The sequence below is a fragment of the Drosophila montana genome, unplaced genomic scaffold, assembly GCF_035044405.1.
Source record: "Drosophila montana isolate Dmon_TW-CO22-7 unplaced genomic scaffold, ASM3504440v1 contig_2883_1, whole genome shotgun sequence".
Lineage (NCBI taxonomy): Eukaryota > Metazoa > Arthropoda > Insecta > Diptera > Drosophilidae > Drosophila > Drosophila montana.
The window spans coordinates 1-285,818 of NW_026997758.1; the positions used below are offsets into that span (position 1 = coordinate 1).

General features: G+C 39.2%; 25 protein-coding genes and 2 long non-coding RNA genes across 44 annotated transcripts; 14 read left to right on the forward strand and 13 right to left on the reverse strand.

Annotated features, from left to right (window-relative positions):
- Positions 1-1,530: 1,530 nt before the first annotated feature.
- tun (tungus) lies at positions 1,531-19,287 on the reverse strand. 3 transcript variants are annotated; one of them, XM_064684618.1, is made up of 5 exons: positions 19,085-19,287; positions 3,753-3,906; positions 3,535-3,683; positions 3,354-3,478; positions 1,531-3,294 (listed from the first exon to the last, which is right to left on the reverse strand). In XM_064684618.1, the coding sequence occupies exons 1-5, from the start codon at positions 19,270-19,272 to the stop codon at positions 3,164-3,166; spliced, it is 747 nt and encodes a 248-aa protein (XP_064540688.1). In that variant the 5' UTR covers positions 19,273-19,287; the 3' UTR covers positions 1,531-3,163. The 3 variants fall into 3 exon arrangements, with proteins under 3 accessions (XP_064540688.1, XP_064540689.1, XP_064540690.1); XM_064684619.1 differs by lacking the exon at positions 19,085-19,287 and adding an exon at positions 5,602-6,631; XM_064684620.1 differs by lacking the exon at positions 19,085-19,287 and adding an exon at positions 4,243-4,361.
- LOC135430096 (facilitated trehalose transporter Tret1) lies at positions 8,725-12,572 on the forward strand. Its single transcript, XM_064684649.1, has 4 exons — positions 8,725-8,836; positions 10,125-10,614; positions 10,786-11,094; positions 11,157-12,572. Exons 2-4 carry the CDS (start codon positions 10,137-10,139, stop codon positions 11,933-11,935), a joined length of 1,566 nt encoding a protein of 521 aa, XP_064540719.1. The 5' UTR covers positions 8,725-8,836; positions 10,125-10,136; the 3' UTR covers positions 11,936-12,572.
- Poxn (Pox neuro) lies at positions 13,817-25,996 on the forward strand. Of its 2 annotated transcripts, none has more exons than XM_064684616.1 (5): positions 13,817-13,951; positions 22,157-22,496; positions 23,270-23,410; positions 23,491-23,570; positions 24,721-25,996. In XM_064684616.1, exons 2-5 carry the CDS (start codon positions 22,484-22,486, stop codon positions 25,882-25,884), a joined length of 1,398 nt encoding a protein of 465 aa, XP_064540686.1. In that variant the 5' UTR covers positions 13,817-13,951; positions 22,157-22,483; the 3' UTR covers positions 25,885-25,996. The 2 variants fall into 2 exon arrangements, with proteins under 2 accessions (XP_064540686.1, XP_064540687.1); XM_064684617.1 differs by lacking the exon at positions 13,817-13,951 and adding an exon at positions 19,542-19,792.
- Positions 25,997-47,514: 21,518 nt separating this feature from the next.
- On the forward strand, positions 47,515-125,521 carry LOC135430075 (Krueppel-like factor luna). Of its 2 annotated transcripts, XM_064684614.1 has the most exons (5): positions 47,515-48,246; positions 52,080-52,711; positions 119,017-120,322; positions 120,391-120,537; positions 125,023-125,515. In XM_064684614.1, exons 2-5 carry the CDS (start codon positions 52,610-52,612, stop codon positions 125,196-125,198), a joined length of 1,731 nt encoding a protein of 576 aa, XP_064540684.1. In that variant the 5' UTR covers positions 47,515-48,246; positions 52,080-52,609; the 3' UTR covers positions 125,199-125,515. The 2 variants fall into 2 exon arrangements, with proteins under 2 accessions (XP_064540684.1, XP_064540685.1); XM_064684615.1 differs by lacking the exons at positions 47,515-48,246; positions 52,080-52,711 and adding an exon at positions 118,109-118,242 and having other exon boundaries at positions 125,023-125,521.
- Positions 70,708-71,420, forward strand: LOC135430099 (uncharacterized). Its single transcript, XR_010436550.1, has 2 exons — positions 70,708-70,924; positions 70,983-71,420. It is a non-coding gene; the product is annotated as an uncharacterized LOC135430099 (long non-coding RNA).
- Positions 125,522-158,555: 33,034 nt separating the features above from the next.
- Positions 158,556-160,445, forward strand: Spn47C (Serpin 47C). The gene is made up of 4 exons (XM_064684654.1): positions 158,556-159,277; positions 159,384-159,635; positions 159,696-159,840; positions 159,896-160,445. Exons 1-4 carry the CDS (start codon positions 158,645-158,647, stop codon positions 160,018-160,020), a joined length of 1,155 nt encoding a protein of 384 aa, XP_064540724.1. The 5' UTR covers positions 158,556-158,644; the 3' UTR covers positions 160,021-160,445.
- Positions 160,446-185,671: 25,226 nt separating this feature from the next.
- Obp47a (Odorant-binding protein 47a) lies at positions 185,672-187,569 on the reverse strand. Its single transcript, XM_064684621.1, is given in 3 exon segments — positions 185,672-185,981; positions 185,983-186,041; positions 187,507-187,569. Coding segments are annotated over 3 exon segments (432 nt in total).
- Positions 187,570-192,315: 4,746 nt separating this feature from the next.
- Positions 192,316-194,524, reverse strand: polyph (polyphemus). Of its 2 annotated transcripts, XM_064684650.1 has the most exons (7): positions 194,366-194,524; positions 194,234-194,299; positions 193,999-194,149; positions 193,442-193,921; positions 193,203-193,381; positions 192,944-193,128; positions 192,316-192,890 (listed from the first exon to the last, which is right to left on the reverse strand). In XM_064684650.1, exons 1-7 carry the CDS (start codon positions 194,404-194,406, stop codon positions 192,628-192,630), a joined length of 1,365 nt encoding a protein of 454 aa, XP_064540720.1. In that variant the 5' UTR covers positions 194,407-194,524; the 3' UTR covers positions 192,316-192,627. The 2 variants fall into 2 exon arrangements, with proteins under 2 accessions (XP_064540720.1, XP_064540722.1); XM_064684652.1 differs by lacking the exons at positions 194,234-194,299; positions 194,366-194,524 and having other exon boundaries at positions 193,442-193,934; positions 193,999-194,141.
- On the forward strand, positions 194,309-195,095 carry LOC135430098 (uncharacterized). The gene is made up of 2 exons (XR_010436549.1): positions 194,309-194,816; positions 194,876-195,095. It is a non-coding gene; the product is annotated as an uncharacterized LOC135430098 (long non-coding RNA).
- A 6,934-nt stretch (positions 195,096-202,029) lies between these two features.
- On the forward strand, positions 202,030-202,882 carry Rpb5 (DNA-directed RNA polymerases I, II, and III subunit Rpb5). The gene has a single exon (XM_064684622.1). It carries the CDS (start codon positions 202,098-202,100, stop codon positions 202,728-202,730), a length of 633 nt encoding a protein of 210 aa, XP_064540692.1. The 5' UTR covers positions 202,030-202,097; the 3' UTR covers positions 202,731-202,882.
- A 351-nt stretch (positions 202,883-203,233) lies between these two features.
- LOC135430083 (uncharacterized) lies at positions 203,234-204,868 on the forward strand. Its single transcript, XM_064684629.1, has 3 exons — positions 203,234-204,277; positions 204,354-204,487; positions 204,554-204,868. The coding sequence occupies exons 1-3, from the start codon at positions 203,349-203,351 to the stop codon at positions 204,742-204,744; spliced, it is 1,254 nt and encodes a 417-aa protein (XP_064540699.1). The 5' UTR covers positions 203,234-203,348; the 3' UTR covers positions 204,745-204,868.
- Positions 204,869-205,021: 153 nt separating this feature from the next.
- Positions 205,022-207,565, reverse strand: LOC135430081 (uncharacterized). The gene is made up of 2 exons (XM_064684623.1): positions 206,324-207,565; positions 205,022-206,264 (listed from the first exon to the last, which is right to left on the reverse strand). The coding sequence occupies exons 1-2, from the start codon at positions 206,946-206,948 to the stop codon at positions 205,090-205,092; spliced, it is 1,800 nt and encodes a 599-aa protein (XP_064540693.1). The 5' UTR covers positions 206,949-207,565; the 3' UTR covers positions 205,022-205,089.
- Positions 207,566-207,692: 127 nt separating this feature from the next.
- achi (achintya) lies at positions 207,693-210,104 on the forward strand. Of its 4 annotated transcripts, none has more exons than XM_064684625.1 (8): positions 207,693-207,904; positions 207,961-208,487; positions 208,555-208,703; positions 208,760-209,155; positions 209,244-209,345; positions 209,435-209,520; positions 209,586-209,753; positions 209,817-210,104. In XM_064684625.1, exons 1-8 carry the CDS (start codon positions 207,790-207,792, stop codon positions 209,945-209,947), a joined length of 1,674 nt encoding a protein of 557 aa, XP_064540695.1. In that variant the 5' UTR covers positions 207,693-207,789; the 3' UTR covers positions 209,948-210,104. The 4 variants fall into 4 exon arrangements, with proteins under 4 accessions (XP_064540695.1, XP_064540694.1, XP_064540698.1 ...); XM_064684624.1 differs by having other exon boundaries at positions 207,704-207,904; positions 209,423-209,520; positions 209,817-210,102; XM_064684628.1 differs by lacking the exon at positions 208,760-209,155 and having other exon boundaries at positions 207,705-207,904; positions 209,817-210,102.
- Positions 210,105-210,752: 648 nt separating this feature from the next.
- fdl (fused lobes) lies at positions 210,753-225,355 on the forward strand. The gene is made up of 5 exons (XM_064684630.1): positions 210,753-211,060; positions 222,082-222,264; positions 222,323-222,882; positions 222,951-224,005; positions 224,063-225,355. The coding sequence occupies exons 2-5, from the start codon at positions 222,101-222,103 to the stop codon at positions 224,315-224,317; spliced, it is 2,034 nt and encodes a 677-aa protein (XP_064540700.1). The 5' UTR covers positions 210,753-211,060; positions 222,082-222,100; the 3' UTR covers positions 224,318-225,355.
- s-cup (stanley-cup) lies at positions 213,350-219,971 on the reverse strand. Its single transcript, XM_064684655.1, has 3 exons — positions 218,620-219,971; positions 215,381-215,528; positions 213,350-214,624 (listed from the first exon to the last, which is right to left on the reverse strand). The coding sequence occupies exons 1-3, from the start codon at positions 218,982-218,984 to the stop codon at positions 213,593-213,595; spliced, it is 1,545 nt and encodes a 514-aa protein (XP_064540725.1). The 5' UTR covers positions 218,985-219,971; the 3' UTR covers positions 213,350-213,592.
- A 78-nt stretch (positions 225,356-225,433) lies between the features above and the next one.
- Positions 225,434-233,167, reverse strand: Dh44-R2 (Diuretic hormone 44 receptor 2). 7 transcript variants are annotated; one of them, XM_064684634.1, is made up of 12 exons: positions 232,711-233,167; positions 228,203-228,828; positions 227,716-227,833; positions 227,459-227,660; positions 227,304-227,400; positions 227,143-227,236; positions 226,929-227,089; positions 226,754-226,864; positions 226,508-226,693; positions 226,326-226,450; positions 226,127-226,177; positions 225,795-225,927 (listed from the first exon to the last, which is right to left on the reverse strand). In XM_064684634.1, exons 2-12 carry the CDS (start codon positions 228,473-228,475, stop codon positions 225,885-225,887), a joined length of 1,461 nt encoding a protein of 486 aa, XP_064540704.1. In that variant the 5' UTR covers positions 228,476-228,828; positions 232,711-233,167; the 3' UTR covers positions 225,795-225,884. The 7 variants fall into 7 exon arrangements, with proteins under 7 accessions (XP_064540703.1, XP_064540704.1, XP_064540705.1 ...); XM_064684633.1 differs by lacking the exons at positions 225,795-225,927; positions 226,127-226,177 and adding an exon at positions 225,434-225,677; XM_064684635.1 differs by lacking the exon at positions 226,127-226,177.
- A 5,089-nt stretch (positions 233,168-238,256) lies between these two features.
- Positions 238,257-240,261, reverse strand: Nepl10 (Neprilysin-like 10). Its single transcript, XM_064684653.1, has 2 exons — positions 239,684-240,261; positions 238,257-239,628 (listed from the first exon to the last, which is right to left on the reverse strand). Exons 1-2 carry the CDS (start codon positions 240,218-240,220, stop codon positions 238,285-238,287), a joined length of 1,881 nt encoding a protein of 626 aa, XP_064540723.1. The 5' UTR covers positions 240,221-240,261; the 3' UTR covers positions 238,257-238,284.
- Positions 240,262-240,371: 110 nt separating this feature from the next.
- LOC135430072 (uncharacterized) lies at positions 240,372-243,332 on the reverse strand. Of its 2 annotated transcripts, none has more exons than XM_064684611.1 (3): positions 243,147-243,332; positions 242,114-243,093; positions 240,372-242,040 (listed from the first exon to the last, which is right to left on the reverse strand). In XM_064684611.1, exons 1-3 carry the CDS (start codon positions 243,241-243,243, stop codon positions 240,535-240,537), a joined length of 2,583 nt encoding a protein of 860 aa, XP_064540681.1. In that variant the 5' UTR covers positions 243,244-243,332; the 3' UTR covers positions 240,372-240,534. The 2 variants fall into 2 exon arrangements, with proteins under 2 accessions (XP_064540681.1, XP_064540680.1); XM_064684610.1 differs by having other exon boundaries at positions 240,372-242,036; positions 242,110-243,093.
- Positions 243,333-243,621: 289 nt separating this feature from the next.
- On the forward strand, positions 243,622-245,811 carry Dgkepsilon (diacylglycerol kinase epsilon). The gene is made up of 4 exons (XM_064684612.1): positions 243,622-243,918; positions 243,990-245,006; positions 245,083-245,400; positions 245,457-245,811. Exons 1-4 carry the CDS (start codon positions 243,754-243,756, stop codon positions 245,592-245,594), a joined length of 1,638 nt encoding a protein of 545 aa, XP_064540682.1. The 5' UTR covers positions 243,622-243,753; the 3' UTR covers positions 245,595-245,811.
- Nacalpha (nascent polypeptide associated complex protein alpha subunit) lies at positions 245,799-246,999 on the reverse strand. The gene is made up of 2 exons (XM_064684613.1): positions 246,869-246,999; positions 245,799-246,637 (listed from the first exon to the last, which is right to left on the reverse strand). Exon 2 carries the CDS (start codon positions 246,629-246,631, stop codon positions 245,975-245,977), a length of 657 nt encoding a protein of 218 aa, XP_064540683.1. The 5' UTR covers positions 246,632-246,637; positions 246,869-246,999; the 3' UTR covers positions 245,799-245,974.
- Positions 247,000-249,114: 2,115 nt separating this feature from the next.
- Positions 249,115-253,210, forward strand: unpg (unplugged). The gene is made up of 3 exons (XM_064684648.1): positions 249,115-249,995; positions 252,439-252,677; positions 252,736-253,210. The coding sequence occupies exons 1-3, from the start codon at positions 249,164-249,166 to the stop codon at positions 253,132-253,134; spliced, it is 1,470 nt and encodes a 489-aa protein (XP_064540718.1). The 5' UTR covers positions 249,115-249,163; the 3' UTR covers positions 253,135-253,210.
- Positions 253,211-258,192: 4,982 nt separating this feature from the next.
- On the reverse strand, positions 258,193-262,907 carry LOC135430087 (probable multidrug resistance-associated protein lethal(2)03659). Its single transcript, XM_064684638.1, has 6 exons — positions 262,727-262,907; positions 262,207-262,440; positions 259,789-262,039; positions 259,566-259,716; positions 258,538-259,486; positions 258,193-258,474 (listed from the first exon to the last, which is right to left on the reverse strand). Exons 1-6 carry the CDS (start codon positions 262,801-262,803, stop codon positions 258,210-258,212), a joined length of 3,927 nt encoding a protein of 1,308 aa, XP_064540708.1. The 5' UTR covers positions 262,804-262,907; the 3' UTR covers positions 258,193-258,209.
- Positions 262,908-263,337: 430 nt separating this feature from the next.
- LOC135430089 (ceramide-1-phosphate transfer protein) lies at positions 263,338-264,336 on the reverse strand. The gene is made up of 3 exons (XM_064684641.1): positions 264,141-264,336; positions 263,869-264,086; positions 263,338-263,806 (listed from the first exon to the last, which is right to left on the reverse strand). The coding sequence occupies exons 1-3, from the start codon at positions 264,281-264,283 to the stop codon at positions 263,505-263,507; spliced, it is 663 nt and encodes a 220-aa protein (XP_064540711.1). The 5' UTR covers positions 264,284-264,336; the 3' UTR covers positions 263,338-263,504.
- Positions 264,337-264,505: 169 nt separating this feature from the next.
- On the forward strand, positions 264,506-265,376 carry l(2)k10201 (lethal (2) k10201). Its single transcript, XM_064684640.1, has one exon. It carries the CDS (start codon positions 264,542-264,544, stop codon positions 265,235-265,237), a length of 696 nt encoding a protein of 231 aa, XP_064540710.1. The 5' UTR covers positions 264,506-264,541; the 3' UTR covers positions 265,238-265,376.
- LOC135430090 (dolichyl-diphosphooligosaccharide--protein glycosyltransferase subunit 4) lies at positions 265,234-265,789 on the reverse strand. Its single transcript, XM_064684642.1, has 3 exons — positions 265,693-265,789; positions 265,396-265,511; positions 265,234-265,337 (listed from the first exon to the last, which is right to left on the reverse strand). Exons 2-3 carry the CDS (start codon positions 265,494-265,496, stop codon positions 265,316-265,318), a joined length of 123 nt encoding a protein of 40 aa, XP_064540712.1. The 5' UTR covers positions 265,497-265,511; positions 265,693-265,789; the 3' UTR covers positions 265,234-265,315.
- A 153-nt stretch (positions 265,790-265,942) lies between these two features.
- wun (wunen) lies at positions 265,943-279,537 on the reverse strand. Of its 2 annotated transcripts, none has more exons than XM_064684644.1 (7): positions 279,355-279,532; positions 275,882-276,374; positions 269,379-269,530; positions 268,573-268,797; positions 267,589-267,768; positions 267,354-267,530; positions 265,943-266,596 (listed from the first exon to the last, which is right to left on the reverse strand). In XM_064684644.1, the coding sequence occupies exons 2-7, from the start codon at positions 276,171-276,173 to the stop codon at positions 266,483-266,485; spliced, it is 1,140 nt and encodes a 379-aa protein (XP_064540714.1). In that variant the 5' UTR covers positions 276,174-276,374; positions 279,355-279,532; the 3' UTR covers positions 265,943-266,482. The 2 variants fall into 2 exon arrangements, with proteins under 2 accessions (XP_064540714.1, XP_064540715.1); XM_064684645.1 differs by lacking the exon at positions 265,943-266,596 and adding an exon at positions 267,100-267,252 and having other exon boundaries at positions 279,355-279,537.
- Positions 279,538-279,546: 9 nt separating this feature from the next.
- On the forward strand, positions 279,547-283,211 carry wun2 (wunen-2). Of its 2 annotated transcripts, XM_064684647.1 has the most exons (7): positions 279,547-279,725; positions 281,065-281,191; positions 282,053-282,204; positions 282,263-282,472; positions 282,528-282,707; positions 282,764-282,940; positions 283,007-283,211. In XM_064684647.1, the coding sequence occupies exons 1-7, from the start codon at positions 279,585-279,587 to the stop codon at positions 283,022-283,024; spliced, it is 1,005 nt and encodes a 334-aa protein (XP_064540717.1). In that variant the 5' UTR covers positions 279,547-279,584; the 3' UTR covers positions 283,025-283,211. The 2 variants fall into 2 exon arrangements, with proteins under 2 accessions (XP_064540717.1, XP_064540716.1); XM_064684646.1 differs by lacking the exon at positions 279,547-279,725 and having other exon boundaries at positions 280,162-281,191.
- Positions 283,212-285,818: the final 2,607 nt, after the last annotated feature.

A 285,818-nucleotide genomic window follows, 5' to 3' on the forward strand; every position in this document is an offset into this window, starting at 1 on the left:
GCCCGATTTTCAAATGGTATACCTTTTTGAATTCGTAGGGATCCCTACTATCAATCTGCATTCAAACATTTTAAAAATCGATGGGTTAAAAAAAGTGGTAGACCAAAAACCGATTCGATTGTAAAGTCAACCTTTTTTGATGATTTTTTTTTAGGAATTAGTTAATTCCTGTATTGGCAGAGCAACGGAAAATAAATAAAATAAGAGATGCTAATTATATATATATTTCTCTAGTTAAATGCCGGTTGAACTATCAATAGAAAAAATTAATCGAATGCTCTCGATGGGGAAACTTATGGAAAATAACCCTCGTACGGTAGAGTAGGTTTTGCTATTAATTCTAGCGTAGCAAGAATTCATAAACTAAAGTTTTAAGTCGATAGTATGTTTTCAATGCCAAATTGACAGTTGCACTAACCAAAGGAACCAAAAAATATTGTTTTCCAAGTATTTCTATAAAAGCAAGATTGGGCTTACTTACTTACTTATTTACGTATTACTTTCCTAGCTAAACACAGTGAAATAAGAGTTAAAATTAAGTGTGTTAACTTTTAATGTTGTGAAATATATTTATTTTCATTTTTTCGCGTCACATTTTCGTAGATTAGAGAGTAAAATTTTATTTCATTGACTCAGTATAAATTGTATAAATACTACAGATTTTCAAAAATATTTAATAATAACAATACGATAGTACAATTAATTGATGATTTGTTCGATAGATAATTTGTAAGATAGTACATATAAATAATCCAACAAAGGATAAAGCCAATATATGCATTAGGTTATTTCAGTTTTATTGAAATATTGAGATTCTTGTTTCTCGATTTAATAATATGTTATACAGTTGACCTGTTTCTATTGCCTTTAATGTTATGTTATGTTAAAAGTGGGTATACACATACTTAGCAAACGAATTATGATAATTCAGCATCCATTGGGCACATTTTTAACTTAAGTTCACAAAGTGAAGAATGAACGCAGGTTTTGAACAATGTTTGTTGCCTCTCAGTGTGTTTATCGGTATTTAAGCTACACTAACTGCCGATCTACATTTTTATTTTGCGGTACGATGCCCACTGCCTTTAAGTTACATGTTTAGTGCCACTAACACCATTATAAACAGTTTTGCTGAATGGGTTACATTCGACCGCAATTTTCTTACCTGCTTTTCACTTATGCGCTTTAAAAAATGGATTAAAATTTATCTAACTACATGATGCATTTGGCGTACACAAATTTTAACCAAGTATGTAAGACAATTTTAATGTATTTTATATTACAAATATATGTGTACGCTTTGTTTTTATATAATGAAGCTAATGAGGCCGTTTCAGCTGATAGTTGCCTAACATGAACAGTTCAACCGAAAACAATTTAAATCAATTTATCAGTAATAAACACATGCGCTTTTGATATGATATGGAAAATAGCATTGGCTATGTTGACTTTGTAAACACTCCATCAGCATCTTAATGCGTATTTTATGTCATATACATTATTATAAAAAAGAGTAAAAAGACGCATAAATTTAATATTATTTGCTTATGGTATGAATACATTTATAATATTTCATAACAATGTTAACATAATATTTGCCCAATATTATATTTCATGTATGTAATTTACATTATGTAGGATTTAAAAACCGGGAAGAGAAAAAGCTTTACAAATTTGCTTAATCCATACAAGCATTTATTTATAGTATTCACGAATATATTTATTTTTTCAAAATTTGTTGTGCTTTTATTTTGTTTAAAAATAAAGAAGCTGTACAAGATTGCATCTTTTAATTAGAGAAGGAGAGTGATGAGCAAGTTAAGCAGAGTGTCAAACATTGCCTGTTACTTATACATAGCATATGTAAATAAAGTTTTGCCAGCGTCAAGTGACGTTTTAAACATTTAATAGTTTTGTTTATAAATATATTGTTATAAGTTATATAATTAAAAGTGTAGGTTTAACTTTGAGACTTTGCACAGCATTTAATGTAAGAATTATACATTAACATTTATATATAAGTTGTTTATTAATTAATTTTTATTGGTTTATGTTGAGTCTTACAAAATTGAGTAAAAATTACTTTGTAATAAAAGTACGAATATCGTCAACTTATTAAAAGTAACAGTTTAAAGGTAAAGCTTTTTAAGCAGAGATTTGGAAGTTATTATTTAAAGAGTAATAAAACGAAACAAATTAATTTTGAATTTGCCAATTTGATGATGTGAATTTACCACTACTGGGTGTTTGCGTTGTAATTAGGGTGGCTCTGCCTACCTTTTACTAGTACCGTAGAGCGTATATTGAATCAGTCTTTGCGTGTCACAAATATTAAATTAGTATGCAATACGTAATTATAATATAGTATATCAAAAATGACTAAGGAAATTATACATTAAGGTATCGCGGATTAATGATTTAGCTGTCATGGGTCCGTGGCGTACCAACAGTACAAAAACTAGTTAAGATGGGTTTTGTTGTTGCATAATTTAAAATAAAATTTTGTGTACCATTTGTACCAAAATAAAACAAGTTACCATTGAATTTAATTAGTAAGTAATACATAGGTTGACCAATGCCTTATGTTTTTACTTTTAGATTAGGCGAATTTGATTTCTGATGTATAAAGAGTAAGTTAGTGGGTATATGCATTTTTCATTGGAATATGAGTGAACATTTATGTTTATATTTAAATTTTAATCGTAATTGGTGCGTTTTATATTTAATTTTATATTTTAATTATGTTGGTAGAAAGTCATAAAAAAAAAAAACGAATTAAACTCTCAGCTCTAAGTTTTTTCTCGCCACTTTGAATGTACATAGATAGAATTAAAAATGTAAAAACATTATATAATCATTGTAAAATTTAGTTTGATTACAGATGGTGTTGAAGGACTCGGAAGAGTTAATATTTTTTACTTACAGATTTTTCTCATATTTAATATTAACCTGATTATAAAAATACATTATATTATATATATATATATATATGTTATATATATATATAAGTATATATAATATATATGCAATTTTTAATTAACTGTTTTATGATTCAATGCATATCGTTTGTGCCATCGAGTTTGACAAGAACACAAACTTTCTAAAATAGTTATGATTTTTTCAAGCTGATATCAGTATATGTATATAAGTGTTTATTGATAATTTACTTGTTCTGCTGCACGCCAACATGCGGCGATTTATAAAAGTTTTGCACGAACTCGGAGAGGCTGTAGACGGCGCCTGGTCCTTTACCAGCGCTCATGCATATGAAGTCACCCAAACAATGCATGTTAGCTACAAAAACAGAAACAATTAGAATAAATGTGTAGGTGATAACAGTAACATTTATTTACTGTTCGAAAGAATGGGTGGATATGAAGGTGGTGGTTTAATCCAGCTACCATCTGGTCGTCGCATGTGTCGACGATCCGATGAGAACTCAATTAGATATGTATCTGCGGGAATGACTCTGAAAAATCTGGAAAATTAAGAAATTTAAGCTTCTAGTAGGCATCAGTTTTATGCATTGTTTACCTGTGATGCTCCGGTCGCAGTGCGAGATCGGACCGGAAAGTCTCAGTAACGTATTTATGAAAATATGTGGGAAATGGTAGTGTGGTATCCAAATCGAATACCAAACAGCGGTTTGGCAAGGGATTGTGCATAAAGAATACATGATAGTCCTGTCAATAAAATGAAATATAAGCGTGCAGTGTATAAATGTATATGTATGGTTTTGCAAGACAAGTTACCCATATCACAACTTGATCGTCGCCACGTCCGGCTTTTTGGCGCCAGAGCGGTACAGTTCGTCCCTCATTCGACACAAATACTGCATAGCATTTGCTCAACTCCTCAGGACGAGTGCGTTTAACCTGTTCACATAGCTTCCAAACGTTCTCCTCGCTGTAACCGAATAAAACCATATATTATATAGGCACAAGAACTGCAGTTTGTGTTATAAAATACGCAAAGAGGATGGCGACATTGTATGTTTGCATTTCAGTGTGTTTACTTCTAAGAAGTTTTGTAGTTCTTCTTTAGTAGAAATGTATTTATAACAAGTATCTTTTGTATAACATTTATGGTGCCAATTACTTTAAACTTTAGCTTACTTTCAAACAATAGACATGACAAAGTAACACGGCTTTTGATGATAAAGAATACCAAAGTATACAAGAATGCGCTATTGATTTTGATTAGGGGCGGGGGTAAAAAACAAAAGAATTGTTTTCTACTCACAAATATATTCAATAAATTGAGACGTTGTATGCTTGCCAATGTAAAACTGGTGAACAACAGTTGGATGGCGGTGAGCTACAAAAATATGCGCAAGGCCTATACAAAAAGTAATTTTACATAAATACAGATTTGCAATATAATCAGCTATTTGAATTGCGTGTGGTTAATAAATTACTTTCGCGATAAAAAAAACCAAACAGTCTGTCAATTTTGAGAGGTTGGATTAGGTAATCAAATCAATATGAGAAGCTGACGTTTAAACTTATTAGTTTGAATCTAAGAAGGCTACTACATGCTTACCTTGTGTTTAATGGTTAGCACACATCGTAAAAGTAATTAGATGCTTCCCTACTTTACATAGCTCGAAGAAGAGACTGAGACGACAAGAGAGGGAATGAGCTGAGTATAGAGCAAATGAGCGGAATAGAGAGCGCAGGAGTCGCAGAGAGAAAGGCAGAGCGCATGACAGAGAAAGAAGAAGCAGGACAGCGCGCAAGTGTTTATTTTATTGCAACATTGTACATGGGACGCAAAAAATTTATGGTGAATCTGAGTGCAAATGTTAATACACTTGCATTTAACAAAATAATTAACGAAATGTGTTATTGCGAGCTAGGCAAAGTTTGATGTTAATATATGTATATGTATGTATGTCAGGTTTTACGGCTTCACAGCATTATGATGCCCGGCCCGTTGTGGCCTGCTAACGCGCTATTTTTGCAATTCACATTTATAATTGTAACATGAACATTATTATACACAATACCAAGTAATGTGTTATATGTATGTGTATTGATTCGTTTTTGCTTTTATTGTTGTCGTTTGTAGCCTGTTTATAGGCAAAACGCGCCTTTTACATGCGATAATAAAAAAGCAACAAACGAAATCCCTCCATGGCCAGGCCAATGCTACAACCCACGCAATCCTCATACATTGACACTGCTCTTGTTAACAGACATGACCGTTTGACCCAATTTTGGAGCTGGTGGCGGCGCCGCGATAGGAAGAACAAGAGAGGTAGACTCGAGTAATGAGTAAATTAAAATGCGAAGCAAGGAATTTCAACGAGCAATAAGCACGCAACGGAATAGAACAAGCGACGTACGTTTTAATTTTTGAAAATACGTAATATTCTAAAATATGTCATTGTGTATATTGAAGATTAGATTATACAAAAATACATTCTGTTTATATAGTTATATGTTCATGTAAGAACAAGGCCCATGTTTAAAATATATTGTTAACTTGAATTGTTTGTAATAAAAGAGATCACTGTTAATGACTTAAGAAATGTAGCATTTATATATATTTATTTTAGTTTTGATTGGGCTGCTGACGCAACATAAGGATACTACTAACCAGTAACAGGACACATAGGAGCAATCCGCAATTTTAGGAAATAAAAAATCTGTAGTCATTTTGATGCGTTGATTTCGTTCTTTCTTTTCTTTTAATTGTTTTAGATTTGTTGTTGCTGATGATGTACGATGAATGCTGCAGTGTCACCTGAATTGCTAATCGGAATTTTCACTGCACACACATACATTAAAATTACTAGGGGATAATCACTGTATAACGCGCTTGAACGTAGAGTTCGTCGTGTTGTGCTGGTGTGGGTTTCTATGGGCTATATCATTTGGGTGACGAATGCTCTAGATGGAGCCTGCCATGAAATGCTTGTCCAACCACTGCAATGTTTGTTGTTTTTTTTTTGCTTATGTAGGATAGCTCAGTTTCAGCACTGTCGGCAATCCATTTAGTGATAAAATTAAAAATTCGGAGATTGTTGACAGTGAACGATTTTCCTTTTGATTGTTACTGCTTTCGCATTGCTTTTAAACGTAAGCTTGTTCGCAGGATGCTGAGACAAACAGAGAACCGAAAGCGGGGCACACACACACAGGAATTTATACAGAGCAGCGCACACTCACGAGACGCAAAGAGCCGAATTATAGAAGATATTGTTTTAGCATTGTTAAAGTTATATTAATATTGTTAAACACTTCGACAGTGCACATACACAACAGAAAATAAACAAAATTGTTTAGAAAGTGACGCCACACTTAACAAATTAACACAATAAAAAGGCTTTTGCTATTTATGAAACACAGCGGCCGTCGCTGCACCTTCGCTCTCTCAGTAAAAAACGTCTATGCGTCTATGTTGTTTTGATGTTTACTTTCGCAGACTGTTGATAAGCTTCCATGTGTTTGGTTGGTTGGGGTTCATATGTGTATATATATGTGTTATTTTCACACGCGCGCGTATGCTACCCTAATGTTGTTTGCGCGTTCCCGGTTTTCCATAGACTTTTGAGCAAAACAATTCTCTCGACTTCAAAGGGAAATTTGCAAGCAATATTTTCACTATATCTAGTGTTGACTAATACTAAAATGATGGAGACTATTCGATAATATCGTTTGCGGTGCTGTTGCAATAGTTTTGCGCACAAGGGCCAACTCACCCTTGCTCGTTGTTGTGACACTCAGCCTTCTGTTTTTAATCACTCGGCAATTATACGAGTAACACTTTGTTTAATCATTTCTATCTAATCTAACTTATAACAATAATTGACAGGCACAAGCCGTGCAATACATATTATTACTCATTTAAGCAATTGTAGTCTCTTTGGGTGTGCTGGTTGTGATTTTATGGGCGCTATTTGGGCGACGAATGCATGAGCTTAGCCCTGGAATTCAACACCTGTTAAAAATACAATTTATATTTCTGTGGATTTGATTTACGCCCTAGTCTAGGCGCTGATTGCATTAACTTTTAATGATAAATAACGAAATATATTTGCAGAGAATGCAACTTTGAATATAGCTGCTTTTGTATTGATTTTTAGCGTTAACTTTTAAGCAGAATACTGACTGACACAAACAGAGAGCCAAAGCGGAACTACACGCGTGTACATACATACATACATATATATGTATTTATACACCGCACGCTCAAGAGTACACACAACGGCACATAAACAAAGTCTTCTCTTTACACACCAAGTGGAGATATTTTAATATTGCGACAACAATGCACTTAACAAATCAACATGATGATTTATCTAATAATTTTACGCTGAGTCTCCTTGTAGTTACGCGTTTTTGTGGTTTTGATTTTTACGTTCACAGGCAATTGTCAAGAGGAATTGATAAGCATCCCATATTTATGGTAGGTTAGGATGGCGTCGCGTGTCCGCGGCGTTTGTGTTCTGTACACGTTCCCGGTTCTCCACAGACTTCAATAAAATGCAATTCTCTTGGCTACTAAAGGAAATTTGCATCTTATATTTTCACTTGCTTTAGTGTTGTCTATTGTCATTAGTTAGTATTATTATTATTCGATAACATTCAATACAGCTCTGTTGAAATAGAATTACGCACTGTTTGCTCGCTGCTATGACACTCGCCCTTCTAACGGCTTTTTCAGTCAACTCGAAAATTATATTGACCAAATGTTCTTTTTAATAATTTTTATCTAATCTAACTAAAAATACAGGTTGATTGACAGGTTCAGGCCTTGCTGTTTTTTATTTTTTATTAATATTAGCTGCCATATTTACGCTCAAGCAAATGTAAACTTTTATTTTGTTTAAAAAGATAAAAGATAAGAGACCATTCGTTTATTTAAAGTCAATTTTCCCTGCCAGCCTGGGTAGGAGAAGAATAAGTGTGTAATATACAAACTGATTACAGATTAAGTATAACTTTGAATAGATAACGTGAGTTACTATATAACAACATGAAGGAAACTTTACTTTGTGTGTCTATCTCATATTTATGAGCGTATAATTTGGACTGCCTGTGATGTTCGCAGCTTTTACTCACTTGATAAGTGATAAGGCACAAGCAAATAATTATACAAATGAATGTAGGATCATACACATGTATATATTAAAAGCTGTAAGAGTTACAGACTTTAATTTTATTTTAAAATTGATTGAACTTTTGTTTTTGATAAAAACTTTTTGTCGACGATTGAAACGATCATGACATAAAAAATCGAATGGTTGATGACGTGTACAATACTTTATTGCTTGCTGCAAAGCGTTTGTAGTTGAGTGAAGGAGAGAGATAAAGCGGTAGAGGAGAGAGAGACAGCGAGAGATAAAAAGAGAGGATCAGAGAACTGTTCATACAAATCCGATAGATTTGATACCCTATACATTAAAAGCATTAAGTATTGTACAAGTGGATTCGATGAGGACAAATAATTCAGTATATATAAAGTATTATAAATACTTACTCCACAAATACTCTGTTTATTTAACCAAAAATGTAGGTCTGCAAAAAATTTTATATTCAAAATTTGCTAACAAAAAAATTGTCAACTGAAAAACTAAAAATGTCCATGAACAGATAATATATATTTGTGTAGTTGGCGGCAATCTATAAACTTTTAGCAGGGTGTTTTGTGGCCACATACTTTTCATTTGAGGGATCTTATAGTTGGCGAGACTTTTAACGTGACAAGCTAATTTTAGTTGTTCGTAACGTCTCGTTGATGTCGGATTGCAAAGGAGCGCCTTCGATATAGCCAATACTTTGCTGCCGCCAGCGTTTGCGTCTGCGCTATATATCTAAACATAAGTCAGGCAAGTATGTTTAAAATAGTTTGTTTTGAGTGAATTTTTTCTGCGGCCCGTGTAGTCGTGACGTTGTTTTATTTAAGCCGGTTTTCTAATTCTCATTTTATTGAGGAGAAACCAGTTTTTAAAGATTTTTGGAAAGTGACTATTTAATATTTAGGCACGTGATATTCTTTTGGATTGAAGCCTTCTTTTATGTATGACAAAAACATTTATTGGTACTCATGCCGCTCTGGAGTGTCCGTTAATTGGGATCGCAAGAGAATCGTTTACGCAAGTCTATTATTTATTAGTGTTTATTAAGTTGATTGGCTCTTTAATTGTTGTTTTTTTTTCCATGGCTATTTATAAACAACTTAAAGCCATTACATTAAAAGTATCTTGTATATCAGGTGTATATAAGTATCAGTACTTCTACTGATTTTATTAGTTGGGACATGTATGTTGTACCCTCTGCCTATTAAAAATAGGTTTAAAGGGTATAATGCACTTATTCAAATGTATGTATCAGCCAGCCAGTGGCATCACCGGTCTCACAAGGCATGTAAATGAAGTCTGTCTATTTATCCAGGTCCCCCGGTTTGTTGGTCCATTTTGTATGAAAGACACTTTAAGCGGTATGTATAAATTTGGAATAATTTCTGTCGCGTAACTTGGAACAGGAGATGTCCCAGTCAGACACTCTCGACAAGAGAACCTTTATTTGAGTAATTTGTTATCATTAAATACTTAATCGGCTTGACTCACCTTGAACGATTTTCAAGCGAGAGCGATAATAATATTACGAACTAAGTAAAAACACAAGTCGAGAGGTTTCAATCAGCAGCTACCCTATACCCAGGTCTGAACAGTCTTAGTACCCATTCGTACTTCCTCATAATAATTATATATGTAAATAGAGTAGATAGAAACATATCAGACCAACGAAGCTGTGCCTCAGTTTTATTAGCTGGGACATTGCATCTCTATGACTCAGAGGCATGACTGCAATTGTATAAAAGCAGAGGGTAAAATAGATTTGACATGAAAAGTACTATATGGTATATACTTATTCTATATCAGCTATCTGAAATATATGCTGATAAGATTTTGCTGCTCTCTTTTACAAAATATTGGGAGCTAAATGCTTATCTATTTATAGTAAGTTTAATATTTTCATTTATTACAGTACAAACATCTTGATAATCTTTAGTATGTCAGTGTGTTAATGCCACAACATCGTCAGCATGAACTCTAAAAATTAGCAGGTCATACAAGCGAAATATAATGGGACGATCTCAAAATATTTTTTCAGACGACCTGCAAAATGGACCATGAAATAGAGGAGGAGCAACATCAGCTGTACAATGGTCATCACAAGAAAAGGGATTACAAAACTCCACATATTATTAGTGATTTAGATCGGTTACCGAAAAGAAAGCCACTGGGTGAGCAATCACGCGCAGTACGTCGTCAGGCATTGATGGTCATACTGGCCAATATGGGCGTAATGTCAACTGGATTGGCACTAGCTATTCCCACAATTGTACTGCGCCAGCTGACAAGCGAAATGGAGACGGTGTATTTGAATGCTACACAGGCATCCTGGTTTGCTTCAATCAACACTTTGTCGTGTCCATTGGGCGGGCTATTGTCGGGTCTGCTGCTAGATAGGATTGGACGCAAACATACTCTTTATGTGTTGAATATTCTGGGTATCACATCCTGGGCACTGCTTGCCACACCGAGTGCGACAAGTTCAGTATCTTTTTACTGGCAGTTGCTTGTGTCACGATTTATTATTGGTAAGTGTCACCTTCTTTATGCACATTTTGAAATGTCGAGGGTTCATATTGTACAAAATTTTAATAATGAAATTTTCTGGAGTAAATGTACTTAATTTGAGAAACAAACATAATCAGAGTTTATTGACTTAACAGCTGATGATATATGTATGTACTTATTTTCCCTTTCAGGTATTACCATGGGGCTAGCCAGTGCACCATCTGGTGTTTATGCGGCGGAGATTAGTTTACCCAAATTACGTGGAAGTCTTATACTTGGCACCTCTATATCAGTGGCTTTGGGCATTACGGTTCTTTATAGCATTGGCTATTTTGTACGGGATGATTTTCGACTAATTGCGCTGATTTGCTGTGGTTATCAGATAGCCGCGCTGCTGTGCGTGATACCACTGCCAGAGTCGCATAGCTGGTTGTTGTCTAAGAACCGGGTGGAGGAAGCTAAGAAGTCATTAAACTATTTTCGAGGACTGAAAAATACACGTAAGTCAATTTATATTAAAAAAAAAAAAAGATCATTTGCATACGTTTTACTCAAAATATAGCCCACATCACACATCCCGAAATATTGGAGGAGTTTAACGTTTTACAAAAGTCGCTGCAACTTCGCGATGGTGCGAGGAAACCCTCATTCTCAAGCTGCCTTAGATTGCCCGAGGTTTACAAGCCGCTGCTTATTTTGATGGCTCTGTTTGCGTTCCAACAGCTGTCAGGAATATTTGTGGTCATTGTGTACGCTGTGCAAATCTCCACCGAGGCAGGCGTCTCCATTGATCCGTTTATGTGCGCCGTGCTCATTGGAACAGCAAGAGTTCTGACAACCTGCCCCATGGGCTATGTCCTAGAAAAGTGGGGCCGGCGACGTGCTGGAATTATATCAACGTTCGGCATGACCGTCTCCATGCTTCTTTTGGCTTGTTATGGTTGGTTCGAGATCCTTCAAAGTGTACCATACCTACCTGTCATTGCTATAGTGGGTTTCATTGTACTCAGCACGCTTGGACTGTACACCTTGCCTTTCTTTATGATTTCTGAACTATTTCCTCAAAAAGTGCGCGGTCCAGCTTCAGGTCTTACTGTAGCTGTGGGAATGTTCTTTGCTTTTCTGTGCATTAAAATGTATCCAGATTTGAAAGCGACCATTGGCATGAGCAACGCTTTTGTGTTCTTTGGTATAATGTCATTCTTGGGTATGATATTCATCTACTGTGCGCTGCCTGAAACGCGAAGACGCACACTTCTGGAGATCGAGGAGCAGTTCCGGACTGGCGGCCGGCACAAGAGAGCTATCGAAGTCGAAATGCAAGAGGTCTTTGCGCGTTGACGAGAAGCGGTCAAAAAATGATCAAATTCATATTGAAAACAAAAAATTATCAAACTCATATTGAAATCGAGGGCTTATTGCTGTGATACATACAAATTAAAACATGCACATATTCATAAAGGAACTCAATTGTAATTGATTTTCCGCATCGTTTGTCATATAAGCTACATAAATAATTAACGTTTCTGTTTCAGTTTATTTTATACCAATTTCGAATTAAAAACTTTAATTTCGATATATTTATTTTAAGAAACTACATAAAATTCGGCTAAGTAGCATAATTTTCCATGCGGAGGATATTCAAAACAATAAAATGTAAATATACATTAATATATAATATACTACTAAGCGAGATTTCCCTTTTACGATTTGGGCTCTATTGTTAAGCACCAATCAATCAATTAGTCATTTAGCTAGGCAGTGATTTAGTCAGTCAGTAAAGAGGAACACTTTTATTTATATGTATATGTGCATATATATTTAAGTGCATTTATAGTTAAAAGAGCGAAACGCTGGCTCTGACAGGTGAGAAATGTTTCTGCATTATGGTTCTTATATCTAAGTACCAACAATTAACTTGCATGCAAAATTTTCGTAATAATAAAGCAAAACCTAATGTTGATCGCGATGACAGTAATATGAGCGAGTATATGCCTGCTGCAGCATGTCCGGACCCGTGTGTGAGTCTCTTATTATGTCCAGTTTGCGCCATGGGCAGTTACCAGGCACCAGGCTCGTTGGCTGTCCGCCGTGCTGAGGACTGTTAAATTTTGCTCTGGTCATTATATGTAACGAGCAAAGTACCACAATGTATGCAGCGTGTGCCCGAAAATCGGCTGGTATTTTGGGTTCGAACAAATGCTTGGGGCGTTGAGGCCAACGTTTATGTAATTATATTAAGTTTTCAATTTTATGGCTTAATAATGTGGTGGTCAGCGGGTCCAGCAGTAGCAAAAGTTTCATAATGTTTGGGCGACAAGCGTTTAAGCTGTAGAGCTTGGGCCAAAACAAATTGATCGTGATTAAGGCAACAACACGGCGCTAAGCATCGACCAAACAACATCAAGTTGAATGAACTTGATATACTGAAAGGATAAGTGAAATTGATGAGCTGCAAATGTGCGAACATTAAAGTTTCCGCTTCTGCTTCTGGATGCCACATACATATAACTACCAATGGGTCTTACACTACTGCTTTATAATCATAATCTGTCAGCTTGGCAGAGCTGACACCTGTCGCGAATTTTTTACCTCGGCGCATCAATTACACCAGATCATTGAAATGTCAGCGCTTATGTCAACAATAGGATGCGATTTAATGAGACGTAACGTTGCAAACAATAACAATGAAATCAGAATTCACAACCGCACGCATTTAGGGATGTCAGCGCAGCATATGCGCATTCTAATAATGTCAATCTGTACCTATCCTGTCACCTTCTGAATTTAGCCAAGCGTAAACCACTGAGCAAGGACAGACCGAAAATGGGAAGCGATTCTAGGGGTTGTGAACCTAGTTGACTGCGGTCCACTCGATCTTTTGTTTTTCGCCTATTCTGCCGTCATCATCATCGCAGCATGTCGCGTGCGTGTTTTGGCTATTGTTTTGATGTGATTTTGATTATGTTTATAAGGCAATAAATTTGGGAAATTTCAAAACGTTGTAAATAGTTTTGTATATTCACAAAAGCTGTTAGTCATTTTATCAAGTAGTTTATTGCTTGCAGATTTAGATCGACATGGACAGGATAGACATTGTCAAGGATTTAAATACATTTCGGATTGATATTCTTAAATCCTCTCAAGTAAAGCGTGCCTTTTGACTTTGTTATAGTTGTAATATAAAGTCATATAGGTTACATTTTTACCCAGGGTATACATTTTAAAGTTCTCATTTCCAAAATAAATTCGTAAAACTTAACAGATCGTCCGGTCTGATTGCACACCTCACAAATGGGCACTGATGGCTTATCGACATCAGTCCTGGGGAACAACCAGATCTTCTGACCCGAAAGAGTAAGTGCAGAAGCAGGGCATCAAGCCGTAAGGGTAACTGCAAATTACGAGAGCGTTGCAGCTGCACACGATGAACGCGTGTGTCGAGATTGTAAACAAGTGATCCACCTTTTTATTGATCTCGACAAAAACCAGAAGTGATTTTCGGCTGTAACAATATACAGCTGCCAGCGAACCTCTGTTTAGCTTGATGCGATTATTTTGGATTCCCGACGAAGCCGTTTTCTTCGCATCTTTAACGTGTCTGCAGAGGTGTGCAGACTGGCACATTAGTTCAATGCAAACGGAGGAGTGAACTCCTCAAGCACTGAGTCGATAGCGTTAAGTAAAGGCTGGCTTTATGTGCATATATGTACGTACTAACATAGGTTTTAAGCCGGCAAAGATTTTTGAGATATGTATACCAGAGAGTTGTAGTTCTTCTGCAAACAGAGAATCAGTTTTGCTGACAAATACTGTTGGCTTTCTCCTTTGCTGATCCCCAAAAACAACAAATGCTTTTTAGACCAAATACTAAATATGTAGTTGCAAAAAGCTATAAAATAACACCTAGAAGAAGGCAATCCCCCGAATTTCAGCACAAGGAGTAGGGAATGCTAAAACTTGAATAAGTGCTATGTTTGCCTTAAGCCTCAATGGCCAGTTCAGATCAGTTAAAGTCGTCGTTCAACTTTAATTTTTCAATTAGTCGAGCTACTGTATTCGACTCTGTTTCTTTCTGCCGCCAAAGAGAGGCTAATGAACTAATGCCAAGCCAAAAGGAAGATTGGTTCGTTTCATTGGGTTTCGCATTTTGAAGAGGCGCGGCTCGTTAAAATATTGCATTTAGCCAAAGATACGAATGGCAAACGCTGTTTGACTTTTACGATGCTGTACCAAAAGGGCAAACTTTTACGATTATTTTAACACTTTGATGGGGGGACGAAGTTTTCTGGCTGCCTGGTCGGTCATAGGCAAGCGTAAAATTAGATTCGTTTCTATGATGCACTAAACGACTTAAAGAGGCGTTCGAGCCTTTAAAATTCAATTACGGCAGCGCAAGATCGAAAACCATCAGCAGCAGCTACTATTGGCAGGAAGTAGTGGCGTTTGGTACCTCCTCGAAGAATTTTATATGATGCGCTGTATTGAAGCTATACGTTGTTTATTATTTTATTACGTTTTTTGTTAGTTTTCGTGTTTGAAAATATAGAAAAATAGTGAGAACAGCAACCGTAAGCATTCTTGATTTTGGCACATTAAGCGGAATTTTGTGTAGGTTTTTTTTTATTATTGTCATTATCGTGTATAATATTTATATTGTTGTTGTTAAATGTTTTATATTTAGGTTCATTTTATAGCGTCTCCCAAAAAATGGTTTTATCATTCAGCAAGTTGCTCTATCCAAGTTTTCAATTAAGACATAATTATGTCAGACATTTAATTTATCGCAAGTGTCCCTTTACACACGCGAAGTTTGTCTAAACAAGCAGCCGCTCACCCTTGGCTGGGGCGGCCATTTTATGTGCTTATTGGAGCGTTCTGTTTCGTCCTTTTATGTGAGAGAATGTTACAATTTCGCCGACGTGCTGTCAAAGTCCTTTGTAATTGTTCATTTTCTTATCTAGATTTGCTGACCCATCCTTCCTACTCGAGCAGGTGTCGCCTGCAAAACTCTGTGGAAATTACGTTTTTATTAATTGGCTATTTGGAGTAGATAGAAATAGAGACGATGCGATGGGCAACATGGGCAACCTATTTTTGAGTTTTTATTGCAGTTAAAAATCGCGTGTAGGCGGACAACAAAAACAATATAATTTTTGGTAAGTGCGCAACTCCTATAACATAACATAGGTTGTAGATCCTGCAACTTTATCTTATCGTTTGTCGGCGATAGTATTCTGGATTACCTAATTGTTCAAATGATTGTCTGTTTGTGCTTCCTGTCCGTTGCCTCTTTTGCTAAAGTATTGTTGCTGTGCCCTTACGGCGCGTGTCTTAGTCCCTGGCGCAAGGTGCAGAGAAGAGCCTGCTGCAACTTGTTTGCCAGCCTGCGCTGCATCCGTCAAAAGAACGTCGCGTGTAAACTACAACTACGAGGGAACGGTAACCTCATGTTCATGATTTCAGGCACATGCGTAACCTGCGCCAATTTGGCCCGCACAAAATCGTCGTCGTCTCCGTCGCCGGCTTTGTTTCGACCGAAACGCTGTGTGGGCATCTGCTGATTGCAACGTCCAGCACAAACCCAAACCCAAAACCGAACCCTCAATTAGACCGCCCCTGCAATTTAAAAATGTGTAGTGTCTGCCTGCTCTTATATGTGACGGTCGCAAAAAATTTAAAGCTGACTAGTCAACTAATTTGGGCGACCGCTTCAAGGCACCCACGCAACAAATGCAAACTTTTTGCGACTCACACAGTGACCAATTTGCAAATTCTTGGATAGTAGCTGTACCCTGTAGCGCAGCTAACCAACAGGAGCGACAACGGCGCACACAGTTTCTTTTTAATGACCATGAAATCTGCCTTGGAGTCATTTTGGTAGACTACCTTTCTTTAGATATTCGCTCGCAAATTTCCAAAAAAAAATTTTAATGGGTGGAGCCCCGAAGGCACTGAGTCTGAATATGAAAGATAATATAATATATAAACATTAAAATGATGGCAGCCGGAATAGCTTTGTAAATATTAAATACAAATAAAAAGTATGAATGCACCATCTTCATAGTTAAGGCATTCTTGAATTAAGTTATTAAATGAAAATATATATGTAAAATGTTATTAAACGTTGGTTTGCAGTAATTTGCCTCCATTCTAATGTTTTAATGATGTGCGATAGGCACGCATTCTAGAATATGTCTGTAGTTGCTAAAATGCAAAGAAACATATCTTATATAACATAACATAAACATATATAAAGCAATTTGTCCTGACTGAATGAAAGACTAACTGACTGATTGGCGATCAACGCCCAAACCGTACGAATTAGAAGGCCGTAATTTTGACTGTATTTACCTTAAGTAATGGAGATGCATGCTACGACGGCTTTTGGGAAATTCCTGCAAGTGCGGTAAAGTCGCAAAAAACGTTTGAATGAAACTTTTTGTTTTCCATCCGATATTTAAAATTTGTTTGATACTTTTTTAAGCTTGCATGAACGAAAGTTTATTTCTCGGCTTCAAGGGCCACATGATTGGACTAAAATGGGCGGAAAACGTCGATTTTAACCTTTAGCTATTTTTTCGATGGACTTCAAACTCATTTTCTAATGTCTACATAAAATATAACCTCAGACGTGGAGTTCGAGATAGTACGTTGTGAAAAAAGCGAAAAAAACGGTTGTATGATACTTTTGTGTTTATCGTTTCATCGCTCTCTAACTCATTTTCAAAGATATTTGTGAACATTTTTTTAAGGCCTGTTCTACACTGTTCGCAAAATCCATACCTCTTGGATGAAAAATTTACATTTTTAAATATATTTTATTGGTTAAAGAAATTCAAGCAAAGCTTAAAGTTGAATCTTCCCGTGCTTTATGAAGGAGCAGTGTAGTTCTGAGTATGCCAATTTTAAAAACAGACTTAATTGGATTTTTATGGTGATCTGAAATATATTTACTTTTACATATACGGAATCCTTTAGGCAAGACAGTGGCTTTAATTTCAATTACAATATAAGCGAATGTAATGTCAGAGATGTGTATCGCGACAAGCATTACGTACAAAACCAATTCAATTGGAAGAAGTTAAGCCGCTTTGACGCCCTTTTTGCAACTAGCTGACTTCTACTTCCGGTTGCTCATTTTTTGTACATTGAATGGATTATACACTGAACTTCCCACACAGATTTGAGTGCCGACCTTAATTTGGGGCGTGTTTTGGGCTGGGTTTGGGTAATTGCAACCACTTGAAAAGCTCATGGTCACATAATCGCGTTGTTTGTGTGCCGAACAGACAGCAGAACAAGCCAAGTGGGTGCTGGGTGGGCTGGTGACTACGGACTCGTTGGGCGTCGCTTCCATACGCCTGGCTGACTCAGTTGATCTTATTACTCCGCGCTTGGTTGAATGAGAAAATCCGGGGCAGCTGTGGGTCGGTAGTGCAGGAGGTGGAAGTGAGTACCAGTACCAGTTGCAAAAGGCATTGTGTGAGACACCCAAGTCGGGCTTGTGCTTTTTTGACAGTTTTATCTCAACCTTGCAGAAGTTTCGGTGACGGGTGTTTTTCTCAGAGCATTCTCACTCCATGAATATATATTTTTACCTATACTAGTTGTTCTAAGAACATTGCTTGTTTTAAATATAGGTTTTTTGTCGCACCAAGTAGATTTGCATATGATACGCAGCTAAGGGTAATACACTTGTTCACCTGAGGGACATTTGGAAATAGTACCGCTTTGTAATTCATTGATTTTTTGGATATGACATAAAAACCCTGCTCCCAATTACATTTACCATTTCAAAACCAGCAGTTTTCCGTGAGTAGGCAACAGTCTGCTTTTATAGCCAATATGACAGTTTTATCTTTCGTTACCAGCCTTGGCCATAGAAAATTTATTTTCAATTGAAATGCCAACCGACAATTGTCATATTCAATTAACGCTTACGCCACCAAAGCGTTTCTTAATTTCGCCACCCAAAACCCATTAACCCACTCCAGAAGCTTCAGAAGAGCGAGAGGTAGCCACGCTGTGGGTAGGACCGAAGCACGACTGCAGCCGTCGTTGTTTCGCTCAGGGCAACGGCTACGCCACACACACACCCACTTCCATATATACACATTACTGGCTATGGAACTGCCACATTGTGGTGGGCATGAAGAAGCGTTCGCGTGCTGCGTTGACGCTGCCGATTGGCCGGAACGCGACTGCAACGGCAACGGCTACGGATACGGCTGCCGCAACGCTTCAACATCATTGTACGATGGCAAAAATTCATAATTAAATACTATCTGACTTAGTATGTTTCTAAACTCTTAGGCTGGGCTTATATTTGCTGAATAATAATTGTGTCTTATACAAAACTTGCTAGCCTGTGATTTCGTGTGCTTATAGGCTTATAGCTGGTCGGGTAAAATTTTACTGTCTCTTTAAATATTTTGTGATATGTACTTAAATTTAGCACTGTAAATATAAGCTTCTGAACATATTTACTTTTTTAATAGATGTATGATCCTATGCCTTTTGAATAATTTCTTAACTCCATTGTATCCGCCGTAATGCCAGCGCAGGATGTATGTAGTTCCACGGTGCGGTTGTTTAATACCTTTAAGGGCATCGAATGTGCAGCCATGGCTTTGACCAATCAGAGAACGCGTTATGCTAGCACAACACATGCGCATTATCAAGTGAACGTTGATTGGCCGTGAGCCGCTTAACCGGGGCTGTCGCTGCAGCTGTTGTTGTTTTTGCTATTGCAAACGGTTGTTTGTTGCTGTTGCCGTGAAACCGGTTACACCAGAAAAACGTTTCGTCCGCCTTGTGGCCGTCCGTTGAGAGCCCGTGAACGTTTGCCAGCGTGCGTATTTTTTCGGGTGGCGGTAGTTGTCCAGAGTTTGCTGGATGTAACACGGCAGGGAACCGGACACGGGAACAGCAAAGCAGATCATTGATGCTTTGTGCGTTGGCAGCGCGAATCGCAGGCATTAGTTGAAATTTTGATGGTCGAGTGACTAGGTGAGCGGTGTCGCGATCGGCAAGCTTAAACCGTCTTGAGTCCATTCGTAGTTTTTCGGAAAACTAACGCCCCACGTAAAATATTGCTGAGTGCAAAATTTGTGTGTTGTGCTTACAGTTAAAAGTTTGTGCTAGTGAATGGTAATCGAGTAAAGGTTGAAGATATTCAAAAGACAAGTAGCCAAGGTAAAATGTGATAATATGTTGTAAATAGTTATATAAATATCAAAAGCAATACGGACAGTTCTTATGCTAAATATAATAAGTTTTGCTTAGAAAAGTGATTTTACCTAGACTAAATATGTTTTTCTTGTTACTGGGTAGTGAAGGTCGTACTCGAGTACTTTCAGTAAGGGCGAATACGATTTTGTTTAGCCAATGTTTTTTTTTTGGTGATGCAAAACCCTAATCATGACTAGGCTTGATCCTTATATGTTGTCAACGCTTAAGCTCAGCATATCTTATATATGTGTACATAATTACATAATGTGTGCATAATTACTTCAAGAAATTACATTATTCTTTTGCCGCAAGACATTAGATAGATATTTTTATAAATTTTATTATTGTCTTTTGTTAAACACATCAATTAATGCTTTTAGGTAACGGTTATTGTCCTAATGGAAGTAAATATAACGGGATTACATTTATTCACACATTTCTTATTCATTAAAAGTTAATATACAAATACCCAACGGATATTGGTTTAATTTTATGAGATCAACAAATTTGCATCGCAAAGCTCGCGAAAAGTCGTATTGAAATTGTGTTTCCGCCGGCCTCTGATAACTCATAAATGAGGCTACTAATTTTTCCCACGAAACAAACGACAAAAGTCAAAAATCGTATGCTAATTAATTCTATAGCATGCCGTCTTCCATTATGACCCATTGATTTTGAAAGCTTTCTACCAAACAAGCCGCTTAACAACTTATTTAACGTATTTAAGCGTGGTCATCAGACCCAAAACGATATTGATCTTGTTATTGTTTCTGGCTGGTTTTCATATCAAGTAGCAATGTAGAAAACGGTGACCACTGTTTTACACTAATGTTGATTCTGCGTTCCCTTCTTAGTCTATCATTTTGTAGCTTGCTGCACTCAGACGGCATACGCCTATATACAAATATTCAAATGGTAAAGCATATGTTTTATATAATTTTTTATTTTAATTAGCTACGTTTATTTTATACGCCGCGTGTTTTCTTTGCTGATACAGAAGCTCGGCGAACCTGTCGGTTCCACTTTCGGCTATCGTACGCATTTAAATTATTGTATGTTTGACTAATTTCTGTTAATTTTTATGTTTGTTACGCTTGACAAGTGTATCAGTATTTGAATAAGCCGAAGCATTAGTTAGCTGTTTTATCTTTTCTGTAATCAAATAAACTTCTTGATCTATTCGAAGTATTAACAAAGATTATGAGATCGCATATGTCGCCCCTAACATTAGTGTATAGTTTTTCAGAATGTTACCATTGACTTTTGAAAGCCGTTCAATTGGTCATTTCAGACTTTTAATAAAAATATATTGCAACTTTAAGCACCGATATCATTAGATAATTAGCACAAAATTTATTAAAAAAACGATTGTCTGTAGTTTCAGTTGCTATAAGGAAGAAAAGTAAAGTGAAACACGCCAAAACATACTAGTAAGAGTAACCCTTTCTTTTTTAAAAAGAGTTTAGCTTGCAAATGAAAATGCTTATCGCTGCTTAATGTGGATAAGCCCATGGCACTTAACGACCTTAACGGCTGCCACGAGTAGCTCCAAAACTAAACTAAAACAAAGTAACAAGAAAACAAAAAAAAACAACAACTTAATTTTGTGCCTTTGAAAAACAGCGCTGCTGTCCACACGCGCATTTGGAATTTTACGAGCTGAAAAGCAACCGAAAAGTCAAATCCTTAGGTCTTTAGGCAATTAAATCTAATGTGAATTCCATAATAACATGGCCATGACCAAGTGCAAAGGCTTTGGAGCTAAGGGGTAGTTACATATTTTGATTTATACGGTTCTTCGGCGCGCATTTTCATGCCTCTGACAAGCTGGCGACAGGTTAACCAGGGAGTACACTCTTAAACTGGCGGCCCATTCATTCTAATGACAGGAAGCGGAAACCGAAGTCGGGGTGACCTTCTGTCGCCGAGCTTTACATTTGCATATTTTCGGTATGTTTTTAACCAAATGAGCAATTGGCCAAAATTTATTTTAATTGTTGCCCAGTTTGAGCATTTGCATATTTTCAACCTCTGCCTCAGCTCAGTAAGCTAAACATGCAATGTGGTTTATGTAGTCCCAGAGTGCGCTGATAATAGGCCAGTTCACGCTGCGCCAAGAATGTGCTTGATAAGCAGCTAATTTGAAATACAACAAAAATACAAGCACGGTGCATTTGGGCACAGCACATAAACCACTAAACATTAAATCCCCCGAAACGTCGAATATCTTATAGCTAGGACTACAACCATATACACATACGTATTGTCTTTTGTGGCTGCCTTGCAAGTTTTATGAAATAATTAAGTTTTATGTATTTTCCTTACTAGTTTTCACCGATCTGATTCCCGACTGACACAAGCGTGTGCAGAGATTTCGTGGAAGCCGTAAAAAACCCATCTGCCCAGCTACTAGCTCTGGCGGGAGATCGTTTGCACCAACATCCCAAAAGCAACATCCATCAACTGCAGCGCCTTTGGCAGCAGACAGCAATATCTCGACGCGTGGTTTAATGGGATTCTTGCCTAAAATTTGATTAGAATTCCACGATTAAGCAAAACTTTAAGCCAAACCCATAAACATTATCACAAAGCTTACGCAGGTGACGCTACTCACTTCAAATAGTTGTCAATTGGAGTTGAACACGGGTTTCTACCATGCCACATACAGGTGAGTTTCGGATCTCTTTTGGTTAACTAATGAGCAGTAACTGCCTCAATGAAAGCGTTCAATGCTATCACAATAAAATATAAACCAAAAGTTCAATTTAAAATACTTATTTGGATGTGATAATCATGGCACCAAGCCAGTCAAAGCCAGTCGCAGCCCTTTGGGCAAAACTCTTTTGTGCTTCATAAAAGAGACAGCAAACATAAAATTCGCACTTCATTAAACTCGAAAACACCGCCCCGAGGAGTTGGCAATAGCAGGAGGTAAAAAGTGTGCCGCACAAACAGAAAAGACGCACTGTCTGGACGGTAATTGCAACTACACATAAGTTTGAGTATTAATTTCGTTGAGAGCGAAGCAGCATGGTTTCATTGCTCGTGTACTCGGTTTGTACAACATTTATCTTCAAGCTTATAAGCAAAGCGCATATAACAAGGAAAAGGAAGATCATTTATTTTATGAGCGTGAATTGATCTAAGTCTTTCAATGCCTAATTCTTAACTTGAACGAAACGAACTACTAACCTTATTGCTTTTCGATTCGATTCTTAAGAAAATGCTTATAAAAGATCTTCAGTAATACTATTTTAATATGTTATATTTTAAATGTTCGCTTTGGGCTAAGTTTCTTTTGGTTAAGTGACTAGCCGAATTTCTGTGCCTGCGATTCACACATAAATGTCCTCTATGACAAAGGCAGTAGAAGAGAATTTGTAATAAAATAATATATTTATTCGTTTATAATAAACCTGCTTTTTTATTATTTATTTGCAGGCCAGGCGGGTGTCAATCAGTTGGGCGGGGTGTTTGTCAATGGACGTCCTTTGCCAGACTGTGTGCGTCGACGAATCGTCGATTTGGCGCTATGCGGCGTAAGGCCCTGTGACATATCCAGACAACTATTAGTCTCCCATGGTAAGTGTGCGAGTGCAGCCAAGGAGTGGATTTTAAATAAAATAAACTAAACGGATTTTCTGCTTTGTTATACTTGATAGGCTGCGTTTCCAAAATTTTGACGCGCTTTTATGAGACAGGTTCGATTCGACCGGGATCTATTGGTGGTAGCAAAACGAAGGTAAGTAGATATGGGATTGGAAGTGGGCTTCGTGGGATATGGGCATATGTGTGCGCCGTGAAATAACAAACGATTATATGTATAAAAATCAAACGCACAGCAGTAAATCCATAAAGTATCAAAGATAAAGCAGCTAGTTTACATGTTCTTTGGATGACAGCTTTTATAGACTGTTTGGGGAGAGGGACTTTGGTGTGGGCACAGCGCAGCAAATCAATCTCATTTGCTAGCATTGATAAGCGGATAGCACGCTTTTGTCACCACCGGGACCACAGTACCTGCATTTAGTCAGTTGCTTAATTTCACACGCTCAATCAGCTACGTAAAGCTACTGTGGGCTACCGCGCCAGCAGTAGTTAACGCTGTGATAAAAAATCGTGGAGAGAATCAGAAAGCACAGTGAGGCTAGAACAGGTACATATCAACAAGAGCTCCAGGTTAAATAAATGTTCAGGTGCGTCGCGGACTGTATTCCGACGGCACTAGATTCAAATACAACTCGCAATTAACCTCTAAGTAAAGTGTACTCCACACATAGTACATGCGCGTGATATAGTGATTCAATAACTGCCTTCATTTGCCTGAACAAAACGTGCATTTAACACCTACACCATGTCAATAAAGAAGTGTCACCCAGGGGATGTGACGGGGGCTTATACTTGGAGAAAGAGTGAGGAAAGGGGGCGTAACAATAGTAGAGGACAAAGCAGGGGTTAGTTGAGCAGTCAGTCATACAAAGCGCCTTCGTGTGTACGATTCGATAAGATCTCTGATGTAAATGTGGGCTCTTTTAGGGGCGCCTATGAACTATTCAAGTATTTATGAATTTTTAATGAATTGCCACGTCACACGTGAACGTTAAGCGGGGCAACTACGGTGGGCAGCTCTTGAAACAGCAAATATGCAAGTTAAGATATAGCTAAAAAACAAAAAAAAAGCAACTTGATATATATCTATTGAAATAACAGCGAAAGCGGGTGGTATTCGGCTGGTACGGCAGGCTTTATACCTATGGGCGATCTGGAAATTGTTTTTGCAGGTGCATTGCATTGTACAATAGAATTTCACGGCATTTAATGGTCAGGACATATCAAGCCATTCATTCCCAGTCTCTAACCGACAAACTCTCTGCTTTAAATTTCATTAACAGCAAGTGGCTACACCCACGGTGGTTAAAAAGATAATACGCTTAAAGGAAGAGAACAGCGGCATGTTCGCTTGGGAAATACGTGAGCAGTTGCAGCAGCAACGTGTCTGTGACCCTAGCTCAGTTCCGTCGATCAGCTCTATTAATCGTATATTGCGTAATAGTGGTCTTTGGACAGACGAGATGACATCCAGTCAACAGAATGCTGCGGCTGCAGCAGCCGCAGTGGCAGCGGCTCACCAAATGTCTGGCAGTGGTACTCCAAGTGGTTATGCCACGCCCACGCAGTTGTACGCAAGCGCCAGCAATGCAGCAGCCGTAGCTACACGAGTTACGCCCGCTTCTGCCACGCCGCCCACAACGACAGTATCAGGCTTGCCCTCACGCTATACCAAGGCGTTGCAGTCGCCGTCGCTGCTGAGCGATGGGCAACCTCTCAAACCTGCGCCGAAGATGATGCCCTCGAATCATGGAAACAGTCATAGTCATAGTCATGGGCTGGTGGCCAGTGCCGTGTCCAGCCAGTTGGGTGGATTGGATTTGAGTTACTCGGCACTGCACAAGCACTGGCTATGGAATCCTTCGCTTCTCTATTATACCCAAGCACATATGCAAGCAGCCCAGGCAGTAGCAACGGGCAACGGTCAGATATTGCCTTATAGTGGCGCCTTTATGCCACATGGTGCAGCCAGCATGGCGGCTGTTGCTGCTGTTGCGGCAAGCAGCTGTGGAGTTGGTGGCGGTTTCACAAAATCAGAAAGCTCAATCGATCTAACCAAAGCCTGCGCCATGGGAGACCCGTTGAGTGATTGCGATTCGGGAAAATCCTCACCGGTGGCGCTGTCGTTGAGTGCAGCTACAGCTACAGCTACCATGACAGATACGCTGAACAACAGCCATAATAGTCGCAAACGGAATCCGTATTCCATTGAGGAGTTATTAAAGAAGCCTGAGAAGCGTTTCCGACTCAGTAGCGAATCACAGGCGAGTTTGGAGGGATGTACGGCTAAGCGTGATAATCTTGAATGCATAAGTTCTTCGAGTTCCAGTTCCAGTTCCAGTGAAAGCAATAGCAGCAACGCAAGCTCTGAAGATACGGCACTGACAAGGTCACAACTGGAAGAAGCTGATATCGAGGAAGATTGCAGTGTTGAGGTAGTTAATTAAGACAACGTGTTTGCTTTCACTTTAGTTAAGTAAGAGTCCCAGTTTAAAACAATTAATGTGTTTATGCTAGTTTACCCATTCGTGATAACTATTTAATCGAAATAAAATACAATCGAACTATGTAAATGTAATTAATACCAACTTGTTTTCTTGTACAAATTCTATTCGTTATTACTATCAAAAAATACAACCTATCTAACCCTTTTTTTAAAAACAATCATTTCTTTAGGCGTGCAAATTTATTGTCCATTATTCTCAATTCTTCCAATGCCTGTAGGTATTAGGGAAAGATAAAAAATTAATTTTATATATACATATATATAAATATATATATACTTTTTTTTTCTTAGACTAACATAATTTATTCCGCCCGCTAGCTGAAACACACCAAAAATACAATATATAATAATGTCGACTTCTGCCAATTCCGACCAAAAGTCAGATATTCTTGATCCGCCTTAATAGCAGCTACCATATAGCCATGTCCGCCCGTCTCTGTGGCTGTTTGATAATTCTTTTATGTTGGTTCTTGTGTACTTTACTTGGAAAGAAGCAGTGCTAGTGCTGCTTCATAATCTCAGCTTGAAACGTATTTGTATACTTTGAACGAGTTATTTCCGTGTCGGGCATTTTAAACTAAAACATTCTTGCGTAAATTATTATTTCCACAATAAAGTGTGTTGTATTTGTGTTAGTTATCAATGTGCTACCTGGTGGTCCCTGGGCTGTCCTTTTGCAACGTCGTCGAGGCGCTCTTTAATTAACTTGCGCACCAATGAAGTGTCAACAAGTTGCCAACAACAAGAACAACAATTCATTGCAAAGTACAAAATTACAAGATGTCTGACACGACCATAACTATCGATCGCCCGCGGTGGCAACTGCCGCTTCTTCGCACATCTCTCAACCGGCGAAGGCAAACACACTGTGGTCCGACAGCCAATTCATGCGGCAAAAGTAAATTTAGGTGATAATTTTCATTTTTATTGCTCTTTTATACTGTTTGTATAATATATAAATAATAGATAATCTTGTCGAAATGCAAAACTCTGGTAACAATTGATTTTTATAACTTTTCAGTGACCACTTTGTTTCATAGTTAATTCATCTGATGTTTCTAAAGGTTTCAGATTTTGATTTTGGCCCACTGTACGAAACTTGCTTCCTTAGTAAGGCGACAATGACATTGAAATTGTCATGAGCTACTGTAGTGTGCTGTGTTGCTGTAGCTGCATTGTGATCTGAATTTATAAGCAGAAAACTAAGATCAGGGGTGCTGTCCGGTGGGGACAGACAACCCAGGCCAGAGGTGAGATGTGCTTTCATTATATGAAACCACAGAAGAGCCTGTTGTGGACGCCGCTCCCAGGATAGGCACAGGCAGCTTTCCGACTAACTCTGAATATTACATTTCATTCATTTTAAAGGAATATTTCAATGATGATCGATATTTTGATAATTTATTTTACTTGCTGCATTAAAAGGTAAAACCTCTACGAATAAAGAGATTACAAGCTTACATATAAAAGCAATTAGGTTTTTAAAGCACGGAAAAGACATTCGGATGAAGGAAATTTAATAAGGATACGATTGATAAAGAAAAGTATAAATGTACTAAAATTGCGTAAAATATGCGAAAAACGTATGCTCCGCTGCTTGAGTCTGCAAAAAAGAAAGACATTTAGACATTAGCAAAAAAGTTGCCATAATTTTATCACGTGCAAGGATTGAAGTAGGAGGGGCATTGCACTTCATAAACAATGCTAAAAGGCGTTGAGGATTCGCACAAGAAAACTGGTGGTCAGGAATGCAGCACAGTGTGAAGGCCTTATTTCCAGTAACCAGCACCCCAGCCCAGCCCGGCCAGCAGGCGCAAGCGCAATAAAAGAGCAAGCTTCAGTTCTGAGCCTGATTGTCCCACTTCGGAATGATCAGGCATGACTATGACTGACAGGCTGGATGCCTGGATGCCTGGCTTTGTAAAAAAGTTTCTTCTTTGAACAAACACAGATTGCTACGCTGGACTGTCTACGTTAAACGCACATATCGATCGTTGCTCGTTGATCGCCTCGATCATAAGCCGGGGGCGACACTTTTGGGCCAGGCCACATCGGGACAACAGAATATTTTTATACGCTCGCGTTCGAAATATAAATGAGGTAAGCATGCAGCAGCAGGAACATCAGGATCGTAACCATCTTCAATTCGATCTCTCGATTTCCGATCCAAAGCGTTTTTGTAACAGCTCGCAAAGTTTAGCGCGACAAAAAACGCGCGAGCCGTTCACTTTGCTGAGCATTTGGATTTCGCGCTCGTTTGAGGTTTTTGTACCAGTTACCTGCAGATATATGAGCGAGCAACAGCTTCTGTGTTAGCTGAAGGAACTGAACCTGCTCAAGGTACTGAGCCTGCTCTCAGTATAGGCTGAACTATTGCAATGTTTCGTTGCGCTGTTAGCATTTGATTTGTGTTTTGGTTTTTGCGGTTACTGCACGTTTTCGGCATAAATCAAGATATTGTCGGAGAATCGGACAAGATGAGAAGGTGACCTCGACATATCTTGCAGTGTATGAGAAAACGATCGATGCGACTAATATTTTTCTGACGGTAATAGTATTGTTTTACGCGATTAGCAGCTTCAAATGTTTGATAACGCATATAAATGATTGATTTCCATTTGGGAATCGGTTATTGAGGCATATCCATTCACATTGTTAAAAGACTATTTCTTCCCTAATAATTATAAATTGACTTGGAGATATATTATCACAAAAAATTCACGTACATACACGATTATTGGAAGGGAGACAGAGTTTTGATTATAAATATCAATAGGAAAAAAACAAAAATAGAGAACGTGGTACGGCAAGGAAAGGATACAGAAAGAGACATAGTTGATCGAATTTTCAGCTTCCTAGCTTTTATGGTGCGTCTATCACTGGCGAATATAAGTATTGACCAAAAAGTATTCGTCTGCTTCTTTTTTGCTCAGCTAGGAAAACTATGGGTAATAACTCTTGTGCTCATTATCCAAAGTATTTTCAGCGTTGTTGTGGAAGGATAACAACAGAGTAAAGTATATCTCAGTGTATACTTGTTCGATAGACATTTTTAAATCATGGCATCATGAAAATGATATCATTTAAACAAATCATTTTATTTTTAATAAATCCTCAAACCAAGCACTCTTAAAAGCATTTGTTTATTTTCTCTAATTACTAAAAGTAGTAATAGTTTCTATGAAACATTTATTTCATTATATAAGTAAATATGAAAGTCTAGTCGTCTTGCGCTTTCTAAACTATTGACCTTTGACATAATTTAATGACTTCAGATTTGTAGGTTTCTCTTCTTACTTTTAACATTTTGTGCATTTCGCTGGTTCAGTTTGTATGCTCGGCTTTTATTCGGCGCTGCCCTTGTTAAATAAGGCAATTTTTTATGGGTAATTTCCTAAAGGTTCACTTAAATACTCCCGACCGAACTTGAACTCGAGATCTCTGCGATGAGTCTGGCTTGTCAACACATTTCGAGATTGATTTCTCTGTTTCTTGTGACTACCTCCGACCGCTGTGCACACAATTAAACCGTAAAAAGCGGCAACCCAACAAGAGGAACAATGGGAAAGGGTTAATTGGCAGCCACCGGCAACAGAAGCAGTTATGTTCTTATTTAAAACGCTCGACAACAGGTTAAACCCAAATGTGAGGCAATAAAAATTTAAAAATGTTTTCCTGCTTTCCTCATGGTGCTGCCCATTAAAATAGTAAACCAGCGGATCGATCGAATAGCCACTGAGTGAAACAGTAGCGCTCCAGAAATATCGTTCGATTGTGTCTAAAAACTGTGACATTTACATAATTAGCTTTTATTGTTAGTTGATCGCTTGCATAAGCGCAAGATCTATGAAACAACAAACAATCTCCGTAAGCGGAAATAAAGCAAACTGTGTACACAGGTGAGTTGCCTCTGAAAAGGCCTGCAAAAACAGACAATAATTAAAATTAATGTGGCTATTGGCTGCATTTGACTCCAATTAAATGACATGGCCCTTGGGTTGAATCCCGTCTCTGAGCATAACGAAAATCAGTAGGCGATTCTGTTGTCATAAAAGTAAAGTAAACAATTTTACAGCTATCAGCGCCACTGGGCACAGGTTACTCTGGTGAAGTTCTGACATGGACATCAATATCGTTAAACAGGTATCTCTGACTAAAATAAATAAGTCGCCCGTTGATTTGACGAGATGGCAATGGAATTCTTTAGGACATGAATAGTGCGCTAGGCAGCAAACCATTGGTTAAAACTATATCATCACATCTCCTAAGACCTTAGACAGCAGCGATTGTAACACTAGCTTCTCGTTAACTTAAAATCGAAATCGGTTACACGCCTTACTATTTGAAAAGTTAACTTTTGTCTCAAGAAACTTTTTTTTTTTGGAATGTACTTCGACTCAACCTGCAAATGGTGTGCTCAAATTAAGAAAAAAAAAAGACGAGCATAACACAATACCAAAAAGTAGACTGTGCTTGGTGTTACCGAAGTTGATCGATTTATGTCTGACTGCAGCTGCAGTGCGTCCTTTTAATTGGTACATCATGGGTTACGAGAGGGAGACATTGGAGGGCGAAAGAGAATGAGGTACAGAAACTGTAACTAAGTTAGAGCCAGCGGTGCGCTTGTGAGCAATTCGTCAAATCAAACAAGTAACGCATACTTCCGCATCCGACTAAGGGCAACTGATTCACCTGCTCCTTGACGCGCGCACATTAGCAGCGCATTGGAACTGCAGCCCGCATTATCCTTCGCTCTCGGCAAGTGCTCAAGTGCCCATCATTAGCTGGTTCGCTTTTTCAGCAATTACGCCACTTCAATTGTCTTTGACATGACTACACAGGATCTGCACCTTTCAAATCGCACTCTGTTAATTTTCTTTTCCTTTTATATAAGTCCTGCGCCGATGCTGGCGTACACTCGCGCCTCCTTCGCCTGGTAATGGTAATGGAATTATAATTATAGACTCCGCTCCCTCACTCGCTGTTCTGCACTGGCTAATGTTGTCAGCGAGGCTCGTGGCCAGTTTGCGGTTGCAGGTTGTGATGTCGCCACATTAAATTGTCAAATTGTTTGCGCCTTTCTTATCATGATGTTTGGCGAAGGGAAGCACGTGCTCATCATTTTTGTTATACCCTCTACTCATAAAAAAAATGGTATATAACTGCAAAAGGAGAACTCTCGGACCCCATAGAATATTTCTTTTTTGATGAGGACATCCAGATGAATTAAAGTATATACATAATTGAGCATTAATGCTGGTATAAAACATATAAAAACTAATTTTCTTTAAAAGTTAAGGAGATAAGTTGTCTAAAATTTGAGGTAATTTAATTTGAAAAATTAGGCTCCGCGTTAGAGTCTCAAAGTCGTCGGAGGGGAAAATATTGCAAACACGACAGATTTGCATTACATCTTAAAATATTATTTTCTTGAAGAATACAAAAAATTTCTTTATTCATTTCTTCCACTTGTCAATATCTGTGCACCTTTTGAAAATTAATATATTTTTTTGTCTTAGCTGAAGGTTGTAGTACCCACTTTTTCTCAAAAATACCGTTTGCAGCGCTCCATAGCTGCAGCAACGCTGTAAAGCGCCACCTATAGCATAACAAAGTTGTACTCGGTCTACTATAGGGGATATTTCAGACAGTGAGCACAAGCTGACTGTTATGAAACGCCTTAGTCTGTGCAATTACCATATAATTTGCTCTACTACCTTGCTTTAAGAGGAATGTGATATAAAATATTGTAGCCTGTGTAACAACCACAAAGTGTAGTGGAACATTTTATCTAAAACCAGTATAAATTAAATTATTACCGATATTATTATAGCAAATTAGCTATATAAATAAATCTATTGAATGTTTAAGCTTGTTCTACAAACAATTCATTGGTCGTTTTATTTTACGTCTTTATTCTTCTAAAAAAGAATTATCGCCCAAAAGCTGATACCGAATTTTAATCTACTCTATGGGGTCAGAGATGCTTTCCCCTGCCTACATTTGCACAAAATAATCATAACCCGATTATTTTTACCAATTTAAAATGTGTATAAAAAGTATAGTTAATTAATACTCTTAAAAAATATGAATTTTAATGATAAATTTTAATATCACTTACTGAACATTATTGCAATTTTAAAACTTAACAAATTGGCAATAGCATTTTTCGAAATACAAACAACAATTCGAAGTGCGAAGTTATAAGAATAGTATGAAGGCCTGAAAAGCGTCTTTTAGTCAACAATGCGTTGCGCATAAAAGTTCAAAAGGCCATTTGCGCTTAATTAAATTTTATTTGTAGTCAATGAGAATGAAAAAGAAACTGTGGATGCAGGGCAGGGGGAGAGATCTTGGTGCTTAGGGCCGGCCGCCTAATTCAATTATTGTACCACTGTAAATATGATTTACACAGGCAACGCCACTCGAACCACTCTTCAGCCGTTTGCAGCAGCAATGCCTGGGCAACAATTCATACGCACATTTGTTCGGCTAGAGGTCATAAAAAAGCGACTTACAAAAGGAGCAGTGGAAAACAGCTGAATTCTGAGGAGTCACGTATACCAAATGACGATTCACTCGCTAGGCCATAAGGCAATGGAGCAAGAGCAACCACACATAAAGCAACTGTAAAGATATTATTGCAACAAATACGCGAATTGTTGTTAAAATCTAAATGTACGACGCCAACAACCTAATTTATTTAACACTAAATATTGAGTGCCCAACATACAATGAGGGGACATTTCATAGTCTGTTAAATTTACCTTTGTTCAACGTATATTACTTTTATCAATTGTTGTTAGACGTTTTGGCTCAGTAGTATGAGCACTACGTGTGTATAAATGTGAATTGTTTTCGTTTAAGTTTGCTTAAACTTTATTTGCAAAATCAGTTTATATCGATTTAAAAAAAAAAAAAACAAAGTTTTAATGGTCACGTTACGGTATAGTATTCAAATTAGTTTAATTATTGGCATTCCGATTATAAACTATTTTCAGTTAGAGTTGATCATTGTCATGTACAAAGCGAATGGGTGACCAGAACTATTTAATATAAACAATTTCCAGGGGCTTGGGGCGAAACCAGATGTAACAAAAATTGTTAGTGAAATATTAGCAAGTCTGTATATGCGTAGATGGAAATATACAAGTTGTTGTTGCTGCTGCTAGCTAAGAATGCAAATTTGCCAAAAGTTTGCAAACATGTCTAAAAAACCTCGTGGCGAAATATGGGTAAACTGAATTTACGTGTGCTGCTCTTGCCGGTCGCTGTAATTTATGTCAAACAAACTGTGAAAAACTATGAAAATATTGTGCATAAAACAAAGAGGAACTCTGCAGACACACATAGCGAGAAAAAGATGCGGCCATGCGGAATGTTTATTTGCTGTGAAATTTGAAGCAAGCAACGTTTATGACACAGAAGTTTTCGTCGGCATTCACTGGAATTCATTTTGACAACGGCCACAACTAAATATTGTAACTTTTAATAATTTTCATAAATGCCCGGTATAAATTGCTTTAAATGTGAAACATGAGCAACAAACATCAAAGCAAAAATGGCCATTAAACAATTATAAGTTCTTGTATTTCGAATAGAAAATACTTTGGTCATGACTCAAAGGGTTAATGATTGGGGAATATAAAGTAGATCTTAAGCGTCCCATTGCTGCCAATTAATTTGACTTTTATTAAAGAAATAATACAATTAACCAACACAACCAAAAAGTTGAGCAAAACTGAAATGGGCTGGTAGGGGATAGGGGCGAGCCCTTTATTGGCCCTTGATTGATGAAACCACCCAGTAATCAAGCACCACTCAACGAGGAGGAGCTTCACAAAGTTTGTGGCTTTTCTGTTAATGAATAATAACCAAACGGGCAATGGGACACACGTGTTTGCATGTGTCAACTCACCCTTTCAGTTTCAGGCCCTATTAATGTTAAAAAGTAAAATTGTGTCGTAAATTAATTAAATTCTCTCTCCTTTGGCCCTTGACACTTGAGCCCCACAAATTGCTGGCAACTCCATCGTTGATTGAGAAATCTTTTGCTTCATTGGCATTTGAACTTAGGTTGTTCTTTTCTAGTTTATATAGAGCGCCTCATATCGCGGAAAATGCCAAATTAAATTATATAAACTCTGCAGTTTCCTATGTTTCGACTTTTGAGCATCAGAAGTGACGCATTAAAATCTACTAAAAAACTGAGCTGGCAAAAAATGTATCACCTCAATGACATTAAGCTAGCTTGGTTTAAACTTTTTGGACGACTTTATCGACAATTGGAAAAGTATCTGTAATATGTTTTTGTTACATACAGCATGGCTTATGTTATTCATACAACTATCAGTAATTTAATGCGTATCCAATTCGTTACTATCAGTCTCTACGATATTATGAATGCGTCGATCTTAAAATAGGCAATATTTGAGTTTTTACTTTTGATATTTTTATACCCTGAATCCATTGAAAATGGGTAAAGAGGGTATAATGTAGTTGTGCAAATGTATGTAACAGGCAGAAGGAAGCATCTCCGACCCCATAAAGTATATATATTCTTGATCAGAATCAATAGCCGAATCGATTTAGCCATGTCCGTCCGTCTGCCTATCCATATGTATGAACGCAAGGATCTCAGAACCTATAAGAGCTAGAGACTTGAAATTTTAGCTGTAGGTCCTCGTAGTCCCCGCGCAGATCGAGTTTGTTTGATCGATAAAAATCGATATCGAAATCCTGTTTTTTGGGCAATTTCGGTAAATAATATGAGCTAGAGTCGCCTGTTGGAAGAAGAGGGTTCAGGGTATCCCCTAGTCGGGAGTTCCCGACTAGAACCTCTTACTTGTTGTTCATGATTTGACCTCTAGATCAATTTTGCATCCAAACCTGGCAACATTATTTTTAGTCAAAATTCATATGAAAATGGTACCCACAATTATCCTATATAGACGTAGGTCAACATTTCCCACCCCCATAACTCGGTCAAAACTCAACCGATTTCCAACAGGTTTGGTTTTATTTTCATGGTTTGACCTCTAGATCAATTCGGCATCTATATCTGGGAACATAATTTTTAGTCAAAATTCATGTCAAAATGGTACCCATAAGTATCCTATATAGACATAGGTCAACTTTCCCACCCCCATAACTCGGTCAAAACTCAACCGATTTCCATCAGGTTTGGTTTTATTTTCATGGTTTGACCTCTAAATTAATTCGGCATCTATATCTGGGAACATAATTTTTAGTCAAAATTCATGTCAAAATGGTACCCATAATTATCTTATATAGACATAGGTCAACTTTCCCACCCCCATAACTCGGTCAAAACTCAACCGATTTCCAACAGGTTTGGTTTTATTTTCATGGTTTGACCTCTAGATCAATTCGGCATCTATATCTGGGAACATAATTTTTAGTCAAAATTCATGTCAAAATGGTACCCATAAGTATCCTATATAGACATAGGTCAACTTTCCCACCCCCATAACTCGGTCAAAACTCAACCGATTTCCATCAGGTTTGGTTTTATTTTCATGGTTTGACCTCTAGATCAATTTGGCATCTTAATCTGGGAACATAATTTTTAGTCAAAATTCATGTCAAAATGGTACCCATAATTATTCTATATAGACATAGGTCATCTTTCCCACCCCATAACTTGGTCAAAACACAACCGATTTTCATCAGGTTTGGTTTTATTTTCATGGTTTGACCTCTAGATCAATTTGGCATCTTAATTTGGGAACATAATTTTTAGTCAAAATTCATGTCAAAATGGTAACCATAATTATCTTATATAGACATAGGTCAACTTTCCCACCCCCATAACTCGGTCAAAACTCAACCGATTTCCATCAGGTTTGGTTTTATTTTCATGGTTTGACCTCTAGATCAATTTGGCATCTTAATCTGGGAACATAATTTTTATTCAAAATTCATGTCAAAATGGTACCCATAATTATCCTATATAGACATAGGTCAACTTTCCCACCCCCATAACTCGGTCAAAACTCAACCGATTTCCATCAGGTTTGGTTTTATTTTCATGGTTTGACCTCTAGATCAATTTGGCATCTTAATTTGGGAACATAATTTTTATTCAAAATTCATGTCAAAATGGTACCCATAATTATCCTATATAGACATAGGTCAACTTTCCCACCCCCATAACTCGGTCAAAACTCAACCGATTTCCATCAGGTTTGGTTTTATTTTCATGGTTTGACCTCTAGATCAATTCGGCATCTATATCTGGGAACATAATTTTTAGTCAAAATTCATGTCAAAATGGTACCCATAATTATCCTATATAGACATAGGTCAACTTTCCCACCCCCATAACTCGGTCAAAACTCAACCGATTTCCATCAGGTTTGGTTTTATTTTCATGGTTTGCCCTCTAGATCAATTTGGCATCTTAATCTGGGAACATAATTTTTAGTCAAAATTCATGTCAAAATGGTTCCCACAAATTTCCTATATAGACATAGGTCAACTTTCCCACCCCATAACTCGGTCAAAACTCAACCGATTTCCATCAGGTTTGGTTTTATTTTCATGGTTTGACCTCTAGATCAATTCGGCATCTACATCTGGGAACATAATTTTTAGTCAAAATTCATGTCAAAATGGTACCCATAATTATCCTATATAGACATAGGTCAACTTTCCCACCCCCATAACTCGGTCAAAACTCAACCGATTTCCATCAGGTTTGGTTTTATTTTCATGGTTTGACCTCTAGATCAATTCAGCATCTATATCTAGGAACATAATTTTTAGTCAAAATTCATGCCAAAATGGTACCCACAAATTTCCTATATAGACATAGGTCAAAACTCAACCGATTTCCATCAGGTTTGGTTTTATTTTCATGGTTTGACCTCTAGATCAATTCAGCATCTATATCTAGGAACATAATTTTTAGTCAAAATTCATGTCAAAATGGTACCCATAATTATCCTATATAGACATAGGTCATCTTTCCCACCCCCATAACTCGGTCAAAACTCAACCGATTTTCACGAAGTTTGGCTTTTTGTTAATGGTTTGACCTCTAGATCAATTTGGCATCATAATCTGGGAACATAGTTTTTAGTCAAAATTCATGACAAAATGGTACCCATAATTATCCTATATAGACATAGGTCATCTTTCCCACCCCATAACTTGGTCAAAACACAACCGATTTTCATCAGGTTTGGTTTTATTTTCATGGTTTGACCTCTAGATCAATTTGGCATCTTAATCTGGGAACATAATTTTTAGTCAAAATTCATGTCAAAATGGTACCCATAATTATCTTATATAGACATAGGTCAACTTTCCCACCCCCATAACTCGGTCAAAACTCAACCGATTTCCATCAGGTTTGGTTTTATTTTCATGGTTTGACCTCTAGATCAATTCGGCATCTATATCTGGGAACATAATTTTAAGTCAAAATTCATGTCAAAATGGTACCCATAATTATCCTATATAGACATAGGTCCACTTTCCCACCCCCATAACTCGGTCAAAACTCAACCGATTTCCATCAGGTTTGGTTTTATTTTCATGGTTTGACCTCTAGATCAATTCGGCATCTATATCTGGGAACATAATTTTTAGTCAAAATTCATGTCAAAATGGTACCCATAATTATCCTATATAGACATAGGTCCACTTTCCCACCCCCATAACTCGGTCAAAACTCAACCGATTTCCATCAGGTTTGGTTTTATTTTCATGGTTTGACCTATAGATCAATTCGGCATCTATATCTGGGAACATAATTTTTAGTCAAAATTCATGTCAAAATGGTACCCATAATTATCCTATATAGACATAGGTCAACTTTCCCACCCCCATAACTCGGTCAAATCTCCTTTGATTTTTACGAAGTTTGCCTTTTTGTTCATGGTTTGACCTCTTAAACAATTTGGCATCTAAATCTGGTAACATTATTTTTTGTCATAATTCATGTGAAAATGCTACCCTCAAATATCCTATATAGTCATAGGTCACATTTTCCCACCCACATAACTCGGTCAAAACCTAACGGATTTTCATAAAGTATTGCTTTTTGTTCATAGTTTGACCTCTAGATCAATTCGGCATCTATATCTGGCAACATTATATTTAGTCAAAATTCATGTCAAAATGGTACCCATAATTATCCTATATAGACATAGGTCAACATTTCCCACCCCATAACTCGGTCAAATCTCCTCTGATTTTCACGAAGTTTGGCTTTTTGTTCATGATATGACCTCAATATCAATTTGGTATCTACATCTGGCAACATTATTTTTCCCCCGTTTTCAAGTTATCGATAAAAATCGATATCGAAATTCTGTTTTTTGGGCAATTTCGGTTAATAAGCGCTAGAGTCGCCAAACTTCTAGAATAGTATATATATATATATCAAGTCTCTTTAATTTTATACCAATCGCCTGTTGGAAGAACAGGGTTCAGGGTATCCCCTAGTCGGGAGCTCCCGACTAGAACCTCTTACTTGTTATATATATTATAAGTTCTTTTTAACATTGGACTTTAAGTAGTCAAACATTAATATATGATACTGACTTTAAAGGTGTATGAGGCCAAACAGTATGGTTTTTCAATTTTGCACAATTTAAATGACAGTCATACCCTACAGGGTATGCGGGCAACAATATGCTGCCAGTCCCCCGTTTCACACATGTGGCTCATGAATTTGACGTCATGAAGGTCAACCCACAAACATATTTGAACAAAGAGATACACACACTCATTTTACACAAATGACTGGTCGGTCAATTGAAGAGGTTAATTTTGTGTGTTGTGCCTGGGCTTAGTCATGTCTCCGGGGTGTTAATGTTAATGCTTCATATGCCACATGCGGCATATATCGGTCCAATTGAGCGGCTGTATGAAGTTTCCCTAGATATGGCTTTGGCAATTATTATTTCAACAAATTAAAAATTAATGAGTGCTGGTCATACGGTCATCAAAGCATAATTGTAATTGCTGACTTATACGGGACTGCCATAGTGACTGAGCGTCAGTGCTTATTAAAATTTAATTAATATCACAGTACAACCGTATAATGCTTATCTAACATGTCAATTATGCGGGCACTTTGTTGCTGTTTTTATACCCTGAACCAATTTAAAATGGTTAAAAAGGGTATAATGGTTTTGAGCAAATGTATGTAGTCTTGTCCCTGTCTATCCATCTTAAAGTCTATAAGTAAGAATGCGTCGATCTCGTACGTATGTCCTCCTCGTGCCTGCGCAGTACGAGTTTGTTTCAAATTGTCGATAACTTGCCTTGTTTCCATGAGTTTGATAAAAATCGATATCTCAATCACGTTATTTGCGCACATCTAAGAGCTTACAAGAGCTAGAGACCCCAATATTGAAAGACTCTCTTATAGTAAACACAGATCCAGAATATTTCACTTCCTCATCTTGATCTTTGGTATTAACAGACACTTTTTTTTGGAAGCAGCAATTTCGAAATTACAAGTTTTAAAGAATATATTAAAATATATATTAAAATGCAGTAAAAAAGATTATATAGCAAATAAAGGTAGTTCTTAAATAATTAAAGCTTGAATCAATCTGAATGAACTATTTGACCTTTTTCACATCTTATTATTAAGTCACATGACGTACATGATTCCTACAGGTAGTCAAAGATCTCTGTACGGGTAGCCAAAATGTGGGCATAATCTTGTGGCTGCTTTAGGCCAGTTGCTGTTTACTTGTTGTTGACAGCTCTTTGGCGAGGTGTAAGCTTTTCAGGGGTCGAGAGTTTTAGGTGTGAAAGTGGGTGAATGTGTTCGTATGTTTATAATTGCACCGGTGACAGATTTTGACAATCTACTTTTTGTTTTGGACTAGCTATGCATTTGATGGCTGGAAACCGCAGCATGAGACGAAAGTTGTCCGTTTGTTGCCCATACAAGTGGCATGTCGTGGAAAAAGAGCCGTAACCACATATGTTCTCACTGGTCTTAATAGGGCGGTGCAGGCATGTCGAGGGCTTTTTGTCGGAGGCAAGCACTTGATTTGCTGGTCAACTTAAAAGGACATTTTCACTAGTCAGACCTTTATGATACGTATATGCACGTGTATGCATATAATATCATTGTATTTCTTGATCACCATTATTATTGTATTATTTAACGAAGCATCGATAGTGGTACTATAAAAGAACTTTAATGTCTAATGCCTTAGTTGTTTTCAGCTGTTGCAGATTCAATCTGATTTACCCATTCAGGATTTTTTTTTAAGTCTGTAAGTCTGTCTGATTGCCTCAAAAATATTCCTTAACTCACTTCCAACTCTTAAAGCTAAATCTTTATACATATGTAAGCCTTTTGGTCCTGACTGACTGATTGGTGAATAACGCACAGCTGCGAAAACACGCATCAGATGATTTTGAAGATTCTGAAATTGATCGAATGGTAAACAAAAAACTTTTATACAACTGATTTCCGCCAAATTACCACAGTTGCGGGTGGAATTTCGAAAATCCCTGAAACACTTATTCATTATTGTAATTCATTAATGTAGGGCTTCAAAAAAAAGCTAAAAGCGAATCGGACAAAAAATAAAACTTCGTCCAAAAAATCGTTGATTGAGGAAGCTTGGATTACGCGATTGACGCTAAATAAGCCTTAAATTAACTTATAAAGATCCCTGGAAATGAATTTGAACCTGAAACTGCGCAAACACAACATCTTTTGACTGTTCAAGACTCTAAACCAACCTGTCTATATACAAAAAAATTTACTTCCTTACACTGCTTACTGCTAGCACACGTTGAACATGCAGCTAATGCAGGCAAGGACACTTTTCATTCTTGGTTGCATGTATAGAGAGTCGTCACATCACAAGAGAGTTGTAAATATTTCCTAATGTTTCCAGCCCTCACAGACACGCACATGCGCTCACTTTCACATATACATACACAGTACACACAGTATGCTTGCACAGAGCTGGCTGCTCGCAGAAAATTTCGCTTGCGGCTGTTGGAGCTATGCTAACCAGTGCTCAAAGCAATGCGTGGCAAAGCTCAAACGGTTGAACATTGTTGTTGTTTCCCAGTTGCTCAGTGGCGATTGTTGCTGTTGCCGTTGTGGGTAACGACGGCTAGGCAGCCTGTAACAATAATTTAAGCGATTTTACACTTTTTGTGAGTGGGTTAATGGCATGCCTGCCTGTGCCGGGGGTAGGCAGGCAGGTGGATTCGGTATAGCGTTTTTACGCAGCAAAAATGCTTTTTGCACAAAGAGTCTTCTTCTACGGTGGCAGTGTAACACACATAGCTTATGAATTCCACAATTCCCGCTGACTTCGAAGCTATTGTGGCCTGCTCCTACAGCTCCAGTGTCCCCCAACCACTATAAGGCACAAAGTAAAAATGTAGACCGTGTGGTTGGTACTGGGCAGCCTGCCGGGCTTACAAAGAAATGTAACAACCACAACTGTGGAACACAAAACATTTGTTGAATGGCTCTTTAAAATAGTATATAATGTACATAAAATAATTTAAAACTATATACAAATATGTATAGACTTGTACCCTGTACCTTTTGAATGAATTAATTTCTATAAACTTATATAAGAGTATATAAAGTATCCCCATAGTAAATCGAACTTGATTAGCGGAGTTTTGTTAAATGAAAGTAGTTTGGCTGGATTCTAAAGTGTTTCAAATTAGATCAAGTATTGATTAAGTTTTTAGGCTGGTGGTGGATTTGTTTTCTCAACGCAACTCTATGCGAATGATATTTAAGGTTTCGGAATCACGTTTAGGTTCGCTTTCACACTTTGAAGTTTTATGTTTCTTGCTCACGAAACAGAACTGTGGTGCCTTTTTTATTTTTTTGGTTGAAAAATTTTATACTTATCATCAAATTGACAAAGAAAAAGTTTTTCATTATTACATTGCGCTGTCATTTGGGCGCAGAAAATAGCTTTTGAAAGTTTTGCTTTGTTTCTGGATGCTGCGTGTAACTGGAGTGCAGCGCGTAAATGAGCTACGCTTACTTACGCTTACTGCTTCTCCATCTCTCTCTGTAGATATACATATTTTCATGCCTGCCCAGTGCGTAGTTGACGTAATTTTCTCAGATGTCTTTCCGTGGAGCCGCATCCTTGCACATTAATCCATTTGGTGCTGCCTCATCCTGCTAGTTTTGCTGCGTTGCCTGCTGGCTGCACGCAAATGAGGGTACGGTCAAATCACTCACTGTCAACCAGTGTCCCTCGCAAGGAAAGAGTGGAGCATGTTCTTTAATTTTTTTGCGCCATTTTTTACCCGCAGCAATTTCTATTGCTTGACGTTTGCCCGTCTGCTGTGTCCTTTGTCGGTGGTCCAGGTCCAGCCTCGGTCCAGCTTAAGTCTCATCTTCAACTTGTACTTCTCTATGTATTTCCTTGTCTTGACTGCTGCCTGTCAACGCGACTTAAGATAAGCGCTGAAAACTTTACACCAAAAAAAGGGTTGCTCTGACGTTTAGCTTTCGCATATTTGCACATCCCAGCCCCTGAGATACCCACACTCAGTCTAATAATATATTTTATCGACTTAGACTGTGTAAGGCGAAAACATGACAAATTCGAAAATAGAAATTCTTCAACCAGATTCTTGTCAAAAAACTTAATTCATGATGGTAATATGCGTTCGGGTTTGTGCTTAAAATACAAAGAATTCAAATTAAATGCGATGCCGCCATTTCTTGACTTGCCTGTCAATTGCTTTCAATAGCTTTTCACTCTTCATGAAGTGTAGCATCCCTTCCCACAAACATTTGTCCATTCTTAAAATTGTTGTAGAAAAGTTTATTTCAATGCCGATTTCACAGAGATGCATTGTAATCTCTCAGACAAACGCTTCTAAACTAAAATATATATCTTTATATAAATATATATCTTTATATAAAATCTGTTTGTCCTGATTGACTGACTGACTGACTGATTGATTTGTGATCAACGCACAGCCCATACCTTAAGAGCTACGAAGCTGAAATGTTCACAATAGTTACCTTATGTGATGCATGCATGCGTACATGAATGCCTGAATGCCTACATACATGCACACATACATCTGTCAATATATACATGAACGTATGAATGTATGCATTTTAGCATATATAAATATATGCAGGCATACATACATATATGTTTGCATATATATATATACATATATACGCACATATATGCATGCAAATAAACAAAAAATAAACAAACAAAAAAAAAATACAAAAAATAACACAAAAATACCACTACACTACTAGCTTAGCATGAAAAGGTGCAAAGCCTACTGGGATTCTTGAGAATCGAGGAGAAGAGCACTTGATAGAAATATGTATTATTTAAATTTGCTGCACATCGACAAATAAGCTTGGTCTGCTATTGTAATTAGCACATAAACATGCATGCGCACATAAAAAAAACTAGCGATAAACTTGCGTATTGTACTCAAAAGCAACATTTTATGGTTCATCTGAATTCTCAACAAAGCTCAAGCGAACATAGCCAAGTTTTCGCAAATATTAGGACTATTGATAAAATATCTTCTAATCTGTAGCTTGTATTACACATAGTAAAAAGACAGCAACAAGCGTAACATTGTCAATATTTTCATTCATCAAGCGCAAGAATTACATACACATACTCGTCCTTATTGTTTTATCCACACAATTCACTCACCCATTCATATATTTTATGTTTTGTTTACACTGCCGGCGTGCGCGTCAACATGCAGGTGACGTCACCTGTACTCACGGAGTGTACCATAAAAAATCGCAATCATTTAAGAGAGTTACAAAGAGAGATATGCTAAAGAGACAGACTGTTATACAAGATATTTCGAAAGAGTACTTGTAACAGCGGCTCCAAACTCGAAACAGTCTCCTGCTTTTCCCTGTTTGCAACTAAGGAAGGAACTCGTAATTTGGCTGCTCATATCGAGGATTCTGCGGTAGGTTAAGCTTCCGTAAAAAAAGGAGAGCGAAACAGAGTGACTGCGAGTGTCCAACACGAGCCAAAATATACCGAGTTCCCTTCAGCAACGTCATCGGCAATGGCCAGCCTCTGAATAACATTCGTGGTTTGCATCCTCTCGTGTTTCTGTCGTCGTCATCAGGAGGTATCGACCAGAGTTCGCACTCAACAGAAACGAGTCAGCGTTTGAATCTGTCGGGTCGGGTCATTGCGCTGTGCATTGCATTCAGTTGGCCAATCAACACACATGCAAACAAACAAGCTAAACCCACATACACAGTGTTGCATACCAACAGGCGACGTAATCAAACAATGAGGGCCAAGCAATGTGTATAAGTGAGTGTGCATAGCTGTTGAGCTGTTTTTTTTTTTTATAATTATGAGCTTCCAAACACATGACATACGCTCTGAAAATAAGGCAACGCTTTATTTCTGGTTTTAAAGCTTCGTAAAACTGTTTTGTGTACTTTCTATCCTCAAACTGTTTTGCCGGCTTTAGCACGCTCTCTTCTCTAAAATTCTCTCTTTGTTGTACTTCGCCTGCGCCGAAAGCCAAAATATATTGAATGAGTGAAAAATAAGCATGCAGCGAAGTTCAAGTGCCGGTTGGGTTGTGCTACGAAGGGGGTCATTTCATCTGCCTAACAATATCCTGATAGGTGCCACACTTCTTCTATTTTCATATCATTAAAATTCCATTTGCCGCTACTCTCTAGCTGAGTATTGTTTTGGGCAAAACTTTTATTATACCTTCCCCTTCATATTCATTCTTTCTTTACTGTATTTTTGGACATGTTGACTGTTGAAATTTTTGCAGCTCGAATAACCCAATACTTGTCACATAGCTAACTTCCTAATTCTTACTGCTATCAGGGTTACCAGGGCTGCCAAAGACATGTACCTACTGTCCCCAGATGTTGCAAACTGTTTTGCTGTCGTCAGCGTGTGTTGCCCTTAAACAATCTGTTCGCTTGTTAAATTGTACGCAATTAAAAGTTGTTAGGTTTTGGGTTTTTAAAAAGTTAGGAACTTTTTCGTGTTTATAGATTTGAATTACTACTTTAATTGAAATATATAAGTGAAGACAGAAGGAAGTGTAACAATTAGCAAACGCTCATGTTGAGTATTCTCTGTTATGGGACATCACACACAACAAGGCTTACTAGCAGAAGGGCCTTCAGCAACAAAAACACTTTGAGTTCGGGCATTGCAAATGTAATAAATTAATGGCCATTAACAAGGTGCCAAAGGTACTAAATTACCTCGGGTTAGTTGCCAGGGACTTTGTCTCCCATTTTAAACAATTTCGTAGTGCATTGGCCTCATAATTTCAATTTAACCAAGGCCACCATAAATCATAGTGTCTTGTTAGTGAGTGATGTTTTTAAATACCTTTAATACGAAAATACAAAGTTGTTATCTATACCGAATAATAGGATTTATAATATCTTTACGTTCCACCAAATACATAAACATATATGTAGATAAATTTGCAACTGTTCCCGGGCATATTTCTATTTATTTTCCTTACCCTCGCCTACTATATGCGCTCATAGCCATAATGATTAGTGTGAGATGCATAATAATCATGCTTTTTTTATATTCCATGATTAGTTTCCAATTCATATGCGTCTTGTTGCCTTTGTGTTCTGTCTGTTTCTTGTGCTATGTTGCCACTTGCCTCTGCTTTTACCGCTTTTACACTTTCCGCCTTCCACTTGGATGTATTATGTTTTCATCTATTCCCTTTTGGTCTTTGCTTTGTTTTTTGGTCCAAAAATATTACCACGTAAATTATAAATAAATTGAAAGGTATGGTCTTAACGCTCGCCGTTTTTTCCTTGTACCCCTCCCCTCGCTCTGCGATGAGACCATGGCATGCACAAGTTTCCGTCAATTTGTGTGTTACTTAACATGCATAAACTGTTTCCATGAATACATCAAAATATTTTCGCTTTGTCCGTAAGACCAGCTTTACAATCAAAAAAAAAAGGTAGGTAATGAGATATCCTGTAGCTAGTTTAATTATTGTAGAAGTGTTATACAGTTTGATTTCTATCAAAATGGCTCATCCGTAGTTTTAATCAATTGCCTACAATCAAAGGATCTTCTCTATAACAAAATGTAGACTCGAACTAATTTCGATTTTTTTTATTTACTTGGGAAATAAGCCGTGAAAAGATTTTGTCTGCTCATAAGCCAAGCGAGCAGTCTACCCATATGCAAGGTCTAGGAGTTCGCGTTATTCTTTTGGGCCTTTGAGTTTAGCTGGAAATTGATGCAGTTGTCTGTTTGCAAATTTACTCAAGCGAAATTAATGATCTGTCCATGTAAACTCATTTATTTTGTCGACTCCTTCGAAGCTAGAGATAAAGTGCCTAAATATTTTAGAAACAAGGGAAATGTTTAACACGAAAATCGATATCTCACACAGTTTGATAAATATATTAATCAAATTAGTGTGGAAAGTGGCACAAAATCGCTCGTAGTGAAATTATAATTCGCAAATCGACTTACTATTATTCGTACTAAGTGGCAAAGCTATTGCATCCCCTTAGGTTAATGTGGTTCATATAAAGTCACCGGCAAAGTGAGAGGAAAACCGTTATCGCATATGTTACAACAAAAACCTTCATAAATATTTTAATTACCGCCCTCGTGTTATAAGGCATACTAGGTACTCGGCTGCACGTTTCCGATAATAGACAATTCTGCACGCCGATGTTTGTTCCTTACATGGCTCTTGGGTTGAAGCTATGGCTGAGCGCTTTGGCATGCCATAATTTGTGCCATTTACGGATTTGTGCGACTTCCGCCGAGGAGGAGGGCACAACAACAAGATGTCAAATCGTCAACACACCTTAACTTGCCCTAATCTCTGTTCACGTATAGTTTATTTGCAATAATTTCAACTGCCATTTGCCTCAACATTATGCTTGTCATCATTTTTGGAGAGTGTAGGATATGTACGACAGTGCGTAGCTCACAGGGCCACACAGTTCCCGTAGTACACCATATATGTGATTATCAATGATTAAATTTATGTTGATTGATTGCGTATTGTTGATGGATGATATTTTATTGGGTTGTATTCATTTATTGTTTTGATTAATGCAAAGAAAGCTGCACACGAAGTACTCGGAATATTTAAAATTACTAGCCAGATTTAAACAAGGCTAGATCGACTTCGATCTTTAAAATGATCAAGAATCAAAGCATAGTCTGCTATGTTTTTTTCAGCTGTCACAATTGTATGTATAATGCAAAATTTTTTTTAGCAGCGAATGTTAGTATTAACTGACTGTTATCAATTTCACCACTTCGCTTGTATTCGCTCTTCTGAATTTTTATTTCTGACGATTACGTCCGACATTGAATTCGCTGCGGTGGTGAGTTTGCTCACCGCTACGTACGCCGCAGCAGAGAGACCGACCAAGAGTACAATTTGTAGTCTCTGAGCGCCACATGGGCTCTGTTAACTTACAGTTTGACTCTCTGTTCTTAACATGTGAGTGTTAATAGTCGCTTAACTTGCACTTGTGGTTCTCTGAGAGTAACAGCAGCAACAGTCTTATTTTTACCGGTTACGTTAACGGTTCAGCGTGCGTCGGAGTCGCAAGCGCAGTTATCACAAACAACAGCAGCCGCATCCGTCGCCGCAGCAGTAGCAGCAGCGTCTTTTTTCATCAAGCAGCAAATTCACACAAAACGAAATGCACTTGTGCAGTTGCTAGAAACGAGAAGATCGGAAAATTGCCAGTGTGTGCTTTATACTTATAGCGGTACTTAATGCGTCGCCCCGTATAGCTTGTTTGTGTGCGTGGTGTAAACAAAGTTTTGATAAGAAATGAGTGGACGACAAAATGTTTTGATAAAACAGACAGCAGCAACAACGACAATTTAAACAGCCATGAATTTACGGTGATACATGCAACTACCACAAGTAGAAGAGTAACACCTGTAAACAGCAAACAAGGGAAAACGTTTGCAGTGTAAATAGAAAATCACAATAATAGTAGCTAAAAATTCGTCGACACTTAAGTCGCCAAGCAAAATGGATAAATAATAATTGCAAAGTTAACGCAAACTACTAAATTCTTATCGCCATTTGCTCGCCTAAAGTCTGCAGTGTAAACGATTCGCGTAGTTTGTTGTTGTTTGTCGGCATTCGGCATTCGCTGTGTCAAATCTTCGTCTCCTTGATGTGTGTGTGTGCCGCAGTGTATTTGTGTGCAAACAAGTTTTGCGCAAAAGTGCGTCCAAGTAACAAGTGTTGCAGCCAGCAGCAACGACTACCATAACAACAACTTCAAGAGGTACGCAAAACTAAATATTATGGAAAGAGTACAAATTTAAGCCGCATTTACTGGTTAAAGAGCTGAGCAGCATGCATTAGTGTTTGCATCTCTTTCCATCAGCCATCAGCAGTGCAGTTAAAACCTCCCACCACCGCACAGTGACTCAGCGGATAGACCGCGAAACTCACGCTAAAAATATTAGGAGCCCCATACCCATACCCAGCGTTTAATCATTTGCCATACAACCATAACTAACTTCCCAAGCTCTTATTGTTGTTTCATTATTGTAAGCAAAAAAACTTTGTAATTTGCATGAACTACTCAGTAGTTCGCTAATATTAAATCACGTAGCGCAGGCAGAAAATATAAAATGCGGTTGATTCATGCCTCCAGCAGTTTTTTCTTTTCAATTTTTGTGCGGTTGTTGAAGCGCGGTAAAATAAATACGTACATATGTATGTGTATGTAATATTCTTATATGCTTATACATATACAATGCTTATGGGGTATATCTGGCAAATCAAGTGCCACATTTGTTTTATGATTATATCGAACGTTGCTTGTGTTGGGCTCAACTTGCAGGCGGTTTCTTTTTACATTCAATCAAAAATAAATAACAAATAATATCAGAGGTTCCTGGTACTACAAGTATATTCTGATATAGAATACTGACACCAATATTGCACTCCTAGTAATTTGCACCTGCTTGTAAAATTGCAGTTCGATTTGTCAAGTGTGCGCTATACGGCTACTTGGGGTACTTTGGGTATTATTAAAACCCGTCAAAAACTATCTTTAACGAGATCAGTAACAACAATAATACACAATAAAACTTGCTTGTCGCAAACCCAATTGACGAAACAGCACATGTGTAACACTCTCTGGTCTCTTGAGCACGGTCCAAAAATTAATGACTTGGAGGCGGCTCCAGCGACTGACTATCGCCTAAATTAACGCGTGGTCTTTATTAATATTTATTTGACTGTACCAAAAATAAAAATTGAGAACATAAATAACCTTTTGTTTATAAACATACACAATTTGCCAACTAAAAATAAATGACATGAGATATATATATATATATATATATATATATGTATACACAATACATATATAAATGTCCGGGTTGTCTTAGGGTTAATTGCTGCATACAGAATACACACTACTTGAATATATTTTGCGTAGACAATTTCAAAATTTTAAGATATGTATATTCATATCGAATATAATGTTAATACTTTTTAAGTATTTTGCTTTAGGGCGGTTAAACAAATTTTTAGGAAAGCGTGGAATCATTTCAAGTCAAAAAATACTGGCACTCAGACTGGCGGACAGGCTGAAACACATAGCGTAAATGTTTAGGCCTGAGATGACTGTAATATTGAATATATCATCAGCAAAATAGGATAGTATATGTCTTAACAAGCTTTTAATTTCCGCGGTAAAAGATAGCATTGGAATATAATATACTATGTACATCCGATGGTTATAAAATTTGTATTATGGATTGGATGGTTTATCTTTGGAAAAATTCCACTCATAATGCAATACAAACAAACAAACAAACAGGCAGGCAGTCAGCAACAACGAAAGGTCTGTAAAAATAGGCAGCAATGAATATTTGCTTCCATTCGTTTTTTTTTTTTTTTTATTTTAAGGCAATTCACGTGTGAAATGAACAAAGTGTTGAAATGTATGTTGTGAGGGGGAGGACAGCACGGGGCTGCCCCAGGGTATAAATGAGCTGAGCAGGAAATATTACGCAGCGGTGAAACAATGTGAAAGAGTTACGTTGGAGCGAATAACATATAAAAAAAAATTTTTAATGCATAGGGAAATAAGAGGAGAGTCCAAATGCAAGTGGGTATAGAGGTGGCATACCATGCAAATCAAGTTCAGAGAACAAATTTCATATGTTGTCACTGCTGTTTTGTTGCCACTTTTTCATATAAAATACATTTTTTTTTGTGAACTTTGCCTTTAGATGGCCTAATATGGTTGGACATACTGTCAAGATCACGCCTACAACTGTGACTGTGCTATTAAAATAAAACCCTTTATATTAAAATAAGTAAAGTTAACGATTCTGGGTGCAAAGGGTGTAAGAAGGGTCAGGTTCGTGAAAATTTCTACATCGCTGACGGTACTGATGCTCAATCATAGTAGCCAAAGCTGCATCAGCAGCAAGAAGAGAAATATATTAAAACGCACGTAGGCTGCAAGCGGACGTGAGCGTGACCCCGCCTCCGTCTCGCTTCTTTTTTTTTTTATGTTGAGTTGCTGATTGAAGGGTATACGAACGAGTAGAGCATCAAAATGCGTGTGAGGTTGCATTTGTGAGTGTTTGTGTATATACATATGTCTGTTGGAAAATCTCTGTAAAAGTCTGCATGCAAGTTTAAGGCATGTGGGCAATACTTTGGTGCTAACGCGTGGGTATGGTAATTTAAATGTTTGTTAAGTTGTAAGTAGTTATAGTTGAAACCTATCATCTGAAAAGTTAATAGGCGACCAATAGTTTTTTTTTTTTTAATTTCGCTGAAGAAAAGTGAAACTGGGTCAACAGCTGCCCACCAACTACCAACTAGGCGAGTGCACAGGGTCTATATGGCAAGACAAGTCTGATCAATGGACCCAAAAATTAAATGTAGAAGCCTTCTTTTTTCAAAATATTTTCTTTTTCATTTTACGGTTTGAGTTACAAATTTAGAAAAAAATGGACGAAAAGATGAAAATAAAATTACTTTTGATTTTGGAGAGCATTCACCTGGAGAATGTGTAAATTAGAGCGACGGTTCGCCAAGTTTTGACAAAATTTAAAAGGCACCGACAGTAAATAAATCAGCTTTTCAATCATAAAATGCATCTGAAGTTCCATGCCCAAATTCAGTGACCAGGCCCAGAGCCGTTCGAGCCGTTGTAAGCCATGTGCTGCAGGCAGCTCAAAACAAAACAAAACCAGACACAAAATAAAAACAGAAAACTGTACTAAAATCAACTCAAAAGCGCACGGTCGCTAGCCACTTCAACTGCGGGTTGGTTCTTTTTCAGTTAACACGAGAAAAAAGAGAGATACGTTATAAAAGAGCGAACAAAAACAGGTAGTAAAAAATCGACAACAAAACGAGCCACGAATGTTGCCGTATTTTGTTGCTCAACTAGGGAGGGACGAACAAAGCGCTTAGAAATTAAAGTAAAATACAACATATATAGAAGAGGCCGAACTCGAACCCGAACTCGAAACCAAAACCAAAACCGAAACGACTCAACTCGACTCGACTCGACTCGATCCAGGCTAATAAACCAGCAGATACCTTTCAGGGTTTCAGGCCGGTGCTTGGTGCCAGCTCCGTACTATTGACGACAACACTAATAATTTGAGCCGTAACGCGACAGTCCCAACAACTGACTGTCTTTTATATATGTATGTGTGCTTATGCCAGTCAATGGGGTTACTGACCTAAAATTTGGTTATGATAGTGAAAACTGTTGAGCATAGGAAAAAAGGTTTATATAAAATACGACGGGTATGTAGCAAGATGCACAAGCAGAGATAACATCTTTCAAAATACACTTTAATATTTTGCTATATGTATACGTATATAAATAGTATTCCCATACAATTTATGCAAGGCTAATTTATGAAAATGTCTATTGGTTTCGTTGAATGGGTTTTTACACACAGAATATGTAAGATTCTAGAAACAAATTGTGTGTGTTTTTTTTTTGAAGTTAGATATAGATATGAAAGAGAGAATCAACAAATTTTTTTTTTTCGATTCCTTATATTACCTGCATATCAATCATTAATAATAATACTTATTATAATTACTGCCTTTTTTATATTACAGCTCCAAGCAACTGCAACTGTGGAACACCCATTCAAAATTATGTGCAATTAAAAAATTTATTACAAAATAGCACAAATCAATTAAAAAAAAAAGTTTGCGCTTTAATATTCCAGAAAAATTATGTGCATCAATTTGCTAAAAGAATAATAAAAAATACACAAAACTTAAATATAATATAAATAGGTGTCAAAATATTTGTTATCTGAATCATTATCTTTTTGTACGTGCGTGTGTTAAAATGCTGTAAAGTGTAGCTCAAGTAAAAGCCAAGCCAATTGTCATGCAGAAATACCTCTAATCAAATCAATATTAAAATCAAAATATTCAAAATATATATACTAGCATCGCGAGTGTGAATCAAAAAATTTCAAAACAATTTCTCGTCGTTTATTATTAACGACAGAAAGTCGCAAAGGGTGAACGCGGTAGCGTACTCAATATTGGTTTTATTTTGTACCCTAAAGAGAAACCAGGACGGCTTCATCACGGAGTCTTTGGAGTTTTTTTCCACTGAGGACGACGATCTCGAGATGGATATTTTACCGAGTGGGAATATATTCAACGAACTGGAGCGCATTTGCACAACTGGCTATTTCTCATCGCAGCCATCGATTGAGGATCAATGGCAACAGGTGAGTGAAGAATTAAAAAGAAAATAAAAAGGATTATTATATTATTATTTTAATGACATTCGTGTGTCCCATAATAAATACAGTTATTTGATAACTATTAACATTGCAACAGTAAGAGCACAAAAATCGAATCGATTTCAAAGCATACGTTTTAGAGAGTCGCGTTAAGCTCCGCTCCATTTATAAATATGTGCTTAAACCAATTGCAAATTATAGAAGTTCACCATTTAAATGCAATGCATAAGTGTGCATTAAATATCGTGTATTGTACGTGAGATTTCCCTATATTTTTATCATTGACGTCAAACCTACATGTGGCTAGTAATTTATATATGTACATACCTAAATTATATGCCTTAGGAACCGCTATTTTATCTTTGGCTTTGAAGGTCTTTACGAGGGGACTTATATAGGTTGAGCAATTGTTTCTACTTGTGGGTGAGTTTAAAATAACATTTATTATGATTACGCCACACTAATAAAAGCAAGTGAATACGGCAGAGAAATACTATATACATAATATGTATAGACAATATTTATATAAGTAAATGCATTTGCTTTATACAATTATTTCTACAATATGCAAAAAATAAAAACATTAAAAAAATATATGCGTTCATAAATAAACAGACGCCGCCGCTGTCGGTTATCATTTGAGTATATATACAATTATGCATGTGTATAATACACATAGTAGGTGCATAAGCATTTGGCAAATAAGTATGAAATGATATGAAAATATAAAAAGCTATGTATGTGCACACATACACTTACATATATACATATATGTACGTATGTATTACCGTGCTGAATGTATGAATTTAACTTCGCTCTTCGATTTCCTCCGTGCTGTGATAAATCGGATCAGCAAAAGTTTGAATTATCAGAAACAACAGCTGATTTGGAGGTTCGGCTTATTATTTTTATTTTTGTTTGCATTTGTTTGTGTTTTTGTGTTGCAAAAATGTTATAAGTTGACTGCTTTATCATCTGGTGACGCATTAAACAATTGCTTGACCGTTTGTGGGCTATGTCAAACGCTAGTCGTAATTCATTGGCATGCAAAGAGATAAGGCAGATACTGTTTAATGCCGCCTTCCACCAGCGCCCGCAGTAGAAGATCTTAGAAAAAAGTTAAGCTATTAAATTTTGGTATTCAAACAACGTACCACATTTCTTTTTCTGAATTTGTTTACATTCTATATAGCACATTCGTAACGTAGTTCAAACATTTTATTTGATTATTGTGGCATTTATTTATTTAATTATTTTCATATGCCTTATTGAATTCACAACTATTTTTAAACAATTCGGTGCGTTGAAAATTGATGAAAACACATTCGAAAAATTTCAAAAATTCATTTCTTGAGTTTTAGTTGAAATATGAATCTAAAGGCTGACTATGTGCACGATTGCGAGTACTCCATATGTTTACATGCATCCGATCCGTAATTGCAACGTAGATAAATAATGTAACAAAGTTGAATGCATTTTTATCCCGCTTGGTAATATTTGGAAATTAAACTCCCCTCAAGTTGCTTAAACTAAGCTAAACAGATAACTTAAAAAGTTTCAGTTCATCCTCCGAATTATTTTGCAGCATGTAAATGGAAATGGAAATTTTGGAAGGGGCTTTCGAATGAAATGAAAAACATGTGAAGCAATTTCTTCCACAAGGAATCGCTTTGTAATTAATATACTACATACGACGGATGTTTTGCTTATTTCCCGTTGACTTCCGAGTACTTCCGTTTGGTGCGTTTGCTGTGTTTGTATTCTATTCAAATTGTTTGTGGTATCGTATGTTGCGTTATTTGGACGCAGCTATTTGTCACGGACACTTGTCTGCAATTTAACACAGCTGGCAGTTGTTTTTACTGTGGCAAGGCAAAGATAAACAACGTAAGCTAAATATGTATCATTATCTGTATGCAAAGAAACATCCGTAGCTATTTGTGTAACTGTGTAAAATTATGCTTTGTTCACACATACATCAAACAAAACAGGCATAAGGGATAAATTTAAATTTATACCAACAACTTGTAAGGAAAATTCTGTTTCACCGTTAACGTTTAGATACATCTTGTACTTAAGAGTTGTGTAGCCTGATTCTATTATAAATTCATATCGGCATTAAATAAATAAATTCCTAATGTATTCTTTTATTTTCCATTTTGGCGCAGACAAGTGTCGAAATCAGTCTGCCATTGGTTGTGACGACATCCTATCCCCAACCATCCTTACACACACAATATGCAATCAGCAGTTAACTTTTTACACGCCAAAAACGTAACAAACTCAAAATGGCACGTACCAATATAGAAAAAAGAAACCAAAATTGAGGGGGGGAGAAAAATGCTGGGCATTGGAATTGTTAAATTCATGAAGACAGATGCCCACATATTCTGTGACACACACATATAAGCAAGCGTAAAGATAATAAGCCAAAGGCAGCAACAACTACAGCACCCACATCATTGACTGCCACGTCGCCGACGAATTCTTTCTTGGATGTCGAGCAGTCCTTTGGTTCCTAACGAATACGAGGCAACTTTTTTTTTTTTTTTTTTTTTTTTGAAAAATATCAGAGGCAACACAAACCGACAACAACAACAAAGAAAAGGCAATCCCAAATACGTGCAATTGCGAAAAATATTCTCAACGTGGCCCAAAACGTGAGGGCTATGCGACTGTGTGCCTTAAATACTTGCAAGGCAGCTAAACTCAGCAGTGTCTATCGAGACAACCATCGAGCTGCTACTGCTACGACCTCTTAGAAGCAAACCAGATACCCGAGCTAGTTCCAAACACGCGTGCTACCACCGTGCCACCCTTAGCTTCTATATATTTCTTTGAGTGGCGCTTGCCGTTGCTACTCTTATTACCCCCAATCATTTATCATGTTGGCTGCAATTAATCATCAAATATGCACACTCATATATACACTATCTAAATGTGTGTGCTTGTGCGTATGGGACCTGTCTTTTATAGTTGTGTGGCTGCCTAGGCGGCAGCTATTGTGACGTAGCAGCGCTCCGTTCAGTGCATATGCTGAAATATGTGTGTACATACTTATGTACAGACTTGAGGTGCTCATTCCAAAAGCAGTACGCCACATCGGTCAGTTATTTGCAATGGTATGTGTTTGAGTTTACAAACTTATAATCAGTAAAAAACAGCTGCAGCACAACTGCCACAACTTAAAACTTCGCGTTTTGCACAGTTGCTGGGGCGACATACATTTCTCACACGGACCAACAGCCATTATGCTATATTAAAAGCTCAAGCCTCAACCTTCAATCGAACTAAAACGAATCTCAAGTTCAACATGGACATTCCTGAGTTCCACCCTGTTAACTCAGAAACTGCACATAACTGAATTGCAATTAAAGAAACACAGACTAACACTTCTAATATTGATTCTTACTACTTCTCTCATACAAGCATCCTTTTGATTTTGAAGAGGTAGATATTTATCGCTGCCAAGTCGAGTCTCGAAATTCAACTGTATCCTAGGAATATACATGTGTGCACATGTGTTTTTTTGCTGAAATATTTGATTAAATGAATGCTTTAAGTTTGAATTATATGCGTTCCTAATTGGTTGTACAATTATGTATGCTTGGTTGCTAGACGATAAACTTGTATTTATTAGAGTCATAAATCATGCTGGCAGCTCCCACGCCTTATTATGCGGAGCATTCAGCTACTTTAGTATGGTTCTTCTGGACAAAAACAGATGCAGAAGGTATGTACATATATCTGGAGGCATGAGAGAATCGCTTTTATCAGTAGTCAGCAGTCACCTTCAACGTTTGTGGTTTGTCCTCATGTTCTTTTCGTGTTCAAGGATTTGGGTCGTTGATAAAGTCTCCTGGTAATGAGTGAATATGTTTCGTATTAATTACAGTTGTGTTTTTTCCTCTGAGGATGTTTTTTTCGAAGGAGTTGGCTTTGTGTTAGTCTATGTATGTAAGCATGTTTGCTAATCAAGGCGCATAGGGGGTTTGTTGTGCATGTGTGTGCTAAGTGGCTTGCTGCTAATTTCCTTGATCGATTTTCTTATCAGTCAGCTTTAGAATACATATATACATGCATGTATGCATATGTAGTCAATGAATCCTTTTCTATGTTGGTGTGTCATTGTCAATTTTTTATGGAATCTTTTATTTCCTGTACGATTCTGCTAGTTTCTTTTCTCCTTTGTCGCCATTTTACACTAAAAAAATATTTATTATTTGGCCTAACATGATGAACTTACCGTTACAATGTATTAGCATTCTTGTGGCAGTAACTAATCCTTTTTAATTACCGAATATTCGTATTGACACCCGCCGACTCGGTTTAACAACTAATTTACCCATTTTGAGGCGCCACGTGCCGACTTCACATGCAACTGTATACATACGTATATACTTATATTTACGGGTCGTTTAAGCGAAAAACAAAGACAGAGAAACAAAAATGTACAAATAGACAATTTTATTATTGCACAGCCAATTGCACACTTATTGTTTTATTTTTATGTAAATTGTAAATAAATACAAATTGTTTTTTATTTCTCTGCGCAAACAACACTTGTGCAAGCGTCTTGTGCAAATGTTTGTGCAAGAGAAGGGAAAAAAGAAACAAAACGTAACAACCTTCTAAATCAAACTTTTTTTCTCTCTTTAAAAATGTAGCATTTTTATTTTAAATTTTGCACACTTGCCACTTTGTCTAATTTGCATCATAAAACAAACCCAAAATTGGAACGCATACATACGACACCATCATATATAAATGTATATATGTATGTATATCGTGTACATTATTTATCAAGAAGTAAATGCGTCGTACTTGGAATGGTAAGAGAGGGGGCTCATAGCCTGGTTTAATGGTAGACACACAAGAAGGGGATCTGCGGGGTTGTTTTTCATGTTTAGACGTAGCGGCGACAGTCGCCCTGCTCTTTTTAAAGTCCTTATTTACTAGGGCGCTGTGGGACAAAGGCAGAAACAGGGAAGTGCGTTTATTTGTGTGCTGTGGTTTAGAACAGCAGCTCAATATTAAAACAATTGACAGTTGTCAACATGTTTCGGATGCTAGTGCTTTAATCACCTGCCTAACTCGCTGTAATGAGGCCACGACGTGGGGCGGTAAACTTTTTGTCCATTGTACTAACATATCAATTACAAGTCGAGAGCATGTGTTTGTTGTTAAATTAAAAAAAAACTTGAATTGAATAAAGTCAAAAAGCAAGAGTGCTTGAGGTGGTGCTCGACTCGGAGATACCTTGTGCAAAACTTCAAATCGGGGCTGAAAAACTATATTTTTCGATCTCGATATGTGCGAGAACTTATTTTCCAAATATAATTCCTTTCCATTATGGCACAGCAAAAATGGGAAAAAAGGGCGAAAGCTGTGATTTTCATTTTTGGATAACATGCACAAGGGGGGGGGCGATGTATGGAAGTACTGTGCCCATACACTTTTTCTAACAGCAAAACCAATAGACCCACATACGAAATCAAACTCAAACCGGCTGTTCACATATGGCGGCTGCTGTACGGACACTTTCTTACAATCAGAAAATGCTGGCGATACGATATTGCTTTCCCATTCAGCCAGCCAGCAGCAATCGTTCTCACTATTTTCACTGGCTGTTTATATTTGTTGCGAGCCCAGTCGACGCCTCATAAATGATATGGGCGTGCCGCATTAGCCGCTATCAGAGCAAAAAGATTAAAACTGCGCCGAGGATCATTGTGGCTATACATACTTCCTGTGCCGTCTGATATGTTACCATGCAGCTGTGATAAACGAATATTAATGACGATGACTCCTTGGGCTGATTCAGAGATGGGATGAATCATTCGTCACGGTCTGCGTCTGCTCTTTATTTATATATGAATTTATTTTGTTGTAAAAAATACTTCATATTTTTATAGAAAACGAATTAAAGCTTGTCTTGCCTGTTATAAAACAGCGCACCCCTCAAACTCAGTGTTATATACAATTTTTCAAAAGACTACATAAGCTAAGCAACAGAAACAAAGTGTTTGTGTGTGTTGTTGCCCTCACCATATGTTAATCACCCATCCAAACAGCATTTTCAGACTCACTCCAAACACTCCAAACTCCGAGCTCAAGAATGTGTTTTGTGTGTGTATTTGTTGCTGGCCTGGGAATGCATTTTGAAAGCAGAAACAGTGGCACCCCTCAATGTTGGTTCCCCACATACATATTTTGGGCTTGTCTCCCCATCATGACGACTTTTGAGTTATTTCACACTGTTAGCTGGGCGCAAAGGCGTGCCCTAAAATCAATTTACACACGCCACTGTGTCTGTCCACTTGTGTTGTGCCCTCTGTTTCAGAATCTGTTATTCGTGCGAGATCTTGTGCCTAAGTGCATCAATTGACTCGACGCTTTTAGTCTCCCTAAATTGCATTAAATAAATTGAAAATTTTCACAGAGCAGTCTTCCAAGTAATGTGAGTATTTTTTCTTAAATCGACATTTTTCATAAAAAGTAAACCTTGTAAATTTGTGTGGGCCATCATGAAAGCGCAATATAACCGCCACGTAACCAAAATGAATCTAAACTTTAAATTAACTTTATCGCATATGTGTAAAACATTTTGATTTTATATGCATATTACGCTTACAGGCAGGGCTTAGAATTATTGGACATTAAAAGACATTAGGTAATAAAAAAAACAACAACAATGACGGACCACTGCGAATAGAAACATTGAACACCTGAATAAAATAAATGATCAATGTATATACTTGTAAATATAACGAAGAGTTGGATAATATTAAGTCAAAGATAAATCTGAGGCTAAAAAAATGATTAATGGTCGCGAACGACCGGTCTTGAAGGGCATGGACGATTCAATGTAATAGTTGCTGATACAAATCCAATCAACCCACAACAAAACATAACTTTGAGCTATAATGTATGGTTTTGGAACGGACTACGATTGAACGGACTCATATTGGCTCTTTTTATTGGCAAAAATAAACTATGAATGTATACGTAGAATAGTATTTATCTTTTCACTCTTGACTATACTAAGCTACCAACAACATATCAAAGTATTCTTCAGAGTATGTTCGTTTCACTGAGTGACTGATTGAATAGGCAGGCTTACATTTCTATCTTTGAGCATTTTTTTCACGGAAAATCGAATTTTCAATTTTACTTGGTCTTTTCGACGGGGCGGCGGGGCCCATTGATTGTTGATTGTCGACTTAATGCCCATGTCGAGTCAATGACCAATCAACAACATTGTGTAAGGCATTCTACCCAGGACTAACGTTCCCTTTTTTTGCGTGCTGCTGCTTTCTCTACACTTTAAATACCAATTGATGTTTATACGATAATGATTAATGACAGAGCTTTTTAATACGGATTGTTTTTGGGATTTGTGTTTTTAAACATAAACATTAAATCAGTTGAGATGCCTTCGTTGCTCTAGTGCTTGTCATTCAACCATCTGACACGTAAGTACTCTTCTGGAGCCCTCTTTTTTCAAATTTGTTCCAGGCTGTTTGACAAGCGTTAAGGCGATGTAGCGCAATTTTTCATGATGACCAATAATTCATCACTATTTAGGAAGTTACTGCGTTTGTATTCCAGTTTTTGTTTGGTCCTTATGACGAAATCGTATGCGTAACTGAAACTAATGATGACAACTTATTTTGGGCCTGCGCCTGACTTTCCCAGCTAAATCGCTGTCCAATACTTTTATTGGTTTTCGTAATTAATGATGCTGCGCAACTGTCCAGCGAGTCCAGGCAAAGGTAGACCTTCACTGCGAAGCTGGCTTTTGGCACTGTGCTTGAGAATATGCTACATGTTGAGATTTCTTAGTTCCTTACTTAACACAGTATACAAATATAGAGTTCAAATTTTTCATTAATCAAAATCATTTAAGATCCCACGAGCCAAGAAAAAAGTGCTGTGCATTTGACTTTTATGTTTCATTTAGCTATTAGTTTGTAGGACGAGATATTATATTACATTAATTAAGGTGGTCAAAGAGTTTCCAGCGTTTATAAATAATCTTATTCAAGGTAGATTTTCAAAGTAGTAAGAGAAAAAATAAAATAAATTATTAGTCAATGGCCAAGGATGTAACTTACTTAAAATATTGACATTTTCCTTTGTTTTTGGCGGTCCTTACATAAGAGAAGCAGAAGTATTGGAGTTTGAGGCTTAATAAGAATTAGGGAATTCCCCCTTTGTGTTCTGGGCTACACAATAAAACTAGAAATGAGAGCATTGCTGGCTCGTTAAGTTGCTAAATACATAAGCTTCTAAATTTAAAACTGTGCTCAGTAAAACGCTGTGTCTAGCAATTGAGTTAATTTTACTGAATCCGAGTAAGAAATTGCCTAGGCAGCAAGCACAGCAGTATGCCCCTTTTTGACAGGGTCGACCATAATTTTGTGCATCTGACATTTGGAAAAGCAAGGACACTACTTTTCTGACAAAGACAAGTGTTTAAGGACCAGCAACCCCTGGCAGCTATATTAATATTTGTTTGTGAGCTTAAAAATGTACTATTTGAACTTAGGCCGCTTCCTTTATACCATTAAATTCTGTAAAAATTCGATTTCATGCTTCAAGCCATATGTCGATGACAGCCTTTAATAAAAGTTGTTTGATCTAGATTATCATTTAAACTTCGACGGAGGATTTGAGAAAGTTCCATTCGGAGTCGGCCTTGATAATTAGCGACCCAACATCGCAACTTTTATTTTGTTGATTTTTTTCTGGGTTAACGACGCCACCTTCATTATTTACCGCGCTTTTTTTGCTGGGCACAGCAGCTAAAATATGTTAGTGGTACTGAAAGCCGAGCATTAAAATATCAAAAGCAAAAAGGCGAAAACGCCAGAAGTCAACAAAAGTTAAGGGACAAATATGAAAGGGACCAACAGGTTGCTTCAGAATTGTCTTGTTTTACTTAACTTAACATTTACGTATAATATAAAATATAAAAAACACAAAACCATAACAAAAACAATAGCTAATTTCTTCAACTTTTCTTTCATTGCAGGTAAATTGTTTTTTTTTTCCATATTTGTCGATTATTTTGGGTAAGTTCACATTACGAATTCCAGAACAATTATGGCCAATTTCAGAACAATAGCAAATGCAAAGAGGAGCAATATTAATACCTTGTTTGGTTTCTGTGGATTTCTTTTGCACATATTGAATGACAAATTTTAATTTCCAGAATTTATTTCAATTATACTTTGAGTTTTAAAGATAATGTTGCTGTGAGTACTGAAAAAGATCTAATATTTTGTGGATGCAAATGAAAATGGATACTGATAATTTTGTGTCAGCTTGAAAAGTGAAAGCTAAATGTAGGTAATTCGTAACAGCTGCTGCAATTGAAGTTTTTGAATATCTGCCTTTGGCTCAAGGTTCTGTAGTTGTGCATGATTTTCTTCTGAGGAATGCAGATCGCTTGTTAAATAGTCTTCGGTGCCGCCGGGCACTGTTTGTGGGCCAATAGACAGTGGATATATTTTGTAAGCCATGTTTAAACAGTAGTTAATATTGATTTTTCTCACACTCTGCCGCATACGTTTATTTTGCATTGTGTTAAGTGTTATGTTTTTAAGACATATAACTCTCATAGCTCGGCCCTGTTCATTTTGTTGGCTGGTTCGACCCATGAAAACGTGTCGCTTCAATTTGTGTTTAGCTAATGAAAACACAAATCAAACAAACTCCGTGCAGCATGGTATGCATGCTTTCTTTGAAAGTAATGCATTTGCACTCGCTAAGCAAACCGCAAAATGCTAAAGATTCCAAAACAAAAATGACTTCAGTTTAATATTCATTTTTACTTGCAGTAACCATCAGAGCTTCACTAGTAGTCAGCGTTCGTCAAGGTTTGATCTCGGGTGCGCAAATGAAAATTAAGCAAATTTAATTTTTCCAATATCTTATATTCAGTCAGCTCCCTTCGACTATATATTAAGTTTAGTCAGCCACCCTTTGACTATATTACATTTTGCTCACCTGCCCAGAATCGGACCTTAAGTCATATTATGTTTGTCGACAAATAAGAACCAAAAATAAAGTATATATCTACAGGAAATGTATTCTACAATGCTTGCTACTAACGTCCACAGACCGCCCACGTCATAACTAGTTGCCAGGTGTGCCTGTATCTCATGTAGTTGCATCATCATCCGACAGCAGTTATTGGGCCTATAAAAATCCTGTTTAGTTTGTGCTGTTGGTAGTCGGTCGATGTTGCTGCCGTGTATACGGTGATGCTGTTTCAGCCACAACAAGTTGAAATTAACCCGTTTGTCATGCAAATAAATCAAAATCTTTTGCCCTCCCTAAAGGGCAATCGACGATACAAAAGGTGGGAGAGTCGAGAGGTGACAAAAGAATGTGGCACAGGTTCGAAAAAATAGATAGATTGCAGGGCGAAATGCCAGGAAGTGGCAAGGATGTATTGTAGAGAGTTGTAGAGGGATAGATAGAAGGGTGACGAGTCATGATGCGATCTAAATGCAATGTACACAAACATTTTTCGTGCGATCATGCGTAAAAGGAAACTACTTATGGTTAATTTACTTTCGGGGTCTTTTGAAGTTTGCAATTAATAAACACATTTTCTGCGAGATGGCAGCAATATTATCAACAACAAAAACATGAAGAGTTGAGTATGGTGGAAAAATGGAGAGAGTTTCGTGGCAGCAAGGGTGTAGCATAATAAAAAGCACACAATTTACGCAATTTACGTAAAGTTAAAAAACAGGAAAACAAGGACACTTTATGGAGTGATGCAGCAGCTACAGACACAGTAACAGAGAGGTGTGAGTAGAGTAGGGGCACTTAACAGCCCACACATACATATACACTCTCGCGGAAACATAGTAACGGCAGCTCGTGTCTTGCAGTTGTTTATTTTGACGTTCGTTCGTCGCCTTTGCGCCATCGCACGTTGTTGTTGTTCAAGCCGTTCTCAACTCGATTTCTGTTTATACAGCCGCCATTTTGTTGCTGCGTAGTCATTTTTCGTGTGGTAACTGTTGTTGGTCGTGGGCTTTGTGCATAGCTGAGAGTTGGCGGCTTTTCGCTGTCATTGTTATGGCTGCTGTTGAAAAATTGCTATATTTGTTGGCTGTGCCTTTCAATTACGTTTTCTTTTTATATGTTGTTCCTTTGCTTAAAGCATGTCTCCAAATTCAATTTTCGTCAAACTAGGGACTGTAACCCTGCAAACGAAACGTCGCAGCGCGGCTTAGTTTCCTCTTTGCCAGTTTTTCCTTTAGCTGTGAGGAGAGAACAAGGTTTGTTGAAGTACAGCTGTATATTGGGAGATGAGTAAAACTGGACAAATATGTAACAGTATTTCTAGTTACATATAATAATGCTTAAGCGAATGGCAAGTAAATGCTCAATGAGCAATTTTAAAGAAACTTTTCTTTAAAAGTTTCTTCAATAAGCTGTAAACAAATAAAAGTTAATTATTTAAGTGTACTTATATAAAAGGTTTGATTGTTTCAGAGGCTCAGAAAGAAAGTATTCACATGCTGTGTGTGCTACTTTAAAGCAATTTTTACTTTTTATTAGAGCTGAAGTTATAATGGAGGCAAGGCAGTCTTTAGCCGGCAAATAATTTGTTTCTTAAGCCTGCCAAGACAGCACAAACTTAATTTTATATTCCCACATGCAGGCTGTGTTCAAAGTTGTTGTTTCCTCATTGCACCGCCACTTTTAGTTGCAATCAATGGTTGTTGTTATGAAGAAACTAATGCGATTTGCATGAGATTTGTTCAAGTACTTAAAAAATACTTTGCGTTGCCAAAAAAGAAAAGCATAACGACAACAACAAATTGACGTGGTCTTGGCACTTGCTGAGTTTCCATGGATGGCTGAGTTGTCAACATTTTTCGTTACATGCCATTTTTTTTTTTAATAATTTGGGAAATATGCTGCTTGACACGAGCACGGTGCTGTGTAATGAAAAGGACAAGAGTCAGGCCTAAAACAGTATAAGCAACGCACATAAACGATTATAAGAATTCAGTCAAAATGCTTTTACTTCTATATATGCCCCATCATTTTTGGCTGCAACATCATAAAAAGGAGCTCTGACGTGACTCTGGACCACATGAATATTTTGCGAGTGGGTGCGCGCGTGTTGAGAGTTTGGAATGCGAATATTGCTTGGCATTCTCCCCTATATTAAGTGAAGACAGTGGTCCTTACAGCGCTGGCCATTACCTAATGCGCTGCGACACGCTGCGACATCAATTTTCGGTTGCATTTCAAATGAGCTAACCTAAGCTGGGCAAAACTCCCATAAATGTTTAATGCTCTACGCATCTTCAGTCATTGGAATTTAATATTTAATGCTATCATCTTTGGAGTCTCTACCCCCTAACTCTTAATGCGTGCGTACCAGAATGATGTTGCATCGTTGAGGAGCACTTTCGCTTTTAATTAATTGATATCAGTTAAGTTTGTTGACCAACTATAAAAATATTGCGTTAACGGCAAGTCAAAATAAACAATGGAAAGCAACTAAACGAAAACGAAAATAGCAAACAACACAATATCCACACATAAAGTGAGCGAAGCTAACAACGCGTTGACATAACAAAGTTTGCACTTGGCTCTCCTGATAAGATATTGTTATGTATATGTGCAAGAAAACTTGGGCCAGTGATAAACACTTGATTCAATTAAGGTGGACTAAAGTTGGTCAATGCCGCAGCAAAGTGAAAGAACAAGTAATCAACTAACAGTATATACTTGCAGTGGCGTAGATATGAACGTTTATATTTAAACGGAATACACTCGATAATTAAGCTATTAGTAATATGATCCTTGTTGAAAAATACCTTGAAAACAAAACTTTTAAACCAGATTTAAATTGTGACTCTCCCTTTCATCAAGTTGATCTTCTACTTCAAAGATCGCTGATCGTCAGTTTGTAACTAAAAGTCTGACGACAACAACATATCTGTCGTTTTATATACATTTGCTTCAGAACGTGTTATGCTTCCGTGTCTAGGAAGACAGTAAGAAGATCGAAAGCAGTTGAAGCAAAAGCAGTTTGCATTTGCTTTTAAGAAGTACCAAGTTAGGATCGACATTTAAGGGGATTGCTTGTTGTTGCTGTTGATGCTGCTGGCCTACAAAGCTTCTAAGGCCCTGCGGCAAATTGCAACTGGTTCTCAGCAGTGCAGACAGGTGTTGCTTTGCATCAAATATGCCAAGGCGCATTAGGCATTACAAGTCGCTTAAACGCTTCTACCACAGCGACTCTTCACTTCCCATTTCTGCATGCGTAGCCGTCAGCTTGTCAGTGAATCAGTCAGTCACTCAGTCACTCAGTTTGGAATTTCTTTACACGTTATAATTTTGCCAGCACGCTTTTCAGGTTTGTTGTGTTGTGTTGTGTTTGTCTCATCGCCATTTCACGCTGGCATGCTTTTGACACACAAATGACAAAGTGCTTAATATCAAGTACTGGGGTGTGCGAGAGAGAGAACCATGGACAGAAGCAGAACATTTATGTCACTTGAAACTTGACACACTCTGTGCACAGTTATTAAATATATAATACTATTGTCCTTATGCATTTTTACCAATATTTACATTAGTAGCAACTGATGACCTTTTAATTGTAGATAAAAATTTAAAAAATACTTGTGCATCAAAATTCTAACAGTGGCAATTGATTAAAATTTTGAATGTTTGCGTTGAGTGCTTGTGGATAGCACTTTGCCATCTTTGTAGTAATTGTTCTGTTAATTATCTAAGCCATTTTTTTGTGTAGTCATTGTAAGTGGAACGCGAAGTACTGCCGCGGCTCTATATGATTTTTGAGGACATATATTTCAATATTGTACAGGGTGACCACATAGTAACGGGTATTGTAAATTTGGTTCAATACACTCTGTTTTGCCTGCTTTCCCATAAAGTACTCAAACAAGATGTTGTTCATTATACGCCCTCTCATTTGGCAAGTCTGCCAGCTTTAAGATGCCCAATTGTAGTCAAATATGGCATGTTTTCATGAGCCAAGTGAGCCGTTAGTATAGCAAACCCATTTACGATCGGTCATTGACTGTTTCTGGCTGCATTACCACGTTCAGTATTTTGACAGTCACAAATAATGTGGGAGCTTTGCAATCTAGTTTTCTCTGGGAAAAATTTGTCTTCTATTTTAATAAAAATTTACTGTTTTCTGTATGTAGTACATAAACACAAAATCATGAAGAAAACCCAATTAGGCAAAGATCGATAAATTCCACTCAGTTTTGGGGATAAGTATGATTAACTGAACTGCATTTACATCTGCTATATGATGTATATATTTAATGGACGTATTGCTTTACAGTGTCAAAAATCGTCATTATTATATTGTATTAAAAACGTATGTGCCAGATAGAGCGTAGTAGGAGCAGGGAACGTATTGTGGTTAAAATCGAGTTTTATAATACAAGGATCAGACAGATCACAATCATTTTTATTTAATACCGTGTTTGTATATTAGAAAATCTGTTCAGTCAGAGATAAAGAGCTAAAGTCAACAGATTTAACAGGTTACTGATATCTTTAAAAGATCGATCCAAATATATTCGAGTGACGCCTTCACCCGCCTGCAACCTGAATTCTTTCCCATAACTTGCTTAGAAAATCGTCTGCTTAGAAACATTTTGAATATATATAAAAAATATTTTTGAGCTACTGCGGATGTTTACCAATATACAAGGGCTTCCACACAAGGGTGGACACTTAAAGTTCTCTGTATATTTCGGGGCGCGCCTGTCTTTGCTGTCTTCCAGGGTGTGTAGGTGGCTGAAACTTTAGGCAGAGGGTTAAAACTCCTTGTTGTCAATGCTTCTGCTGTTGTTTTTGTTTATGTTGCTGCTGCTGCTGTCGCTCATTTGTTATGCGACAATGATATATGTCATGCAAAAGTTTCGGCAGCTGTCAGAAGACATGTTTTTGGGCTTTTTATTTTCCTGTCTGTCATCCCTGTCCCAATTGCTTTTGCCTTAACCAAATCCCTAGTTTCCCTTCTTGATGTCAACGCAGATTTGTACTCCTCTTTTGCGGCTGCTGCTTTTAATCGCTTGTCGACTGCAAAGTTGAGAGACCAACCAAGAAAGAAACCAGTTTCGAGGGTTGATTAAATACATGTTAATGCATATTTTTGTCTCAGAGAGACTTAAGATTTAAGACTTTTCGCCAGAAATCATTACATTTCAAATATTGTCTCTAAAGAATGTTTTTATGCGACTTTAACTGAAATTAGATTGTGCCAGCAGCACCAGATGTTATATATATTTTCCTAATTTTACACATATTAGTTCCGGTTAGCCATATTAGATATGCCAGTGGGAAGACATTTTGTTCAGCTCTCGCCCTCCTAAGAAAAATATACGCAATTTACATATCTCATACTTTTACAACGTCAGCTGCTTCCTTTTGACAATTTTTGGTTGGTTAATGTTCAGTGATTTAGCTGATGATTTTTCTTATATTCGCTGACTCCACTTTTGACTCATGTACGTGCTGCTGTGTTACTTTCGGTGCGTTGGGGTGGTGTACAAATTGAGTACACTAACATTTTTGCTCAAATTATTGAAGGCTTGTAGCAAACGCACGCGACTTTATATGTATAGAAATTTATTCAGCCATAAAGGCGTGAACATTTTTCTTTACAAATCAAGGCACAAGAGGACATCCATTGCGACTGGTTCCTACCCGTCTTGCCTGCCTTCCTTTGACACTTGTCTTTATGACTATGCCGCTTTCCACTTTTTCACGTTACGATGTGATTTATTTGTATTCTTTATATTCCAGCATCGTTATTGACATTTTGCTGCCTTTCCCACCGCCGCCGCCGCTTCTATTGATTACTTGTGCAGGTTATTTATTTATTTTTTGTTGTATAGTCAAGATGGCTTTCGGGGAAAAAAAATTCAATTTATATTTCAGTATAAAAATTTTTTTAAAATACTACCAACGCATTTTAATGCGAGCCAAAAGTTTAGTTCAAATTTGGCATTTTGAGGTGGACACGAAACTAAATAGGCATATAGCAACGTATGACTCTATTGAAGGCGAGAACGATAAGTATGAGCAAGCGTTAACATCGCGTACTTCTGAAAAATCCGCTTATTCTTCAATTAAAAGGCGTCGAGTTTAAAATTTTCACTTAAGAAGAAACATTACAAAATTAAATATTACTATAGCCATCGACTGCTTTAAATATTTATTGAAGCTAGCTATTATATATACTAAAATTAAAAGGTCTATAGATTAAATGAAAAGTTATGATTCGATTAAAAGCGGTCCCCGTTAATTGAGATTGCCTAAATTATTTTCATAAAAATATGAAACGAAACAAAACTGTTATCTGAGGCGCAGAGCAAATTTACTCAATTCGAAAAATTCCAGATGCTCTTGACAGTGTTGGTCTTTTTGCTGTTGCTGCTCCTTTTCAGATAAGTTACGATCTTAATTAATTCAGAGCTTGGCTAACGCTGCATAAGTGTCTGTTGGGGTCTATCCTTTGAATGTGCTGGGCTGGGGCATGAGTCTGGGCACAGTTTGTCGCCTGAGCATCACTTCAATTAAGGCACTTCAGGGCATATGCTGGCTGAGTTGCACGTGCTGTAATGCAGCAATCTCAACCCACGATTTACTCTTCAGACTGCCTGCTGCTCTCTACAAGTGTCAGGCGCTGATTATGATGAAGCATCTTGTGTCATAAATAAACACTACACTTTTCTGTGTGGGTTTCAGTGTGTGTAGTCCTGTTGCGCCTGTTGCTTGTTTATTAACCCTTTTTGTGAATCTTGCTGGGAAGAAAAGCCAACTTCCAAGTATCTTTTACCTTGACTGTTGCCAGGCTTTTGCTGTCTGGTGTGGGTTATTCTTGCTTTGCGCACCACACATATGCACTTATCTCGCTTCCTCTTAGCTTTTGTGCTCTTGTATATACTGTGTGGTTCTTTTCTGTGGTTTGTCTTAAGCCACCTTCACAATTTCTTCAACCCGTGCGGTTTTTAATTATTTCAAGTTTTCTGCCTGCCCCAACTAGAGACCCTCTGTTGAGACCAGGTAATTTTACTTGCGACGCTTGGTTTCTGGCTCATTTTATTAAGGTATAAGATAAACAGCTCACCGTATAATTATTATTATTCAGTTACGCTCTTCTACTTAATATGCTTCAATTGAAAAGTGAAAAAAAACGCATTCCGGCTGGCTATGCATACGGTGCGTAGGTCACTCGGTCATCAACTAACTAGCTAAGTACTAGGCCAGTTAGTTCACGGTGTAGTTGTCTATTCATTATCCCATTTCCGCTTGAATGAGCAAAAGCGTTATACTAAATATAAACACATTCAGTCACACACGTACACACGTACACACACTCACACGCACACTCTTCTAAAAATGTAATAATGGAAATTGCAAGCGACAGTGAGAAATTCAATTAGCTTTGAGCTGTCGACAATACTTGCAAAGGGTCTGGGGAAGGGAACCCCAAATTTTCCATGTGTTTGTGTGTGTCGCCGTCATGGCATAATTTAATTTGTACGCTGCTCAGTCATTTATTTCAGCAAGCATTCATTCAGCCAATCAGTTAGCTCGCATTGTATGCAAAATACGAAGGAAAAAAAGTATATATATATACAACATATATTTTTATGTGCATATAAACGGATACGTACAAAAATATATGTATTCATTGAGCTACATGGTGTAGACTTGCAAGACCCCAAGCATTTCAATGGTGTTTAAAAGCTAAATGTTAATTTACCTAGCCATTAAAAAAAATATTCCACAAATTCCATTTTAAATCTTATGCTTTCTGAAAAGGAAATTTTAGCTTTGTTTGCAAAAAAAAAACTTGGTTACATTAACAGTTAGCAGTTAAATGACATAAAACTTCGAAATTTTAGTTTTTCCATTTTTATCTAGACATTGTATGTTGTGAGAGAGGAAGTAAAGCTACAGTCCATTTCAATTCAGTAATTAAACTCAAGTAGAATTAAAAAAAATTGCAAGCAATTATTATTTGTCATTAGTTGAAGCCGGGGGGGGGGGGAGAGGACGAGCAATCGACGACTGCACGGTTTTCAATTTGGCTCGCTGAAACCGAATGAATGACCCTACGGAGTGCGCATCAAGAAATGCACGAGGAACAATTAATTTGTACGAATTAATGAATCCAAGGGGAAAAGACTAAGCACCTAACCAAAAGATCGACCAGCTGAATGGGTAAATCCATTGAAGATGTTGATTGGTGCAGCGATTATGAGAATCTAAAGAGTAGCAGAACCAAAGGAATTGTGGTTGTTGTTACCCACATCGATATGCAAGGAGGGGGTAGAGGGCAGCCGGTCTGGTCTGGATTGTGGAAACATCAAATTGACACTTGAGTGACGACGCCGACGACTACGACGTCGTCAAATCGATTTAAGCATAACAACAAAATAGGGGCGCGATAAGGAGTGAACTCAAACGAAACGGAGACTGCAGCAAGTATTGCTGCTATCTCGCTTGTTGTTGCAAAAACACGACGACATCAGCAGCAACAATGACTCCTCGTACCTTCAAAAAGATTTTTCATATTGTATTTAGTATTTTGTTGTTGTTGCCGCGGGACTACTGTACTATTAAACGCTATTTTGCAATCTGCAACACAGAACAGGTTTAAATGCTCTGTAGTTAGTCCTAAATTATTAAGCACAAACGACAAATCTTTAGAAAGTAACATCAGCGGCCGTAGTTTTGTCTTAGTCTTAGGTAAAGTTTTGTAGTCAGGCAATCTCATCGACAGAATTCGAACTTGTGTGTTCCCTTTTGCATTGTGCAAAACGCACTTTAAGCTGTCAATGCCAGACGTTTGAGAGAAGTTATTTGTTACTGCACCGTAGTTTCTTTTTGTCGCATTTTTGAAAATTTTCCGTTACCTGTTAACGAGCTTTAACACTATGAACCATGTGAACTGCAGTATTTGATTTGAGTTGCACTCGTAGTTTTGCAGTTCGTTTGTTCTGCTTCGGCATCATCACGCAGTTGCAGCATCTTAATTATATGCTGAAGCTGAGCTGATGCTGCTCATCAGCAAGTACGCCTGCCCTCCTCCTTTGTCCATAATCAACACAAGCAGCAAAAACTGCAGCTGCTGTTTTTTTCTGCTTCGCATCCTATTCATGTCTGCGGTTCGATTTTCAGTACGTTTTATTTCGCCTTAAGTTATTTTCAAGTCGAACGCAATTCACTGTCCCTTTGCACTTTGGCACTTAACCCAGCGAGTCAGTGCACACTGTACAGAGAAGCAGCTCGATATAGCAGCTAAGTAGATTGTGCAGAGGAGTTGAGAGCGTGTCACACGGACGCACACAACAAAAAGTGTTCGATTTTCTGATATAACTGAAATCGGATAACTATTTTCTTTGTATTCTGCAGTCATAGGAAATAAAATAAATAATTTCTGAAAAAATTTGTGCTTGAAGCAGATATATTTTGCGTGAAAAAAAATACAGTCAATTGTGTTTGAAAGGAATGCATTTCTCAAAACCAGAGTTTGATAAATAAAATGTTATAGTTGAGATAAGATTAAATGTTGCTTCGTCATCAGAGCTACCAAAGACAACATTGCCTACTTAATCATCAATAATAATGAATGTAACTAATTTATGCACTTAATGTGTGCCTACTATTGAAATTCATCAACCAATTGTTTTTTAAATATGCTTTGTGCAAGCAAAACAAGTCGCACAGAACGAATTTAAAATCCAAATAAATTGATAAAAATTTCTTTTCTTGAAATATAAAACAGATAAAAACACATAAAGAAGAGGTAAAGTAAAGGCGCATACAAGTGAGATATGTTATTGTTACAGATTGGTATGCAATGTTGTTATTTTTATTGCTATAGTTCGTGGCCTGTTTATCAGGCATTCTGTTTGCAACTGAATAAATCTTTTTGTGAGAGAGTGAGAGCGGGACCCCAATGCGCGCATTGTGCTGCTTTTTATCTAACTTTCATTAGAACAACAAACGCCACAACAGTAGCTGCAATAACAACTGCAAAGGCCGCCAGCAACTGGCTGCATTCATACTATGTGCGTTCATTGAACTATGCCGGCACATTGTAGCTGTAATAACAACAAACGGGCAAACATACCGCGCATGTGCGAATTCTGTATACCCTGCATTTGAGTTGCTTATTAGTGCCTTTTAATCGCACGCTGACTTTGCATTAACATTGATGCACCGTGAGTCTCAAATCGAAGAGACCTACATAATTGATAGTATGTAATTCGCATTGAATACAAATATAATCAATAAACGTACAACTGGTATGTCGTAGTCGAGGACTACTCTCTAGAGCACTCTTTAGTGATGTAGGTTTTTTTGATATTGATGTGTTTTCTTGCTGTAAAATCTATTAAATGCTCTGGCTCGCGCGTTTATTTTGTGCTGCGCCTCGGCCGCGTCTCTCTTTTTGTTTCTCAATTTTTCTGTCTGTTAGTCTGCTTACAGAATACGCATAAGTTGTTTTGCTGTATACTTTGCGACTGCTATTTGTTCGGAGTAAAAAACATTTAGAGATTTCATTCATAAATGCTGTGAAAAGCAACAGTGCGCTGCTGTGCTGCTACTCGCATTTAATGAGGTTTAGCAAATACACAGCAACCGCGCAATGGGGTTAGGAGACAAAGACTGCGACAAATTAATCGAAGCTCAACATAAAATCATATTTGGAATTTAGGTTTTTAGCTTAAGTAACCTGTTTTTTTTTTGTTTGTTTGTTTTGTTATTGGTGCTTATGCAATTACCAGTAACTCGAGTGGCGAACTCGTTTCCATGCTCAACAAAATGATTGCTGTTGTCGGTGCTGCATTTTTAGGCTAAAAATAAACAACAAAATTGCATATTTACTGCCGCATTGATTTTGTAGCTTTTCATACCCTGTACTCATAAAAAAAAACTTAAAACAGTGACATGAAGTTAAGATTCTAGCACAGAAATGCTTAAGTATCGTTAAATATTACTGCCCTGAAAGTTGTATTATGATTAAAAGGCAACTCCAATCAATATTTGATTTTGTTTGTATATATTTTAAGTAATGAAACTTTATTATATATTTGAAATGTAGTATACGGTATCTTCTAGTCTTGCTCTTGCGAGTGAATGAATTCTTGCTCTTTTTTTTATTTTTTTCTTTACGCTTGCGGTTTTGTCTGTTTCCAGTCTGCGCAGCGGAAGAAACAAATTCAGTTCTCTGTTTTGTCAAACAGCACACACAAGGGAGCAATTTGTTATTTTTGGTTTTTTTTTTTTCAAATTCAAAGCGGATGCGCAACGTATTCTAAAATGACTAACCTAATCATGCAATTTTTATTGCAACTAATTGAAAGTCATACGACTTTCAAGAAAGTTGAGAGTTTGAACAATAGCGAGTTTTCGCACGCTCCAAGCATTTTTCCAGCAGCCCACTTGAACAGAAAGCGCCATCGTACCCACATACATACATAACATACATACATACAAATTTTAACGTCCAGGGGCCCTAGTCCCGTGGTCTGTCGCACATGCTGGACTCGGTTGGTCTGCATTCAACTATGACGGTCTGTTAGACAAACGCAGAGCGGACGGGACAATCTTTTTGACCACTAGCAATGCGGCCGCCGCCGCATGAATTATTTATATGCAGCTTCTCTGATGCAGCTGTACAAACACACATATTAGCATAATAACTTGCATCATAACTTGCATCTGATGGCTTTGCTGGCTTTGTGGATAGCTAACGCAGACATTTGTTGGACGGGTATTTTTCCATTCTTTAAACCGAACTTAACGCAGCATATATTTAAAATTGTTAAGTCTACGGACAAAGTTTAAATTAATTAAGTTACATGACAGACCAGAGGCAAGCTGCAAATACTTTTGTCTTGTATTTTATATCTTAGGTTAAAATTGCAGAGCATGTCGCAGTCGAGGCGAGAGTCTCAAATGTATTTGTCTGGCTTTTGTTAAGGAATATGCCTGTAACCGACGACTACAAGGAGTTCATTTTTTACGCAACTGCAACGATAGCTGAGTTGCAGCATGCGCCACATCAGTTTCAGCAAACGCTTGCACAAATATTTGTTAACGTGACCGTGAACTGGCATAATATGGCACGAGACATTTATGCCGCGACACGTGCCGCCAACATATTTTTAATGTGAATAATTTTTAGCTTCTGATCCCGTTTCAAGTTGGTCTCCTATCCGGATTTGAAATGAACAATTAATAGTGAGGAGACATTTTGTTCGCGCAATATGAGTTAGTTTCCGATCATTGAAAGCTTGTTTCCAAGCAATCGATAAAAATCGATATTAAACCGGGTTCTTTGAGCATATTCTCTTAGGCTTAAGTGTAAGAGTCACCAAATTTGTGAGCTTCTATATACTATATACAGATCAAGTATATATTTTTCCTAAAGTTGAGCACTCGAGCGCGTAGTGTGAGCTGCATCTGGTTTGGTAGAATAAGGTTTAGTCTATCCCCTAGTCGGGCCCTTCCGAATAGAGCAGTATTTTTTGTTTGTTTATTATGTTATTATTTTTTACTTGAAATAATCCGATGATAACTTGATTAAATTCATTCAATTTGTATTCAATATCTGTACGAATACCCTATAATAAAATATTCATGGATTGTTCGCGCAATCAAATTTTTATGTTGTAAATGAGTGTTTCATATGTGTAGATATATTTTACAGAGTAACCAACAGCTGCATAGTTTCAACTTATAGAATTTTCAACTGGATTTTTATTATATTGTTTTAGCTCATGTTGAATTTAATATTGCTTATTTTAACCATATGTTAATTTCTACTTGTTGTTTTCGTCGCTGAGTTGCTGTTGTATTTATTACTAAGTCGATTGGTATGCAAAAAATATTTGCTGTGGTCGGGTATAAACACTCTTATTGCTTATCCGCTTATTGCTTGTGTTGGGCTGTGTGTAGGCGTGTCTGTTTTTTCCCAGCCGTCGACTCGACTCGACTCGGCTCAGCTTATACTATATAGTAGCGGTAGTTCGCAGCTGGCAAAGTGTCGTTGAGAATGTCAAAGCTACGTGCTTAGCTATGTGTCATGTTCTTAATGGAGTCTGAGATGGTTCGGGCAGGGTAAGGGTAGAGTGGAACTGAGTAGTCGATTCTGACTGCATAGCATTTCAGCCTGCTGTTTAGTTTCTTTATATAATTTATTATAGAATTAACCTTCAACTTTCAAATGTCGTAGCTGCAGTTGCTTTGTGATGTTGTCAGTATTTTTAACGAGCTGGCAGGCCAAAAACGTGCATTTAATAGACCTTGACTGTTTTTTATTTAAGTTTTATAGTAACCGCGAGCTAAAAGAAAAACTCGATGAGGTTGTTAAGTTCATTGACACAGTTTTCATGTTTCATGTTTGTTTGGTTTGGCTACGATACTGTAGTCGGCTTTGCCTTTTATTAAGAGGGACTGCTGATCAGCATTAGTGGCCAGGTGAACAAAGCCAAGTATGGATTGCAAAAACATTAGAGGCATAGTGTGTGTATGAATGGTAGAACCGCATCGTCTCTATCAAGGGTTGTTGTAGCTCTTTTTCACTCACTTGCAACGTTTATGATTACTGTTTTTTTAATTTCGATAAAAAGGTCTAAATGCGTTATCATAGATAACTCGACATTTCTTTTGAGTTAGATGCATATGAAACTTCGCAAAATTAAAGTTAAATATTTAATGATAAAGTTGTTGTCAGGGCCATATGCTAACATTATCCAATTAAACTTGGTTTTTATTTGCGTTTCTTTTCCAGCTTGGCAGGGTAGTTAGAAAAATTACTTAAGACGTCTATTCACATTTAACACACTGTCTGTGTTTATTATACTGGCTGTGACTGCACCATAAAAATCTGTTTAAGTCAATCACTCAGTCAGTCAGTCATACAGTCATTTGGTTTGTCTGTCATATTTCTGCTCCAGTGACCCCAGTTCCAAGACTAGTAATTCAAAACTAGATTTCGAAATGATTATATTTGTGTTTTGTTGTAACCATAAAAAGAAAATGCCGCCACCAGGCAATCGATGTGTCGATGCTTGTAATCAAATTGTTTATGTAAAAAAAATAAGACTATTTTGAGGTTATTAATTGAATTTAAAACCTAATCCATTCATTGGTCTAGAAAGTTATATCAACATGTTAAGTTCTAGAAAAGAGTTAACTTCAAAATGTGATGATTTGGTGTGCCATGATTTAGTGTGTGATTTAATAAGTTAGAGTTCTTAGAGTTTTATCACTTAAAGAAATTGAAGTATGCATTGTAGTTTATATCCACATAAAAATATCACACAACTTTTATAGAAAAGCCTAGGAATCTTGAATTTTTGGGAGTTGGGCAAATTGCAGTTTCATGTCAACTGCGGCAATCACGAGCCATGTCTCAAATTTTATGAGCATTTACGGCCAAAAAAAGGAACGTTGAAAGTAAAAATGTTGTCTATGTATGTGCCACCGTACTTATATTATGCCCAAAGCATAAAAATGCAGCAGCTTTGGAGTACATTCACTTCTTTAGATTAAGACTTATATTTAACGCATCCTTTAAAAAATGTTTATAAAATTAAACTTGTGTCATTGGTGTACAAAGAGTGAAAGGAACACTAATACATTATTTTATTTTTGAGTATTTAGGTGTCAAGAATGTTTTACCCTTAGTTGCTCATAAAAACACAAAACAGCATTTGATAGAGATGGTAAACCAAGAAATGTATTAGGTTTAGTGGGGTTTGCTGGAAACACAATCATACTAAAAGGTGTTAGCCGCAAATGCTGGCAGCAAAAACATACACAATCTCAACATCTTTTCTTGCTTGCTTTCCCTGTAGGCAATTTAATTTTTTTTGTTTTTGCGACACAGACGCTCATTTATGTATTAAGTGTACTCTGTCGGTAATTCAGGATTTGAATTTTTAAGAATTGAAAGAATATATATCTGAAACCCATATGCCCGCTAACATATAGTATTTGTTTGCGGTTATAGAGCATATACTAACTACTGGCTTTGCGTTTTTACTTAACATTTTATAGTTTCAAGCAAGTCGAATACAACTTAAAGAGAGCTTGAATTCTGCAAAAACAGTGTAAAACACGTATCAAATGATTTTGAACGCGAAACGAAATTTTTTGTACCCCATTTATGTCAAGGAGGCATGGATTTTCCGCTTGAAACATATAATTATTATAATAATTATAAGAAAAATTATAATAATAATAACAATAACGATGGTAGAAATTATAATAAATATTGCCGGAATAATATAATCTTTTTGATAGCTATAGACTGGGGTGTTTTATCTCGGTATTTGGTTGTTGTTTGTTGCATTGGAAAAATTAAAGTAACTAAAATAGCAAAAAGTAATCCAAATGTCAGGCAGTGACCTCTTTCAATATTCATTGCATTTTACATTTGGCTGCTGTCGCCAAGTTTTTTTTGCAGGCGAGGCTGTGGTTATTTCTGCGACGTGTTCACGCATAAAAATTTGCACTTTCCCATTTTCCTTTGTGTGTAACATGGGCGCCATAAAAGCAGGGAGTTGTAAAATAAATATTCATGTGGTTGACACGATCACCTTTTCCGGTGTGAGCCAACTGAGGTACAAATTGTTATCTGCCAAAAAATGTTTAAGATAATACATTTTGAAATTTAAGATTGACAATTTATATACGGTTTTTGCAACGACTGCTTTTCTACTTTTCGGTTTCAGTTAATGCTGCCACTTTTATTGAATATTTTAAGCAACCCTAGCGGCGGCAACAATGGCACACATAGAAATACCACTAAAACAAGGCCACCCCAAGAAGACGCTGCTTTTGCTGGTCACTTGGTGACTAGCTGCTGGCTACTAATGTTTTCCTTGCTAATGGCCATGTTGCTGTTGTGGTCGCCTGCGTTGTTGGTTGGTGGTGGAAAATAAACTGGGTTTTAATTTTCTAATTACACACGGCAAACAAATGAAAATTTATTGTGGCCACCGCTGTAGCTAAAAATGTTTGTGTTTCTGCCTACCAACTGCCTCCTCCTCTGAGGGAGGGTGTGGCACCTAACCCTCCCTCAACATTGGCATTTATGCAAACAGACAGTAGACTTTGCTAAGTATATGTGTGTGTGTGTGCCCCACCTTAGTACCCATTTAGTGAAATACCCTTTTTGACTATGTGCCCGTTCGGGTGGGCGCTTCGGGGTTGCCTCCGGCACAGCAACGGCAACGGCAATAACAAAGCGAAAAACATGCAACAGTCTCCATAACCGTCAGTTTAGTTTAAAGCAGTGAGGCGCAAGGGTAGACCCTGGCACGCACAAAGCACACCCCCACACACTCACACACCTCTAGTGAGTCACAACAAAATTTATTAAAAACGGCGCTTCACTTGTGGCAGCTGCGTTTGCTGTAAGCTCCGCTGCGGCAAGATTTTGGCGAAGGGGAAATGAATACACTTTTTCCATATACCATATATATAAAAACCCAAAATATAGAAGTAAAATGTAACATTTCAGTAAATAAAAATAAAAGTAAGTACATAACAATTTCTCTCTTTAGCGAACGGTTAGATGCCAACAAATATATTTTAATTGTATTCATATATTTTTAATCAGAATTAACAACAAGCTCGACTTCTAAGTATAGGATATGTTCTAGTCGCGCCCCCCTAGATCTAATAATTCCTATTTGCTCAAGTAAGTGTATGACAGCGTATGCAAATTCGTATTTCCCTTTGAGCGTGTTACTAGTGTTTATACGAGTCCTCTGTGTGTACTAGTGACCCTGCTGTCTGACTCACCATTCGATTCTAGTGACTGACTCATGTGTAGCCTCTGTTGCCGCTCTGTGCGCTTTCTGCATGTTTAGCTTGGTTTTTTCACGGTTAAGTTACAACATATGACATTTCTCTGATGTGTCTATTCGGTATGTGTCCTAGGGGGTGACCGCATGGTTGCTCTGGTGTCCTTGGATATTTATTTTTGAAAATGTTCATGGACGCAATAATGAAATTATATGTGCCACAGAGCATATTTTAATTTTTTCTACTTTGGAGCGTCAATTTAGTAGTTCAGTAGTCAATATTTTCTTTATAGATACGTATACCTTGTGAATTATAATGACAAGAACCTTACGCTATCGTTTATAACATTGAAACAGCCAAGTCCTCGCCTTAAAAGTAGAAAATCCATTTAATTGTTTTCTACCACATATATTGAAGACTGTAGCAATATGATTTAAAACAAAAATGAAGCAACGTTCTCGGGATATATGAGACCTTTAAATGGCCACCAAATTGTAACTCACTGGCTTTTTGATGTTTTATCTACTTGCGTGTGTGTGTGTGTTTCACCAACCGTTTTCCGCATGAAGCGCGTCTGCTCGTCACTTTTGTTGATGCTTCAACACTTTGGCGGCACTTGAAGGAACGTCAAAGTGCAACTCATTATAGTTGAGAGTCGGGGGGGCCGAGGCTGTTAGACATGATTAAGTGCAATGAAATGAGTAAATGGTGCTGCTAAACATCAAGGAAGATAGAAGCTACAAAAAAGTGTCAACAGCCCTCGAAAGTGCCATTGTGTTTGCCTCTACTTATATCCTTGCAGATGCCAAACACGTCCTCATCTCCTGAGTATATATGGGCTTCTTTCCTTGGCTGTGCGGGTGAGTGTTTATGTTTGAGTGCTACAAAAGTACTCAATTAAAAACATCAAATGTGCTTTGCTCATTATAACTTGAGAGTGTTGCCTTCAGGAGCAGATTAAGCATAAAATTCATTAAATATGAAGGAACGTTTCTCAAAGGTTATATGACACAATTGCTACTTAAGAGATAGTCAGTTTTTTTAGTTTCTGAAAATAAATTAAAAAACTTGCAAATATTTACGCCAATGGCTGAAATTGCAGTTAATTTCGTCTTACCCGCAGCATAAGCAGCTGAAATAGGATAAAATGTATAAAACAATTCAATGAAAGATATGTTTGCTATACATGCGATAAACGTGTAACAAAACTAAAAAAAAAAAAAATTCAGAAGTAAGCCGGCTAAGTAGATTGACTATTCTATGTACAAAACTTTGACTGAATGTTAAATGACATTAGCTTCACGGGCATTGGCTCCAGATACTAGTTTAATTAATTTGAAAAAAAAAATACCAATATCAAGATGGTTAACTGTTTACGACAAGATCACATTCAAAAGGCAACAGAAGATCGCGAATACGAACGACTTATATTGAGCAGTCCTAGGCTAGATTGCGTTGACTCTGCTCATTCATGTCACAGCCTTGACTTTATATTACAAGCAGAATAACCACAGAAAGAACATGATAGAAACAAGAGTTTAATGCCCCCTGTTCTAGGAGGGTGTGACTATCTTTACTATCAACAGTCTCCCATCAAAGTCATGAAAAGCAATAGCAAACGGTGGCCATGCTTGAAAATAGCAAGAAAACATTCAGGCGGGTGCGACAACAGCGCATAATATTGGAAATGTAAAGGGCATGACAGAATAGTAGAAGGAGCAGCACACATACAGAAACTTGACTGTCTTGTGCTCTAAAGAAAAGTAGAATTGGCAAATTGTTGTAATCATGTAGTTATGAAATATCAGTCAGGTTTAGAAACAGTATGTAATGGTAAAATAAACGGAAATACAATTTTAAATCATAGTATTATTATAGGTTAAATGTTTTAAGCGACACTCTGTTCCGTTCTGAAAATCGGTCTAAATGATTTAAAACGAACATTTACGCGAATAGTGCAGTTGACGCAAATTTGAATGCAGTTTTATTTAGGCAACTGTATTTGCCTTGGTTTAACCTCGCTTTAGAGTTATAAACACGACTGCATTGCATTTCTAAAGAATATCGCGGACAATTAAATTTTAATTTGTATAGCATTAGTCGACATCAGACAGTAGCAGCAGCAAACAATAACAAAAAAAGCTGAATGAATTAAAGCATTTTTTTATTTTGAGCAATGCCGCAAAGCCTGCGGCTATGCAACAAAAAATGGTGTACATGCACACTTACCATGCCCACATAGAACCAGGGTTAGAACTAATGCAGTCGTGCATGGCTTTAAAAAGTATATATGTATATCCAGTTCTCTGCGTCCTGGACACGAAAACAATTTGCAAATTGCTGGCCAAAAATGGTGCCACCTTCGCCTTACCACGTCAATTCAACAGCAATTACAAAAGCCGAAGCAATAACAACAACACACACGTTGCATAAAAACAATGGGCAAAACTTTAACGGGTGGTCGGTCGCCTTGATCGTTATCAGGTTCTGTTCCTGGCCAGCACTGCGGCAGGGGAGTGACTCTTTAGCGACTTCTGTGGCTGAGTTTTGAGAGTGTTGAGGTCGAATAAACAAGCACAATACATAGCCGGCGGATGGGTAGCAGGAGCCTGTTTCAAGCATATGCACAACAATCGACCAGGACGACACCTGTCCGTTGTCGCCGACGCCGTCGGTCGCCGTGTGTGTGGAAAACAAAAACAAAATGAGCGCGAAAAGTTTACTGCTTTTCCATAAACTAGTTGGCAGTAGGGTCCAGTCCAAATCCCGACACGGACATTCACTAGTTTCCTTTTTATGTTGGCGCCGCCTGCCTCGGCCGTTGGCCCTTTCTGGCTGGCTCTTATTATTACTATTACTATTCTTATTTTGTGGGCTGTTTTTTTTTTTAGTTGCTTCGAGGGGTGGCTAGGCACAGGAAGCGTGCGTCGCCATGTAGGCGCGCCAAGCAGACGCCTAAAACTATGCTTTGGCGTTTAGTGGCCATAACGGCAAGCCAAAAAAAAAATACACCAGAGAGTGGTATGGTGTTTTGGGTCTACCGTTGCATGTTCTCACAGGCGTTTTACCCAAAGTAAACAAAACAAGCGATATTTTTCCTTTCGTTAATACAAGAAATTGCATGCGACCAAAATTTACAGCTGACGGAGCGCGTGTATGAGAGTTTATGTTTGCCAACTGTGGCACTTTTTGAAAAAAATAAATAAAAAAAATTACTGTCGCTAAAGTTTATTATAGTGAATAAGCTGCTTAAGATTAGTCAGAAAATCACAAAAACCCATGTTCCTTGCCACTTCTTGAGTTAGTGTTTCTTTAAGATTTAAATGTCTTCCGAACATGTTTGTCTATGAAGTTGCAGTTTTGATAGCTTGAACGTTTTAGATACCCAACACCGATTATTAAACATTTTTGAGAGATATGGTATGCAAGGTATATACTTTGCTAATGCCTAGTTCTGATTGCTCTTGGAATCAAAAACACCTGCTTTCAGTCATTTGGTTATTTGTGTTAATTGACTGTGGGCTAGAAACCTCACAGCGGATACTCTTATGGTTTATATATGTATGTGTACATTGCACATCGTACTGTGTCCCAAATTTATTAAAGCCATACTTTTAATTTATTCTAATGGTTTTTGTTGTGCTGCTAGTTGCCATTCTCCAATGGACACCATTTGCCATTCGCCGGCTGCCAACGGTTACGCAAGTGAAGCCGGTTTCCATTTTTAACATTTGGTATTGGCTTCAGTACTCCTCACATATAGAAACAGGCAGCAAATATTTGATTAGCGTTGCAGCTCACGAAGGTTGTTATGAACATGTCCACGAATTGCTTTTATCCAATTCAGCCGGGTTTTGTCATTTTGAAAATCCGTTGGCTTTAGATAATGTCAAGTTTAGTTGAACTTATTACATTAAAATGGTTATCGTCATCCACTTATATTTTAAAAATTGTTATCTCTTTATTATTGTCTGAAAATTTCTCACGATTGTGTGCAAAGTTTCCAAATGGTAAACAAATAAATACTAAAAATACGCGCAAACACATCACACTTTAAACTGTATTGCATATATGTGGCTGAAACTGTTCAACGCTGGCCGAGTCTAACTGGTTTAAATTTCAGTTTCAGTTGCTCAGTTCGCTCAGCAATTTAGCATTGCTGATCTATCACACATATTTGTTATTGTATAAGCGCATTTTTATAAACATCGTCATGCATAAATCACTCGCAATTTAATTTAATTTCACACAGACAGCCGCAGATACTCGGTTATATATATATGTAGTAAGAAACATCTATTGAAACTGGCTCATTCATTCAACCCTAGGCTGAAGCAAATTTTAATAGTTGCCGGCTTTTGGCGCGCTTCAACAAAACAAGTTTTTTGTTTATAAACAATTTTTAATACCCTGCACTCATAAAATAACTGAAACGGTATATAAATAGTCTTGTCGGCATTAACCTGTAAAAAAAAAACTTGTCAAACTGGTCAGATAGCATAAGTGCTAAGATAGCACGTGTCGAATACTAAAAGCCAACGTAAATAATGTGAACATTTTAAAATTGCAAAAAAAAAAGCATGACTACAGTTTAAATAATACGATACATATATCGAAAGTATTTTATATTACTAAAGGGTGTCTTTAAGCCTATACCTGTTACAGTACAGTATTCTAACTTGTTTTGCTGTTGCTCTGTCGTCTTTTTTGTTTTGTGCTTTTTGCATTTTTTATTTGTTGTCCCTCTACTTTTAAGCAAACCGCGTCGGATGCGACGCACAACAAATGACATAATTTGATATTCAAATTCCAAGACAAACAAATTTTAATTTGAAAAGAAAACGAAATTGAATTTCAATTTCAACTACCTGCCTTGAGTTGACTGAATGACTGTCAAATTGACAAGTTGACGGACTGGAAGACTGCCTTGCCACAGAAATATGCTAATTTTGATACAAATGCGAAGGCATTTGGTTATTATCAAAAATGAAGAATATTTGCCCCTTCGCTGTTTTTGTGTTTTTGTTTTCAAATCTTATATATGTATATGTTCGCATAATTTTGTTAAACATTCCGAGCTTGTATTGGTGGAAGCATTAGCATGAATAGCTTCAACTGTTAAACAAAGTGTCTATACATATGAATTTGCTCCTATTTAGATATGATGTCATCATCATCTTTCTGTGGCCAGCGAACATTCCACAGATTAAGAGTCATATTGGTATGCGTTGAAATCTATTGCACATATTCGAGTACATTCAAAACGTAAGCTTATCATTTTCGAGATGTTGAGAATAAAAAGTAAACGCTTATCTAATGATGCAAGTCAGTTACGAATATAATGATCAGACTAACATACCAATGACAGCTGACAGCGTGCTGTTGTTTGTTTAGCTGAAGTGGGCAATACTTGAGTAAAAAACATCGACGAAACGGCTTACTAATTAAATTTGCATACTGACTGAGAACATATATGTACTTACATATATACTTAAACTTTTGCGTGAGAACGTGACTGCAGTAAATGGTTGACTCACTGAATAGCCCCTATCAATTGTATTTTAAGTTCGCACAGCAATTGTTGCCCAGAGTAGATGCACTTCTCAAAACAGCTGATGGAAATGGTAATGTTGGTGATTCAATGGCTGTCTGAGAAGTCGCTAGAAGGCATGAGTAAGGCACGAGTTCACGGAAAATCTTTATATTTTACACAGTAAAGTATATACATATATAAACTGTATATATGTACATGGTCAATGCTCTAGTATTTGTGAATGAAATTCAAACTAATTGGATAACTGACTCATTCAAGTAGTTGTTTATACATCGATGTTTACTTTCTTCTGTGGCCATGTGGTATAAGTATTTATTGGTTGCAGATGTGTCAAGTACACAGTTTGTACATGTAATTTAAAACGCATAGTACCTGATCATTTATGGATCAAAAAAGAAGCTTATATCAGAAAATGGATGACTTAAAGCTTTACATAATATCATTGCTTCTTATAACCTTAGTTCAGTGAATTTGCGTTGAGGTCAATGTAGTTAGGTATATGTATTTTGAGGTATATGTATTTGAATCTATGATAATAACATAACTTAACTCACCCAATTCCTTAACATTTACAAATGCATTGAATAGCAAATATATTTGTATGGTAAATATCTGTAAATATAGTAAATGTAAATATTATTGAATGCTGTCATCTCTGGACCCTTTTAATGTATATGCCAAATTTGCCGTAATTTAAAAATGAGTATTTCAATGGTGAATCTTGGGTGTCGCGTGCCACCCCATAAAAATATTTGTATAAACTATACAGCTAATTAAGGCAGCAATTTGTCTTATTATTTTTTTTTTCTGCAGCAAAGCAAACAGAATAATACAAAAATCGAAAAAAAGCAAGTCAACCATCGTTTTGTTTGCTTAACCTTGAAGCCTGCTAATGGCCAGCTATAGATAAAAAAGCTTGGATATAGTCGTATAGATATGTTTGTATGTATATAAGCAGCCACACACTGCATCATATTCACAGACGCATAAACTTTTCTAGCGTGGCTAGCTTTTGAACTCAAGTGGTTGATTGTTAAATCGGACAGAGAAAGATGATAGGCCCAGAATTCGCATAGTAAATTATTTGCGCACTGATGGAAAAAAAAGAACATAAATATATACACACACTGACTAACGCAAAGTGTATAAACATACAGAAAATGTGCAAATTTATTTAGCCTTGATAATTCCAAAATTAAAATGTTCCTCTGACGCGAGAATAGAAAACATTTTTATGTCTTATGTGTGGCACTAGCAACATGGTAAATGATTTAAAAATGTTGAAAGATAGTTTAATGCGTGCTATAAGTATGATGGTTTGGATACGAAGGTTTTTTAAGATTATTTCTTAAGCTGTAAAAAATTACCTTCATTTCGATTAACAATTTTACTTAAGAGGCATGTCCGTTTACTCTCTCTTCAGAATGCATCAAAGCTTCAGTAGCTTATAAGTTTGTCTTAAGGGCAGCTTAGGCAACATCATAATTTATACTGATTAATTTGCATCCATCAGAGAAGGAAGAAGATAGTTTGAGAATGAATGACTTGAGTTTATTGTCTCGACATACTTTCGGTTGTCTGATCTCAAATGATGTCATTGCAAATTGAATTTACCCAGTTCAAACGGAATTTGTTCAACTGTATCCCATTGCCCAGGGATTTGCTTTTGCTACACTCTGCACTTTGCGTTTTTACTACCCAATTTTTTTATGGTCTGTGCATAGTTGTGTCTCGGATGGGTACAGTACAGCTCTCAAAGGTTTTGGTATTGCTCAGGACTGCCAACTGGCTGTGCGACATTGTGACTCCGGCAAACTCATAAAAAGGTAATAAAATTTTTGTTTACCTTGGTAATAGGAAGTGAAAAGCACACATTTGAATATATTGTATGAAACATATTCCAGTTTTACTTCGTTCTTGTTGTCGCAGCCTTGAGTGGCTCGGCAAGTTTATTTGCCAAACGAGTCAAAAGGACGAGGCCAAAAGGCGGCATTATAACAAAAAACAGCAGGATAATCGCAGTCACAGTCGGAACTTCAACTTGCGGTGGTGGGAGTCACAGGAAATTGATTTCTTTTCGTGGTTTACCTTCCTCTTTAGCTTGTTGTCACACAGAATTTATTGATGATTGGTTTGCTCCCTGTGCATATTTATCTCAATGCAGATTTTATGCTTCAACAGCAAGAAGAAGACATGGTTTAGTAATTGCAGCTCCACGCATATAAAAAGCGGGATCCTGTTTATTCCATAATATATTGCATAATAAACTTCTGACGAGCTCATTTAGTTGAGATTACCCATACCCTTATTATTTGAAAAATCAATTTAAGAAAAATTTGTAATTTTTAAAAACGTAGACACATGAATTTGAAATTCTTATGTGGGTTAAAAATTAAAAACTAATTCCACATGTATATTTTTTAGTCAACTTAAACGAAGATTTAATGCGTTTGGCTGTAGTTCTTTCTTTTATACAACGTTTATAAATTGCTTTTTCCACCGATATTAGAATCAAAAGTTTAGCTTGTCCTTCTCGGTACATATTTAAATATTTAGTTAACCGATAAAAAATGCGGAATATTGTTGCTTAGCTCTTCTTCATGTAATATTTTTCAAAGTTGACATTTTGTTGACACAGCAATCTTAGTTCGAGACGCTTAGACTGCGATTAATTGCTCTATTATATAATTTTGAATTTATAATGTTCTAGCAACTCAGTTTATATCCTTTGCATGCAATAAGCGAGTCATTAAAATGTTGTTGTAATTTCAGGTAAGCTTGCTGCATGCACTTGTGTGTGTGTGGTTTCCATACTCAGCACCGCCTGCTTAAATATGCATTTGTTATTGAATTTTAGTAGCAGGTGTCAGCACGTCCCTGTCAGTTATATGGCCTCGCATATCGCATATGTGCCATTAAAAATTTCTGAACCATACTTCAGCGCGCTCAGCCGTAACTAACACTCCAGCGGATGGCGCGCACATGAACTTTCACCTTTTACTTTCAGATGATTTTTAGTAAGGAAACGACTTTTTGAACCTGGGAACTGGTGCTCGCCTAGTGCTAATATGTGTCTAATACAGCGTATTAATTTATTTAAATTCCACCCACACACACACACACATGCACATGTGCCAGCATCCGTGGGTCGATGAATAGACCCTAGCATACAGAACCAGCTAAAGCCATTACAACGTTCAATGACACGGCAAAGTGCGCGCCATGGAAACTTTTTCCAACTCGTCTGACAACCTCTCCACATGTGGCTGGTTCTCTGGGCTCTCTGGGTTCTGGCTCTTCCGTTCACTTTTCACTGCTTTGCTATCTATGCCCCGATGATTACAGCAACCATCAGCGTAAGGTTGGTCCTGTTTGATACTGCACATCAGACACTACAGGGAGCAGCCAGGCAGGCAGGCAGGAAAGAGCAAGAGCAGCAGCATCGGCATCTCTTCATACCGTTCTAATAGCTTCTAATGCATGTAATGTCAACTCACGTCAGTTTCCGCTGCGCTTCCTTGGGGCTCTGGAGTTTTCCTATCTTCAATACCTTTTTCACCTTTTACAGTGCAGCACATTTTAAGTGCCTGAAAAGTGTGTGATTCTATCTTAAAATATTGATTGTCTATTATGTTAGCCGCAAAAAGGTAAAGTTCAAATTACAGCATACAATGTGCGAAAATTTGAGTAAATGGATGAGCGCTGGCGTACTTAAGTTTTATTTAAATTTCGGTTCAATGGCCTTTTGTTTTCATTTTAGTTGCACTATGCGCTTTGCAGTTTTTCCTTACAGTCCTTCGCAATATATCCGTTTTTTCATTCTAATAATTTATTCTTACGCCCAGTCGTCATAAAAGTATGTGTGCCCTCCACTGGAACCATGATTTTTTTTGTATTTTTGTATTTTTTTTTTAAATTTCTAGTTGTTGCTCTTTTTTGGGGCACTCTTAAGGTACTCTTTTTTTGTTATTAAAGTTAAAATGTGTATATAGCTTTGCTATCCGATGTGCAGCCTGTTGCTGAACTTAGGCAGAGTTAAAGTTAACTCTGCTGATGAACTTAGGCAGAGCTAAAGTAAACTTTGCCGATGTTTGTTTTGTAGAAATGCAAATTGTTGACAATTTGGCAACTTAATTGCATTTAAATGAGCAAATTATTCGAATGTATGTCAGTGACTACTAAATGGTTACCAATCTATTTAATTTTAGCGAAAAGTAAAGGCTTCTCCAGGCTTAATTAATTTAAAGGACACTGTATTTTTGCTTGTAGACAAATAAAGTAATCCCAAATGTTTAAGATGTACTTAGATAGGTGGCTGGCAGCGTGTTAAAAAGCTGCTTAGAACTCTGAACAGGGACCGGCAGTCGCGCATTTTAAACCGGAGTACCTTATTTATTTTTTTGCGCTGGTGATGTGAAAATAGTTATGCCATATAATAATGCCTTTTTATCGTTACTGGACGCACCATCGTGGCTACAAATTCGGCATTATTTTGATTTCTGTTTTTGGCTACCCTCGTTTGTTGCTGTTAACATTTTTAAAGAATCATTGCTTTGCTGAATGTCAATAGACATAGGTAAAAATTGACCAGATTTGCACGGGGTTTGGCTCTTTGTTCATGTTTTGGCCTCTAGATCAATTTGGCATCTAAATCTGGGAACATCATTTTTAGTCAAAATTCATGTCAAAATGGTACCCACAAATATCCCATATAGACATAGGTCAACTGGGAACATAACTTTTAGTCAAAATTCATGTCAAAATGGTTCCCACAAATATCCCATATAGACATAGGTCAACTTTCCCACCCCCATAACTCGGTCAAAACTCAACCGATTTTCATAAGGTTTGGTTTTATGTTAATGGTTTAACCTCTAGATAAATTCTGCATCTAAATCTGGGAACATAATTTTTAGTCAAAATTCATGTCAAAATGGTACCCACAAATATCCTATATAGACATAGGTCAACTTTCCCACCCCCATAACTCGGTCAAAACTCAACCGATTTTCATAAGGTTTGGTTTTATGTTAATGGTTTGACCTCTAGATCAATTTGGCATCTAAATCTGGGAACATAATTTTTAGTCAAAATTCATGTCAAAATGGTACCCACAAATATCCTATATAGACATAGGTCAACTTTCCCACCCCCATAACTCGGTCAAAACTCGAACCGAAACCGATTTTCATAAGGTTTGGTTTTATGTTAATGGTTTGACCTCTAGATAAATTCTGCATCTAAATCTGGGAACATAACTTTTAGTCAAAATTCATGTCAAAATGGTACCCACAAATATCCCATATAGACATAGGTCAACTTTCCTACCCCCATAACTCGGTCAAAACTCAACCGATTTTTATAAGGTTTGGTTTTATGTTAATGGTTTGACCTCTAGATAAATTCTGCATCTAAATCTGGGAACATAATTTTTAGTCAAAATTCATGTCAAAATGGTACCCATAATTATCCTATATAGAAATAGGTCAACTTTCCCACCCCCATAACTCGGTCAAAACTCAACCGATTTCCAACAGGTTTGGTTTTATTTTCATGGTTTGACCTCTAGATCAATTCTGCATCTAAATCTGGGAACATAACTTTTAGTCAAAATTCATGTCAAAATGGTACCCATAATTATCTTATATAGACATAGGTCAACTTTCCCACCCCCATAACTCGGTCAAAACTCAACCGATTTCCAACAGGTTTGGTTTTCTTTTCATGGTTTGACCTCTAGATCAATTCGGCATCTAATATCTGGGAACATAATTTTTAGTCAAAATTCATGTCAAAATGGTACCCACAAATATCCTATATAGACATAGGTCAACTTTCCCACCCCCATAACTCGGTCAAAACTCAACCGATTTTCATAAGGTTTGGTTTTATGTTAATGGTTTGACCTCTAGATAAATTCTGCATCTAAATCTGGGAACATAATTTTTAGTCAAAATTCATGTCAAAATGGTACCCACAAATATCCTATATAGACATAGGTCAACTTTCCCACCCCCATAACTCGGTCAAAACTCAACCGATTTTCATAAGGTTTGGTTTTATGTTAATGGTTTGACCTCTAGATAAATTCTGCATCTAAATCTGGGAACATAACTTTTAGTCAAAATTCATGTCAAAATGGTACCCACAAATATCCTATATAGACATAGGTCAACTTTCCCACCCCCATAACTCGGTCAAAACTCAACCGATTTTCATAAGGTTTGGTTTTATGTTAATGGTTTAACCTCTAGATAAATTCTGCATCTAAATCTGGGAACATAATTTTTAGTCAAAATTCATGTCAAAATGGTACCCACAAATATCCTATATAGACATAGGTCAACTTTCCCACCCCCATAACTCGGTCAAAACTCAACCGATTTTCATAAGGTTTGGTTTTATGTTAATGGTTTGACCTCTAGATAAATTCTGCATCTAAATCTGGGAACATAATTTTTAGTCAAAATTCATGTCAAAATGGTACCCACAAATATCCTATATAGACATAGGTCAACTTTCCCACCCCCATAACTCGGTCAAAACTCAACCGATTTTCATAAGGTTTGGTTTTATGTTAATGGTTTGACCTCTAGATAAATTCTGCATCTAAATCTGGGAACATAATTTTTAGTCAAAATTCATGTCAAAATGGTACCCACAAATATCCTATATAGACATAGGTCAACTTTCCCACCCCCATAACTCGGTAAAACTCAACCGATTTCATAAGGTGTGGTTTTATGTTAATGGTTTGACCTCTAGATAAATTCTGCATCTAAATCTGGGAACATAATTTTAGTCAAAATTCATGTCAAAATGGTACCCACAAATACTATATAGACATAGGTCAATTTTCCCCCCCATAACTCGGTCAAAACTCAACCGATTTTCATAAGGTTTGGTTTTATGTTAATGGTTTGACCTCTAGATAAATTCTGCATCTAAATCTGGGAACATAATTTTTAGTCAAAATTCATGTCAAAATGGTACCCACAAATATCCTATATAGACATAGGTCAACTTTCCCACCCCCATAACTCGGTCAAAACTCAACCGATTTTCATAAGGTTTGGTTTTATGTTAATGGTTTGACCTCTAGATAAATTCTGCATCTAAATCTGGGAACATAATTTTTAGTCAAAATTCATGTCAAAATGGTACCCACAAATATCCTATATAGACATAGGTCAACTTTCCCACCCCCATAACTCGGTCAAAACTCAACCGATTTTCATAAGGTTTGGTTTTATGTTAATGGTTTGACCTCTAGATAAATTCTGCATCTAAATCTGGGAACATAACTTTTAGTCAAAATTCATGTCAAAATGGTACCCACAAATATCCTATATAGACATAGGTCAACTTTCCCACCCCCATAACTCGGTCAAAACTCAACCCGATTTCCAACGAGGTTTGGTTTTATGTTAATGGTTTGACCTCTAGATAAATTCTGCATCTAAATCTGGGAACATAATTTTTAGTCAAAATTCATGTCAAAATGGTACCCACAAATATCCTATATATACATAGGTCAACTTTCCCACCCCCATAACTCGGTCAAAACTCAACCGATTTTCATAAGGTTTGGTTTTATGTTAATGGTTTGACCTCTAGATAAATTCTGCATCTAAATCTGGGAACATAACTTTTAGTCAAAATTCATGTCAAAATGGTACCCACAAATATCCTATATAGACATAGGTCAACTTTCCCACCCCCATAACTCGGTCAAAACTCAACCGATTTTCATAAGGTTTGGTTTATGTTAATGGTTTGACCTCTAGATAAATTCGGCATCTAAATCTGACACAATTTTTAGTCAAAATTCATGTAAAATGGTACCCAAAATCCTATATAGACATAGGTCAACTTCCCACCCCCATACTCGGTCAACCAACCGGAGGGATGTTAATGGTTTGACCTCTAGATAGATTCTGCATCTAAATCTGGGAACATAATTTTAGTCAAAATTCATGTCAAAATGGTACCCACAAATATCCTATATAACATAGGTCAACTTTCCCACCCCCATAACTCGGTCAAAACTCAACCGATTTTCATAAGGTTTGGTTTTATGTTAATGGTTTGACCTCTAGATAAATTCTGCATCTAAATCTGGGAACATAACTTTTAGTCAAAATTCATGTCAAAATGGTACCCATAATTATCCTATATAGACATAGGTCAACTTTCCCACCCCCATAACTCGGTCAAAACTCAACCGATTTTCATAAGGTTTGGTTTTATGTTAATGGTTTGACCTCTAGATCAATTCTGCATCTAAATCTGGGAACATAATTTTTAGTCAAAATTCATGTCAAAATGGTACCCACAAATATCCTATATAGACATAGGTCAACTTTCCCACCCCCATAACTCGGTCAAAACTCAACCGATTTTCATAAGGTTTGGTTTTATGTTAATGGTTTGACCTCTAGATCTATTTGGCATCTAAATCTGGGAACATAATTTTTAGTCAAAATTCATGTCAAAATGGTACCCACAAATATCCTATATAGACATAGGTCAACTTTCCACCCCCATAACTCGGTCAAAACTCAACCGATTTTCATAAGGTTTGGTTTTATGTTAATCGTTTGACCTCTAGATAAATTTGGCATCTAAATCTGACAACAATTTTTTTAGTCAAAATTCATGTAAAATGGTACCCACAAATATCCTATATAGACATAGGTCAACCTTCCCACCCCCATAACTCGGTCAAAACTCAACCGATTTTCATAAGGTTTGGCCCTTTGTTCATGTTTTGGCCTCTAGATCAATTTGGCATCTAAATCTGGGAACATCATTTTTAGTCAAAATTCATGTCATAATGGTACCCACAAATATCCCATATAGACATAGGTCAACTTTCCCACCCCCATAACTCGGTCAAAACTCAACCGATTTTCATAAGGTTTGGTTTTATGTTAATGGTTTGACCTCTAGATCAATTCGGCATCTAAATCTGACAACATTATTTTTCGTCAGAATTCATCTTCAAATGACCTTAGACTGCATTTAATCATTTTAGTTGACAGGCGAGAACATCTTTTTCATAACTAAGTGGTTTACCTAAAACGCCTTTCGATGTAAGAACAGTGCAGTTGGATGCGGCCAACAAGCCGAACACCATTTCACTAAGCCCACACCCGACCCGCATTTCAGCAATTTCTAATGCAAATGCTTTGATTTATTATTACGCTGGAAACAACGCTATATGAGGTTGGGCTCCGTTTTTATTTCATTATTAATATTAATATTATATTTTTTGTTGAATTATTTGGGGTTTATCTTCTCTTTTTTGTTCTTGACCTGTTGTGATGGCCTTCTCTTCATTCAAATTTTCATTAAAGCATATTTTAGGGCGCTGAAGCCCTATGAAAAAGGTAGCCTGTTTTGGGCCTGTCTGCTGAAAATATATTTTCCACTTTTTATTTTTAGCTTTCTTGCTTTTGATGGTTGTTTGTATGTTGTGCATATGTTTAATTTTCCAGTGGATATATGAGTTGGAGCTTTTGACATTTGATAGGCCTCAGGTTTAGGTTTTGTTCAGTGTTGCCAAGCAAGTGCAAAGTTGTCAATTTCAAGCATGATATATAGAATAAGTATACAAATGTTTAATTAGCATGTAAATTTGTTTTGGGCATTTAACATGTCACAGATTAGAAAAAGCAACAGTACGCTCTGTTGTCAGGCATTCCCATATCTTATTTCTACAGCTGTATAGCTAGTTAAGAATTATGTGACGGCCCCTATATCCAAGTTAATGTACGATACGTGCACGTAGCAGCTGATGAAAGATGTCTATTAAAAGCACTCGCAGCACCAAGCCCATTGCAATGTCTGTCTCGCCGTTTGTCATAATGTTAGGAGAAGGGCTTATACCCTGTAACCATTAAAATTGGTCCTTAAAATGAGGTATATCTTGATTCTGCTCAAGTTGAGTCAATCTACCTAAGCCCGTCGCGGTATGTATGTGACTGTCAGCTTGCTTTTCCATTTATTTTAAATTCTGATTATAAGACGTGAGCGACCAAATGTTTATGCACTTAGAAAGCAATAATGAGTTTATGTTATCGCAATCCGAAGCTGGGTACAGGGCTTCACTTAGTCGTGCACTCCCGACCTCGGTATATTTTTTTTTTTTTTTTTTGGCTTTTGGCTTGTTGTTCCAGCACAAATTAGTTGCTGAATTTTTTATGCCACCCAGACTTTCGGCAACATGCGGTGCCACATACATCTTGTCTAACTCACGGCACACTGCAGCCCTGGGGACAATGCTTTATTTGCTCATTTTGTGGCTGTTTGTTCTACCTGGCGACAATGGCGACCCAGAAAATGAAAATTGATGTGGGCCGTGAGATTTTTCACGCCGCATTGTCAAGTGTGTTGATATGATTAAGATGCGGTGGGGTGGGGAGGGATGGACCGTATTGTGTGGATGTTTTGCTGGCGCGGAACTTGCACTTCCATTTTCACACTTGGCCAGGAAACCTATTTAAAGATCAATGACATGAATCGCCAGCAATTGCAACATAAAAAGCTACGGAAATGAAAACATCATCATTTTAAGATCAGTTTGAGCGTCATTATTATCTGCACTCAAACATTTACCATTCCCAATTCAATGCGAGTCTGAAGAAGCACGCAAGCCAAGGGAAATTAAAATTTCCGTTTCTGTGGCTGCGTGTGAAACTCAAATTGGAATGATAATTGCAAAAATATTTGCAGGCCTGTGTGTGTTTTGGTTGTGTTTCTGCTGTCTCTGTCTCTGTCTCTGTTAAGGCCACCTATAAGTTTTTGTGAATGTAAAAATGCCGCCACAGTCGGTTCAAGGCTGCACGCAAAGAACAGAATTTGCAGCTGGGCAGAGGCGGACAATTGCTTGGCCTCATGGTAATTGCATTGTGCCGGGCTATTGTCATCATCAACAGAACAAGCAACTGCAGTCCACTTGTCTCGTGTGCTGTTAATAAGTTGCAGCATCTCAAGTACGTTATCTTTGGATTCGGTGCTTCTTAAGAAGGATATCCGTTCTTTCGCTTTGCCTATTTATAATGTAGTCTGATCTGAAGCTGTTGCCTTTGCTGTTGTCATCAGCATGAGAATCTTGTAATTGCGAATCGCATTATAATGCAGTCAAATTATGTTTCTCTGCATGTATTTTAATTTATTGCACAGTCGTCTCAAGTACTGGACGTCCACTGATGCTGGTTTAAGAGAGTAGTATTATGTTTTCTTTTCTTTTTTTTAGACACTGACACTGACAATATGTAGTAAGCAAATTATACAAATATGGCGCAACATTTTAATTAAGGTCAAACCTTAATTAACGTTGATATATTTCAGTCATTCTGAGGCAAGTTTAATAAATTGTCAAGTAGCACTATGTTCGCATTTTGTTATTTATAATAGAATATTTCATATTAAATTTCATTTTTCGCTACTCAGCAACCCACAGAGCCACACAGCGATCCAACCTGCCCAATCCATCATCATATTTTGCATTTGCTTACGCGGCGCCGCAAATATTTCAACTCTCGAGTGCCAAAGTAAAAGGCTCCCAGTGCAAATACATTTTGAAAGTACATATTTATTATGTTGGGCGGCGTTCATCATAGTAGAAAATGGGTGGAGCAACGCACTTTTTTATACTGAACTCACATCGGTTCACTTGAATGGAAACGCCACTTGGTATTGCATTGAATGCATTTTACTTGCATGCCATAAACGCTTTGACGCCATCAATCAGCACGGTATCGTTAAGTACCAGCGCGTCAGGACGCTTATTCTATCTATATTTGTATCTGTTGTGTGTTGCCGATGCGATTCCTGGCAGACTGATGTCTGATGCCGACTCCTTCCGTCTTTTGTGGTTTACCATACTTCAGTTGGCATCTTAAGTGCTTTTTGATTTCTGATTTGACTCGTTTATACTCGACGAGCCTGAAATCTATAACATCCATTGAAGATACGCTTTTCAAATCTGCTCCAAAATTACAAAAACCATTTTGCTTGGTTCTCCTTGTTGAAGCATCGCCTGTTTACAGATTGCGTTTTGCATAATTAATTATTGAAATTGCAATTGCAGTTGAAAGTGGAATTCGTTTGTAATCCTATTTGTAAACTCAACGCATTATTAATATGCGCAATATCGAGTAATGGTCAAGGCGACCGGAAATGCAAATATATAAATAATAATATTTTTGCTCTTCATAACCTCTCATTTGTATTAAAGCCCTACATATTTTAATATACAAATTTAATTTGAAGTACTTCTTTCGGCTAATAAAGAACACTCCATAAATATTTTGAATGCAATACTATTTTGTGAGGAAGTTGAAAATTTAGTTTCTTGTAAATAACTATAATATTCAAAGCAAAGGTATGTCCTTTTGCACTTGGCGTTAGATTTTTGTATACTACTCCAATAAAGATTTGGGGTGGCAATTTAAATTCCAAACGCTTCTACTAAAAGGGTCGGGGGGCAGAGCAATATTATCACATAAAATAAAACGATACAAATGCCGATGCAGTCGTATTTATGTATACAAAACGCATATCTTGATATGGACACAGAACCCAGTCATTGTGTTGGTTCGTTTGCTGACTTGGCCCCTGTTTAATTTAAATGTTCTCTGTCTTTAGAAGTGCGCGAGCGAAGGAGGGAAGTTGTTCAGCCGATATGGCAGCTTAAATACGTGCCTGGACCGAGGCGAATACCTTAATACGGCCACTGCGTTGCCTTTTGTCAGACAGTCAACAACAATTTGCCGCGAGCTAGAAATCATGTCTAGAATGCTTAAGTGCGTCGTGAAGCCAAAGTCAAGTGGCAAGTGGAATGTGTGTGTGTGTGTATGCGTGTGTGGCAAGCCTCTCTTTCTATGCCTTTATATCTGACTTTGCGTAGGCGTCCTATGAGCAGCCATATTAGTCCAAGAAGTTTAATGAACCCCAAGCATTCCTTCATTTCAATTCATCAATACAACAACTACCAATTGAGAGTTGTTATTGCTGTTGTTGTCAAATTTTTGTCATTTTCAAAATGTATGTATTAATATTGTGAATATAGAAATGCGATTTGCATATTTATTGGTTAGTGGTTAGCTCCCTTGTACGTGGCTTTTAATTGTGACCAGGCTTTTCAATTATGTCCGCATTTTATGGCAACTACAGCTACATGCGCTGCATGATGGCATTTTTCAATTGTTCATCGCTTTTGCTTTGTTTAATTATTAAAAGTGAACACCCACAAAAATAAATGGATATGGTAAATAATGATGTCTCAAAATATCTTAAAAAATTCGCATTTTACTATCGGTAGGTAGAGTGGAAACAAATAATAACAGTGATCCCAAAACAACAAAATATGACTAAATATGAAATGCAACGTACATGTTTGTAAATTTACATACAACGTACACACATACGCAGCCAAAAGACAGCTTTTTGGACCTTATTGCGAAGATATATTAACTTTTGATGCAATATTTTTTTGCTTTTATTTGTTTCATTTTTAAAAATATCGAGTGTTATGGTCCTGCCAGACCTTAAACTGTACTATGCAGCTTTTTTCGACGAAAGCATAAGTACTAGCAGCACATCCTGGTGCTGTTAATTTGATGCTTGGCCAATACGAACCACACATAAACGTTTACTCTTTCTCTTAGCTGGGTACAAAAGCTACAAGCAGAAAGAAAAGTTCTAGTAATGCCGTTACAATGATTACGCCTGCCTACAATAGCAATGGAAACGCAACAACAACAGCCGTATCAACATGAACACCAACAACAATAGTAACTAGAGCTACTACAATAACAAAAATCATTAGTCGACGAGCTACCAACTGGCAGCAGTTTCAACTTTTCAAATAAACTTCATGCGGCTGTGATCCGCGCGCCGGTACAGTAGCTGTCTGATTTTGTTGTTGAAAAAACCTGCCAGCCCCCCCCCCCCCCCCCCCCTTCCGCCCTTGCGCTGTGCTCGATTGTGCGTTCATTGCACCCAACAGTTTTACTGCAGTCGCAGCTCTGATCTGCACATTGTTTGCACACACAGGATATTAAAAATGAGACAGGCCACTCATTACCCATATGCCATCTGTTGCTTAGCCCTAACTTGTGCATAGTAGTAGTAGTAGTAGTAGTAGAATTGAATGTGATGATTTATAAATGGATTGTGCCTTGGTATGTTAGCTAAAGGACTCCAGATTAAAGTTATCTTCTGTATTGACTTTATTTAAAATTTTAGAATCTCTCCTACAAATATGTATATTTCTTTTAAAATATTCGTGAGTCTTCAATGAACATGTCGTTGAGGAATTTTTAATCTAGCATCATTATGGCCTTTAAAGGCAGTCGGCAAGGCAAATCCTGTTAAATGCAAAATGCACTGAAATAAAAACCACATTTTGATATAAAGGCATCCGCAGCCGCACCCTAGCCACATACAGCGCAGCAGACAAAGCCCTGGAAAACTGTATGGACCAACTGCCAGCCCTGTCTGTTTTTCTGTTTTTCTGTCCTATCTGTCTGACTCAGCCTCTCAGTCGTCTGTTTGTCTGTCTGAGGTCTGCTTTGGTCTCTAAATATATGTGTGTATGGCAGAGGCGCATGCCTTAAAGAGGTTTTGTAGCGCTTTCTGTGGTAAACACATACACCCAACCACAAGTCAACCCTTATTGTATGATGGCTCACCTTCCTCCCTACACTTTTTTACATCATGTGCAGCATTCATATGTAGCGGCAGCCGTGGGGTGCTGCATGTTTGTGCTTATGGCAAATCCCTGCGCTCTAAAAAATTTTTAAGTACGCTGCACATTCACACAGTATAAACGCACACACCCAAACATATATATATATATACAAACACACACATATATATATATATATATATATATATATATATATACATACACACACGCACAGTGACTGTGAATGCTATGTTTCATCTTTGCATTTGCGAAAACTTTTGTAAAATGACAAAAATATGCCCATTAAAATGAGCAAATGTTGGAATTTATGTACATTAGAAAAGGCGGCATACACAGAGAGAGAGAGAGAGAGAAAGCACATCTCTCACAAGGGATGCTCTTTTATTTGCCTGTGAGGGTTAGGGTGCTGGAGCTTTTACGTTGCGCTTTTTTGCAGCGCTACGCCATCGTCCATTCAACCAAAACTCATTCATCTTGCTCTGCATGCGCCGGCGAACAGTAAACAAGAAATGTGTGAGAGAGATGCGAGTGAAAGAGAATATATCTGGGAAATAACGTTTTGCAGTAGGCCGTTTGCATTTGTCAGTCGCAGAGCAAACAATTAGCGTGACCTTAATCAGATTGGCGTGGCCACTTAAAAGCCTGATAATTCTATAGCTTAAATGCGCCAGCTGAGCTGATAGGCCGTAAATCTTGACTCCGGGTATCCTTTAAACTTCAGGAAACTTTAAATGCTGCCGAGCAAAGTTTGATTGGATTATGAGAACTTGAGTATAGTGCAAAAGTTTTCAATTTTAGTAAGAATATCGAAGACACGACTTGTTCTGCAGACTGACGAATGAATATGCCAAGATTGACTAGGATTATGATATTGATTAAGATTATGCATGTCTTGTGGACTAGAAGATGTTTTCTAACTGCCTTGCAAGTTTTATGACCATCCATAAAACATTTTCTATATTTAACAATTTACATTCATTTTCGAGATATATCCAAGTGGAGATTTGTATGTTTTGTGCTTCAAAACTAACCTAAGCCAGCATTAGAACAGCAACAAGCTAGAAAAGGAATTCGTATTATCGATGAAATAGCAAAACTTGGTGGTTTTCATTGTCTAGTTGGGTGAAATTACCAAGCAACTATAATCAAAATAAAATAGTTGTTGAATGTGTTGTTTTCTAACAAAGTTTATGAGTGGGTGTCTACTTAGTCGAACATTTGCGACAACATAGGAAGTTTTCAACATGGACATATTTCTATGTATTTATAACAAGCTGTGAAAATATTTCCACACTTTTACCCATTTGTTTGGCCACTCGAAACTCTCTACTTTGACTTGTGTTGGCTTTCTTTTGCTCTGTCTAGTTGACTGCTTTCTGTTTTCAGATATACCGATATATATTTTTGTCCTCTTTTTTATAATGTTTTTAAGCTGTTCGTCTTCTATACAACTTTTTCGCCTGATAATTGTTGTTGGTTGTTTTGTTGTTAGTACAGAAATCCCTTATAATCGATTTTCATTGCAGCCCAGCACGGGCAGGGTGTTTTTGTTCACACTTGAGCATTGTTAGACTGGTTAGTCGCCACTTTTTGGGCGAGGAGCCCCTTTTTTATTTTGGTCCATTGATGACTTGTAAAAATAAGCGAAGTCAACGCAATATATATAACATTTGATTTCGTTTATATTAATTCATAAATAAATAAAATTTAACTTTAGTAAACATTCCTTAATTGGCTTAAATATTTTGGTATTTTCCCCCAAAACATTGACAAATTCTCTTGTTCCTGCCATATAATTTTATACTTTGATTTGCAATTACAAATTTGTTGCCAATTACAAATTGATTTTAACATTCACCAAAATTGACATAAATAATGTAGACTGTCTGTCCTGTAGACTGTAGACCTGACTGTCTGTCAGGTCAATAAATAAAAATCAAGCTGCTAAGTCAAGTAAAACACATTCAAGTTTTTTAATGAAAACGATTTAAGTTGGGCTTTGCCAAATTTATTACCCGTTGGTAACGGACAAATCGGACACAAATAAATCAATGCGCTGCAGATATCGGTTCAATGATTGCCTATGATATAGGTCGCAATTGTGTGTGCTTAAAAGCTGTCAAAAGTCCGTTGTGATAAGCTTGCTTGCAACATAAATTTCGACGTACTTATTTGCCATGACAACAACCTACGAAGATGGCTGCTTTAAAATTGTATTCGTATATTGTAATAATTTGTTTGGTATTGGACTTTTATAATCCAGCGAATGCTGTTTTATAGCTTTACTTAACAGAAGATCTGAAACTTTCGTTTCGTGTTTCCAGCATATTCATGTGGCCAAAATGGCGCGACTCACTGCAGATAAAAGAGACGAATGCTTTTGCTGGAAAAGTGAAATTTAATATGGCGCCATGTTTTTAGACTGTCTGTGTGTGTGTGTGTGTGTGTGTGTGCATTTGTATTTGTAAGCGTCTAATAGGCTTTGCGGCAAATAAAACAAAAGAAAGAATCCTTCGCCGCACATGTGTGTGCATACTGCCCTATTAAGTATTCTATACTTTTGGTGTGCCTTGTGATTACAGCCTTGCGGCTCTTAAGCGGCTTTTGGCAAATTGTTTTTGGCCAATTCTTAAATATTTTCGTATATGCGACGGCTTTTCACGCCTTGTAATATATGCAATATAAATCTTTACCAACGGGTGCGGACTTTAATACATATGGGAACATGTACATGCAGAGTAACTTATATATATGTATGTACAAATGTATGAAGATACCTACATATGTGTTGGGACTTAAGGGCAATGTAAAATCTAATTTAAGACCATAATAAATTTGTTGGGTGTTGGGGCTTAAAAATGAGTTAAATTACCAGCTAAAATATAGCGCCGTTGGTTATTGGTTTTTACTCAATTCATTTTCGGAAAAGCAGTTGATTCTGTTTGGCTTATTTATTAATTTGTTGGCCTTTCCGCGGGGCTAATTGAAGGCAGGAGGACTCTCTACCGCTACAAAATCAAACTGATAAGTACTTTGCAAATACAAATTTATATAGCATAGATAATCAGATGGCGCGTGCATCATCATCAACATCATCATCAGCGTCAAGATTTCCAAAGCACTTAAACCGTTTTGTTCGTTACACACAAAAGCAAGGACCGAAGTTGTTCCTCCCTTTAGTCTATGAAACTCGCCGTAGCGGCTGCTGCATCAAATTTTCTGCTACTGGCGGAAATTTTTGTTGAAATTTTTGGGCCCACCCACAAATCTGAGCGAACCAAAATTTACGCAGCTACTTAAAAACTATGCAACGTCTCTTGCCTGCGGGCAAAGCATGGCTTGAGACTTGGTAAACGTAGCGAGAACCCGCACTGTAATCCAATTCATGAAGTTGCCTCAGTGAACAGTTCCGGGGGAGTTGAGAAAGAAAACGCAGCCAGCTGTCTGCGCAAATTTGGCGTAAATTTAATTTTCAAATAAACTGCAATGCGCCAGAAGGGCTTTGCCACTGCCATAACTCCCTCCCCGTTTTATATGGCAGAGTCTCTTCAAAAAATATGCAGGGTAAAGGTTTGGAAAAATATTCAATGCATTGCATTTACATCTTGTTATCGCTTGATTAATTGTCATTGTCCGTGGCGGGCCGTGAATTGGCAAAGGAGAGAGGAAGTGGCTCTTGCTACGTGTCAGTGTTTTTGAAATGCATACAAATTACATGGGCAAGAACTTCAAAAGCAGGAGGAAGCTATGTTGATTGGCACCCCAGCTGCTGCTGAAGTAATTGCTGCTGATTAGTTTTTGCGTGAGTTGATTGTAATTAAATGTGCCTCCTTCAGCCTCATTTGGCGGCAATAGTTAAAACAGTACCTAAAAATACGTGTTAGAAAACCCCAATTTTGTTAAAGCCTAACAGATTTTGATATAGGATGACTTATTGTAGTTGGCTTAGACTTTTTATTATTAAGCTTGGAAGCGCAGTTATTCGTGATAACCATGGTAAAGCATGCCCATATGCAACTAAAGCGATTTCCTTGAGGAATGATTCTTTGACAGCAATATTTCGTTAAAATTCATAATTAAACTGTCCCAAGACCAACCCATTTATGCATGCTTATAAATCATAAAATAAAATCTTTGTTCATAAATTGTAGAAATGCTTAATAATAGCAAACAATGCGTCAAACATTCATACGCTACTCATGTCGACAAAAAGTAAACACGAAACAAATAACCGTAACTTTTTTCAGCACAAACAAAAATTAAGGTGAATGTTGCAAATTTGTAACTCATTTTAGACGCAAATTAAGTTTCTAGGGCTACCAAAGCAACGCCCCGGGCAGACCTTTAATGTGGACCGCATAAATTTTCCAATTTATTTTGCGTCGGCAGGTGGTACTAGGAAGGCCATTAAAATAAAAGGGCTCCCCTACTTAGAGAGAGAAAAAAGCGGCCTAACGGCCATATAAGCTCAGTAAATTAGCATTAGACATGGTGGTTATTTTATTACAACGCACCCAACAAAATGTTTCCGCCGGTGTGGCTGCTGGTGGTATTGGCGTTGTTGTTGTTGGGGCTGTTTAGCTCTCGTCTGGGCGAGCAACTAAATTTCACACCCAAATTTTCAATGGCAACCATTTTTATGAATTATTTTTATATTCCAGAAGATAAGATAAGGCATAATGTCTTGCTTTTATAAGTAGTTCATATTCTTTTACAGAAATGATATTAAGTTTTCATCCACTGGCTTTCATGAACTTTTTTTTTTGTAATATTTATGTAAACTGATATTTTTACATTATCAGCTTTAAGTGACAGCCATCGAGTGGCTAGCATACTTAAGCATAACGCAGCCGATTATGTAAGCTGCAATTCATCAACCGTTTTCACAGTTGTTGCTAAACTTAGTTTATAATACTTTTCTAAATGGGACTAACTTTATTCTTTATTCTGTTTCATTGCAGGTAATAAAATACAAAAGATGTAACCACCAGTCAGATTGAAATTTGGATTACAAACTATATTAAGCACAAGTAAACCGCTTGCAGTTTTATAAATCATCAGGCCTGCCAAGAACCAACGCCTTTTATGCCAAACAGTATGCTAGTATAAAACAATTAAGTCCAACAATGGTAACAAACTTATTTAGACCTATATTGTTGTATTTGATGTAGATAAAGTTAGGAGAGAATCATTTAAGCATTTAATCAATACCCTTACACACGTAGATCGGCGTTCAACTCTTCAAACTAGCACGAACAATTTTGGACCTAAACTAATATCCATCTAATTATTAATTACTATTAATATCTGTAAGTCGACTTTGGCCTGATTGGGGTATTGCAGAGCGCTTTTTTATATCATAATAATTTGTACGCTCTTTGGAAAGCTTAAAATGTGCCTTCTCTTCATCATTGTAGTTCAACCACAGTATAAGCAACAGGAAATTATGTTCGTTTATTCAATGTTTTTTGCTGCTTGCTTTTCAAGTGGCACACTCAGCTTATTAGTGCAACCCACTTAAGGCAAACAAAGCCAAGCTAAACTGTTAATCGCCTGCAACACCTAAGACAAACATGAGCAGCCGCAGGAAAGACAGTCATTCAGAGAAGTAGCGTACCACCAGAGGACCTTGCAATAATTGCACGTGGAGCTAGACTCTTTTACCTAGCCCCTCCAATAGGGAGGGACTTTTGCATTGTTTGCACTCGACCACGTGAATGCGTATGCAGCCAGGCAATCGGGGACAGGCAGGCGGACAAGCAACTCGCAACATGACGCCCACTTTGTTTGGACTCAGTCTGGGCTCTTGTTTCGTTTTGTTTTGTACGTATGAGACTGGCTGATTTTGCAAGCACCTCGCGCTAATCTTGATGGACTGCCAATTGCCAAATGCAATTGCAGTCAATTGACGATGGCAGCAGCAACAACAACGATCTAACAACAGAAACTGCATCCACTTTCCGTGACTTTCCTATTTGCACTTGCATGCTGCACAGGTGACTCAGAATCATTCACCATTTGTAAAATGTTATAAAGACAAGATGTTGGGATTATCAATTTTAATTATCTACAACGTGGGCTATTATCAACGGCTTATTAGAAGCGAAAATAAATTTTTAAATAGATTTGGTTGGTTCTGAGGGAAGATGAAAAAGAATTTGCATAAAATCTCAATGCTCGTTTACTTTGTAACACGAAGCCAAAATGAACTGGCCACAAAAAAATATAACTATTATAACAGAGCATGTTTTATTTATGAACAGCAAATTGTTACATATGAGCATATTTTAGAAATACAATTGCAGCAATATAAAAAAATAAACAAATATAGCGTTGTTGTGCAATATGAGAGCTTCGTTTGCCTGTTCGACGATTTGTCAGTTGACAACGCCCTGGGTTATGCAATGTTGTTTGCGCCCCCAAAAAAACAGCATTTTCTACTTTATGGTAAATCAGATTAAGGGCGCTCTACACCAGACACTCATACATACCCAAAGGCTGAGTTCTGTTAAAATTTCAGTTGCAAAATTGTAGATTGTTTTATACGCAGCTGCAGATTGTAGTTATTCTTATTGTTGGTTCAGCAGTTAGATTTATTGCATATTTGATGTCATGGAGCAAATTGCTAACATACCACGGGTGAAGCCAACAAGTTCAGCTGTAGAATATCAATTTACTTTTCGGGTGAATTCATTTTAATTTTTTATGCAATTTATGCAAAAAATTCGAATAATACATTGTGGAAGATGTTTCATTTTAGTCAGTTATATATACAATTTGAAATGAACAATTTTAATTGGAATTTGTCGAATTTTTAAAGTTTATTTTCCAGTTCACATTATAATTGTCATTTATAATTGACCACAGACAAGCTAATATTCATATTGTATGGACTTGTATAGTATAGAGTAGTGTAGCAATAGGTTATTTAAAAAACGGCAAGAATAATTAATGCACATTTATTTTATCCTACATACAAACAATTTGTTTGTCGGCACGACGATTTACACGTAGAAGCCATTTAATACCTTGAATTTGTAACAAATTGCTTACAATAATTCGCACATGGCACTTCAAATAAAATAAATTATGGAGACACATCGAAACGAGAACTCGCATACTTACACACACACACACACACATATAGAGACAACTACACACAAACGGTAGCGATATGGAAAAAATGTTGGCTAAAAAAACGAAAACGAAAAAACGACAGGACTAAATAAAAAAAGGGCAACCGAAGCGCACAGCTGTTCAGGGAAACGGCTGTGGACGAAATTCCCTTTAGAATGGCCTCTTCGCAGAGTCAGAAGCAAAAACAAGGATGGAACTTTGATGCATTTCAACGAGCTGTTGAAAGGGAATTATTGAATTGATCGATGTCCATAAATAATATGTAAGCTATATTAGTAATACAAAGATTAAAGAAGGAAAAAACAAAGCGTAGGCGGCATGAATATGTGCCGAGTGGAATTGAGCTGATAAAATAACTCGAAAATGTTCAATTTCAGCATAACTTAAGAAAACGTGTTTTAAGACCCCCGTCTGTCACTTAAACCAAAAACTAATTAAACAAAAAATGTGTCACTGGGCAAGAGATCGTGTTGCTTGCACGTTTGTAATTCAAAGCAGGCCGCACTTATATAGCGGCAAATTCACATTCATATTCACGAAACATCTAGCTCATATACACGCGAACTTTACTCATGTGCTAATATGGAAGAGAGAAAATGATGTGTCATCCACATATTGTGGTATGCGTGACTAGCCGTAGAGCCATCTAAAACCCTTACCCAAACAGCAAGTGTGTAATTGCATATCACGTATGGCTGGCTGTCGTAGTCCTGGCTTGCAGTTAACAAATATAACGTATACGCAACAGTAAGAGGCAAGCGAAACTAATTTAGCAAGTGAGGGCGCGGACGGGCGGGCTGCTGTTTTATTTGAGTTGATGAAATTGGAATACGTCCAGAGCGAAAATTAAATTCAACAATTTGCGGTTTTTTAGTCTTAAAAATGGGACGGCCAAAAGCAGCACGACAACGTAGTATGCATCATCAACTAAACCTAAACATATGTATGTGTTTTTGCATGTTGTCGTGTGTGTGAGTATGTGTGCAATTTTCTATTTCACTGATTGTTTTTTTGTTTTTAACGGAATAAAACTTTTATACACTATACCATTTAATTTTATATCGTATATATTTAAAAAAGAAAATTGAAGTTGAACCAATTCACATATACAACAGGAATTGCGACGCGTCTCCGACTCTATATAGAATATATGTATTTAATGTTCCAATTTTAAAGGCTATTGAATTTCAATCTCCGGCATTTAAATTCTGTTTTTGGGGTGAACAGTTACAAATTTTTAACTAACCTTCTTCTTGTGCCATACGTTCGCTTAAATAAAATATTAAAAATTCTGTCAAAACGACCAAAATGAAACAGCACCCAATTGCAGATAAAATGTGCTTAGCTGTTGCTGACATACATCGCAGACAGTCATGGTAACAGAAACACACACACGTACACTCTCCAGGTGGACAATTTTACGGTAATTACCTTTTTACCATGTTGTTGGCATTGGAGCAAATTTCATTGTTAGCATTAAGCTCACCCACTGTCTATTCAGTTGTTGTTGTTGTTGTTGTTGCTGTGGGAAAATAAACCGCAGCGGGAATTGCCTCTGTCATTGTCGTTGTTGCTGGCGTTCGTTTGCGACGACTTTACATGCAGGCGAGTGCCAAAAATTTGTACAATTTTCAGACGTTGCCGCGCAAGCGTTTCCCATGTGTACCGAATGTGAATGCCATATAAATTAAGTGCGGCGACAACTACAGAAACAAAAGCAACAGCAACAGCAACAACCACATGACAGCGGTGCAACGCAAAAAGGTAATTTTGCGAGTGGGAAATTTTAGTCCAACAGCAACAAAAATGGCGAACAACAATTACAACTAATTCTGGCGGCGGTTTTGTGGTGCTGGTGGTGAAGGCAATGGTTAACCCAAAGTAAAACTGCGAAAAACATTTGCGTTTGACAATTGCCGAGAGTACGGCGAAAGAAAAAGTGGAGTTGGTCACTGGACGGATTACTTTTAAAGGTGTTGAAAAACTATCATAACGATTAAAAATATACAACCGTTTAGAAAATATTTAAAGAAGCCAAAGGATTAAGCACAATCTTTTTGAAAGAGGCGGAATTTACTTGAAGCATATGCTAGGCGTCTTACGCCTTTACAAGATTATTAAACTGTGATTAATGATAAATATATTGGAATCATTTATCATTTCACTGTTTTTATCTCGAACAGAAATTAATGGTTTTCAGGTTAATCCTAAGCACAATTTCATTGCTGTACTTTTGCAGTAAATAATTATTTCCTTTATCAAATCCCGCTCCGTAAAGACAAATATGTTTGAAACATAGACCTAATCAGCATTAAATTCATTTAAAAGAAGATATTCAGAATCAAATTTTATAGGTGAAACAAATGAAATAAATTACATGGTTTCTAATCATAGAATCATATATCAGAGTCAACGCAACTGAAAAAAAGTAGGCTGAGAGAGAAGTAGACCCATTACAAATTACATTGCGGGGTTTGGTGTTTCGGGCCTAATCATTTTTTAAGCAAAAAGGAAAGACAGGATACCCAAACAACTAATTAAGTTGCTCCTCTTTAGGCATTGTATTCGAACGACCATACGAAAGATGGGCCGTTTCCGAAACGAATTACAAGCAGAAATTGTGAAACAATTGGACCCAGCTTATACAGGAATAGTCACGGGGATAGTCATAATTACATAAATCAGACCAAAGAGAATCCTTAAAACAAGAAAAAATCAGTCTAGGATTTAACAGCAACCTTTTAACACATCGAAAATGGCTACTAAAGTTTCGGTGAGCCACGAAATCTGCATCTCATTCCACTAGCTTGTGTGTATCCAAGGCATACGCATTTTTAATTTCCCCACAGTTTATCGCTGCTTCCTTTTCAATTTCGTCCCAAGAGCTGCCATTCAATGCCATTCCGTTAACTTCCGTTTTATTGGTATGAAACCCGAGACTCGGACTCTGTATCTCTGCCGTTCTGCGGCTTGTAATTGCTAATATCCGCCTTTAATTAAGCAACTTCCTTTTCAACATTGTGGTACGGACTGTTAGGTCTGGCTTTTGGCTTCGGGATTCCTTTCTCTTTTTTCTGGCTTAGCATTTTCAAAAGGCTGCCTTTTCGTTTATGCATGTATATTTACTTTTTATATTTATGCGCCTTTGGGCACTGACTGTGCATACCAAATATTGTGATATTGACCCAAAACTCTGGCATAGTCAGAATAAATTATAATTTATACCTTGAATTTTTTGTTGTTTTGTTTTGCTTTAAGCCCCAGCTTAAAGTAGAACTTAAATTATCGTAAACAAGAAACTTATATAATTTTAAGCACTTTAAGCCAAATAACCAAATGCAATGGCGTTTGCAAAACCAAAAAAGCATCAGCGAATTGGTCAGTCTGTGTCGTAGTCGCTTGCCCCTGCATCAATAAAGATACACGGAGCATATCGAGTGCCTTGGCCCAATGCCTCGCCATGCCATATGCGCCGTAACGTATGCAATGTGCAATGCGAGCCGGTGACGATAGCTAATAGGAACAGCAACAAGCACAACAGAAAAGGCTACACGTTTGATTGGGGTCAATTCCACATGGCAGTACCAACAACAACAACAACAACAACTCCCAATGGTCGCTGCCATTTTTCGACTGTTTTTTCCTCGCACCAATTTTTGTTGTTTGCTGTTTGGCTGCCATTGTTTTTTGAGCAGCTGTAATGGAGCAAATGGCCAGCACGGAGGGCAGATAGTTGGGAAAAACAGACACTGTATTCAATTCTGCAATAATAAACAAATGTCGACTCCTTGCGCAAAATCAGCGTATGTTTATTAAGGTTGCAATTTTCAAAAACAAATGTTTAATCGCATGTTTCAAATTTGAAGTCGATAAAAACATGACGGCACTTTGATCATTAAATGCTCCAATGATTGTTGGCTAAAAAAAAACTAAACAGTCTAATCATTTATACACATTAAAAATGTGTAACAATGACGTACCAAACAAAAGGTGAAAGTAACTGAAAAAGTTCGCAAAAGGCATTAATTGCTTGTTTCGCCAGCACGAACCAAACCAAAATGTCCGGAACACTGTAAGGCTGTTATGTGTTACTTAACTTTAAACTAGTCGATTACATATTTAAAAAAAATATATTGCAGAGCTTGAGTGCCACTGAAACATGAACCCCATTATCTTGTGACTAGCTTGCTTCATTCACAGCCTACTCACAAGGAAAGGACTTTGACTAATAACATCTCACAAGAGTTACAGTTTGCGCCGTTCGAACCGTCGAACCAGGAAGTTAGCTCAATCTCGTCCTTGTAATTGAGTTTTGTTGACCATGCAACAACAACAATAAAATTGAAAAAGAAATTAGGTGCCTTAGCACCAGTTGCTGTAAAGAGGCTTAGTCAAGTTATTTTCCCAGCAGTTGCTGTTGCCAAAATGAATGCAAAATAGATGCAAGGCTTGGCCAGTTGTGAATGGTCGGTCAGAGACAGTTGACTACCAATTGGTATTGTACATTTAAGTGTTTTATACACACACCCTCAAACACACAGATACAAATGTATATTAAAGCCGAATATGCAAATCCTTTGCGGCTACTTTTGGCAGCACTTGAGTTGAAAGCTGATTTCGATTGCACTATTATTGCTGTAAACTGAAATACTTAGTGCCACAGCTTATACCCACGACACAACATGTATTTTGTACAACTATAAACTGCCTACAAAGTGGCCAGAATTATAGTATATGATGATGTTTGTGTATGCTGTTGACCTGTCTTTAAGGCCCAAGTGCTGAGTCGGAGCTAAGTAAGGCCGTCAGGTACTTTGCACTCCATCGTACAATTTTACTAGTTGCATTTGCTTTGAGTGTCTGTTTGAGCGTTAAGTTTATTGTGACAATCGGCTCACACGCTTTTCTATGGCTTCGCGTTGGTTGTCTTGGGAATTAAATTCTAGTTAAAGCACCAATCGGAGCCGCAAATAAATCTGAAACACTGCAAGCTGATACTTTCGAACTTCTACTCAGCATATCATCGCCAGAAACAACAAATACAATACTCTTCAGCTGATGCACCTACTACTACAGGGCAGGTAAATCTTACTCGCGCATTGGCAACCATCACCTTTGGCACACGTAGCACTCTATTTATTGCCTTGGCAGCAACCAACTGTTGACGTTGTAGACTGTCGGCACTTTTTCAACAATTACTCAGCTTTACGATTCATTAAATCCTTATGTCGCCAGCATACTGGGTTAAAATGCAGGGGAATACAGGCAAAGGGTTTTCACTTCTATTTCTACTGAGACTAAGTGAAGACAAAAAACTATAACAGAATTGGTTGCTGGTATTTAATGAATAGAATATAAATGTGTGTATTTTGATAGCCGTTGTAGAACGATATGTATATTTATCGACAGAAGTGGGAACAGAGGAGCTAACGAACTATAATCAAAAATTCATCTGCCAAAAGAATAGGTGACGTGTCTGTTGTTTCCTTGTTTGTTTTCCTAGAAAATTAAATTCTTATGTTCACGTGAGTGTGAAATGTCAAAAACAGCAACAGCTTCATATACATAAACAAATTTAATGTCAAGCTGCGTAAAAAAAAATCATATTTTAGCAGAAAAACAACCACTAGCATAAGCTGCCGCCCAATACTGCTCCTCCTGTTAAAACTGAGCAACCCAAAAGATATGCAAATTTTAAGGTGGGGCAACTATTTCTAGGGTCACACACAATGGCCAGTGTGTCAACGTTTTTATGTCTATGTCCAATTTTTGTGTTCACTGAGCGATAGAGAAGACGGACACAAAAGCAATTTTATATTGTTGTTATGTAATCTTTTATGCCTATTGCTATCTTTATGCTTGTAGTTTTTGTTACTTTTCTTTGCCCGCTTGGTGTCGACAATGTTATCCTGCTTATTGCCATTTATTGATTGCCGCGTGTCTGCTATGGCTGTTTTCCTGCCTGGAACTGGAACTATCCTTAACATAAACGTCTGTAGGCAAACTCCTGTTGTGCAATTTAAGCTCATTTGTGAAAGGCCTGGTTCACACGTTGTTCTGTAGAAGGCAATTAGACCATTTTTGGGACTGACATTACCACTGAATTGCAGACACTAGAGTAAAGTAAAACCTGCTTTGTGTACAATTTTGCGATAACAATCTACTCATCGCACGCAAAATCCAAACATTAATGGTAAGAGTTGTCGTTCGAAATTGCCCAACTAGGAGATACCGTGTACTCAGCTTCACAGCGTGCATTAGTCTCTAAAATAATCGTTTTCGATTAGAGAATATATATTTGCTCTCTTTTTATATGATTCATTGTATATGTTAGAATCATACTCTTAACCTTTTTTCTAAAGGATACATATCAATTTCCCCCCGATAACATGCTTATGCATCTAATATGTCATATTATATATTTTATTTATATTTTCTTTAATAAGCGAAGTTTGGACGCTAAATTTCTCTATTAATTGTCGAATACTTAACTCTTTGCAAAGCTTAGAGATTTTTACCTTCGAGACTAACGCACATGCCAATAAATTCACTATAGGCTGAGGCAGGGCACTGAAGTATATATGTCAGATCTTAGTTACAGCACTGAAAAAAAATACAATGACTTTAAAAACTAGGGATAGGAAGTATCTCACACCCACAAAGTGGACGAAAGTAGCGCCCTTGAACAGCGTTAAATTTATTTATTATCATTGTCAGCATCATCATTTGCACAAAGTGTCATTTAGGTGAAAGAAACAACAGCAGCAACCATGGCAACGGAAACAAGGCGGCAACATGCCGCAAAATGACAAAACGAAGCGTAAAAAAACAGGCAGCAACGCAAACGTCGCAATTTACGTAAGGCGCACAAATGCCATCAAGTTCAAAGCTAATGGCTAGGGCGTTGTGGCGGATCCCAGAATTCGTGGATACAACGACTGGAAGCCCGTCGTGGTGGTGGAATCGAACAGAACCGAAAAGCGAACACAGCGAATGCATATGGCAAGTGGCAAAGCTGTTTGTATAGCTAACAAAAGTAAAAGCAGAGACAGTTCGAAGGAGCTTGGCGCTATTGGCGCTGCTGTTATGAGGGGTGACACGCTGCTGCCAGCCGAAAGGCGACCAGAAATAATGTACGCATTAATTCCTCATTTAAATTCAACGGCGCGTACGAAGCATTAGTTGCGTCAAGCTACACACCTCCCGCCTCCCCATCCTCCCCACCTCTCACCCACACGTCATCCAGCAACCCTCGAGTATCTGCTGCTGCTTTTGTTGTGCGTAGCATACTTTTTGGCACTGCTACTGCACGACACTTTTTCCCATTGAAGTGCTTCTCGATTGCTTAAAAGAGCGAATTCCGTTCCTGGGCGAAAGTGATCAACGTCGTTTTTTTCATTTCTCAGTTTCTCGCAGCTGTTTCCTTGTTTGAAACTACTTATGTGCGAGGTTGTTGCCGCTGTTGCTGCTTGAGCAGTCGGCAACTTTTTAAATTAGCATAATGCCTGAAATTATGCAACGCCTTTTGTCCCAGACACTTAAGTTGGTTTCCAGTTGTTTCTACTGCTGCTGCTGATGTTGTGCCACTTTAAGTGCACTTTGCGCCCCAAAAACAAACAACAGTTGCAGCAGCAAGCCCAACAACAATAATAGCGCGACATCAGCAGGGGGCGTTAGCGTTAGCTAGGTCCAGACGAGAGCCCAGAACTAAATCAACGCATTACACTTTGTAATGTGGCTTCCAATGGGTACAGGGACAGGGGGTGGTGTATGAGTGTATATATGCGCTTCTGCACAAAGCTCTGATAATGCCAATAATTCAATTATCCGTGTTGCTTTCTCTTGCTATGCTGCTCTAGCTGTTAGTCGCCTGTCGTTTGTCTTTGGCTTATTGTTATTGCCAAACCGACTGACTTGCCGATATTGTTTTTGCAACTCCTGATGCTGCACTTGTATTGAGCAGTTAATAACAGTCAGATAACAAGTAGAAGCCACACAGTAAGACGTCAATGAAAATAATTGTTGTAATAATCCAAAGAGGCACAAAATTTATCAATTGCTGTGATAGAGTCTGATTTTCTTACTTTGGCAATAACAAATAATAGAAAATAAACAAACTTTGCCAAGCTCAATATCTTTATCTTTAATTTTATTTACAAATTATTCAACTATTTTGTTGTTACTCATTTGTAAAAGCATCAGATTAGTGAGTTACTGACTGGAAAGTCAGTTGGAAATGTCTGTAAATCTATCTCAATTTTGTATGTCTCTCTCTCCCACTCGCATTGCTCGCCTCCTCTTGGTCTGCTTAAAAGCTTCCTAAATGGTTAAGCTTAAAGTTCCTGGTCACGATGACATTGACTGTGGGTATAATTTCATTACGTTTCGTTCATTAAAACTTTCAAAATGGCAGCCCCCAAAAGTGGCGCAAAAAATTAAAAAGAATAAAATGAAATGCTGAACACATCCCAGGGGCTTATGAGGCGAAACTCTGTGGAATTATGGCTCATTAAATGACATAATGCAGAGGAACAGAACATACATACAAACTGAAAATTTGGTACATTGTGTGGTTGTGCAGCATGCTTTCCAGCAAGTAAGCAGCTGGTTCTCGGGGTAGCAAAAGAAACCGCAGTTGATGCCGCCGCTAGCTGGCGTCTGCTAATATCTTTCTAATACACATACACGCACAGAATATACATAAGCACAATCCCAGAGCTCAAAAAAAAAACAAGACAGCAGGGAGCCTAAGACATGTGCCGCATAATAGCCTTAACAAGATTTTTTGGCATAGTCGTCGACTTTGACGTGCCTCTTAACTGCCGCAGCGTCTTTTTCAATTACACACATAATTAAATATGTTCCGTCTGTCTCTCTATCTCTTACTCACTATGTGTGGGCGTTGAATCCCGGGGGGCGTGTGACAGCCTAGGTAAACATTATATGTATACTGTGTGCGTATGCGTGTGCGACAGCAAATACTTTAAATCTGTCCCAATTGTGCAATAGACTCAGCCTTAGCTCATATCCCATTTTGTAGATTTTAATAAACATGCTGATAATTAAATTAAATTGTATGCTTTTATTTAACATCAGCATTGAAAACATTTGGGCGCACATATTTGCCTCCTTCTCTTTTCCTTCTCATGTCTGTTTTCAAACTGTATTTGCTGTGGGCCAAATTCAATTTAATTTCAATGGCAACGCTTTAAGTCTAAAGAAAAGCTGGAGAGTTTCAATTTGTGCAAACATTTCGTGTACTCAGTTTACTTCAATTTATTTGCTTAGTAGCATTGTGCTGTTAAATATTAATTACTTTGGAGAATTGTATCGGCTAATAGAAAAACTTTTTTTAACGAATATTTGAACCACTTGAAGTCCGCGTTGAATTATGCTGAGTACATTAAAATTAAAGCCATAACAGAATATATTTTTATTCATTTGGTGGGAACATAAGAATAAAATGTTTACGTTTAAATATTCTTAACTGGTAGAAATCGCAAAAATAAGTAGAACTAAGCCAAATAAATACTTAAAAAAAATGTTACACAATGTCTTACATAAGGTGCGAAACAGTCAGTGGCTTATATAATCCGAAATAAAAACCGCAATATAAGAACGAAGACGACATACAGAGAGAAAAAGAATGGTTACAGAAAAATAACGCTAAAATGAACGCATAGGAAATAACGATTTTTTTATGAATCCAACTTGCGCCATAGATTAAGCCATTTGGCACTGACATATCCTTTGTTCAGATACGCCCTTGTTGTGCACTTGGCCCATAAATTGCCAGCAAAATGTGTGCAAAGTTCAGCAGCAAAGATACAACCCATCAACGCCGCAAATAAATTCTTATTAAATACAAATGAGCATCGCAAAAGTTCTTTTGCCCAGACTAAAAGTTTTTTGGGCTCCCACATCTGTAAGATGGTAGATTGACACCAGCTTTCGAATCTTATCTTGCGGATATAAAATTCCATCTCTTCCAGAGCTGTATAACTTTTTCTATCTATAATTATGTATGTTGTTTTTAAGTTAAAGTTATCGTAGATCTATTTTTGCTCTTGGTTTCTTGTTTCTCCCGCTTGCTTAAATATTGATAAATATTGTATTTTATAAGTACAATAATAATTTGTGTCTTGCGCCAGCAAAAAAAAAAAAAATTAACAAATTATCTGAAGCACTTCAAGCAGATTTATACCTAAAAACATTTCGTCTACCGCAAAGTATGCAAACATTGGACAACTTTTAGGACTGGGTCGACATTTTTGCTAAATAAAACTTAAGTTTTATTAAATTATTTGCCAATCCCTTACAACACTACGGAAGTTGCCGTTTTTGGAACTAATTTACTTAAAATATTACCAAGTCAGTTTCAGTACTTCTACAGGCAGACGCCTGTTATATCAATTGGCATGTGCCCGAACTGTGCAACCACTAAACATCAATCATTGGCCCAAGGTACTCCTCCATTTACTCATATGTGACTCGCCTGCAGCTATTCGCGTTTGGCTTCTGTTTCTCTTTGGCTAGCCGCCATGAGCAATTTGAAAGTCGCGTCCTAATCTTTGTGCTGCTCTTCGTTGGCCAGGTGATTTGTTTGCAGCCCTATTGGTGGCAGAGCGCATAATTCAAAATGCCATTTCTGATAGCATCCTGCAGCCTCAGTCTCAGCTCAGCTCAGCTCAGCTGGCATTTGCATTTGTTTTGAGTGTGTCTAGCGTGTTTTGTGTTTTGTGTATGTTTTGTCGGGAGTGTTTAAACAATATATCAAATTGCGAACAGCGGGCATGCATGCTACATTTTATTTAGATTTTTGCACAAAGATAGAGCTGCATTGTCTGACTGGACTGGAGTGTTGTTGCTGGCCAGGAAATGGAAACTAAGTGCAGCGGCCGCACATTAATCATGGACTGATTCTCCGCCTCGTCCCCACCCCCTGAAAAAACGTGTTGAGACGCCAACGCTGAAGTACTGATTCATAAACCATTTATAGTTTTCTGTTGTTGTTGCTCTGTTCGTAAATCGCACACACGCAACTTGCTTGGCGACTTGAAAGGGTTAAGAAATTTATGTGTTGCAATTATTTTCTTGAAATAACACTTTAAGTGATTTACCGAGCATGTAAGGGATCGGAATGGAAAGTAAAATAGCGAACCTTAGCAAATGTGGAATGCCCAGCTCCAACTACCCTATGTGTCGATCCTGTGGCTATGCTATTTATTCCAGGTCATTTGCTTTAACGCTATTGTATTGCACTTAATAAGATTTGCTAAAAGGAAAAGGGTTTCCCTTTTTGGGAAAAAATAACAAACCATATTGTTGGTCACCTTTCAGTGGTTGTCTGATTCGCAGACATAAACTGATCCAGGGATGGGATAACGTAACCCAATTTTCATGCCGTTTTTGAGACATTTAAATGACAGATTGCCCTTGAAATCGACGCGACGAATTGATACATATATTTTGTTACTAGCCTGCTAACGGCTCGTTTGTCAAGGAGTGCACCCATTGGAGATTACAACAAAGTGCAGTCTTGAAGTAATCTAAGTGCTTGTATTAAAGTGTGTGCATCATTAAGCAACATATCATTTGTTAGTGCGTTTGTGTAAACGTTATTTTTGCTGAACATGTAACTAAAAGTATGCAATGTTTATAAATCTTCTGTAGGAATTCGCACATATAATTGCGTCAGAACATTAAGCATAATTCACAATTAATGGGTTTTTGCTTTGCGCCAGCAGCCAGTACAGAGAACACGAAAAACAACACCCATAAAGGTTCTTAAAAATTCTTGAGCTACATTGAGAATTCTTCAATGTAATTTTAAAAGGCCAAATTTAGTGAATTTTGCGCATCCTGAATAGCTTCTTCTTCATTTTTGGCGAACTTGACTCCATTAAAGACTTACAATTCATTATATACTTGCTATAAGAAGAAATATTTGTTGCTATTCGGTGTCAGGTTACTTATATTTTTGGTTTTCTTTTTTCTATCTTGCAGACCTGCTATGAACTGGAGCGCTATTTGCGCGACGAGCCTAAGCTGCAGAGCTATAAAAAGATGCACACTGATCTGGATACAGCCTGGGACATATTTTCAACGCCCGCACGGCTACTGGAGGAACTGAAAATAAAAGAGAGTCTGGATACGATATCGACGACCTCGTCGGTGTCGTCAAACTGCTCAGGCATATCGTGGGACAGCAATGGTTCACAGGCGCTTAGCTGTGCAGTGTTAGTAAAGCAGGAGCGCATCGACGAGGATGACGAGGAAGCAACACATAGACTATCTTGTAATGAGAAATTGGACGTGCTATTTGCAGCGCCGCCCTCAGCCATATCGCCCAATCCAAGTATCAGCAGCGCCGGAAATATGACGCCTACCAGCAATAGCAATAGCAATTGCTCAAGCAGCAATAGTAGCGTTAACATAAGCAGCAGCAGCAGCAGCAGTAACTGCAATACTATCACTCTGAGCTCAAGTAGCAGTACTGCGCCGGGTATTAAAGTGCGGGTGGTACAGGCCAAGACTCAGCGGCATTATCATTTAGGTCAGGGTCATGTGCATGACTTTGTGCTTCCCCCGTTAACACCGCCCTCATCACCTGAGTCTAACCTTCGCAGCCATAACTATGCACAGCCGCCACATCAGCAACTCCAGCAACTCCGGCCGCAGCAGATCGATGCCAGTGAGCTGGCGGCGATCCTTAAGCAGCAGCAACAACGCCAGCAGCAGCAGCAGACTTCAGCAGCAGCAGCAAGTTCCACACCCGCGTCCGCCGTTCTGCATTTCAGCAGCCAAACGCTCGGCACCAAAAATTCCTCATTGACGCAAGCCACAACGTTGCAGCTGCAACAGCAACAGCAGCAGTTGGCAGTGCAACATTTAAGCATATCGCCTCAGGGGCTAAGCAAAACTAGCAGTAGCAACAGCAACTCGGCAAGCAGCAACCACAATAACATTAGCAACAGCAACAGTAACAGCAGCACAGATCAGTCCTCGAGTAACCACCATAACAACATTCCGCGCAGTACAATCGTGCGACTGACCACAGCCAATGGAACACCTGGAGCCGCTGGCATAAGCCTAGCACGTGTCATACAAATGCAAAACAATGGCAATGCTAATGTTGCTGCCGTGCTCAGCGCCGCCGCCGCCAACAATGCTAACAGTAACAACAACAGCAGCACCAATCCTGGTACAACAACATCCATGCAGCAGCAGCAATCGGCTTCACAACATCAGCAGCAGCAGACACCACAAATAGTTGCCGTGGTTACGTCGCTTCCTGAAAAATCAACAACTGGTGCGTATTGATGGCCATAGCTTCTATCTTAATTAAGTCATCGATGGGTAATCAACTTCATTCCACAGCTTCCACCAAAAATCATCACCCGCGCCAGCATCATAGCGATCACAGTCCGGATGCCAAACGACGCATACACAAGTGCCAATTTCTGGGCTGCAAAAAGGTCTACACGAAGAGTTCACATCTGAAGGCACACCAAAGAACCCATACAGGTAAGAAGGCATAATGTACTACTCACCCCACAAACTTTACCCAATACGGAGGACTTTCTGTCATTTTTGGGATTCGTCACAGTAGTAAACGCAATTTCTGAATATTACACAAAAGTCAATGATAACATTATAAAGTCGACTGCAGGATTAATACCGCGCCAACACTTTCCTGCTTTCCTGGCCGAAAAAAGTAAACTCAGCTCGTATTGCTCTCCATTTATAAATCAGGCTCCTGCGACAACAACGCAACAGCGTCGGTGACCTGGACACGAAAGCACAGGACAGGACACAAGTGACACGTTGCATTGTTTTGCTGCCATTGTCCGAACAGCCATGACCGTTTCCAAAAAAAAAAAAGAAAAAGCACAGTCTAGTGCAGCGGGCGGGAAACCAAAAACATTCTCGGATGACAGTAGACGAGGCTTGAATTTCAATAAAAATCGCATAATTCAAAAATGAATTATTGGTTACACGCACACAGATTAAGCCTAGCGATGAAATGTAATTTTATTGCCGCCACAGTCAGCATCAGAGATTTAAGCACCAGAGGAAGAGAAACATGTCGAATCTATTGATTTCCGCCATGGCAACTTTCGCACACATACATACCCATATGCATTGTTGTGTGTGTGTGCCTGTATTTATGCGTTACAGAAGAGTTTTGGCAGCATGCACTTAACCCAGAAAATATTAAATCAAAATGAAGTTTAGATTTATCACATGGTGCATGTGTATATACTATGTAATGTGAACACGTTATATTTTGATAATATATTGTTAAATGCTAAATTATTTAGTCGAACTTATAAGCTTTGCGGCAGCAAATTAAGTTTATTAATTAAATTTTTGACATAAGCCCATGCCGACACTATTCATAGCTGGGCAATTCATAAAAATCCTATTGATATTAATATCTTATTGAACGCTATTAAAGCGTACAGTTCGAAGCGTCAGAATTGAATGTTTTGGAATTAGTATTGCTTCCTTTTATACTGTGTAGCGCTGAATGAAACAGACGAAAGGACAATCACCGGCCCCTTGCTACACGAATTCAGAACAAAAAACTCAGTTGACTAAACTTATAATATAATAACAACCCGTTTTTTTAGAAAGTCGGATGTTTTATTTGTTTTGACTAATTTCCTTCCGTTATTTAATTCCTTCGTCTCTATCGAAAAATATTTATTTGTGTTGCATTGAGTTGCTACATCAAAGTTTTCTGCACAAAGTTTAAAGTGTGGGGTTCTTAACTAATAGTCATGCACAATAAGTTGTTGATAGAAAATGTATAATTAATTAAGCTTTTTTTAAGATACACGAATAAAGGTGTTTTCAGGCGATTAAAGATTGAAACATTTGATTGCCAAACAACCAGACTCGGCGTTTTTACAAAATGTACATTTTTGTTCCTGTTCAGCTGTAAAAGTACGCAAAGAATAATGTAATTATTTTAAGGTCACTATAGTGACTAGGTACAAAGCAAAATTAAAGAAACATCTTAATTAATTACATTTTTGCACAACTTTGGGCACAATTTACAGAAGAGCTGATGCTTTAATATTGCCGCATTAGACGAAACGCAACGCAAAATAATTGATCATCAGCTGTCATTTCAATATCCAAAGGGGAAGGGGAAGGGGAAGGTTTAGGGGAAGGCCACAAGTCGGCTGGGTACACATAAATTGAATTTCGGGCTTTCGACCTTGATTTGGACCCAGAGTCTCTTGTTGTCTCCGATTTGATCAGATATTAAATTAATTAGAAAACCAATGGAGTGGTCTAAATAAAAAACGTGCGAATATTTAACAATTGATAATCAATTACAATGCTCCGCATAAAAGTTGAAAATAAATGTGCGCAGTGCGCAAAAGATTTCAATTAGTTAAACGCTGTGGCTATTAAAACAACAGACTTGCGGGAACCCACCCTGAGGTTTGAAATAGCTGGTGGGCTGGTGGGAGAAAGGCGGCGCCGTTAAGAAAAGATTACTAGTGCAATCAAGCGGATAGACGCAACCAGACCATAAAAATTGTGTTGAGTGCAAAAGCCGAGAAGGCGCACAGCACAGTGCAGCGCAGCGCATAAAAGAAAAACTAAAGAATGGCGTGCAGTGAAAGGAATGAAGCTGAGACTTCTACCCCGTACGTTGCATGTCTCGCCGGGATATTCTTTCTATTGGCTGCTGACATTAAAAACCAACGCCAGCAAAATTTATAAAATATTAACTGGCTCCCGGCTCTGCGTTAAGCGGCAGCTGAACCTGCTTCTGCTGCTGGCTGCAATTGCAATACCCCTCCCTTAAACAATTTAGATGTGCGCTACTGAAACTGAATCTAAAAATATGGGAAGAAAGGAGTCTGTGTGCATACACATGCATATAGAGACAAATAGCTAAGGTTAAGTTTTAACTACGTTCGCTATTATAAATTACCAATGAGGCGAAAGGAAATAAAAAAAAGCTCCTTTAAACGCTAAATTATTTAATTTTTTAAAATCTTATAAACAATGACTATAGTCATTTGTTCGTCGCACGGCTGATGAACAAACAAACTCCTAGCTGACGTAATCGTTTTATACTGGATTTCTTGATATGCAAACTTATTAATCAATTCATAGAAACAACCCCCGCTGTCATATTTTCATATGTCAGCATCGTCGCGGTGAAAACTTATTAAAAACTCTTAATAGTGGCAGCCCATCAACATATGTAACAACGAAGCTGATTAATCTTATGGCATGTGCAGCTTATAATCATACTTGCTTTTGCGGCGGAATAACAGGCTGTCTGTTTTATTTTTGGTAACGATTAAGTTTCGTTAGCTTATAGCCAGATAACACGAGCAGTTTTGTGTCAGAGACTGTATCTGTGTGTGGGTTTTATCGTTAGTCATGGCGCTGTGTGTGCCCCGCTCAAATGCAGTTTAATACGAGACTCTAGGGTCCTGTCCGTATTGTACGCCCAGTGCTTTGTGCACTTGACGCTGATTTACGCCGGCTAAAGCCAAAAAGAGACCAATAAAAAAAAATGCCAAAAGTCAATGCCAAAGCATTTCATACACACAGTCACACTCCTTGTGGGGGTATAAGTGTTTTTCGGGCACCCTTTTTATTTATAGCCGTTACGTTACTTCGATGTCTCGCTCACAGTTCTGACAACATGCCAAAGTGCAAGTGGCAGGACGACACCCACAAACAAGGAGTGAAATGTCCCATGTTGCACCGTCGCGACGCATCGCTGGACTTCAGCAATCGCGGTAGAGAGTAAACAAATGGAAATTAAGATAGCACTGTTTGCTGGCCGGTGGGTCGTGAGTCGGTGAGTCGTTTGTTTCGTCAGGCAAGCAAGTTGGCCGCAAGTGCATAATGTGAAATTGAGCACGGAAATATCACACATTTCCGCATGCATTAAGTTTTAAGCTGTATATTTTTGTATATACATATATATACATATATACATATATATATGTATATACATGTTAAGCTGCTGTGGTGTGCGTTACAAAGTTTTCCACTCAGCTTTATGTATTTTTCTTGGCTGTCGTCTACTTTGCCGGTTATCTGGCTCCATTTTCCACTGCTGTTTTCTGCAGCGGCAACGACGAAGGCAACGCCGGCAATTTCCTGCCTTTGCTGCTGTTTGTCTTTTAAACTCAAATAATTTTGCCATTTTTTCTGGCACAACTTTGTACTGTCCTGTGTTCGACTCTGTGTGCATTTTTAGGTTTTATACTTTTGTGTGAAATTACAACTTCTGCATTTCCTTTTCCTTTTTGCCTGCATGCCACTATTGAGCTTCTGTAGCTGGCACAAGCGCTCTCTCTGGTTGGCTTTCGGCGCATTGGCTACTGTTTGAGGCTTTTGGCACGCATGAAAACTGTTGGCAAACCGATGCGCGATTTGGCAAACAGTTTTACTGAATTCGATCTCTACGTAAATTGCGAATCCCGACATTTGGCTTTTTTAAACTCCATTGTTTTTTTTTTTTTTAATTTGTTTTTAAATGTCTTTTGATTGCATTTTTTAATACTTTATAAGTTTTTGCACAGTATTAAGTGTACAGTAGTACAGTTGAGAAAATAAATTATGTGATTTTTCAATAAGACTTAATTTCAGAGCAATCGGAATATTATTTTATTAAATATTGTTACTCCGACTATATAATTCAACAATTTAATTATTAAAATTTCAAATTGACGGACTTGAATATAAGCCCCTGCAACAGTGCGAACCTAGCCGGTCTGATAAAGTAAAACTTTTTTCATTTTGCTACCGGTAAATAAAAAAATAATGGCACACTCTCCCTCCCATGTACCTTTTATTCACCAGCTCTTTCGTTTCGTCCCTTGGTACGCAAAAATGAAAAAACTTACACTGCATACAATATTAAATGCATTTTATCAGAGAGCAACTTATTTGATAAGCAGATACTTGCGATTTTACTATGCATTTTCATTAAATCTTTTCTACAAATTTCTGTCATTGCAGGTGAGAAGCCATACAAATGCTCTTGGGATGGCTGCGAATGGCGTTTCGCTAGGAGCGACGAGCTAACGCGTCACTATCGCAAACACACTGGAGCCAAGCCCTTTAAGTGCCGCAGTTGCGATCGCTGCTTCTCACGCTCTGATCACCTGGCACTCCACATGAAGCGCCATATGTGAGGTGAAATCTAAATGGAAGTGCAACTGTGTGTGCCATCACAAGCTGCTATAGCGCTTATTAATCAAAACTCACATAACAGCACAAGCAACTAAAAATGATTTAAGAACTTCAAATTCGATATAAATTTGTATGTCCGTTGCTGTTAGTGCTTTTATCGTCTTATTCCATTTCATTATCGTTTCGCTTCCATATCTTTTTGGTTTGATTTCATTTTATCGTTTAAGCATTTAACAATATAACTTCCATATGCATTTAAACTGTTGACATAAAATATTTACCAAAGCAAAATAATTTTTTTCAGTAAAGCATCAAGAAAAAAAAAACAACAAGAAAATAGCAGTCATAAATGAACTTATAAAGCACAATGAAAATATGAAAAGTGTATGAAATATATATAAATATATATATATATATATATATATTTTTGTTTTGTTTGTAGCGAAAACAACAAATATTGTAAACACTGCCAAAACAAAAATACGAAAAATTTAATAATTATAAAAATACTACAAAATGTTAACATACATACATACATACATATACAAAGATATAACGTTAAGAATATTCATCGTACTGGCGTAGGTACAACAACAAAATACAACAAACACAAGTGCAAAATATGTTTTAAACAATAAATCAAATGCTTATATTTTCTTACATTAATTTAAATATATTTTAAATTTGTAATATAACTGTTGTAAAGGTTGATTATGTGTAGTATGTATGTCGAGCAAATCGAAATGCCTAATAAATACAATTTTTTTGGCGCTACAAATTGATATTTTCAAAAGAAGTTTTGTTAATTTAGTTGTATTTAAACCGCACACTTTTGTTTTGCGATGAAAAGTATTACGAAGAATTTTTTTATTTGAGAAAATCTAAACGCTAATTTTTTGATTTGAGACAATATTATATTTTTGACCATTTGTTTTTTTTTACAAATTCTTCTTAATGTGCCTCATTAATTTTAAATAATAATATAAATAATTAATTTAAAACTATTTTTTATTTTACAAATTTAGATGTATTCCAAAAACACCATTTTGCTTAATTTCAGCAGGTCACAATTAACAAAGCTTAAAGTATTTACAAAAGTTCCAAGAAATAACTTCTGAAAATGCAGCGAAATGACTTCTGGAAAAAATGTAGAATTGATTTTTACTTTCCACACTGTGTGCTAATGTTTTTGTTAGTTTTTATGTGCTGCCCATAATATAATGAACCAATTATTTCGTTTATTATTTGATTATTTTTAAATACTTGTAACAAAATAAATATTATGAAAAAAAGATCAAAACGTTTTGTCATATACTTTTTATTAATATTTGATTATTATTCTTATTTTCCTTATTTATTTGCACGACAAAACAACACGGTATCAAGGTATACAACATGATCGAGCATATATGTATATTATACATTCGGCATTATGATTTGTGTGAAGAGATATTCTGTGATCCAGAGAACAAGAAATAGCTATGGAAAACAAACGAAACATGAACACGCATACAGAGACAAACACAAACGAATGTCATAAGTCACCTACAATTACATATGTTGTGTTGCCGTCAGTCAGGCGTGCTAGAGTTTGTAATAGAACTCAATCATAAGGTATACATATATTTACTTATAAATATGCCTTTCAAAGTTGTCTCCTGATTTCTAACATAATTCTCAATGATTGTGAAGTGAGATGAATCACTTTTTTAAAGGTTTGTGTGTGGCTTGTGCTATGTGTCATCTCAATGTTAAGAATTAATTATAGTCTCATATATGGTTAAGAAGTTACAAACTAAAAGTTCCCTTTAAGATCATATAATTAATAAAAACGTACAATTATACTGGCTTTGTATTTCCGGTATCTTTTTCGGCTTCCATGCGAGAAAAAAAAACCCAAGAAAATGCACTGAAAATGGTTATGATGTTGATAACACAACTATAAATATTATTAAAACCCAACAAAACAACAATGTGTACGATGTGTCAAAAAACTTCAATCAGTTTAGTGAAACTTTTGAGAGAAATTAAAAACCAACCCCAAATGGAATATTTTGTATAGAAAATCCTTATAGATAAAAACTAAATCCAACAACTACCATTTAGATTATAATGCATGGGGGCCTAAATGTGAATAATATATAAGTAATTATGTATGTATTTTACAATCCAAAATTCAAATCGTAAACGAAACTTGTATTTTAAAAACAAACTAAACTTTAATATATAATTCAGTAAGCATTAAAACACAATAAAAGACTGGTCAACGAGGTGTTCCGCGTTTATGCAACAATTGCAACAAAAGTAAACAAAATTAAAAAATACTTAGTAAAAGGGAATAAAACTCAAAACAAATCCAAATTAAAACATTTATTCAAAAACTCCTTAGCGTATTGCTAAGCCCATTAAATATTCTAGCAAACGCATATTTGAACTAGTTAAGATTGATCCATTCGACGTTCGACGAGTTGAGTATGCGTGCTTGTAAATCTTATTTTTGACTGCAAATACAGTCCACTGACCCATTTTGCAAAGGCTTATAAATATGTATTAATATATTGTTTAATACTAACCATACGTAAAGCTAACCGTAATGTTAATAAGTACGAATTTTAAGAAACGCTGAATGTGAGTCTAGAGAGTACTAACAACAAGAACAAAAATAATATTAATAATAAAACCAACACACACACATACTGATTATGTACACATATATTACTGTCTAAATTTAACAGTTGAACAGTTTAATTATATACAAAAAGCACAAAATTCAAAACAAAAAGGAAGATCACAGAGTAATTTCCTACACATTTTCTATAGATTTACAGCTTAGCAATGATATTGAGTAGAAAGTTTGGTGAATATTAAAAGAAAAAAAAAATACAAATAATTTTTTATATTTTTGTTTGCATAGTGCTTGGCAAATTTTTAAACTATGATTTAGACAAAACCAACATTAATACTTAGTTAATATGAAGAACTAAAAAGCGATTTGTAACGTGCATGGCGGTAAATATACATATATTGCTATATATATTGCTATACCATATTTAATTAAAATGTAAACGTCTTATATACCAAAATATAAGCGTATCAATTTAAGCATTGTGTGTATAGTTTAGTGAAATGAAATGAAATAGTTTAATGTTAAATAAACTCCAATGGAAAATCAAAATAACCATTATAAACACAATAAATGTATTTATATGTAAAACAGTGTATGGCAAAGCACATATTTAAATGTTGTGTATGTATTAGGAAATAAGAATTAAAAACTGACGAATTGGAGAAGCATGCGAAGCATCTATATTAAGACTAGGCATTTTGTATTAAACGTCTAAGTTGATAGATACAGGCTGGATAAATCATCGAAAAACAGTCTTTGCTTGCGCATCATAAGCGTATGTTTGGTCAGCAGCAAATGGTGATTTATATAGATTTTTATAAAGATCTTAATTTAGTTTTTTTTTGTGAAATGTGAGTTAGCCTCTGCATATACACACAAAATTTAAATTAAATTAAATTGTATAATTAAGGCGCGTAATTGATATCATAATTCAAAAGTTTCAGCACAGGTAAACTAAAAATACATTTTAAATAAATATGCATGTAAATAAGTAATGTGGCATCAGGAACAATGCTATCACATTAAAAAATTAACTACTTGACCGCTTGTGTAAAAAAATTAAAACAAAACAGAAAAAATCGTTAAAAGACGAATCCTTAGCTAATAGCAAATAGCAAAAATCTAATTGTCAGTGTTTATTATTATTGATGTGCATTTGATGTTTGCGTATTTTTACGCTTATTCTTAACGCAAACCCCTTTTTTGCCATCAGTGCTACTGCTACGTGAGTTGAGTTTAAAGTTACTAGTAAATGGTGACAAACGTAATTGCTTTAATTTATTTATTGTATAATAAACATTTGGGTAAAAAATTAAATGTTTAAATAATTTAACTGCAATTTTTAGAGAATTTAATTCAATTAGCATATTTTTGCCGTCATATTGTATATTCTATGAAAAATATAACAATTATTATTGATCAATATTATTATTATTATGGCTTGTTTGTTGCGGCTTTTTTGTCAATCTTTACATAATAATTTTATATGAAAAAGTGTAAGAAATATTTAGAAAATAATAAGGAGCATAATTAAGGCAAAATGCATAAAAATATAAACATGGCAAATTGATTAGGTAAAGCCCCATAGAAAAAAAAAAACAGAATCTTACATTTAGTATTAGTTTATTATATAAAAACAGCAGCAAAGAAGAACAACAAACCAAAAGACGAGCCCGACAGCAAAATTAGAAACGTTATTTTATTCTTGTATAAGTATAAACTGAAGGCATTTTCAACGTATGAAAACTATATTGTACGTAACTTGATATTTTGATGAGAATTTCTGTGAAAAAATATAGAAAAATATAAAATGGACTAAAATTGATATTTATTTATGGGCAAAATTAAGTGGAAATAACGAGTCTGGGCTGACGCATGTCGATGTTAACACAAACAAGAAAAACAAATAAATTGTTGATGCATTTAAATAATGTTGATTTTGTCTGGGTAATGAGAAATAGCGATAGAGAAAGGTGCATATGTTTGACTTTTGTGATTGCAGGCGGCGCTGAACAAACAGTTCACATCATTAGCCCCGAAGGAATGGCTTACAACAACAACAGCAACAATAAGGATAACAATGACGGTAACATTGCAATTCATTGCAATTTCGACCACCCGCATATGCACGTGCATAAATTTAAATTATACTTTATAACACGCATGTAAATTTTCATTAACTCTGTAGTCATAATTAAAAATTGCCAGCTGTTGAGACCCTCCAACTTTATTTTCAGCCAGAGAAAGCAACCGCTGTAATTTAGGCAGTCCACTGCACTACTGCAATTATCAGACAGCAATTACACAGCAGATATTACGAACAATTTATATATATGCAATTCGTAAGCCCATAATGGTGCGGAAGTTGGTATAAATTTAAGAGCGGCTGAAAATAAGAGCACGCGAAAAAGAAAGGTAGATAGCTAATAAGTAGTATGGGCAGATATATCTGCTTATTAATATACTAACATACAATCAAAATTTAATTAATGCAATTTGCATAGTAAGGCAAATTTAAAAATAGATTTCCGATTAATTTGCTGCCCAGTTACGTAAGGTACAGTAGTATGAATATTTTTTGTTAACCGCCCGATTGGTTTAAAACTCCTTTTGAAGGATCTGTCAGAGAATTAATTTTAAACGTGCCACGGGCAAGACCTGTGAATACCCGCTTGTATTAGATTTTCACGAGTTTTAGATTCCAGTTCATGTTTCTAAATAAAATTGGCATCTAAATCTGACAACATTATATTTAGTCGAAATTCATGTGATAATGGTACTTTTAAATATTCTATATAGACATAGGTCAACTTTCCCACCCCCATAACTCTGGCATATTTCATCCGATTTTCATAAGGTTTAGCCTTTTGTCAATGGTTTGACCTCTAGATCAAATTTGCATCTAAATCTGACAACATTATTTTTAGTCAAAATTCATGTCAAAATGGAACCCACAAATATCCTATATAGACATAGGTCAACATTCCCACCCCCATAACTCGGTCAAAACTCAACCGATTTTCATAAAGTTTGGCTTTTTCTCAATGGTTTGACCTCGAGATCAAATTTGCATCTTAATCTGACAACATTATTTTTAGTCAAAATTCATGTCCAAATGGTACCCACAAATATCCTATATAGACATAGGTCAACTTTCCCACCGCCATAACTCTGGCAAATCTCATCCGATTTTCATAAGGTTTGGCTTTTTGTGCATGGTTTGGCCTCTAGATCAATCTGGCATCTAAATCTGACAACATTATATTTAGTCAAAATTCATGTCAAAATGGTACCCATAATTATCCTATATAGACATAGGTCATCTTTCCCACCCCCATAACTCGGCCAAATCTCAACCAATTTTCATAAGGTTTGGCTTTTTGTTCATGGTTTGACCTCTAGATCAATTCGGCATCTAAATCTGACAACATTATATTTAGTCAAAATTCATGTCAAAATGGAACCCACAAATATCCTATATAGACATAGGTCAACATTCCCACCCCCATAACTCGGTCAAAACTCAACCGATTTTCATAAAGTTTGCCCTTTGTCAATGGTTTGACCTCTAAATCAAATTTGCATCTAAATCTGACAACATTATTTTTAGTCAAAATTCATGTCAAAATGGTACAAACAAATAACCTATATAGACATGGGTCAACATTCCCACCCCCATAACTCGGTCAAAACTCAACCGATTTTCATAAAGTTTGGCCTTTTGTCAATGGTTTGACCTGTAGATCAAATTTGCATCTTAATCTGACAACATTATTTTTAGTCAAAATTCATGTCCAAATGGTACCCACAAATATCCTATATAGACATAGGTCAACTTTCCCACCGCCATAACTCTGGCAAATCTCATCCGATTTTCATAAGGTTTGGCTTTTTGTGCATGGTTTGGCCTCTAGATCAATCTGGCATCTAAATCTGACAACATTAGTTTTAGTCAAAATTCATGTGGAAATGGTACCCTCAAATAACCTATATAGACATAGGTCAACATTCCCACCCCCATAACTCGGTCAAAACTCAACCGATTTTCATAAAGTTTGGCCTTTTGTCAATGGTTTGACCTGTAGATCAAATTTGCATCTTAATCTGACAACATTATTTTTAGTCGAAATTCATGTCAAAATGGTACCCATAATTATCCTATATAGACATAGGTCAACATTCCCACCCCCATAACTCGGTCAAAACTCAACCGATTTTCATAAAGTTTGGCTTTTTGTCAATGGTTTGACCTCTAGATCAAATTTGCATCTAAATCTGGCAACATTATATTTAGTCAAAATTCATGTCCAAATGGTACCCACAAATAACCTATATAGACATAGGTCAACATTCCCACCCCCATAACTCGGTCAAAACTCAACCGATTTTCATAAAGTTTGGCTTTTTGTCAATGGTTTGACCTCTAGATCAAATTTGCATCTAAATCTGGCAACATTATATTTAGTCAAAATTCATGTCAAAATGGTACCCATAATTATCCTATATAGACATAGGTCATCTTTCCCACCCCCATAACTCGGCCAAATCTCAACCAATTTTCATAAGGTTTGGCTTTTTGTTCATGGTTTGACCTCTAGATCAATTCGGCATCTATATCTGGGAACATAATTTTTAGTCAAAATTCATGTCAAAATGGTACCCATAATTATCCTATATAGACATAGGTCAACATTCCCACCCCCATAACTCGGTCAAAACTCAACCGATTTTCATAAAGTTTGGCTTTTTGTCAATGGTTTGACCTCTAGATCAAATTTGCATCTAAATCTGGCAACATTATATTTAGTCAAAATTCATGTCAAAATGGTACCCATAATTATCCTATATAGACATAGGTCAACATTCCCACCCCCATAACTCGGTCAAAACTCAACCGATTTTCATAAAGTTTGGCTTTTTGTCAATGGTTTGACCTCTAGATCAAATTTGCATCTAAATCTGGCAACATTATATTTAGTCAAAATTCATGTCAAAATGGTACCCATAATTATCCTATATAGACATAGGTCAACATTCCCACCCCCATAACTCGGTCAAAACTCAACCAATTTTCATAAGGTTTGGCTTTTTGTTCATGGTTTGACCTCTAGATCAATTCGGCATCTATATCTGGGAACATAATTTTTAGTCAAAATTCATGTCAAAATGGTACCCATAATTATCCTATATAGACATAGGTCAACATTCCCACCCCCATAACTCGGTCAAAACTCAACCGATTTTCATAAAGTTTGGCTTTATGTTAATGGTTTGACCTCTAGATCAATTCGTCATCTAAATCTGGCAACATTATTTTTAGTCAAAATTCATGTCCAAATGGTACCCATAATTATCCTATATAGACATAGGTCAACATTCCCACCCCCATAACTCGGTCAAAACTCAACCAATTTTCATAAGGTTTGGCTTTTTGTTCATTGTTTGACCTCTAGATCAATTCGGCATCTATATCTGGGAACATAATTTTTAGTCAAAATTCATGTCAAAATGGTACCCATAATTATCCTATATAGACATAGGTCAACATTCCCACCCCCATAACTCGGTCAAAACTCAACCGATTTTCATAAAGTTTGGCTTTTTGTCAATGGTTTGACCTCTAGATCAAATTTGCATCTAAATCTGGCAACATTATATTTAGTCAAAATTCATGTCAAAATGGTACCCATAATTATCCTATATAGACATAGGTCAACATTCCCACCCCCATAACTCGGTCAAAACTCAACCGATTTTCATAAAGTTTGGCTTTTTGTCAATGGTTTGACCTCTAGATCAAATTTGCATCTAAATCTGGCAACATTATATTTAGTCAAAATTCATGTCCAAATGGTACCCATAATTATCCTATATAGACATAGGTCAACATTCCCACCCCCATAACTCGGTCAAAACTCAACCAATTTTCATAAGGTTTGGCTTTTTGTTCATGGTTTGACCTCTAGATCAATTCGGCATCTATATCTGGGAACATAATTTTTAGTCAAAATTCATGTCAAAATGGTACCCATAATTATCCTATATAGACATAGGTCAACATTCCCACCCCCATAACTCGGTCAAAACTCAACCGATTTTCATAAAGTTTGGCTTTTTGTCAATGGTTTGACCTATAAATCAAATTTGCATCTAAATCTGACAACATTATTTTTAGTCAAAATTCATGTCAAAATGGTACCCAAAAATAACCTATATAGACATGGGTCAACATTCCCACCCCCATAACTCGGTCAAAACTCAACCGATTTTCATAAAGTTTGGCCTTTTGTCAATGGTTTGACCTGTAGATCAAATTTGCATCTTAATCTGACAACATTATTTTTAGTCAAAATTCATGTCCAAATGGTACCCACAAATATCCTATATAGACATAGGTCAACTTTCCCACCGCCATAACTCTGGCAAATCTCATCCGATTTTCATAAGGTTTGGCTTTTTGTGCATGGTTTGGCCTCTAGATCAATCTGGCATCTAAATCTGACAACATTAGTTTTAGTCAAAATTCATGTGGAAATGGTACCCTCAAATAACCTATATAGACATAGGTCAACATTCCCACCCCCATAACTCGGTCAAAACTCAACCGATTTTCATAAAGTTTGGCCTTTTGTCAATGGTTTGACCTGTAGATCAAATTTGCATCTTAATCTGACAACATTATTTTTAGTCGAAATTCATGTCAAAATGGTACCCACAAATATCCTATCTGAACATAGGTCAACATTCCCACCCCCATAACTCGGTCAAAACTCAACCAATTTTCATAAGGTTTGGCTTTTTGTTCATGGTTTGACCTCTAGATCAATTCGGCATCTATATCTGGGAACATAATTTTGAGTCAAAATTCATGTCAAAATGGTACCCATAATTATCCTATATAGACATAGGTCAACATTCCCACCCCCATAACTCGGTCAAAACTCAACCGATTTTCATAAAGTTTGGCTTTTTGTCAATGGTTTGACCTCTAGATCAAATTTGCATCTAAATCTGGCTACATTATATTTAGTCAAAATTCATGTCAAAATGGTACCCATAATTATCCTATATAGACATAGGTCAACATTCCCACCCCCATAACTCGGTCAAAACTCAACCGATTTTCATAAAGTTTGGCTTTTTGTCAATGGTTTGACCTCTAGATCAAATTTGCATCTAAATCTGGCAACATTATATTTAGTCAAAATTCATGTCCAAATGGTACCCACAAATAACCTATATAGACATAGGTCAACATTCCCACCCCCATAACTCGGTCAAAACTCAACCGATTTTCATAAAGTTTGGCTTTTTGTCAATGGTTTGACCTCTAGATCAAATTTGCATCTAAATCTGGCAACATTATATTTAGTCAAAATTCATGTCAAAATGGTACCCATAATTATCCTATATAGACATAGGTCATCTTTCCCACCCCCATAACTCGGCCAAATCTCAACCAATTTTCATAAGGTTTGGCTTTTTGTTCATGGTTTGACCTCTAGATCAATTCGGCATCTATATCTGGGAACATAATTTTTAGTCAAAATTCATGTCAAAATGGTACCCATAATTATCCTATATAGACATAGGTCAACATTCCCACCCCCATAACTCGGTCAAAACTCAACCGATTTTCATAAAGTTTGGCTTTTTGTCAATGGTTTGACCTCTAGATCAAATTTGCATCTAAATCTGGCAACATTATATTTAGTCAAAATTCATGTCAAAATGGTACCCATAATTATCCTATATAGACATAGGTCAACATTCCCACCCCCATAACTCGGTCAAAACTCAACCAATTTTCATAAGGTTTGGCTTTTTGTTCATGGTTTGACCTCTAGATCAATTCGGCATCTATATCTGGGAACATAATTTTTAGTCAAAATTCATGTCAAAATGGTACCCATAATTATCCTATATAGACATAGGTCAACATTCCCACCCCCATAACTCGGTCAAAACTCAACCGATTTTCATAAAGTTTGGCTTTTTGTCAATGGTTTGACCTATAAATCAAATTTGCATCTAAATCTGACAACATTATTTTTAGTCAAAATTCATGTCAAAATGGTACCCAAAAATAACCTATATAGACATGGGTCAACATTCCCACCCCCATAACTCGGTCAAAACTCAACCGATTTTCATAAAGTTTGGCCTTTTGTCAATGGTTTGACCTGTAGATCAAATTTGCATCTTAATCTGACAACATTATTTTTAGTCAAAATTCATGTCCAAATGGTACCCACAAATATCCTATATAGACATAGGTCAACTTTCCCACCGCCATAACTCTGGCAAATCTCATCCGATTTTCATAAGGTTTGGCTTTTTGTGCATGGTTTGGCCTCTAGATCAATCTGGCATCTAAATCTGACAACATTAGTTTTAGTCAAAATTCATGTGGAAATGGTACCCTCAAATAACCTATATAGACATAGGTCAACATTCCCACCCCCATAACTCGGTCAAAACTCAACCGATTTTCATAAAGTTTGGCCTTTTGTCAATGGTTTGACCTGTAGATCAAATTTGCATCTTAATCTGACAACATTATTTTTAGTCGAAATTCATGTCAAAATGGTACCCACAAATATCCTATCTGAACATAGGTCAACATTCCCACCCCCATAACTCGGTCAAAACTCAACCAATTTTCATAAGGTTTGGCTTTTTGTTCATGGTTTGACCTCTAGATCAATTCGGCATCTATATCTGGGAACATAATTTTGAGTCAAAATTCATGTCAAAATGGTACCCATAATTATCCTATATAGACATAGGTCAACATTCCCACCCCCATAACTCGGTCAAAACTCAACCGATTTTCATAAAGTTTGGCTTTTTGTCAATGGTTTGACCTCTAGATCAAATTTGCATCTAAATCTGGCTACATTATATTTAGTCAAAATTCATGTCAAAATGGTACCCATAATTATCCTATATAGACATAGGTCAACATTCCCACCCCCATAACTCGGTCAAAACTCAACCGATTTTCATAAAGTTTGGCTTTTTGTCAATGGTTTGACCTCTAGATCAAATTTGCATCTAAATCTGGCAACATTATATTTAGTCAAAATTCATGTCCAAATGGTACCCACAAATAACCTATATAGACATAGGTCAACATTCCCACCCCCATAACTCGGTCAAAACTCAACCGATTTTCATAAAGTTTGGCTTTTTGTCAATGGTTTGACCTCTAGATCAAATTTGCATCTAAATCTGGCAACATTATATTTAGTCAAAATTCATGTCAAAATGGTACCCATAATTATCCTATATAGACATAGGTCATCTTTCCCACCCCCATAACTCGGCCAAATCTCAACCAATTTTCATAAGGTTTGGCTTTTTGTTCATGGTTTGACCTCTAGATCAATTCGGCATCTATATCTGGGAACATAATTTTTAGTCAAAATTCATGTCAAAATGGTACCCATAATTATCCTATATAGACATAGGTCAACATTCCCACCCCCATAACTCGGTCAAAACTCAACCGATTTTCATAAAGTTTGGCTTTTTGTCAATGGTTTGACCTCTAGATCAAATTTGCATCTAAATCTGGCAACATTATATTTAGTCAAAATTCATGTCAAAATGGTACCCATAATTATCCTATATAGACATAGGTCAACATTCCCACCCCCATAACTCGGTCAAAACTCAACCAATTTTCATAAGGTTTGGCTTTTTGTTCATGGTTTGACCTCTAGATCAATTCGGCATCTATATCTGGGAACATAATTTTTAGTCAAAATTCATGTCAAAATGGTACCCATAATTATCCTATATAGACATAGGTCAACATTCCCACCCCCATAACTCGGTCAAAACTCAACCGATTTTCATAAAGTTTGGCTTTATGTTAATGGTTTGACCTCTAGATCAATTCGTCATCTAAATCTGGCAACATTATTTTTAGTCAAAATTCATGTCCAAATGGTACCCATAATTATCCTATATAGACATAGGTCAACATTCCCACCCCCATAACTCGGTCAAAACTCAACCAATTTTCATAAGGTTTGGCTTTTTGTTCATTGTTTGACCTCTAGATCAATTCGGCATCTATATCTGGGAACATAATTTTTAGTCAAAATTCATGTCAAAATGGTACCCATAATTATCCTATATAGACATAGGTCAACATTCCCACCCCCATAACTCGGTCAAAACTCAACCGATTTTCATAAAGTTTGGCTTTTTGTCAATGGTTTGACCTCTAGATCAAATTTGCATCTAAATCTGGCAACATTATATTTAGTCAAAATTCATGTCAAAATGGTACCCATAATTATCCTATATAGACATAGGTCAACATTCCCACCCCCATAACTCGGTCAAAACTCAACCGATTTTCATAAAGTTTGGCTTTTTGTCAATGGTTTGACCTCTAGATCAAATTTGCATCTAAATCTGGCAACATTATATTTAGTCAAAATTCATGTCCAAATGGTACCCATAATTATCCTATATAGACATAGGTCAACATTCCCACCCCCATAACTCGGTCAAAACTCAACCAATTTTCATAAGGTTTGGCTTTTTGTTCATGGTTTGACCTCTAGATCAATTCGGCATCTATATCTGGGAACATAATTTTTAGTCAAAATTCATGTCAAAATGGTACCCATAATTATCCTATATAGACATAGGTCAACATTCCCACCCCCATAACTCGGTCAAAACTCAACCGATTTTCATAAAGTTTGGCTTTTTGTCAATGGTTTGACCTCTAGATCAAATTTGCATCTAAATCTGGCAACATTATATTTAGTCAAAATTCATGTCAAAATGGTACCCATAATTATCCTATATAGACATAGGTCAACATTCCCACCCCCATAACTCGGTCAAAACTCAACCGATTTTCATAAAGTTTGGCTTTTTGTCAATGGTTTGACCTCTAGATCAAATTTGCATCTAAATCTGGCAACATTATATTTAGGCAAAATTCATGTCCAAATGGTACCCATAATTATCCTATATAGACATAGGTCAACATTCCCACCCCCATAACTCGGTCAAAACTCAACCGATTTTCATAAAGTTTAGCTTTTTGTCAATGATTTGACCTCTAGATCAAATTTGCATCTAAATCTGACAACATTATTTTTAGTCAAAATTCATGTCAAAATGGTACCCACAAATAACCTATATAGACATAGGTCAACATTCCCACCATTGACCCATAGCTCGGTCAAAACTCAACCGATTTTCATAAAATTTGGCTTTCTGTTCATGGTTTGATCTCTAGATCAATTCGGCATCTAAATCTGACATTATTTTTAGTCAGAATTCATGTTGAAATGCTACCCACATATATCCCATATAGACATAGGTCAAAATTTCCTACCTTCATAACTCGATCAAATCTAATCCGATTTTCAAAAGGTTTGGCTTTTTGTTCATGGTTTGACCTCTAGATAAACTTGGCACCGTAATCTTGTTTTTGAGTTTTATCAAATGAGGAAACTTAGGGGAAGAGATAAGGTGATTACTTCCAATGACTTTTTTAATAAGGAAAGTGGGACTCTTAAGTATTGGTTTCCACATAGGAATTTATCTTTCCACAGTAACAGTCTGCCCAGCCATATTCCCACCGATCGATTCTCCCTTTAATTCTAACCCTCTTGCAGAGAGAGCAGACGTAAAATCCTTTATTTTTACCCGTTTCGAAGAGAGTTTTTGTGGTAAAAAAAAAAAGAAAAAAAAAGGAGAACGAGAAAAGTTTTCATATTCTTAATTTTGTTCTGCTACCCTGCTGCATCTGAACTCTGTGCTAGCAGCAAAACTTCTAATTGCGTACATGACTAGCAGACACGGTGACACCCCATCTACACGTGCTTGTGTCTGCATGAATACACTTAGAGAGAAGCTCAAATAATAGCTCACTGGTGTGTGTATAGAATTACCGTTTCACATATATATATATATATATTATCAGTTTACTATTTTAACGCTTACATTGATTACCATGATTACCTAAAAGAACTTTGTACTTGGGGCCGTTCTACCCGTCTAACATAGTGTACTCTAGTTTTTAATCACGCATTCTCAGTGTAGAACAGGCTGACAGCACTCGATGAAGCCGCATCTTCTGGTTACCCGCTGCATCTTTATCAAAATTGTTTCTAAAGTTCAAACCACTTTGTGAGTGGCGCGCGGGGGATATGACTTTTAAAAAGTTTTCGGTTTTCTTCATCACATACTTGTAAGCACGCAGATACACACGATTGTACGCATACCAACCATGTTGTGTTGTGGCTGATGTGTATCCCGGTCTCCTTTACATTTGTAGCTTGTCAAAGTGGCTCAACGCCTCACATGTTAACTTATTTTCCTTGCCCTTCCAAATCTGTTAGCGTTGGGGCTAAGGGACACCAAAAAAGAGTAGAGGTAAACAGAAGGATGCAAACAGGCAGGAAGTTACGCTTGTTGTGTGTATTCGTCTGTGTGTGTGTGGGTGTGTATGTTTGTATAAGGGCGAGTTCATTACAAAACAAGCTCTGAGCTCTCTTTGTTTAAATTTTAAGCAGTCTTTCCGTTCAGGGTGAGTTTGCTTCTTAAAACGGCCACAAATTAAACGCTTTAAGCCACCATTATCACACGCATTATTTTGAAATGCAGTTTCTGGCAAATAAAATTATAAAATATGATTTACAAAAATGACGTACAAGTTCGTATGTCATATGCAAACAAGGAAACGTTTGGTTTGACCTGAATAGATACAAATCATGATTAAAAAACACACATAGTCACACATACTTGCAGCATAACGTTTATGGAACGCTTTAGTTTGAGTCGAGTCAAACTTAGGGCCAATTGGATTATAATAAAGTGCTGGAAAGACACGTCGTGTAAGGGGGGGCACATGAGTGGGTGTCGCTTGTGGCAACTGGCACACACACACACACACACACACACACACACACACACACACACACACACACACACACACACACACACACACACACACACACACACACACACACACACACACACACACACACACACACACACACACACACACACACACACACACACACACACACACACACACACACACACAAAGAAGCACACTCTCATAAGATAACATACAGCCAGCAACTGTCAATGACAATGACATCAACTGCAGACGAGCCCATAGAAAATGGCACATAATGAAATGGCTACAGAGCACAAACTGGGTATGAATTCAAGAGACAGCTCTGTCTGGGCATTGTTAGAGTACGCACACATGCGCATTAGACCATAGAATGCGAGACCATGCTTATGAAGCCAAGAAAATAAGAAATTGTTTTGATGCGATGAGAGCAGTTCAGTTCAGTTATTATAAGTTCGAGTACACTTTCATCTTTACACATAAGGTAACGGTTATGTCAATTGACAATTGGCAAGTAACGTCGATATGACCATTGCCAGATGGAAAGACTTAAAAGGTTAAACCAAGGCACAAAAACCGAAAAATATAATTGCATTGACAACTATGCTAAAGTGGATGGGAAAAGTTTATTTAAATATCAATTGGGCCCTTAATTTAAAGCTGTCTGTAAATGGCCAAAATGCAGTGCATTGCTTACTTGCAATTTGCTGTCTGATTTTGCTACCCGAGAAGGAAATCAAAACGAGGAAATCAAATTAAATCGCATCGAATCAAACCGACGCGACCGCAGGTGCACAGCGTGCAGCAGGCGCGACATGGGTTGCATTTTGGCAACTGGCAGCAAGTGCACTTGAAGTGTATCGAATTTGTATGGATTTCGCTATAGCCAATAATTTGACACTTGCGTTTGCAGTGCTCGTGCTCGTGCTCCTGAAGCAAAGCTCCCGAAGCAGAGACAAAAGAGCCCCAAATATAGAAGCAGTTTGTGTGGAGAGACTTTAGCCAAACGCATACTTGAATAAAGTTTCAAAACGTTTGCAGGTAACACTGACAAGTAGGGGCGTAATAAACTGAGCAAGTGTGAGAGTGGCGTATGTGTGGAAGGTATGTGTTGGAGGATATGTGCATAAATGCATGTTGAGTAAGCAACAATAACAAGAAGGGCAAACAAACGCGAAACGCAATTGTCATCACCATAAAAATAACATAAAACTCTTTTTACGACTTCGTGGTTGCGTTAAAGTGTTAAAGCTGGGTTGGAGGTAGAGTTGGGTTTAAATAATCAGAAATAGCCTAGAATTATGTTGGGCTCTATTTTAACCTACTTCATTCCTAGCTGCAAAAATTTGTTGCCCTGAAAGAAGAAATGAAACCGATTGGAAAATGGCAGTTCTTGTAAAAATAATAACTCGATTTTTTTAGGGAATATAAAATGACTCATAACAAATAATTTGTACGCAAGTGAAATATACCGCATGATTAAATTGTTTTCTTTCTATACACATTTATTTCTTATTATCTATGTCATAATAATACTAACTGACGCACTCATCTTTTCAGTCAACAGAGCAGACTCGCACACAAGTACATTAAGCCCATAATTTTTGTTTGACATACTCGCAAATGTGCGGGGTGTGTCGGTGTCGGTGTCGTAATTGGCGATGCACTCGATTGGCGCAGTCAATTTGCTAAAGTGCCCACTAAGGTTGAACAGAGTCCAAAAAAACGACTATTACCATTACCCAGGTACAGATTTAAAATCAACAACAAGCGCCGCACTACAGCAACAAATAAACAAAAAACAGGCGACAAGCGGCAGGTAAACCAGACACAACAACAATGTCTGGGCCGTATTCAAGCACACAACACACTCATTGGCACTAAAAGCGGCATAAATATAAGCAGGCTACAGTCTACACATTAAAAAGAAACCTGCGACCTACCGCCGCCGCTGTTGGAAAATAATAAGAGACAAGGAGAAGGACATTAACACGGCTGCAGTGCATATCTCTGCACTGCAATGTTATTTACAAATAGCTCTATCATAACAAACCCGATTTCCATTAGAAATGGCTTTTCGGATTAATGATATATTGGCATTTAAAATTTTAGATCAACTCTATATTTAAATTTGGAAACGCCATTTTTTGTCTAGACATAAATTTCCAAATTTTCCACTTCCATAACTTAGAAACAACGTTTTCAATAAAACTCATGGATTAAATACCCAAAATTTTCCTTTCGCGATTCGTGTGTATACCTGTTGCGTAAACAAACATACTATAAATATATAAGTATGATTATATTATTAACATTTACCGACTTGAATTTAAACAAGGCCGATCAACTTAACATGGTATTATTTATTTTTTCAATTTTTTTCCTAATATAGTTCCCTACTTGCATTTGCTATCAAGTATACACCTAGCTCGACTATTTTCAGAGTCGTTTCCTATGTCTCTTCTTTCATGTTTGGTTGCTTACACTTTGTTTTTTTGTTCGTTTTTAGCATGCTTTGAACCTTGTTTGAACTGGTTTAAAATTTCTTGGCACAGGCTCAGGAAGAACCAGTCACTGCCATGCTAAGTCAGAAAGCCAAACAGGCAAGAAAAAGGTTGGGCAACTATGAGCCCATAACTTTGTTACACACAATTAACAATTTGCTGCTTTGCCAAGTTGCCTTTTTGCCTTCTTTGTGGAGTGGTTGAATTGGGCGACAAAAACAACTGGTAGTTACATTATAGTTGCGGTTGCTTAACACGACACATGGTGCTTTTAAGGGGACGTCTCTAATTGAAAACACCAAGCAAAAATGAAACAGGTCAACCAAGCTAGCAGCTAACTGACATTGGTGAGGCAGCTGCGGCAAGCATTTAGAAGTAAACTTTACGAGTTGATAAAATTTTGCAGGTGCATCGCGCAAGTGCATCCCAAGCTTATACCAAAACTTTAAGGTCAACTTTTTACTTCAAGTTTCGAAACCACCAGTCTGTTAGCTTTGTTAGAGATGGTCGCGTGATACAACTTTTCGAATGCCTTCAATTTAGAGTTCCTAATAATATAACAAAACATTTTTCCACTACCCCTTTTAATATTAAAACGGCGTGCTATTTGTTAATTTTGTATAACCCTGATAAATTTGTTTTCCATTACTACCGATCGCTTTGCTAAGAACCCGCACTAACCATTATTGATTTCTAAAGGCAAGTCCTCTACCTGCAAAGGGGTTAGCAGCGCTGGGACACCTCACAGCATGCAGAAAAATTAGCAAAATAGCTGCTAAGAGTTCGCTTAGCATTTAAGCGTTATAAAAATGTTGTAAGCGGCAAATGCCGTCGTTGTAGTCGCAGGAGGAATTCGATTTGACCTTCACCTGGCCAGAAACTGTGGACCGCACTCGGGACGAAGAAGGACGAAGGCTATGTGCAGATGGTTTCCAGTGTGTTGTCAGCAAGGATTTAAAATTTTTTGTAAAATATTTGTGCCCGTCAACGATGCAGAGACAACGCTGGATCCTGACCTGGCAAGAGAAATAGCTGCGCTCACTAACAGGATGTGATGCCAAAAACATTTTAAATAATTTAGCACACATATTTTCTCATCTTTGGCAAAATTCACTTTGAAGACCATGCATAAGGTATTTTGGCATCCTTGGTTGGAAGTAAACGAGGTGACTGCCTACTGTCGATGTACTACAACATGGAGCAACTGGGAATCAGTTCTGGAGTGTGTCTCTCGTGTCTCGTGACGGCAGTGTTGAGTAACGTGAAACCTATTTTCGACACAATATCAGCATTATTTAAAATCCCAAACATGCGACTGCTTTGATGTGCAAAAGTCATCATTGCAGCAACTTTGTGAAATATGAAATACTAACATAATGCTTCGGGCACATTATTAAGCCATATGCAGTCAAAAGACTCAAATTAGTGGCACGCAGCCGCGCAACCAGGATTGGCGCTCAGAATATCCTTTAGTGGCTTTTCAAAAGCTATTTACCTATCCTTTTGATGTTACCCATAGCTGTGCCCCACAACTCCCAATCCCGGTTACAGTTCAACGACATCTCATTATGCTTAGTGCAACAGAGTCGGTTATGGATTTTAATTGAATTTCACTTGAAAACGCAAAATTATTTCTGGTTAGGCTCGTGCACCTGCAATGCTCAATATGGAAACCTGTAAAGCTTAAGCTGCGGCTCTGCTTCTTTTTCCTTTAGCCCATACTATGTCGAACTCAAAAGTCTACGGCTCTTTGATAACCTAACACAGGCAAAAAAAAAAAAAAAAAAAAAAAACCGAGAGACAGACTTGTCTAGATATATACCTTATGGAATAGGAGCAGACTCGTTCGCCGTGCATTTTGTACGTCTTCATAATACATTAATCTTCCATTTTTAATGGGCACAGGGTATAATTAACTACTACTTTTATCATTTTAAGGACAGACGAATTTAAGCTTATTGTCTGCTTGTTTGTTTGCTTGCTTGTTGCTTTGTCTGCGTGTTTGGTCAGCTCAAAAACAAGCACGCTGCTACATCATGCGTCGCTTCAAAATTGAATTTTAATACAGAAGAGCTGTCGTCGTCCTTGTCGTCTCATTCTGGTTTTGGTCTTCAGCATGCGTGATCGGGTCTGTTAGTTCGACATTGCAGTGTCCTTTAAACCAAGCACGAGCCTAGACAATGTATCCTTTTAGTTTGCAGGATTCTTTTTTTTGTTTTTGCAAGTTGCGCCCATTTAGCAAAAAGTTCGGAGTGATTGGATTATCATCTACTTGGCTTTGGCTTTTTATGCAGAGGCCAAATTATCTGCAAACGTAAATCCATTTACCTGTCTATGCACTCAACGTCAACAACTTCATGCCACGTTCATTGATTTCGTAAATAAATTCGGAAACTTCAGCTGTAGTAGCAAAAGAAGTAACTGATTTCTTTCTCTCTCTTTTTTTTATCTCATTTGGCGTGGTTATTTATTTACAAAAAATGCATTTGCTTTTTTGCTACTTTTTTCTGCTACTAACCCGTTACTATTGCGCCACGGAGCAAAGGGCGAGCGCACTCACAAGAAAGCAAGTAAAAAAATTTTTGAAATTAAATTTTCAAGTAACTTTCACTCGAGCGCAGTGCAAACTAAATAATTCATGGAAGCAACGTAAAGAAGGGCGAGCAACCTAGTGGGCGTGCCAGACCAATACTCAATACTAACACATAACAGGCGGCACAGGTGTGCGCATGTGTGTGTGTGTGAGCACATTTAAATAAACAGCATTCAGCGTCAGTTCGCATTCTCATTTCCCTCTGGCGCCCGTTCAGTTAACTTTTTGCCAGAAGTTGAAGTTGGGGCAGGGCAGCCATAGCACTGTTGGCCATATGATAACAGCATTGAAGAACCCTTTTGGCGGGGGCTTTTGTGTGTGTCCTACGTTGCCATCGTCATGCCAAAATAGGCAAGTTCACTCAGGCAAAGCAATTGCACAAATGGCCAATTCTACTCGTAAGTAGAATTTTGTTCGTTTCGTTGAACGGGTTTCGGTTTTAGGTTTTTGGCAGTTGGCAGTGCCACTGCCACTGCCAAAAGGATAACTAGGGGGAAACTATCTAAAGCACTACTACTGCAACTACAAGCATGTGAATTTGAGGGAGTGCTGTATGTGTGTAGGTCTTGTGTATGTGTATGCGTATGTGTGCTGGTGTGTAACGAAGCATAGATAAAATAAACAAAACATACAAATAAATATATATACGCTGCTGCATGGCTAAAGTTTAAAGTGCCAAGAAAAAATGAAAATAAAAAGTTTTTTCTGCAACGTGAACTGATTGCATTTAAGTTGGAACCAAACAGAGTAATTTGACCTCAGCTGCCAGTTAGTCCTGTGTTAAATAGAATTGTTTATACATTTAGATGAAATTCTTTCGCAACTACAAAGCGATGCTTTAAATGAAATGAATTTGCTTGAATGCCTTCTTCGATGGGCCCCGAAATCGATGCAATTAAGCTATCACATTAGCCTGACTGTTCGCATAAGATTGTCGTTTTTATGCAGTACCATCGATGCAGTAAATTCAATTGAACGGTTTTGCCGCCAATCATAATTAAATCCAGTTCAATGTCTAGTGATGTTGCCTCTTTCGATTAACTTTAACCTGGCCAGCAGGATGGGTTCACCTGGCCATATGGCTGGCGCACTGAGCGTTTGGTGAGCACAGCACATCGTATTTGCCATAGTGACACTTTAACACATGCGACCCAAGCTGCTTTATGCTTAATTGAGTATTATCCTTGTTGCACACACAGTCACCAATGGAAAGCAGACACTGTGGCGGGTGAGATGCAGCTGCAGCCTCTGTTTGCTTAATAGCATGGTCAGTAAATTTAATTAACTTCCCTTAAGGATACATGCAACATATAATAAAAGCAGTGCACACCCAACACGAATAACACAAAAAAGCCAACTTCAGCTGACTGACTGTCCCTATACTGCTGGCTGCTACTTTTGCCGCTTCAACGTCTCTCGCCCGTGTCTCTGCCAATGGCCTCCATCTTTGGCTTCAAGTTGCACTGGGATTACAAACATGTACGATGTCGCACGGACACAACTTGACTGCCTGGCTGCTCTGACTGGGCTGTATGGCTCGGCTCGCCTTGTCATTGTCCTTTGAGATGTTGTGCAAACAAGCAGCTTAATGTCAGTCGACACAAGACAAACACAAACACACAGAGCACAGAAATTAACTTCTTTTTGATGAGCATATGTTACCCAGACAACGTAACGTTGCCCAAAGAGCCGGACGCTCATGTAGACAGCGGTATTCGGAATATGACTCGATATCATTGCCTCAAAATTATAGTCACTATCTATTCCTCCGCAACAGCTGGGTGAAGCGCATCGATCTCAGCCGCTCGCTTTGCATTTTTTGGCGTGCGCTTTTAACCCGCGTTTCATAATTCATGACATGCCCACTTTGCATTCCGCACAACACGTAGTTTTAGCCCAGTTGCAGCAGTCTCTGACCCGTGGCATTGTCTTGTCTGGCCACGTTTGTGCCATAACAAATGATGCACTCGACATCGACTTCACATCCTGGGGATTTTGGTGCGAGCTGCGATTGAAAACAGACTAGCAAATGCATTCAGCGTAATTGCGTACCTTAAAGTTGATTTATATAAAGATCCAGATCTCTATGAAGAATTTGTTCAAGTTTTTCCCAACTAAAATATCGATTATATTTAATGCAATCATCGCGTGTGTTACGAATTTACAATACAACTAAAAATAGCCTTTTATTGGACCAAACGAAGACTATATAGCCTTGCAGGCAGATACAGATACGCTACACTTCTACGCATAAGTCATCTTCTGTCTGAATCTATGTTTTCTATATTTTCATAAAAGTGGCAACTCTGTCTTTAGCCTGATCTGTATACTGTTCTCCTAATGGGGCATACATAATGCTCATACGTAATGTTGAATGAGACCTAAAAAAGCGTTTAATTATGACCGCAGCAGAACGTGGCGCATGGCAAATCATGCAACCAACTGATGGGCACTGCTATTCCATCTCTGATGCATGTAATCAAAGTCAAGCAGAGCAGCAACTGTTGGAATAAGTCATTTTGTCAGGCCATCAGCAGTCCATATACACATATATAGACATGGCATTAATACGCCAGTTCACACTGCGGCTAGCGGCTATTTTACGTTGTCGCAGTGCCTACAGCCAATGTGTACTTGGAGGCGTGGTCAGGGCTGGCTATCATGTTGCTGCGTTTGCTGGCAGTTGGCAGTTGGCAGCTGCGTTTAACACTCGACGAATGTTTCCTTCAGACTGTCAGACACAGCTAATGTGCGCCAGCGTAAAGTTTAAGTTCACTGCCAGTAAAAGCCATTTAAAATTACGTGCTTGGATTTCTGTCCGCCGTTGCCGCTTCCCAGGCGCTGTGTTATTGAGCGCTGGTGTACGTGGCCAACTAGCAGAAAACCAACAACCAACCAAAAGATGGAGAGTTGCAGTCAGTCGCCCAGGTTTGTCACTTTGGCACTTTTGGCTACAATTTCTGCAGCTGCAAGCGCCTTATGTGTGAGTGTGTGTGTGTGTCAATATCACACAGAGCGGGCAACCTGGCGACGTTGCACATAATTTTCCCATAAACGAAAGCCTAATATAAAAATTCTATGGAATCGTGACCAGCAAGCACAAATCGTTTCACCCAAAAATGTAACCAAAGGGGAACTTAAGGCTTTATTCCTTTTAGATATATGTATACAAATAGTTATTTCTTCTTTTAACGATAATTTCAAAACTAACACGAGTGGATAACAGTCTAAGGAGCATCGAGGATTAAAATACACTACCTTGCATAATTATTTAACCAATATTTTAATACACACAACATACAACATTTATAAATCTAGTAATCTAATGTCAAACAATTAAAATTAATAAGTTAAAACAGCCCTCAAGGCTTTAATAAAAATTGCCTACTTTGTCGAACTAGGACATACATGGTAATAATTTTTTTTATTCTTTTTATTAATCAATTTAATAGCAGCAGGGTATACAAACATTGTTTGTTTCGCCTTAATGCATATTAAGTCCCTAAAGATTAATTCTCAGCCAGCTTTTCTGCTGTGTCGTGCAATAAATAAATCAACAGCGTACATATAGGAACAAAATCGGCATTTTAAGTGTTGCCATTGACTTTTGATTACTTTTCGTTCTCGGCTTCACTGGAAATATATAGATTTGGACTGGAATTGCTATTCGCTGCAGAGCAAACAGATTTAATGAGCTGGTAGTCAACAACAGCATCTACGATTTGTTTTTTCACTTCTTTTGTCCCTTTTTGGATAACTTTTGTGGAAGCCGCCCATAAACTATTTGCACCAAAATTTGTCAAATTAAATTGCATGTACAGAGGTCGTCGTTGCGCTGTGCTGCTGTTATTTTGGGCTAGACGGCCCAAAAGTCGGGCCGCAACTTTCCTTCTTGAGATTGAATTAAAAAGTTGACGGCGCGCTCCCACAAATGCCGCAAATTAATGTACATAGTTGTTGTTGTTGGCATTGGCGTTGGGTTTTTAATTAAAATTGTTTACTAAATATGCTAGAATTTGTGCGGTCGAAAGGCTGTGAGGCTGTTACTCATTATGTTGCAAGGGATTTTAGTAGTTCGATTCAGGTCAATGCACAATACAATTTGAGACGATTCCCTCTGAGCTGGAGCTATGAAGCCGGCGGCTTTGTTCGCAGTGTGACAAATGTTAATTATGACATTACCCGCATCCCCTTCATAGCCTGGCCTGGCCCAGCTTTGTTGCATTTAATAAGGGTCCAAGCCAGAGTGGCAATGGCAAAATGCATTACAATGATTATGTTGTTGCTGTTGCTTTTGCAGCTATTGCTGCTGCCGCGCTACATAATTCAGCATGACATGAACTGACAATAAAATTTAGTGCTGAGCGCGCATAATAAAGTCAGCCATGACAAGAAGAAGGCTCTGGCCCCAGACTCAGAATCAGTCTCCAAGTTGATGCCATTCCAGCTGGTCATAAGCAAAGGGCTAAAAAACTAAAAGCCAAGTCATGCGGCCGGCAGTAATGAAAAGCGTGCCGAGTGCCGAGAAGTGAGAAGTGGAGAAGTGGAAGGAGCTGCTTTTGCTACCGCTGCCAGGCTGTAAAACAGTAAGTTGGCATTAAGTTGCAAGCATAATGAAATTATTTCTCTGGCTCGGCGACGCATCGCTGCCACTTTTGCGTTGCTGCTGTTGTTGCCACTGTTGCTGCTTTTCCGGCTAAGAAGCGCGTCGGCACATAAATACTTCATGCTTAATTGTCCTTTTGGGTGCAATTTCAAACGCTGCTACGCACACAGCAGCAAAAGCAGCAACAGAAGGAGCAGCAGTAACAATGGCCATAGCAACGCACGAGTTCGAGATGACGATGACAGCTTCTGTTTGAGCTTTTAAAGCTGCTGGGCCACTTTTCTAGTGAGCTCCTCACATTCTGCAGACTTTTAACATTTTATCCTTTTGCGTATCCTTACTGTGCTGCTCTTTCTTTACACATACTGCCTGTAATTTAAGCGCTTATTACTAAAGTTGCAATATTATAGCTTTTATTTGTTGCGTATGAAATTGAGAGGATTTGGATAGGGCTATGTTAGAGGTAATCCGTTCGAGGAGACGTTACCTACCAAATTACTTTAATATTGATATGGATTTTTTTTATAAAACAACAAATTATTCGATTTTGACACCAACCCATAATTAACAGTAACCCATAACTGCAGGATACACAGAAAATATCAAAACCAATTCCCAAATCTCCAAAAAAGGTCAACCAATGCAAAAAAGAGCAAGAAAAAATGTCCGTACCAAAACCACAGCAAAATAATCATCAATTTTTAAATTTAATGGCACACAAGGTAGAGGCAAGCAACTTGTTTCGAGATCGGGTTTCAGAAGCTGGAGATGTGGCAGTTTTCCCTGTATGTGCACACATGTTATACATGTTATTCACATACATAGGTACGCGTGCCTTAAATGTCGACACAAATTCGCTTTGGGAAATTAAATACTATGGGATTGAAATCCACTCGTAGTCAATTGCAATCAGTGAACAGTAGCCTTTAGGACTGGATTGCTGCTGCATCAGCTGCTCTGGCTGGGGGCAGTAACAGCTGAAAGTTGTGGCCCAACTGGGAAAAGCTTCTTAATTATCAAGCTTTAGCCAATTGGCCGCAAGCTCTAACTTTATTAAGCTGCAAAGACGCCTTTGTGAATGTGTAAAATATATCAAATGGGTCGAAATGGCTGCTGAAATCACATATGTTTGCTTTTCAGCATTTTTTTGCTTGATACAATTGAACAATCAGCATTGGAAAGTCGGTCAGCTCAGTTTGACCCATCAGCTAGGTTACTTAGTGAAGGTAGTGAAATAAGTAAATGCATGGCCAGCCGGTCATTAGCGGTAATATTTTGGACGCCACTCAAACAAATAAGTCTCCAACTCCTGTGCAGCTTATTCCTGGCACAGCGAAAGTTTTATGCCATTCACAACTTTTTCCGTCGTTTCTCATACAAAAAGTACACAAACAATTCATCAAATTTATATATACATATATATCTATTGGTATACATGATGTCAAGCTTATTCGAATAAATAGTGCCTATTCAACTCGCTGTACGCTTATTATTATAAATATTAATTGTGTTTTCTTTGCCTGGACTCCTAGATTTATACAAGTATGCTGCCTATGAAATAAAAGACTTTACAATCGATAAAATTTAACAAAAACGATATTAACGGAAGCAATTGGGAATATTTAATCTTCGTCATGCCTAGCATATTTTTTTTTCTTTTGCTTACTATATATTTCTGTTCTTTATTTGGACTGCTCTTTGTCCTCGTCATTTTTATTGCCTGCTTAATTATGGAGTCACTTAACATTGACACGCTGCTTGGGTCGCCCTCCATGAAACTGAAAATGATGCAAAATAAATAGCAATAACTTCGCGCCAAGCCGCTTAAAAGTTAACAAACGAACAAGTTACAACAAAGTTTAACTTTGTCATAACCTCTTTTTTGTAAGATGCTTTGCCATTTTTCTTCAACAGCTGGCAGCGGCATTCCAGTTGCTCTGAGGGTAGGTATTTTAGTCTTAAATGGTTAATTAGTAAGGGCAAGATGCCATTTAAGTTACCCCTAAATGTAGTTACAATGGAACTTAAGAAACCGAGCAAAATATTAATAGGAAAGTTGGGAACTAGCAAACTTGACTAACTAAACATGGATTTAAAAATAAAATGTATCTTAAGCCGCCAGCTTTAAAAGCCTATAAGTGAAAACAACGGTATATGTTGATTCATTTATTAAAACTAAAACTGTTTATGTAAGAAAGAAAAATATCAGCCAATCGATGCCAATTAAGCCGATTAAAACAAAACAAAAATGGTTAACACACGGCAGGAGCTAGCTAACTGTTTGGGCACGTCTGCGTTAATCATACGAGGCGTTGCCCGCAAGTTCCGCATTGCGTCTGTTGTCCGAGCCTGCAAAAGGTGCGAGGGAATCCCATAAGTTCAGAAACTAAAAACAAACCACAATGGCCCATTAGCTGGTTGGACAGCAACAACAACAACGGTCGACTGTCAACTTGTGGCAAGGCGTGACAGGCGGAACCTGCGGTACCCACGCCACTTTCTTCACCTAAAAGCGGATGATGATGGCCATCTGCTTTAGGAAAAGGCAACGTTTAGCTAACCATCAAGTCAAACGACACTTCCGTCCAGCTCAGAGGCCTGGGTAGACCAAGCCGTAGCCGTACTGCTTCATCTAAATACAGCTTTTCCTGCTAGGTGTACATTTTGTCACTGTCAACATATTCAGTAACACACATTTCCGGATTTACAGACTTGTGCATTCGTCGTCAACGCTGCAGTGCCTGCCTACACACAACATGCCAATTTCCTTTTTATACTTCACCCAACTCAAATAATCACACTACGCCCACGAGACAAGCTAAGCAAAGTTTTTTTTGCTTCCAAATTTCAACATGCAAGTATTTACACTTCGTTTAGTTGGGCAATAAAAATAAATGCAAACGCTTTTTAAATGTTTAAGCCAAACATTTGACCTGGCTCTAACTAGCATTGCCGAGTCGCTCATATACATTTACAGAGCAGCCGTTTTTGGCATTCACAAGTCAGCAAAAACACCAAATACCTGGCCACATGATGGGACCATAGTCTACTTTGGTAGGCGAGCTGCTGCATTAATGAATTTGTTTATTCATTCATATACAAAACTTTTCCAATGCCCAGATACATCGAAATATAACAAAATCTAAACTGGAAGCGTCATTCACGTTCAGACGGCACTAATAAAGTACCAATCTGTGAGCGCACGTGCGTCATCATTATCACCAGCTTCATCATGATGATGATTTACCAATAGAAAACGCGCTGCGTGTAGCATCGCTTTGGACAAATCAATTATGTGGCACACAAGAATAGTACTGTCTCATTTGAGGTGCCCCACTGCACTATCCTCTTGATTATGCGCCAATGCCGGCATTGCAGTTTCCATGACAATCAATGGTTACTTAATGCCCAGCGAGTGAATGAAACGTACATACCAAAACTTTGACTGTACAAAAAAGGAGCACATAAAAACATAAACAATTTACAATTTACTGTTTACAATCTACAATTTACAGTTTACACTATGCAATATACAGTTGAAAAGTTAAAAGCATGCCAACACCTGTCCACACACACGAATCGCCTCACTTACAATCTGCAAAATGTTGTGGCATTTTACCTGATTTGCTTTACACTCGACACAACATTTTGACAGTTAACGAATTTTGGGTGCAAAAGTTTCGCACATGTTTTAACATTTCCAGAGAATTATGCTACGCAGAGCACACGCAGCTTTTGGCTTTGGTTTCGTATTGGTATAGGGTAAATTAATGCCATGAACCGGGCTGAGCAGCAGTTGACAACAAAATTAAACGAGGCAGCCGTGCGTGCCGTGCGAGGCAAAGGTTAGGAACTGCGTGTTCGCCACCATTTTGTAAGTGGAAAAGTCTCTTGCCAACAACTTTTTAAATTGCCAGCTGTTGGTATTCCAGTTTTTAACTAACATTTTAGACTTTGACAAAGTTATGAACGCTGTTGCTTACGATTCTGTAGTCATTACCATTAGTCAAGTCTGGTCTCCTAGTTCTTGCACAAGTAAGCTTACAATAAGGAAATTTGAACGTTGCCTCAATTAAAATTCAAAACAAATTTAAGATATGGTGCAAAATCCAGTCATTGCACTCCGCATAGAAGATTTTTAGAAACGGACGACCATCTTATTTTACGCTTGTCTACTTTGCATAGTGTTTGCCGATGTCCTTTCTATACTGGTCATTTGACAATTTGAACGTTTACCAATCGGCTGCCAATAAGTGAAATTGAATTACAGTTTTTAAATACATACTTCAATATCTCTGCCGAAGAAGCTACGAAAACTACTATTAGAAAGCACATGCAAAACATGGTTACATGTCCGGCACAGAGACTCTAGATCCAAAAAGCACAAATAGGAAATTAAGTGCTAACCATTTCTGGACATGGCCGTTTGCTGGGTACCAACTCTGTTTTTTTTTGGTCATTGCATTCATTTTCCTTTGCACTACATTCGGATACGGTCTGCGTCTGTCATGTTGATTTGTATTGACTCTTTGCGTACGTACGTATGTATTGGTGTGTGTGCACGTGTTTCTGTGGCTGCAATGCTGTTGGCATTTACGTTGGTTTCGGCATAAAGTTGAACAATGCCATTAACTGCGTTTGTGCTGCGAATGTTGACAGTCAGATGTGTGAGACACAGAATATTGTTAATCCCATTGATTTGTGTTAATGATTGTCATTGACACTGTTGACCAAATAGCTGCGACTATACTTGGCTCTTGTCGCCCCTCTTCTCTCAGGCCAACAAATTCGTTTTCGGGGTTTGTTTAAATTTCCTGCAAACGAGCGATTGCAAACCCAAGGACAAGCAACACTAGTCCAACTTGAGCTCTCAAGTGGACTTTGAGGTAAATTGTCGCATCAATTCTGTGTACTCGTGTGTGTGTTTGCCTTTGCCTTGCTCCTTCGTGTATTGATATTTCACAAGAAATCAACACACAAAATACAAATAGTAAAGCACACATACTATTTCAAGTCTCTCACTCCTCCAACTTTGTCACCATTTGCAGCGGAAATGAAAAATCAAATCGAAGAAAGGCACAGGAAATTCAGCTCTTCGTATTTCACTTGACGTATGTATGTGCCTGTGTGTGTGTGTGTGTGTGTGTATTGGTATGTGCTGTCTTCTGTGTGACTGTTCTGTTTAAATTTAGCCAATGTCTAGCGTTTCTAGAGTGCTCTCCACTCTCGACTATTTATCTCTCTTTGGTTCATGTGTGTGTTTACCTACTCAGCCCTGTCATAGACATAAAATCGCATTTTTATTGTTTCTTCCTATATTGTTTGGATACACTTGCTGAGCATTGAACTGCCTAAACTTAAGTAACAATTTCGTTACGTCAAAATAAAATCTCCTTCAATACTTTAAGCTGTAATGAGGTTGAAAAGTGGCTCATATACAATTTTAAGGCATTGTTTAAACGTTCTTTTAAATTGTTAACATGTTCTTTTTTATTAATTTTAATTTGTGTACAAAATATATAAGCAAACTATTATATTTAAAGTGAGAGTATGCCAAATTCAGTATATTATAGTTACAATTTTTCTTGGTTTACTCTTGGCATTTGTCTACGCTTGAGACGGTTTTATCGTCTTGGCCATAAGCCTAAACAAATACAAACAATTTTGTCTCGATACAAAAAACTTAAAAAATATATGGCAAAACAGACTGCAATGGAAATGGCAAGATGCCGGAAAATAATCAATTGATTCAGATTACTGCAGTTGAAGAATAAGAGGAAGATGTCGCCCAATCTAAATGCGATGTGCTATACTACTAAGATTTTGCAAAGTTACACTAATTTATTGAAATCATTTACCGCAAATCAGACAGTTGTCGCTCTGTGGAAAAGGAAACTAATTAAATGATGAATGCGTCTGACAGAAGCTCAGAGAGTTGTTTTCATTGATTAGCTCCAGCCATACTACACCCACATACCTGATGCTGTCTGCACACACACATCTGCTGGGAGGAACACATCTAAGGCAGCTGCAACGATTCTCACAGGTCTGATTGAACAATGAATGATTTAATTAATAAATAAATAAGTGCGTGCGTGTCGCAGCAGCAGTCGAGTAATTGCAGATGCAAAATACATTACACAAGTGTGACAAACAATTAATTATTGAGTCCCGATTGTCTTCAGCTGAAACTACAGTTTCATCTTGCGACTGCGGCCAACGTGTTTGAGACACTTAATGACAATTATGCTGCGACATTTGCCATTTGTCATTCTATGTTTGTCGTTTTGCTATTTGATGTCGTGTTTAAATGGACAAAGTCAGTTTGCACAATAAATGAAATGTGGATGCTGCTCAATTTCCATCAGATAATAGTTGCCGGAAGTGGCGGATAGTGAGTTGCGTACCCAATTGTTAAAAGAACTAGCTGAAGGGTGATTGGAGAATTAAATTATTTTTTGTTGCTAATACATTGCAAATTTGTGAAAAGGTTGAGAAACATGAAATTAAATTACCATATCGTTTGGCATCAGACAAATTGCGACGAGGCTTATTTGAAAACCCCGAAAACGATTGCAAAGTAAATTCTATGCAATTTGCTTGCTATTGTATCACATTCAGAACATTTCAACTAAATTTCATATTTATTGCGGTTCAGCTTCTGGCCCAACTCAAATTCGAATCCTTGTGTGAGCCATTTAATATTTTGAAGTGGGGGCCAACCACAAACTAGTTTCCTTCGAATCTGCACAACGCGCTGAATATGCTGGCGGAAGTGGTAGTGGTTCGAAATGTGGTCTGGGTTTGCGTTTCGTATGCGGGACAACCGCAGCAGCACATAGAAACTTTCACAATCGAAAATGATAGCTTTGGGCGCGCCAAAGAAAATTTGCCAGTGAGATGCAACTGCTCCAGCTCACTTGACTCACTTCCAGTGTCAATTTAAAATTGTTTCATTTTGTTCACGTCTAAGCTGCATAAGCACAATATACACCGACATTTTACGGATATCCGGTCGTCTTCTGTTCTGTCGCGCAGCATATTTGTGTGGCATACCTTGAGGCACTTCATTAAAACGCAATTAGTGCCGATTTGAATATTGATGCCGCATACGAAATACAGCTCTATTGATATTCTAATACTGCTTCTTAGAGCTTAAAAGTTCTTAGGTCTTTCCCTAAGGCATTTTCACAATTCAATAATAATTCGAAATTTCTAACAGGACTTTTTACACATTCTGCGTAAGACAATCGAGTTGAAAAAGCGCTCATTATTCAGAGACTCTTTGTTTTTTCAAATCAATTAATTTGAACCATAAACGAATTACACTTAAACGGATTAATCAGTCGTAAAATCTGTTCATTTGCACCAACCAAGTGCATGAACAAACGCATGATTGAGTGCATCGGCCTTTGTGTGTGTGTGTGTGTGTGTGTGTGTGTGTGTGTGTGTGTCATAGTATGAGTCCGTGTGTGACATTAAAAGGTGTGCCAAATGAAATTGAAATATAAATTCAAATCCATTGGGCACATAAGCGGCGCAATCAGGCGCAAAATATGCGCGAAGCGCGAAGCGACGCGTAACTGCAGCCGACTATACGTAATGGCATGGGGTAGTAGTCACCCCTGTCAACTTAAATGTGTAGACATCTGTTAAGAGCGACAGGTGAATACACAGCAGTTAAGCAAACAAAGGCCACTCAGGCCAAAAGGGCGGTCGGTCTCGCATTTGATTCGGTATTAAGAGAGAGAAAACAAAATGGCGCACAGGCTGCAACTGAGCAACTAAGACGGCATTGGGTGCCAAAGACCAGGGACCCGACCCTTTGTTATTGACTTACTGTAGTGACATGCAAATAATAATGCAGCAGCAGCAGCAGCAGCAGCAGCTATGCAAATATTTTGTAGTCGACGCAAAAATTGGCAGCAATGCAAGCCGACAGGCAAAAACAATTTCAGTAGCTGCATAACAAAAATACCCATAACATACAGTCACACGACGCAAATTCGTATTCTGTTAAATTAGAGATATTAAAATTAATTTATATAGATTTTATAATTTGAATTAAATAAACATAAACACAAGCTGACACTCAAAAGGAAGTATATTTAGTAAACAACGTAAGCATCTCTATTTTACTTACTGAAAAACTACGAATATTTTTTTTCTATTATTCGGAAACATTTCAGTTGGTCTGATTTCTTTTTATCCTATCAATATGGCGTCTGGGGGTACCATTATTCCGCCTCCAAGTCTGAGTCAAATTTTCTTTGCGCGAAACATTTTTCGTGCCCTTAACGAGGAGGAGGAGATAAGGGCCAACAATTTAATCATATCACCAACAGCTGCGCGCAGTGCCATGACTTTGGTGTTTATGGGTGCCGGCGGAAAATGCGCAGACGAATTGCGTTCTGGACTGATACTGGGACACGCAAAGAAACTGGAAATTGCCAAGCAACATGCCGAGTTCATAAGCAACGATTGCGTATGCAACGATAAGGGAGTGTCGATGCGCATAGCTACTGGTCTGTATGTTAAGCAGGATCAGGAACTATGTCCCGACTTCAATCTGCAGGCTGGGGAATTCTTCAATACTCAGGCAGATACGTTGAATTTTGCAGATGCCGAAGGTGCTATGCGCCAAGTCAATAAATGGCTCGAGCGGCAAACCTTTAATACGGTACGCGATTTGCTTACTCCTGCCTCTTTCAATGTGGAATCAAACGTTATTTTGGTAAACTCTTTGTACTTTCGTGCCAAGTGGGCGAAACAATTTTCTGTAGCACACACTTCGTTGGCTGATTTCGCGATAAGCGAAGAACAGAAAATGCAGTTACCAATGATGCGACAGGTAAGTCTGTCTCACACCAGTAATGCTTCATTCCACGAATATCATCTCTTATATGATATAAATGAATTTCAACTCTGAACTAATTTGGATTTATTTGCGTATTCAGGCCGGACAGTTTCGCTATGGCGAATCCAGGAAGCTAAAATCGCGTATTCTGCAGCTGCCCTTTGAAGAATCAGATATAAACATGTTATTGATTGTTCCTGACAAGAATATGGGTCTTGCAGAGCTGGAATCAAAGCTAGGAGAGATTGACCTGAACGAAGTGGCCCTCAAGACGGTGATGCATGAAGTTGATATAACCGTGCCCAGATTCAAATTCGAGTGCGATATTGATCTGAAAGTGCCGCTAAGAAAAGTAAGTCCAGTTCATATCTTGATTGAACAGTTTAATATTCATATATATAAACCGTATCAGTTGGGAGTTAAGCGTATTTTTGAGAAAGGGGCCGCTGACTTGAGTGGACTGTTTGCCAAGAAGTCGCCCCAGTTGATTACTGAGGCAAGGCAAAAACAATATTTGAATGTGAACGAAGCTGGCTGTGACATAGATGCTAACACATGTAAGCAGAACTTTGATTATTGGGGAGGATCAAGTTTCCATAATTTTCCTTTTAGCTGCCAAGACCTCTTCTGAACTCTCCAATCCGGAGCGAAAAGTTTTTACAGCGGATCATCCGTTCGTGTTTGCCATACGAAATAGCAAATCAGTTTTTATTGTGGGTCATTTTGTCAGGCCCTGAGTACCCCAGAAGACAGTGGGTGGCGCGTTATATACAATGAATCCATTAAATATCCATGAAAGCAATTACAAATTTTTTTACAAGTGTCGCTATCAATGACCGCATCGCTAGCGGGGGCTGGCTGGACAATTGCAACAAATGACGATATCCCATGAACAACAAATTATTACCGCATAAATGTACACAATGCTCAGCCCACAGACAGCAACTATGACGAACAAACACATACAAAAACATACGATAATAGGGTAAAGCCGGAGACGATCAACTATAAAATTCTTTGTCAAAAGTGCTACGAAAGTTTTTTTAATTTGGCTAGCTCAATTACTTTTTGTTTTCTGTATTTTCATTTATTTCCAATTTGAATAAAAAAAATCGTAATTAAAATACCCTTAACCGCTGTAGCGTGAAGGGTATAAAGAAAACTACAACAAAACTATTTTCACAACTGGCGGGCAATAAATGCAAGAAAACAAATAAGAAAATGGCAAATGAATGCAATAAAGTGAGTCCTGGGAGAGTGAATGGAGGAGTTATGGCAAGAGGTGCCGCTTCGACAGATCATTGAGAATTGCGCTGATATGAAAAGAGCCAACTCTGACTGGGGGAGCATATGGACGAGGAGGCTGGGAAACCAAATGAAAAGTTAAAAGCAGAAAAAGGAGAATGACTCCATGCCATTTCTTATGGCAAATGCTATACAACTTGTTAGCCAATTTTAAATACAACTGCTGCGACTGACAGTAATCAAGATTGTATGGCGACGGTGGCGGTGGCTACAACAATGCTAAATGCCATTCGGAGGGGGACAACAATTGAAAAATAAGTAATTTTCCAACTGTTGTGAACTATGTACGCAGAACCCCAACACCCCAACACAGCAGCTGAGACAAGCACAAAACAGGAGCTGGGCTCCTAGCCTGAAATCGGAGTCGAAGTCCGCGCTCGAGTTCGCGTCCGTGTCCGCGTCCGCGTCCGGTTGCAAACTTTGCCGTCCAATTCATCGATGATTGTCGTGGACTACCGTATGCCATTGGCATTGCTATTCAGAGCGTCTGCCATTGATGGCCACTGCCCGGGTATTGTGGCAAATGTTTATCTTTCGGTTTGGTTTGTGTTTGGGTTTGCGCTGCGCTGCGCATCTTTCTTGATTTTACTTATGCCTCTAGGCCGCTGGCAGCGTCATCAAAACGGATGTGCAGCTGCACAAACTTTGTTCCGCCGGGGCGGCGCAGTAAAGGGACCGAAAATTGTGCTCCGTCCCGGACAGTTGTGTAATTTGGAAATGCTAATGTAATGTCGCAATAATGAAATTACTGAATTTGTTGCTACAAAATAGTATCGGCTAAAAAAAAAATGAAATGAAATGAAACTTGAAATAAAGGCAAGCGCTCGCCGCTCAAAATATTAAAGTGATGAAAGTAAATAGTTCATGAATACGTGTAACATTCTAAATGGATTTAAAACATTTCTCTTATTAATTATATATTTGGAATAAATTGTCGCACATATTGTGTTGTATGTCCTACTCTACGGGCTGTGTTCAAATATTTAGTCGGAATGCAAATTAATCAGTCCAATAAACAATTTGAATGTTATACTACATAGCAATTGTTTTGCTTTGGTTTTTGTTTTGGCATTATGCATATGAACATTTTAGAGGCCACAACATAGCTAGATAGCAAGTAATTTTCGATAGCAACTCAATAAATCAAGAACTGGTGCCCGAAAATGTAATTGAAAACCAATCAAACGCATCCACATGCAACAGCGAGCGCCAAATGCCGGCGGTCACAAAATGTATTAAACATCTTCATTTGATCGCATACCAAACAACAAGAGGCCATAGGGGGATGTTACGCACCTAGTATATATACATATATCTCTATAAATAGCACATGCATATGCATACAAACAATTGTTTCATAAATTGCATAAACAATCCAGCTTTAAAAAGGCAGCATGAGCATTGCATAATCGCCACCCATCCACAAACACTTGACCATCAAATCCGATTTGCTGATTTGCTTTTATGAGTTGATATGCGCTTGTGTGCGTAGACATATAAATAGATATGTATATTTGTATATACGGTACATACGTTTAGCATGAAGTCCTGCTAGAGTCCTGCAGAACTCCGACTTAATTCCTTTTGCAGATCTTCATTTCATAAATGGTCAGAGGCATTATTAGCTGAATGTTATGTGTGTTTGTTTATGCGACTATATAGTTTATAGGTATAAATGTGTATGCTACTTGTATTTCATTTGAACGTGTGCGGGATGGAATTTGGAATAAAGCCAATGAGGAAAGCTATTGAGATCCATTTAAGTAATACAAGCTTGATTCGTTGAAGAGATGGTACTATTTTATTAAAATACTAATACTAACCTCATATATTGTTTGTGTCTTTATTTTCATTTTAAATAGAATATAGTTTAATAACAGAATAAAATGTTGCATTTTGCAAACAGTAAGAATTTAATAAATTTCTTCTTTAGCATTTCAGCCTTGGCTTATTGAAATTTACTTTCCCCTAAATGCTTACAATTCTAGGCATACGTGCACCGCATTGCAACGAAATGCATTATCTGGGAAATTATTCATGAATTTTGAGAGCCTCTGCTGTCTGTTGGCCCTGGCAAAATTACATTTCAATTTCAAAACGACTTTAATTGCCTGTTTTCGCTAACTGAGGTGTGGCACAGCCAGGTGAGTTGGCTGTGGCAGCTCAAAAATAGCATGCCATGAGCGCCGCCGCTTATCGCTCAGCTGCAACTTAAGAGCCGTTTAATCCATCACACGACAACTGCAGCAGCCGTGGACCCTTTTTCCCTTTTTCCAGTTTGTGTGGCACGCGTATGTTACAAACCGTGCAAAGTGCTGCCATTGCGTGATAATAAGCCGTCATGCTGCTGTCCACCGTGTTAGGACAGGTTTTCATTGTGGTTACGCATACGCCGCGTTGCACTGGCCAGTGTAAGATATGCGTACGCCAGTTATCTGTTAATTTTAAATGCAACGCAACGAATTACCAGTCAGACGCGCTAACGCGAAATCCGGCAACAAAAAATGCAACGAGCTGGACAGGTGATTTAAAAACCATTTGTCAGCAGCAGCAGGTATCAGCAGAGTACATAGGAATGATGATTTTTTCTTCCATGACTGCCAAGAGTATGGGTGATTGGCCTGGGTCAGTGAAATTATTCAAATTATCTTGAGAAAGATTTAACTGTCAGGTGCTGCCGCCAGGCAATAAGAACAACAAGAATGGGCCAATATGACCAGACGGATGCACCAGCAGTTACCCCAAGGCAGCAATCAAACAGCTTTAGTGCCATTCTTTTATCGCGCAACCTTCTCCACAATCCTCCAAACATGAAGTTGCTAAGAATCAGCAACCGGTAGCTGACAGCCGACAGGCTGCTTCGTTGCTGCTTCTTCTCCCCCAAGTTGCGCTTCTGTCTGGTTTCACTTTTGTTGTTCTTGCTGTTGTTGACGACAATTGTAAATCCCATCTATTATAAGTGCTTCTTACCACTTGGCGTTGAGCATTGACATTTGGCTAATGGCAAAAATGTCACCGAAATGCAGACAAACAAGCAGCTGCCATGACAGCAGCCCAAGACATGGCCACGACATTAGAACAGCTCAGCGCTCGAAACTCTCCACTTTCCCAGATCATATCATAGACATTATCATTGTAGCATTTATTACTGAATATATAGAAGTAATTCGCCAGCAGCTTATGACTGATACCTAATATTACCGAATACTGTAAAGACGACTGTGATCCTTTTGCGCACAAATGAACAATTATCATCACAAAATAAATAGCTAAAAGTTCGAACGAAGCCACAAAAGGGTCTTTTCAGTATTGCGCTATCAATTTTAGTCTGTTAAATGTTTATTAAATATTTTTAAATGATTTCTAAATTTATATACGTACTATTTACTGAATACATAACATAGTTTAATCAAATTGCATAGCTCAGAAAGAAAACTCATTTTTTAAGACGATATACATAATTTATTAAGCAACGGGAAGTCTGTGAGTGTGGGCATCAAATCAAAGGCAATCATAAATCAAATACAATTTGATTCACTGATTACAGTCGGCTACAAAACTGTGTACACACACACACGCACACACAAAGTAATGGGCGTGAGTATTGTGTCTATGGCAGCTGCTTTAATGCACCTATTTAATCAACCCAAACCTCAAGGGATATTGATTAATAAAGACGCACAGCACGAGATGTCTAACTAAATTGCTTACTTAAATATGCGTTTAATGGTAATGGGCAGAGTCTCTCCAAGCAAATATGTGCTGGCAAAAACCTTAAAGCCTTATCGAAAAAAAACATTTGCAATGGCAACAATTTAAATTGCGTTCTATCTATCCAGTGTCTGCGCACTCAAAAGCAATTAACTCTCATATTTGGTATGAACATAAATATATACGGACCTTAATTGAAATGGACAGCAACTGCAAAAATGTGCTAAAAATATACAAAACCCTTTCATAGAACGCAAAGTGTTATGTCGTTTTCGGTATCAGTGTCAGTGTCCGGATCGAACATGTTATGACAACTGATGTCCATGTTGTTTTTGCAAATTTCACAAATTGTTTTATTATTATGCACCCAAAAGTAATTTCGAAGACTACAATGCAGTTGAGCCGACATTTAGTTTCATACGAAACAATAACTCATTAGCATAACATTTCCTTGCTATCATCTTCAAACGTCGAGTAACATATGCGCCAACATTTTGCTCTGTCAATCAGTGCAAATTCAGCGACAAGCAACAAAACTTTTGACAGTTGCAAATGTCACCATCGTATGATGGATGCGAGGAGTTTCCGCCCTTCTTCATTTAACAGCCCACACCAAATAAGCAAGAGCCAAATGTTCTTAAGAGTCTAGCAGAACTCTTCTTTTTGGTTTGATAATTTAAAAATTGTAGTCAGCTCAATTAGCGCTATCTGAGTTTACATTAAAGCAACCCTAAAGCAACTGTTGCACTTAAACTCCATAAGTAACTGCGAGTAACAGCGCTTTTGTCAAGTATGCTCGACTACAAAGTTCCTGCATTTCTTTATCATTAGAATATTTAGGCTTTTAGCAAAACGCATTGAATTCCTCAAATATTAAAGAATAGCCCTGAATGCTTATGCATCTGTTAAAGGAGAATATCGCGTTCATACAGACAAATAAATGACCATGGCCAACCCGAATCAGGTCGTCGTTCGGGTCAGGAATATATATATATTTTGGGGTCCTTTTCTGGATATAACATACACATGTGCAAAACCAAAACGGGTATATTTTTATTTATATAATATTTATTGGTTCAGGATAAAAAATATATAGCTGCTGGTTGATTAGCTAATTTCGCGAGCAATTTTGCTCTTCTATTTGAATATTATATGTAAATATATTTATTTTATTTCGTTCTCCGAATGTTCGCCATTCTTAAACAATGGGAGAGAATAATTGCATGAAATAAAAAAACGGATTTGCATATTAGATTCGCAGCGTCCACCTTTTGTATACTGTTGATTTTTGTTTGTCATTAGGGAGGAGAAAAGGCAGCTGCAGCAACAGCAGCAGTTACAACAATAATATTTCGTTGTGCGCTGACAGACGAGCTGGGGGACTACGAAGTAACACCTTGGTACCAGGACCTCAACCTGGACCTGGCACAGATAAGAAGCCCTCACCATAAATGCAGCAGTAGCGACGTAGCGAGTGGACACTGAATAAATGTCAGCGCCGGCTGGCACCTTGTCATAGACCAAAACTAATACTCAAGACAATTTTTTATGACAGCATAACACCCTCCCCCTCCCACCTATCCCCTTCAAGAGGGCACAGCAGCTATTCTGGCGTCTTGTGACGAATGATTTAAAGTTTTGGCCATTTTGTTGTTGGCTCGCTCATGGCCCTCGGACATGTCTGTGTGTTTTTGGTGTTTAGTTACATTTTGTCTTTGTTTTTGATAGAGGAGACTGGAAGAGCCTGGAGTCTGATGAAGTGCCAGCATTGCTTTAAAGTGGGTAATATATTTTTGTGATTTCCTGCCTCACTTAATGAGATTTGGCTACGCAATTTTTGTCGTAACTTTTGTGCGTTTCTTTTTATTTGCGCTCATTTTGAGGTAATGCGAGAAGTTTTATGTGTTGTGATTTGCTTTTGATTGATGCGTCTTATATACTTTGTTTTGGCGCAGACAATGTGGAATGAGATTGTCGAAGGCAATAAGCAAAGAGTAACCAAAAATGTAGCTTATTCCGTGTAAATAAGTACTAATCTTGTACAGCCCAAAAATTAAAAAAAAAAATGTAAATAATTAATGTAAAAAAAACGTAGGAGCCTTATAGCATAAACAATCCTTGAATTTTAATTGCAAACGCGGTTTCGTTAAGTATTTAAATACCAACTTAGTTTTAAACAGTTCCGTAACAATGATCATTTGCACATTGGCACGAGATAAATCGTGTATTTACATATACACAGCTTTCAGCTAGTGTCATTGGGACGTTGACGTTGCAACTATGAAACCGCAGCGTAAATAAATGCGAAGCTCGGTGGCAGCAACATGCAAATTTTCATTTTGCGACTGCAAAACATAAAAAGCAGCGGCAACTATTTGCGCAAAACAGCATCGCAAACCGAACAGCTTGTCTAATTGTAATCCGAGTTGTAAGTCGTTTAAAACAGACAACGAGGACGACGACGACGACGACGACGGCGAGTACTCGAATTAATTACCCTCGGAAGTTGCTTGCTAACAACGCACAGCGAAACGGAACGGCACACGGAAATGCCAGAACGGGCCGGACAGCACCGGACTCCGGGCACTCTGAGCACTGAGCTCCGTTACAGATTCAGATTCAGATTCACAGTCGTAGTTGGACGATCGCTCTCTACGCTATGTGGACTTTGCGTTTTGGGAATGTCATCATCAACACGTTGAAGTTCGAGTTTGTGTGCACGATGTTGTAGCAATGTTGAAAATGGGGGTCGGTCCTGGCCAGAGCTTGTGGCCACAGTCCAATGAAATTGCGACCGCAATGTCTCTCTATGTGTGTTTCTGTGTGTGTTTCTGTGTGTATGTATGGGTGTGCCAGTGTTGGTGACGTGCAAATGAATGCAGCGGAAATGAAATGAATTCGTTAGAGGCCGCAAAAAACGCAGCGTGCAGCGAGCAGCGTTCAACGAGCTGCGAACATTGCAAACGGTTTGCAATTAATGAGTGCCTGCCGCTATGCAATAAAAAGCTGCATATATACGTATATATAGCTGTGAAAACTGTGGAAAAACCAGCTTAAACTGTAAGTACGATGGGACACTGGGCCACTGGACTACATAATTAAAGCAACGCTCTCGACTGCAACTGACATCTGCACATCATAATTAACAGGCAACGCAAATTCAAATAAAACGTGTTCGTAATCAGTGTGAACGAATTCGCAACTTTACTATAACTGAGTTCACGTAAATCTTATAATGTTCATATCATCCTCCAACGTGCTCAACTGAACTCATCCCAGTTAAGAATAAGATTATTTCATAGATAATAATTATGAAGTTTTACTGTTGAAAGCTTCAAAAAGATTGCTGAGAATGTGATTAGATTGTGCAGCATACTCATTAGTATCTATGCTGTGCTGCATGGACTTTTCCAAAAGATGGATTCAAAATATTTTCCTTGTCCACCTCTGTTGCATATTGTATTGTCTCTTGCCGTAGGTGCGCGCCTTTGAGCAGCTTAACATAATGAGCTCAAATTAAAATCTTGTTAAAAGTGCATGGAAAAGAGAAAAAACTGACAGTCAGAAATAGTACGCACGACATTTGCGAGACGCTGCTGCTCATGACTTTGGCAGACAAGTCAGTTAATCTTGGCAAGCTACTTAAAAGTCAATGCAATAGCAACAAAAACGCACAAAGTGCAGGAAGAAGAAGCAGAAAAGCTAACGAAACTTAATTAGAAAATTATGCGCGCAACTTCAAAAGCTGCAGCCACTTTGGCATTAGAGATGCGTCTCCTTGTACATATATACAGATATATATATACAGATATATATATGTGTGTGTCTTTAGTGCTTATAATTTGCATATTAAATGCCATGAAGTGATTTTCTAATGAATCAAAAGCCATCAAATTCGACAGCAGCTCCAACTAAGGCTCCGTCTTGAACTCAAAATCTCTTGCAACTCTCGTCGTGCAGTTTTAATGATGGCTTCACATTAATGGCTGTCAAATTCGTTGCCTTGGCTGCACTTAGACACAGGCTCACAGTCCGTACCTACACACATGGTGCGACGCAGAGCATACGATGCAAACTTCTATGTAGAAGGTCTCTTTTACTTGGTATTGCATTTTTTATAGCATTAATTTTTAGCTGCATGGCGAGGAAAACATCACGTTTTTGACAAGCGTCACATAAGTATATGAGCAATGTCAAGTTTTGTCAAGTGTTGTTACCGCCGTTGCCACTGTTGTCGGTGGTCATAGACACGGCATCAAGCAAAACTTCCCTATTAGTAACGACAAATACAGTAGAGCGCGAGCCGCGCACCTTTTATGTTGATTTGCTGGTAAACTTTTGGCATCTTTACAGGGAAACGATAATTTCACACATATTTGCAAAATACTTGCATAGTAATCATAATTTTATCACGCGCGCTTGCGCTCCTTGACTTTGATTAAGTTGTGCTTAAAGTTTGACAGGGAAACCGGGAAACCAACGCACAATGAAGACATTCGCGCGTAGTTGGTGCAAAAACTTTGTGGACAGACTTTGACTTATATGAAGGGGGGGGGAGACCTTAAGTTCAAAATGGAAGAAGTGCTGCAACAGGAGGCGAGACTTCTAAGTTTCTTTGGAGTTGGGGCAGCAAAAGCCAATAAAGCTCACATTAAAATTCATTTAATGGTCAACGCACTCAGAAACAAACAATAGAAAACATACTTGGTGTGGCAGAGAACATGCCCACGGCATCTTAAACAAGTCAGCTGGAAATAAATCAACAGGGTATAACAGATCTATGTACTATACATAATTTCTAAGTTATACCTTAGTAAAATTAAGATTACAGTAGGAAGTGTAACTGGTTACTCGGCAAGTGCACCTGTATTCAAGTATTTCAAGTATTTTTTAAAGAAGAAAACCCTTAAAAAAATACAAAAAAAGATATTTTAATTTGTGCTTGCAATCAACACGTTTAAAAACCTGCATATTTTCTAATGTTTTGGTCTGATTAAAGCTGTTGCTTTAATTATATAAAGAGTATTAATGCAACAAAGTTAGTCACTATTTTAAAGGTGACAACAACGATGCTAACTTTTAATTGAACTTTAGTAAGTTGCACTGCGAACTTCAGCTGCAAACGCCGAAAAGGCTTGGCCAAGAAACAGACAGAGACGGCAACTAGATGGGAGAGAGAGAGAGGACACTAAAAAAAAAAACCAATAAAAAATCATAGGTAACGAAGCTAACTAGTATGTATATGACTTTAATGGAATAATAGAGCATGTTTGCTGCAGTCACTAGAGGACTCCAGCATAAAGCGCAGCGCCTCAAGTTTGTTTTCTTAGTCTTCAATGGCATTGTGTGGCGGCATGCAAAGAATAGTCGTCTATGGCCTCGTGGCTACTTCATATTCGCGTTCAGTATGCAACGCGCATAATGGCCAACGCAATTGTCAAATACCAGTAACCAGGCAGCCAGCCTGGCTATAATCGTATTGAATGACAAATAATTGAGGTTAGCTTAGCCAGTCAGCCGTGGAAAAGGGAGAAGGCGTGGAAAAAAAACTATTCGCAAATGGCAAACACGTCTCAGGGCTCATGAGCAAGTGTTGATGGCTCCAGCTGAGAGTCGAAGAGTGGGCGGCTGGCTGGGAAACCATAGACGGACCACACGTGCTGATGCTGCTGTTGCCAGTTTTCCAATACAAAAGCGCAAAATTTTCTAAAGGAAAACTTTTGTAACGGAAAAAGCAAAAGTTTTGCTTCGACACCGCAGCACACAAAGCGTAGGCAGCCATAGCATAGAGAGAAAAGGAAGCTAACAGAGTAAGGAGAGAGAAGCAAGAGTCCACCGCACTTCCTGCTGACTGCTAATCCATAGTCATAGTCACACTCGGCTAGTGATAGTTTTAGGCGTACGTGTGGAACGTTTCAATTTAGCATCGCCAGAGTCGCGTGCACCGCAAAAATTAAATTTATTGTCATTGGAATTGATTGTAAGAGCGCGCAGCTACAAGGACAACCACATACTTGTTATATAGCATGAGCATGAATGAAGTTTACTGCAAATCCACTATATTCTAATTGTGTGTGGCCACTATCGTTCACTCCAAGGTACGATTTTAATTATTTGAAATTCTGTTGTGTGTGGTGTTCCTTTTTAGCAAATTCATTTTGGCAGTGGCTAGTTGCTGATTACACTTGTCTCCGGTTCGGAGCTCCCTGCAAATACTGTCCATGCCAGGGGGGCCTGGTCAAAGTCGTTAAAGCTTCATTTCCGGAGCAGCCATCCATGTAACCGAACATTGACCGTGGAACTGCAGGCTAGACATTCAGTCATCTGATGGTCGGTCGGGGTCCAGGACCAGCGCTGATGAGCGTCCATTGTCTGCAGCTTCTGCTGCGCATTGACTCTTTGGCGCCGCTTAAAGTGCATAAATTATGCAATTTAAATTAATTAAAAGACTCGTCACCTACACGACTCGTATGTCAGGCGCATAAGGCATTAGCAGGGAAAGCAGCTCAAATACTAAAAGAGACAACAATTTTCACGCAGATCTCTGCGGCCAACAGAATAAACACAGTTGACGCATTTATACAGTTAGAGAAATGGGGTTAATCTGCGAATGTAATACTCTGGTTACCCTGGTGAATTTCTTCAAAAGCACACAGCCAACGTGAATAGATGGGATTTAAAAGGTTTAAAATCGCACGGAACGCCTTTAATAATAAAAATTCTTGTATGAATTAAGCTTCGGTTTGTTTTTTTTTCTCAGAGTGTAATGTGCGAAGGAGCTTCAGCAAAACTCAGAGTGATTACAGCAAACACTTTCATTAAAATTATTATTGCAGAAAATGCTTTTTGCTGTTGCCATTGTTTCCACCACGTCGCACCGAACCTCGAGCTCCACACACACACACATGCATGCAACTCCCGGTGCATTTACATGCACTGATGTTTTTGCTGCTGCTGCTGCTGCTGCTGCTGTTGCTGTTGCTGTTGCTGTTGCTGTTTTCTACTAGCCAAAGGCAACAAAATGAATCCAGTTGAGGCTGTTGATGCTAGTGGTTCTGCTGTAGGTGGTATTCACCACCACCACCAGCACCACGTTGGCGTTGCCGGTGTTTGTCTGCGGTGCCGCGTGTGCTGATTGCTTGGCTGCCAATGCCAAAGGCGGTGGGTCTGGGTCTGGGGGCTGGCTACATGAAAATGCAATGTGCTTGAAATGAAAACATTAAAAATTTAATTGCGATAATACAAGCGCATAAAATGTTAATGGAGTGTATGTAATCTGACACAGCAGAAAACCCGCGACGATGAGCAGGACGCAAACTGCGACGCAAACTCAACGAAATAGCCATAGGGAAGCAGCTGTAATGAAGGATAAAAGAAATTAAAATGCTTTGTGTGTTGGCAGCGCCAACAAGGACAAGGAGTTGCCTGACTTGCATCCAGCTGAATCTCTGAATGCGAATGATGTGCCGCCACCTTCAACGCGAAAACCAAGAACGCAAGTAATGCATATTAAAGACTCTAGATACGAATTGATACTGAAAGCAGCTTCACGAAAGTGGACCGATAGACCAGCTACAATAACAAAATACAAACAGGTAACATAAGATGTTTGAAGAAAAAAACAAAAAAGGACTGCATAGCTACAAAGCAGAGCTGCAAAAAGCAAAACTAAAAACAACTTGAAGCCAAAACCTGAACCAGTCAGCAGCTGCACCTCGACAACGTCGTCGTCGTAGTTGACGCTGTTTTTTTGTATTGGCAAAACAAAAACAGGAAGTGCTCTGCGCTGCTCTTAAGTACTTCCTGCTGCTCCAGTGTTCATTGTTGGGCGACGCCATTGCTCCATTACCAAGTTATTGAAGCCATGTAACCCGCACATCTACCCAATAGTTCTCGAATTCTCGCATTCGCTCTATAATTGCTGCAGGCGTTTTTTTCTTTTCCACCTGCCAGAACTTCAGCGGCAATCAAAAAGTTATAAAAACATATACAGCGCAACGACAGATATTTTGTTTACCATATCGAATGTTACTAATGCCCGCGGCAGAATCAACAATCTCTGACTTCATTTTAAATCATGTTTCTTAAGTACTGTTGTTCTGCTTGAATCGGTTTGAATATCGGTTTAGGAGGGATAATACCATATTTGTATTGACTTAGTTGAAACTTAACGTTATGGATTTAAACTATTTTACCATGTTGGGATCTCATTTTATGGGGCGAGTTATATCGATAGTTTAGCATCATCATAATCGCATGTCTCCCCTCTCTCTTCGCTAAATCCAACCATGTAAATTTCCCACTTTATTGGCCATATGCTGTTTTTGTTGCTGTTGCTGTCGCTGCTTTAGAATGGCCACCTTTTTAAAATGCAAAACAAAACTTTCGGTTAACAATACTAATCCGGCAATTTATGCAGGGGATTTCGACAGCTGGACCACAGCTGCTTAAACAAACTTCATGGCTTGGCGGGCGGGGAAGGACACCACCCAACTAGAACACAGAATGCGACAAATATAATGCGAGCGGACGGCTACTATAAAATAAATATAAATAAGTGCCTGAGTGGTTACGGTACTACAATATAGCACAGCATCGTTGAAAGATACCGAATTATGCCAACAACAATGGCAAAATAAAAAAAAAACTAAAACAAAAAAAATAACAAATAACAAATAAAAGAGAAGGAACAAAAACAATAACAAGAAAAGTACTTATAGAACTTTGCATGCTCTTATCTCTGACAGATAAACAGGCTGGAATATATTCTCACCCCCTCCCTCCTCTACTCATTTGGTAAAATACAGGGCGTATACGCAACTTTTGATGCCGCCACAATGTAAATTTTCTCTCGTTAGCCCACAAAAAACAATTCATTACAGAATTAGAAAGTAATTCGAACGGAAATTTTACTTGTGGACCGCTGCACAACATAAAGTTGCCCAAGCTGCCGGGACGACAAGGGAAGGGTGGTGTTGGAGGGAGACAACAGCGTCACCAGTGTCCGTGATGATGTGTGGGTGTGGGTGTGTGTGTGCTTGTGTGTGTACAAAGAGCGGGCCGCAAGCCACCTGCGCACCTCAACATAAAATTTAAGGCGATTAAAATGTCAAACACGACAAAGCGTGCGGTATTAAAAACGCCAACAACGTGGCAACAATCGCATACCCAGCCACACAGCCACACACACACACACACACACACACACACACACACTTATCGGACAGTCAGCGATGGCAATTTTAGGACAACAACATCAGAATAGAATCGATAGGGGAATAGCTATTGGTCAAAGTCTTGAAATCATTATACATATGTTGAGCCTAGGCACATCCTATTCTGATGCTGATGTTAACATTTAAAACACGAACGAGTTTATTTTGATTTAATATATATTGCAAAAAATAAAAATAAATATAAAATAAGTACCAACTGGAACTTTTTGTACTAGCTATCAATTGGGCCAACAACTCGAAACTGTCCGAAAATATTCATTCCATCTATTTTTGCTTTTGTCTTTAATCGACCGTTTGCTTGTATGTCTGTATGATATTCTGTGTGTGTGAGTGTGTGTGTGTGTGTGGGAAGTGGAGGGAGGCCAGTGTTTCGGCTGACTCCCCTGATTTTTAGATTCTGTTTGCTTGTGCATAACAGCTCTGACTGCTGTTGTTGCTGCCGCCGCTCGTTCTGTTACTGTTTTTGCTGTTTGCACTCTGGGTTAAGTGCTTAACGGCATGTCAGCGCACTGCTGGTCAGCGCCAGTTGTTTGGGGCTGCTCTCAATGCGCAGCGGGGGGCGGGGGGCTTTAAATATTGAAAGCGAGCTGCTGTGGCCGCTTTCCCTGTCAATTAGTTTTTAGTTATGCGCTGATGCTCGAAAGGCAATTCTGGTAAATTTTGCACACACTTTATGCGGCCATTCAAGGCAGATCAGCAGGGACTCTGCTGGTGACTGACTAAATTTCTGTCCGCTTGACTGCCAGTCTGCGAGTCTGGCTTTCTGTCTGCCAGTCTGTCTGTTTGTTACGCTGGGTCGTCGCGAAATTGCAAAAGAAATTGCGCAAATTGTGTGACAGCGTGTAAAGTTGGCACTTTCACACATAACTCATAACTTTGGTGGCAAAACTTTCGCTCATGCTAGCGGGTGGTTAGATCGGTGCGGGAAGGGCGGAGAGCGAGAGCGAGAGCTATGAGCCTTACATTGGCGAATATTTGGACGCTCATGTAGACTATTTATCTCCACGAGGATACGAGAGAGAGATGGGCTAGTGGCTAGCTTGGTTGGAGTTTTGACAGCTCATATAAAAGACCATAAAACAAAAGTTTTTGCTTTAACTTTCATCGTAGAAGCGCAACTGTAACGCCTACAAAGCAACACACAAACTGTGCTGGGCAGCGCCAGTCTAAACTATAAACTCTTTGCGGCATTAGAAACGCAGAGCAAAACAGAGATTCAACATTTTTTAGTAAGTGTTTTTTTTTTCGCTCGCTCGGCTCAAAAAAGTTTTGCTCGGTTTTTTGTGTGTGCCAAACAAACGTCAGGAACAACACCACGAGTTGCAGGAAGGGGGAAGACTGAGAGAGGAGAGGGGGAGAGGAGAGGGTGCCGCTCATGAATTATGAAAATTTAAAACGCTGCAGCGACAACAAAAAAAGTTTGCAGCTTCAACGCAATGAAACTTTGTAGCTGCTGCTTTTTTTTATTGCTTACGCTTGAAATTAACTGGCAAATGACGAGTTTCAATTGCAAAAGGCACACATTACCCGCACACGGTTTTTTACATTTTTTTCATCGCTTGCACTCGTGCCGTGCCGCCTTCTCCCTACCCACACATACAAACATACGTGCCCGCAGTTTACTCGCTTGACATTAATCATTGTATACTTATGAGCACGCCATGACTTTGTTGGATTACCAGGGATGGGGATAAAAATGCTTCTTTTCACATTCACAATTTCAAATCGGGAATAAAAATAATCATCTTAGCAATTTCTTTAATGTTTAGGATAGGCAAAGACCAAGCTCCCTAAAATTAGGCATAACTTAAGTTTAAAGCATCAAATGGAAATAGCTAAAGATTTTTTAAGCTAACTGTACCCTTTGTTCATGAGTAATAGCTAAAGATGAATTTAGACTTAAATTAGAAATGTTTTCCAGCCCTGCAAAAAAAAGAATAAAATAAATAAAACTGTAAACATAGAGCTGCCTTTAGCACAAAAAAGGGATTGTCACACTCACTCGCCCAGACACACACACAAACACACACACACACACATGCATAGGACTGCAGCGAGTGCATTTTGTTTGCGCTTGCCGCGTCTAATGAAGTAATAGAAAATGCAAAGTGCTGCATAAAAAATGGAGTGCAATTTTTCAAAAAAGCACACAATTATGCTGGTTGGAACTGGCAAACAGCAGCAGCAGCAGCAGTGGCCATAAGGTGGCCAACGTCACGCAGCATGCAGCATGCAGCACGTTGCAATTGCAGACTGACGTCACAGCATTCGTCGCCGTCGTCGTCAACGTTGCAATTGCAGCTAATAATAATAACAGCTCATGAGCTCACTGACGTTTGACAAATGGGTGTACACCCAGGCAGAGCACGCGTCTCCGCCCACAGCTATTTAACATGCAAACGCAGCTGCAACGGGGCAAAAGTATTCCACAAACATTACTTTTTATTAACAGCAGACAAACATAAATAGAGCAGGTTCTGGCCAAAACGGAAGCTGGCAGTTGGTTGAAGGGAGTAGCACATTTAGCTCATCAGCCAAATGGGAAAACAGACTTAATCGACTATATTGACAAAAGCTTGCCTTAGCAAGACTGACTTCCTTCAAATTCATGACAAATGTCAAGTCAACGTTTGAAACCATCTTCAAGTACTTGACAAACCAAGCTGACAACGCAGCAACGGCAACAGCAACAGCTTTCCCTCGTCATTGTTACACTGGTCAAAAGTTTTGCGTTGATATTCTCTGCTCATTGTGTATGTTTGTCTATTTATTAAAAAACTTTTGTAATTATAGCAATGCGTCTGGAGCAGTAGCACCTGAACTGGATACATTTTTCCGCCTGTCTCTGTCTGAGGCTGTCATTACATCAAAATAAATTAAAATCAAACTACTAAATTAGAGAAATTATGAAAGCTGTTTGGAACACAAAAGGTACTCAGAGACAGCTCATTAAAGTGGCACTTTTAAAGCAACACCTTGCAGGTTTTTTTTTTGTATTTGAAGCAAACTATTGTAATTATTTTGAACAGCCAATGAGGGCAATGAAGTTTTGGCCACATGGCTATAGAAACACATATAACGAAAGCTAATGGCCAAGCAGAAATGACCTTTGCTACTTTTGGGACATGGACACAAGCACAAGCACAGATACTGTTGCTTGTCGTCCTTGTTGTAGTTGTAGCTCACTGCTTTCAAGAATTTTGCGCTGCAAACACAATATGGCTGCCAAGTTGTGTCCGGGACCAAAACCCCAACAACAACCAAGCTGCCCTTGGTCGGTGGTATCATCATGTTGTTGCCCTCAAACATGACACTCTCTGCTCTGTATTTGCTGTTTGCTGTGGAGCATTTTGTACAACATTTTTGGGCAAATTACATAAACAAATGCCGTAGCAAGTTTCAGAGGACACTGGTCACTGGCCAGCAGTTTATACCAGGATATAACTACGAGTATCTGGAAAGCATCTGCAAACTGTTTGCAATTCTTCCATATATATATAGAAAATTCTAACGAAAAATAGTTTCGGTGGCATTTACTTTCACATAGTTCTATTCGTTCTACCAAGCTTGGATAAGCTTTTGATGTTGGTAAAAGGTAGACAAATTTTCAAATTAATATTGATTGACTTGTTCAATATCACAAACTAATTACCAGAAATATCAAAACATAGGACATTTCATTTTAATTGCTTCGGCTATATGTATGCTCAATTTTAATCGTAACCGTAACGCTGAAACATTATCAAGATTTGTACAGGTATTGGTTGCTAAACCAACATCTGCTCATCTTCAGAGCGCCCATAGGAAGGAAGGCACAAAAGTGCATATATTACTTGCGGCTGGAAAACCACATGCAAACAGAGCAACAGCAGCTAATTAATTTTAATAAATTGGCCGCAGACACTCTTACACACACACACACAGACACTTAACGCAAAGACACACAGTCAAGTCAAGACAGTGCGGCGGTTGCCTAGGCTCAAAATTTTCAGAGCCGCCTCCTTTTGTCTGATGCCTAGCCTAAAACGAAAATTAAATAAATCCTGTGCCGTCAAATTAACACACGCAAGTCCTGCTGTATAATGCGCCCTAAAGAATACTACAAAAACGTTTCCGCAGCCAACGCCACGCCTACTTGCTATAAAGCCTCTTCAGCAGCAACTGCCTTATGCCTTATTCGTTGCCGTTGATAAAACGCCGCATATGAATATTTATGTGTGTGAAATTGATGCCGCTACAATTACCGTTACCGCTAACTACACACACAGAAAGGGCCACGCACACACACGCGCATGAACAGCCCATAGTAGCAGCTGCAACAACTACAACAACAACAACAAATAAAAACAGCTACTGCCAATTTACGGCACTTTTGCCGTAGAGTTTTGCCAGCGAATAAATTATTGACAGCTTGTAAATTTCACTAAAGTCGGCTGCGGCTGGCTTGTGAAAGGGTATGCGTGTGTGCCACAAAATCTAGCAGATGTACATATACTACATACATGTACATATGTATATATTGTATGTATAAACGCCTAAACTAAATAAATCAGGGTGCGACAGACATTATAGTGTCCGACTATGGCATATACTTAGTTTATTATAAAATTGATGACATTTTTGGTTATTAATATTTTCACCCGACTTAGAACTTGCAATTAATTGTTCGCTTTGATAGCTGGCTAGTGTCAAGATTTACGAAAGCAGACCATATTTTTATAGCAGCATATAGAGAATGAAGCTGCCCAACATTTGCAGCCTTTCGCACGTGGTGGTGAGCAAATGTTTGAACTAATGGACAAACATCAAATAAAACGTGTTTTTTTTTTTATTCAAGCCTTTAATGCCGTCATGCCAGACTTCGTACCAGCCAGGCTTCACAACACGGCCCAAATGCGCTGCATTTGCATATTACACAGAAAAAATAAGGATAAAACGGATTGTAAAGGGCTCTAGAGAGAGACGGAGAGCAACGCATGGAGGAAATGGCCGTCAGTGGCAGCGTTAATTTCCTTGCACTTTTACAGAGCTTCACTAATTTTTTATTTTGCAGGCTTCCGTTTTTAGCACACTTAATTCCATTTGGAACTCGCATGGCGAACGCGAACAGCGATGATGTCGCTATTAAGGACACATTAGCCGGAACACTCTGGAATTATGTGTGTGGCCACCATAGGGCGACAATGCAAGCATGCATGCTAATGACACGGAAAGATACAAAGCGACACTTATATATATGTACATACATATATATACACACAGATAATTGCATTAGTTTGCGAAAGAATTCAATCTGCATATTTGCACTTGCACTTACATCCATATTATCTCTCACTCTTGCTTTTCCCTTATATTCACCCTTTCCGCCTTATTTCATTTTGCTGCGTGCATTTACTCCGTGACAATGTCCAAGTTGAGGCTTGTGAAAATAAGTGGGTTACCTATAGTTTTTAGTACTTACAGAGGACATCAAAAAAAAATCCTGTCAACTGCCTGCTGAGCGCCTGTGACTGACTCATGACCAATGCCAAGTAAGACAACAGATGACAATCGAAGCGCTTAAATGCATGCTATAGTATTTGTTGCTGGTCGCCAAGTGTAATTGAAATAATATTGTTGCCCAAATTTCGCACAATTTCTTTCGATATGGCGGCCTGTATATTTAAGCATGATTAATGACGCCACATGGCGACAAGAACGTGGTAGAGCACTTCGAAATTCGCACATGTCGAAACTCTTTCGAAATTCTCCATTTTGCTATTCTCAAAATTGAGAGAGAGTGATAAGAGAGCCGCCGCGTATGTATAAGAGAAAGGCCCAGCCATGCTCTCCAAAACGTTGCCATAAACTGAACTGTTGCGTATATAACAGTTGCAGTCTATTAACAGTATATTAACAGAAGCCCACAGCAAGGGAGTATGTTAAGGATTTGCTTTATTTTAAGAAACCCATTTAAGTCTGCAATTAACATTTTTTATTTCGATAAATTAAGTTTTTAAGATAATGTTTACTGTATTCCTAGCAATAAAAAAAAATAATTTAATGTGGTCGCTATCTTTTCCCTTTTAACAGCTAAGTACACATTGTCTGTATATATGTATGTACTTTATATATATGTATTTGCACACTTATTTGCTTATCCTTGGCGACAAATTTGCATATTTAACGTTAATTAAAAGAACACAAACAAGAAATTACTCGTTGAATATTGAATTCGATTTGTTCCCGTTTTAACTGTGTGAACTTTAATTGGCGAGTTGCAGGCAGGCAGCGTGTAAAGTGGCTGTCAGTCCGTGGCAGAAGTTCTGTAAAAAGTTGAAGAAGCATCTCGCACAAACCGAAAATAATAATCAACAACAAATACTGCTTACATAGACACTCAGACAACGACACAGACTTTGGCTTCGTGTATGGACTGGTGGTACGACAATGTTTTCATTACAAGCCCGATGTCTGAGTGTGAGTGTGAGTGTGGGTGTGGGTGTGAGTGCTGGCATCAGCCAAACAAACGAATATGCTTGATGAATACTCGACATCACGTACGCTTGAGAAATGTACGTGTTTCCATTGTAAGAAAAGTCAAGCCCGAAAGCATGGCAGACAAAAGCGAGTATCTCCTGCTGGCCAGGCCAGGCCAGGCCAGGAAAAACAGCCAAGCGTGCAGGAAACTGAGTAACTGTTACTCCGGTACGGTACCAAGTCGCTGGCGGTTATGCGGCGGCCAAGTGCGAAATCCAGTGCCAAAAAGCCGACAACAGGACGCGAAGAGCAGCATAAGAGCTCGAGCTCGAGCTCGAGAGCGGAGTGAACAATGCAAAGCGCCATTTATCATATTCGTGGGCTCCTCTTTTATTTCTATTTTTCTGGATCACGAGTGTTTTATTGCAATTTATCATTAGATGACAGCACTCATACATACACACACACACACACAAAACGGAGCCGCACGCACATTTACAACTCGTTACAATGTACCCCTTCCCAACCCAGAAAAAAAAAAGGTGTTCCTGCGAGCGCAGTTAATTTGATAAACTGCGCTTGTCGCTATTAACTGTTGTTGTCGGTTGTCTTTTGTTGCTTTTACTTGTTGTGCACAACATGTCGCAGCTGGCACGCCCACCTCCGCCTGCTACTGCAGCTCCCCTCATGTACGAGTTAGACAGTTTAATCACAATTTGAGCAGGAGATTGAAAATAGGCGTATAGATATTTTAATTTGTCTGTTTTGTAGCTAGCAGCACTGAAACTGTAATATATGTAGATGCAACAGTACTAAATATTGGCAGCAACAGCTTCAGCTTGTCAGTTGTTAGGGGGCTTCTAAAATTACCAATAACATTCTATTAGCAAAAGACAAATATTTGTGCAGCTAATTAGATTTAATTATAAGCAAATTTCAATTGTCAATTTCAATTTGGCGAATGCTGCGCGTATACGCAATATTAATGGGCCGCATGCCACAACGATTACGCCTCGTAAAGCGACATATATAAAATAGTAATAAGTAAGTAATAATAAAAGCAAAGCCAAGAGAATGAGACATTGAATTAAATTTTAAATTGATTTGGCGAAAATTAAATTGAATGTGCATGAAGAAAGTGTACAAATTAAAAGGCTGCGGGGCCAAAGTTGAAGCGAAATACAGCAAATAATAGTGACATGACGAAATACAATCATAATCATGGTGCAATGCAACCGCACAAAAACTTTCGCCATCAACAATGAGTAGTAGAAGCTGGGGCAGGAGGAGTAGGAGCCCAGTAGCAGCAGCAGGAGAAATGCAGAGCAAATAACAAGCAACATAATAGAAGAATAGTTGCTGCTGCTGCTGCTGCTGCAGTAGTTACTGAAAGAAAGACCAAGATACAAGGGAGACAGGGGGAGAATGGATACGACACAACCACAACAGAAATAATAATGGCATATAAATGAAGTAACAAACATTGTTTTCCTTTGACATAACTCATTAACCAGCAGAGGCCACAAGACGAATTGAGGCAAGCCCGAGTTGGAGGTGGAGCAGTTGCAGTTTGGTTTGTGGTTGAACGTGGGACGACTTATTGCTGGAAAACTTAGAAAAAGATTGGGCAAACTGACAACATGTAAATTAATGTATTGCAGCTGGTCGCCAGTAGAAGAAGCATCAGCGGCAACTGCAGATTTATTCTTAGCAGATTTTAATAGACCCAAAGCTAAAATTTCTTAATTAAAACAATAAGCAGGCAGGCTAGGGCTAGGGCTAGGCCACAAATGTCTGCAATTATATGTGCATGGCACACACCCAGTGAAGCAGCAGCCAGCCATAAGGCAACATCAACAGCTGCCAGTTGTGTGATGCTGGCGTGGCAAATCTATCCGCAGAAACGCGACCGCAACCACAACGCGGCGCTGGCTGGTGTCCTGTCAGCAATGTCGACGACACGACAGGAACGTCGAGGAGGATGCGCTCCTGTAAATGAAGAAATTCCGCTGTCGTCTGTTGTCTTCGGGGCTGTCGCCCGCGACACGTCGCCTGCTGTGCTCTGCCGCCTTATGACTAATGATTGAAATTTCATGCTCCATATGGGTGCGAGGAGTTCGCCAGTTGTCAGTTCATTTGGCTGCCATGATATGGCAAAAATTGTGAACGCAACGCTGCCGTAGTTAATTAGAGAAGAGTGTCGTTTCGCTTAACCAAAACTACGCAATTAAATGCTTGCTAGCGCACTTTTAGGCGTGTAAACACGCGCGCACAAACGCCGAATTCACAATTGGCAATCAGGAATTGGCAATTGGCTGTACGTGATTTAGCAAAACTTGAACACGCACACACACGCACGCACGAGGGGGCGTGGCCGTATAATCGATTTTCAAGTGCGAATATGGGCTGCCACGCCTAGCCAACTTTGAGGCGCTCCCCCCCTCCACACCTCCACACTGGCCATTGTCGGGTTTTGGGTGAGACGCCTAAAGTTATTTGCGGCCATTTTTTAATCTACACTTGAACGCCGGCCTAGCACGCGGCAGTATTTGCGCAACGTGATGAGATTTTGCGGTTGCTAACCAATCGAGGGGGCCTTTATTTACATTTTTCTCAGCTTTTGCTTATCGATCTCTGGCTTTAGCTTTAGCTCTAGCATTGGCTTTGGCTTTTTGCCCTGTTGCCTTGCCGCCGCTTGCTGCGCATTCGATGCGGTTTAATTTTTTACACCCAAAAGTAGACAACACCAAGGCGACAACTTAAACGTAAGGGTCCTTCCACAAGCAATAGCTGCCAGGCTCATAAGTTTACTCTCGACTGGCGACACAAGCCACAAAAAAAAAATGGTGCCATAAATAAGAAATGTTTGTCTGCCTCACAGACAAGTGGAACTTTATAACAATTCAATTGTTTCTTTAAAGAGACGACTTTGAGTAAAAATCATGAATCGAAGAGATGAGATAATACAAATTTGTTGTTTAAAAAGATCAGAAGAAAATTCAATTCAATTGAATGGCGGTGATTAAAATGCAATTAAATTAAATAAATCAGAAGAATAAAATGTAATTGAATTGTAGCTAGTAATGTCAATTGAAAGTATTTAGGCGGCATCTACAACTTGCATCATTGAATCGAATTCCAATATAGTATAAAGCAACTCTTCGATATCTTCAATACTGTCTGGCTACTCCACGTAGACCGCATAGATGACCGACCATTGGCTTGGTTAACACTGTGGCTAGATTTAGGAATTGTTGCGCGTTCTCAATTGCTTTTTGCGAATTCGCTTTTACGTAGAAATTTTGCCACTTAGCTGGCCGTGGAGCATTGGTAAGCAGCTGCTTTTGTGGTTCAACTTGCAGTTCAGAGTCGATGTATGTATATGTGATTATACATAGAACTGTAGTCTACACTACGTTGATTCAAGTAAATGGCGCTAATGGCCGATCGAAGTCAGGCCGCAAAGCGTCTCCTCCGTCCACTTATCTGCATTTCAAGTGCATTCCGCACGGCAATTATTTTGCTCAATACCCGCGCACTTGACTTTAAATTGTCGCCGGCTGTGTCAGTCCCACCTGAACTCCCATCATCCCTTCATCATCCTTTTCGAGGAAGGGCTTTTGCCCTTACGATTTTAATTTGTCGCCCTGTGCCAATTGTTGAGCAAAAGTGGCTAATTTGAAATTCTTTTGAGCGAAGTGCGCACATTTGTGAATGCCAACTTGACGACGTCGTCAGCCCAGCAGCGCCCACCGGGGGATTGGAATTAGTAACTGGGACCTGAGAACTGGGAACTGGAAACTGGGAACTGGGAACTGTGAACTGTCTGTCGTCGCTGCTGCGGCTGTTGCTACTGCCTGGCCTTTGTCTTTGTGTCACGCGGCATGAAATTGAATTTTGGTCTGCAGCAGCAGTTGACTGGCGACGAAAGCCAGCCAATTGGTCCAAGCCCAGTCCCAAGCCCAGTCCCAAACCTCATTCACCTCCTTTTTCCTTTTCCCTCATAAGCCTTGCCTTCAATTATGGCTTACGGCCAAACGCCGCCATTTTGACACTCATACAGCGTAATTCGAAATGAATGAAAATTCTTTATAACTACCGTCAGTTTTTCAGCTGTTTTCTCAGTTGTTTGTGCTGTTGTTTTGTGCGCTTGAATTTCAATTTACATAAGTCTCTGCATCTGCACCCAGCACCAGCAACAGCACCAGACTATGGTCTCACAGTCTCATCTCCTTTCTTTGTTCAACTTTTATCTTAACTTTGTTCCTCTCGCTTTGCTTCTACTTTTTGTTGTCGGCTGGCTGCAAAACTTGAGTTGTTTTTGTGGTTAAATGTAAATTTTATTGAATTTAACTCTTTTGTGTCTGTCTGGCTGAGCGTTAAAGAGGAAATTGCATAATTATGCCTAATCTTGAGACCTATAGCCGTGCCACTTTCAAAATATCTAATGCATAGCAACAAAAATCGACACCCCAATCGGTCGGTCTAGGAACTTGTCTCAAGCTGATGCTGTGGCAAAAAGTATTTTGTGGATTATTTAACGCTAAAAGACTGATTTTATCGCCCAGATTATTTGCTCTTATCCACACTGAGCGAGATAAATATGATATATATGTATATAAAGAAGGAGAGTGAGAGACAGAGAGAGAGAGATAGGGAGACTGAAATTTTTATCATTACATTTATGCAACATTTCAATCATTAATAAATCAATTAAAATAAATTGGAATTTTGTGCGCTGATGTTGAACGCGAAACGGTTTTTTCACGGCCCTTTCTTTTGATTGTGGAGACTCCTCTGTTTCACTCTGTGTGATGGGTTCGGTTCCATGCCATTTAATGCAATTACGCAAAGCTCTCTTGATATTATTGTTTTTGTTGGTTTTCGTGTTGTTGCTGATATAAATCAAAAAATGAATCATTTGACGCGCTCGACAGATCGACGAGCCCCGGCAACAACTTAAATTATTCATTTGATTTACAGCGACACAAATTTGTGGAATATAACCTGTGGGATACGAAGGGAAGCAGCAGCGTGGCCGTGATTTAAAATGCATTTTTATAAGCAGCATACAAAGAATTATGTTTGCCAGACTAACAGAAAGTAGTAGTAGAGAAATAGTTGGCACAAAACATCCTTTTCCCTATTCTGGACATAAAACTCCTTTCAGCGCATTACAAGGCAGACATGTCAAAACTTGTACGACGGCTGTCGTTGTGCCCAGGCATAAGGCAGAATAAGAGGCGCACAAGCGATGGCGACTACGGAAACAGGAAGCAGCAGCAAATCCCTACACTCGCATACACTCGCATACACACACACACACACACACACACACACACACACACACTTTTTGGCACATCAATACGCGGAGGGTTAGACATAAGCGTTAAGAGCATTAGAACTTTGCCTTAAAGTACGCAATCCTCCCCCCTCTAATAGATACCAAACGCAAACCGCTGACTTTAAATCAGGACTATGACTAAGGCCAACACCCTGTCACATTAAGCCGACAATTGCTAGCTTGCCCTTAAGTAGTTCATAGACAAGAAGAAGCATACGAATAACTTTTCAATGGTATTTTCAGGTGTATGATTCAGGCACACAAGACATTCCAGCACCAGCTTATATGTAAATATATATTTTGTAAAAAACCACAACCAAAAAAATAGTAAGCCTAGCTCTCGTAGCGAGTGGTCGTCGTAAATTGTGTCGTAGTTTCTTCAAACTTCCCCTGCTCCATGTTTAATTTTTCATTCAGAATCTTCTGTTTGCACTCGTGAATTTTGTGGGCAGTTTCGCACTTGTTTGCGCTGCGTAGTGAATGACAAGCGTGCTGAGACAACCAGGTGGGATTACTCAGCTCCGACAGACGACCAATTAAATCTTGCTCCACGAAGACCCCGTCATGCATCAGACCCATTTGCTCATATAAACAATGGGTAAAGCATTGAGTCGCCTCCGTGACATTGCGGAAGTCATCACTGACGCGGAGCGTCCTCGATCACAGTGAGCGCCAGATTCGCTTCGACCTTGGCATACCGCGACTAGTATGGGACGAAAACAATCATATATATGCAATACACTACTACTAAAATCCAATTCTTTTCAAACCTCCGCACCGACAAATAGTAGACAAATGACTGTCAGCAGATAAAAATTGCTCATAATAAAGACTGTTTCAAAACTGACCCTAAAATCCGCTGAAATACACACGTTTATATAGTCTGAATACAGCAATTTGTTTAATCATGTCATTAGATCTAGTACTAATTGCTACTATCAATTCAATGAGCCGCATAAGCCGCTTAGTTGAAAATTTGCTTTTATTGCCATTGCCAATAATTTTACAAGTTTGCTGCACGAAAAGTTCAACCCGCAGTTTTAATAATGCTAAGTAATCGAAGGAACGAACCCAAAATCAAATTGATGCCAATGTCGATACTTGGAGAGCGGCTTCAAAAACTGCTGCGGCTTGAGCAAGTTTCGCAAAAACTTGCCATAACATTAAAACAAAAAAATGAATTGAACGAAAATGCATTTAGGGGCACAACGAACCAGGATTACACTATCATTAGAAGATGTAAACTACATTTGAGTATACCAAAGATTTGAAATTGATTGATTTCGTTTCACAGCTGAGCTATCCTTTAACCCAAGGACATAACAATAGCTGCAACAATATTACGGCGGATTTTGCTTCAACAAACTGCTTGCATATGTATATTTAAATATGAATGTGCACATACAGATACATATATGTGTGTGTGTGTCTGTATTGGAATACTTCCGCTGCGGCTGCTGTTGGTGCTGTTGCAGCTACGGGGGCTGCGACTATTTCCGCTGGTCACATTAACTGCTGGCGCATAACTTTTCCAATTTGCTTTTGGCAATTATTGATATAAGCCAGCGGCAACAACACTTCAGCTCAGTTTTTCTCTAGCCCTCTCTTTCTCTCTCTCTTTGGCATTTGAGTGGTATGTGAGACGGCCTCGTCCAAGCATATTTTCTTGCATTTTGCGCATATTTGTGCAACATTCTCGAAATTCTTCAACAAAGTTTTGTTATTATTGCCGTTTTGCTCGAGAGCCGAGAGCCGAGAGTCGTGAGTGCAGACTTGGTTTGGTTCTGACTGCCACTTTGATTACTTTTGCAGTTGCCGTTGCAATTAGTTTGTTCATTAGACGAGGCAGGCAACAAACAGCCCATGGCGAGATATAGGCAGGAAGAGTAAGAGCTGCAGCTAGCCTTGAGTTGATTGGAATTCACACACTTAATTAGTTGCATGCCCAGTTAATTTCCTCTTTGTTCCTGCCACTGTAGTTGCTGATTGCGAACAATTTTTGCTACAATATATCTTTAAGATGCACACGCTGCTTGTTGACGATGCAAATAAGTTTACAAGCGAGTAACATAGCCAGAGTATAAGGTTGAATAAAGTGATTTTCTGACTGTTTGGCGATGCAACCATTTTTGTAATGCTGCCAGTCTGTAAGCCCTGAAATCCAATACAGCTTTGAACTCGTAGAACTCTTTTAATGTTTTAGCCACAACGATCTGCACAAGCTTGCCCATATGGCATAAGCCCTGGCCCTGGCCCTGGCCCTAGCCCGGCCCTTCTCCTGCTTCGAATGGTGCTCCTGTTCGTGTCTCTTGCTGTGTATCTATTACACTCTACACATATTTGTTGCATAATACCAACTTATGCACTGGCACATTGTTGACCAGTTGTCCGGTATTCTGAGCCAAATCTCCTTACTCTGTGCCCTTTCGTATTTGCATTATTTCCCGATAGTCTAATGCCAAAGCATTTTGGTTGAAAAATCTACAATTCCGCATGCCGCAAAACAAAAGCAAATGCCAGAGACAAACTCGTCAAGATGAATGACTGTAAGCGAATCCAGCGATTCCTGCTTGCATACCAGCATTACTCCATGTCAGTAGCCAGCCTGCCCGAGAGCCTGCACAATTCAAATTGCACATGTCCAGCCCCAAAAATAAAACAAAAACAAAAACAAAAAAGCAAAAGAAATCCAACGAGTATGTGACTTGGGGCAGCTTCTCTCTGCGCTGCTTGGAAAATTCTCAAGTAAATTTCATTGAATAAGGAATAAATAAGTAAATACTTGAGATAACTCTAAGATTCTCTCTCTCTCTCTCTATGCTGTGACAATTTTCTGCGGCGCTTTCAATTTAATTTTCCCCCCCATTTTTACCATTGTTAGAAGGTTGTGTGTAATTTAAAATCACTTCAGCATGCAAAACACATCCACTGCTGCATTTAGGCGCTTTCACTTACCAATGACTGAAATCAAGTAAAGGCAAATCCACACAACTAGAGAATGTGTGGTCAACCCAAATACAAGTATGACATTCGAGGCATCAACGTCGAAACGTCGAAACGTCGAAACGTCGACGTGGCATCGCAAGCCAAGTAAATAAATGTTCGAAGGCAAAACTGAAACGTGACAAAGTCAGTTGACAAAGCGTGCGGTAGCCCACATAATAAATACCTATTTTGTAGTAATAAAAGAGTGGAGAGAAGTGATGCTGGCTGGCGTGACAAGCCGTGTCATTTTGTGTATTGAATTTTTCAACGTAATTTATATTTTACTCTTCGTTTAATTTTGATGAACGGTTTAAAAAAGAGTGAGAACAAATCGCAGCAACAAAACTCTAATACCCTTTCCAATGATATGGAACGGGGAAAAAAAACGGTTATCAAAATGGCATTCCCAAGTGAAACTGAAGTAATTATAAATATTTATTCAAGAAAGTACTCACCTGTTTAATAATAGCTTTAATTTCTCTCGCATTCTCTTCTTATCAACATCATGTTTGGTTGTACATCAATGGAACACTTATTTTTACCGAACGAGGGCGAATCTACTTGACAGAAACAGCTCGAACTTATCGCGATTGTCGCCCGATTTAATTACACTAAGACCACATTTGCACTTAAACAATAACAAACAAAAAATAAAAGGGCACAACTAAAATGCAACTGCGTTCGCAACATCAACATTGCCGGCTTCTTGCATAAACGCTTTTGGCTGGATAACGGGATAAGCTTTCTATGTGGATCAAGCGCGAAAGCTCTCCAATTTATTTTCAATGAAAAAGCTCAACACAAAAAAAAAACACTTTTTAGGCGACACGTAATTTTAATTTCACGGCGGTGAAAGGAAAGGCAGCGATGCTTTGAAATTTAATAGACGAACAAAATATCAAATTAAGTAATAAATATTTCTTCTTTTTATTACTCAATGTAATTAAACCGAGGCTTAGACCGATCAAAAAGGCACACGCGCACATACAAAATTATCTTATTAGGCTCGCGTCGACACTTTGCACAAAAAATGCAAAAAAATAAATAATAAGAAGAAGAACAAGAACGCACAATACACAACTAAGATAACGGGATCGGCTTTTTTTCGGCTGAAGTGCGCCAATTTACATGTTTACAGCGAACAAGCTCAGCGCGACACTCATTTTATTGGAAATTTAACAGACGAACTAAGTATGTTTAAAACTAGACTGAGATCAAAACGACTAAAGCTACACTTGCCAATAACTAGTCCGATCAAGAAGGCAGACGCAAAAAATAATAAGAACGCGCAATGCACAACTAAGATAACGGGATTGACTTTTTTCGGCTCAAGCTCAAAAGTGCGACAATTTATTTTTAGCGAACAAGCTCAATATATAAATATTTATTCTATTTATTACTCAATGTAATTCAACCGAGGATTCGACCGATCAAGAAAGCAGACGCTCACAGACTAAATTATCTTATTAGGCTCGCGTCGACACTATGCTGGCATTTGCTGTGAAAAAATAACAAAAAAATGCAAGAAAAATAAGAAGAACGCGCAATACACAACTAGGATAACGGGATCGCCCTTTTCGGCTCAAGTGCGCCAATTCATTTTCAGCATTAGCATGGCACAAATACGACACTCATTTTAACGATAAATATTTACATATATATTCTGAAGCGGTGAACCGAGGGTAGAGAGGCAGACGAACTAAGCATTCATTCACTAAGCCGAGATAAAAACGACTCTAGGTACACGTACCAATAACTTGACCGACACTATGCTGGCATTTGCTATGACACAAAAAACGAAAAATGCAGCAAAAAAAATTATAATAATAAGAAGAAGAACGCACAATACACAACTAAGATAACGGGATCGGCATTTGCTCTGAGAAAATAAAAAAAAAATTCAAGAAAAATAAGAAGCATGCGCAATACACAACGAGGATAACGGGATCGCCCTTTTCGGCTCAAGTGCGCCAATTCATTTTCAGCAAACAAGCCTAGCGCAAATGCGACACTCATTTTAACGATAGATATTTATATATTCTGAAGCGGTGAACAGAGGGTATATTGAATATTGGAAATTTAGCAGACGAACTAAGCACTTTTAACACTTGGAAATTCACTAAGCCGAGATAAAAACGACTTTAGGTACACGTGCCAATAACTTAACCGATCAAGAAGGCAGACGCTCACAGACTAAATTGCTCTTTCTCTCTCGCCTACGCTTCATCGAAACTAAGATAACGGGATCAAAAGCGTTATGACCAATAGCGTGAGCCCAGCAGACAGATAAAGACAGTTACTTTACCAGCTCCTATATTCAGTGTTGCTTGTTCAGCTATTTATTTAGCCGGAAACAATTGAAATTTTAAGCTGATTTAGCTATTTTTAATATTGTATTTAGCTACTTTTTTAAAGCGGCTTTTTGTTCTAGCCGAAGTCTGCACTGAAAAATTCAACAACTTGATGACGTGTCAACAGTGGAAGAATGAATGAATGAATGAATGAATGACCACAGCCAAAAATGCACTTAACAGGCAAACGCTGTTTGCAAATACAGTGCTGAATTTGGTTAGAAAGTATTAGAGAAATAATAAAATTAAGTTTTATAAATATACTATATAGTTCTAGTCAGAATTGTCGTGCATTTATTTTGTTCCTGTTTGTCGAATAATTGTATTAAAATTGGAATTTTTCAATTTGCGAAACGTTTTGGCAGACAACTGTAGGACTGTCAAATAGAAGAAAAGACTGAGCTGCCGGGCTCGGGCTCCTCAACTTCACTGAAGTTGTGGTGGCACGCATTGTTTGCGGGCCGGCATGTGCGACAACAACAACAACAACTTTCCGACGGGCCATGTGAGATCCGCAGACGTAGACTTTGCAAGCTGACTGTCGTCTGGCTTGGATTCCTTAACTGACTTTGCAGCGCGCAATTGTTTGATAATGACACTAACATGATGCTGTACTGACAACTAGGCAAAAGAAACCTACTTGCCATTTTTTTTTGGGCAAGGCCTCACAAAATTATATATGTATATACGAAAATTGTTTGTAAGCGGCAAAACGACTCTGCCTAGGCCGAATCTCGTTTTGGTTGGCGCTTGTTTAGCTGATTTCCACAGGCTGAGGCTCCGCTGCAAACGTTTGTAAATTAAGTTTTAAGCAACATGTCTGCAAAAATCATGCCCGAGGACAACAGCCCCGGCCTTTGTTGCCCTCGCCCATTCCGGCTCCTGTCGCAGGCAGTTGCAAGATTTCTTTTTATATTTTTTTTATATACATATATATTTTTTTTTGTATTCCTATTTGAAGAATGGAAATTGTGTTTTGTGTATTTGCTGCAGTGGTCGCAATCGTCGTCTTGCAGCAGTTCCTTGAGGAGCTGCTTCACTATTTTCGCATCATGCCTTTCGTTGCTTGCATTCTTTTTGTTTTATTATTTTTTATTGTATTTTACTCGCCGTGCTATTTACACTGCCACAGTCAACAGTCGGCGTCGGCAGTTGCTTTTCCTGTGCCTATTTATATATATGTATTTGCTGTACTTGCCAGGCATAGAACGGCGGCAGGTCGTCTCGACGCATTTGTAGTTGTAGTTGTATTTGTATTTGTATTTGTATTTGTATTTGTCTTTTAGTTTATTGTGCTGGGGCCACAAGAGCTACCAACTTAACCAGCAAGTTTTGTATTTGGGCTCCGTTGAGGCAAGGAATTCAATTTTAGAATCGCAAAGGACCCGGCTCTGGACTGACTAACTGCATTTGATTACAGTTCGTTTCATTTAAAATGATTTGCGCAATTGATCAGCTTACGTATGTCCGGGTCAGTCGGGGCCTAATTAATTCCACCAGAAATCGAGTCAAGTGCTCGACGGCAAGATGTCCTATATGAAATTATTCTATTGTATTCAGATGCTGCCCCCTCGACTTAATGCCTGTACATACTACACTACATTGTTAATAATAGTAAAAACTGTAATATATGTACAAGTATTTTCACTTTCGCACAACTTACAACTTTATTATACCCTACTGATGTACTCATTTTTGGTACAGAGTAACCTGTAGTAAAGCCAGCAACATTTAAGGCAACAAATTTAGTCTATATACAAATGCTGTTTAACAATAGCACTAGCTTAGCTTGGATGAACCGCCGGCAAACACTTGGCCAGCAAATAATTAAAACCCAACGAAGCTAAGCAGACAACCAGACAACAATTAAATAATCTTAACCCCACCAAAACATGCTTGAGCTTCAGCTAAAGATTAAACTGGTCCATACAACTGGTTAGGAAGTTGTTGCTATCAACTTTTGTGCTGTTGAGGTCGCGAAAGGTCATCCACCAGCTGCCGTATGGCCACTGTACAGCCGACAATACCGAAGACAGCACCTAATATTATTATCAAAATGTCACGTATTAGCTTCCAACGGAGTCGACCATAGCCAACATCATAGTTGACAAACATGTCAATCAGTGCCGGACATAACAGATTCAAATTGCACAGAGAAAATGCACCTTCCAGTTCGGTCAATGCGGCCAAATTGGGCACCACAGCAGCCACAAAGCCTAAGGAAGAAACTTGGAGCAATGCTGGCCATGTCAGACCATGTCAGACCTACCAGTGAACAATAGAAAGCAGAGGCGCACCAAGATTTCAAATACATAACGACGCTTGGGGTTTATGTCCTCCTCCGTTCCCCCCGTTCCATAGTCACTGAAGACAACGGTGATGAAAACAAATCCGTTCAGTGGATAGCTTAGAAAGATGCCCAATGCAATGGAAGCCTTAATGAGTTGAGAAAGGCTGAGGAAATTATATGTTAAGAAAGTAGACTTCTTGGTAGTTTCTACTAGTCAAAAAAAATGCGATCTACTTACACCTCATTTTGTGCAATATTCAACGTAATGCTAGCTTCGACATGCTCTCCGTAGCGCCAATAGCCCATGATTCCGAAAAATATATTTGAGAACAGTATGCAGAATACGGCCAGATTAAGCACACCAAAAAAGCCGAGATAGCTTTCTGGATGCGACATATTGGCTTCCACGACAAGCATCTGTGTGTATGTTTGAGCCCCAGCTGATTTTATATCTTATAAACGAACTATTTTACGCACCGAACCGACAGCTGTTAACGAGAAGGCTGCAATACCAAAGAACATCATCCAGTCCGTAGGTGGCTTAAACATTTCGCGCTCCTGTAGATTGGGCAGTCCCCGAAACAGATAATACATGATGCACAAGAATCCCGCATAGAGCAGAATGTTTGATATAATATTCAGAGGCACCAGAAACTTAAGCTTGCGTATCATAATGAATGGCAGCTGAAGCACACAGACGCAAAGCACGTAGTAACGCTCGTTATAGTCCTTAAGATAATAGTCGCCGATTTCTTTAAAATTCTTCGACACAAACACAATATAAACGCAGCAGAGACCAAACTGGCCAAAACCCAAAACACAACTGGTAACGAATCCAGCCGTGCGAGCAAAGCTATGAACGCAACCTGGTCCCAGCTCATAGGCAATACGCACGGCTTCCGGCATGGATACCTGCGGCACTTGGATGCGACGACAGCACTCGGTCATGCCAGTGATCTATGCGGGAAAGCTAAATGCAAATAACTCCAATTGGATCGTGCATAGGCAGCATATTCATAGCTGCACATACACACCAGCAAATGGATGCAATAGGTAAGCAGAATCATCAGCAACACAGAGAGCAGGGCGCCGGCCACAATGCCCGCGTAGCGAATGGCTAGCGGCATGGCCAGAATTCCAGTGCCTATCACACACTTGAGCAGGGATATGAATGCATCAAAATTGCTGTCGGAGCAGAAAAACAGGAGTCAAATCAGTAGCTGAGGCATTTACCTTCGATAACAGGCCAAAACCATACACAATGCTTACTTCAAGGGCACCAGAACCGTGCGTTTCTCGTATGGGTTGTAAATGTACAGCGAAGACCTGGAATGGCTGCCAGAGAAAAGTGCATCAAGTTTACAAATATGTGCTTATAATTAACGCCACGAAAATACATACAGGGCAGACGCCGGATGGGATTCCTCGGCTGCATTCGCCATTTGGGCTATACTTTGCTCGAAAAAGGGGGGATAACTAAAGTCGAGTTGTGAACGACAATTTTGATAACAAATTCAAATGAGTGTAGTTGTTAGTAGTTTTATGTCTCCACACACACATTCAATTCACTTTGCACTAATCAGTGTGCTCACAATCAAAATCAAAATGGCTGCACATGCGCGGCGCCCATTACCATAATATGGGCAAATTATTGCATACTTTGGAGCGAAGCTGTGCCGCATAAACTGCACCAACTCAGTGGACCCTGAGACAGTTTAGTTGCAAAGCCAGCGCCTCTGGCAGCAGACTTACAACAATTCGCAAAGCGACAGTACAGTGGCTATTAGGTATGAAAGAACCTAATCGAATAACAAAACTGCTAGTGGAGTTACTAAACAGGTTAACAGATAATGTACAAGCATATTTACTAATTGTTCTCTATTTTTTAATTAATTAGTAATACTTTTATAGAGCGCCAACTTCAAGAGTTTAACAATCGTCAAACGCAGCTCATACTGTATCTTCTATCTAGATAACCAGCTCTCTCCAGCTCAAATTTCAATTCCAGCTGCAGGATGCATCTGTCGAGTTGGCGCTGCCGGAGGACGATTGTCATGCCAGAATGTGCACTTCCGCGTCCGCTTAGTTGTATGAACTTAACAGTAAATTGAATTAAAATTTATTGTGAAAATTGCAAAATTCCAAAACGCAGCAGCAGCAGCAGCTACGAGAAGTGGGCTGGCTTCAAGGAGACATCAGCGCAAATCCAATACAAATAAAATTAAGTAAAAATGCACACACACACACTCGCAATGGTGTGGGCGAAGGGGGTGGAGGGGGGGGGGGTGCTTGGGGTCGCCGTGTGTTTGCACAAAAATATGCAAATGTGATATTGTCGCTGGCGACATTTACAACAATTACAATAACAACGAACGGACGGGACAGGCGGCAACTAACTGCGTGCGACATGTGACACGATATTCAAATAAAGGCGGCCCACAGGCAGCAGGCGAAACGTAGGCGGGTGGGCGTGGCATTTATAGCATATATTTTGCATAAAAAGAGGGAAATATGCAGCAAGAAAACGAGCGAAAGCAGCAGCAGCACAGAAATCAAATAAAACAAATTTGGAATTTTACAGCAGGCGAACCAGAAGAAGAACCTCTTCTACATACATACATACATACAGACAAACGAGTACATATGTACACATAAAGGAGTCCCGCAGATAACTTCAACTAGCTCGTTTTTTTTTTGTCCTGTGCAGACAAACAGACTGACATTCAATTTAAATTCCTATACAAATAATTTCGTGCCAGTTCCAAAGCCAAGCAGGGTAGGAAGGAGCACTGCAATGCTTAGATTATGTTGATTATTTAACTGCGATACTGAGACATTTGCCATAATTTGCCTAGCTCAATGTCAATGAACACAGACGCCAAAACGCGTCATGCTAATAATTATGCATTCCTCACCACTCTCTATTCTGCGGAATTATTCTGTGCTCATCACCTGCTAAAGCTCTCTATTCGCTCTATTCAACAGGTATCGGCTTCAAGATGCCCTCTACAAAGATTTCAAATTAAAGCAAATTCATCACTCGATGTGATGCTCACAAAATCTTTTAGTAAATAGATCTATCCAGAATATTTAGAGAAATTCATTAATTTTAAGTGGCAAAGTCTTGTTCATCTATTGTTCGAAGTTAGGGTATAAAAGTAAATTTCTAGTCAAAGCAAATTTTCTTAATGCAGCGCACGCACCTGAGCTGCGTGCTACTTTATCCTTGGCGACTGGCTTCGTTCGGTTTACCTGACTGCGGCTTCGCCCATTATCGCTGCGGTTATCTTTTTCCTCCTCCGCGTACCCCTCGTACTCCACCACGCCATTATCATCAATGTTATCAACAGCTTAGCTTAAACTTTATGCGACTGAAAGATGCACCACGTTCGACGTTCCACGTTTCGCTGCAGCTGCTTTCTCATGCTTTGCGCATCAATGATTTTGATCAGATTTACTGACGCTGTCCACTGCCGATGGTGATAAAGAAAATGACGATGACGATGATGACGACGCGGGCGGCCACAGGGCGCATTTAGCAGCCCTTTTATCTTGTTTCCCACAATATTTTTGCATTTATAATGAAATTCATCGTCATTTTTCATACTTTTACAAAGTGGATTTTTATTAGATTTGCATTTCCAGCAAACCTTTTTATGCGTGGACATACGTATGTATATATATGTTATACATACATTTATATATCTACTGTGTTGGAAGCAATATGGTTAAAATGCATTCAGACTTTCATTTTTTCTTTTTTTTTACCAAATGTCAATATCAAAACTCATCCGATTTTCATAAGGTTTGGCTTTTTGTGCATGGTTTGGCCTCTAGATCAATCTGGCATCTAAATCTGACAACATTATTTTTAGTCAAAATTCAAGTGAAAATGGTACTCCCTATTATCCTATATAGACATAGGTCAACTTTCCCACCCCATAACTCTGGAAAATCTCATCCGATTTTCATAAGGTTTGGCTTTTTGTGCATGGTTTGGCCTGTAGATAAATCTGGCATCTAAATCTGACAACATTATTTTTAGTCAAAATTCAAGTAAAAATGGTACTCCCTATTATCCTATATAGACATAGGTCAACTTTCCCACCCCCATAACTCTGGAAAATCTCATCCGATTTTCATAAGGTTTGGCTTTTTGTGCATGGTTTGGCCTCTAGATCAATCTGGCATCTAAATCTGACAACATTATTTTTAGTCAAAATTCATGTGGAAATGGTACCCTCAAATATCCTATATAAACATAGGTCAACTTTTCCACCCCCATAACTCTGGCAAATCTCATCCGATTTTCATAAGGTTTGGCATTTTGTGCATGGTCTGGCCTCTAGATCAATCTGGCATCTAAATCTGACAACATTATTTTTAGTCAAAATTCATGTGGAAATGGTACCCTCAAATATCCTATATAGACATAGGTCAACTGTCCCACCCCCATAACTCTGGCAAATCTCATCCGATTTTCATAAGGTTTGGCTTTTTGTGCATGGTTTGGACTCTAGATCAATCTGGCATCTAAATCTGACAACATTATTTTTAGTCAAAATTCAAGTGAAAATGGTACCCTCAAATATCCTATATAGACATAGGTCAACTTTCCCACCCCCATAACTCTGGCAAATCTCATCCGATTTTCATAAGGTTTGGCTTTTTGTGCATGGTTTGGACTCTAGATCAATCTGGCATCTAAATCTGACAACATTATTTGTAGTCAAAATTCAAGTGAAAATGGTACCCTCAAATATCCTATATAGACATAGGTCAACTCCTCCACCCCCATAACTCGATCAAATCTCATCCGATTTTCATAAGGTTTGGCTTTTTGTGCATGGTTTGGCCTCTAGATCAATCTGGCATCTAAATCTGACAAAATTATTTTTAGTCAAAATTCATGTGGATGTGGTACCCTCAAATATCCTATATAAACATAGGTCAACTTTCCCACCCCCATAACTCTGGCAAATCTCATCCGATTTTCATAAGGTTTGGCTTTTTGTGCAGGGTTTGGCCTCTAGATCAATCTGGCATCTAAATCTGACAACATTATTTTTAGTCAAAATTCATGTGGAAGTGGTACCCTCAAATATCCCATATAGACATAGGTCAACATTTCCCACCCCATAACTCTGGCAAATCTCATCCGATTTTCATAAGGTTTGGCTTTTTGTGCATGGTTTGGACTCTAGATCAATCTGGCATCTAAATCTGACAACATTATTTGTAGTCAAAATTCAAGTGAAAATGGTACCCTCAAATATCCTATATAGACATAGGTCAACTCCTCCACCCCCATAACTCGATCAAATCTCATCCGATTTTCATAAGGTTTGGCTTTTTGTGCATGGTTTGGCCTCTAGATCAATCTGGCATCTAAATCTGACAAAATTATTTTTAGTCAAAATTCATGTGGATGTGGTACCCTCAAATATCCTATATAAACATAGGTCAACTTTCCCACCCCCATAACTCTGGCAAATCTCATCCGATTTTCATAAGGTTTGGCTTTTTGTGCAGGGTTTGGCCTCTAGATCAATCTGGCATCTAAATCTGACAACATTATTTTTAGTCAAAATTCATGTGGAAGTGGTACCCTCAAATATCCCATATAGACATAGGTCAACTTTCCCACCCCCATAACTCTGGCAAATCTCATCCGATTTTCATAAGGTTTGGCTTTTTGTGCATGGTTTGGCCTCTAGATCAATCTGGCATCTAAATCTGACAACATTATTTTTAGTCAAAATTCAAGTGAAAATGGTACCCTCAAATATCCTATATAGACATAGGTCAACTTTCCCACCCCCATAACTCTGGCAAATCTCATCCGATTTTCATAAGGTTTGGCTTTTTGTGCATGGTTTGGCCTCTAGATCAATCTGGCATCTAAATCTGACAACATTATTTTTAGTCAAAATTCAAGTGGAAATGGTACCCTCAAATATCCTATATAGACATAGGTCAACTTTCCCACCCCCATAACTCTGGCAAATCTCATCCGATTTTCATAAGGTTTGGCTTTTTGTGCATGGTTTGGACTCTAGATCAATCTGGCATCTAAATCTGACAACATTATTTTTAGTCAAAATTCAAGTGAAAATGGTACCCTCAAATATCCTATATAGACATAGGTCAACTTTCCCACCCCCATAACTCTGGCAAATCTCATCCGATTTTCATAAGGTTTGGCTTTTTGTGCATGGTTTGGACTCTAGATCAATCTGGCATCTAAATCTGACAACATTATTTTTAGTCAAAATTCAAGTGAAAATGGTACCCTCAAATATCCTATATAGACATAGGTCAACTGTCCCACCCCCATAACTCTGGCAAATCTCATCCGATTTTCATAAGGTTTGGCTTTTTGTGCATGGTTTGGCCTCTAGATCAATCTGGCATCTAAATCTGACAACATTATTTTTAGTCAAAATTCAAGTGAAAATGGTACCCTCAAATATCCTATATAGACATAGGTCAACTTTCCCACCTCCATAACTCTGGCAAATCTCATCCGATTTTCATAAGGTTTGGCTTTTTGTGCATGGTTTGGACTCTAGATCAATCTGGCATCTAAAACTGACAACATTATTTTTAGTCAAAATTCATGTGGAAATGGTACCCTCAAATATCCTATATAGACATAGGTCAACTGTCCCACCCCCATAACTCTGGCAAATCTCATCCGATTTTCATAAGGTTTGGCTTTTTGTGCATGGTTTGGACTCTAGATCAATCTGGCATCTAAATCTGACAACATTATTTTTAGTCAAAATTCATGTGGAAATGGTACCCTCAAATATCCTATATAGACATAGGTCAACTCCTCCACCCCCATAACTCTGGCAAATCTCATCCGATTTTCATAAGGTTTGGCTTTTTGTGCATGGTTTGGACTCTAGATCAATCTGGCATCTAAATCTGACAACATTATTTTTAGTCAAAATTCAAGTGAAAATGGTACCCTCAAATATCCTATATAGACATAGGTCAACTCCTCCACCCCCATAACTCTGGCAAATCTCATCCGATTTTCATAAGGTTTGGCTTTTTGTGCATGGTTTGGCCTCTAGATCAATCTGGCATCTAAATCTGACAACATTATTTTTAGTCAAAATTCATGTGGAAGTGGTACCCTCAAATATCCTATATAGACATAGGTCAACATTTCCCACCCCATAACTCGATCAAATCTCATCCGATTTTCATAAGGTTTGGCTTTTTGTTCATGGTATGGCGTCAGCATCTAAATGGTAAATTAGCTTACCGTCCGATCGGTTTCAAATTCAATTTCAAAGATCTTGGAGAGAATTTATTTTATACCCCGAAAGGCCGGGGTATACCAGCTAGTATAATAATACAAGTATTTTCTTCGAAGGCATATAAGTAGCTTATATGTGTGTGTATGTATGTGTGTGTTTGTGTGTGGGCGTTTGTGCTTTAGTGTATGCATTTATATATATATGTATGCATGCATGTTTATTTTCTAATACCAAAAGCAGACCAAGCCTATTTGTCGCTGTACTGCAAATTTAAATAAAACGAATTTCTTCCAGGTGCATTCCTCCTCGATTCTCAAAAATTCAAGTAGGCCTTGCTGAAATTCAACAAGGCAGGAAACATTGGCTCCGACGGCCGGTGGAGCAGCAGTAGGTGTGTGGATGTAGAGTATGTAAGTATGTAAGTATGTAAGTATGTAAGTATGTAAGTATGTAAGTATGTAAGTATGTAAGTATGTAAGTATGTAAGTATGTAAGTATGTAAGTATGTAAGTATGTAAGTATGTAAGTATGTAAGTATGTAAGTATGTATGTATGTAAGTATGTATGTATGTATGTATGTATGTATGTATGTATGTATGTATGTATGTATGTATGTATGTATGTATGTATGTATGTATGTATGTATGTATGTATGTATGTATGTACATATGTGTGTATGTATGTGTGTATGTATATATGTATGTACATATTTACTTATGTACGTATGTATGTACATATGTGTGTGTGTTTGTATGTATGTGTGTATGTACATATTTATGTATGTATGTATGTGCGCATGTATTTAGGTATCCGGACATGTATTCATACATGTACGATGCCATGTATGTTTGCATATATACAAAACAAACATGCATGTATGTATGTACAACCAGGAATACAATACAGCTTCCTAGCTATTACGGTTTGGGCTGTGCGTTGATCGCCAATCAGTCAGTCAGTCAGTACAAACAGTTTTTAAATATAGAAATATTTTTATGTTTATGTACATATCATAAGCATCCTATTAATAAAAAATTCGTGCACATTCATATTCATATTTTCCACACAATTTGTTAATAGGGGAAACTATGTGTTTTGGAAACACAACGTGCAGAAAATTTTCTATTAGATAAACTGTCAGTCATTTGCGGTGACATTGGCGACAGGGCTAACGTGAACGTGTGCCCAGGAGCCCCAAAACGAAAGTCATCCGATGATATTTCAAATTATTGTGAGCCCCTCGCGAACATTGTGAGAGTGTCACCACCAAGAGGTACCCTGTATATTACTCAAAAAATGTTTCAACCGTATGTGTCTGTGGCATTTCATTATATATATAGGGATGCTTGGAAAAGCAGTTAGAAAGGAAGTAAATAATACATTAAAAAATAATAATGACAAATGTAGTTACTAGCTAAAAAATCACTCTCCTCATGCACGCAGGTAATAGGACAGAACATTAACAGGTATTGAAATACTAAAAATGTTGTACGTGTTTTAGTCTGGCGGTAACTGAATTTTACACGTAAAATATTACAAAAATACCTCATGTGCATTATGAGTTCAATACAATACGTGAGATTATACAACAATGACAGTCAGCAGTGAATATTCGCGACACGGCAACTAACTGACAAACATAGATAATTAAGATAATATTCCACCACATTTAAAATTTCATAGGAGCGCGCGCTCAAAACAAGGCAATGCTGATTAAAGTGTTGGTGAATCTTGAATGTTAAGCGTTGCGCAACACTCTCATATCGCTCGATATATCGTATCTAGTCACTATTAAATCGACGCTGATGCGGCGTGGTTCGCAGATTTACTAAAACTAAAAATAAAAAACTTCAGTAACAATGGATGATGAGGCGGAAACTTATAAGCTTTGGCGAATACGCAAGACTATCATGCAGCTGAGCCACGATCGTGGTTACCTTGTGACCCAGGATGAATTGGACCAGACTCTGGAGCAGTTTAAGGAAATGTTTGGCGACAAGCCCAGTGACAAGCGCCCGTCGCGCTCAGATTTGATCGTATTGGTGGCCCACAACGACGATCCTACCGACCAGATGTTTGTCTTTTTTCCCGAGGAACCGAAGATTGGCATCAAAACCATCAAGACGTACTGTACCCGTATGCAAGAGGAAAACATACATAGGGCCATCGTCGTGGTGCAAGGCGGCATGACTCCATCGGCCAAGCAATCGTTGGTCGACATGGCACCCAAATATATACTCGAACAGTTTCTGGAGTCCGAGCTGCTTATCAACATTACAGAGCACGAGCTAGTGCCGGAGCATGTGGTAATGACAGCGGAGGATAAACAAGAGCTACTAAGTAGATACAAGTTAAAAGAGAACATGTTGATGCGGATCCAGGCGGGAGATCCTGTCGCGCGCTACTTTGGACTGAAGCGTGGCCAAGTTGTGAAAATTATACGTTCCTCTGAAACAGCGGGCAGATATATATCATATCGATTGGTTTGTTGAGCGACTTGCAGACCGGCTGACACACCTCTTGTGAAATGAAACAAGAGCAATGAAAATATCTATATACTTTCAAGCCTGAATTTAATTATAATGAATAAAAAATTACATATAATCTTAAAATAAACCCCAATAAATCATTATATCAGTACGTATGTATTATGTTTACTAATTGCAGGATTTAAAACTTGACATACACCAGAATTTCATTGTATTAAGGGGGTTCATCTTCATGACATACTTTGTGGATTAATTTAATGTGATTCATTTATAATCTGAAATGTAAGTATTTTTTGAGGCGCTAACCAACTGTCGTGTTGATATACACCATCGATAACAGTAAGAAAAACATTATCGATAGTCTCATATTTTGTCGACAAGTGTGCGAAAAGAAAAAAACAAATACAGAAAATACAATTATACAATCTTTGATATACACCATCTACAACAGTAAGAAATACATTATCGATAGTCTCATGTTTCGATATATATCGATAAGTGTAAAGGTATAACAGTGTGCGAAAAGAAAAAAACAAATACAGAAAATACAATTATACAATCTGAGGTGTGTTGTCTGTGTGCCTGGTCTGCTAAACAGCCAGTGGCGTCTGGCATTCTGAGATGGCCATGCTAACGCGCCTGACCAGCAGCGGTACAACAACGGTAGCACCTGGCTCGCCAAAGGGCTTGCAACGTTTTCAAAACTACCTCACCGCGTTTCTCTGGCCGGGAGCGTCGCAGCGACAGCAGCGGAAGGCCTCTACGCAGCTGGATGCCATTGATTGCTTCACCAACGATTTGGTCAACCGTAAGACACAAAAATGGGAGGAGCTGCGTGAAAATCTGATGAAGCCCGTTGCCGAGGATTCCAATTACGGTGCGAACTTTGGACAGAATGTCGGCCTGATGTCTAAAGGTATGATGAGCGACTTGAAAACGCTCCGCTCACCGCAGCTGGGCCTAGACATACGATCGCTGTCGCAACCGCAGCTGGACAACTTGCTCCTGGCCACGCTGGAGATCAAGAATAAGGTTGACTTTCTCTATTTAATACGTCAATGCGTACGCTGGCAGCAGTTGCCCTGCAACGAGGTTTTCATCTCTTGCCTAAAGTATTTGAGCTCATTGGGTCGCATGCAGCAGCTGGAATCGCTAGCCGAGACATGCCGACAGTTGAAGCATCCTTTTGCAAACACGTACTCAGATCTGGCTCCGTTTAAGGCTATTGCACTGTGGCACAACGGCAACTCAGATGTTGCGCTAATGACGCTGCATCGCGGCTATGGCGGAAGCCTTAATACAGACGAGGGCAGACGAATGATTCGCGTTGCGTTTCGCACCATTGTTGAGGAGACTTTGGCTCAGAAAAGCGAAGCAGTACTTATATCCTTAATAGATGTCGCCCGTGACATATACCGAGAGCACAAGGACATCTTTGTGGTGGCGTGCGTGTGGAAACAGTGTTTTGCCAGCGATTGGTTCTGTGATCAAAAATCTGCAGGCGAACTATTCGAACATTATAAGGAGCTGCAGCAACTGGTCGATCGCAGGTGCGTACACACTAATTTGAGTCATCCATCCACCAATTTAATTGATATTCGATATTCTTAAAAATAAATCTTTTAGAGCCAGTCCACTCTGCTCCTCGTTCCTGAGTCGCCACAACATTGATGCCGTTCATCGTCTAATAGAGGTATTTTTGCAGCACAATCAGCGAACCGCATGCGGTAATTGCCTAAGTTTGCTGTTCAACTATCAATGTATGGGCTATATACTTTCATTTCATTGTATTGGTGGCATATGACTAATTTTTTTGTATTTTACAGACTTGCGCAAGGACCTGCGTGCTTGTGCTGAAATTGTAAAATCCTGTAGCGAACTGGAAATGCCATTGAATGAGCTGCAAAATGAACAGTTCCTTAGTCTGTTCCTTGATCAAAGCGATCCATTTGAGACAACAGCTGGCAATCGTAGTGCGGCCAAGTACAAGACAAAATCGTTCCAGTACAAATTTTAGAGGCAACCGTAATTGTAATTGTAGAGCACAAGATCAAGCAACAACAAACATCCCGTTTTTGCATTACAGCAATATGCACATACATATACCTTTAAAACTTTAATAAATGTTATGATACCTTTAACACTTTTAGTCTTGCTCACGAACATACTGAACCATTGGCTGAAAAATTAATTCAATATCACTTTAACAAGCCGCCAAATATATATTTACTCAGGGCCAAGACGAACTGTTTAATCTTTGATTTAACCCTCTGTTTAAAATAATTCACTTGGAATTTTATTGGATTTTATACTTTGCTTAACTATTTTATTGTTATTCGTAGGGTATATTATGTCGACAATTTTAAATGTCCTTGATGTTGCCATCAGGTAACTGCGACGTTGCAAGTCCCATGCATTCGTAACAGCGTGAGATTAGATGATTGCCACATCGATGCACCTGACACTGTTGGCAACGAGAACGCGCTTTAATCTCACGCTTGTTGCGAGCGCAGGGCTTGCAACGACGATGCCTATCTCCATAGCGACTGACCAAAGTGATTCTTTCGGGTAACATGGCATTAGCCACACTAATGACGCCTACTCCATTCGAGTGCTTGGCATCATTCGAGGCTTCACTCAACAGCCGCTGGCTAGACTGACCCAAAATCTCACAAATTTGCAAACGCATAACAAGCGTTGTATTCGCAGACCGACGATGCAGACGGCGTTGTAAACGTTGCTGGGTTAAAAAGAGTCCCAGCTGGCGCTGGCAGTCGCGTTGTTCCATGTTGGCATCGCCTTTTGGCGATAGTCGGAGTAATATCCAAGCGTTAACAGCTGCCACATTGAGCATCAAATGCAGCAGCTGCAGGAATAAACCGGGCTTAGCTCCCGCCAGACTTGCAGGTAGAGACAAAGCTGTACTATATCTGTTAGACAATTCGAAAAATTGGTTGCAGGATTGGAAAGTGTGCTGTTGCGTTTGCAAGGCATTTAATTGCCTGTTCAAGCCACAGCTGAGCAATGCTACGCCAGATTGCTGGGTTAGTTTCTTAGAGCTGTTTATAAGGGTTCCACCCGACCATGCTTTAGGAAAATCCAACGAAGTGGCGGGCAATGTGCAAATACTACTTAAATTGCACTGGAGCAGTTGTTCGCAATGGTTGACGCTGACAAAATGCGAGCATAGCGTAACATTTCGACCTGTGGTTTTGTAATCGCAAATGAGCTGCATCAGCTCCTTATTGGGCTTCAACTCCGGCTTCCTAAGTAACGCATTGGTCATATATAGAGTCTTGGCATCACAGCAGAGTGCCAGGAGCACATTATCAAGAGACTGCTGCTCATCCACACAAAGCCAACCACTGGGTCCATAATAAGAGCGACAGTTTATAAGTAGTTTTTGCCACAGGCGCTGTGCATCGTTCCAGCTGCTATCACTCTGGCAGCTTAAGCAATTTGCAATAAACTCGAAGCGTGTTAGCGACATTGTGGCACGGAAGATGGCATTTCCTAACTCTAGCGTCCAGAGCTCTTCTGTTAAAAGCGAAAGGGTGAGAGAACGGATAAATTATACGTGATAGTTGTTTAACTACCCAGCGGTCCATTGTACTGTGCATTACGAAACACGCCACACAAATAACTTAAGCCCAGCCAAGAGCGCAGCTCTGTGAGATCTACGGACCGTTCAGCGGCATTACTGGTTCTTCGCTTGCGTATCCGCTCGTTAACCAGGCGTAGCAGCAGGCGCAACATTTCATCGTCAAATAATAGCATCCAAGACTCCACAGCATTGGAAACGGATCTTGCCGGCCCTTTACCGCAAGCTTGCTGCCTAGGAACCATCAGTTCCTCCTGTACAGGAGTCACATCACGATCCATCACGTTCCAGATGTGACCACTGCTAGAATAGAAACTGACGCCGTTGCTTGAAGGCCGTCCACGTTTACCACGACCTTTGCCAGGTATCTGTACCTCCTCCTCAGTGAGCTGTGCATCATCAAGCAGAATGTCTTCATCATTAAAAAGCCACGCAAAGTTAGATGGCATCGAAGATGTTTCCTGCAGCGGATCTGCGTGACCTTCGACTGTAGTCTTAAGATCCATTTCTAAATTCTCATCTTCCATTCGCTGGTCATTATTGCGATTATTACCACTGCTTTTTATGTTTGACAGCAGATGCTCGTCTAAGACGCAAGCCATTTCGTCGCTGTCATCCATTGTTTACCATTCGTCGTTGTTTACGTTTTTGACTACCGTGAAGTTGGCTCTGCGCACATTTTACTCTCACGTGAAGTTGGCTGCGTGCACGAATTGATGCTCGCGTAAGTGTGTACATATCAAATCAAAAAATACATAATTAAAACGGCAGCAAAACAAAACATTGCTATTCTAATTGTTCGCTAAACTAAATCAGCGGTGTACGTGTAGTATATATAAATTAGATGAAGCGTTACACCGACAGGCGGCACGTGTACACCATTTTAGATCAACAACAACAACAACAACAACACTCTCAAATACGTAAAATACTACGCAGAAAGCAACCCAAGCGCAGCTCCCACAGGGAGGTTAGAAGATTGCTCAATAAACCATTTAAACTTCAACGTACAAAATATTGAATCACCAAACAACTGTAGTGTTTACGTTGTGTGAATTAAGCGCGCGTATTAAGCGATTTGTCAAAAATTCTGCTTGGCAATGTCAATTTGACATGTTATACTGTCACGTCTTAGGTTAAGTCTTATACTAGGAGCTGTCGATAGACGATATCAGAGTAGGTTTCGATAATAAACAATTTTTCAGGCGAGAAATTTCAAAATAAAAAATAATATGCAGTAGGAGGCCATGATAAATTTGTGGCAGCTCGAAAATGTCGTCTAGTCAAAGTTAGTCTAATTTCAAAGCCGGTGCTGTGAACACAAAAATTACGGAAACTAGAAAATATATAGAAGATATTTATTTACTATTTTTTTTTTGTGAAAAAAGTTTTTGAGGAGCTGCAAGTCATTCCGTGCTTGTACTCCTTTTTTTTTGTTGTTGGTGTTTGCTGTGTGTCATCATGATCTCGCCGGAACAGCATGAAGTTGATTTGGTATTGGATCGCCAAGTGCGCCGGAATATTCAGGACATGATGCACGAGGCTGATGTACAAGCGAATTTGTTAGAAAGCGAAGGTGAGATACTCAGCATCAAATCCATATGTGTCCGTCCTATTGACAGTTCGATTTAGGCGTTTCGGCACGTGAGCGCTACAATTCGGAGTCCAGCATCGATCAGGATCATTTACAGCAGGACACAATGGCGGTGCTGGGCACTCTATCTGCAGATGAGATTGTCGAGGAGGACCAAGACTCGGAGCAAGCGGTTCAGGAAATACAGAACTTTCATGATATGCTGGTAGAAACGCATATCGATGTCAATGGTTCGCTTAGAAAACGTCGCGGCAATTTGCCAAAGCACTCGGTGAAGATATTGAAACGTTGGCTCTACGAGCATCGCTACAATGCGTATCCCAGTGATGCAGAGAAGTTTGCCCTTTCCCAGGAGGCGAATCTAACCGTGCTTCAAGTATGCAATTGGTTCATAAATGCTCGTCGGCGCATTCTGCCAGAGATGATACGCCGCGAGGGTAACGATCCCTTGCATTTTACTATCTCGCGCCGTGGTAAAAAGATAAGCCCAAACTCTTCGGGTTCCATGGGTTTAAATATTAACTGCGCCCCAAATCCCATTACAGGCAGTCCTGCCTCGGAAGTGGTAATTGGATTTTTATGTAATCACGATTAGATCAATTCATATATCTTTAAAATATTTGCTTCCAAAGGTTGTTGGCGCTACAGAGGAGGTGCACAGTGCTGCTGAAATGCATGAGGGAATTGCCAATGTGCTCACCAACTTCGATGAATATGTGCGGGCACCCAATGGCCAAATGGTCAAGATGGAGCCAGAGTTCGATGAGAGTGTAATTTACAGGTAATGCTCGGGTTGCTTAAGTAATTAGCCTGTAGCCAAAAAACCCTTCCCCCAAGTTGGCAACAAGCAATAGCAAACAATCCGATGGGCTTTCAGAGGCTGCACACATCGCTGCAAGCTACCATAATCGATAAGATACAAAGCTATCAGTTGCGCAAGGCGGCCATGAGCGATGGTAGTACCACCAGCAGTAGCAGCAGCAGCAGCTATAGCGCCAGCAATTCCATGCTATCATATAGCCCTTATGGCCAACTGCCACCCGAGTTCGATGAGGACAAGCCAAGGAAGCGCGGACGCAAGCGTCAGAGCGAGCTGAACAAGACCGAGACTGTAGCAAATAAAATACTTAAGCAGCAGGAACGTGGCCAAGGGGACCAACAGAAACTGTATCTGTCTAAAGCAGAAGTATTTTCTAAACAGGATGATTGCAATGGTTTTGTGGCTGCGCTTAGGTAGCTTCATGCTTTAGTTTTAGCTTATAAGTTTCGATAGCAGCCTGCCGTCAATTGTCGCATTTAATGGCCACGTTTTCATTCGCAGATCCGAGGGTGAGGAAAGCGGCCATGATTACGAGTCCTGCGAGCAGGTCAGCGAGGAAGAAGTGCGCTTTGAGACCTCCGACGACTGGCAGAGTGTTATCAAGTAAGTATTTCTCGATAAGGTGCAACAAAACTACACTGTTTGCTCTCTACCTATGCAACTTTCTTAATGCTATGCAGGACCGTTTTCAGCACCGAGGAAGTGACCACCACCAAAAATAATGCCAGTGCTTCCAATTGTGATCCAGTCCTCCCTCCCACGCAGATTAAGAGTGAGGGTAAGTGGAGGCGCCTATCAAGATATTCAAATTTGTTGTTTTCATGCCGCTTCCTGAGATTATAGGCAATCAGCAGCAACAACTACTGGATCATATGTTGGGCGCCGAGGCAACGATTGTGACGAGTTCGAATGCAGATGATGGTGTTGCATGTGCTCCAGAGCAGGAAGAAAATGCTACCATTACGGACAATGATAATACACAACTTGAAACGCAAACACCGCCACGTCAAGGTGCGGTAATATTGAATTAGATTAGATAGATGCGTTGCATATAACAATAGAGATTACTTGCAGCTTTAAGTCGTGAGGAACGCGATAAATATAAATGCCTTTATTATCTTGTGGAAACTGCTATGGCTGTGCGTCAGAGCGACAGCGGCCAAGATGAAGAACTTGCCTACATGGGAAACTATCTGAATAACTAACCTCTTCTTAATCAAGGATTTATTGTACATATTTATCAAGTATTTGATTTAAATTCCAAGCGTCAGGCTTGCGCTTGTTAAACTTATTGAAGCGCGTAAGCGATTTTCGAATTGCTTACGTATCGTTAACAGAGAAACTTCAAAACTCAAATAGTAGTCAAATACATATTGAAAAAAATCTTGTTTTTGATCCTAGGTGACAGGTGAATTTGATTGACAATCTGCCCATGCAATTGAATGTATAACATTAACATACCCTAGATTTGTTTTTGTGCGACGGCAAATGGTTGAACGTAATTTAATTTACAAAGGAAACGTTTGCCGCTTTGTTTCGTGTGACTTAATGCATTACATATTACACATTCACTTTTAAATATATTATCTACACAAATGCCACTGATGAAATTTTACCCGCGAACTAACGGTTAATCCACCGACGCACTTGTGGCGCGACGGGATAAAAGTGCGACTGCAATGGCTGAACGTAGTTTAATTCCCAAAGGAAATATTTGTTGCTTCGTGGTTTCGTGAGATTTACGGCATTAAAAATTACACATTCACTTTTTAATATATCATTATTTACACAAATTGCACTGTTTAAATTTCGGGCCGGAAACTAACGGTTAATGCACCGACGCAGTTGTAATACCAATCGACCAATAGCGATAGCAAGAGTTTCGATATGTAGCAATCGTAATTGTCAGTATCTACGGTCACATTGCAAATACCGAAAGTTGATATTTTGGGATTTAAAAGTTTTTGGGGTGACCACAGCTGCAAGTATAGCTGTTAGTGTTGGTAAAAAAAATGAGCTACGAGCAGGCGAAGTGTAATTTGTGTAAATAATAATATATTAAAATGTGAATGTGTAACATGTAATGCTGTCTCATAAAACGCACAAAACTACGAAGCAGCAAACGTTTCCTTTGTGAATTAATTTACGTTCAACCATTTGCCGTCGCACTTTTAACCTGTCGCGCCACCTCCACCGCTTGCTGCCCCACAAAAACAAATCTTACGCTTTTGAGATAGCGGCTTTGTTGAAGCAGAGACATTATTAGTGGCACATAGCAAATCCAGGACATGCGAAGAGCATTTCACATTGCGGTGTGGGTCAGTATCTAAAATGCTTACTTTAAGCTCGTCTGTAAGTTAACTGTGCACTTTGGTCGTCTTGGCATCATTTCGTTTCGGCTATTTGGAATATTACTTACGTTTCCTTTGTGTCAGTACTTGCGTCACCAAAGCTGCAGTTGTTGTACTTACATATGAATATATATATATATATATACATTCTTTCAACTTTTTGCCTCTAACCGTTCCTCCTTCCACTGTTATCCGAGCCGCGTCTCAGTAATGTTATTGTTTTTCCGCTCTGTTAATCGAATAGGTGACTAGTTTCTTTCGACAGTGCCCTTTATCGGTAATCTTATTAAAATTCATGTCATAATTTTTGTTGCACGTTTATTTAACATTATTTTACATTAGAAACTGAATTGGAATTTTGATATAAGCACATTTCACATTATTAAATATATGATATACGTATGTATATGATTTGTAGGGGTGTCTATATTCCATTGCACTTAATTTAATTTTCTCTCTTCTTTTCGCGCTGCTGCTCACATAATTTGGCGCTTTGCTTTTCTCCCATTAACCCCACTGGCTATTTTTAAGCACGTGCCGTTGTGACACTCAGACCTATTCTATTCAGGCTATGATGACTCTTAAACGTACACGTACAACCATATGCACATACATATATATATATATATATATATATATATATAGAGTAAATTTAATTTTAGCTCATAATTTGTTACAGTTGAAAAAAATGTAATACAAATTATAAGTGACGCAGCCCGTGGAGCTGTGGATGTTAAGGATGCGTCTTCATAAATCACTCGATTCCAATTAATAAATGGAGGCAACACCTCTCAGTACAACAATAATGAAAAGTCAACCCCAACGGCAGCAAAGGGTCAAATGCGCAGTTAGTTTGCGCCTTCGCCTTCGTCTACAACAGAGCATCGTCTCATAGCGTCGCTCAGTTCGCCTCAGTCTACGCTCTAGCTTTGTCTAGCTAGCGTATTTAGCATTGTTGTCTCTCTCTTATTCTCGCCCTCTCTCTCTGTTGCTCTGATGTGTAGTCTCTATTTGGATGCCGCCGCACTTGTTGTGCCACCAACGCAACGCAACGCATCATTTTCAGTTGCAATTATAAGCCGCACGGGTTCCAACTGAATTTCGTGTGAATTTTCAACAAGTTTTTTATTGGACATAGGCCACGTTTTGTTGTGGGCTAAAAATATAAATAAAACAAATTGAAATGTTGTGCATGTCTCTTAGCATGGGTATAACAAATTTGTTGTTCTAGCTCTTATGTGTACACAAGTTGACCGATCGAAAAATGCTGTTGCTGCGACGGTATGTGTTGCAGGTGTTAAACGATTAATTCTTCATTTATTATTGCTGTGCATTAGACAACTTTAACTGGGTCGCACACGCGCCATCTAGCGGCCGTAATCTTAGCTTCAGATCATAGTGCGCACGATAAGCCATACTGCAAATTGAACAACCTATATACATATGTATGAGCTGGGCGGGTTCAATGCCTGTCTGGGTTAAAACTATTTTTAGTGTTTCGTGAACGAAGTGAGTAAGCAAAACTGAACAATCTTAATTGAGCGGGCTCTTGTAAAAAACAATAATGACGAATCCCTGGCGAAAGTGCATTCCAGAACATATTCCGAGTCGTAGGATGCCAGTTAATGCATGCATAATTACATTTATTACAACTACATTACCTGGGCACAGCTGCTGCTGCCTCCTGTCCGTGCTGCTCCCTTGCAAGTGTGTCGACAATATAAGTTTTTCCCTTTTCCGAGCAGCGAAATTGGCACAAATAACGAGAGCTACTAACAAATTGCTTGTTACCAACTTATTTGTTGGCTTCTCGCCAAGTTCTGTTGTTTCAAGCCTGGCTTCACATTACGTGCGATTTGTTTGCGGCCATATTTTCTTTATTGCCGTCATGGGACGAACAAAACGAGACAGAGACAACAGACGTGTGTGTGTGGGTGGGCAGGTGTGTGTGGGTGGGCAGGTGTGTGCCTCCTACCCCATCATCGAATAGGGGCCCTTTTCACGGTTAACGGTAATACTCTTGCCACTTGTTAGGCGTCATGTCTTGGTCTACTCATTCGTTATATTTAATGCGAAATCAATCAGATTAGCTTTGATGAGCGTAAAGGCAAACGTATTACGGCTAAGGTTCTACAAAAGGTTAGTAGTTCATTGGGTTAAATTCGTTCAAGTACATTTTTATTGATATTTTTTTGCTTATAACTTGGGATATGCATGCTTAGAACTAACAGCTAAAATTAACAATACATTTGTGTGTGTGTGTTCCAGTTACAGAGGAACCTTTATGGTCGAGATCAAGATTGCCAAAGAACCGTTGGTAACGATTGTTGGGTAGAAATCAGGAAAATAACCTAATACTAAGAATACTCAACACACAGACTCGCAGACTGATTTCTCTGCTTCTTAAATGTCTTATAAAATAAAGCACATTTGTGATACATATATTTCGTATTGTAAATTTTGAACTTTGAACTGCATTCGAAGAAACATTTGAGTGTTTCACACATAGCCACTGGATTCAAGCTTGAGGGCGCCCTCGTATGTGGGCAGGCCCGATATGTCAATGATTTTGCTCATGTCCAGACTGACGATGCCGTTCTCGTTGATATTGTCAATATCCAGATTGGCGTCCAGGTTGCCAGTTACAGTCGCTGTTGCCACTTCTGCTGCTGCTGCTGCCACTTCCATCGCTTCTGCATTGTCATTTTCGTCAGTTGCCGATGTTGCCTCAGTTGTGCTGTCCACCACATTTCCATTTGCTGCATCATCATCGATTTGATTCAGAGCTTCTATGGCTGCTTGCTCAGCATTTGCCAAATTCTCATTGGCATCGTACTGTTCCGGGACACTCTCCACAGATGCCGATGCCGCCAAGGCCTCGTCTTCGGACGCATAGCGAAACTTGCCGCACAATGGACAGCCGCGTCTGTAGTGGCTGTGCTGCTGCTGATGATGATGATGTTGACTGTAATGCAAGTATCGTCTCCCGAAACTGTTTAGCCGCATGGCCGCCTGGGCATGTTTGCGTGCCTGGAGTGCCTGGAGTGATAACGGCAAAGGCGATGCCGAAGGCGATGTGTCCAGTTCCTGGCAATGGCCATTGCGCGCAACCAGCGCCGCCGCGGCTGCATTCCACATGTTCTCCACCTCGGCACGCTGCAGCGAGCAACAGGATTGGGCATTTAAAGTGCGCTCCAATTGCTTGTTAAGCAAAGGTCCACCAACTCCGGCGCTACTGCTGCTACAGCTGCTGCTCCCAGCCAATCCATCGGCCCCCATTGCTTGCGGCACGTTGCTTATGTCCAGCGTGGAGCGATATCCAGGCGGCGGCGAGACGCGTTGCAAAAGCAGTTGCTGTTGCTGCAACTGCAGCTGTTGCTCCTCCAGCTGTTGCTGCTGCTGTTGCAACAGTTGCTGCTCGTGCAGCACGACGGCGTCATAGGAGGGCGGCGGCTCATGATGCAGGGCCGGCAAGGTGGCCAGTCCGCCGTCCGTTGAATCGCCCAAAAAGAGACCCGAAGTCTCATAGCACTGGTGAGAAAAGAGCAAAAGGCCTTTATTTTTGAGGTGTTCCCGAACAAAAAGTAAATTAACGCTGCACAAATAAGAAAAGTTTAAATTGTGCACACACACATCATAAATTTATTTATTTATTTAGCACTTCTCCAGTAGCCCATTTTCTCATGCTCCCGTTGACAACTTTAGGTGACATGAACCGAGCTAACGTTGATTTACGCTGCGTCTTTTCCCACAGGGCCAACAAACAACAATAAGCTCTGTGCTTTAATGTAAGTGGCCTGAAAAGCGGCCCAACAACTTATTAAGGCCCATAGCAAAGTAGAGCATAATGTACTGCCAAAGCTAGCCGTAATAATTGCGTCCTGTTGTCTTTGACCCTTGGTCAGATTTATTTATTTATTTATTTGTACCTGTTAAATGCTTTGCGTTAATATTCATTACCGAATCATGTTTTGGATATGGTGCACAAGTTCAAAAGCTGCGGTTCAAAATTATGAACCAAAGTCGTTTTTTTGGTTTATGGAATGCCATTTCTAAGAATAGCTTATCAATTGGCCCCGAAAAAAATATCTAGCTAAATTCAAGTGTTAACCTTATCTCTGGACTTGACAGACCCGAAAAGAAATTAGAAAAAGTCTTGAAAGCAATGTCAGTATTAAAGGTACACATTCAGAGGCAACATCTATAATATCCAGCGCATTAATGGCACAGTTTTCACCTTTATATCCAGTCAATGTGAGTTTTGAAGACTTGTAGATTTTATATTACCTGTTCGACACTATAAATTTCCATATTCGGATCATTCTCCAGCCATTGATGTTGCTGTCTGTAGGCGGCCTCAGTACGCTTTTTAATATTGCGATGACAACAATAGCAAACGACACATAAAATTGTCGTCACCAGGCACAGCATAGACCTACAAAACAATAATGAGATAGACATAAATATCAGATATAAAATACCCTGTTGTGGCTTAAATAAAAACCATTGTACCTCAGCTCTATAACCGTGGAACGAGAAGCCCCGAAAAGTAAATGAATCAAGCCGAATATTTGTACAATATTGATATCTGTAGCTAAATCATTTGAAGAACGACTGTATACTGTACTTATTTTCACAAGTACAATTTCGATAACAATATTTATGTTCAGGTATTTCCTGACAAAATTCGACACTAATTTGGCTTATATTAATTCTGTTGAACAACTTTGCGTAACAATTGTGTTTCAACAAATACATATACATATATAGATACATATATTGTTATTACATTCCGTGTTCGTCCGTGTTCGTCCCGCAACAATATTGGCTTACAAATAGATAAAAAAACGAGAAAGAAGTGCTATCTTCGGCAGACCGAAGATTTAATACCCTTGCAGACCCAACCTTTTCAAAATGCTTATAGTGCTTTGCCCGTATCTAAGAAGCACAGGGAAAATAGTTAATGCCGAGTATGGTTAAGATATCATGAAAAACAAAACAGGTTTCCGTACAAAAACTTAATTTTCGACCGATCGTTCCTATGGCAGCTATATGATATAGTTGTCCGATCTTAATAGGATTTTGCATATATATGGGGAGCGTAGTAAAACTAATAAATACCGAGTTTGGTCAAGATATCTTGAAACACATAAAAATTTTCCATACAAAAACTTAATTTTCGACCGATCTTTCCTATGGCAGCTATATGATATAGTTGTCCGATCTTAATAGGATTTCGCATATATATGGGGAGCGTAGTAAAACTAATAAATACCGAGTTTGGTCAAGATATCTTGAAAAACATAAAAATTTTCCATACAAAAACTTAATTTTCGACCGATCGTTCCTATGGCAGCTATATGATATAGTTGTCCGATCTTAATAGGATTTTGCATATATATGGGGAACGTAGTAAAACTAATAAATACCAAGTTTAGTAAAGATAACTTTATAAACAAAAATGTTTTTCATACAAGAACCTACTTTTCGACCGATCGTTCCTATGGCAGCTATATGATATAGTGATCCGATCCAGCTGGTTTTGACATATGAACTGCGTGCAACAGAAAGAGGGACTTCTGCAAAGTTTCATAAAGATAGCTTTAAAACTGAGAGACTAGTTCGCATAGAAACAGACAGACGGACAGACGGACATGGCTATATCAACTCGGCTGTTGATACTGATCAAGAATATATATACTTTATGGGGTCGGAGATGTCTCCTTCTATGCGTTACACATTTCACGACAAAATTATAATACCCTCTGCAAGGGTATAAAAAAAAAGAACCCGAAAACAAAATGTTATTCAATTCAATTGTTACTCGAGTGCAAATAAATGTTTTTTCTCTTTTTTATACCCTGAACCCATTAAAAATGGGTAAACAGGGTATATTGTATTTGTGCAAATGTATGTAACAGGCAGAAGGATGCATCTCCGACCCCATAAAGTATATATATTCTTGATCAGCAACAATAGCCGAGACGGTCTGTCCGTATGAACGCAAGGATCTCCTAACCTATAAGAGCTAGAGACTGGAAATTTTAGCTGTAGGTCCTCCTAGTCCCCCCGCAGATCGAGTTTGTTGCCGATATTCGATAACTTGCCCCGTTTCCAAGTAATCGATAAAAATCGATATCGAAATCCTGTTTTTTGAACAATTTCGACAAATAATATGAGTTAGAGTTACCAAACTTGACATGTAGCTTCTAGAATAGTATATATATATATCAAGTATCTTTCATTTTATACCTATCGCCTGTCGGAAGAAGAGTGTTCAGGGTATGCCCTAGTCGGGAGCTCCCGACTAGAACCTCTTACTTGTTTTACTGTTACTTTTGTAATTATAGCATGTTGTCGCAAATGCATGTAGGATGGGAGAAGATCGGAAATAAGGCAAATTCATTACGTATACGTAATATGTTATCAACCCAGATAATACAAATATTAGTAGGGCTACTGTGGGGTTGACCAGGGTTGACTAATCTGCCCCTCAAATCTGTTACACGTCACACTAAATCAATGATGTCACTTAATCCACTTTAAATGCAACATAATGCGGCACTTGTCCTTTGTCCTCCGCCTTGTTTTCTGAGTCCCCTGAGTTCCCTGCCACACCTCGCCTCGCCTTCTGCTTGCTTTGCTCATTTTCCGTTGCGCCTCACGCAATTTCTCGCATGTCAACAGTTCATTAATGGCCCCCAAAAGCGTTCGATAACGTGGCGAGTAGCTAAAACTAACAGCCTTTTTTTTATTTATATTTTGTTAAATTTCACTGACATGCAGATAATCGATAAAAATGTAGTTAAAATAAAGTTACGCTGCTCTGCTTGCAGACATGAAAGTTTTTATTGTCACTTTAAGCGTTTATTTTGTACACTCATTTTTTAGGCCACCCAATTCCAGTACTTTCTGTTACAAAAAAAAAATTACTTTTAATAGCTGGCATTACTTTTTTTTTTATCTTAAGAGGGAGAGGCTAACAAAGGGGTCCAATTATGTATATTGTTACTTTGTCAGAGTTAGGCAGAGGAACAGACATTCTAATATTATCCTCTTCAGACTTGCCTGAATTTTCTATGTTATTAATTTGCTGCTAACTCATAAATCATAAGCATAACCATTTTGTGCATGATCTATGGAGCACAGTAACAGTAGCAGCGTTGTGGAATGATGAAATATTATACGCAAAAATGTATAGGATAATGAGAAATTATATATATAAAAATTACCCATTGAATATAATTTAATAATGCTAATATACAGCTTAAACAGTCCATGAAATTACATTTATTTCAAAGTAATTTGATTAAACTTGATTTTAAAAACATAATAGTTGATTCTATAAAGTTAATTTAATTTAGAGATTATTCCAATGATATTTCAAGTTTCATTAGGTCTATCGCTGCCTCTATTTTATTAATTTACAATTATGGGCTTGTCAGTCTGTCAGTTGCATTCGCCTAGGCAAACTTTGCGAATAAGAGAGCTGGAATCGGAGAAGCCAGCCTGTCAGCATCACTCACCCGCCAAGCAGTAGATTCACGCTGCCATTGACAACGTGAGCGTAGCTCTGTGAGCTGCTGCTGCTGCCACCAGTCGCTCCGTGACTGCTGCTGCTGCCGGAGCCGGCGGCGCCATTGAGCAGTGATATTCCGCCGCCAATGCCGCGCTGCTGATTATATAGACCCATGCCGCCATTGTAGTAGGTGGTTATGGAGGAGCTGCTGGCAAGCTCTTGGGACTGTTGCAGCTCTTCCTCGCTGCCGGTTAGAGATGCTGGGCTTATTGTTGATGCTGCTGTTGCTGTTGCTGTCGTTGTCCTTGCAGTTGACATGACTGTTGCATTGTGCTGCTGCTGACCGATTATTGCATAACGTTTCAAAGACATATCCCTACTGGCTTAAGGCTAGACGATTGCATAACAATTAGCCAAGGCGTATTATAGTGCCCATAACAAAAATACACTAACACACGCACACACACACACACAACACACCTGGACAGGCCTTTAATTGAGGCACGCAGTATTACCGTTGCCACACGCTGCAAGCTCTAGACTAAACCAAGGACATCGGGCCCTGCCTACTTAGTTCTATCCTCGTGCACGTAATGTACGTCAGCCTGGCACGCGAACTCTAGAGAGCTGCGATCGATGGCCAAGGTAACTTGGCCACCAACAACAACTTGTACAAGTGTTTCTATTTCTATACTCGCTGATTATTTAGTAACTTTTCGCGTCGCGTCGCGTTCTGTGTGCGTCTTGGCGAATGCGTTGCGCTGTTGCAACTGAGTTCCCGGCTTGACTTGCTGACTAGCTGCCAGGCTGACTTGGCTTATCCTTTTGTTGTGTGCCAACACGAAGTTGTTAGGCAACCGAAAACCGAATCAGCTTCGGCTGCTTGCTTGGCCAACAACCGTTGCTGTTGCTATTGCTGCTGCTGTTGCTATCACTGTGCGCCTGTTACAATTTGTGCCGCCATTTTGCTGTTGCTTTTCAGTCTGCTTTCCCTTTTCAACAGCAATAATGCGAGGCCAAGCACAGCTATTTGTATTGAGCTTCCTTTTTGTGGAACTGTGTTCAGCGTCTACTTTTTTATGTGCATGTGTGCGGTTCCTGCACGTTTCACATCAAATTGAGCGCCAACTGCTTTTGTTGTATGCATGATTGTTGTTGTTGTGGCAACCGTGCATGCCATTTGAACAACACTTGTCGCCAACTGTCGTTTTTCACGGCATGCGACCATAAATAATAACGCGACTCTAAGGCACAGTCGATGCACTGCATATTGAGTATGGGATTCGAGCACTCGGGCGTATGTGCAATATTTGTTAGCAAAACTTATTAATTTTATTTAACTATATGGCTACAATAACTTTCATATTTAAATATACATACTATACCATAAAGCAGGTTTTCAATTAGGGCGCATTTAACCAACGTCAATTTTCACATATTGCGTATACGCCGCATGTGCGCACAATATTCTAATTCTATTCTATGCTTGCACTAATTATCAATTTTATTTAACTATTTGACTACAATAACTTTCATATTTACGTATACATACTATACCATAAAGCAGGTCTTGAATTAGGGCGCATTTAACCAACATCACACATATTACGTATACGCCGCATGTGCGCACAATATTCGAATACCGTACTGTATCGTTGTCCAGCAGCTCAGCTCAACGCTGGCAGGTGGTTCAACAATTTATGTAAATACTTGCACGCCATTTTTTGGGACCAGCCAGCAAAATCTTGAAAGGCTAAAAAATCCGTATGAGTCGTGTTCATAGTAGTTACTTACACCTCGAGAGTCGCGCGCGCTCCTGTTGAGGAGCACGTCCACTAGGACAACATCTGTGGAAAGGATTCACACACTCTTTGTTTCAACTTTTTAGTGCGAACTGCTTCATTTGTGTGGTTTAATTATAGATTTGTGTGGCCTTCTCAAAAAAGAATTACCATTAAAATACATAAGAGCAGTAGCTGTAGTCCTTCAACAGTTGGCAGACAACAACAACACGACTCATTAGAGTGTTCTGTGTATCGCTGTCACACAGATGAGACACTTCCCCACCACAAATTGTCCTCTGCATGATGATGGATAGTTTTCGGCGCTTTTGCTCACTAAGCTCTACACTGCGCACGCGCTGCAGGTAAGCACAGGTATGCTACGTTTGTTGTGACTGAAACTGTGCCACAATTAGATTCACATGCGACATCTAATGAGCAAAACCCTATATTTCGGTTGCATTAACTATGTATGCCTGTTGATTTATTATGCACAGACCATCAAGAATATGTTTATGAATTTACCACGTGCTGTGCAATAAAACGTTTTTTTTTAACCAGCACTCAACTGTATTTGACAGGACACAACAAATTGTAGACTGATGTGGCACGTGTGAGGGCGTCTGCCACATTGACTTACTATATTTGACATGCTGCACAAGTCAATGTTTCATATTCTCAAATGTAGTTCAACTAACATTCAAGTAAGATACACACGCCACAGGGTGTGCTAGTTGAGGCTATATAGAGTCCAGCAATTGCCTACAATATAGCTAAAAGCATTAGTCATCAGTCTGCAGGCTTAAAGGCACAAGGTCTTGTCCCTTAACATGGGTGTGTTCGCATGGTTGTCCTGTGTTTGCATTTGGGGGACTTTAAAGTCGAACCATCAATGTTGCCTTTTTGGTTAATTGTAAATGGCAAATTAACAAACAATGGCATAGGTGTAAAAGACTTGCTGAATATATAAATGTTCTGATTGTAATAGGATATTGTATTAAAGCAGGGAAGCTCGTGTTATCCATTATATAGACAAGGCAAGTAGGATGCATGCTGCAGATTCAGACGATTAAATAATTGTCATCTATACACCATGTCCTATATGTATCCAATCTATCCGTATGGGTATTAAATAAGGAGCAGGCGTTTTGCTATCGTTCGTTAGATTTGTTGAATTTCAATAGCGTTTTCAATCCGTAAAAGCATACATCAAGCCATGCAACAATGGAACAAAGTTTGCAATTCGTAAGACTTTTGGGTATTTTATACATACGCTTTACATTCCTATTATGTGGGTCTCACAAGCTAGCTTCAATTTCTTTCTATTGCGTGTCCAAACAATCTGGCCATGAGTTTTATGTGCCGTAAAATACAAAACAAAACAAGTTTTGCCCTGTTCCCTGTTCGCCTGTTAAGGAGCAAAATAGCAGCAAAATTGGGTTCCTTTGATTTTTATTGATTGTTAAAGCCCAGTTATCGCTTTAGTTTCCATCAACCAAATTACAAACGTTAATTAAAGTTCGCACTTTCGGACGATGACGATGACAAGTAGTTTGTTAAGCCCAATTTTGGTGCTGGCTTTTAGGTATTGTTTTCGTTTGGGTAACTATTTAATTGCTTCGAGCAATATTTGGTTGTCGAGCAGATTTTACTAAGATTTTGTTTCTTTCTTTTTTTTGGGTACATAGCCTACGTTACCTGTTTAAGATGTCATTGGCCGTCTCGCTACGCCGTGCGTTGCTGGTGCTACTCTCAGGAGCGATATTCATACTGACAGTCCTGTATTGGAATCAGGGCGTGATCAAGACACAGGCCTACAGCGAGGCACAGCCGCGGCCACACGTCCAAAGGGATCGTAATATTGATCCCATGTAAGTAGAGTATGTCAGTTATAAGACTTAGTTGTTGAAATGTTTTAACCCCTTTCAGACCGTTGGAAAAGTCATGGACCTATAAATGCGACCATGATAGATGCGTGCGCGTTAATTATCACAAGAACGAAGACAACGCAAAGCGTGTCTCCTTCATCAGCTGCTCAATGACTTGTGGCGACATCAATATTTGGCCACATCCCACTTCCAAGTCGCTGGTCAGTGCTCACACACTGCGCTTCTCCGTGGAGGATGTGCATCTGCGCTTAGATTCACCGCATCGCGATGTGCGCAAACAGCTTAAATTGGCCTTCGATTGGTTTATTAAGGAATTGAGACAAATACAGCGATTGGATTATGCATCGCATACAGATGATATAGCAATGGCAGCAGCAGCATCATCAGTCAGCGAGCCCTCGTCCAGATTGGGGGGGTTACACAAGACAGACTCGGACGTGGCAGAATCCCCCCCACTGGCTGGATCGCTCTTTAGCGCCACTTTTGGATCACATCGTGCTGGCGATTTGGATAGTCTGCAGGTGAAGCTATCAGTGCACGAGTCAGATCAGCTAAACTTTAATCTGGACAATGATGAAAGCTATAAATTAAGCACAACTTGTAAGCACAACTAAGCCATTACACACGACTCCCAACGACTCTTTCATTAACTCCTTCTCTTCCATCAGATGAGCATCGGCGCATATTGGTGCACATCAGTGCGCAAACATTTTTCGGTGCACGTCACGGACTGTCCACGCTGCAGCAGCTCATCTGGTATGACGATGAGGAGCGGCTGCTGCGCACCTATGTTAGCTCGCTGATCAATGATGAGCCCAAGTTTCGTTATCGCGGCCTAATGTTGGATACATCTCGGCATTTCTTCTCCGTGGATGCCATTAAACGCACCATTTCGGCGATGGGCCTGGCCAAGTTAAATCGCTTTCACTGGCATATAACAGATGCGCAAAGTTTCCCATATATTTCACGACACTATCCGGAGCTGGCGGAGCACGGTGCTTACTCGGAGAGCGAAACGTACAGTGAACAGGATGTGCGCGAGGTCACCGAGTTCGCCAAGATTTTTGGCGTACAAGTACTTTTGGAAATCGATGCGCCTGCGCATGCAGGCAATGGCTGGGACTGGGGACCGAAGCGTGGCCTTGGCGAACTGTCGCTGTGCATCAATCAGCAGCCTTGGAGTTTTTATTGTGGCGAACCGCCTTGCGGTCAGCTGAATCCGAAAAATAACCACACCTACCTCATACTGCAGCGCCTGTACGAAGAGTTTCTAAAGCTGACAGGGCCCACGGATATATTTCACCTGGGCGGCGATGAAGTGAATCTCGATTGCTGGGCGCAGTACTTCAATGACACGGATCTACGCGGCCTGTGGTGCGATTTCATGCTACAATCTAATGCCAGACTGAAACTGGCCAATGGCAATGAAGCGCTCAGGCATGTTGTTGTCTGGTCGAGTGCGCTGACAAACACCAAGTGTCTTCCAAACAGTCAATTTGTGGTGCAGGTCTGGGGTGGTAGTACCTGGCAGGAGAACTACGATCTGCTGGACAATGGCTACAATGTTATATTTTCGCATGTGGATGCTTGGTATTTGGATTGCGGCTTTGGCAGCTGGCGTGCAACAGGTGATGCCGCCTGTTCGCCTTATCGCACCTGGCAGAATGTCTACAAGCATCGTCCTTGGGAACGCATGCGTCTCGATACTAAGCGGCGAAAACAGGTAAACTATCTTAAAATATATTTATATGTATATATCAATTATGCTCTCAATTTGTAGGTGCTGGGAGGTGAGGCCTGCCTATGGACAGAGCAAGTGGACGAAAATCAATTGGACAATCGATTGTGGCCTCGTGCGGCAGCGCTGGCCGAACGCCTGTGGTCAGATCCAAATGATGATCATGACTTTGACATTGTGCCACCAGAAGTATTTCGACGTATCTCATTGTTTAGAAATCGCCTGGTTGAGTTGGGCATCAAAGCCGAGGCGCTCTTTCCCAAGTACTGTGTACAGAATCCCGGCGAGTGCATTTGATATTATCTATAAGACAAGAGGCGCAATTCCCGCCCCGCCCCCACTCTGTGCGTTAATTAGTTTATAGTGTAATTGTTATTTTTTTAATTATTACAGTACATTTTAAGCGTTAAGCGTCCACTAAAAACCAATGCAAAAGAAAGCGAAGGCGACTTTTTCAAAGACATTTTGCGACCAAGTGGTTTCCGTAATCACGAATTTCATTTTTGATATAGTTAACTTTTGTTTAATTCTCTCAAGCATACGCACACACACACACACATAAAACACATACGTAAATACCCAAACATTAACATGACTAGAGTCGAGAGAAAGTATTCAGTAAGAGTGACAGTGATAGTTTTAGGTAATATAGGAAATTTATAGATTTCATACACACACATGCACACAACAGGTAAATACTTTAGTTTAGTGAATCAATCTGATGGACAAGATAGACGTATAGTATGTACTTTTGATATTTTTAAAGCTTTATTCGAAGAAAAACATGACATTGTTTTTAGTAGACGTACATAATTATATATTGTATGACAGCAAATTGTTTAATGTTTCGTTTCGTATTAGGATTATTTTTTAAATTACATTATCAGTGATACAAACAATGTGACCTTATGAAAAAATAATTAAATAGGAAGCAAACAAAAAACAAATGAAAATTGAAAAAAATACAACAAAAAACTAGGCTTAATATACACACAAATGTAATCGTAACAACAAATTTTGCACGCATTGGCACGTAACGTTGACAAAAACTAGTAAACTTATAGCTAATTTTTAATAACAATTATAGTAAAGCTGTCCACACAGTGCAACTAATGAACAACTCGATCTGAATTTTCGACTCTATGTGGAATATTGTTTACGAAGCTGCACTGTGAACAGGTCTAATCTTAGTTGACCCAAAAAAAAAATTATGTTTAATTTTATTTTGTACTTAAGAGAGATTTTGCAACTAAATATCAAAAATACGTTAGTTATAAACATTTTCCTGTAACATCAAGTCACTTTCAACAAGAATAAACTTCAAGTCAAGTCTAAGCAATGCAACCATTTTTCTTTATATTTAAAAAGAACGAATGTTTCAAAGTTGGCAAATGAGGTCTTAGCCTAACCTAATCGAGTTACAAAATTGTTGTATTATAAATCACAAAAAACTTTTTGATTGGTATATAGCGGTTATCGTTGCACGAGAACAATTGTAGGTGTATGTTGGTATATTTGTTTTTTCGAGAGAATACATATAAATCAATCAATCAGTTTTGTCTAAACAAAATCGGTTAGATCAATGCTGTGATAGCGTTTTAATGAGCCAACACGTGTGTGCAGCGATGGCCGTAAACATATTACACACTCCTCGGTGCTGTAAGAGATCGAGATGAAAGTGAGAAATTTTGCTTTAGATAAATAAACCCGCGTGTTATTATTTACAAAAGGTACAACTTTAATCTTTTGCTCAATACAATACTTATAAACAAATAAACATACATACATACATATATATAAATATTATTTATAAAAACGTAAATCTCAATGGCGTATACATGTTGTTGCGGTATAATAATATTGATCATTCAAAATGTCCGGCGGGCACAGGACTTGACGAAGTCAGTCTACAATAATGACAAAAGTGTGAAAGTAATAAATTAAATTAAATTAAAGCCAGAAATCAACAAAAAATATCAAAGAAAAACCCGTAGAATATCAAAAATTATTTATTCATGCAGTACTTAGTAAAATTAGTTTAAACGAAAGGTGTGAGAAAGGCGAGGAGAGATGCTACTGAAAGAAGGGAGCATTGCGTATACGCACCGTAGACTTTCAGTACGCGAGCGCTGCGAGTAGTCTTTGGATGCGCGATGTCTGAAATGGAAATTAATTTGGTTAAGCGACAACAGCGAGCCACAACAACAGCAACAACATCCCGAATTAAATGCTTCAATGTATATATGAATTTATGTATTAATACCCATTTCAAAAAAGAGTTTCAGTTTCAGTGTGTTTGACGCACCTACGATTCTTAAGCGAGTTGCCACGATGAATATTTCGACTCTCACGCCATCTAATGAAGCGATGCCGCAGCGTCTGTCGCACCTCCGAGTTCAGAAAGCAATAGAACAGTGCCACAAAGAAGCCCTAAAATGATGAACACAGATCTTAGGAGAAATGTTGTTTGCACCTTTTTTTTTTTACCTGCGTGCTGAGTAAAAAGGCTCGCATTGCCTCAAAGAGATTACGGCTGATGCCCTGCTCGGGTCCAGTTAACACTAGCAAATACGTAATACCAAAGAGCGGTATTAAGACAAGAAGGGCCTTGGAGGCCTTATAATACTGTCGCGTTTCCAATGTGTGCGCCGAGCGCAATTTGGTGATGAGTACCTGCATAGTATAGTAGAGAGTTTAAAAAAATCCTAAACATCTGAAAGTTGAAAAACTCACCCACATAATGCGTATGAGAAATACTAAATTAATTAGAATCGCCAATGAGGCCGGCCCCTTGAATATCCAATCGATGTGAGATTCACGCATCCAGGCACATTCAATTTCCAGCTATGTACATTAATAATTGAGTTATCAACAATCGCAAAAGGCCAAAGGCTGATGACGCACTTACACCATTGAAATGCTCATTCTCCAGATGCGAGGCAAATGCCTTGGCAATGGACCAAATCAAAATGCAGAGCGCCGGACAGCCCCAGCCAATTAATGCATAGATAACAAAGCTTATGTTCTCGCTGGAGAACGTTTGCACCACCAAGGTGTAGAGATAGAGACCTGCAAATAATTTATTTTAAAATTCATATATGGCTAACAGATTTGAGGCTTACCTTCAACAAACATCCAGAAGAAATTAGTCAGGTAAAAGTATTGAAACATAATGACCAGCGTTATGCAGCCAGCCTGACTAGATTCAGTTGTTATCTGAGAGATTATGAAATCAACTGAGATTATGACATAATTATGTATGTTATATTGAAAGATTACTGACCACTTGCAGGAAGAGTGTTAGGATCCACAGAAGCGCTGAGGTGATGTATGTTAGAAATAGATTCGCATGTATTGTATTTCTTAGGCAGCGCAAATCTCTGCAGCAAAGACAAATGAATAGAATAAATTTTGTTGACCCGTGTTCGTTGAACTCACTTAAAGCTTAGGAATATGATAAGCGCCACCACCAAAGTTGCAAAACTTATGAAATAACCGCCGGCATAGATAATGGCCGGCAGATCGACGCTGGCCGAGAAGTCGGGAACAATTGGCACCGAGCCCGATTGCTGATGGCAGCTGCTATAATTGGAGTAATGATTCCACGTACCGTTCGCATGGCAAAAGCGCGTTGCATTCTCTACGGGAAAGGACATAGAGTCTATTCTTTTTATTTGATAATCCCATGCGCTCACCTGTTGTGTCGTAGTGCACGCCCTTGAACTCCTCGAAGCAGGGCAGAATGGCCCAGGTGCTGGCTCTGGTGCGGGGCCAACAGAGCACCGAATCGAACGAGCTGGGACAATACAAGGTCTGCGAACATTACGACAACATTATCATAAAAAAATACAAAAATAACATTTATGCGAACTCATACACAAATAAATACGTATAGAAATAGAAACAAAAGCTAGACGAGTGCTAGTTTTTTGATTGCCTGCCATAAACAGTCAAACATTGATATTAACAACGCATATGACGGAATATATGATTGATAAACAAATTGATTATTATGAAAACAGAAAAAATAAAATAAATGAAATATATATTTTGTGCACTACAAATTGATTATATTTAATTCGATTAAATGAGAAATATTTTGATTGCCAGTATATTAGTTAGTTGCATTTAAAATTAAGCAACAAAAAAAACTAGTCAACGCTTTAATTCAACTCAACTCACCGGCTTGCTACTGCTGCTATATTGGTCTATCACTGTGTGGCCCAAATGTGGGCTGGGGGGGTAAAGGGCATCCTGTAGGTCGGCCTGTTGCTTGCACTGGTCCTCCAGGGTGCGGTTAATGAGTAGAGCACCGCTGTGCGGCTGCTGGCTGCCAATTAGCGCGCTGGCTCTCTGCAGCATCTCTAGCGAGAAGTTGGCAATGGCGTTGGCAATGTTCTCCGCCGAGGCGTCATCGAGGCGTTCCACGAGTGCCTGCAACTCCTCCTCGGCCATAGCGCTAGCCACAAAATTCAATTACCAGCAACTGCTCGATAATTGCTTTAACAATTGATTATTGTGTTGATTTTCCAAACTTCAATCAGCTAACGTATTGAGGTGCTCTGTTGCACATCTGTTGCCGTCTGTCTATCTATAGCCCAGATGAAAGTGCCAACTATATGACGAACTTTTTATAACTATCGCTAAATTGCTATATTCCTTGTTCCTGAACATGAACATGTCAGCAGGACGTCATTTGTGTGTGTGTGTGTGTGTGTGTGTGTGTGAGTGTGGGACACTTTCGTATTCGTGCTGCGCAATTAAACGGGGCTCACTTCAGACAGAAATTGCGCAAATATGTTGATGAGCTGAAAAGTGAAACGACTTCTGGGTGATATCTTTTTATCTGATTAAATCAAGTACTCGACTCGACTTATCCACGCACTATTCATACATATATATAATACATACATACACACATATAAGCATATGTGTATGGGTACACACATCTAGATAGATATGCCGCTGAGTTGTGCTATTTGATTTGTATATACTACATATACTATATAGAACTTATAAAAATCTGTACAAATAATACATGCTTAAATCACGTGGCTCTGTCTGTCTGTATGTGTGCAGATAATATGCAGATAAATAAACAACAATCTTTATGGCCCTCTACACTCTTGGGGCGGGGCTACTGTGACTACTACTACACTCCCGATTACAAAGGGGAATATCTCTAATTGTATACCTTTTCACTAATATGTGTAATCATGACAGTTAGTAACCATAGAATACCTGACCAGCATTACGAATTCTAGTTGTTAGTGAAAAACTGGTTACTCTCTTGTCGGCGTTTTTTGCCTCTTATTAACACATTCGAGATAATCTCCCCTTCATTTAAATTATCTGCAAATTGTGCTACTAATTATAAGTAACATATTATTACACATATTATTACTCTCTATACGAATCTTTGTGTTGCTGCCTTATCTTGGGAACTTATTCACATTTAACTGAATCATGAATACATATACAGAACAAAGCTACAAAAAATATATGACAAATACTAGGTGAATTAAAAAAGTTGCCCACCTAAATGATTTTACATAAAGATGCTACAGGTGGGTAATTATGGGTGTTTCTTCTGTACATTGCCTTTGACATTTATTCAAAAATTGGGGACACACAAAAACAACACAAACGAATAAATAGCAGGCAAGTTTAAGGACATGCTTGACATCTCTATAATTTTTGCGCTGATGTCCTCGACGAGGCACTTGCCAAACGACGCATCTTAATTACCTCATACCCCAAGTCAGTGAACTACAAAAATAAATATATCTATATATATTAAAAATATATTCCAAAAATTACGCAAATGGCAAGCATAATATATGTGAATGTATTTAGTTGGCCGAGGGTCCAGTGCAACAGCCGCAGTCGCATATTGACTTTGATCTTGGCCACATTGACAGACTATGGCCAAAAATAGCAAACAAATTATTTAACTTGGTAGTCATGCATTTCCGGAGAGAGCCGTGCAGTGCAGAACTTGGTACGGTCGGGGGAGCCGGGGGGGAGACGGGTTAACCAATCGGACAAGTGCCACTAAGTGGCGCATGCCGTGCTCAAATATTTGGCGAGCTGCGATTTATTTATGATGCTAAGGGCAAACAAGCGCAATATTTGTACGGGTGCGTTAGATTATGATTTTCGTTTTTGTTGGCTTGTGGTAACCATTCCATTAAAGCAGCTAATTTGGCTGCTAATGCGCACAATTAACAGCTAAAGCTAAATGCAAATAAACAGGCATCGCAGCTGCCTTCAATGTAAATAGAGCAAATATTCTCCTCAGATGCGTTATAATATTATTATTTACCAGCCTGCTGGATGCGTTCGTTAAATGATTCATAAAGTGTCAAAACAAATGAAAATAATAGGTAAACCTTTAATTGGCATTGCACACACATATGGGACCATATATATGTTAACTATATAGTACTGGGCTATTATGATAAAGAAAACGTCAACTCGCTGCTATCACGAGACCCAATCAATTATATGTCTTTCTGAGGCTATTATCGGCCTATGAGCTGCTTATTGGACATGCCATATGCCATTTATGCCAACTCCAGCGTGATAAAAACCAGGTCACACACCAAATTTGATGAATGAATAAAGCCAAGTGGAACCAATTGGAATTGGAATTGGAGCTAGAGATTGTGGACGCAAAACCAGATGCAGTCAGGCCAGATATGATCGATATTTATGGATGCCGGAAAGCAAATAAATAGCTTGTTTGCACGCTGGACAGTCGCCTGCCTGTCCAGCTGCTCGACTGCCTGCCCGATTGCTTGAATGGCTGTTTTCCTGCCCCAACGCAGTCCCCGATTGCCAATTGGCTCGCTGGAGTCGACACACAAAAGCCAAAACAAATTAAAGCCAAACAAAACAAACACACACACACACATTTAGTATTCATGTGCATGTGGCTATATAGCTGTAAGTTTACAAACTAAAGCAAAAATGTTAAGACTCAATAATTGGTGGGCACCACGCGGCGTATGCGCGATTTCCCTCATCAGCAGCAGCATTAAGTATACGTTGAGTTCTTAATTTTTCATCTGTCTTGATTTTTTACAAATATTTAAACACGGCTTAAACTTCAAACAAGTTGCGTTAAGTGTGGTAAGGGAAGTTTTTTTTATCTGAAGCAGAAATTTAATTTGCAATTAATATAAAAATTTCAAAAGAAGCTGCAGGCATGTTGATTGCCTTTTGCCTGAATACCCACGTATCCAATCCGAAGCCAGAAAAAAGAGCCCATAAACAATATGTAATTTCTTAAACAAATTCATGACGTTTACGTTTGTTTTATCTCTGTTTAAATATCTATATACATACGTGGCCTGCAATCTTTTACAGCCACAGCAACGACAACGACTCCTATTTCAGCTAAAAACAATGACTCAGCTTATGGACTTACTATTCAAATCAATTAGCTTAGTGTGGGCGTGGCATGAAAATATTGCGTTTGGCGCTAGGTTCAGCTACCGCATACTATTATTATTATTTGCACTGATTGCTCTTGAGAACAAAGTGGATCTGAAGCTAACGCAGTCGGGAACTGTTTTGCACTCGCACTCAAAAATCCATTTGGCTATCTTTTTTGAACTGTTTTCCTTGCCACTTAAGTGTAATTAAAATTTTCTATTTACCTAACAATTCAAATTCTAGAGCCATAAACAATAGGTTGGTGCTACATATTTCTTGAGATACCCTCTCCCATAAAATGCATTCATGTTTTTTAGAGGACCTCAAATTATTCTCATTTTGGGCGAATTTCGGTTATTTTTAACTATGTTTAGTAACGTTTACTTGTTAATTTAATTCAGATGCCGAAATGTGTGAATTTTCGAGCATGTTCTTAAGAGGGATATAATAAAAAAGATTTTTACATTTCACAGAGATTTCCACACAGACTCAGTACTAACAGGGTAACTCACAGTTGATTTGCCTTAGCCTTACACTTTTTTTTTCTTGGCTTCTCTTTTAATTTTAGATTGTTGTTAATGTTTCTACTCTTTCTATTTTTTATTTAATATTTATTTTCAGTACTGGAGGCGAATGAACGCACTGCAAAATGTTACAATGTTTATCTTTGGTCAACAAAAATAATAAAAATAAAAAAGAGCCAGTGCAATCTCAAGCACGTAGGAGGGCCTCTATATCTGAATATAGTATATTATATACTACATGTATATATTAACATAAGATTATTGAATATGTATTGATGAATTCAGGTTGCCTCATAGATATATATTTTTAATTATATGTGCGCAACCTGCCTAACCGGACATTTTAGGTTCCTCTACTATCCAAATTACATGGGGGGAAACACGAGTCAGGGGGGAAAGAAAGAGCATTTATAGAATTTGGACAGTATTCAGAAAGCTTCAATTTGTTTATGTGATGCGTCTAATCAGACGTTTATTCTTCAATTCAAAAAGTCTCATTGTGTACCAATGTGATCAACTCGCCTGTTTGGGGTCTCGACCTCACTTGGTTAAGAAAAGATCATCATTTTTATAGCTTGTTTATTATCATCGCAATGTGCTAATGCAGAGTGTATTCACAATTAAGGCAATTCTTTTTTTGTATAATTCAAGTGTGAAATCAGTCGAAAAGTCAGAAGTCAGAGAATCATGTCATGGGTGGAACAAATGTTTAATTTACCGTCTCACCTCACATCTACTCGCTTGCGCCAGTGCTGTCAGCTTTAAATGTTTATCGCCTTTATCATTTTTATTACTTAACTCACATATATACACATGTGTACATTTGCTCAAAACTCACGCGTTGCTACTGAACGAACACATTCAACTTTTGATCGCACGCAAGCATACAATATTTTTTATTGCAGATAGCAGAACTAGAAATGTTATTTGCGTATTCAAATACAGCTTAAATTCAATAACATAGCATCATTTCTGAAATCCGGAATAATAGATCCGGAAGTAATAAAATGTTGTGAGATTAGTATAGTAGTAACAGACACTATGTGTTTTTGTTTTGGGTTTTTTTAAAACCGCTTCCGAATATATTTGTATAGAGTTTGCGGAGGCTGCGACGAAATTCACTATCAAGATAATGAAATTAACCGACAATGTCGTACAAAGCTCACGTCTAATAACGGCAACTGACACCGATGAACTGCTGGCATGAGCTTTCGCAGAGCGTTGTCTTGCTTTCGCTGCGGCAGCAAACCCCACACACACACACACACACACACACGAGCACAGTTGCTCTGACGCCGACGCCGACGCCCACAAACAACACAGGATACACAGGCAACAACTTGTGGCTATGGCAACCCGATTAGGTCTGTGAGTGTGTGTGTGTGTGTTTGTGTTAGTGCTGCAAAAAGCTAGAAAGCTTTCGCTTAGCTGAGACCGGCATTTACATGCACTCTCCCTAACTTACAAAGTGAGTATATTGGCTTGTGGCCGTCTGTCTTTTCTTTAAAGTGCAACTAGTTATGACAGAACAAAATAGTTATATATAGATAGATATATGTCTGTTTCTACACACCCCATTTATTAAAACTGTTTAGATTTAATGACAGGCCCACTACCGCTCTCGTTCAAGTACGTAACACTAAGAGCAGAGTATCGAGTACACATTGTTACTACTCAATGCACTTTTGTGAGTGGTTTGTTTCAGCATTTGCATTCAATTGGCATTGAATATGACGATGTCGTTGTCAATAACTGCAATTGACAATCAAAATAAATGGGCCGTTACATACTTTTTGTCGTTTACTTATTACTACGATAACTTATAAGCGCCCTGTGCTAAAACCTTAGCAGCCGGCATATTTTGTTCTAGAATTATATTGCTTACATTATTATTTTAAATATGTCGTTCGCAGTCGTCATTGGCATGGGCATAAATTCTCCTGGTCGGACTATATTTGCCCAAGATCAAAAAAAATGCATTAGTTTTTTACAAAATTCAAATGAAACAAACTATAGATTTAAAAACCAAACCTAATGACGACATCGTTATATTCTTGGTCAAAATTCATACGAAAAACGTACTCTCTATATAGACATAGGTCAACTTTCCCACCCCCATAACTCGGTCAAATCTCATCAGATTTTCATATGGTTTGGCTTTTTGTACATGGTTTGGCCTCTAGATCAATCTGGCATCTAAATCTGACAACATTATTTTTAGTCAAAATTCAAGTGGAAATGGTACTCCCATATATAGACATAGGTCAACTTTCCCACCCCCATAACTCTGTCAAATCTCATCCGATTTTCATAAGGTTTGGCTTTTTGTGCATGATTTGGCCTCTAGATCAATCTGGCATCTAAATCTGACAACATTATTTTAAGTCAAAATTCATGTGAAAATGGTACCCTCAAATATCCTATATAGACATAGGTCAACTTTCCCACCCCCATAACTCTGGCAAATCTCATTCGATTTTCATAAGGTTTGGCTTTTTGTGCATGATTTGGCCTCTAGATCAATCTGGCATCTAAATCTGACAACATTATTTTTAGTCAAAATTCAAGTGAAAATGGTACTCCCAATTATCCTATATAGACATAGGTCAACTTTCCCAGCCCCATAACTCTGGCAAATCTCATCCGATTTTTATAAGGTTTGGCTTTTTGTGCATGATTTGGCCTCTAGATCAATCTGACATCTAAATCTGACAACAATATTTTAAGTCAAAATTCATGTGAAAATGGTACCCTCAAATATCCTATATAGACATAGGTCAACTTTCCCACCCCCATAACTCTGGCAAATCTCATTCGATTTTCATAAGGTTTGGCTTTTTGTGCATGGTTTGGCCTCTAGATCAATCTGGCATCTAAATCTGACAACATTATTTTTAGTCAAAATTCAAGTGAAAATGGTACTCCCAATTATCCTATATAGACATAGGTCAACTTTCCCAGCCCCATAACTCTGGCAAATCTCATCCGATTTTTATAAGGTTTGGCTTTTTGTGCATGATTTGGCCTCTAGATCAATCTGACATCTAAATCTGACAACAATATTTTAAGTCAAAATTCATGTGAAAATGGTACCCTCAAATATTCTATACCCATAACTCTGGCAAATCTCATCCGATTTTTATAAGGTTTGGCTTTTTGTGCATGATTTGGCCTCTAGATCAATCTGACATCTAAATCTGACAACAATATTTTAAGTCAAAATTCATGTGAAAATGGTACCCTCAAATATTCTATATATGTATGTATGTACATAGACATAGGTCAACTTTCCCATAACTCTGGCAAATCTCATCCGATTTTCATAAGGTTTGGCTTTTTGTGCATGGTTTGGCCTCTAGATCAATCTGGCATCTAAATCTGACAACATTATTTTGAGTCAAAATTCAAGTGAAAATGGTACCCTCAAATATCCTATATAGACATAGGTCAACTTTCCCACCCCCATAACTCTGGCAAATCTCATTCGATTTTCATAAGGTTTGGCTTTTTGTGCATGATTTGGCCTCTAGATCAATCTGGCATCTAAATCTGACAACATTAATTTTAGTCAAAATTCAAGTGAAAATGGTACCCTCAATTATCCTATATAGACATAGGTCAACTTTCCCAGCCCCATAACTCTGGCAAATCTCATCCGATTTTTATAAGGTTTGGCTTTTTGTGCATGATTTGGCCTCTAGATCAATCTGGCATCTAAATCTGACAACATTATTTTTAGTCAAAATTCATGTGAAAATCGTACCCTCAAATATCCTATATAGACATAGGTCAACTTTCCCACCCCCATAACTCTGGAAAATCTCATCCGATTTTCATAAGGTTTGGCTTTTTATGCATGGTTTGGCCTCTAGATCAATCTGGCATCTAAATCTGACAACATTATTTTGAGTCAAAATTCAAGTGAAAATGGTACTTCCATTTATCCTATATAGACATAGGTCAACTTTCCCACCCCCATAACTCTGGTTTGGCTTTTTGTGCATGGTTTGGCCTCTAGATCAATCTGGCATCTAAATCTGACAACATTATTTTAAGTCAAAATTCAAGTGAAAATGGTACTCCCAATTATCCTATATAGACATAGGTGAACTTTCCCACCCCCATAACTCTGGCAAATCTCATCCGATGTTGCATAAGGTTTGGCTTTTTGTGCATGGTTTGGCCTCTAGATCAATCTGGCATCTAAATCTGACAACATTATTTTTAGTCAAAATTCAAGTGAAATGGTACTCCTCAAATTCCTATATAGAGCATGGATCAACGTTGTCTCCGACGGCCGGGAGCAGCAGTAGGCGTGCTGGATGCAAATGTAATACGTATTTCATAGGTGTTGTCCTGTGTTGTGCATGTATGTATGTAGGCCTGTAGATCAATCTAGGCATGTAAGTCTGTAGCAAGTATGTATGTATGTATGTATGTATGTATGTATGTATGTATGTATGCTATGTATGTATGTATGTATGTATGTATGTATGTATGTATGTATGTATGTATGTATGTATGTATGTATGTATGTATGTATGTATGTATTATGTATGTATGTATGTCATGTATGTATGTAATGTACGTGTGTACATATATACATATATGTGTATGTATGTGTGTATGTATATATGTATGTACATATTTACTTATATATGTATGTATGTATGTATGTCCGATGTATGTATGTATGTATGTATCATCAGATTTTCATAAGGTTTGGCTTTTTGTGCATGGTCTGGCCTCTAGATCAATCTGGCATCTAAATCTGACAACACTATTTTTAGTCAAAATTCAAGTGAAAATGGTACCCTCAAATATCCTATATAGACATAGGTAATCTTTCCCACCCCCATAACTCTGGAAAATCTAATCGGATTTTCATAAGGTTTGGCTTTTTGTGCATGGTTTGGCCTCTAGATCAATCAGGCATCTAAATCTGACAACATTATTTTTTAGTCAAAATTGAAGTGAAAATGGAACTCCCAATTATCCTATATAGACATAGGTGAACTTTCCCACCCCCATAACTCTGGAAAATCTCATCCGATTTTCATAAGGTTTGGCTTTTTGTGCATGGTTTGGCCCGTAGATCAATCTGGCATCTAAATCTGACAACATTATTTTTAGTCAACATTATCCTATATAGACATAGGTCAACTTTCCCACCCCCATAACTCTGGCAAATCTCATCCGATTTTCATAAGGTTTGGCTTTTTGTGCATGGTTTGGCCTCTAGATCAATCTGGCATCTAAATCTGACAACATTATTTTTAGTCAAAATTCATGTTGAAATGGTACTCGCAATTATCCTATATAGACATAGGTCAACTTTCCCAGCCCCATAACTCTGGCAAATCTCATCCGATTTTCATAAGGTTTGGCTTTTTGTGCATGGTTTGGCCCGTAGATCAATCTGGCATCTAAATCTGACAACATTATTTTTAGTCAAAATTCATGTGGAAATGGTACCCTCAAATATCCTATATAGACATAGGTCAACTTTCCCACCCCCATAACTCTGGCAAATCTCATCCGATTTTCATAAGGTTTGGCTTTTTGTGCATGGTTTGGTCTCTAGATCAATCTGGCATCTAAATCTGACAACATTATTTCTACTCAAAATTCATGTGGAAATGGTACCCTCAAATATCCTATATAGACATAGGTCAACTTTCCCACCCCCATAACTCTGGCAAATCTCATCCGATTTTCATAAGGTTTGGCTTTTTGTGCATGGTTTGGCCTCTAGATCAATCTGGCATCTAAATCTGACAACATTATTTCTACTCAAAATTCATGTGGAAATGGTACCCTCAAATATCCTATATAGACATAGGTCAACTTTCCCACCCCCATAGCTCGATCAAATCTCATCCGATTTTCATAAGGTTTGGCTTTTTGTGCATGGTTTGGCCCGGAGATCAATCTGGCATCTAAATCTGACAACATTATTTTAAGTCAAAATTCAAATTAAATTGATTGCCTCAAATATCCTATATAGACATAGGTCAACTTTCCCTCCCCCATAACTCTGGCAAATCTCATCCGATTTTCATAAGGTTTGGCTTTTTGTACATGGTTTGGCCTCTAGATCAACCTGGCATCTAAATTTGGCAACAATGTTTTTAGTCAAATTGTATAAGTGCAATAAAGTTGTTGTTTTTGACTGTGTATCTTTAGAACCTAAGATAAAGGTATGCAATCTAGTTAAATTTAACCTAGAAGAGCGCACCCCTAAGGTTTAAACTAGTTTATTTATATACCTTTATACATTTGCCAAGTGGACTTTTACATTTAAATGCCATCTGGGCGCCACATTTCACAGCTGCTCAAAAGTGATTGCTGCCGACACCTGAAATCAATAGAAAATTGATGCAAATTTTGTTCAGCTTCGTTGACTCGCACATCGTCCATGTCATGCCCAATAGCCGGTGGCAATCGGCCACAGAAGAATTGCGCAAAGTTCAAATGGAACAGCTGTGGAGCCGGAAAATCCATCTCAAATGCAAACGGCTGATGCACAAACCGTTGCGAGTCATGGCCCAGGCCAAAGAACGTATCATATGCCAGTTGGAGGCCGTTCAGATCCGCTAGTCGCTCCTTCAGAGATGCTGTCGGGGTCTGCAGGACACATTGTAGGGCAGCTTCAAATTTGGAATTTTGACGTATGTGCAAACCCAGTGGAGACTCGTTGCCGGCCACATCGAAGAGTATGCCGTCCTGCTCAAAGGCGTGACTCAGCTCGTGTCCGAGAATAAATCCCATCAGACTGTGTTGAAAAATTGCATGTTGCCGATGATCGTAAAAGGGCCACTGCAAAAAGATCAAAGGCACCGTCAGCGTATTGCGTTCATGCTCAAAGTAAGGCGCATTGCGTGCTTTGAACACATCGTCGTTGACATAGTAGTGATTCAGTTGCAAAGTAGCTCCTGATTGCAGCAAAGCCATGTGCTGAAGACGCGTTCGCAGACGCAAAGCTTGCCATAGATTTTGCTGAAAGTCGGCACGTGAAAATCTGGCACTGGCATAATGTCTATCGTAGAAATCCTCGGTCGCATTCGGCAAATTACCCAGTTTCAGCTGCATGCCCGCCAGTTTGGCGTGCAGATATTCTAACTGCCGTGGACTTAGCTTCAAGCGATTCCAATCCAAGTACTTGCCAAACATACTACGTAAGCTGCCGAAAATATTTTGCAGCTGCCGCGTGTCCAGTGACCGCGTCCTGTACACATAACGATCGTAAATGTAGTTCATGCCCAGCGGCAGCAAAGCGCGCATATGATGTACGCAACTGTGATCCTTTGGAGCACGCCCCCAACTGGGCTGGACTTCTCCAGCAAAATTGGCAAACTGCGCACGCAAATATAGTTCCAAGCTAGTTTTGTTGCAACGCCGCAGCAGCTCGCCCAAGGCTCGTAAGTATGCCACATCACTGACCTCCACACGAAGCTCGGCATCGCTTGGCTCCACTTCGAGCAGTTCTTCAAAGTATATTTGCCAGTCGATTTGAGGTATTTCCTGCTTGAGTCTGCTCAGCGTCCAGGATTCCAATAGCGGCTCTTCTCTGCGATATTTCTCGCACAATTCACGTAGCTCTCTTTCCAGTTGTTGAATCTCAGGCCGAAAAAGTAATATGGGCTGAAAAATATTAATTAATCAATTGAATTTTTATAAAATAATTTTTTTAACTTACCATATAAGTGGCTTGAATAACGGGCATTTTGAGCTGCACTACGAGGCGCAGCGAGTCGTTGTAGGCCACATCCGCCGACTCTTCGAAAAAAACGCCATTCAAACCATATTTGCGTAGCCTAGCCGTTGCACGTATCCATTCGAAGTAGTTGAAGGTTAGTTCCTGAGGCAGTTCGAGCTCATCATGTTCATATTCAGCACAAGCGTTGAAGTAGTCAAACATGTTGTTCAATAGACGTGGTGCTGTCGCCCGCTGAATAAGGCGTTTGTCTCTGAGCACCGAGGCCATGGCATTGGCATAAGTCTCCTCCGCCAACTCGAAGTTGTCCACGTAGTTGAAGGACCAATTTCCACATGCATACGCCCAGAAATTATTACAGGGTGACACACGAGCATCAAGATTTGCATAAATATTTTGCATCGTGGCTGCATTAATATCCACTTGTGATTGGGCCAAAGCTGGCACAATGCACAGCAAGCCCATTAGTAGACTCGACATTTCAGCTGCCCGTCTCATACTGGACTCCAAACTTGTCATTCAACCCATCCAAACCCTCAGCCTTATCAACAAGCTTGCATGAGCTTCAATTGAAGTTTCAGCTCGCGCTTAATGATAGTGTATGCAACAATCAGAGCTGGATTTCAGATTTTAAATACATTGCCCCCAAGATAAGTGAACAACGCCGAAACATTGTGATAAAACAGTTTAATGTAATTGTAAATATATTTATAATCCAACTGTTTTGTTCTTATTGTAAAAACAAATAATTGGATATGGCCAGCTTAAAAAGCTGTGACACTTACCCAACAAAATATTTTCAATTAAACTATAGAAAGTAGAATGATTTATGCTTATTTTTTAAACTTTTGCTTTCTGTCCACTGACTTCTTGGATTTTTTCAACTGTCCCAGCTGTTTGGACTTTTGCTTAAGTTTATTTTGCTTTTTAATTGGCTTGCCCTCCAGCAATGGTAGTTCATCCACATCCACGCGCGGCGCCTGTGAGAGCTTCTTAGTTAGCTTAGATGTTGTCTTGTGCTGCGGCTGCGCCTTGCTGCTTGACTTATGTCCATTTTCTGGAGCCTCCGTTTGCTGTTCTTTTTTCATGCTTTTCTGTTTTTTATTGACGTTCGACGAGGACTCTTGTGAAACAGGCAAATTCTTTTCCTTTGACGTCTGCTCTTTCTTGACCTTGGGCGTATCGGCAGCAACAGGCGACGTTGGCTCTTTCCCTATCTTGTTTGGCATTTTGATGGGCTTCTCAAACACCTTGGCTACATATTTAGTCTTGGCTTTTTCAAGCTTTTTCTTTTTAAGGTCTTGTTCCACATCTGATAGGCTTGGCTTTCCAGCTCGTTTTCCGAGCGTTTTGCGTGGTGCGTCAGGGTCTATTGTCTCCTCCTCCTCGTTATCTGCTGCCGTATTTGACTTTGGCTGATCTGTTGCAATTGCTTCGTCCAGTTGCTTTTCATCCGCTTCCTGCTCCTCTTTGGTTATGGGTATGGTGTTGGAGAACTTTTTCAGCTTGGCCACATAGAAGCCATCCATATTGTTTGTATGTGGATAAAATCGCTTGCTCAAATGTAAGCTTGGGTGATAGCGATGCTGACGGAACTTGGTAAAACCAGGCTCACCAAAATCAATTCCAAGCGGCACCAGCTTAACATTACGCTTTTTAAGAGCGTAATCAATGACCCACTCGTTCTCCTCGGGCAGAACGGAGCAAGTGGAATACACGATATATCCGCCAGTGGCCGATTTTGCATCCACACAATCAATGGCTGTAAGCAAAAGCTTGCGCTGCAAATTATAACAACGTTGCACATCAATTTCCGACTTGGTAGTCTTAACACTCGGATCCTTGGAGACAACGCCGGTGCCGGTGCAGGGCGCATCGAGCAGCACTCGATCAAAGCCCGTCATTATATTTCGGAACTTAGTGGCATCTTCACAGCTGACAACCGCATTCACAATCCCTAAACGATGAAAGTTGGCCACAACGGCCTTGATACGATCCCGATTCGCATCGTTGGCAAAAAGCACACCCGTGTTCTTCATAACGGCAGCTATATGTGAACCTTTGCCGCCTGGTGCAGAGCACATGTCCAACACCCGTTCGTTCTCCTGTGGAGCCAACGCAATTACCGGCAGCATGGACGAGGCACCCTGTACCATATAATGGCCAGCCAGATACTCAGGCGTGGCGCCCAACGGAACCGTTGAGTTAAAAATTACAAGGCCGACGTTTGTCCACTTGCCCAGTGGATCAAGATTAACACCTCGATTTATTAACGCACCAGCGAGGTCACGACGACGTGTCTTTAACGAATTTGTGCGGATGGTCAACGGTCGCGCTATCTGAAACAAAGAACAGACAAAGATATGGATGTAGAATCAACATAGGCTTACAGTTACGTTTTTGATAACCTACCTCTGAAGCCTCTAAATATTCCATCAGATCGCTCAACTTAAATATATCCATTAATTTGGACATGAGAAACTCATTGTAGCTGTAGTACAAGCACAGGTCCTGACGCAGCTGATCTACATACTCGCTGCGTGAGCGACCTTCCTGCCGAAATTTGCCAAAGTCCGAGAGCACCTGGGTGATATCTTTAATGCGCTGCTGTACATCCTGTAACGACAACTCCTTATCAGCGTCTTCACCGGGTTCAGGCAAATGGAACACTTCAGCCTGATCGACGGACATTTGCATTTCCTCATGGGCCAATTTTGCATCCTTGTCCTGACGCTTCTTAAGTTTTTTGTTGGCGCGCTCAATTGGCAGCTTGTCGTCATCGTCATCATCATCATCATCATCATCATCCTCATCCTCATCATCATCATCATCATCATCGTCATCGTCATCATCATCAGTGTCTAATCCCTCATCATTTTCACTGTCTACGTCTTGTTCAGAGTTTCCCTCGTCATCATCAAAAAGATCGTCCAATTTACCAACTTGAGCATCATTATCATCATCGATAGACTCTTCCTCTTCCCCATCTGTTCCTTCATTATCCTCTTCTTCTACTTCCCCATCTGAATCAGCTTCAAATTCATTTTCAGACTCTTGCTCTTCATCCAGAGCTTCCTCATCTGAAGGTTTCTTTATCGTTTTTTGTTGCTTTTTTGGTTTTGGCTTTAGCCAATCCTTGTTATCATCTGTGAAACCATTTGAACCTTTTTTTTTTTGGACTGCCAGTTGTGGCACTTCCTCGTCCGACGCCTCCGCCTCCGCCTGTTGCTTCTCTTCGGGCTCGCTGTCGCTGTTATACTCCTTTTGCCTACGGGGCTGTTGAGCACGTTTCTCCTTCAATTTGGATTTCTGCACTACTTTCTTTTGTTCCCGTTTAGCCACACGTTGTTTTTGACGGTGTGAAAGTCGTTTGTCCTCATCGTCAAGCGGCGCTGCAAATAAACAATTAAGTATTTGCTGAACTGCATTAGTGTAGTTACAATACCAAATGATTTCTTTGGAAACTTGGGTGGCCCCTGTTTGCGGGCTTTACGACCGGGTCCCTTCTTTTCTTTTTCACTATATTCTGCTTTGCGTCCCATATTTCAATCCTTCCAAGTCACGTTTCGCCAACGAAAAAATGTTTTTAAACAATGTGTGCCTCCACGTGCGGTGACTCTGACGGAGTTTCGCAACACTGCTCGGCCACTCTTCGATATTAGGCGGGGTACAATATTAATCGAAATCGAAACTATCGTATCACATGTGAAATTGCAGACATTCTCCCTAGAGCGAAACTTGTTTTGATCTTTATACTTCCAAATGTTCATAGATAATGAATACCACAAGTTGATGTCTGATCATTATATATAAAGCTAGCAAGACAGAAAAATGAAAAAAAAAATAGAAATAAGCAATAACTAAAAAGAAATTGCCAATGCCAATTCTGAAACATGGACCGTCTCAAATTACGTTTGGTCAGTTGCGTATATGCATTTTGCAGCACTGGCTATAATTAGCTAGGCCATCCATTGAAAATTAAACAAAAACATGGAAAATGTAACGAGCTTAGAGCTTTTCGTGTAATACAGGTAAACAGTGATTGCTTCTAAATGGATATCGCCAGCATTGAGCTGAGTGTGGAGGCGCTGATTGGGTCGCTTGTAGCGCTGAGTGTGCTCTTCTTTTTTTGTCGCAGCATTCTAGCGGAAGACGTTGTCATTTGCATATCGGGCAAAACACGTCACAGCTGGAAATCAATAAAAATAATTGAACAGGTACGCACTTACAAAATAAACCAAAAACAACACTATAGACTATCACATTTATCTCTTATAACTGTTCGTAGGCCTGCTTTTGTAATGTGTGTGAGATATTGTTGACGCCATCTGCGGGCCTCTTCTGCGACTGTTGCGGTCTTTGCACGCACTCGGAGCCGACATGTCAGCGGCAGGCGGACGCTCGTTTTCGCTGCAAGGACAAATGGCTGCGAAACGTGAATACAGTGCGTCATTTGTGGGTGCGTGGAAATTTGCCAATGAGCTACATCTGCGCCGAGTGCGGCCAGGAGGCAGAAGTGGATCATCATAGTAGCAGCTCTGGTCCAGGTCTCTATGGCTGGAGATGTGCCTGGTGTCAACGCTGTTATCACGACAACTGTTACAAGAACGTGGATACTAAGGCCGAATGTGATTTCGGCGAGTTTCGGGACATGATATATCCGCCGTACAGTATTGTAGCAGCCAGGACACGCGAATCTGTGCGTTTGCATCTCGCTGGCATCAAGCCGCCTGATGTTGAGAACTGGGAGCCGTTGATAGTAATCGCCAATACAAAATCTGGAAGTAGCACGGGCTCAAATGTCTTGTCGTTGCTGCGTGGCTATTTGCATCCAATGCAGGTCATGGAACTGGGCACACGAGGTCCACAGGATGCGCTGCAGTGGGCGGCCAAAACAAGTCCACGCCCTTGTCGCATACTGGTCGCGGGTGGCGATGGAACGATTGGCTGGGTGCTCAACACCATCTATACGCTGAACATAAAGCCACAACCGTCAGTGGCAATTATTCCACTGGGCACTGGCAACGATTTGTCACGCGTGCTAGGCTGGGGCGCTGAACCGCCCTCTGTTATTGATCCGCTGCAGATACTGCGTAGCGTTAGACGCGCCAGATCTGTAAATCTTGATCGATATGATCTGCAAATTGAGAAGCTGCACTATCGCCTACCTATACAAAGACATCCCACAAAGACCATACACGTCTATAACTATTTTAGTGTGGGCGTGGATGCGTACATTACGTACAACTTCCACAAAACACGAGAATCTCGATTCTATCTGCTCAGCAGTCGCATTTTCAACAAGGTACGCCTCATGAAACCATTTAAATTTGTATATTTTTTATTTATTTAATTATTTCTATGATCTATTTCTCCTACAGTTGCTGTACTTCACGTTTGGTACACAGCAGGTCATGCAGCCGGATTGCGAACGCATTGAACAGAAACTAGAACTTCATCTAGATAATAGGCTAGTCGAACTGCCGGAATTGCAATCTCTGGTATTTCTTAACATTGATTCCTGGGGCGCTGGCTGCAAACTTTGCGAGCTGAGCAATTCTAATGGCGACGTGCGAATTGTAAACTCCATATCTGATGGCATGATGGAAGTGTTTGGCATAGTCTCATCCTTTCATATTGCCCAGCTGCAGTGCAACATAAGCAAGCCCGTGCGCATCGGCCAGGCCAAGCAGATACGGGTTTGTGATCACTGGCATATTTATAAAATATTTACGTTAATTAAATCTCATTGCAGCTGCGAGTGAATGGCACGGTGCCCATGCAGGCGGATGGTGAGCCCTGGATGCAGCCGCCGGCGGAAATACGCTTGCAGGCACGCAGTCAAGCTCGCGTGCTAAAGGCAGAGACACCAACTCCCACCCAGTTGCAGTAGCAACTATTCTAAACTATAAAATGACCCTGTGCCACATGGATGATGTAAACTTGTACTTAACTTAAATCTCTTTCCCATTCAAGCTAACCATAGCTACTTGTTTAAGTGAAACTATAAACCACCCGATCTACACAAATATACCAAACATAAGATGTTAATCCAGATACTATCTGGGATTATTAAATAAGTAAAATGTTTTAGATATTGACTTTTTAAAGCATGTCACTTTATTCTTCTCCTGTTAATTTGTTAAATGTTCGACTGGTGTTTTGACATGCGGAGACGCATGCACATAACATTTGGGATTTGGGTTTGTTTATTTGTATTTTTATCGAAAGGCGGGTAATCAACGAAAGCAACGATGTGTTCCTGCGTGGCCCTTAAAGCATAGTAAGCTCCATAATGGCATTGACGATGTCGTTGCTGTTGTTTTTCAGTGCCTTTATGGCCTTTGCACGCGTCGTATTCGCCTGCGTTATGACCAACTCAATATCCTTTTCGTCGACGCCCGTGTCGTCAACCTCTTCCTCATCTTCTTCTGCAATTGGAGCCACTGAGGTGGTGGCACCTACGCTATCAGCAGCGCCAGCCGCTTCTGGTGCCTTGAACTTCTCGGCGGCAGCCACTTGGGCCTGCTGCGACAAGTCCTCGATCTTGGCCTCACCAAAAACAATATAGGTATCGCTGTGTGGGTTCTTGTACACATCCGGGTTGTTGATGACGAACAAAATGTTTTTCGACTTGCGTATGGTGACTCGATTGACACCCTGAATTTGCTTCAGACCAAGCTTGAGCATGATTTTGCGTGCCTTCTTCTCACCGCGCGACTGCTTTGCCTTGGAGACCACATCGATGGGCAAACCTGTGGCACCGCCGCCCAGCTGTGTGGTGCCTGTGTCAGCCTCCTCCAATTCGGGTATAATATCCGAATCACTCTCGCTGCCATCATCCTCGACGCGCACATCAACATCCTCAGACTGCTTCGCCTCAGCGGAGGTCGAAGGTGCCTCATTTTTGATTTCAGTGAGCTCGGGCATGTTTACCTATCAAAAAACACAATAATAACAATATTAAATTAGAAGTGTAATTTTTCACAAGTAGCCGGCGATGGGGGACATTTTGCCATCGATTTTTCGAGAACTATTTCTCTGCAATAATTGGCACAACTATTGCAATACATGTAAAATATTATAGTTCAAGATAAGCTCTTTTCTATACAATTCTCAGCTAATGCTTTAAAAGCGTGATGTCAGGTTAAATAAATAATCATTTACCTATTAAAAGCGGCTGCACCACGGAATCGCAAAACGTTTTTAGTGAAAAAGAAGTGTTGCCACCTGATACAAAGGTCGAATAGGCATTATAGTGGCAACCACAACTGAAAATTTACATTGTTAAGCATAATCGTAATCGATAACTTACGGCTTAAAGAAAATCGACAGACGAGTGCAAACTGTTAGAGGCTTTTTGCTATAACATTCAGCGCGTTGTTTCTAATTGCCAGCGTGAAGCCGACAGCGCTATTTAAAACAAAATCCACGAAAAAAGGATACAAAAACACTGTTTCAAATACGAGATACCAAAATGTCAATAGATCAAATATAGTTTTATGCATGGGCATACTCAAATCGATTACATAATTACTGTATAAGCTATGCCTCCACATAACAAGTAGACATGTAACTAATAACTGTAATTACTTTCCAATTTCCAATTAAAGCGTATAAACAATTGATATGCCGGTAATAATTACGGCAACAACGTTGGGACGATGGTATAAAGGGTTAAAATGACACAATTATGGAGAGCAGTTGCTGTGGCCATGCAGCAAGGATCCTGTCCACAAATTGTTAAGTGGGCGTGCCCGTTTGCTGGGTAAACATTGGACAGCTCTCGTTATGTTTTGTTGCGGTTAACAGCGAACACATGTTCGACTTCGCAGTTCGCAGAACCAAAACGTAATGATTATTAAATTTGTATTAGCTGAACGATATAATTTAGGGGCTGGCTGGCAGGCACACACACAATGTAACAAGCTTCTGGTAAACTATTTGGTTTTCATCATCATGTAGAAATTGATGCACTCACGTCTCGCTGCAGTTGTAATTGTTTGTGTTTTATTTTGTGCGCATTTTTGAGCACTGCAAACGAGTCGCAGCTATGCGAAGCATTCGCAACAATTTGTCAGTAAATAATTTCGATTTCAGCATCTGTGTCTGGGGGCCACTATAGACGTCTTGGTTGGGCCCCATCCCGGGTGTCAACGGCGCACTGATTTATTTGAGCGCATGATACGCTTCGTTGGATTTCGTTAATTTGTCCGTTTCCCGCAAAGGGGTCTTGCAGCATCGAAACGTATATATATATATTCAATACAATATACAAAATTTCCTTATACAATTCTATGCCATGTATAATTGACACAATGCCAAAAAAAAAACAGCAGCTTTTATCATTATAACAATAATCGCCGACAAGGCGCATAATTATATTTTAATTTATGCCCAATGCAAACTAAAGAAAAACTCAATCTACTCGAATTGCGATTTAAAGCGCTCGTAAAATATTTCAAACACTCAAACGTGACCAAATGCTTTTTAATTGCTGAATACAATATTTTTTTTTCCGATTGCCAAAAATTTGGTCAATTATGGCCAATTTAAGCCACATATGCAAATTGACAACCGTGTGAAGTGTGGCTGGCATAACAATGAGTGTGAGGGCTGAATTGATATATTATGGCCAATTAAGCTACGACCGAAGAAATGCTCTAGGATTCAAGAGCTGGAAAGGCAATTTATGCCACATGGATAACACACTCTCCAAGCGTCTGCTAAAGATAAACTTATATTATATAGTAAGAAAAATACAACAAAATAAACCCAAAGAGGTTCACTTTCTTTTGCTGTGCGAATGACTTTAGTCAAGTTGCTCAAATTCATAGAAATTAATCCGAATATAGTGTATTCATCTATTCATTGAGTAATGCATAACTCTAGGATTTATGCAGGTGTTACTGCTACCTGCACTCACGCTTAAATCGAAATTGCCCGTTAATATGCCACTCGAGAGCCTCGTATGTCATATCATAAACTAAGCTAGGTCCAAGTAGAAGAGCTACGGTAAAATAGTCGAATTATTCTCTTCGCCCGAGTCTGATTACCGCATGACTTGAGCAGAAAGCGATTAGGGAGACGCTTGTGTGTGTGTGTGTGTGTGAAGAACAACCCCAAAACAAATAGAAAACAGACAAGCTCAACCGGTTTGGCAGCAATTATCGTTCAGCCAATCACAGACGGGCAGCACTCAAAGACTGCGCGCCATATTGGCCATTAACAAGGCGGAGCTAGCTCTTTCTCGCTCTCCGACATGCTCGCTCTCGCTTGCTCTCGCGCCCAGGTCGTGTGCGTATGTGAAGTGGTGGTTGTTTTTGTTTGGCAGCATTAGGTGCCCGACTGCATTGGCTTTCATTTGCGCGCAGATCTTTGAACGGTTCACTGCGTCAACGTTGCGCGCACACGTGACGCGTTTTAAAAAGTTTTTAGCAAGTGGCTAAATTATAAGTTGATATGCAAAACGAGCAGACGGCGCTGCTGCCACCGGTGGAGAGCAGCAGCAAGTTGGTCAGCAAACCGTTTCCGAAACCTTTCTCCATTGAGAGTCTAATTGCGAATCAAACACCTGCTGTTGTGCCCTCTGCCAATGTCGAGCTGGATAGGGAGCCGGAATTGGACCGGGAACGGGCTAGTAATCGAGAGCTTAATGCACGTGCTTTGGTGGCCAGCTCTGCGCTGGGTCTGACACAGTTTCCACTTTACAATCCCTGGCTGCATGGCTACTTTGCCCAGAATCACGAGCGGCTCACTCATTTGATTGCCGGCGGCGGCGGCGGCGGTTACCTGGGCGGGCCCTTTGCCGGCAAGGAGCCGCAGCCCCAACTAGCTCACCCACTGCCAGCGCAACCAACGCACGCCTTGGACCTTGGCCTAAGCCTTAGTCCGACAAAGCACAATGATGCCGAGTTGGCGCATCGTCTGCCATTGCCGCATCCGCATCCGCTGGACACCCGTTTCCTGCCGGATCTGGGCTATCGTCGCCTCGCCGAACTCATGAATCAGGATTATGTTCACAATTTAAGCGTGCATGCGCGACTCCAGCACCTGGCCGCAACACGTGCCCAGGACGAGAGTCAACATCAGCCACTGGCATTGGCTTCGACGCAGGAGCCGTCGTCGTCGTCTCAGCAATCATCGCCCTCAAAGTCCCATAGCCCAGCGGAGCCAGCGGTTGACGTGGGCATGGATGAGGACTACGAGTGCAGCGGTGATTCCTGCAGCGACATCAGCCTCACGATGTCGCCGCAAAACTACGGCGCAGAGCTGGACAAAAGTCGGAACGGAGGTGAGTGCACAAATAATAGATCATTTTTATACCCTGCAGAGGGTATTATAATTTTGTCGTGAAATGTGTAACGCATAGAAGGAGACATCTCCGACCCCATAAAATATATATATTCTTGATCAGTATCAACAGACGAGTCGATAAAGCCATGTCCGTCTGTCCGTCTGTCTGTTTCTATGCGAAAAACTTTTTGTTTATCCAAAAATCTTGATCAAACTCGGCATTTATTAGTTGTACCATGCTCCTCGTATATACGCAAAATCCTATTAAGATCAGACCACTATATCATATAGCTGCCAAAGGAACGATCGGTCGAAAAGTAGGTTCTTGTATGAAAAACTTTTTTGTTATTCAAGATATCTTGACCAAACTCGGCAATTATTAGTTTAACTATGCTCCTCGTATATATGCTAAATCCTATCAACATCGGACCACTATATCATATAGCTGCCATAAGAACGATCGGTCGAAAATAAGTTGTATGGAAAACTTTTTGTTTTTTCAAGACATTTTAACCATACTCGGTTAATTAACTGTCATTAACTATTTTCCCTGTGCTTCTTAGATACGGGCAAAGCACTATGAGCATTATGAAAAGGTTGGCTCTGCAAGGGTATTAAATCTTCGGCGTGCCGAAGGTAGCCCTTCCTTCTCGTTATATATTTGACACTGATTTGCCGACACACGTTCATAAGGAACATGATCCTGGCTAAAAGGCCTGCAGATATTTTAACTGATTTTTCAATAAGAGACACCTCTTTTATCTTCAATTGTGAAACCTATCCTTGTTCTATGGCTGTCACTTAGTCATGGACCATAAGCATCATGTTCTCTATAAACCCGAGCGGCTCCTTGCGGTCTGCGTAGTAAAGTGGTTTTGTCATGGTAATTAAAATGACGCAGCCAAGTCATAGGCAAAATTAGCATAAAACGCATTACGACCCAATGTTTGGTGTCAATCAAAACTGCAAAGTTCTCAACTCTTGTTCCGAGAAGAAACAGACTGAGGAGAGAGAGAGAGAGAGAGAAAACAACAATAACATCAAAATGGAGCTGACATTTTGACAAACGTAACGATTTAGTCATTGAAATGGAATAAGGAAAACTTTTAGCAAGCCGCATTTTAATGGGTCCTCAGCCATATCCTTCGGAGCTGTCCTTGCCCATGGAGTCAGTGTCCTTGTGTACAAGTGGAGTTGGGCGAAACGAATTGCGATATAATGTATTCATAACTGAATTTCATGTTTCATGTTGGGGTACGATCTACCCCCATAAATGATGAGGACACACATATAAATCAGTGACAACGCTGGCAATAGGCATATCTGAAGCGTGTAAGTGTTAAAAAAGCGCTTAAGCGTTACCCAAAATAATCAGCCATACCGAAGGGATGGAACGAGCTAACCGACTCGCTCTCATCCTCGCCCTCACCAACATCCCTCACCCTCAATCTCGACTTCTGTCAGCGGAACGTTTAACATTCACACTCTGCTTGGGTCACCATGGAAAGAGACGTCTTGTTGTTGTTCAATTGGGATGGGGGACGTCGGTCGGCCAAGTCAAGTGTGGACACACATGTATCCAGTTATAAATAAATATGTTTGCCACAAGTTATGACACAGCCCATTTACGCCAGAAGCAGAAGTCGCCAGCAGAAGTTGTTAAGGGCTGTTAATATGGGCGAATTCAATGCGAAGGCCAAATACGAGTAGACACAGGATGTTTGGAAACTTAATTATTGTTAACTAGCGCGTATTACCCGGCCTTGCCCGTGGCACGTACATATGTTATAAAATCAACGTTCTCAAAAAGCTTTGAAAATGATTTTAAAACTTATCGGACGGTAAACAAACAATTTTCATAGAAACGTTTTCCACCAATTTACCACTGTTGCGAGTGGAATTTCCCAAATCGCTGAAACACGTATTTATTAAGTTCTTATGTAGAGCTTTGAAAATAAGTTTGAAGCAAATCGGACACAATTTAAAACTTCGCACAAAAAATATTTGAGTCGCATTCCACCCGAAAAAGTTTCGTTTCTGCGAAAAGTGTGAATCACGTCTCAAATGATTTTTCTTATGGATCCATCATTTCCACCTCCATTTCCACCAAGGAGGGATGGATTTTCCAAAAAGTGTGAAACACCCCTCAAATGAATTTGAACAAAGATCTTTGAAAATAAGTTTGGGGCCGATCGGATGGTAAACAAAAAAGTTACATACAATCGTTTTTCGCGATTTTTCCACACTTGCGGGTGGAATTGCCCGCGGAAACCCCGTCTTAACGTGCACCTACATCACATAAGGTAGCTACAGTGAAAATTACAGCTTCCTAGCTCTACACATATTCGTAGAGCTAAAGGATAGATGAGGCTTAGGGGAACTTTCTAGTCAAATTCATAAATAATCTATTCAAGACTTCATTCCGTTCATTCCGTGCGCAGCTTACACAAACTCGGACAGCGAGGATTGCAGTGACGAGGATGGCGGCCAATCGCGACTGGAGGCCGGCGGCAAGGAGTCGCAAAGCGGCAGCAGCAACAGCTCCAAATCGCGACGGCGACGCACGGCGTTCACATCGGAACAGCTGCTCGAGCTGGAACGCGAGTTCCACGCCAAAAAGTATCTCAGCCTAACGGAGCGCAGTCAAATAGCCACAAGTCTGAAATTGAGTGAAGTGCAGGTGCGTTTTTTACGAACTATCCAAAACAAGCTTTAATACCTGTCTCTCTCTCTCACAGGTGAAAATCTGGTTTCAAAATCGTCGAGCCAAATGGAAACGCGTTAAGGCCGGTCTGACGTCGCACGGATTGGGTCGCAATGGCAGTGGAAGTGGCACGAAAATTGTGGTGCCCATACCCGTGCATGTGAATCGGTTTGCGGTGCGCTCCCAGCACCAGCAGCTGGAGAAGATGTGCCTCAGCGGGCCCAAGCCGGATCTGCGCAAGAAGCTATCAACCGAAGCGATTAGCGGCTTTGAGAAGTTCAATGCCAGCGTTGGCCCAGCTTCAGCTTCTTCATCTCTGGGAGTGGGCGTGGGCGTGGCCATGGGCGTTGGTATGCCACCGCCAATTGGCGCACTAGCTCCAAGTCCCGCCGCCGCCGCCGCCTCGCTGGCCCTGGCGCGAAGTATTTATTGATGGAGTTGCACCCAAAAAACATTTTTTGTTAACGCTTTTAGCTGAGTTATCTTTGTACATACGAATGTTCCCCCTCCTCCCCTCCCCGCAATTTGGCTTAAGATTTGTAAATAAACACAATTGAATTCAAGTGAGCCAAGGAATTAGTTTAATGCTGATCATAATTTACAGCTAACCACCACAATAAATTCCTGGCTAAGCGTGTACGCCTACAAAAGCTGACAAAATCAGCTCGCATTGCCCATTTATTTATTTTGGGCCACTCGAGGGACAAACAAGTTACAGTTGGTGTCAATTGGAACAATTAAACTGCCAATTTGGGCAATTCGGTACGGCAACTCGTCGAGCCGTACCCAGTTCTCGGTGTGACTAATTTTTGTAATTTAACGCACCAAATTGTCGCATGAGAGCATCAGAGTTGATGGCGGCGACTCCTCTCCAGGCCACATCCAACAATCACTCCAGGTGTCTCACGTGTCACGCCTCTCAGGAACAGGCACAGGCACAGGAACAGGCGCAGGACCAGGGACGAGAGGGGCGCACACATGGTGAGTTATTAGCCCAAGCGAAAAGGGGCTCTGCTCAGCCCTCCGATACTCTGTGTGTGTGTGTGAATTGTTAATTGCATTAGCGACTTATTGGCCACGACAATTGACTTTTGTTTGCAGAGCTAAAAAAAAAAAAAACTCTCTCTAATTGTGTGTATATGCTAGGCACAAAAGTAACCACCCTGTAAATGCAGGCTTGGCGCAAGGGGAAGCTTGATTCCGGCACCCTTGTATCTCCTTCCTGTCCGCCAGCTCGTATCGTTTGCAGTTTTATGTTGGGACACGCCTCCAAGCATGAGTTTTTATTATTGTAACACTTTGCTAGGCAATTTTGGTGCCGGCTGCGCGAATACGGCTGCTCTTTTCCCTCTGTGTGTGTTGTGTATCTGTATCTGAATCTGAATTGCGGCAAATGAACAAAGTGCCACTGGATGATGATGATTCCTAAAGGAACTGTTTGGTTCGGCTGCGGTGACTGCTGTGTGAGCTGCACAACAAATAACCAAGGCAAATATTGCTCGTAATATTCTGGGATAAACACTTTTCAATTGGACAGCGAGTTGTACAACAGATGTGTAAAATCTGAATGAAATTGTAGCTCATTCAAAGAACGTGTCAGCCGCACCCAGCAAAATGTGTGGCCCAGCAGCAGGGAGAGAGGGGATGCAGGGAGGCAGGGATGTAGGTAGGCAGGCACAGGATCAGGAGCAAAGCTTTTTTTATAAATTAAAACGCCATTAATTACATCCGGATTTATGTCGTGTTGAGCAGTTAAATAGCCATAATGCACCACGTTAAAAATCAGTTTAAAATCATTAAAAACAAGATCTACCGAATGGAAAAACTTGTACTGAACGCACCGCAGTTGTTATACCCTTAAAAAAGGTGTAAGCTAATTTCAACTATAGTAATTGAAAAATTTGTGAACAGTTTTTGTTTAGTTTATCAATAAAATTATTTCACCCTCAATTTAAAATTATACAAACTATAAAAGCGCAACATTTTGCGAATCTCGGCGACAGGAAATCTGTTAGCATAGTCCGGCCAACGCGATAAAAGGGGGTCATAGTTGAATGCAGCAGCTCATAAATCACATGCGAAATGCTCGCTGTCATAATTTGTCATAAGGCGTGGACACGCCCTCCATTTGCCTGCGTCCCTTTTAGTCCATGAAAGAATCGGTTGAGCCCAGTCTGAAACATGTGGCAAGTTTTTCAAACTGAAGTTTTCGTGCAAGATTGTTGCCGACTAGACCCGATGACATATGAAAGAGTCCCGAGTCCGACTTATTAACCGATGTACTTGTCACAGAAATTACTGCACTGTGGCATGCAAAGCTATAGGTGGGCAGGGAAACCAACAATAGACCCGATGCCATATGAAAGAGTCCCGAGTACGACTTATTATCCGATGTACTTGTCACAGAAATTACTGCACTGCGGCATGCAAAGCAATAGGTGGGCAGAGAAACCAACAATCAGCAGAAATCACAATCGCAATCGCAATCAAGAGAAGGGCAAACGAATGGGCCGCCCTCACAATAATACTTATAATCGCATAATAATACTTGTGCCTGCGATCTGTCAATCGCGGCAGTCAGACGCGGTTCCCCTCGCCGATTATATGGTAGGCACCCAGTAGGCTGAGTTGTTGGGGTCTGTCGCGGTCGCCGTTGCCGTTGAAATTCTGTTGAAAACCGAAAAATGCATTCACGCACCTGAATCCCTAATTAGACGACCATCGGAGTCCCCAGACCCGCTCCACGACAAACCCACAGACGACTGGCAGCTACCGGCGGTATTGCATATTTTTCTTTATTCTTTTCTTTTTTTCCACTACTGTCTTGTGCATTAATTAATTACATTTTTATGATATTATTAATTTCCCAACAAATATGAGATTCGAATCCGACTCGGGCTCCGGCTCCGTCTCCGTTTCCTCTCCCGACTCTCTCTCTCTCTTTGCCCAGCAATCCTTATCCCAATTCCCATGGCTTATGGGCACGTACGATGAGCTCGTAATAATAATGAATGTAAATTGCCTCAATGAGCGATTTAATGTCTTAATACATTATTTACAATGCATGTTCATTATTATTGTCTGCACCTTTTTAATGCCACGCCCACACGCCCCACGAACTGACCGACGGTTGACATTTCCACAAACAATTTGAATATAATTACTACTATTTGTTGTTGTTGTTTTTGTAATAATAACAATAAAATAAGCTAGAATGCGCGAGTCAAAGGGCAGGCTATGAGATACTCTGTACCCCACAAAAGCGCTAAGAAATGCGGCTAGAAAGACTTAAGAGTGTTAATTAAATTTAAAAAAATAATTAATTAGAATTTTTAAAATACTAAATATATATTTCCTGATAAAGAATATACAATCATAATTAGCTTAGAAGTACGGCTAGAAAAAGTTAAGGGTGTTAATTAAATTTAAAAAAATAATTAATTAGAATTTTAAAACAATATATACATTTTCTATTTAAGGAATATACAATCATATTATTTGTCGTCTTAGCAACTTTGTTATACCCTATTTGAATAGTTAAAGGGCATGAAAACAAAGAAAGTGCCGACTGCATGTGCCTAGATTAATAATTCAATAATAATCATATAGAAAAGAATTACTGAACTTGGAAAATATTGAAATCACTTCACAGCTGCGGCTATTATTTTTCGGCTTTTGGTCACGAAGGAAGCCATTTGTCAAACTTTGTCAGATATTTCGTGCAGGCTAATTTAATATAAATGTATTTTATTTTGTGACCTAGTCTTGGCTCAAAAATTAAAAGAGCTCCAAAGCAAGTTACACAATAGTAGAACGTGTGGATTATAGAAATGATCGAGTGCATCCAAATTGGTGGCTGTATTTTGTTTTTGTTTTTTGCATAATTGGCATAGCGACATTTATCACACAGAAGTACTTCCGCCCTGCCGCAAAGGTCGCATGATCCTTACCGCATAATAAAGCAAATTTGGCCGTGTGCACGTTTCACCAAAAAACTCGGAATCGGACTGTGTGTGGTCCTGCCCCGGCGAGAGAGATCGTTTAGGATGAGTTACGAGGCCAAGCATCGAATCTACGTGCTCTGTTAAAATGTTTATTGACTGCGGTTACCCGTCCAAAGGACACGTGCACAGACGTCAGATAATTGATAAAACGGCTCAGATAAGATGGGAATTTCAGTTAAGTAATTGATATTCCTGTCGACAGTCAAGTTTTACCGGCTACCCGCTGAGCACTGGGCGCAAAAGCAATCAGCATGTGGATGTGAATGTGGCGACTAAAAACTGACGGACAATTTATGCCACAGCATTCGGAACTGCCAGCACCCCCCCCCCCCCCCCCACAGGAAGGGAAAGAGACAGCAATATATATATATATGATTTTTGGTGAGTTGGCAAAAAAAAAAAACGGGCAAAAATCTGGGAATAATAAAAAAACACGTTTGCAGCACAAAAAGCACATCATTGTCATCTCCTGGCTAGCAATTTGGGGACCGTCTTTTTTGCAACGCCCACCGCCTCACACACACACACGCACACACAGTTGGCTCTCGTCTGTGTCTGTGTCTCTGTGTGTGTGTGTCTGTCTGGACGCGCTCTAGTTCCGCCCACCGGCTTCCGGCCACATAAGTGCCAACTCTCGGTGAGTATCATTTTTTTGCTGTTATAATTTGGACGCTTTCAACGCTGGCTACCAAGCGCTTAATGTACTGCAATGTGACGGAATGGGTGGCGCATGTCCATAATTACAAACCACCCACTGAGCGTGGTGGCCACTTGCCTCCTCTTGCCTCTGCCAGTAAAAAAGTGATGACGTAGATTGTGCCACAACTCAATCGTTTGGCAACGCCCACCGCTCAGCAGGCGGCCAAATTTTGTGGCAATCATTGTCGCGCTACTAAAGTGCTGCCTCTGGCTTGTGGCTGGACAATATAATAATAAAAAAAGAAACACATTTGAGTTCAAGTAAACAAGCACAAGCGCAAAGTACCATTCGAAATTGATACTAAGTAAAATGTTTTTTTTTTTTTTTCAAATTGCAACTGCTTTATTCGGCTTTCTTCTTATGCCGTAGCAGTCAGCTTTGGTAGGTGAGCGTTAGTCTATCGGTAACTCTTAATTGTAAATGCAGCCCGGGGGAGAAAGTAAATTTTCACTTAAAAAGGCGCAAAAATGTACGCAGTCTTAAAATTTATTCCGGTTTATTTGTTCTTACGCGTGTAACTATCTTCGGCTGGACAATATAATAATAAAAATAAAAACACATTTGAGTTCAAGTAAACAAGCACAAGCGCAAAGTACCATTCGAAATTGATGCTAAGTAAAATGTTTTTTTTTTTTCAAATTGCAACTGCTTTATTCGGGTTTCTTCTTATGCCGTAGCAGTCAGCTTTGGTAGGTGAGCGTGTTAGTCTATCGATAACTCTTAATTGTAAATGCAACCCGGGAGAAAGTAAATTTTCACTTAAAAAGGCGCAAAAATGTACGCAGTCTTAAAATTGATTTCGGTTTATTGGTTCTTACGCGTGTAACTATCTTCAGCTATTTTCTTAAGATGTTTAACTGTGGCCTTGTCGTTTTGGTTAACAAGCTTAAAGAGCGCACTATCCTCGCGCTGCAGCAGTTTATGCGGTGGTCCGAATTCGACTATCTTTCCTGCATCTATAACGAGGACGCTGTCATTGTCCATGACTGTGTGAAGGCGGTGTGCAATGGTTAACACTGTGCACTGCGAAAACTTGGTATGTATTGTCTCCTGTATTAGTTTGTCGGTGCTGTAACAATTAAATATGTATATTAATTAAAGCAATTCACCGATGCCCCATGATCTCACTTACTCGGCATCTACATTCGCTGTAGCCTCGTCCATAATGAGTATTCGATTATTACGGAGTATGGCCCGCGCTAAGCAAACCAATTGCCTTTGGCCCATGCTGAAATTTGAGCCGCCATCTTGCATGTGGCAGGAGAGGCCGCCCTCCAAACTCGTAACGTATTTTTTAAGCTTTACATCATCAAGAGCGCCCCAAAGCTGCTCGTCGCTCTTTTCGCCAAACGGATCGAGATTGAAGCGCAAAGTGCCAGAAAACAGTACAGATTCCTGTGGTATAATTGAAATGCGACTACGCAGATCATGCAGGCCCAGTTGGGCAATGTCTTGGCCATCGATTTCGATGAGTCCCTCGTTGACTGCCAGCCGAAACAGGGCTTGTATTATGGAGGATTTTCCAGCACCCGTGCGTCCCACAATTCCAATCTTCTCCATCGGTTGTGTCTCAAAGCTCAAGCCTTTCAGGATTTCGGTATCATCCGGTGCGTAGCGCATGCGTAGCTCACAGAAACGCAAATGTCCCATTTGTGGCCATTCAGCCGAAAGATTCACCGCTTTTGGTGTCTCCAGTGGTGGCTCGGATGGCGTATTGGCATATTCCAGCACACGCTCAACGCTGGTCATTTTATTCTCCAGCTCTGCCGTTTGACGCATACCCCACTGACACATAATCACCAGTGTCATGGATTGGGTGATGGCCAGACCCACATCGCCGCTGTAGAAGCTCTGATTGATAACCAGGAAACTGAATGTAACGGCCAGTATGTAAACTACACAAATTAGATCCGTCCAAAAGGAAAATGCGCGATTGGCACTCGTATAAAGAAATAGCGCAGAGGAGTTGGTATTCTGGTGTCCATGAAAAGTACGCTCCAGCTGTGGCATAGCGTCTAAGGCCCGAATTGTAGTTAAGCCTTGAAACGTTTGATTGGCATGGGAATAAACTGGACTACGAGCTGATAAGAAGATTGAACAAAAGAGTATGGTGTAAGTTGCTGAGGTGATCGAGGCTTATGCCTTGCTTCTTTGACTTACTTAAGCTCTCAATACGTTTGAGGCTGCGACTGGCACCTATGTAAAAGGAACGGCACAGGTACATTAGAACCGCCATTATGGCCGCTGGAATCAGCAGCCAGTAGTTGGCAATAGCCACAATAACCAATACTGCGACCACATCCACAAAAAACTGTAAGAAATTTAGAAAAAACCATTAAAAACCCTTTAATCATATATCCGTTTTTTTTTAGTTTGGACTAACCTGCAGTGAGTCCATCATGGCCTGTGGCAGCGCCACATCCACATTCTCAATGTCGCTGGAAAAACGATTCAGCACCCGTCCCGAGGGATTCGCGTTGAAGAAGAACATGCGGGCACGAATTATCCCATCAAAGAGTTGATTATGTAGTCGAAGTGAAATGCGCAGGCATAGGAGAAAAAATCCAAAAGTGCGCAACAAATATAATGCCAGGGTGCACACCAGGAGCACCGAGTACCAAGTGACCATACGCGAGCGCGTCTCTTCGAATTGCTCGGATGTTTCATATTCTCGATTCTCCTCCCAAGTCGCCCAACGAGATATGAAGATGTCCACCAGCGCTTGCAAAACTCGGGCGATTATAAAGAGCGCGAGCACCAAACACACCAAGAGCGGAGAGCCCAGAGCCCGGAAATAGTCCCTGTAGATGTCATAACCAACGGCGCCTTGTTGCTGCCGCTCCGCGAAGGCGTTGCCGTTGTTTGGCTGCTGATCCACAGCCTTTGCAGGATCCGGGAATAGCTTGGAATTTCTGTCTACTTGGCTAAGCACTCGCTTCACCTGCAACTTATCAGCCTCAATAGCATCGAAGTCTGGTGCTGCATGCTTTTCAATAACATCCCGCAGCTGCGCATAGCTGCCTTGATGTGTTAGACGGCCCGATTCGAGCAGCAATAAATGATCAACTTGCTGCAGCAACTGCACATGATGAGTCACCAATATCCGCAGCTTGTCGGCCAAAAATCGATTGAAGCACTTCTCCATTAGCAGTTTACCCACTTTTGAGTCTACCGCAGCTAGTGGATCATCAAATAAATAAATATCCGCCTGACGGTATACAGCACGCGCCAGACTAATCCTCGCCTTTTGACCGCCGCTTAAGCTGATGCCCCGCTCACCCACAACAGTTGCATCGCCATTGGGCAGCAGCGCCAGGTCACAGTCCAGCTGGCAAGCATGCACCACGGCACGGTAACGCTGCTCATCGTATGGCTCCACAAAGAGTATATTATCACGAATGCTGGCCTGAAAGATCCATGGCTCTTGCGGTGCATAGCTCAACTTGCCGTGCAGCTCTACGCGGCCCTGCATCAGCTCCACTTCGCCCAAAATAACATTCAAGAGGGTACTTTTTCCAGAGCCAACGTTTCCAACAATGCCCACCATTTGCGTCGCTCGCAGCTCAAAGCTGATGCCTTCAATATGCGCGCGGCGCGCTTGCCGAGTGTTTGGCATGTTCCAGCTCGCACTGACATTGCTGAAACGAAGAGACTTCACATCGCTCTCCACGCAATGCAGTCGACCGTCAGAAAGTGGCTTGGCTGATGCCGCAGTGTCTGTGTTGAGTTGCATTATGGGATTGTCACGACAGCTGGAGCAGTCTTTACTCGTCGTGGGTGACTCCTCCTGCTGCAGAAATTCCGTTACACGCCTTGCGCTGACCACAGTCTGTGCCCAGGTGGTGATGGCCAATGGCCAAAAGTGGAGCAATGAATCATTCAAAAGACTGTAGTAAGACGAGAGTATAAACACCTTTTGTGCGGTGACCACGTCTCCGGTGTACACGTAAGCAATGAGACTGAGAAATAGGGACACCTTCGATATCATATTGGTGCACTGCAGCGCTGCGTAGATGCTCATGGAACCGCGTATTTCTTTAACCTCGAGCTTTCGCACGGTGGCTATTAACTTCGCAAAAGATTGCTCCCAGGCATACATTTTAATCACCTGCATGGCGCCTATAATTTCGTTCATTAGCTTGACACGTCGATCTCGCTGTGCCGCCGATCTTGTGCGAAATCGAGCCGCCGCCTTGGCTGCCCAGGCCTGCAACGGAATCAATAGAACAATAAAGGCGATTCCTATCAGAGCCGTCCAGCCAATCTGTGTGTACATAATGTATCCAAAGATGCACGCCTCCACAGGGCCCTTCCAAAGATCGTGAAAGAAATAAAATGTCAAATCGAACTGCGGCAAATCGATGGACATTACTGATATGGCCAACGCGCCCAGTCCATCTCGGCCATTTATTGCCGCCCGCAAACACTTTCGGTATATAAGCCCAGCAAAGGCCACTCGGATACGTGTGCCCACGGCAAATACATAGAACATAAATGGATGGAACACCAGTGAAGTCACTAGCGAGCACAGAACAATGCCCATGGCGTACATGTATGCGCTTTCCTTACTGATACTGGTTTGTCCCTCGGCAAAGTAAGAGATCAAACCGCCCAGAAAAAGTGGCTGAAAGGCGCTGTGTATAAAAAAGAACGTTGAGGATTATCACATCAGAGAAATAGATTAACTCGCAATTTTAAAGCCAATCTCTTTCTGGTAAGTTAACATTATTAAAATTCTCGCACTAGAACATTTTAGAGGAGGGGCGATAAAATTGCTTGATAAATGCAAAGCTACACTCACTGTATAACGATCTCCAACGTTGAGTAGATCACACAGACTGGTACGAATTGGCAGCCGTAAAATGTGAAGATCAGATGTAGCACACTTGGCCTTTTGCTGCGCTGCGATTCACGTGTCCAGGGCTGCTGCAAGTCCTCCGTCAGCTTCTCGCTGTCGAAGGTGGGCAGATTGGCGTATAGCTCGTTGTCTGATAGTTCTTCTCGGCGTCCTTTGCCGAACACATGACGCATCCATCTAAGGTATTAGAATAACGAGTCTTAGTTCTGTCATATCTATTAGACTGAAGCAACGTGCTGTAGAACAGGCAATATACACGGATCCGTTAGTTCACCAATGATTTATTTGAAGCGAGTAACCAAATGATTAAAAACAAACACATGCAAGGGTGTAAATATCTTGCAGACCACCTTATCGAGTCAGACAGAAGATACAGGAGCTTAAGTGGGCTATAGTTGTCAGTCATGACTGAGGTTCGTTTTAAAGTATACATATGTATCAAGCGATCTTATGTTAAACTCACACGAAAAACCACTTTGAAAATATATTTGCCTCTAGAAACGGATTTGTTTCGCGTTTTTGGTTTGCCTGCGTATTCATAGCTCCATTCACGATCTTTTACTACCATCTACGGCTGACAATTTAAAAATGCGCCGTATAGCGCCCATTCCCCAGCTCTTATAACTAATTTTTGTGTGTTTGTTTGAAGTGCCAGCCAGTCCGTCATCAGAACACACTTAAACGTATTTTGCACTTGGCACAACGCAACTTGCTGATAAAAGTGGCGGTCAGTTGGCCAATGGGACTGGCCTGAGGCTTGTGGCTAGTATAGTCAAATGCGTAATCAACAGCAATATAGCGCAGGAAATTGCCGGCCATTTATGCGGCCATTTAGTGCAGATTGCAGCTGAGTTTGTTTTGCTTAAGCGTGCCTTGTAAATTTTCGGGATTTTTAGGTAATTCGGCTTTTTGTCTCAAGTGATAAAAATGATTAGCGATGTTTTTTTTGGGACGCGGGGCAACGCTCTCCGAGGTTGTACAATCTAATCATGGCGAATTTAAATGATATTTCGTTATAAATTTCGTCACAGATAAGTTGCCTACAATAGGTACGATAAATATAGATGAGAACCATTTGTTCAGTCGATGCTAAGCTTTAATAAGACATACACGTGCACAGCCAATGGGCGAGGCAATAAATACAAACAGTGACACAAATGTTGCAGTAGGGCTTAAAATAAGAACAATAGTTTAACACATTCCACAATACGACAAATACAATAAGGACCTAGTTTGGAATTCTAAGGCAGAGTGTGCAGCTCCTCGAGCGTATAAAGCTGATTCGTGCGATCGTAGACCATGCGCATGTGTTGCAACATCTCTGGCAGCTTTTCAATGGCTCGCGGCACATTCGTGTCGTGACAGACGCGCTTGAAGAGCTCGCCGCGCGTGGGTATCGCAAACATTGCCACCTGGGCACCTTTGCGTATAAGGAACGGGTGATGCCGGGCCAGCGTGTCGTTGTATGCTGACTTGCAGATATGGTGCGCCTTTTCGCCATCTGCCACGTCTCGCAGTCGGTTCAAAAACTCGTACACAAACTCTGCAATTGAAAAATATATAAGATAACGATAAGATGTTCTCTTATGGTACTACTACAACTACCTAATCCGCGATGTAGTCGCAATAAGGTGCGACTGCCCGAGACGTAGCCCTTCTGATGCAGCAGGCTGGCGCCCTTTTCATACAGGATCATTGTTTTGATGCTGTCGAAGTGCTTTTCACTTCCGGTGTCCTGCTGTCGATGCTCATAGAGTATATCCAGTTTGGTGCGCACGTCGCTGCTCACGAAGGTGAACACGCTGCCCATTAGCAAAAAAAATCTGGGAAAGCAGAGTTCTCAATTGTTGTGTATTGATGTATCCTGATTAACTTACTTCATGATTTCCTCATATGCCTCCAGATAGTCTTCCATGCGAACATCATCATCATCAATTAGGCTACTTTCAAATAGTTCTGAAACTTTTTCAATATCAAAACAATTTGCTCCACCTGCTGCAGAATCGCGTACAGCTGACATTTTTAATATGTCCTCGTATGGAGTATAGCTCTTATTGTCGTCAATAAAAACAATTAAATGTCAGATATCGGTATCGGTACACAAATATCGATACGATATTTAAGGTTTCCGTGTGTGCTTTTCGAGTTTCGATAGGGGAGTTGTATGTATACGATAGTCGATTTGCGTGGTATTATTTGGCGCATTTAATACATGAAATCCTATCGGTAATTGTCGATATCGATATATAATATCATCTGTTTTAAAAGCAAGTGCGAAATGAATTTGGAAACATCCTCCGAGCTTTTGCTCACAAAAGAGCAACTGCAAAATATATTGGGCGAGCTGACCGCTGGATATATAACGTCGGCAGAGCCACCAATTACAACTACACCAATTCTGCCGCCATTCAAGAAACTTGGTGTACTCGTTGACTTTGATGAAATTGCTGAAGCTAAAGAATCGAAAGTTCCCACATACAAAAGTATCGTAAATGTTAAGACGACACAATCACAGTACTACAGCTGCATCCAATGTCGGCGCCAACTTCCGACTGCACATTTATTAGATCTGCATATCACCGAACAGCACGATTTGTATTTTGCGGCAAGCGTGGAGCGCGGCGATAAGCCTCTGTACGCATGTTACATTGAAGAGTGTACTATGAAATTCTATATGCCAAGTGAGCGTAAGGACCATTGCATCACGCTGCACAAGTTTCCGGTTAACTATCGTTTTGACCAAGAAAAGGCCACTAAATCGAAGAATCGCAAGAAGAAAGATGCGAATGCCATGGATGTGGATGTGGCTGTGGATAGTGTGCCATCATCCAACGAGGGCAAACTTCCTTACATAAAGGCTTTTAGCTTTGGGCATCCTACACAGCGAACTTTCAATACACGCAAGGAACGCGGCTCTGACAAGGCCTTGAACGATGTGCAGGCAATGAAAGAAGCCCTTGAGGACATGGATTAAGCTTTATGTTACCATTTTATTACTCGAAGTTTGCATTATAAGATACTTGTATTAATTAACTTGCGGAAACCTGAAAGATCATTTTGTTTTAATGCTCGACCTGAAAATCGAGAATAAAATTAATTGTTGTGTAGGGTCAGATTTATTCGATTACTTACTTTCCCGTGTTGGCGTTAATGTAGTGGTAAGCAACAACGAGCAGAAAAAGGAATACGCCCAGAACGTTTGAAAAGATGGCCAATTGCACGTCGGTAATCATTTTGATAGTGAACCTCTAAAAAAACATAAAATATTAGTATTTTTTCAGAACGCTGGTGACACGTCATGTGTCAAGAGGCCGGTGGTTTTGCTGATAAATCCACACAAAGTGCAGATAAAATGAATTGCACTACATTTAACACGCGGATTAAGTTAACAATTAGACTCTTGAAACATGACGTTAGACATATATTTACTTTTAGTAAAAACACAAGCCGGTCCTGTTTAGACTTATTAATATAGCCAGAGATGCTAAATAACTATCGATTCATCCAAATCCAGTTTCTGATAAATATGAATTTACGACACTATCGATATAAACAAAACTCCAGTATTAGTATTTTATAATCGAATATGTTACATTTATCTATCGATGTTTAAAAACTTCAGCAACGATAGGAGGAGGTCTAAAAATACCAATGAAAGCCCCGCCAAATTTAAAACAGCTTTATTAATTATAAAATATCTTGATGATTTATTGAACGACTTATACATATTGTGAAATATTCAAGTTTCTTAATTAAAAAACTAGAATGAATTTAATATAATACTTATTAACGATTGGCAGAAAATTGGCCAATCGAGATTTCTATAATCTTAAGGTCACTTTAGTGGTTATAGTCATCAACAACAATCAAGAGCCTGAATGATCGGTTCATACCTAAACGAATATCTCAGACTAATACATTAAGTTGTACATATAAATATGTTTGCCTGCGCTTCGTCCATTAAATTACCATTTTTTGACCACAGTCATGCGGCGACGAGGTAAAATTAAGTGGACACATAAAATGCTAATCATCTAGTAAAATTAAATTAATTTAAAATTGCTTATATATGTATATGTAACTAAAAAGAAACGAAAGCTTTGCTTTGTTTTAACCGTGGCATCAAGTCATACAATTTTGCGGATCCCTGTTTAGCTTATAAATTATGGAATTTGTGTCCTAAACGATTACTAAAACGATTATTGCAATCAATTGTGGGCTAATTTGTCGTCAGAACAACCGATGTACGTGTTTGGCTCAAGTCCTGTGAGCTCCGAGGCAAGTACAATTGCGTGCGAGCTTTCGTGGGAAACAGGTCAGATACGAAGTTGGCCTGAAAGTGAAAAAAAAATAGTTTGGGGTTATTAAAGTTAAGGGTGAAAATATTTAGGGTAGCTCCTAAAAGTATGGTATGGTATCCAAAAGTGTTCCTAGGCACATAAACCAAAGAATATGAAACACAACAAATTTCTATTCATAGAATGATTACTTAAATTGCATGAAAATTGAGATTTTAACGTGTCAGCCCCAGACATAACCTCAATATTCAATGACTCCCATGTGCATGAACATATATCTATGTATATGTGGCTTTACATGTGTGTGAGTTAAAATTCATGTGCATATGTCCGTCAAACCAAATGATGCATAAAATTGCAGCTCTATATACAATATATGTATCTAGCTGCAACATGCAGCTGGTCATTATTACGATTGCGTGCCACATGCCACAGTTTGGCAGGAAGGTGTTGAAAGCGAGTCAATTAGGGGCACGACTTGATAAAACGAATTACGAACTTCTGATATTAGGCATAACGACTTAAAGGAAACGCCAAGTTGTGTATGTCAATTCAAGTTAAGTTTAATCGCTAAGAGTCTTTGCTTTACAATGCTTTAAATCTCTATATCTGGACGAATTCACTGGGTTTTACCATCTTTGCTGAGCCAAGCTGCTTGCAAGTTGAAACAAGCTTTGGGCAAACAATAGCACTAGAAAAAGATGATCAAGTGATGTATGGTAAAGTGTGTGGTAAATATGACAATCAGATATTGAAATTGTGACTTAGTTATAGTTATGGAGTTGAACTTACCACGATCAGGGCACAGGCTGCTCCAATCGCTGAGCCGGCCAGCACATCCGACCAGTGATGCTTGTAGTCGGAGACGCGGCTCAGTGCCGTATACCAGGCGATCATAATGAATAGGAACTGTAGAAAATGGCGCAGCAGCTTCGAGCCATGCCAGATCATGCGGGCTTGCAGGTACAGCTGCAAGTTACAATGAGAAATGAGCAAAAGCCAAAGATTGTAGATGAAAGAGACTTACCGCCACATAGACCATGGTGTAGAAGGTAAAGCTGGAGTGTCCGCTGGGAAACGAGAGGCGCATCTCCTTCAGCATGCGCGCCGACGAGCCAATACCCTCACATTTAAAGTCCGTTATGTATTTCCCTACATTGGTCGCATTATCGCAGTTGGAGCCATCGGGCATCAGAGGCTGGCACACCTGTGAAGAGGAGCAGAGGTACACATATTATAAACTGAGCCGGAAAAAGCGCTGTTCCCTTGTCCCTCCCTTCCTCCCTCTCCCCTGTTTGCAACATGTGCTGCACATTTGCAGGCAACTGCTACACATTTTATGCTCAAATAAATAATGGGGCGTCTCTGTGCTGTTTGTCAGCTGGGGGAGCCATAACAAGACAAGTGCCCCTCTACAAAAGACAACTCTTGCCACCAAAGTTGTTGGCGATACGCGAAAATGCGAGAGCTGCTCAACAAATACACAGATATACATTTGTATATATATACATACATTAGTAGAGTTTGAAAAACCCAACTAAAAAGTTTGCTGGCTTAGATAATGCAGTGCTCTAAGTTTAACTGCGTAAACCTGATTTTTCATAACTATGAAATTGTTTTGATTTGGTTCAGAACTTAATTAAAGTTCGGTTCAGGTTAATGTGGGGCTATTCTTTAGTCAACTGATCCGGATTAACATTTCAGGGTAAAAACTGATGCGGTTCAAACCTTAGTCTATACTTTAATTAAGATAAACTAAACTTTAAAAATTGTAAAATTGTTGCTGATTTCTTAAACGTTCCTCGTCTGCAATTGCAACAATGTGCAGAAGCACTCAAAATGGGTGAAATAAATATTAAAAAGAAAAATAAATATAAATTGTCATTTAAATGCACTTATTAATAGCCTCTTCGTGTGTGTCTCCTGTCACATGTCCTGTTGCATGTGTTGCATATTCAAAATTAATTGGCAGTGTCACGACTTTCCGTAATTGCCATCCGATTAGGCTTACCGCTATGAAATGTGGACGCAGACGGCCAATCGAATACTTGGCTATATCCGTGGTTAGTTGACTGACGGCGGCGCCAAATGCGAATACGCCCATTTTTTTGTAGCACTCGATCAGCCAGTCGGGAATCTCATATGACATGAAGACATAGCGCCGAGACGTTCCCGTTCCCGTTCCCGTTCCATTAGCACTTTCCTTCCGCGAGTGCAGCAGTTCGATGCAGAGGATCTGTGGAAGAGTGAAAAAGGGAAAGGTCGTTTATCAGTGGACATTTCCTTTTAGCACCTCGTCGAGGTGTGTTTTCTTAGGAATAGCTACAATAAATAGGCACGCAAAAGGTATGCAAATAACAAATGTTGCCTTCGACCTCGTTTGCGTGTGTATATATTTGTGATTTGTTTTATTTAGGCTTCGTTGGAATTAGGGCCATCGTTTTATAGCCCAGATGTTGCTCTGGTTTCATTTTCGAAACATGTGGAGTCTCGCAGAGAGATGAGTCTAGTCTCGATCTCTCCCACTACTTGTGGCTGCTGCTCTATTGCATCAGCTTAAAACTGGAGCACATTGAAGAGTTTTCATTTCTAGCTTATCAACAATTGTGTGTGATCTTGAAATGATTGTGCAACAACGCCTCTGGAGACTCAAGACTGGCATATGCTTGACACATTTTTTATGGGTGGGCATTTGGGTGCCAAGAGCTCCTCCATCCCCAATAGCCCGCAGTACGCAGTACGCAATTTAATTCAATTCAATTCCATTTAATTTCCCCCAAAGCCATTTGATTCGTGCTCCCTCTCGTTTGTACTTACCACGCCGACTGGTATCACCAGTCCAATAATGTAGAGCATCCAGTTCCTCACGGTCGAGTCCTTAAAGGGATGCTTTAGCGATTCGTCATCACAGAAGAAGCCGCGCTTATATGGATCCCCAAGCAGAAAGAACAAAAGTATGGGAAAACCAACTGCAAATGGAAAATATACATATAAAGTTTATCAATAAATAGGAATTTAATCGAAAAAAACTCTTGTGTCACAAAACGTAACGCGGCAACGATTTATCAATATGCATTTAGTAGGTCATTGGGACTTGCATTGAGTATTAGTTGGCATTATCTGCCGACTCTCACCCTCTCCCTCCCCCCTTAAAAATATATAAATGACATTGTTGACTTACGATATGTCTAAGCTAATTGATAAGATAACCAATCGACTGCCGAATAAATGTGGGGAGACATCACGACGACCTAACTATTTTGGGGCCCAACAGCTGCATGCAGCAATACGTAGAGAGGGGAGGGGGAGGGGTACGTAGAGAGGGGATTGGGGGGAGTGTATTGTAGAACCTATCAACAAGTTACCCACACATTTTTTCAATTAAAAATGCACTGCCATTAATAATAACCTTACATGCATACAAATAGGGCTAGACAAATGGTCAGCACACATTTTTTGATTGATTGATTGATCAAGCGAGCAAGCGAGCTCATCCATCAAAGAGTGACTCTATCGAAAGTGTCAGTGACACTTGAAATATGTTTGTTTTGAGCACGAAGTCGACGTTGCACTGTGTGCTAATTATACTGCATCGTATATAAGTACGAGTATCTAATTAAAATTAGATTAAGGCCCACAAATGCCACACATCAGCCGGAACAGCACTCGATTGTACAGTTACAGTTAGAGAGAGAGAGAGAGAGTGCCTAATTGCCATTGCAATCGTGCGTATTACCTGCGTGAAAGATGGCCAGCGATGCGCTTAAAATATGGAATGCCAGAGGCCCTTGAATCATTAGCATCAAATCCGAAAGTGAGTCACAATTGGCAAATATTACCCAACTCGGAATACTCCTGCCTCCGACTATTTATAGAGCCAAGTGCTCATTAGCTGGATGACGACGTCGCGCCAGAATCTTATGTAGAGTACTCGATGGCGACGATTGCCCGCAGAGGCGGCAGACGGCGGACTTGGAGTTGGCTATTTAATTTTTTCCACCCAATGCCAGACAAAGGGACACAAGTTGAGTTGGGCAAGTCGGGAATCGGGAATCGGGCATAAAGGTTGACACTGAATGAAAGTGAAGCGGGGCGAGCAGCTGCACTGAGAACAGGTTCGATCTCTAAGACGCGGCAATTGTCTGGAGTCTTAACGATCCTCCATGGGAAAGTTATGCCCAGCCATTGTTGCCAGATTAGAGTCATATTACAGCAGCAAGTGGCCTTTGTATGCGGGCGGCTCATCCTGCCCAAAATAGTAACTACTATCACTAACCATATAACATATAGACTGTTCTCACAGCAAGAGAGTAAGAATACATATGGCCTGTGTCGTGGAACGGCAACGCTGTCTTTTTACTCGCTCACTCTACAGGAAACTGCTTTGGCTTACTCTCATCCATATGATTGGTGCAATAGAACAGCATCGCTGTCTTTTTACTCGCTCCCACTACAGGAAACTGCTTTGGCTTACTCTCAGTGCTCTTTCAATTTGTCCTATATACCGTTGAAATGTTTGTGTGTGTATGTGTCCCCGCACAAGCAAAAATACCCACAAATTCAATTTTTGAGGGGACGAGTAATATGAAATAATGAAAGGGTTTGCCAAGTCGATGCGAAATTCTTGCACTTTAGCTCGTTCTTCGTTCGAAAGGGTACCTAAGCGTTGGCATGTGTGCATTTAAAAGTTTTTGGACTTGCTATTCACGCATACTTGCATATTTTGTATATGAATAGAAGCATCTATGCGGATGTGTTATTTGGTGTTAGTGCTCCTATCCTATCCACAGTATCTGCGATGGTCTGCTGGTAGATTTTATCCGAGCTGGAACTACTCTATATATAGATAAAAATAACCAAGCATAACTAACTAGATTGAATATGTTGCTGTGGTTCTTTTTTGTGAGAGGGGGATTATAAATTTGTATGATACGAGGCTGGCAACCTGGGGCGGAAGTAGTTCGTTTAGAGAGGTAAGTTCAACCGAATTATGTGCACAGAAACTGTCGCATTTTGATATTATTGAGAGTGTTTTGCGTCCATTTGGTGTCAAGTCCATTTCAATATAATACTTAAAGCACAATTGTTGATTCCCCCATAATAATGATTCTCCACATAAACAAATTGTTTGATAAACAAAGAGGTAAACGTTCTAGATGCTTAGGTAAACATCAGCTCAGCCTCTCAGGTTGAGACCAAAAGGGAGCCGCTGCTGCCACCGGCCTACACATATCTATTTAATTCCCAACTTATCTGTATCTCGAGTGTATGCAAATGGGAAACTGCAGTTTTGTATCTTTTTGTATGCTTTTGTATGCTCCATGTCGCACTCTTTCAAGTTGTTGTGGCCTAAGCTGGTGTACAAACATTGGGCGGCACGTTAGAAATGTGCCTATATCATTGGTTCTTGCAACAATGAGATGCAACTAATTCCAGCTGGAAATTACGAAAGCTAAAAATCTGATCTCATATGCCGTAGATGGGGGAAGACAATGACTTCGTCTGGCCGTTAAATTCTAATAGCATTCATTAAGCAAGACGGAAGTTTAATTAAAGGCAATTAATGCCAAAGATTTGCACTCTTAACCTCTGGCCAAGACTCCAGGCTCCCGTTTTAGTAGACTCCAGACTCCAGTCTCCGGCAGAAGCTCTGCGGGATGACTGACAGCTCGAAATTGATTGATCAGCTGCGTTTTTCTTATGTGTATCAGGCCCAGACATCATCAGGCTGAGCAAATTCTTTGGCAATTTCGCGGTTTATCAGTTCTCGAGACAATGCCTCAAACTCTCTGGGAGGCAATGCACATGTGCAGCAGCAAAAATTCCCAGAGCAGCGGCAAAGGTGTCTCTGTTGGTGTCACACAGGTAGGGCCGCGATGCGACGCCTTTGTGTAAGTCATGGCAGGTCATGAACAGTAAAGAAAATTACAATCAGAGCCAGACTGATGAGTCCGGGCCAAACCGGGGGCACAGGTAATTACACTTTCAATGCCTACAAAAATGTAGCAAAAATTGAAAAGAAAATATACAAAGAGTTGACAGATATGCCAGATACCCTACAGTCCGCAATAGGGAGATAAATAATTGCTAACAATGGATTGTTGGTTTAAATGGCCAATGAGACCAATGAGACCTGCATTGCTCAAGTTCTTTATGCGTATCATAGTTGGATGCTGATCTAGGATTGATACAAAGATTTGACAGATATGCCAGATACCCTACACTCCGATATAGGGAGATAAATACCTGCTAACAATGGATTGTTGGTTTAACTCGCCAATAAGACCTGAAGCATTGCTCAATATCTTTGAGTATATCAAAGTTGGATAACACACAAGTGAATATGCCCTGCCTACAATAAGTCAGGGTATAAAGACCGCTGTCATTAATTGTGGCCGTGTGTCCCTCGCGTTTGTTATGTTGTGGCCTTTTGGGTAGAAAGTAAACAACAATATTGGGCGAAAGAATTGGAAAAGTGATTGCCTCCTCCATGGCCATGACAACCAAATGCGTAACATAAATATTTTTCTTTCTACTTAGTTTTTGGTTGAACGGAGGAGAATTCTACTACTCCGCCCACACTCACGGACAATAAATTATTGAAGTGCGTGCGCACTTTTTCTCTTCTCTCTTTTTCTTCTCTTTTATGAGTTTAATGACTTATCCACAAGCCCACGAAAAGTTGGAGGCAGTTTTCCCCAACTGTGCCACAGCTCGTTCGCATTCAATTAACGTCAGACACGCTTCAAGTTTATTCCAAGTGAGTTTTCTTGTTTAGATCTCTATATATAAAACTGTTTGTCCTGACTGACTGACTGACTGACTGACTGACTGATTGGTGATCAACGCACAGCCCAAACCGTTAGAGCTAGGAAGCTGAAATTTTCACTGTAGCTACCTTATGTGATGTAGATGCACGTTAAGACGGCAATTCCACCCGCAAGTGCGGAAAAATCGCGAAAAACGTTTGTATGTAACGTTTTTGTTTACATTTTAGACGTGTTTCACACTTTTGTCCGACTAGCTTGAAACTTATTTTCAAAGCTCTACATAAGAATGTAATGAATACGTGTTTGAGCGATTTGGGAAATTCCACTCGCAACAGTGGTAAATCGGCGGAAAACGTTTGTATGAAAGTTATTTGTTTACCGTCCGATCAGTTTCAAAATCATTTTCAAAGCTTTTTGAGAACATTGATTTTATAACAAACCTGCCACGGGCAAGGCCGGGTTATACCCGCTAGTATGTACATATGTAGGTGCCACTGTCAAAAGACACCAGCCAGAAGACCACAATAGCTGAGGTAGACGAACACTCTCAATGTTTGGTAATATCACTTTATCAGCTTTTTGTGCGTCAGATCCAATTTACGCCCAAATTAGTTGACGACAGACAGAAATGTGCATCAGATCCGACAAAAGACTCTGGCCACAATCTTAAAAGGTGCTCCTTAATCTTAAAATGGAATGCATCTCTGATACGTATATTCTTACAAAATTCAACTAATTGGAATTTATATGGATAGAACTTCTTTGTGTTTTTACATATTTGATTAAGTGTGCAGCTGGTAAAAGTTTTCCGTCTCTCTATTTATGGACACAACTTTTCTCAACTTTTTTCATTTGGGTCGAAAAATCAATACGATACGATTTGATGACAGACTTCTCGATTATGTCGACAGTCATTGTTGAAATAATTAAATTTGTATACTTTATTTGTTCTTATCGGTGAGATGGCTTACTGCGGTTTTGCGTGTAAATTCCCTTGCGTTTTAACCGTTATTTATTGCTGATAAAGGTGACTAGCTTCCACTTATTGCCAAATGCGAAATAGATAAGCACGCACGTGTTTTGGCGCAAAGTGATTCATCAAGGATCATTTCTTTTTATATACATTTTGCTTTCATTTATGGTATCTACCTTTGGGATAAGCCCAACACAAGCGGATGAGTCAGCCTGAGTTACCTGATCCGAATCTACAGTTATTTATTCATGTGTGTGTGTGTGTGTGTGTGTGTGTGAGTTGAGTGATGGGGCCATGTCAAAAGATCTGGCTTTTATGCGAGTCATTTATTTATGCTTATAGTATATATGTGCACTACAAATAAATATCAACTGTTCAAATAAGTAAATGGCACAAAAAGCTGTAAATGAAGCTTGAGGTCGAAAGCAACAAACATGGCGACATTTCGGTTTACGTTCGAAAAAAAAAGGTGTTGTGCTCAATTATTGCAGTTGCCAATTGCAAAAACACATCTAAAAGCAGGTAAATCGAATTTGATGACTCACATATTTGAAGCGAGAACTGGGAGTAAGCAATACAATACATGGCCACTATTTTTATCTAGAGAACGAAAACGGGTTTTAAATTTAAAAGCATAAAAATAACTATGCCTTGCTTAGTTTACACACGTTTTTTCGAAGATTGCTGATAACAGCTGAAATATGATTTTGCTGATATTATAACTCCCCCGACGAGTTGTACAGTCGTCGGGTTCGTGTACCCCCATTGAGTAATAAAGAGAGAGCTGCCTATAGTAAATGAGCTTTATTTTTGAGTTTGATTTTGCGTTTGCGGACCAACCCGATCGACCGCTCGGGATTTTTAAAACGGTAAAAAAAAGCACTGAGTGAGTCTTCAGCTCTTTCTCTTTATTACTCAATAATGGTGTACCCCGTTTTTTTCGGTGACACAATTTCACGCCTGTGCATGCAAATATTGACAAAAGGCGCGCAGTAAGGGAAAATATAATGCAAGCAAAATGCATCGCCAGCTATATATGTATTGGTTAAGTCAGCTAAGTAAGCAGAAATTGCTTGTGTATGTGGGGGTGCCCGATAAATTCTAAGTACCTTTTTAGTGTTATGTAAATTATTCATGCGCTGATAAAATGTGTTATTATGTGGTCACAATAAATAGTTTAACGCGGAAATAACTTAAAATTGCGATTATAAAATCAAACTGTGTTTTGCAAATTGCAGTAAGCGATGTTGCCCGCTCAGCTGTTTGAAAGCGCCCATCTAAAGAGAGCAACAGCGTGCGCCTCTCAGTATGAGCATGAGCTGAGCGAAGCCAACAGTGTGGAGCGCACGCACACACACACACACACACAACAGACGCACACGAAAATTACATAAAAAGAAATACACAAAACAAACATTGCGACAACAGCCAGGCGGCAAATTCACACATATGCATACGCATGCACGCACACACACAGACACACACATGCACGCGCATACATACATTTTGATTCATTTAAAAATATGTTTGTATAATTGGACAAACGAATGTGACAAATGCCAATTGGCAACACTCACCGCAGAGCAGAATCAAAACATCAAGTCCCACACGGCACAAAATGCGCTTGTTTGTGTCCATATCTTTGTTGTGTTGTTGTTGGTCGCGATTGCGATTGTTGTTGTTGTTGTTGATGGAGTTATTTTCGTTGTTGCTGGCAATAGTCAACGCTGTCTGTGCAGGTGGAATTCCAACAATGGTGACGTGTTTGTTGTTGTTGTTAACAGCCACGTTAGCGCCTGATTCTGCACTCAACTGACTTTCCGGCCGACGCAGCGGTGTTGTCTCGCTCGCTGACAATTCGTTACTCATTTCCAATTCGCTTAAATGCTTTTGGGTGATTTAAAATGTTGGAAAAAGCTTACCAAAGCTCACTCTCTCTCTCCCTCTCTCTCTCTCGCTCTTCTCTCTTGACAATGAACTTGGGCTTTGTCAGCGTCGCAAGCAGCCAAGATTGTTCTGCTCCCCTTTCGATGCTCAGGTAAAAAAATGGATGTTATAAAAACGTCATTTCTGTAAGAGGGTTAAAAAATCATAATTTAAAAAGAAATCTTCGTTTCACAAACGACATTTGATGTATATTTTTTGTATGAGTAATGCCGCGGATTCCCTTTAGAATAAAAGACAGCCATGACGAGAGTATTCATGCTGTGATTCATTATTGTGATTCGTTATATCGTTCAGAGACAATTAACATTAAAAGTTTAATCTTTGGGTATCCCAAAGAAAATAAAGTTAAATCGTAAAAAGTCAAACTAAGACTAAGCCTCGTTAACCTCGTTAACTTATCGTTCTACCCAAATATATAGTTGTAAGTCCAGGAATAGTTTGTTTGTAATGGAAAGTAATCACCAGTGAGTCGTGATTGATTCGAAGCCAATGGCTAGATTCTTGGACAGGATTATGCCAATTCCGTGTGCAAATAGTTTCTTCAGTCGGAACCTCTATAATTTAATGCGGTTCTCTCAACTTGTTTGCCCGTAATAAGCAGCTGCATTGCCTGCAATTGCAACCAGAACCTGTGGAGCAGCAGCAGAGTTCCAACTGACGAAGTGCCAACCGTCAATCAAAAAGCAGCACAAAAAAACAAGCTGCACTTGGCCGGGATCAATCGGCAGTAGATCTGCAGTTATCAACTTCAAATTTGACCAACAGGGATTCAACCGAGCCAGCTGAATCGGAGCCAGGCAGACAAGACCTATTTATAGATAGCGAAACCAGCTCCAGAACAATTACTATGGCTCGAACGACGCTTGTCTCTACATCTTGGCAAGGCAACCAGTTGATTTGCCTGCTCAAATGCCAATGATTAATTTTCTTTCCTGACAAAACTGCAATCTTAATTAAACACAGCAACTTTAAAGATTGTATCTCTAAGTAGACTGGCTGTGAATGGATTGGAAGTACAAGAGTACTTGGTATATTTGCCGGACTGCTTTGAATTAAACGACTGCGGCTTCTTTTAAAGGGAGAAGCACAGCTGTATTAAATGTGCTGAACAACTTGATGAAGAGATCATGATTGGACAAATCTTATTAACCTCAGAATACTATAAAGTCGATTAGTCGATTATGGGGCGGGCATTGACCGCAAGCTGAGTTAACCTTGCCAGTCGCTCCCCCCCCCCCCCCCCCGCAGGCAAGTGTCACGCTGCGAAATAAGGTCAAAAAGCTGCATCGGCTGCAAGTTGTTGGAAATTAACAAAAATATATAATTGTGCATAAATAAAAGTAAATGATATGTAAATAATTTCATATGCGTACAAGCAGGAATTTACGACCGCGTGGCGCCAAGCGAAAGCATCGAAAATTGAAAATTATATCCGAATCCGAATCCGAATCCCGTCAGCAATATGCCCGACAGTCCAAATGCCAGACTTCCCAATACGATTGAGGGGGGGGGGGGGGCATTCAATTTCACGGCCACGGCAGGCTGATTGGCAACGTGCACTGCGGCTGGCCAAAAGGCAGCGGCAACAGCTATTCGCAGACTTATTGACGACGACGACGACGACGACGTCGACGTCGACGACGCTGTCAGCGGAAGGCAAAACGACACCTTGTCGCCGTCCATAGCCCAAGTGTGGTCGTTGTACTTATGGAAAATGCTTGTTTATTTGCCATGTAAATAATGTTTATTAACTGCATTCTACAAGTCGAATTTGATGACGTTCACACGCGCCCAACATTGAAATCTAAGACGCTTCGACCAGGTTGAGTTGACAGGAAGAATGGCTTATGAAAAGTTCAAATCTAAACACAAGCAAATGGAGGGAATGCAATGTAATTATATTTTACAACTAGCGGGTATAGCCCGGCCTTGCCCGTCGCACGTATGTTATAAAATCAATGTAAAATCAGCAGACTTAAAATTGACCAAAAAAAACTTTGAAATGCGAAGAAGTTTAGATTTTGCCAAAAATGTGAAACACGCCTCAAATGATTTTTCTTATAGATCTTTGGAAATAAATTTGAACACAAAACGTCATCCACCAAATCTTTGACCACCATTTCCGCCAAGGAGGAACGGATTTTTCGAAAAGTGTGAAACACCCCTCAAATGAATTTGAACAAAGATCTTTGAAAATAAGTTTGAGGCCGATCGGATGGTAAACAAAAAAGTTACATACAAACGTTTTTCACGTTTTTTCCACACTCGCGGGTGGAATTGCCCGAAACCCCGTCTTAACGTGCACATAAGGTAGCTACAGTGAAAATTTCAGCTTCCTAGCTCTTACGGTTTGGGCTGTGCGTTGATCACCAGTCAATCAGGCAGTCAATCAGTCAGTCAATCAGTCAGTCAGTCAGTCAGGACAAACAGTTTTATATATAGATATAATCTTTTAATTGCTTGATTTTGGTCAGCTGCCAGTCTGCGAATGCTATTAAAAACAAGGGGAACGTGACGCATTTGATGCTTTATTAAATTAAAGTTAAATCACCATGAAACGCAATTATTTAACTGTTTAACTGATTATAAGACCCCACATTCCCAGCCCACTGATAAGCAGAGAGCCAGAACCAGTTAACAAAGCTGTACAATAACTGAAAATTTACCGTTAAAAACACCTGCAGACAATATTAATATACTTTGTCCTTGACCCTGGGGCCATTCTTGGTGGCAAAAATCGATTTCACGATATGGCAAATATTTCAAGTATTTGCTTTTGAGTATTTCGATTTTCTGCTATCCTCACTTTCATTTGCGTGCTGCGTTTTTCAAGATCCGCGCAATTACACAATATAGACACCTATGTTTACTAATTGTTTTATGTTTGTTTACTTTGGCATTAGCTTTGAGTTCTCACAGATATTTTGCAATCTCATTTTCCTTCCAATCTTTCATTGCGGTCGAGCGAAAGAGATAGATAGCAAAAATTGAATCGAAGGTATTATCTTTATTAACTGCCGAATCCACGCACACACATGCAGAGAGTCAAACTGATTTGTATAAATGTACAAATATAGTATATATTTGTGATCGAATATTTTACCTTTGGCCAAAAATGAGCTGAATGATTGCGTATTTATATTAGCGCTTTTTAATGTGTTTTTCCGTTGGTGAAACCAGATGCGAATTTTCTTTGGCTTTGCTTCTAACGTCACTTATTTATTCATTTTCCTTCGCGCATAAACAAATACGAAATCACAAAACATTTTCCGCACCGAATTCTCAACAAAGTGTGCCGAACCGAACACGTCCGCTGGGTAAATTGTACTAAATATGGAGGCAAAGACGACAGACAGGCCTTGTGTTTGTCGCACACAGAGAGCCACAACGCAGAAAGAGAAAGAGAGAATGAGTTCTGTGCTCTTTTCGGACTTAATGAGAATAAGACGGGATGTGCGCACTCGCGTTGCTCAGGTACGGTATATTCTAAGCTTAGATAAGATATGTATGTGATATAGGAATCAAAAAGGGATTTTAGATAATAATGAGGTCACTAGACCCGTAGAATAATTAATACTCGATAGACCTGAATGCCGAAACAATAGAGTTTTTGTTTCGCTCAATCCGCAATAAATTTCTTAATCTTAAAGTCGTCAGAGTCATTTTGCGATATTGTTTCTGGCTAGAATTAAAGCTCTGTTCGTGTGATCAACACTAAATAATTTCTGATAGCTTTAAAGACTCTTTGATCAACATAAAACAATTTCTAATATGTTCCCCCTGTCGATCGAAAGAGATAGCACGCTGCCAGCTGCGGAGAGTGCTGCCACTTTCGGCTCTCTTGCATTCTCGCTGCAGTTGATGGTGCTTCAGAGGTGTTTGGACAGTTGCCGCGGTGGTTGCTGCGCTCAGTTCTTCGGGTTCTGTTGAACGCTGCGGTCGCATTGATCTTGGGCGCTCGCAACAATTTACTCAACTTCTGCATTCTCGTCGTTCTACGCGGGCGGCGCTGCGCATGCGAAAGAAGGGCGCGTAAAGAAAGTGCAAGTGCAATTGCAAGAATAACGGAATCATAAAACAAAATAAACAACAATAATATTTAAGCAAGCTCATCAAAGTGCTACGTAAAAGTCGAAACGCAAATGAAGGCAATTCAAGTATAAATATTTAAGAAAAATTCAAAAAGTTTCTGTGTGGTTTTTGTGCGCTGACAGCAATATTTAACCGATATTTTATTTTCTCACTTGCGCAATTTCCATTTTACCCGCCTCTGACAAAAAAAAATCAGATATTTTGTTTATTTTACATTATCGATTGCCGGGCTCTCATTTACCCAACTTGGCTACCAACGCCGCCGACGCTTATCAGCCAGGCAAAGGCAGCGTTCGATAGCCACTAAGCCGGAGTAAATAGAGTTCCGAGACCCGAGTCCATTAGCGTATGCCCAAAAAAGGCACATTTCTTCGTTATTTATTGCATTTTAAATATTTGGACTGCTCAACTGATAAAAAAAATATGCCCACACACAGCGGCAGCAAGGTGCAGCAGTAGAGCTACTACACCCACGCTTCCGCCCACCATGAGTAGCCTGCGGCCCGCAAGTGTCTGCGATACGACGCCGCTGCAGCGCTTCGAGAGCCAAAGCAGCAGCGGCGAGGAGCCATCTTCGCCAACAGCGGCGAGTATCATAGCAGCCGCCGCAGCAGCAGCGTCCACCTCAAACTCCCCACACCAACACCAACACCAACAACACCAACACCACCACAACAACAACAACAACAATATCAACAAGAATGTAAAAGTTGATTTACAGCTGCCAGCGTTTGTTGGGGCTGGAGTGGGTGGAGCAGGCACTGGAACAATTGTCATAATGCCGCGCGCTCGCGGCACAGCTCACATCTTTGGACGCATCGCCATGGACCTGAGCCTGCTCAGCTGCGGTGAGTTTCAGGCCCCCTCCCCCCGACTAAACTAACACACAATGAGAGAAACTTAGCTTGAGCTTAGAATTCCTTCAAAATGAACTTTCACACTTCTTTACCATTCTGTTTAACATTCTGTTATCACGTTTTGTACCAATTGAACTCTTGCTCTCTGAATGAATCTATTTAAATGGTCCAACTTGTCTGTTTTTGTGTAAAGCTCATCGGAGTGTGTGCCGTATCAGAGTTTTAGTCGCAACTATATTGTGTATTATTATCTGGCCCCTGGGCGCCGTTCATTTAATTAATAATAACACTCGGAATTGTAGAGAAAATGTTATCCAACAGCGCATGTTGGCATGTTTTTCAAATGAATAAGCATTTTTGCTGCGGAGGATGCCCAATGTGCCCAATGGACCTCAATCAGCGCCCAAAAAATACCTAACATAAGTATTTGCGCATCGAGTGTTGTCTGATTTATATTTGACTTAATTTACGCAAATGTTTGTGGGGTGAATTTATTGTAAACCGAGTGAAAAGTTGCAACAACAATATCATCATCATCATTCATCAGCTTGATTTTGAATTGGAACTGGCACTGTGTTTGTTTACCCAGATCTAATTTGGGCATGCTCAGCAGACCTTGTTTCGATGAGCCAGTGCGTCAGCTAGAATCTGATTGGATTCTTCACTCTTCCCAGCTCAGTTATGACAATAATGATAGCTACTCCAACCGGTCTAATTTGGGCATTCTCAGCGCAGACCTTGTTTAAATGAGCCAGTGCGTCAGTTAGAATCTGATTGGATTCTTCATCTACTCCAACTGGAGGAAAGATGCTTTCGGATTGTATTATATTGATTGAATTTCTCTTGTTACAGTCGGCTTGACTATGCTCGCCTTCTCGTTGTGGTGTGAACCGATCAGGCGCGGATTCTTCTGCGATGATCTCTCGCTGATGCATCCCTACAAGGAATCAACTATACGCAGCTGGATGCTCTATCTGATGTGCGCAGCGCTGCCCGTTTCTCTGGTAAATCAATAGACATTACTTATCTAAGTCTGCTGCTTAATCTATGACTTCCACACAGATTCTACTGGTGGAATTCTACAGGGCGCAGGACAGGCCAAAGTACGGCAGCAGCAGCAGCGGCTACTATCTGTGCCACATGGAGCTGCCGCAATGGCTGCTGCAGTGCTATCGCAGGATTGGCGCCTTTGTGTTCGGTTTGGGCGTGGAGCAGCTCACCACGGACATAGCCAAATATGCCATTGGTCGACTGCGGCCGCACTTCTTTGCAGTAAGGGCAGCACTTGGCCTAATCTTGAATGGGTAATCAAATGTTTTAATTGCAGCTCTGCCAGCCGGTGCTCCGCGACGGCACCAGCTGCAACGATGTGATCAATGCCGGTCGCTATATCGAGGACTTTCAGTGCACGGCATCCAGCCTGAGCGCCAAGCGATTGAAGGACATGCATCTCTCCTTTCCCAGTGGCCATGCCAGCTTTGCCTGCTACTCCATGGTCTATCTTGCGGTGCGTAATCCTAAACAGGAGTGCAGACATTTAACCCAGCTCCTTTTCCCATTTAGATCTACTTGCAGCGTCGCATGCACTGGTCGCGCCTCAAAATGTTGCGCCATTTGTTGCAGTTCCTGCTGCTCCTGTTCGCCTGGTACACGGCACTAACGCGCGTCTCCGACTACAAGCACCATTGGTCCGATGTCCTGGCCGGCTCAGCAATTGGCCTCACCTACGCCCTGCTGGTGGTAAGTCAACATCCTTGCCTCCATATTGAATAAACATATTGATTTGCATTTGTTCTCTACTCGGAGACGTCGATCATTTGGTAGACGGGCCCAATCGGAACAACTCTCATCGATTTCAGCTGCTTTTAGTTATCGTCTCTATATGTACAACTATTTAATCAGCTATAGCCTACTAATGTACATAAACTACTTATGTACAATGTACACTGTCTTTGTGTGTGTCTTTGACTTTAGTTTTACTTAATAAAATTTTGCTAGTGTATGTTTAAAAGGTGCTCTGTGTTTTTTAATAATAGTCGAATATGATAATCTCTATATATAAAACTGTTTGTCCTGGCTGATTGACTGACTGAGTGATTGACTGACTGACTGACTGACTGATTGACTGACTGACTGACTGATTGGTGATCAATGCACAGCCCAAACCGTAAGATGTAGATGCACGTTAAGACGGGGTTTCGGCAAATTCCACCCACAAGTGTGGAAAAAACGCGAAAAACGTTTGTATGTAACTTTTTTGTTTGCCATCCGATCGGCCTCAAACTTATTTTCAAAGATCTTTGTTCAAATTCATTTAAGGGGTGTTTCACACTTTTTGGAAAATCCATCCCTCCTTGGTGGAAATGGAGGTGGAAATGATGGATCTATATGAAAATTCATTTGAGACGTGTTTCACACTTTTCGCAGAATCGAAACTTTTTCGGGTGGAATGCGACTCAAAGATTTTTTGTGCGAAGTTTTAAATTGTGTCCGATTTGCTTTAAACTTATTTTCAAAGCTCTACATAAGAATGTAATGAATACGTGTTTCAGCGATTTGGGTAATTCCACTCGCAACAGTGGTAAACTGGCGGAAAACGTTTTTATGAAAATTGTTTGTTTGCCGTCCGATCAGTTTCAAAATCGTTTCAAATTAGTTTGAGAACATTGATTTTATGACATACGTGCCACGGGCAAGGCCGGGTTATATCCGCTGGTATATTATAATATACTCCAATTAGCCAAGTTCAGTTAGCTCTGAATTATGGCCAGTTAACAATTAGCAATGGCCGAAGATCAGTTGGCCAATTGGTTGCGATTTGCATATCAATCGAATTTACGGCCGTTTGCCACTCGACACGAGTTGAGTTGAGTTGGGAGCCGATACCTCAATCAACTCGCAGCCACTCAGTCTGAAGCTGGAGAAGATTGGGATTGGGATTTGGGTACACGACATCTTATCAGCACTTAGCCCAATAGCTGTGAGATTGATGCGGCTATAAACTGTCAGGGAAATGTTGTCATCGTTTATTCTTTGAGAGCTTAAGAAAAGGCAACGAGTTCTATTTGAACCCCTTCGACGATTACTTGGCTGCAAGTCTTTCTGGCAATTAACACAATTTCTTTATTGCGCTTTTATCTGAACACAATTACATTGCTTTTTCCCCAAAAAAAAAATATGTTGCCCATTTCATTTCAGACGATTTTCAGCGGCATCTGCCAATTGACGCGATTCGTGTCTGTCTACAGCTTCAAGTTGATGTCGAAAACTATTGCTATCCATAAGATAGAAATGGGGCAGATCTGTAGCTGGAACTTGTATTTTACGAGTATGACAAATGCTGGAGGCCGAGAAGGTTGCCGTAAAATTGGCTGCCAATTGAGGCGCAACATTAATTTTACCATGAAAATTACAGATTGCAAAGGTAACCGAATTAACAGCACGTTTCCATTGCATCTTGTTTTTATGGCGAATTAGTGTGTAAAATTGCATTTTAGGGTAGACAGAGTTTCAATAATGTCCGCACCAGAATAATGCAGCAGGGTATATTCCCCGTTGCAACACACGATCCGCAGGGGTTCAAATTATTCTCAAAAAGATGTCCCATTGCTTTTTATTTAATTTTGTCCCATTGCTTTTTATTCGATTTTGTAACATTTTGATTAATTATAGCTGCGATCATTTGAGTCCAAGAACTTGGCACGGGTATTTTGTAGTCGAGCAGCCTATGCTTCCTTTTGTGTGCCACCGCCAGGCATGGTCACACTATTTCATAGCGTACATGTCCAGCGCGAAAAGCGTTCAATTTTCCACGTACAGCCCAAAGGGCCAAAGGGAGAAACAGACCATAGCGAGTCGAGTCGAGTCGAGTCGAGTCATAGGCCGAAACGTGGGCCTCAGCTTGCTGCGTGGGTTACGTTTTTTAATCAGACTCTCTCTGTGGCAGCTGGGCAGCCTTTTGTCTTGCACCTTGTGGCACGGACACGAAACCACACAATAGGTGGTCACATGCTAAATTTGTCCTGTGGCCAGACCTGTGCACCTACATGTGCTGTTATTTATGTATGAGCCTAGTTGGCCTGCAATTAGTGGGCAGGGCTAGTTAAGTTAACGTTGGCACTAACTAAACTCTTAATAATGAGCTTTAGTCAGCTTTTAGATAGGCGCTTTATTTATGGGCGCCCAGTGGCTAAGCGAAATCCATAAATCTTGGCAGCGCTTTAAAGATAAGATGTCCGAGCTGGAAGATCTCGATCTGCTAGGAGTACATAAATCTCAACACTTTTGGGCGTGCCTTAGATTTAACAACTCCCGACTCTAGACTCCAGATAGTTAACGAATTTATGTGTGCCCATTAGAACAATTTCAAGCAACGCCTTTTCTTACCTTTGCCAATTTAAAACCAGTCTACAAACAACAAGCGACTTTGCCAGGCATCTTTTACAAGTTCGCGCTTTCCATTTGAATGCATTCGAAATGCGACGTCGTCGTTGTCACGTTTAGTTAACAATTGTTGTCAAGACTGTATGTGTCACATAAATAACAAACAAGCCCTTTTTAACACCCCTTCGCCTTCCTTTGCACCCCGTGACACATATAAAACATAATGCCGCGCAGC

Bases quoted from the DNA above. Each gene is read 5' to 3' on its own strand.
- LOC135430072 (XM_064684611.1), bottom strand. From the start codon at position 243,243: ATGGGACGCAAAGCAGAATATAGTGAAAAAGAAAAGAAGGGACCCGGT. The intron at 243,094-243,146 runs GTATTGTAACTA...GTTTATTTGCAG, and splicing joins GTTTCCAAAGAAATCATTTG to CGCCGCTTGACGATGAGGAC. The intron at 242,041-242,113 runs GTAGGTTATCAA...TCTTTGTTTCAG, and splicing joins AATATTTAGAGGCTTCAGAG to ATAGCGCGACCGTTGACCAT.
- LOC135430087 (XM_064684638.1), bottom strand. From the start codon at position 262,803: ATGAATACGCAGGCAAACCAAAAACGCGAAACAAATCCGTTTCTAGAG. The intron at 262,040-262,206 runs GTGAGTGTAGCT...TTTTATACACAG, and splicing joins ACGTTGGAGATCGTTATACA to CGCCTTTCAGCCACTTTTTC. The intron at 259,487-259,565 runs GTAAGTCAAAGA...TCTTCTTATCAG, and splicing joins CAAACGTATTGAGAGCTTAA to CTCGTAGTCCAGTTTATTCC.
- LOC135430090 (XM_064684642.1), bottom strand. From the start codon at position 265,496: ATGATTACCGACGTGCAATTGGCCATCTTTTCAAACGTTCTGGGCGTA. The intron at 265,338-265,395 runs GTAAGTAATCGA...CTCGATTTTCAG, and splicing joins ATTAACGCCAACACGGGAAA to GTCGAGCATTAAAACAAAAT.
- achi (XM_064684624.1), top strand. From the start codon at position 207,790: ATGATCTCGCCGGAACAGCATGAAGTTGATTTGGTATTGGATCGCCAA. The intron at 209,521-209,585 runs GTAAGTGGAGGC...CTGAGATTATAG, and splicing joins CACGCAGATTAAGAGTGAGG to GCAATCAGCAGCAACAACTA. The intron at 209,754-209,816 runs GTGCGGTAATAT...GATTACTTGCAG, and splicing joins GCAAACACCGCCACGTCAAG to CTTTAAGTCGTGAGGAACGC.
- tun (XM_064684618.1), bottom strand. From the start codon at position 19,272: ATGCGCATGTGTTGTGCTAGCATAACGCGTTCTCTGATTGGTCAAAGC. The intron at 3,684-3,752 runs GTAACTTGTCTT...TTTTATTGACAG, and splicing joins ACGATCAAGTTGTGATATGG to GACTATCATGTATTCTTTAT. The intron at 3,295-3,353 runs GTAAATAAATGT...CTGTTTTTGTAG, and splicing joins TCCACCCATTCTTTCGAACA to CTAACATGCATTGTTTGGGT.
- Nacalpha (XM_064684613.1), bottom strand. From the start codon at position 246,631: ATGCCCGAGCTCACTGAAATCAAAAATGAGGCACCTTCGACCTCCGCT.
- Dh44-R2 (XM_064684631.1), bottom strand. From the start codon at position 228,475: ATGGCCGAGGAGGAGTTGCAGGCACTCGTGGAACGCCTCGATGACGCC. The intron at 227,237-227,303 runs GTCAGTAATCTT...ATAATCTCTCAG, and splicing joins TAACACTCTTCCTGCAAGTG to ATAACAACTGAATCTAGTCA. The intron at 226,451-226,507 runs GTAAAAAAAAAA...TCATCATTTTAG, and splicing joins CCTTTTTACTCAGCACGCAG to GGCTTCTTTGTGGCACTGTT.
- LOC135430089 (XM_064684641.1), bottom strand. From the start codon at position 264,283: ATGTCAGCTGTACGCGATTCTGCAGCAGGTGGAGCAAATTGTTTTGAT. The intron at 264,087-264,140 runs GTAAGTTAATCA...CTGCTTTCCCAG, and splicing joins GCATATGAGGAAATCATGAA to ATTTTTTTTGCTAATGGGCA. The intron at 263,807-263,868 runs GTAGTTGTAGTA...TTTCAATTGCAG, and splicing joins GCGACTACATCGCGGATTAG to AGTTTGTGTACGAGTTTTTG.
- unpg (XM_064684648.1), top strand. From the start codon at position 249,164: ATGCAAAACGAGCAGACGGCGCTGCTGCCACCGGTGGAGAGCAGCAGC. The intron at 249,996-252,438 runs GTGAGTGCACAA...TTCCGTGCGCAG, and splicing joins GGACAAAAGTCGGAACGGAG to CTTACACAAACTCGGACAGC. The intron at 252,678-252,735 runs GTGCGTTTTTTA...TCTCTCTCACAG, and splicing joins TGAAATTGAGTGAAGTGCAG to GTGAAAATCTGGTTTCAAAA.
- Rpb5 (XM_064684622.1), top strand. From the start codon at position 202,098: ATGGATGATGAGGCGGAAACTTATAAGCTTTGGCGAATACGCAAGACT.
- LOC135430096 (XM_064684649.1), top strand. From the start codon at position 10,137: ATGGACCATGAAATAGAGGAGGAGCAACATCAGCTGTACAATGGTCAT. The intron at 10,615-10,785 runs GTAAGTGTCACC...TTTCCCTTTCAG, and splicing joins TGTGTCACGATTTATTATTG to GTATTACCATGGGGCTAGCC. The intron at 11,095-11,156 runs GTAAGTCAATTT...CTCAAAATATAG, and splicing joins TCGAGGACTGAAAAATACAC to CCCACATCACACATCCCGAA.
- LOC135430081 (XM_064684623.1), bottom strand. From the start codon at position 206,948: ATGGATGACAGCGACGAAATGGCTTGCGTCTTAGACGAGCATCTGCTG. The intron at 206,265-206,323 runs GTAGTTAAACAA...CGCTTTTAACAG, and splicing joins ACAGTACAATGGACCGCTGG to AAGAGCTCTGGACGCTAGAG.
- wun (XM_064684644.1), bottom strand. From the start codon at position 276,173: ATGAGTAACGAATTGTCAGCGAGCGAGACAACACCGCTGCGTCGGCCG. The intron at 269,531-275,881 runs GTGAGTGTTGCC...TTCCATTTGCAG, and splicing joins TGTTTTGATTCTGCTCTGCG to TTGGTTTTCCCATACTTTTG. The intron at 267,769-268,572 runs GTAAGCCTAATC...TCCTCTTCACAG, and splicing joins TGCGTCCACATTTCATAGCG to GTGTGCCAGCCTCTGATGCC.
- Dgkepsilon (XM_064684612.1), top strand. From the start codon at position 243,754: ATGGATATCGCCAGCATTGAGCTGAGTGTGGAGGCGCTGATTGGGTCG. The intron at 245,007-245,082 runs GTACGCCTCATG...TTTCTCCTACAG, and splicing joins GCAGTCGCATTTTCAACAAG to TTGCTGTACTTCACGTTTGG. The intron at 245,401-245,456 runs GTTTGTGATCAC...ATCTCATTGCAG, and splicing joins GCCAGGCCAAGCAGATACGG to CTGCGAGTGAATGGCACGGT.
- polyph (XM_064684650.1), bottom strand. From the start codon at position 194,406: ATGGCGAATGCAGCCGAGGAATCCCATCCGGCGTCTGCCCT. The intron at 193,382-193,441 runs GTGCGTAAAATA...ACATACACACAG, and splicing joins CGTTAACAGCTGTCGGTTCG to ATGCTTGTCGTGGAAGCCAA. The intron at 193,129-193,202 runs GTAAGTAGATCG...TAATTTCCTCAG, and splicing joins AATATTGCACAAAATGAGGT to CCTTTCTCAACTCATTAAGG.
- LOC135430075 (XM_064684614.1), top strand. From the start codon at position 52,610: ATGGATATTTTACCGAGTGGGAATATATTCAACGAACTGGAGCGCATT. The intron at 52,712-119,016 runs GTGAGTGAAGAA...TCTATCTTGCAG, and splicing joins TTGAGGATCAATGGCAACAG to ACCTGCTATGAACTGGAGCG. The intron at 120,323-120,390 runs GTGCGTATTGAT...TTCATTCCACAG, and splicing joins TCCTGAAAAATCAACAACTG to CTTCCACCAAAAATCATCAC.
- Poxn (XM_064684616.1), top strand. The intron at 23,411-23,490 runs GTAAGTGTGCGA...TATACTTGATAG, and splicing joins ACAACTATTAGTCTCCCATG to GCTGCGTTTCCAAAATTTTG. The intron at 23,571-24,720 runs GTAAGTAGATAT...TTTCATTAACAG, and splicing joins TTGGTGGTAGCAAAACGAAG to CAAGTGGCTACACCCACGGT.
- LOC135430083 (XM_064684629.1), top strand. From the start codon at position 203,349: ATGGCCATGCTAACGCGCCTGACCAGCAGCGGTACAACAACGGTAGCA. The intron at 204,278-204,353 runs GTGCGTACACAC...TAAATCTTTTAG, and splicing joins CAGCAACTGGTCGATCGCAG to AGCCAGTCCACTCTGCTCCT. The intron at 204,488-204,553 runs GTATGGGCTATA...TGTATTTTACAG, and splicing joins TTTGCTGTTCAACTATCAAT to ACTTGCGCAAGGACCTGCGT.
- s-cup (XM_064684655.1), bottom strand. From the start codon at position 218,984: ATGTCTTTGAAACGTTATGCAATAATCGGTCAGCAGCAGCACAATGCA. The intron at 215,529-218,619 runs GTGAGTGATGCT...ATTGTTTTGTAG, and splicing joins GTGAATCTACTGCTTGGCGG to GTCTATGCTGTGCCTGGTGA. The intron at 214,625-215,380 runs GTAATATAAAAT...TTTTCTCACCAG, and splicing joins AAATTTATAGTGTCGAACAG to TGCTATGAGACTTCGGGTCT.
- Nepl10 (XM_064684653.1), bottom strand. From the start codon at position 240,220: ATGACAAGTTTGGAGTCCAGTATGAGACGGGCAGCTGAAATGTCGAGT. The intron at 239,629-239,683 runs GTAAGTTAAAAA...AATATTTTTCAG, and splicing joins TTATTCAAGCCACTTATATG to CCCATATTACTTTTTCGGCC.
- wun2 (XM_064684646.1), top strand. From the start codon at position 280,831: ATGAGTAGCCTGCGGCCCGCAAGTGTCTGCGATACGACGCCGCTGCAG. The intron at 282,473-282,527 runs GTAAGGGCAGCA...TTTTAATTGCAG, and splicing joins TGCGGCCGCACTTCTTTGCA to CTCTGCCAGCCGGTGCTCCG. The intron at 282,708-282,763 runs GTGCGTAATCCT...TTTCCCATTTAG, and splicing joins ACTCCATGGTCTATCTTGCG to ATCTACTTGCAGCGTCGCAT.
- Spn47C (XM_064684654.1), top strand. From the start codon at position 158,645: ATGGCGTCTGGGGGTACCATTATTCCGCCTCCAAGTCTGAGTCAAATT. The intron at 159,278-159,383 runs GTAAGTCTGTCT...TTGCGTATTCAG, and splicing joins AGTTACCAATGATGCGACAG to GCCGGACAGTTTCGCTATGG. The intron at 159,841-159,895 runs GTAAGCAGAACT...TTTTCCTTTTAG, and splicing joins TGACATAGATGCTAACACAT to CTGCCAAGACCTCTTCTGAA.
- fdl (XM_064684630.1), top strand. From the start codon at position 222,101: ATGTCATTGGCCGTCTCGCTACGCCGTGCGTTGCTGGTGCTACTCTCA. The intron at 222,265-222,322 runs GTAAGTAGAGTA...AACCCCTTTCAG, and splicing joins GATCGTAATATTGATCCCAT to ACCGTTGGAAAAGTCATGGA. The intron at 222,883-222,950 runs GTAAGCACAACT...CTCTTCCATCAG, and splicing joins CTATAAATTAAGCACAACTT to ATGAGCATCGGCGCATATTG.